Genomic DNA, 270,751 nt, shown 5'->3' with positions numbered 1-270,751 from the left:
GTCTGCTACTCGCTGCAGTGGAAGCAAGTTCCTGGGATCATTGTCTCTTGGATGTGCAGCTCATATCATACTGCTTGGCTCATCGCGCAGTACTTTTGGCACCAGCCTCGCAAGTAAATTATTCAGTAACTCACCCTGCCTCTTGAGATGGTCCTCAGAGGTGGCAGAGGTCAAGGAGGCTTTCCTGTAACAGAGATGGTATTGGGCAGGCCGTGAAGTAGAAGACCCATAGTTTTGCTTTATTGAGTTATTGTGCAAAAGGGAATACTGCATCAGAAACCGTAGAAGACTATAGTTTAATCAAAGTCACCAGCCGCTGTATCGGAAACCTGCTAACAATTGCTCCGATTGGTTCTCTTGGCTACTCTTTGTTGGTTTCTTTTTTTTTTTTTTTTTACATAAATAATATAGACCGAACATTATAAACATTTCAGCAACCATTTCTAAAAGACCGGAGGAGCCCTTTTAGGCACCAAGAAACAACTGCAGGATTCAATTCCAAAACTGTCTTTGGAGTCATCGAATCATCAGATTTACACGGCACCCAATGACAAAAATATTCAGTCGAGTTCGATAGGACTGCTATCTTCCTGACCATCTTCTGTGTCATCATCTTCTCCAGTTCCCATCAGACTGTTTAAAAGATTTCCTAGAATAGAATACAGGACATTCAACCTTGCCAGTTTTATATTCTCATCTCAAAAACTTCAATTGTAACCCAGTTCCCATTAGTAATTAGTTGATCTGGGAAGCTGTATTTTGATAGTATTCCTTCTTGGAGAGTACACTGGTAAAAAAACACCCAAGGTTGTATGCTTTCTCTGTTCCTTATAATTCCTTGTAGAAAGCCAGTACCAGTGTCAGCATTTCATAAACGAATGCTCTGGGAGCATCTGTTTTACATCAGCACTGATTAGAGCTCTACCAAAACCACAGACTGTACTTTAGGAAAATCAGCTACTGAAGTCTGAGGAAATAAAGCTTGAACACAAATAAGATGTTCCTTTACATTCGGAAGTTATACCAGAGCATCAGACACTAACCGTAAGATCATTTGCAGGCTTCTCCCTGTCTCAAAGAGGAAAAGTCTACCAGCATCACCAAATTAATTTCACATGCAACAATTAATCATGTATTCTATAGTAGTGATTGGTTCTACAGGCTATGAAAAAAATAACTTATCAGAATAGATGATCTGCTTCCAGCACACCTGTTTTATGTAACGTGCAGCTCTGAAAAGCCGGGCTGTCTGTATAAACAGCTGCTGACGTACACCTTACCTAGTAATCCTCCGTAGGACGATGTCTGCTTGGGCGGCACACCGAAGAAAAGCTGTCCTATTCTATCTAGGTACTGAAACGACACAAGGTGGAGAACAAAATCAGCTACCTCATTTACAGGTGGAAACGCCACAGGCAGCACGCATACCACATGAGCTAGCTCACTGACTTCTATCTACAAGCTATATTCAAAACCCCTACTTCTGAAATAAGGCATTAAGGAAAATTAAAATGCCCTGCATTACACATTCATGGCTTTCCATTTGCACTCCTAAAACACACTTGTCAAATATAAAACAAGCACTGTATGAATTTCTACCAGCATCTCACTGCTTAGAGGAAATGCTTAAAGCCAGTGCCCTTTGGTGGCTGTCTCAGATTACGCAAGCTGTGACCTGCGTGGTTTGCAAAGTCACGGAGCAGGCGACAGTCAGCTGCTCCTTAATGCTGTAGGTTAAATCCTGCTTGTAGTCACTGGTAACTCACCTCATTATACATGGGATCTCTTTTCAGTGACGGTTGATACTGTTCACACAATACTGTAAATACTGTTAGTTTTCCCCTAGAAAGGAAACAACCAAAAATGTGATCTTTGTAACCACTGAAAAGGAAAGTAAGAAGAAAGTGAGAAAAATCAGACTGTACCCATCGACGGCCAGTAACAGGAACCAGATGAAGTTTAGCAGTGGTTGAACAAAGGGAGGACCCTTTTCTATTGAAGGGTGTTTCTGTGTGTATGTTGTAAAAACAACTGATGCGCTGGTCTTATTTTTTAAGCAGAGAAATCTGCAAAAGGAAAACAGAACAGGGAAAGTTAAAAATAAAAGGCAAAGAAATTTCACCTGCAGAAAGAAAAGGAAAGCCAAGCATTCGACAACTTCTACTTTAATTGTGCACTGAAGCCCTCTCAGGCTCACACTGATGGCAACTACTGCAGCTGGTACAAATGCACAACTTTGGCAACTGTTTGGAAATCAACCGAGTAAGGGGAAAATTTCTACTAAATTACACTATGGAGTAAGTGGGTTACAAGGGGAACTGACATTAAATATTAATAGAACGAGTTTAACCAAGATCTAAGCAGATTTTATACAGCACAGGTGTCTCAAAGACAGCATCAATTAAATCAAAACAGAGAAAGACTGGCTAATGCATGATTCTAATTAAACATGACATCACATTTATTGTTCCAGAGTTTATGATGCTGAGGTAAAAACCTAGTTAAAGACCTCCCTCTGGCCCCATCCCCTCCCAAACACATCTCCTTTCATTACCTATCTGTCAGTGTCCGATAACTCAGTCATTCCCTTAGTGCCAACTCAAACTAACATGGCATCAGGAATGCTGATGGGTTTAATACACATCTCTAAGTCTCATACTAAAGCTGCACTTTGGCTCCCTCAGCCATTTGTCATGAGTTAGATTGATTTCCCAGACTGATCAGATCTTTCCTCAGGTCCGTTAATTTAACTGGCAATCTCTGCAAGTCCCAGAGGCCTCAGAGACTTTATCTGGGACAAACGTTGTCAGCAAGCACTTGGAAGGCTGCCACGAGCAGTCTCAGTCTTGGTCACAGGCTCCACATCTGTACCCTCGGATGTGCAGGGCATAGGGCTCTTGTGCCTTAGTGCTGAGCAAGGAACTGCAATTATTTGTATTAGACTACAAACTGCTACATAAGAGGATTTAGTATGGTATTTGAGATATAGACCAGTAAAGGATGTAGCAGTGCTTCTGTCTAAACACTGGAAAAATAATCCCTTACCTGTAACCTCTCCCCAGAATTTCTTCCCCCCCAAACAAAGACCCATATAACTGTTTGAGCTCTGCATACGGTGGACCTATATAAAGGATTTTCTGCCACTCAACATCGCTGCAATCTATAGCAACCAGCTATGGAAAGCAGGACAGATCTGCATGACAGCTGAAGGCTGCCAAATGAGACAGACTTGCTCTCACCTCCTCCCTCTCCCCCGACACCTACTCTCTCCTGACTCCCTGCTGCACAGTCCTGTCCCCACCTCCTCCTCAGACTCCTCCGTGAGCTGCTTTCCCTGACTGAAGAAAGCCATCAACTGATTAAACTCGGTAAAATTGGCTTTGTCAGCCTTCATTGTGCATGAGCTCTGCGAAGGCATGTAATAGCTTGCATTCCCACCTCCTACAAAATAAATGCTTAAAGTAAATGAAAGCCACCAGCAACTCTGTTAAACCATCGGTTTATGCTGCTCATAAACCAGGGTTAACCAATGTTAATTATCTCAGGACAACGAGGCCGAGAGCAAGTACTGTGCCAAATGTAAATACAGAGCCTGCTTAGTGCCAGCCTTGGTAAGACCATCTAGGATAAGTCCTAACTCGGCATAAAGCAGTGTAAACAAGAAGAAAGACTTGTGCTTCCAAGGTCAAACAGATTACACTGAAAGCTTGGACCTTCGTACATTTTACCCCACTCTCACCCCTTCAACACACCAGTGTTAAGATGCTTTTCTATTGTTACCACACAAAGTGAGTTTTGGAACCTCTGGCCAGTTTCACAGCTGCTTTAGAAAAGATGCGCAGTTATCCTACAGTTCTTGTGATTAATCAGATTGGCCTCAAACACAGCGTCATCTCAGCAAAACAGTTAAAAAATTGTAACACCTACTGTAGGACTGCCTGTGCTACAAACATGTCCACCTCACTGCGATAGCCTCTGGACGAGGAGTATTCTACTAGCATATTTGCACAGCCTTCGCCATCTGTGGAGTGCAAGAAGTGATACCGAGATTCACTATAGTTTTGCTCTACAAAAGGAAAAAGAAAATGGCTTTTAAGAAATCAGTTCATCACAGCTGAACACAAAAACACATTTGTTAAGCTTGCACACGACAGCTAGAAAGAGAGCTACACACAAGGTATGTAAACAAGACAACTAGCAAAGAGACAGCATTTTCCTATGTAAATTACAGACAACTTATAAAGGGGGTAATAAATACGCCATCCTAAATGCATTGGGGTAAGTGCTATTGAAGTATAATTCATGCAATGCCACCACAAAGCATGGCTACCGCTGGGACAAGCAGCTTGAGCTGTGGTCGCAGCCTTTTGTCTAACAGCACGCAGACATTTCACGTGCTGTCAGCAGCACTTAGGAAAGAAATCCAGCAACTCTGTATCACAGCATGTGTACCACGGAGCCCGACTGCACCTTCAGCATCTTTCATTTGAAGTGCACAGAAAGAAGGCATCTCCTATTTTTAGCTTAGCCCACTCTTGCTACCAAAATTAAAACTGCTTCCATGTGCTGAAGAGAACAGCAATTATGCAGAAAAAAAGGTGCAAAAAATGGAAATGGTTTGTTAGAACTTAACTTGAAGCTAAGTATCATGCAAAACCAATGTGATGACAAATCAAAACGGGAAAGCTTCTCTTTTTGGAATGTAAAGCTTTGCTTGAAAGATCTCAGCATTTCTAATGGATCACAAAAACTAGAGACTAAGAAAATGTGCACTTTGATCTTCAAAAGAATGGCAAGCAGACACCTACGAAATGTGGATTTTTTACTTTCAGGATGCAACCGTTTCTTATCCTAATCACATCTCAGCTTTTAACTTTTAACACTGAGGAAAATCTTCCCTTTCTGGCTGGCAGCAGCCATCAGAAACCAACATCAGTCCCACCAGAACAGCTACAGGGTTTCATATGGCACACCAAAAGGCAATAAGCTGGAATGGTGACCATTGGACTATTACACAAAGCCATGATCATCAATTACAGCTACAGGAAAATTTAAAGTAAGTGAACTAAGTTCACTTACTAAGTTCATTAAGTAAGCCTGCACTGGTTTTAGTTCACAGGAAACCAGAGGAGAGCTGGCATTTATAGAACTGTTCTCATTCACCTTTGTATGTATTAAACAAAAGATTTTAAAAACTGACTATCAACTACAATTAAAATAATTATTTAGTGCATGTTAGCTTATTTGACATCCCATTTCACAATCCCAAATAAATCTAATACAACAGCATTCATTCTGAAATGCCTGCTGTTCAACATCTCCAAAGTACCTAACTGCAGATCCAAGGACTGTGTTGTGTGCTGTATTTTTATCTTTCTCGGGTTTATCCAGGATTTCAAAACAAAACAACACAACAGCCTTGCTCCCCAACAATTTTCCTTCTAATGACTCTTAATCAAACTACCTCAGTGTCCAAAGAATCAACCTTCCTCTGGCAGAGAGCTTTACCAGCAGCTGTTTGGGACTTTGCACTAACATAGAGCCACAGGCCTAATTTTTCTGTTAGTAACATTAAACTGAAGTTATTCCAAAAATCAGGTAAGAGCAGAACATTGTCATCTCAGCTTCTGTAGATTATTTCCAAAGTAGGTCTCCTATAATATCATACTTTCAATGTTTTCAAAACAAAACACAGAAAGAAAAAAAAAAACAACAGTTTAATTTTGCTTACCTTTCCAGAGGGTAATTGCTAGTAACTGGTGTAATTTGGGATGGCCGAGTTTTCCTGATCCTCCGCTAGACCACTTCAGTGCTCTGGATACAAAAGCCACTCTTTCAGGAGAGTTTGGATCCATTAAACTAAACAATTTAGCCAAGTTTTCTAGAAGCAATAACATTCAAAAATATTTAGCATTAAGAGAAATAGGATGGATGATCTGCTGCTTCTAGAGCATCCCTAATGTACAACACTTAAGATACAGTGCTGTTTTGTCTGTAAGCTCCCTTCTCAGTCTCTGTGAAACATGTTAAACCTAAAACCACGACACTGAACTTCAGCAAATACATTGCATACATCACGTCAATCCCACATCCACTAGCCAGCAATGATCCCTCCACTGCCAAAGGCTGGGCCTTGCAGAGAGCTGGTGACAGCTCCCCTCCTTCACAGTTTGGTGCAGGGATCCCAGAGTGTTGCACAGTCCCAAAGGGGACGACGGATTTCAGGTTACAGGAGCGCTTGCCATTGATGAGGCAGCTGCGAGGGACAGTCTGTAGGTTGGAAAAGGACCATCAGAAGTCCGAGGTGGGATACAAAAATGTTAGAGTTTGTCTAAGGGAGCAAAGAGCAGCCTCTGTCCCTTCTGTCTCCAGCTGCAGTTGTTAAGAGGAGCAGTTTGCCCATGCAGCAGCAATTGTCTGGCCACGCAGCTTTTAGGGTCTTCCTGAACTCCCTGCTTACCTAATCTCAGAGTCAGAGCAGAAAGATTTCTTTGTGAAGGGCTGATTCACTGCGCACACCACCACACTGCCAGGGTGGGCAAGTACCATCCACCAAAGCCCTGGAGACACGAGTGACTGGGCAGACAAAACATTACCCTTGCATTGCAGAACGGAGGATGCCATAAGACAGTGATGTTTATTCTAAGCATGTCCCCTTGCTCATGGCATTGTCAGTTACCAGGAACCCATTATCCTCTAATAAAATTTTCCCTCAGTTTATCTCCATGCCCTAGCCATGTGGGACGACAAACAGAAAGGATTGCAGGTTTCAAGACTTAACAGCCCCTGTGAGGTGAAAACATACCTAAACACCACCAAAGCAAGAGCAAAGGTCACCTTACCTAAAAGGTCGTCTGTTACTTTTGCATCCGATTTCTCCAAAGACTCCAAAACCAGCATGGACAGATCAGCAGCACTGTTTTGCTACAAAATAGATGCATACCGGTAGTAATGAACATAGCAGTAGAGAAAACATCAAGAAAAGTTTTGTTCCTCCAACAGAATTCTGTCAGAGGCATATTAATGTTGTTATCAGCAGCTACAGCTAAGGCAGATATCAAATTTCAATCCTCCCTTACAAAAGTCTACAGTAACTCAATGGCATCTGAGAGAAGCCTTCAGGAAAGCAAAACAAACACTTGGTTAAGATCATGTTTGGATGCTCACAAACACTTCTACTTTGTGTCCCAGCTTGGAATAATCCTTCTTTGTGGAGAACAGCTCAACAAAGAGACAAAGCAAAAGATCACCAAGCAATTAGCCCAAACATTTGCCACTGAGGATTCAGTGCTCACCCTATAAAATCTTTCAATAACCCCTCCCGACCCCCATGCAAGAGCACTGACATACCTGGTTGTGGCTGAAGAACAGCAGAGCCCCTGAATACATTAACTCTCTCGCTTCTGGGTGTTTTCCTTGTGACATATACCTGAAAACAACACCAAAGTGGCGTACGCTTAAATGAACTGCATTTAAAGGATTAAAGAGCAGTGACATTTAAAACAAAGGCAGCAAGACATTCATTTTTAAATCAGATTAGTTTCAATAATGACGTTCCTGTAGCTGCTGCTGTGATTTGGTTTCTGCCTGTGACTGGATGGAATACGAGCAAATAGCGTAAGGATGAAAACCGAGCTCCCAAACTGATCTGGGCTGAAGCAAGGCACAAATGATCCCAGAAGTTCACCTAAGCAAAAGATGTCAAGGCATTAACCCCAGCTGTTAAGCGCAGCTCAGACTGTCGCACAGCTTTTACTACACGGAAAGCAGGCACAGTGACAGCGTAAGGAATACAAAGTGACTCCAGCCTCCTCCCCAAGCTCTGCTTCCTGCCCTTCGACGCCTCTGACCGCCACTTCTGCTGCCGGCAAGGGGACAGCAGCCACACGCAGGCCCTTTGCTGAACCAAGGAAGCCGGTTCCTCTGGTGGTCTCTAGAAAGAGACGAGTGGCCAGCAAGATTTACCATGCAACATGTGACAGTGTTCTCTTAAATGCAATGCTTTGGGATGCACCTGCTGCAGCTTCTGCCTTCCTCTGCTGGGAGTTAACCAAGAAATGAAGCAGGACAGAATTTGGTCCCAACAGTCACATCAAGAACAGGAACCTGTTAACACGGCACGGTGATTACAGCATGCTGCACGTCACCACTACAGGCAACTGAAGGTCTTGGACAGTCACATCTCTAGATCAGAAATTTGGCATTTCCTATAAAAGTGGTTGAGGAGTGGCAGCAGACGTAGCTCCCAATTCCCATTTCTCTCAGCTGCCTCTCAAAACGCACATTTCCTGAACAGCGGGCAGTGTGCTCAGGTCAAAGATAAGGCACCGATTCTACCGCACGGCTTCAGCACCTGCAGCTCTTCCTCTGTGCCAACAGCTGGTTGTGCTGGGCCCCTGCTTCCACCCTCCTGCTCCCGAGGGCCAGGGCAGCGCCAGGCAAGGGGGGCACTGCCTGCAGGGAAACGGAGCGCTTGGTAGCTCCCCAGTGTCCTGGTGCTGCACGTGAGGTTCCTGTCACAGGGTGACATTCCTGGGAACAAGTCCTACTGGTAAAATCGGATCTGACAGTGAATGAGGGAGGAGGCAGAGTCCTCCTGCCCCGCTCACCACCTCGCACACCACCCAGGTCTGTCCAAACGGGTGAGCAACGCGGCCAGCACGGATGGCATGGCAGTGGGGCTGTCAGAGTGAGCACCCTCAGCAGTTCAGATTTGTGATCACCACAGCGAGTGCTTCCCACATCAGGCAAGCAGCTCGGCGGCTCCAGCACCTTTACAGCTGGCCTCACATCCACGTTTGCTCCTACATTTTAACTCCAAATCTCACACTGGATTCCACTTCCACAAATTCATTTTCATTAGATTCCCAGAGTAATTTAGGAGCTCCTAATCTGGGACTTATTACAGCCAACACCAAAAGAAACTGTCAACAGTTTTACTATATAAAATACGTTAACTTTTAAAATATATATAATTATTAAAAGTGCTGGGATTTTTGGAAAGAACTTTTACTACAAAGAATTTTTAATAAATATTAATTACGTTGATCTAAATGGCATTTAGAACCAAGCAGTAACACCCTGCCAGCCTCAAACACATTTTGGCTTATGACGTTTGGAACCGAGTCAGGATTTCAAGTTTAACTTGCACTTCATGACAGAGCAGACTGGTATTTTACCGGCTGGTTTTGTTTACGGTGAACAAGCACAGGGTATCCCCAGTCCAATTCCGCAGCTGCAGTCGCCTCACTCTGTGCTAATCTTTCGAGAAAACTTTACATGTAACACGTTTTACAGAGGCCAGACAAGGCTATCTGGACTCTTTCCTGGCCTCAGTGACTTTCCCAACAAGTTCCACAGTCCCATTACATCTTTTTGCCTGGAAGGAAATGCCTTCCTAGCTACGCAAATACCACCTTTCCATTTAACTGGGCACCTTCTTTCTCCTGCATTTAAAATGGAAAAGACTGTAACTTTGATTCCAAATTAATTCAGTGAGGCTTAAGCAAAGCATGTGAGCTAATACACTGAGAACACTGGATGAGAAGTGACCTGCTGAGCCAAGCCATCTCCCCCACTGCAGCCACCGCATCGCATAATCCCTCCTATGAAACAGGCCACGCTTTGTCTCAGATTTATTCTCCAACGCAATTTAAGTCTTAAGACTGTGACGGTGCCCTCGCTGACCCCACCAGAAGGGTGCCGCAGCACACGACTGCCTTCATTTAACGGTGCTGAGTGCGGGCAGCAGGGCAGCCCCCCCATGCTGGCAGCGTAAGCGGCCAACGCAGCAAGGACAGGGCGCCAGGACTCTGGCCCTGCTGATGACACACCGAGGACTCTGTCCCCAGGGGCTGGCTCCTGCTGTGAGGACACCCACGGGCCCGTCCCCGTCTCGCTGTGAGGGGCCGTGACACCGGGGGACTGCGGGATGAGCGCCCGGGCCTGCTCCCCTCGTCACGGCCGTGAGCACGAGCACCGCGCTGACGGGGAGAGCTGTAACCGGGCTCTGTCGGAGGTGACCGGCGGAGCCCCGCGGCTGTTTTGGGGCACCCCCGGTGGCCGTGGCCGTGGCCGTGCCCGTGGGGCCGGGGCCAGGCCCTCAGCGCCCCCTCAGCGCCCCCCGGCCCGGCGGCGCCGCTGCCCCTGAGCGCGGGCCGGGCCCCCTCAGGCCTCTCAGCCTAACCTGCCACACGGCTACCCGCCCCGCCCCGCCCCTCCCGCGGACCAATGAGAGGGCGGGAAGCGGAGACAGGCAGCGGCTCCGACCAATGCGGAGGCGGCGTGGGCGCGGCGGGCGGCAGCAGGGTAGGGTGCGTGGGAAGGCTCTGGAAGGCCGGGCGGGGGAGGGGCAGGGCGGGCCGGGCCGTACCTGAAGAAGAGCGTGCGGTACATCTGGTGCGCCTCGTAGTAGTCGCCCTTCTCGACGCTGGCGCGCAGCTTGCCCTCCACGCGCTGCACGCCGCCGCGGTTCCTGCCGCCGCCTTTCGCGGCTTCCTGCTCCGCCGCCATAATCGCCGCCGCCATCGACGCGGAGGAGGCGGGGGGGGTGAAGGGAAGGGAGGGCGCATGCGCACGCACGCCCGGAGCGGCGTCGCGACTCCGCTGCCCGGCTTCCGCCCACTGCGACGGCGGCCGGCGAGGGACAAAAGGCGCGGCTGCGCGGAGCGGCGCCAGAGGGCGGGGCGGGGAGGGGCTGGCTCTGGGTTCCCGGGGAGGGAAGGGCAGGGGGCATAGGGAAGGTGATTTACTGCGGGACAGGCCTGCTAAAAAGTATTTTCAGTCTTTTTTTTTCAGCTGCCAGAACCTCCCCGCTCCAGTCTTGCCCACCAGGAATGCTGCAGTGATAACTACACCTTCAGCCTAAGGTGCCCGTGCTGCCTGACATCACACAGCCCTCCTACATTAATTGTAATTATAAAACTAAAGCCATCCGGGTATCCCCCTGCCCCGCACAGCGAAGGGCAAAAGGTCTTTCAGCCTCCTGGTAAGGCTCAGTCTCATCTGTCCTCCTTAGCTATTTAAACGGGTCATGGAAAAATACAGAAAAAGAATCTTTATTTCTTATTTCAAATATTACATGCACTTTCAAAAATTAAAACTCTTTATTTAAACATTTCAATAGCATCTTGTCAGTTTTGGAGGCAGCAAAGTAACAGACGATTTGAAAAGCATTTACAAAAATACATTGCACAAAGTCCTATCTTGCTTTTTTAAAAATAAGTTAGTGTTATCCAAAATATTCCCACCCTAGCTACCTAATTTCAATTTATACAGGATAATTCTAATTTTAAATATGTAACATAGAATATGAAAACACCTGTACATGTGTAATCTAACTCCTCTGCATAGGCCATAGGTTCTGTCTCTAGCTCAAGTGAAAAAAAAGTTCTTCACGCAGAGACTTTAAACATTCGAGGACTGTTGTGCAACATACATATAGCTCTATTCAGAAAACCAGTCAGCAGTTCAGTGTGTTAACAGTTCACAGGTTACTATAAAATGCGTTGTAATAGCAAGATAAAAATTCTGCACACAAGTGCATTTTAGGAGTCTTTTCTGAAAAGGATCTTCCAAAGTAGCAATCCTAAAGGAGGCCGGCCCTAAAGCAGTCTCAGCACATTCTACATGGAAATGGCACAAGACTGAGACACCACTCTCATCTTCAAATTTCAGGGGAGGATCTCAAGAATACCCATATATCCCAATACAGCAGCACTGAGCATAACTCTGTCTTGTGCATGTTAAATAATGAGCTCTACTTCAGTTGTATTTCCCACATCCTGCATTATCACAGCACAACATTTACTGACTATAAAATAAACCAGATTAAGGAATTATTATAAAGATATTTTTTGACAAATTAAGATTTTTCTTCTCTAGGCTTAGTTCCAAATCAGCCTTGATGGATGTACTGCTCGTACAAGAGCTGATAAGCCTCCTAAATTGCTTAGTAAACAGTATACAGCAGTTAAACTAATCAAGTTGCCATGGTAAAAACCCTTAAAGTAATTTTAAGTTATCCCTGACTTTTAGAACAATTCATGGCCACAAGTTGCAGTAAAGCATTCTCAGTCGCTGGTGTTTAAACTAGTTTTGGTTGTGTTAACTTTCCCTGATAGTAATATTTATTATGTAGTCAACATTTATTGAATAAGCCCTTTTGGATCCTGCAGAAGGACAAAAAGGTCAACTGAAGGACACCTTTAGCCGCAGGCGGTGTTCAAAGTGTACTACATTATTTGTCTTATGGTGCCAAGCTAACAAAGATGCAGTTGAGTCCTGAATTTAAAAAAAAAAAAAAAAAAAAAAAAAAGATCCTAGTTGCAGAAAAGTGTGGTTTTTATTCTTGTTTAAAAACCCTATACATTCATTTGTAATAAAATAGGTATATCACCTGTTTGCTAACTGCGCTTTAAGAACCAGAGTAGTTTGCATGCATTATTTCTCTCAGCATGGACACAAAAATATGAAGCTAACTGGCTATTACAAGCTGAGCATGAGCAAATAAATTTTATTTTATACATTTCTGCTGACAGTCTTCTGCCTTTATCAGAGGATTGGTAATTCCGTAGTATATATCTTGCATCCTTGTCCTTTAAAGATTCCAGTGTTCTAGGCTTTCCGGTATATACAAATTGAGAACAAAATGTACAACAAAGCAGCCCAAGCTGTAGTGTAGATTATTCGGCAGGTTTCCCATGCACTCTGAACCGATAAAGACACGTATATTCAGCATGTCCCCAATTAGAGAGAATTCTCAGTTCCACTATTTGGAATACATTGTTACTGTTCTCCTAGAGAAGGAAAAAGCAAACACACAAAACAGAGTTAGGTTTCTACGATGAACACGTACAACTGAAGCTGCTTCCTGCAACTACAAACTTCTATTAATAATTAAATTATGCCTTGGAAAATTTATACCACTTTAAAAAACAACTTCCTTTGCCTTGCAACTGCTTGTTTATTAATCGAGTTAGAAGTGTGAAGTAAGTTTATCTTTTCTTTTTTCTCTTCATAAGTTTATTATCTTCACACCATTTGTGTCCAGATGGCACAAACTTTTCCTCCCTTCTCATCTACTCAGATCACAGATTGATGTAGACAGGCAGATACTTTCTACCTCTGTTTTTACAATGCACAACAGAGAACAAGGCCCTTTTCTTCACTGGCACTACTGTACCTGACAATTCAAATCCCATCACCCAGACTCACCATCACTGGAAACATCTGCAGTGGCTCTCCTTCTTGATCGTAGACGTACTGTCCTAGGAGTACGCCTTCTTCTTGATATTCATCATCTAAACCCTGTAACAATAAGATGAAGATTTTGTTTTAATGTCGATTTTAAAGGAAAAAAAAGCTAAAAGTGTATCTACATTACTGAGTATCAACAAGCTGCACCCAGAAGTCTATCAAACCAGGATCAGAGTGTTTCCTGCGCAACTTAATGCTAGTTCAGGCATGGCTGCACATTGGAGTTTCCTACATTGCAAATACCTGTGCTATGTTTTCAAGTTTTTAGTCACCCCCCTTAATTTCTACAGCAGAACCACTATTGTAGTGTAAAATATAAAGTGTTCAGGACAAACAAGAATGAGAGAACATCATGGTTACAAACAAGACAGAAGCCAAGAATCAGATGTTTGCAGATGACTCTTATTACTGCAGTTGTATAGCCTAAGAAAGATCTATTTAAAAAAAATTAAGATGCATTATAAATAAAGTGAAGAGCTAAAATTGGGGAGGGGAGGACAGATGAAGGTGTATGAAACAAGTAAATACATCATTTAAATCATCATCTCCCTCCAAAGGAACTTGTTACACAAGCAAGATAAAGCAAATACAACTCCCCCCAAATTAGTTTTAGCGCTTACTTCTAGGTCTCAAAGCTCATCAAGAACATAAGCAATTCTAAGAGCAATGACAAACATCCGTTTCTCTTCTTAGCTGTTCTCTTTCAAGCTGTTTATTTTTCAAGACATGCAGCACAAATATTCTTTACATTTACAAACTTCACTTAAGTTTAGGAAGACTTACATATACTGAGAAGTTCCTAGGAGCACTGGTGATATTTCCTGATGGTGAAAGTGTTTTTGGTATGTGTTCCATCGTAAAGGCAGTTGGATAGATCTTCATGGAAAGTCTAATGACAAGATACCCCTCCGATCCCTTGAAAGCCCAGCAGTTACCTGGATACACGTCCGGCTAGACAACAGATTTCAAGGCAAGGAGGCAGGAGGGTGGGGACAGAACATGACAAGACAAGAACAAATACAAGAATTTTGTTATTTTTTGTAATGAATTCTGAATCATGAGAAATCTTAAAAAGATAGACTATGTCCTGCCACTTGCTATTTGGTAGAAATTAAAGTCATATTCACAACTTTGATTTTAATTACAAATTCACTCCTGCCTCTGAAGGACAAACAACATCAGATGACACTTAATTATGTTAGCAGGACTGTGTAATTTCACGCTACAGAAAATGGAAGATATAGACTGCACAATTTTAGTTGCACTCTTTAGGAAGACAGCATACCTGCCTGAACCACCGCCAACATACCAAAGAGCCAGCTTATTATTTTATTTTTTATTTATTCATTTATTTTACAGGAATCCTCCCAGTGCTTACACTTCACAGAAGTCCGATACACCACTCAAGCCTGCTATGAGAACCTTAGTTTTTCTAAAGCAGAGCATGGGCAATGCCACTGAACTTCAAGAAATAAGTTCAAAATATCCCTGTCTCCCACTGCCCACAGTGTATTACAGACAAAGATCCAGCATCCAAAAACAACTCAGACCACTCAATGCAAGATAATGTTACTGAATTTGTTTACTTGGCCTTTAATTACCTGAATCACCACTCTGGGAGATTGAGAGAAGTACCATAAAGGAATTCCAAAGAGGCTAATTAACGCTGTTTTGGTCTCATAGGTTTCAGAGCAGCGAGTACTCAGAATGCTGCCACCTCAAAAAAGAAAATCAAGTTAGCAGAAATAAGTCTTTAGGAAGGAGTAAAGAATTATTTTGTAAAGGCAGAGATGTCTGTGTAGCTTAATGAATATACCATTTCCCCCCCACCTCCCCCCCCCCAAAAAAAAAACTAAACTAGTAAAGGTATTGTTGGTCTAATAATTTTCCAATTTTCTCATTTTCCAGTGCAGTGCTTCTATCAAATACAATGTTAGTTAAAGAAAATGTGAAAGGTTTTTAGTTTTATAGGGCTGAAAGAGCATGTATTTTCTATAGTGAATTCAGTGATGTGTACATCCCACACATACAGATCCATGGTTCTCAATTATCCAGTTACACATGTTTAGAAGTTATTCTATCCCAGTCCATGCGTACACTGGGAGTCACCTGTTTTCAGCTGTGATAAAGTAGGTGGCTGGTATATGACCCTGTAAACAATATGCACAGACTGCAGTACTCTGACCATTTGGTGATACACAAGGATGCTCTCTACCCTTTAGCCCTCATTTTAAGATTTGTAGCAAACACTATTTTTACTACTCAGGTTATTTATATTATTTCCCCTACTATTTACCTCCAGATTCTAAGGCAAAATCCACCATACCGGTCTTGTCTTGAGAGTAGAGTTTCAGTGCATTGTTTACAATAATCTGTGCTTGCTACAGATGGACACATAGAATAGAATGGAAAGAAATGTTTTAATATCAAATGATAAAAATTGATATATAGACACACCTGTGAAGTCACAAACTTAAGTTTGAGATGTTATACTTCATCACAAGTCTTTGAAAGCCTCTGTCAACATCGAAGCTATTTTTAAATGCTTCGTTATTGGCTTAAAACAAATTGATACTGCATCTTGACTGATGTTTTCTTCAGAATTTGCATTCATTCCCCACCTTCTGAAATCATTGAGCTTTTTTTTTTTTTTTTTTTTGTACTTTGGGAATTTTTCCAGTTTGGAGATAACATACTTTTGCAGGGAAAAAAGCACATTCACAGTGGCTGTAAGTGCTGTAAGAATTCACTGAAACCATTTTCTGTAGCTCTCCCCATTTCAGTTTCTTTCTTGAATCTCTTAAAAATCACTACCATTTATACTGACAGTCATGCTCCACAAAATGCCTATAAAGGACAATTTGTCTGAACTTATCACTTAATTTTACTCACCGCTTCCGTGATTCCAGAGATCCCTGCATTGTTCACAACATTTGTTACTACTTCAGATGTTACTCTTTGGTTTGTAATAGCCATATGTTGGGTAATATTCTTCAGGATCTGCAGCTCCAGATCCTTCAGCAAAGTCTGCAGGTCACTTTTGGTCACAAAATTGTATGTAAGCCATTGGAGAAGTGATTCAGAAAAGTCCTTGTGTTGATCACCAAAAAACATCATCCTGACAGATTCTTTAACCTGGGCATCTACCTAGTAGAAGCCATTAACAAGAGAACTGATTAGTCTTTATAAACCAATAAGTAATACCATCTGTATATAATAGGCACATGTGAAAAATCAACATATATATTTCCAGTAGTACCGCTAGGTCTAGATTTCTCATGTCTTTTAACTAAACTGACTTACAGTGGAACAACAGATAAGGTAGGTATGCAGAAGACATGGACAAAATGGATGTTTACCTGGTTTGGTGAACAGCGCACAACTAACAAAGCCCTACAATCTAGCAGTTTACATTAGGGGGTCTGTTTCAGAACAAAAATAAGTTGATTGCAACATTCAACTCTTAAGGGGAGCAGTGTACCTGTTAGGCCTAGTTAAGCACATCACTAAGTCACTTGCTTATGGCATACTTTGATTTGTAGACATACATGTAGCTAGACTATCTTGTGATGACACTCAGATATGGTATTTTAGTCAAAGTGGATAATCCTGAATCTAGACCTATATTTTATTGTCTATATTCAAACTGAACCTTACAGAAGGCATCAATAAAATAGAGAATGATTTTTTTTTTTATTTTTTAAATAAGTCTCAGATCAAAAACCTAACTAGCTTTTACATGACCTCCTTTCCATATTTACATGATACACCAGCTGTAGCACCAGCTGTAACAGCAATGTACAATACACACAACTGCTATTGCATCATCTCAAATGCAAATAAAACTGCCATTGTGGAAAACAAACCACAAACTCATCTGATAAGACGCCACATAGTAATGGAAAAAAATGTCACAGTACCACTACCAAAAACACTACTGTTCTTTAAAATGAATACTATCACCATGTTACTTTTGCAGTGCCTTTCAAATAAGTTTGTGAATGAAATCTAGTATTACTAAGTTTTACAAGAATGATGACAGAACTTACTTTTTCATGAATGACATCCATTTTCTCACAACTCGTCTTTGCACTTTCCCCAGTTAACAGCTCCGATTTCACCTGAGACAACTCTAGTTCTAGCTTTTTAACTCTGGATAAAAGTTGATTATGTTCATCCTCTCTGATAAAAACAAGGAGTCAATAATTAGGAAAGAGCAATTTCAATCATTCCATCAAATTCCAAAGGCATGAGAATATATTCGTCTACCACAAAGTGCTTTCGTAGTTCAGTTATTCAGAAATGGACATTGGGAGCTTACAGCTCCTTGAAGGTGCTAAGGCATACTTCGAATGAATTTATTCAAAGCAAAACATTTCAAACTTGTGAGCAAATCCAGAAGCGATGACTTTCAGAACATCATCACACTGACAAGTTAGTAACTCAGACACAGATTTCTGGTAGCTTAAGGCTGGACAGACCAGTTGAGCTTTATTTGCCTCAGTTTGCCGCTGATTAGAGTGAATTTCAGGTTACCTTAGTTAACGCTTGCCTGCCTACAAAGTTATTCTGGTTTTGGTTGTGTCTATAGGTAGCAGGTTACATGACCACTACAGATCAGTGTTCGGTATGCAGTATTGGAAAAAACAGTATTAGTCAGCATTTAGAAGTTATTTACATCTAATTTAAATTAAAATTCACTAAGTGTTTTTCTCCTCCCAAAGGGGAAACTACTTAACGAAGTTCTGCAGTTTTTTTTTTCTAGTATTACACACAGTACATTAGTAGTTAGTATAGATGACAAACCAAAAACACAAATTAAGTTTATAAATCGTAAAATTCAAAAAAAAAAAAAGTTAAATGTAAAGTGTATCAAAGTCATCTACTGTATTCTTCACTAAGCAATTTAAGGAAAAACTCTCAAGCTTCCATAAATACGTAAGTCATTCTACTCTGCTACATAAGCAGATTTATCTAGTAAAACATGTAGCTGCAGATCACTCACGTCAGAAGTGGGCCTTGTGCTGATGTTCGGCATTAGAAAATCAAGTTTGTGCTTGCTGACATACACACTTAAGGTCAGTTAACTGACACAAGGGAAATTATAATTGTATTTCAAAGAATGTCTATTGCCATCAGTTAGCTCTAGGACTGGAAAAAATATTTAAAAATTGCTCATACCTTACTGTTTTTGCTTTGGCTATGTCAAACTCCTTCTGAATATCCTAAAAAAATACAAAAAGCGTTAAGTTTAACATACAGAAAGAATAAACACAAATGAAAAAGTGACACTTTCTAGCCCCACCTATACAGGAGTATGTTCCTACATTATTTATATTTGTGCCTCTGTATCATAAGATTTTATTCCAAATAGCATCTACCTCCCTGGCAGAGTAATTTTTGACCTTTAAACTGAAAATACCTTTAAGAATGGAGAAGGAAGAGAAAGAGCACAAGTTTTGAGACTTAAACAAGCATTAAAAGCTAAAATGAAGCAAACTGGATTTTGGGATAGCTAACACACAACTTAAAGCTTTTATCCTATTTTATTAGCTACCACTATAGCTACTTATCAAAGCTGACTTTCAATACCTTTGATTCAGCAGACAGCTTTTTAAGAAGATCTTCCAGCATCACAATGCGCAGCTCATGTTCTCGATGTAAAGCCAGGAAGTCAGTCTGAAAAACAGGGAAGGAAAAGGCGTGTACTTTGAGTACAAATAGCATAACTGACACTTTATAAAAAGTACAATGTTTCTTTCATTCTGTGATCAAAGAATATCAAGAGTGCTTAAGTGATTTATCCTGCAGGTAGCATAATAAATTAAAGTCTGTAATAGAAAATAAAAAGATTTGATTCCACGGTAGGAGGAGTTATATGCAGGTAAGTTTACCATAAAATCCCTTCATCACTAGTCTTTCCTAGTGTTTCCCTTCTGTATGAAAACAGGTAAATCCAGCTGCTTCTCAGCAACATAAGATTCTACTTTAGACCATCTATCCGGAATTATTTCGTTGTCAGCAATAACAGAATACTACTGAGCACTTCCTCATATTTACTGCTTAATAGGTAATTCATACCAAGAAGAGAATCGTAAAGACAGATCACTAATAAACCACATTAATAAAATAATACTATTATCAGTCTCAGAAAGCGTCAGTAACTGACTTATCTTTACCTTTTCCTCCAGTTTCATCTCTTTAAGATGTTGACCCATTACATTTTCTATTAGCTTCAATATTTCACTTCTGTCACCCATCTGGGCAACCTGATCTTGAAGATTATGGAGTAGAAGCATCACTTTACTGTACTCTTCATCGTGGTGATGGCATCTATCAGACACGAAGGCCATTTGCTTTTCCAGCTCACTTATACGACCGGAATCAAAGATATTTATGGTATCCTAAGGTGTAAAGATTTTTTTTTAATATATAAAAGTTATTTTCATTACTCTTGGATGTCAAGCAGTTATTGCAAAATACTGAGGACAGGGGAGTTAAGAGGTCTTAAGAGACTAAAGTACTCACCTAGACTGTTTTGCCTTACCTTTGTAGGCTGTACAGTATGAGAAGAACCAGGCTGGGGCTCAGGAACATAAATAGAGTCATCTATTCTCTGTACTTTATCAATTCTTGTCCAGTTCAACAAAGGCAATAATGAAACGAAGCCATCAAACCCCCAGAACCATATACCTTTAGTGAGCAGAAGCAAAAGCAAAAAGGGTGTTCAATCTACAGATTGTCTTCTTATTTAAGGACACAAACTACCTTTCATTTTAACACACAGTAGACACTACCCCAGTCTGAATAGGAGTTAGCTACATGAGCCAACTTAATGTTTTTTTTAAAGTCAACCACTCAAGAGCATTAGGGAACATCCATCAGTACCACTTACACAACTCTGAGGCAGGTGACTTCTGCTTATATATCCTGATATATCCTTACTTTTGTATTACTACTTCCCCGGAACATAGATCCCATTTATTGAGTAGGACAGGCCATACTCACTGAAGGTGAGTATAAATATTGCTTTTTATCTTATGGCAAAATATTTTCCTTTACACCCTATTAACTTAAGGGAAAATATCTTGCCTTACACCCTATTTACTTCATACTGCATTGCATAATATCTAACAGAAGTTGGAATAAACTTATGCTTCCATGGAAACAGCAATTGACAAAGACTACATTTATTTCTGCAATATCTTAGTGAGAAGAAATAGTGTTTCCTACACAGGGTATCTTCTTCCTTTCTTATTCTCCCTAAAGCTCCCCACTGTAAGTCTCTTAGAAGTTATCTTCTCCCTAAAGTGGATATAAGCTTTTTAGGGCATGCAAAGACATGAAGTTGCTTTTCAAAAATATCTCAACACCTTCTATTTCAAAAGAGACAACCAGCTTGGAACATTGCCAGCTAACCTGTCTAAAGTAGCAGTATTTCAAGCAGTTAAGGTATGGTTTAAAGAAAAGGAATGATTTAGTGTGCACCGTTAAGAGAATTTAAACACAGTTTTATGGAGATTGACAGCAATCAAAAGCAGTCAGTACATAGCCTACTCTTTATGATCTCAATGCTGTTCCTATAAAGGGAAGTAAGGAAAAGAGTCTTCAGCGCATTTATACTTACTCTGTTTGAAGAGCTCTATGAAATTAAACCAAAGTTATTCCTTTCATAGGAAAAGAGCCTATGGTACTTTGAAAGCATTCACAAACGCTTCACAAACTGAAACTTGGTCTTTTTGCTTCTGAATTATCTCCTTAAGCCTAATGTTCAACTAAAAGTACTATTTTGGTACAGCAGTAGGAAGCAATCAGTATGATAACTAAACAATTCACGTACCTAATAGAAACAGCAGTGGGATGACAAACAGTAATAGCTTGAAAATCTTTGGAAGGCATCTAGAGAAGGACAGGAAAGAAACAATGCATTTATTATGTAATATCTGGGTAAAGAATTTGCTCACAAGAAGTTATTTGGAAAGAATACATACCTTCTAAGAAGAAACACCTTGAGCAAAGACAGCAAAGTAACAAGTTGATACCAGCCAGTTCTAAGCAACCTGAACACGCCAGAAGCTGCTCTCCCTAGAAGACAAAAGCAGTGACACGAAATAGTTATTGCAGCACATGTTCACGGAAACCAAGGAGAGGGACATGCAACTGTGGCCAAGAGTACTTTGCAGGGCAGAGAAAGGCATGAGCACAGGCAACACACGCAGATTAACATCTAGGTTTGTATCACAGTATGACAGCATTATAACAACAGGTACTCAACAAAAGCAATAGCCATGCAAAAAGAAGAAACAAATCTCTTGTAACAATGCTATCTTGCCAGAAATTCAACAGCGAAGTTTGAGTCCAAGTTATTACACACCAAGGACCTCAGTATGTTTCAAGAAATGCACAGATTAGCAGAACGAGTTTTTGCTAAGAGGAATACCATGACAGGAAGTGACTAGCAAACCAAAACACACCCCATTTTTCTTGACACCCCTTATCTGGGTTATTCACACACATAGTCCCTCATCAAACAGTCTGGTTAGTCTCCCATTATGCCTGCGAACAGAAGCATGTTCTCATTAACCATATTTTGGTCAATAAAGCACAGTAGCATGTGCATTTCAAGATATCAAAGTTACAGCATAAGCACAGCAGAATTAGTGTAAGCCAACTACTGCAGATTCCTACTTTGCCAAGAAGAAACAGGCAACGTACAGACATACACACACAAATTAGGATAGTAACCTGGAGAAAGAATGGCCAGCCAAAGTAGAGACAACACCTTCTGAGACACAAGCCATCCGGTTGCTCCCACTGTTCGCAACACGTGAAGCATAAAGTAACCTAGGTTATAACAAATTAACTATATGGTAATAAGCTTAAGGTTCTCTCGCAGTACATGCACTAGAATAAACTCAATTACCCCGATCATTACTTGTTCTGCTTAATTTTAAACCATACCTTCCAGTAACCTACAGACTTGTCTTTTCAGTATTTAAAAGCAAAGTGAATCATTCATAAATATGAATCCAAGCAAAATCAAGACAATTTAGAAGCAGAATTCTCAGGTATAGCAATAGACAACAATCAATAACCTCTATGTAGTTAGAATACCACTTCTCAATAGACAAAGTTTATATTTTGTATCACGGCATTATCAGAACAACATGCCAAATATAATGGATAATATCAAAAAAGTAATACTGTAAAATGTTTTAAGCACATCATTTTAAAAGTGTTGTATTTGTTCTGAATTACGCATTGAGTTTGTTATCTAGGTTCATATGTAAAAAAAGGAAACAAAATTTAAAAACCCAGTGAAAGAGTTAATGTCATCTCAAATATACTGATAAACAGAAAAAAAAACACTAATGAAAGTTACAAGCAATTAATTTTCTCATTTAATTGAATGCTCCCAGGGATCTTCAGAATGTCAATTTCAAGTCTCTTAAAACAAAAGCCAAAAGCAACAGGCTACAACAAAATGCTGTAACTTCAATCCTACTGAAGCCAACAGCTACTGTATCTAGGACTAGGACTGTTCATTCCACAGAACAGACTACATAAGAGACAATTAGAAAGTAATCCTACATTTTTAGATTAGCAGATATGTCCAGGTTAATCTGAGGGATTATAGATATACCAACCCAATATTTTGCAAAGCATTTAAGTGAATGAAGGGTCTCAAATCATTTTCCTTTGCTGAATAAAGAACACTCAACCGATTCTTGATGCCTGTGCCATTCAAACTAGGGAACACTCATCTCACAGGGAAGAGTCTATCACTGTATAGGATTCCTATAAAAACTGACTATCATTAGAACAAAAATAAAATGTTAAAAACCCTTTATTTAAATTATTGCATACCCATACCTCATATTGCTTTAACAGCGGCTTTCTACCCTATCAAGAGTACAGGCTTCCCCAAAGCGCAATAAATTAACAATCCGACTTTTCTGTCTAACACACAAGATGTATGCTGTCACCACACCTTGTTTTTAAATAGGTAAGCCAGCTACCAAGCTTGTACAAAAGCCATTATCAGCACAAGAAATCAGAAAAGAAAGATGCTGAAAGATGTTAAGCAATTTGATTTCCTAGACACTTTACATTTTAGTCTACATTGATAGATGAAGATTTTAGAAAAAATAATCACAGAACAGTACGAATGATTAATATTGAGACATTGTGACGCAAAATAAAAGCAAAATAAAAAAAATGTTCAAGTCAACCTGCATAAGAAAAGGTGTGCGAAATGGTCCTTGCTACCCTTTTAGCCCTTGAAGATTGCATGTGCTCTGTGGTGTATGTTTCAAGAAGTTTCTTCCCCTTACAGTCATCACCTGTTGGTTGTGGTAACAGGTGATTAATGGGACAAAATCAGGATCAAATCAAGATTGTTACAAGATAATTTGAACAAGTCTACTTCATGACATCAGTTAGCAAGCCAAGAACTATTAAGCAAACTCCAACATACTAAAACTTGTCTGGGGTACAGTATACTAGGTAATCACTGTTCTCCCCTCTACACCTAAATTAGAAAACAAGCATTTACTGTGTAGCTTCCATACCATCATTAGAGCAACACCCTAGCATACAGCCCAAGGCTAATGGTAATAAATTCTTGTACTTACATATTGATTCCTCATTCACATCATGATGGCTATCCTCTCTGTAAAACTCCTTTACATTCATGCTTCCACAGTAATCTGAGTGAGCTGCAATATATCCAGAAAGGATAAATGGAATGCAATTCTCAAGCTCAAAGCCTTTCATATATCTTGATTTTAACTAAATTTGTTTGGTTCACTATTAAAAGCCACGTTACCCATAGGAAACCTGAAAAATAATCATGGAAGAAGTATACCCTTTGCAATCCTATTTTGTCTTCCTTAAATAAGAAGGGGTTTCTGGGTTGAAAAAAGAAAAAATATCTTCCTGCTTCTTTTCAGATAGCAAAGTTAATTTAAAAAACAAGTTACAACTCATCAAATCCTGAGTAACTATTCCCATCTGTCAAGTGAGCCACGTCTTTATATTGGTTTTATCAGAAATCTTAAGCAACTGAGAAAAGAGCACTAAGACAGGCTATAGAGCACTGAGGCAGAGAAGACAGGAAAATACACAAGAAATTTTTATACACACATAAAAATCAGTTACCTTCTATATAGAGTGATTTAACTTCACTCATAGAGCATATGTTACAGACGAAAAAGGCAAAGAAGAATTGAACTTATTCAAGGAAAACAAGATGTGTATTATTGTAATACAGAGCAACAACTGGAGTTTTAGATTTACAAGACAAATTGAATTAAGGTTTAAGTGCAAAATGGCCTGAAAGATTCAAAAAAGTAGTCCAAACCTTAGCAGTCACTGAGCAGTTAAGATTCCACACTATCACACAAAACAGTTTTGAAAAACAACTTAAGCTTCTATCTTCTACAATCTTCTAGTAGAAAATCAACATGGGAATCATAACTAAAACACAGATGTCTCTCACATACCTGGATCCTGATACTTCCAGAACAGAGGCAAAATATGAAAAGGGCAGCACAAGTGAGAGAATTAAAAAATAAGAGAGAAAGACAAGAGCCAGCCAAGACTATAAAAAAAAAGAACACCATAGTGCCATACATGAAGTCTGTAAGAAAAAAAACACAAAGAAAGACACACTGGTTTTCTGTGGAGACCAAGGAAGACAACTGAAAAGGTACCTTTAAATTCATAACTCAGCTTCAGCAAAACCATTTGAAATAGTTGCACTAACAGGGATGCAAAAGATGTTGCAGTATGTTTGACCAATCGCAGAATCTTACTCATGAAGAAATACGTGCCCCCTATTAAAAAAAAGAAGTGTGAATATAAGTTATTCACTCACATAAAGATGTACCTCTATTCTCTGATGACCATTAACTTGCAGAAAAGTGAGGATGAAGCATCAAAAGCCTTTGTTTAGCCAGGAGCACGACACTCAAGAGAGCATGGTTTGAGAAGTCTAGATGCATTTGGTATTACAGGTGAATGTTTTTGCAAGAACTACGACTTCAAGACGATGGCTTCAGCACAAGTACTTTTCCTTAGTGAGGAATTAAGAACTCCAGTGAATAGTGATGAATTCCTTGCTTACAGAACTAACGATTTCTCAGCGATTTGAGCTGTCGATCATGATTTTATGAGCCACAACTCCAAACAATTTGGATTTACAAGGGAAAGGACTTTTTACCTTCTTCTTGCATTTACACTAAGGGAAGAGAGTTACTGTAGAGGTCTGCCTCAAGTGCTGAAGAGAGTTCTCCTTCGAGCAGCAGGAACAAAATCAGTCCTCCATAGTGCTGCTTTCCTAGTATCAGCCACATTCCAAAAACCTGCCATGATTCTGTGCTGTCCCACCCCCGACACAACTTCAATTGCTGGGTTAGAGTTCAAAAGAGTATATAAAGATGGATTCATTTCTAAGATTATCCTCTGTGAATACGAACTCTGGAACACAACAGCTTCCATACAGTGTCAAAAACTAGCTCATTTTGCCAAGATAACAGAATTCCTACCTGTGCTATACAGTTTCAGAAAAGAAATACTTGTCTCAAAAGTGTTCGAAGTCATACCTTGCACTCCAAAACAGGTTTATTGCTACTGAAAACGTGCATCATTCAAGAATAACACATTTACAGAATCCCAGAAGAGGTTCCTTTCTAATTCAAGGCCATTGAAGAAATATCACATTAGTGATCATTGAGGACTTCCAACAATAAAGAAGCTCAGGATGCTATGCAACAGATACATAGATAAAGCCAAGACACTGATGCCAACTATCCACTATCCAGAGAATGGAGATTGCCTTAGGAAGGCAGAAGTCTTCCTTTCTTCTTCCCCTTCCCCAGCAAATTCAAGTGTTTTCAAGTTTCAAGAATATAGTCGCTATACAGTCTATTTAGAAAGAGTTTTTTCTCCTTTGGAGTTCAATCTTTCGAGTGGTTGCGGTTCACCTCTTAAAAAACAACTCTAATAGCCTAAAAGGTTAAATAAAAAAACCTACAAAGAAGTAGACATGTATCTCCAGGTTTTCTGGGGTAACAGAAACACTGCTAAGTAACAATTCTACTCAGTCTTGAAAGTTCAAGTCACTTAAGAAAAAAAATAATTGGACCATATTAGAAAAGTTCCAATTTGAAAATCCATTGACAAACATGTGGTCTGATAACAAATCAAGAGACACTTAAATATCAATGCTGGTTGCAGCAGCACATTGTGTTTCATATCATTTTGGACATATAACTTAAGATACCATGAGTTTCAGTTGATACAGAAACAAAAATATTTCATACAATCCAATCTCTAGATTTATATTAACCAAACAGGGGAGGAAGAGTACTTAAATAGCACTACGAGGAAAATGCATCAATTAAACCATATAACATTCTGCTATGTAAACAAAGCACGGTAGAAAGTTACTTACTAGATGGATGTTTCTGGCTCCTGTCCCTAGAGTAAATTCTGGAAGATGGCACATAAGAAGCTGATTTTGCTGTAAGAGCCTCCTTCCGTTCAGAAAGCATGCTGCAATCACTGCAGGTGTAGCCATTTATCATTGTGGTCTGTGTTTCTGCTGTTGCCATATCTCCATTTCCCTGTGTTAGCATAGTACCACTACCTAGCAAACCAAGAGTAGAAAATTCAGTGCAAAAATTACTGACTTCACTAATTACCATTAAATAGAACGCATGGAAAAGCAGAAGGAAAGCTTAGTTACCCTTAGGTTCGCCATCATCATCAAGACCTTCAAAGAAGAAAGAAAAAAAAAAAGAAGAGTTCATTCCCAAATATCAGGAAGCTCCACAAACAACTATTATATCTGACATGAACTTAAATTAGGATTCTTAAAAATGACTTTTCTTTGCGGTCTTAAATGATTGGTATTTAACTTTTTTTTCAGTCCCTCAGATTAGCAAAGTCTTTTATTCAGATATTAATGTAGTATGGCAACAGTTAATAAAAAGCATTCTATCACAAAAGCAGCAAAATATGAATGACAAAGCTACACTTTTCCTTAACTCCCATTTGACTTCAAATCTGTTAATTACAAGCTTACGCTGTTTTCGTTGCTTAGTAATTACACTTTGGTACTACCATGTTTTAAGATTCTGTTTCAAGAGACAAGTAATCTAAAGTTTAGCATGCATTCTACTAAGTTTGAAACAATTTTTCACATTAGTACTCTTGAGAGGTCACAAGCATACTGACTAAAAACAAAGTAATCTGAACTGGGAGATATAATTAGACACTGATCTCCTGCACAATACTTTATATAGTTAACTCCCATATTTTCCTCTACAATGAAAAAAGACTCCAGAAAAGCATACCTGTACATACTTGCTAAAACAAACCAACCAATGACACAAACAAGAAACCTCTTGGGAAATCCTAAAGTACTGCTAAGTTAAAACTTTCAGACTAAGGTATTTTAAATTCAAACACACTACTGCCTATAACAAACAAAAAAAATCTTGTCCTTTGTTTTTTCAAGAGAAACTTCAAGTTATGTGTTTACTCTATGCACGTTTTGAAGTGATAGAGATAAAAATATAACTTAAAATTCTTATCTGTAAACCTATACCACCTATAATGTTGTGTCACATAATCGTATACTTTTGGTTTATATATCAGCTACACTGTGCAGTATGTCCTGATGTTGAATATGTCAGCACAACCAGCTTTACTAGAGTGCAAATTTCCAGCAGACATCTTAGCAATGAGACACCTACAGCACAAGTAGAAGTATGTGCAGGTGTTCGGGGGCAGTGTGGAAAAACAAGTGGGGAAGACATGGTTTGGTGTGTATAAACATATGTCTATAAGTGTTTTTCACAGTTTGATGACCAATAGCAATCATTACCTACCCCAGAAATGATCAACTTCTGTTTGCTCTCGAATCGAAGATTCATCCAATACTGTGGACACCATGGATGCATCAGTGGTATGGCTATTGAAACTGCTTTGGCTATAAACGGGAGAGCTGAATAGGGTTTTCCTCGGTGTGTCTCTCACACTGCCAGATTGTTTATTTGTACTTTTGCGCTGCCTTACCACCCTAGAGAACAAAGCAAAGATAAGAGACATAGCACTAAAGTTTTGTGTTTTGTTTTGTTTGTTTGTTTTTTTTAAAGGCTTTTTCAATACAGATGTGACTGGACAAGTCAGGTTTCAAAGAAAATTATCACTTTAAAGCATCTACAGTTCTGCAAAGACTTCATTATAAACCACATAATGAATATCCTTTTCAAAATTATGATAGTAAACTTTGAGAACAAGGAATAAAAATAAACTATTTTTGTACTATCACATTCAAACAGCAAGTCTCAAGACTCCAATAAATTGTGGTTATAAAAATGCTTACTTAGACTGTTCTCTGAAAGTCACGTTTCCAGAGTAAGAGCTGTCATGAAGGGTATCACTTCGGGCATCATCTGTTTTATTAAATCCTGCAGCAGCTAACCGTAAACTACGCCGTGACATTCTTGGTGAATCAAATACTGGATCTATTTTGTGTTCAATTTCAAAATCCAAAGCATCTGAAGAATAACTTGAACTAAAGCAAAATAAGAATGGCAAAGTTACCAGAGTTGAAGAGAAAATTCCCCTAGAAACAAACATGCCATTCAAGTTAGACTGTTTCCATTAAAAGTAGTTTATCCAGGGCTGTGGAGCAAACCCCACACGATACGCTGTATTACTCAAACAGTTTAGGAGTATGAAGGTATTCAAGGTTCTCCCAAGCAATTCCCATTACAAGTTTAACAATGGAAAGCAAATCACAGTTAGAAAGAAACAACTGCCATGGAAAACATGTTTGCAGTTGACCCAGAGTAAACATTCATAGCGCAGCCCCACACACACAGAATTTCTGAGATCAATTGAAGAGACAAAGCCATTTGTGACAAAGTTTCTTTATCATGCCTAGCAACAAATTAAAAATCACAGTACACTAAGTCACAAGGTAGTTTCATTTTCATTTTTGTTTCATGTTTCATCACACAAAGGGCAAATTTACACACAGACAAGCTTCACACCAATATCCCAGGAACACTACACATCTTTACACTTAATTCTCTCAGAATCCTCCTGAAAACTCACAATGAAAGCAAAGCAGAAACACAAGGCAAATACAAATAGATTAAGCAGAAGGATCAGTAAGACACACGTTTCCTAAAACAGAAGCTTAGCCTTGAGCTAAACTTGCACTCACAATGAACAGAAACATTCAGTTATGTAACTGAGCAGAGCTTGTCATCGCAGGGCATCCTGCAGCAGGCCAGCTCCTAGAACCACTCAGCACTGTGAACCAAAGGGTCTAAACTCAAAATGCTCTAGGTCAGCGCACCAATGGAGTCTGTCCCCTGCTGGGCCGCAGGAATATGCAGAGCTGTAACAGAAGGTGCTTTAATACTCCTGGGGTTGGTTTTTCTTTTTTGAGGGGAAAAAAACACAACTGAGAAATGTATGAAGTATTGAAGCAGCTTCCTCACCAAAATCCCTAGAACGAACAAACAAGTTAGAGCTGAGCGAATATTCTCCTGTGCAGTAAGAATTTAAAACGGATTCTTTCCTGTTAAGAAGGCATCCAAACAGCTGCTGTAAAATGGAATTTTGCAAAAGCAACCTTTCTGATGCAAACAATAAAAATCACAGAACATTACAAAGTAATCGTATGGAAGTGGTGCATTACTCTGGCATACAAATAAGTTAACATCACGAGTCCTCCTAGCTACACTTACAGCAGTGACTTAATTCTGATGAGGGGGTGCTTCTGAAGCAAGTTTCTTGATTGCTGCACAATGTGAAATAAAGCATACAAGGTGCAACTGAGTTAGAGCACATCAACTGAATTTCTTTTGCCTAAAAAACCTACTTTCCTGCAATGTGCTGAGTTTGGTGCTCCAGCAGCAGACAGGCAATCAGCTCACAGAACCAGACCAGAGTTTGTCTGGAATGGCTTCTTCTATCGCCCAGAGGTAGGCAGATCTGACAGCAGGTGTTTGGCACCACCTGCCTGATTGTACTGATCTTCCTGCTAATGCTGCCATGCACAGTGCAACCTTGGGCAAGGCAGGAGTCTTAAGCACGGCTTAAGATCAATCTGGCATACTTTATACATTATGCTGATTAATCCTTCCCGATGTTTGGGGTGAGGGGAAAAGGAAACAGACAGGAGTGGCCTCATGTGAGAACAGACTTAGTTTTCATCTGGATAGGCACAGACGGCTGTAACAGAGTTTTTTTCAAAAATGGTACATTTAAGCAGTTTGCACTGTGACAGATGTGAAGCGAGAATACAGGTTAAATACAGCTCTTCCTGTTGTTCATCCTGAAGTGACCAGCCTCAATAGTTAACTGTTGAGTCCCTCCCTAAACAGTTGTTTCAGAACTCAGTTTTGCTATTTACACTTGCCACTATCATTTGCTTTGCCTCATCTTTGCCCAACATTTCTTACAGACACTCAATTCACAAGAACACAAAGTACACAGGACAAGCCGACAGCTGTAAGCAGCCTCAATTTGTTTCTGTTTGCAAACACTTGCTGCTATTAGGGATGTCAATGAGCATTTATATCAATTTGGGTTCAATACACAGCCTGGAGGTGGGCTCTACTACCTAAAAAAAAAAAAAAAAAAAGTCACTGTACCTTTTATTCTAAACAAAAAAGAGCTTATCTTGCTTACACAGGAAAATGATTCTTTTCATACTGAAATAAAGTCTCCAAAGGCAGGACGGTGTCTACAGATCTAACTTGCCATTTCACTCCCCACGTTTTGAGAAAAAGATCTTTTCCTTCCACAAAAGAGGCATTACAGCAAACAAAAACCAGTCCTTCCTTTCAGGAGACAGAAGTGAACCTGTACATGGATGGTATTTCTACCTAGTATGCACGGCTAGCCAAAAAACACTAAAGGCAGGATGCAGTTAGCCTACACTGCTAGGTTACCTAGGAGACAGTGCAGATGGGTTCCTTCCCCTGACAAGCAGCTCCCCCGGCTGCGGGCAGACCTGCTGACTTATCCAATCTTACATCTATTTCCAGCTTCTTAGCTATTACCTTCATACCTCCTTCACACGAGATCTGCAGAGTAAGAATGCCCTAGAATTCAGAGGGATTATTCTCAAGTTGTACCTTTACAAGCGGAATGAGAATGACATCTGCCAATTTTAGCACACATGTACCTTTGTCTAGAGGACAGCATTGTGTATTTTGTGAGCATTCCTCAGCACAAAGCAGGCATTAATGCTCTTGATTAGTTAAGAGCACAGTAGAAAAGTGCTACAGCTACATTTCTCTTAGGTGTAAAGAGACATCATAAAACACGGACACAGGCATACAAACAGCATACAAGCATTTACATGCCTTCTGACCAGGGCATCACACACCCACAGAATGGCCTGGGTTTGAAGCAGCTTTAAAGACCACCCAGCTCCACCCCGTGCCATGGCAGGGATGCCACCTGCTAGGTCAGGGTGCTGTCCAACCTGGCCCTGAACACCTCCAAGGCATCACTTACAGCAACTGACCAAGGGCGCTACACTTTGATTAGTCCCAGAACACATACAAATAGTCATTTACCTAATTACTTCACTGAAAGATGAATCCTGATTTAATGCTTTGGGACAAAAATTAAACTGAAATTTTATCATTTTAATTCAGGCTTGGAAGAAAAAGCGTTAGAGGTACCTGAATTGACAAAAACATCTCAAAAGATGTTGTTTCAAAAGATCTCAAGAGGAGAGATCAGCCTGAAGAGGGGGCGTAAATTACATGTTGACAAGTGAGTGCGATTCACAAGTTTGACTCGCATTTTGAGGAGGATAAAAGGTTATTTAGCTGTATCAGTTTAATGTTTTTCTGATCTCGGCTGAAAGAGTACAAGCACAAAGTACAAGCACTACAAACAGCTATGAATACACAGTAATCCCTGTAAGTATTAATAGAAATTCTATTAATAGTTTATAACCAACTCTACATGTATTAATAGCTTTATGGCATCTGGATTCATTAAACTTTTTTCCAGTGCTATACACACAAGCAGTTTTCTTTAAAGAAGCCCACAAACAGATTTTGTAAAGATGGAATTGTCAAAGGCAGAACAAGACTTATCAAGATGTAAGCAAAGCAAACACAGGCAGGGATGGAGGGAATGAATTTCAGCATGAAAACACTTCCGATGAGCAACTCCCCTAACTCACCCTTTCTTCAGGTTATTCCAATATTAATTGGCACAACACTGAAAAAATTACACAAGTAATACATGGCTTTCTGCAGATTCAGCATGCAGACTGCAGTTTACTCTTAACACCCTGAAAGCAGGCACTGCACCAAGCAGTTTTCCCCCATTATTTTAGGATTTTGGGCTTCGTATAATTTTTTCAAGAGGAAATTTTAGAGTGCTGTCTAATCCTTTCTTCCTATCCAAGGAAGAGTTACAATGAGAAAATGTTGACCTAGTTTAACTATACCTGCCTTCATTAAGGCCATTTTAAAATTTCAGCTTAGCAAGCTCTGTTTTAACACAGAAAAACAGGATTCCAAAAAGCTTTGAGAAGTGTAACCCTCCCCTTCTATGAAGAATTCTTCACAATTTACCAGCTTTGCAATGTAACAGTCTTTGTTTACATAGGAAGTCAAACACTTTCTACATACTTTCCACACAAAAGCTACTAAAGTTAAAATGAACTATACTCCAAATTCACAATAGGACTTATCATTCTGCATCCTCCCTTCCTGGCAGGCTAATCTTGCTTGTATGGTATTCTTGTCTGCTTCAGTGAGAAACCAACTCATAGCTGACAAAATAGTAAGCAAGGAGACAAACCTAGCTCAGACTGAAATTAACATGGGGTTAGAACAAGCATGCCATTGAAGTTTACGTTTCTAGTACTTTTCAAAAAGAGTATTACAATGTAAATAAAAAAAATAAATCTTGATAACTGAAGTTAGTACTAGGATCTTCTTATTCTCTCCTCTGCAAGAAAGATTAGTTGCTGTGGAGAAGATTGTAGCGTTGAACATAGTAGTATTGTTTCAGGCAAATGTAACAACACAGGAAAAGAAATCCAATTAGATGACAATTGCACAGCTCAGTTTAAGAAAGATATGCTCACACAGACATCAAATCATCATCTAAACAACCTAAGGAATCAAAGTCAGCTTCTGTTGTCCAGCACGTCCACTTGTATTTAATCAACATTTAACCAATCGTTTTCTAGAGCTCCAGGAAGAGCTGCAATTTGTTTTAATTGGTACAACATAAACACATTCCATTTTGCAAGAGCTTCTGACAGTCTATAGTTAAGAAAACGACACTCCCCCAGCTACACGGTTTTAGAGTATACAAAAACAATTAAATTCTAAAAGTATTAAATTCTACAATTTTGTCAATTCCTGGTTTAATGGCAAGAAGCCAAGTATCCTGAAAGCTAAATACTAGATTAACACATGTTAAATACATAATAGTGATTTACAAGCACAGAATAGAAAAAGAATCTTAATGATTTTTTTTTTTAATCCTAAAATAGCCAAACCAGTAACTCAGACCCATTCATGCATACTTGCTTCAAAATGCCTTTACTAATTCAACAGGAAAAACTAGATGGATTTAATTAGCAGACTATCTCCTCTATTAACATTCAAAAAACTCAAATGGGTATTGCATCTATTTTGAGTAGCGTAACACTGAAAATAGTAGACACACTACAGAGTTGTTTTCTGAAAACTGAAGTGTCTAATGGTCAAATTAATAAAAACACAGGCAAAAAACAAGTTCATTAGAATACAGCTTTTTGTATTTGCACAACAAGCAATTTTGATTATAAAGAGTGACCAATGCGCAACTTCCACACAAATTCCACACTAGCAGCAATCAGGACATACTAATCAGTATTTTAGAGTGGAAAATAATGCTAAGTCACAAAAGCAAACACACAGAACTTGCAATAGAAACATCTAAGAATTTGGTGACTTTTAGAGAGAGAACAGAAATCGTAACTAGGTGGAGACTAGTTTATTCATAGTAACTAATAAACACTGAGTCATATCACAGCCACTGTCCCATCAGTTCAGCATGTATCCTTTCCTCCATTTAGGACACCAGTTATTTTCAAAACAGACGAGTTAAAACATGCTTCTTTAGAGAGGCTGTCTACTTACCGTGAAAGCTATACTCTCCAGAATTAACAACAGTCAGAGCACAGACAGTTCCTCTACAAGAAGAAAAGAGTTCTCACCTGAGTGCATATGTATAGCCAGTGTTCTCTGGCACACATTGGGGAGGAGTATACATGTGAAGTCGTGAAAAATCCATGTTGACTGTTTCAAATCATACTGTAAAAGGTGAAAATAAAGCAATGCAATGACTTAAAACTATGTATAGTCAACGTAAGAGCCCTTGCATTGTTCAGCCTGTGTTATGAAGTATTGAAATAATAAAAGCTGTTACCAAAAATATGGAGCTCTCAGTATTTCAGCAGTATTGCTGCTAGTGCTAGATAGCCCTTATCATTACTGCATGAAGCTCAGTGTACTTCTGACTGCAGTTGGGTGTTTTTTTTTTTTTTTTAATGATACTCTATTTTTGGCAATTTCCGAGTTCTCTGGCACATTACTGTAGCGTGAGCCAAGCCTTTATCAGCACTGAACTACACCACTTCCATATGAACTGAGTGATGCTGCCAGCCCCAAAAGCTAAACAATATAGATTTCAACATGTTGCCTTGCTTTCAGAGGTCTCTTCATAATGAGTTTTGCTCCAAAAGCCCATTGAGCAAAGCACGGGCTGTTTCGTGTACTACACTTTGTTAGTGCATGAAACGTGAGAAAGTTTTTACATATATTCAAATCATTTTATTCTGTAACCTTTGAACATGATCCAGTAAGCAGCAAGGTTCCCTGTGTTTCACATTAAATTGTATTTATTATTGTATTTATTTTCAGTTAACTTGTGAACTTGTGTCATAGAAATACTAACACGCCCTAACTGAACAGCCAAGTGCAGAATGACTCACGTGGCTAGAATTTTCCAGAGTGCCAGCCACTTAAAGAAAACACACACACTGAACAAAAACAAACCCAAAAACTTACAAAAACTTCTCACAGGGTCTTCAAAAAGATATTGCAGTTTTAGGAAGGAAAAAAAAAGATGTATCAAGAAACTTGTGTGACTATTTGTAGTGCTATGTAAACTTGAACTTTTAAAATATCTGCAAAAAAGCTTAATCCTGTCTCTACTCAATTAGTTACAAGAAAGCTGTTTTGCTTTTCTAGAAAATAGTCTTTGATAGTAGGCTACTGATAGTTAACAAGTAGGGACCAGGCTATTCTGGAATCACATGGTTAGTAATGTGGAATCCTGGCTATTTTCAGATTATCTATGGCTCCTGTTTCAGCAGCAGTAAGAGATATTCCACACAACTGTATTGACATGCCTAAAGTAAAATGAAAATATCCTTAGCTACACTGTAATCAAAACATCAACAAATCTCTCATTTTGGGGTTGTTTACTATGCCGAACCGAGTTTTCGGTTGTATAGCAGCCTACACATAAGAAATAAGGACAAAAAACAGAGTCACAGGTACAACTAATGCCAGTTCAAAAGGAAATCTCTGCATGTAACACTAAAACACTGCTCTTTGCCACTCCACCTGCAGCCCCCAAATCCTAGTAGCAGGCTGGATGGGGCTTTGAGCAGCCTGGTCTGGTGGGAAGTGTCCCTGCCCATGGCAGGGCGTTGGAAGTAGGTGATCTTTAAGGTCCCTTCCAACCCAACCCATCCTACAATTCTATGTCAATAGGGTAGGAGGGTACTTCCACTGCTACTGGCAAGTGTTTCTCTCTTGTTTTTACATTGAAAGTTACAGGCCTAAACACTGTAGCTTTCTCAATGCTAGCACCTCCCATGAATTTGTAGTGTTAATGAGAAATAATATCTCTGGCTTCTGCTCCTTACGCACTAGCTCCTGAAGATTAGGAAAAAAAGGCATTTCCATTAAGTCATCTTTCTCTAAATTTGCTTCACTTGTCCCAGAGCCATAATGCTTTCACTGGCTTGTGCATCACGTTTGTTCTTGCTTAGAGGAAGTTTGGCTCAGTAGTGCAGAAGCATTAGCAAAGCAGTCTAATTCTGTGCTAGAATAAGCAGCACATACTGCTGGAATGAACAGCAACCACTGCCATACTTCAACAAACAGAGCTCAGGAAACTGAGACCAGACAGCAACGAGCCCCCCAATAATGAAAGTGGAAACACAGTGAATTTTGAGTTGAGGGATGTTGACATTGAAGACTGGACTTAGGATGAAACACTGGCAATTCAACAACTGATGTCATGCTCCTGACATCCAGCAATATTTTCCCACGTAGGGAACTTGCTCGCATAGCCTAGCTTTCCATAGCTACTAGCCCTCCCGTCTGCTACTCACGTAGGCAAAGCGAAGGCAGACCAGAAAATAACATGCTGGCTTGGCTCAACTTTTTTTCCCCTGTTCTTTTCTCCTTCCCCACCAGTTCTCTTTAGTTGATTTCTGAAGAAATCAAATGCTAGAATTGCCATCATTTTATTTTATAAAGTTTGAAACATACCATTTAGCTATGTAAAATGAGTACTTGACAATGGCATTGCTAACTAAAAAGCCTTGCATGCATTAATGCCTAGGTCTATTAATAGTTGGCTTTCATAGCACCAAGATCTCCAGTAGGGACAAGGAGTTCACCATCTAAACATCCCACAGCTAGAAACTGCACTTAGAAAACTTAGGGACTTTGTTTGACTCACTGTTGGTCTGATACTCTAAAATTAATTCAGAATCAAAGGGAAAACCATTTACTCAATTTTTTGAAGTAACAAAACTGCCTTAACTGACTTAAGCAGAACTTAAATTTTAATAGGTATAACCAAAACTTTCAAAAATAGGCACCTAAAATCTATTACGAAGCTGGATTTATTTATTTATTTTTTAAAACCTTGCTACTAGTTCAATAGTCCAATTTTAGGTAATCACTTCTTTAGGACAACCCCCCACGCCCCCTCCTCAAAACAAATAATCAGCCCATTTTATTCTGAAATATTCTACATACTTATTACAGCAGAACTTTAAACTACAGAGCAGACCAGGTGTGGTGGGTGGAAGACAATAACTCCCTCTAATTTGTTCGCTCTTGTTTGACAGCACTCCAGCGTTCACCCATCCCAGTAATTCCTCCTGTTTATGAAACTTCCATATACAACTGGAGCAGAAAAAAGGCATGCTAACAGAATAGTTTGGAATTTCAAAACTACAAGACCTGGCAGGGAACCTGAGAGGTAGTCTCAGTACTTATTTCTAGTTTCATCATTTTCAGGGGCTCACCAGCCTTCTGACTTGGCTACCATAGATCTGTCTGGACCAAGATTAATGCAGGTTTTGAGTACCAGTTTGGTGCAAGCATTAGTAGGCCTAGATTTTAACCACACCATTATTTTTTTTCTTTAGAAAGACCATAAAACATTTTTATTACTATTTTTTTTAAGCAGTTAGATATGTTAAGACAACTTAAACATAACTGAAGAGAAGCACACGTTTAATCTGAAACGGAAGCAGCGCCTAGATAGCCCTGTCATACCACTACAAACCAGCTTCTCTCCTACAGAGACAGCTGGATTATCTGCTTTTAGGGGAAGCAGACAAAAAGTCATCTCAAGCATCATCTCTCTCTCTTGCTATCCAACTGAATCGGTGTTCGAGTAAATCAGCAGAATAGAAGTGCAGGAGAAAACAAGTTCTGAGCTGGGCAGAACACAAGGAAGCCCTGGGATTCCTCTGATCAGTGCAGAACTGAGCTTTGAACAAAGCTCCCTGGCTGTCTCCAGAGGAGCTGACTATGAAGTGTCCGAGCGACACCAGCTTGGAAGCCTGTTTACCTAACGGAACTATACGCTTGATCATCACTTTCAGAATCAAACTGCCTCAATAAAACCCTAACAGCACTGCTGGAAGCTTCCTTGGTTTTATTGTTGTTGATAGGATGCTTTGACAGGGGCCTTGGAGCATAGAAGTGTCACAAGAGGAAGGCAGCACCAGATATATGTTGTATTATACGCTACAAATATGTACCAGGGAAAGGATAGCCTCCACTTACTCTTTTTTTGGGCTACAGAGACAAAAATACTTTCTAGGCACTTTCTAACGAACGCCCCTTGCAACAAAGGAAGCAGTAGATGGGCATTTCACAAGTGGGACCCTGGCAGAGCAGTAACACCCACCAGGAAGTCTGCTAAACAGAAGAAAACCGAAACCAAATTTCCCAAGGCCCAGAAAACTTTTGTAATTGCTGGACCACCCTGTGACAGAGGACACAAAGGAAGCAAGCCAGGACTTGTGCAATACTTTAGCTTTTTGGGGGGGGGATCACAAGTACTTATCAGTAAAATAAATCAGCTGTCTACAGCAAACTGACAGAGTTATGTCACAAATCAGGAATGAGAAAGTTTATAAAGTATAGCTTATACTATAGATTATAAGGTTAGTAATAAATGATGTATTTAAAGCCTTAGAAAGATGTCAGCAGTACTACAAGTAGAACCTATTCTACCCCTATCTTTTAAAGCAAATAACTCATTTAAGCAACTATGACCACAAAAACTACTCCGACTTTTGGGCAAAAATTGTTAACAGCAATGGAAATCTAGTATGTAACCTTAGCAGTTCCTGAGAGCAACCTATTTTTACTTGTAATTTCAAATTTTATAGTAGTATTCAGAATAACCAAAGAAATTTCTTCTTTGTCTAAAAGGCAAAGTAATTATACCCCATGAAGTATGTTTCCATATATCCAAATAACTACAAGTTTAAACAGGCTGAAGAGCAAAGAGCTCCATGCTAAATCAACATTTTATTAAAAATACACATTCTTAAAAGATCAGCACTCTTAAAACAGAAGCAAAACGAACAAGACAGTAATCAAATTCACGTTTTAAACTACACGTTACCGTTGAGTGCTATCAGAGAGATCCCCAAACACAGCTGTCAAGCTGAAACGCTAGTAACGAAGAGGTTTTCCACAAAGCGGTAAAAACGAATATTCACAGTAAGCCCCCTTTAAATGGCTTTTGAAGGGAAGGCTGATATAAGCCAGCCACACATGCAGCAACAGCGAGGCAATAAACACGGCTGCTCATTGTTTACACACACGCAGCACCCGGAGCGCTGCATGGCAAGGCACTGAGTCACTTTACAAAGGAGGGAACCTCCGCGCTGTCTCACAGACAGGCACCGGGTGATTTTATAAAGCAGGGACCTCCACGTTATCCCCCAGCCGGTTACAAAGAGCCGAAAGGCGAGGCCGGACGCCGCTAGCGAAGCGGCTCGGCTCCCCGCCGCGGACCTGCCTCCATCGGGTTCCAAGAGCCGCTCCAGAAGCCCGAGCTCGCTCGCTCGCTCACGCAGCTCTCCCGGCCGCTGCCCCCAGCGAATGGAGGCGGTGCAGAGACCCGAGAAGGGCCCGGTACCAGCCCGGAGGAGAGCCGGGCTCTGCCGCCCGGGTGCCGGGATCCCGCGGGCCGGCCCCGCCGAGCGCTGAGGGCAGCGGGCGCCGGGCGCCGTCGCAAAATGGCCGCCCGGGCCCACAAAGCCCGCAGGCCGCGGCGGTCGGGGGCGGCCGCTCCGAGCCTCCCGTGCCACTCAGAGCCGCGCTTGGAAGCCACTGGACGAGGCCGCTGGGGCCAGCCCTCGCCGCTCTTAACCCCTGAGCTGCTGCGAGCAGCAGGGCAGGAGGGATGCGCTCTTCGGAAGCGCGGAGTTGCGCGGTGTGCTCGTGCGCTGAGGGGAAGCGCGCTGACAGACAGCGAAAAGCGCGGCGTGGTCAGCATCTCGCACTCCCTGCTTACCTAATAAAATAGCTTCAATATTAACTGTCTAATAGCAAAAATACAACCCAGCATCCCACTCGGTGTCCGGCTCCCAACTCTTTACCTGCATACCCCAAAAAATCTTCAACTTGCACTCACCAAACCGCAAGTCAGTGGAACAGCGCAGCCATAGTAGGTGACGTATCACAGTAGAAGAAGCCTTGATGACAAAACTCAGCAATAAAATGATCACTTACAACGTACAAGCCCCACGGCTCACTTTCCTGTTATTAAAATCAATATGAATAAAGCCCTTCAGATGAGCAACGAAATTAGTCATTGGCTTGTAAATTCAACAGAAGCATGAACCCCTAACAGCCAACTCCAAAGCACTAAGATTTGTTTATTTTTTAAAGTTTGCCAAAGTGAGATTTTCAGTTCAGTTTTGTGAAATGATAATCAGAAAAACAGAGAGAGTGAGATACAGGGATTGCAAGCACTGCAGAAACACTGATCCTGGAGTTTGCTATCTAAGATTGTCCTTTTCTGTAACAGATGATAGACTTGTAGATTTGTTTTTAATAAGTGGAGACGAAGTAGGGCAAATCAAACGCTTTCTTTTCAGCCAACATAAAACTTTGTGAGACCACCACAAAACAGGCGCTGCATCTAAACAGTTCCATGTTCCACCAGCCCCCCATCATTACGGGGCAGCAACCAAACCTGGCTATCACGTGCCAAACACACCTCTACAATCTCGAAGTGAACCCAATACTGACCTATGTGATGTTATTCTGTAATAAAGCCACAGACAGGGCTGATACCTTTTAACAATGCGCTCCCTACAGGAGCAGCACACAGACAGGAGCCAGCCTGAGGTACCAGCCCGAGGGGGCACAGCCTGGGCAGGACCAAAGCTTTGATTATAGCCTGTCAGCTCCACACTAAAGCCAAGTGACTGTATAACACCAAATGCTACAGCACACATAGTGACTCTCCCAAAAATCAGTGTGTGAAGATCTTGGTTATAGTTACCTCTAAAAAAAAAAGCAACACACCAAGAGCCAGGCCAAGAGGAACCCAAGCAGCAGCTAGCTACGGCAGATTTCCTGCTCCCGCTCCAGCAGTGCTGATTCAAACAGCTTTGGGCGCCAAGACGAGGCCAACACCCGACCCAGCGAGTACAGCCTCCCTTCCTGGCGCCTTCCTGCGCCTCCCCGCGCCCTATCACCTGCCTCCGGGGGACCACAGCGGCTGGGCCGGGGCAGGCACCCTCAGAGCCCAGGGAGAAAACGATGGGAAGGGAGCGAGCGGCGACAGGGCGAGCCGAGGGCTCCCCAGAGGGCGGCTGCCCAGGGCGGGCCGAGGCGGTTGCTGCCACCGCCTGTCAGCGGGCGAGGGGAAGGAAAGCGCGGCCGCCGGCGGGGAGAGCTCCTCGCCAGCCCGCCTGCTCCCAGGAAAGGCGGCCAGAGCCGTGAGGGGAAGGGGAGACACCCGCCCGCCCAAGGCCCCTTCCCGCGGGGAGGCTCCGCCTGCCGGCCGAAAGGCCCACGGTAGGCGGCTGAGGAGCGTCCGAAGGGGCGCGGGCAGGGGCCGGTCGTTACCTGGTGCCGGTGGAGCGAAGGAAAGGCAGAGCCCGCGGCGGCGGCAGAGATTGGCCTCGCCCCGCCCGCTTTACCGAGGCCGCCGGGAGCCCCCGCCCGCCCCGCCCGCGCTGTGCCGCCGGCAGGGGCCCGCCCTTGGACCGGGACAACGGCTCCGGCCCGCCGCCGCCTCACGGATTCCCCGTCCTTCACTCGCCGCGGCCCCTGAGGTGGCTCTGCCGCTGCTCCTGCCCCGGGCTCTGCCCGCCGGGCGGCCCCAGGCCTCGGCGTCCCCCTCAGCAACGTGAGGCCTTGGGCAGCTGCGAGTGGAGAATACCCGCTAACCGGGCAGCCGAGCAGCTCGGGGTTGGTCTTCCTTTCGCTTGCCGCTCTCTGGTGGGATTTCCAGGCCTTCGCACAGCACACCCCGCCCAAAGCTCTGGCAGTCTGAAGTGCTTTTGAGCCTGTTCTCCGCACAAAAGAGCATCAGCCCCCAGTAACCACTGGACTACTGTGCTAAAACAAAAAAAAACAGGTCACGGACCTGTTTTCAGCAAAGAAGTCGAGGCTTGAAACAAGCCCTTCCGCTCAAATATTTAGGGAGCCTATGCAAATACAGTCAATGTGAAATCTGTGGCTCAGTTACTTTTTCTAAATCTTTGGTCCCCCCAGCCCTACAATGGGCTTGGTGCTGTGATATACTGCAGTCAGCAACTGCTCAAGTGGAAGAACAGGGTGTGGGTAACTTAATGTGTAACCAGCCCAAAAACATTTATTTACTCATGTTCAAGAGAAATGACTCAGCCTGCTAGGAAACACTGGGTCATAAATATGTTACTATTAAATAAAGAGGCTCTTTGTACTTGTTTAGATGCAAAATTGGTGAGAAGTTAGAAGAATGAAAAGTAACATCAGGACATTCAAATAAGTCATCAGCTAACATCAATGTAGCACTGACTTTAGGCAATGATTGTTTATTTTAAAAGATCTATGCTTCAGTTATGTGAAAATTTTAACATGCTGTAGCCAAAGTTGAGCTGATCCCAACACCTGAAATCTAGCACATAATTTGGTAAGACACTCAGCCAGTCACAACCTCTCAGTAGATGGCTCAATAGTTTGCAGAAAGGTGAGATACCTCCCTCTGCTGACTACACCTTCTCTTTCTGTACTTTGCAACCATTTTTGTGTCTTTAGAGCAGAAAATGCACAAGACAGAACAAAAATCACTGAGCTTAAATCTCTCAAAGTCTTTGGCGGTACAAGGCCAGGTCTTCTCAGGATCTTCTCCACCCGTTCCACTGGAGCCCTGCCAGGGCAGGGTGCACTCTGCTCTAGCAGAACAAAGCACATATCACTCCCTGGGCACTGCTCCAGCTCCCCAGGCTGCTGCATCTTGTCTTGGGCAGCTGTTTTTCCCTCAACCAGGCCAATAGACTTGAGAAGGATGGCTTAGATTCAGCTCTGCCTCTGCTCCCTGGCTATGAGGAGCAATAGAGCCTTTCGCTTCTAGAATTTAAGTGAAACTTGGTCCAATAGTCCAATTTTGTTAAAATAAGCTGGCACATAGTTAATTTTTCCACAGTTCAGAAAAAAAAAAAAAAGCAAAAAACAAAAAACAACACCTACTCTGTAGCAAATAAAAACTATTTCAAAAATTTTCAGCAACCAACAATGAGCTCTAAAACATAAAGCAGGCTCAATTTTATCTGCTAAACCGAATTCTGTAGAAAAATGGTCAATAGGAATAAAAATAGATCGTATTAGAAGTATTCCAGTTTTGATGCTCTAGAAAGCAGTTATGTATTTAGAAAAAGAAAAAAGAAAAAAAGAAAAAAAAAAAAAGCTTTGTTAACTGACACCAGGTATAGGGAAACTACAATGCATGGCCAAACAATCCAAGGGCCACGTCTAGTTCCCCTCTCTTCGCACATGCTTGCTTTCTTCCTTTCCAGTTCGACTGTGATTCCCAGAGCATTCCTGCATTCACACCTAGAAAACCTGTTCTGCTGTATTCTTGCCCTTGCTATCAACCACAAAGTTAGAGGTACTCACAGCAATTAAAAGTGTGAGCTGAACATGACAGTGACCAGTGCAGCAAGGAGTTTCTGAGTGGCAAAACTGGGCATGGCACACTGCTGTGCATGTGGGAAAAGCTAAGGGCACAGGGAGCTCAGCAGCAGCATGGGGATGGCCCCTGGCTCCAGGGTCTTGTGGCAATGTGTGGCAGGGATGTACTGGGCAAGGGGGACTCTGTAGAAACACTCCTGTGTGAGGATGTGTGGTGACCTTTATGTCCATGGATGAGGGGATGATCATGTATATGCATTAGTATGAAAATTGCCTAAAGTATCTGAAAGTCTGATTTCTCTCTTGACAATTAAAGAAAAAGTTTCTCACCAGACATTTTGGTTAAACTGATGAGGGCCCCTTCTTCACACCATCACTGGTGTCAGCCGAAGGAAATGGGTGCTCCATGCAGTGTAGTTCAATTATCAGTAAAAAGGGGACTGCAAAGCACTTCAATTTTGCCACTAGATCCTGCCATCGTCCTGACTTACAGGGGATTTCAGACATTAACAAGAAAAGCCGATTACACAAGGCAGGCTGACAGAGCAGCCGTTCTCCTCTCATCTGCTGCTTCAACTCAGTTACTGCCCTTCTTGAGCTTCCCTGGGGGACTGATCTCAGTAAGTGGACACAAGCCTGTTAGCTGTAATTTTTGTTGATCCTTCAGCTGCCTAATAATGAAGACATTTTGCTTTATATTTTTCCCTCTCTTTTCAAAATGTGGATAGAGCTTTGCTAGAAGGGTGGAGTTGAGGCTCAGTCCACAATGTATCTAACTGGACCAGCTCTGATCCTGTCATCTGTGGGAAAGCCAGCAGTTGCTCACTTTCCCACGCAGTGATCCTAACACAGATTCCACAAATGAAAGAGGCTTTGCTCTTCTCAAGCCAGCAGTTGATTTCCACAGGCCAAGAGGTTACTTGGTGTCTGCAGCACTGCTGTAATGTGTGTATTCTGCTTGCACAAGTGACTTCTCATAAGCAAGGTAAAACCTACGCAATAACCAATCAGAACTCTAATCTGCATGCTCCGGTGTCTGAAAGCTTTTCAGTTAAAAGACATAGTTCACTCTAATAGCTCTATAGCTATTACAGATGATAAGACCCACAGTTAAGAGTAGGGGACTTCACAATCTATTCAGAGCAGTCATCACACACACAATATTCTGCATCAATTTTGTCTGCTCTGTTCAAGTTATAGGTACACTTCAACAGTCTTTTCATGATTACCTCAGAGCTTCCCTCCTAACTACATTTGTCTGCCTCTTCAAACAGCAAATGTAGAAGCAAGATCCAGTTATAGCCAGAGGTTATAGCTAGAGGTTGGTACTCTGGGGAGCATACCACATGTGCAAGCAGACAAGGTGCATTAGTGCATCTTTACCATGTGATGAGATGACACAGTGCACTGCTGGACACCTGCAGACAGGCTGCCTACAATTTGCCTAAAGTATTTCTGAAGAAATGTGCAGATTGCTTACAAGGACCCACATGGGTGAGAGGAGGATGGATGGGGAAACAAACTTAACCTCCAGTCTCTCCTCAAACTGCTCTCTCAAGATGTAGCCTTCTTGTCACAGTCTAGGTGCATTAATTTACAGTGCTCTCTTCACATCTAATCAATTGATTCTATTTAAGGCGGTCAACAAACATTTAGAAGAGTCTACATTCAGTTAGCCAAATGCATACACTTACCAAAAATTTCGTTTCACTGAGAATCCAAGGATCCTCTGCAATAGGTCTTCTAGCTTGTAAGGACAAAAGTCAGAAGCATGTATGTTCGTCACACGATGGGCAGGGCTAGTAAGTCTGCTTATCTAAAGTCTGAAAGTTTGAGATAACCATTTTGCTCAAGAAAACTCGTCCTTGCTTAAAAGTTATGTAATTAATATGATCATAATAGCATTATGCAACGAATCCAAATAAAATCTAGTACACATAATAGCTGATATAGCAAGATGGAAAAAAAACACCATACACTTCAATCGTGTACCTCCTGACACAGCAAGAGGTTGCTGAAGCAAGACTTCAGGTTGTATTGGAAGAATCGGTTGCTTTGCAGTGCTTTGAAATCCTGTTTTTTTGAGAATAGGGTGTTGAATGAAATCTCAAGAGGGCTCTGCTAAGATGGCTATGTAGTCTATTTCCAGTCTAATTAGATTGGATTTTTAACGATTGATTAGACTAAGAAAACAATTTCACAGAAACACAGAATAATTGAGGCTGGAATGGACCTCTGGAGATCATGTAGTCTAAATCCCTGCTCAAGCTGAGTCAGGTAGAACAGGTTGCCCAGGATGTATCAGGTTTTGAATATCCCCAAAGGGTGGAGACTCCACGACTTCTTTATTCAATGTAATGTTTTCTAGTGACTTGTATTTACTGTACATTGTAAGAATTTCTGGTGGCCTTCTCGTTATATTGAGCTACACATTATTAAGTTATTAGTCAACCAAAATGCTGCTCAGTAAAGGAACAGTTATAGCTTTTCTTTTCATGAAAACTTCAAAGACACAGTGTAATTGATTTAAAATGAGCATCCAGTTCTAGAGAAATGACAAAGAGCTTTTAGATTGCTAGGAAAGTACTCGTTTATTCAGTATCTTTCGTGTTATTGTCCCTTTTGATAGGCTTTTCAAAACAACACAGTATTTTATGGAGGAGTAGCCACAAGTTTGCATAACTTTGCTTTTAAGGTAGAAGTATGTCTTGCTTTGTGTATCTCTTTTCTCTCAAATGTTTCTTTGAGATTGCCAGCACGAATTGATGCAAACAGACCATGGTTTGGTACAATTAAGTTAAGTCTGAAAAAGTAGTTATCTCAGAAGGATAAGCAAATATGAGGAGTACTCCTACATCATAAGGAATATTCCCAAACCTTGAAGAGCCTGTTCTTAGACTTGATACAAAGCCAAGGTACTTGGGAGGTAGAAACAAAAAGTATTTTCTGCCTATAATACTAATAATTTTAAAAAATCAGGAACCTGCTTTTCTGTGATTTTTGTGTGCGCAATAAATAGCACTGTACCCCAGAATGACTTAGACAGGAATCTAAGAAGCCCACTTTATTACATAGCTAAGAATGTGAGAAAACTCTACAACTTGTACACTACAAAGGTATTTAAAGAAATGCTTTAACCTAATATTGGAGAATTTCACTTCAAAGTAGTATGCAAACAAATGTTGCTTGCCTTCCAAGGCACTGTAGGATAAACATAAAAGATGCAGATATTTAACAAAAACAATATAAATATTGTTAATCTAAGTGACAAAACAGCACATTTCCTTGCATTACAACCCTTAATTTAAAAAATGTTAGTTTTATTCTCAGTCATAACATGTAATACAACGACAATACAAAACATTCCTTTAGTGACACCTACTCAGAATATGTCCCCTATGTTATGCTAGTATAAGTACTCAAAACACCATGAAAATTCTGCTGCATTATGCAACAGAAGTTTGGCTGTCTTCATTTCTGATAAAACTGTTCCTCACAGACCTGACTCTGCAAAGTCTGAATATCATCCAGTTTGAAATGCTCCTTAGAAGACTAAGTACTCGCTGAATTACATAAATTTAACATTACAGTATTATTTTGTAAAATAAATTATCTTTCTCAAATATAAATAGTGTCAGATTCCTCAAAAATATTCCTCTTTTAAACCTTGTACCTGGAAAAGTTCCAATGCAACATGAATTTAAACATTGTCTTATAGCTAGGGAAAGAAAAAAAAAAAAAAAACAAAAACCACCTTCACATGGCAAAGAACACAGAATTGTGCTAACCTGAGTTTTAAATGAACTAATACTGAACGTACAAAGGAAAAAGAAATATCTATTTATTGCTTAGCCTACCTTAAGAAAATGAAAATATGAAACCAATCCAGATCAAACAGATTTCACATGCAGTTCACTAAAAAATCAGCACTGATTCATAAAACTGGTTCTTTGGCTGACTGAATGTGATGTAGTAGTTGATTACAATAGACTGGTGTTCGATGCTTATGTATAATCACTTCAATTTCTCTCACAAGCAGTTCTGGATATAAAATGCTGCCTTCTTTTAAAGCATCTGTAAAACAAAATATGGTTTATAAAACATTAGCTGCTCTGTCTTTCTCTGTCCAGGTTCCCTCAAAGTAGTTGAAACCTAACCTGGAAGTTTTCTGTTAGTTGCTCAATCATGAAAAACTAATTCCCCTCTCATTTACTGAAGTCTGCATTTTGGTATCTATATGCTTGAACGCATAAACGGATACACCAATAAATTCCACAGAATTTATTAAGAGATAGGGTATGGTCACATCCTGCAGTGGTTAGCGTCTACGGTCCATATCCTGTCTACTGTCTATACAGGGTTCTGATACATCAGATATGCTCATATTCCGACTCTAGTGAATACTAGATAAAATATTCTGCATACAGGTGAAAGGTCTGAGCTCATACTCACTGAAACTAGTCCCTAGCAGTAAGAGTTTTCAAGTGTTACATGGAAGTAGCATTCTTTGTAAAGCATTGTCAAAAAAATATGAATGAAAGTCTTACCTAGGACTGCATTTTGCGTATCTTGATCTTGGTCATCCAGATGTATCAACAGTTCTTGATACAGAATCTCAATATTACTTTTCATTACAGATTTCATATCACTGTCTTTTACACAATTAAACCAATTAGCTAAGGTGCGAGCAGCTGCCAGTCGTACATCACGTGAAGCATCATCCAAACGCTTTAGAACTTCTGCAAAGGAACAAATATACAACCATTCATCACTATTAACAGAGAAGTTATCTTTTTATTTTTATTTCAAAACATAAATTTATTTTGTAATCACTGAAATTGTTGTTGCATTTATATATGTGACATCTTTCTGTCTTTTGAACTTGTGGAATACATGTATATTCTTCCTAAAAGCATGCATAGGATTGTTATTGGATTGTTTTCTAAAAGTTAATTATGTTGTCAAAATATTAAAATACATTTATGAAATTATTTAGATTAGTTGGCTAACAAACTCTACCTACATACCAACATGATACCAATAAGCTTTAGAGAAAGTATCTCTATTTGACAACACAGCACTGTAGATTAGTAGTTTCTTCTTTTTTTTTTTTTTTAAACCTACCCCACACAATATGGAGAACGATGTGACTACCATTTATATAACGCATTACTGTTCTACTTTCACTATAGTTAAAACATTATTTCACATAGTCTAAACTAGGAAGCAAGGCAGATGAAATACTGGTAAGCCTTGGAGACAATAACACTGACTAAAGTTCCATCTAGTGGTCTAATGTATAATAACATCGGGAATAATTCAGCTCAGTTCTGCTTAGCTGGTAGCAAGGGCATATAAAAATGATATTAGCATATCAGCAACAGAATATCTTAATAAAATGAAATGCTGCAGTTGAAAAGCTAGTACAGAAAGGGCCTGCAAGAAGCAAGTGCTGTTGGAGTCATACTTAATACCTACTCACGTGTGTTAACATCTTGATTCTTTAAAATGCATACCTGTACTTTATATACTTTATGCAGTCTCACTTGGCAATAACAAATCATGTCTTCATCTCTGCAGGATTAAAATGTTAAATTGCCTCTCATATACAAAACTGTTGCTGACCGTATGATTTTGCCCAATCTACTTTTTCCACTTTTTTTTCCCCACTTTTCCTTCATTTTATATAAATTACTATATAAAATTACTCTAGGGGATAAGTACCCAAATAGTTAAAACATCAGATAAAAGAACTGAATCATAGCACTAGAATATGTTTATGGGAGTAAAATAAACATGTGTGAGAAACCAAGTCAACATGAAATCCACACCTGTTTGTACCACTTAAAGGCTTTTTTGCTCTTCACGTAGGACTAAAGCCATTTGACATAACAAATTTGTCATTTCCTAGTCTGTGTTAGTGCTTTCATTGCTACCAGCTGCAATTAAACTGCAGGTGAGGTGGACAACCTTTGGAGTGAATCCTAAAGCTACAGAGAGAATCTGCTTACCACTCCAGAACGAGGACTTTTTATCATTACAAACAAAGCTTCTATGACACCTCAGGAGAAAAAGTAAGTGTAATTTTTCAATATGGAGACGTGCCTCCATCATAAAACCCAAAAACTCTCACACTTACCTGGGTAAATCTTGGTAAGCTGGTCTTCATCAAACTGCCTCCCACAGACTTTTAAAAAAACACCAACAATACAGCAACCCATCAGTCGACTAATTTTAGAGTCTTCATCCATGGCAGCAATAATTTGGGGCATTAGCACATCTTTGACTTTCAAGGTCTAGAATTAACAAGAAACGCATATAAAAAACAACAGCTTTTCAGTCTCTCTGAAACAATATGCTTATTGGTTACATCAGTTATCATTAGATCTGACAGATACTGGATTGCACAATTTAAAAAGATGAAGTTAATTATAATTACTCCTGAATCTCTTGACGTTAGCTTCATTTTTACCTCTAAAGAAGCTTGGGAAATGGAAAATCCACCAATAGAACAGCCATTTCATGAATACTCAGTATATATGCATGAGTTTTACATTATCTGTAAAAGCTTTAGTCTTGCTTGTCTTTTTATTAAAAAAAAAAAAAAAATCTTGGCAAGACTTTCAGTAATTTGGAGATGAGGATTATGTGTATGTACCAGTAGATGGTGCTCTTATTCCAAAAGGAAGCTTTTAAATAAAGATTTTAATACAACATTTTTAGTCAGTTTCATTATTTGACTTTAATATGTACATTTCATATACATTAATGTAAAAGGGCATTTAGGTCCCCCACTGATTCAGAAAAACATTTAAACACAACAGTAGTCTCTGATGTTATTTTCGTATACGTGAAATCAACCAGTTACATGTGTTTAAGCATTCTGTTCAATTAAGGTCTGTTATAAAGGCAATAAAGATTATAAGCATTTAATAATACTTAAAGTCCATTTGTTTTTTAAAATGTCCTTATATTGAACGTTTTTCCTTCCACATGCCATTTTTGCTAGCAAACAAGCTTCAAAAACCTCCTCAGATTCAATTAATCCTTGATCACTACAGCACCTTACATTTCTTTAAGCATATTCCTTGCCAGCTCTCTATTTTAGTTTCTATAGATACCCTTCAAGTTCCATCTCAACTCCTCCTGCCCTTTCCAGGAATCTTTTACATTTTTTTCCTAAATGGACCTGTGGGCTCCAAGGCAACCAGACAAGTTGTCTTCACCACATTACACAAAAGCATGTACTGGCTAGCTCCAGTGCCGCTCCGCACGTACTGGCTAAGGGGCCAGTTATGTCAAGGGCCTGAGTATTTGGTGTGTCAGAACTGGCGTTATGCTAGAGCAGATCTACAAAATTTCATGATGGCAAGTTCTACAACATATAGCAGGTCTCAGGTCTTTTGTCAGGATATCACCCTCTCCTCACTTCTGATCATTTCAGTTATTAGCACTCAGTTGCAATTAATTTTATTATGAAAACTATACATCCACCTGAAAATCCTACTTAAAAAAGGGATTTTTTTTTCATTTGTTTTCCTTGCATTTATTTTGCTTTCCTGCCTAAGATTTCAAAGTACGCTTGATGAGAAAGAGAATTTACCTCTTCTGGTGAAAGTGTTTCACAGTGAATTAGAGCCCAAAGGCATGATACAGCTGTAGTGCGGATGGCAGCTGCTGTTCTTCCAGCATGCCACTGCAGATTAGGAGCCAGAATGTCTTTTATCACAATCTCAAGGTAGCTAGGGAACAGCCTGGAGCCAAAAATAAGAAAGCAAAACAAAGGTTCATGAGAAATTGGTAGAGAGACTGACAGGATGTAAAAGAGAATTTTCTGTCATAGAAACATAGGCAAAAAAGGGGGGGAAAAAGACAAAAAAAAACCCACAAAACTTATAAGCTAACACGATTATAATGTATGTGATAAGCCTTTCATAACTTAATTTTTCCAAGGCAGTATTTAAACAAATACCTAACATTCATGGAAAGGGGAGCCTAGACTTTCTTCCACTTCAGACGATGCCCATGACTCACTTTGTTATCTTGGTAAACTACTTACCTTCTCTCTGTCTCATTTTCTCCGTCTGTGAAGTGGAGATAATGCTCCATGTGAATACTGTGAGGATTCATTAATATTTGTAAGGCCCTTTGAGACTGTCCAATGAAAGGTATTCACAATGTGAAAAGTATGAAAGCTATTGATGAGACCACATCTACTGATATTGCAGGGAGTCTACCCAGAATACTTCAGCTTTCCCTTGGCTCAGAAACTTGTCTCCCTCAAGGATGTGAGGTCTGTAGGATTTTTAAACGGTGCCAGTCCCAATAGCAATTTGCTTTCATTACAAACGTACAAATCTGTGATATTTTTGCTGATGTGTTTTCCTGATCCTCTATTGAATGTGTTGTTACAATACTAAAAGCTGTTGCAAGAATCAAAAATTGCAAGAGGCAACATTCCCTCATACCCATTTAATTTAATCTCAAGCAATTTTAAATTAAGAGAGAAAGATATAAATCTTACAGACAAGTTTAAAAAGACTTTTCTGCATCAAGGAAGCCATGTCTGCCTGGCCCGTCAGTAAATAATTAAGGCTCTGGTTATTCACTTTGCCTCTGTGCCTTAAAGAGCAGCTGGCAGTGTGCAAAACAGATTGACTATTAACAGGCTAAATCTACCTTGACTCACATCCCACTCTATTCAGACTTCCAGCAGACCTGGACTGCAGCCACCTGAGTGCAAAACAGCACATCACCACCCGGGTGCTTGACAGAAAGGGAAGAAGCTGTTGCTAATTTTCTAAGAGTCCTACAATGCCAGGATGAGTAAGTGGTTCCCACAGAGAGGTGCCAAGCCACAGGAGGAACGTAACAGGCAGATGTCGACAACAAACAATTATTGTTAAGTACCTTTTAACTTCTTTTTTAAAAAACACAAACAAAATTAACAACACAATATCATCCACCAATGGTAAAACTTTCCACAATAATATTATATCAATGTAATCACAAATGTAATTATGTTTACTTCTTTCCTTTAACTATTCTTTACCCATTGCAGTTAGACCGTGTCACTAACGTATGATTAGCTAGCCCGCCAGACTTCTGTTATCTACTGCACATATACAAAACTGACAACCTCTTATCTTCTACATGAAGAAAATATGTATGCCTGGCTGCTGCTTAGTCACCTGGCTAAAGAAAGGAGCAGTCTCAGAAAGTTTGTTCTTGCTTCTTGTCCAGCAGATGGCACTTATGATTCAGTAATAACAAGAAATCTGAAGTCCCATTAGACACATCTGAATTTGTCAAAAACCTTTAGATTTACTATTTTAAACACATTCCTAAGAGTGAATAATTTTCCATTCAAAAAAGTTGCCAGAAAAAATGTAACTAATGATCACCATCATTCCAAAGCAGCTCCAAAGCAGTTCTGGGCTATCTGATCAGTAGCTGTTTCTGTTCTTAATAAAACCCTCTATTAAACTGTAAAGAAAAACAATCTGTCAAAACATAGAGGTAAATTCCATCAGCATTATGTTAACCAGAATGCTATGCTATTTGTGAGAAGTCTTGTTCTACTGCTTTGAAATAGAATCAGTAAAGCAATACTCGGCAGTTATCTGACACAATAACGTCAGACTTAAACAAAATTAGATGACCATACAACTGTGTTTAGAAGAATAACTGAAACCTTTCCTATCTAAACTGTTAAAATGTTTTAAAGAGCTGAACAAATTACTACCAGCAATGAATGTGATTGTGTAACCAAAACTTACTACTACTTCACTGCCCTATCTCTCATTACCATTAAGATGTATTTTTTGCTCTTGCTAATGCATTTAAATTCTCCCTCTTTCCATTTTCAAATCTTACTGTTGTAAATCTATGTAACTTAATTTTAAACGTGAGCTATTTCCATGAAAGAACATATTTGTGCTATTTGTATTCAGTTAGTTGAGACTTTATTTTAAACTGGATAAGAAACAACTAAGATGTAATCTATGCATATAACATAATAGTTCTTATGCAGATATAGAAGGCAAATAGAAGGCAAGCTTTAGAATTAAATTAAAATTGCTAACCCCATTTTATGGACTTATATAATTAAAATGGAATGAAATTTTAATTTGTTGTTGTTGTTGTTGTTTGTTGTTTTTTTTTTTTTTTTTCTTGGTTGACTCCTTCTCTGCTTTCACAGCACTGCTGCACTTGGCTTTATGCATTTGTGGTTTGGCTGTTGTTTTTTTTCCCAAACTTAATATCCTAAATCTAGGTAATTTGAAACAAAATTGTATTTGCTTTTACAAAACAAAAACTCCAAAAATGTTTTGTAAACATCTTCTTAAATGCAAAATCTTTATATGTCGCTTCCTCCAGTAAAGCATTTGATTTTACAGGGGTAAGTAAGATCAAAACTTCAAAGTGCCATTTCACTCCCTCTACTGCTTTTCAGTTTCTGAAGATAAACGTACTGGTAAAATTCATTGCTTTGCTCCTGTTCTCAGAGGACAGAGAGACTCATTATGAGCCATGCTGGGCCATCCTTAGCCAGGAGTCATTCTTGGTACAAACAGGTCTATTAACCTTACTGGATGTATCTAATCTTGACAAAAGGTCATTCACTCGCTGCCTGGAGCTAAGCAACTTCCATCATGGCTATCTGTGGACAGGCAGTGTGATGTGTAGCTCTATTTGCTGAGTACACTACTTTGAAACATATTCTTCTATTTTTTTTCAATGGTAATTGCCCTTTTTTTGTGAATCCAAGTGAAGCTAATAGCACAGCGGGTTTGTTTTCTTCTTCCCTCATTTGGTTCCATTATTCATACAAATGACTGGGTTGCACAGAAAAGATTTTTTATTCATCCTATTTGACTATTGCTCAAATAAAATAATACTGCTTGATGAGATTTACCTTGTGGTCCTCCACTGATGATCTCTCTCTACCAGCAGTACCTGCATGCCCTAAGAGAGTCAGGACTTTGTAGCATGCTATGTAATGTACCTGTCATACTGCTTGGATGCTTTCCATAGACCAAAATGAGAGGCAGAACACCAAATTAAACCCCCAGTTTTCAAATTCTATTCTGCTGTAAGCTACAATTATATTTTTGAGGTGAAAGAGCAGGACTCCAAATAACTGCATCTGACACCTGATAAGGATTTGAATATTGGATCCTGAAAATATGTAAAGAGGTAACAACAAATATAGCACAAAAGCTTTCAGTTAAAAAAAGACAGTTTCATTACATTACCTCTTTCACACTAGCTCAGAAACTATTAGGGGAGAAACTATTAGGGAGAAACTATTAGCAGAGTTTCTTCAGCTTAAGTGGAACCCCACTGAAGGGTAAACAGGAGGGTTCTTCTGCCCATACCCTCCACTACCCTCCACCCCCCATTATAGGATGGAGGCCTGCAATATACCAAATAGAAATCTAAAAGTGGCAAAAATATACCTACATTCATCACAACATGGCCTTAAAGAATCTGTATCAGTGTTCAACATATCAGGATGCCCACTGAGTGCCTATTTGCTCCTCAGAATCATGAAAAACTAAGTATAACTGACTGTTGTGATCAAAGTACTTTTAGAAAGAATGCTTCCTATGATAAAAAAGAAAGGGAAAAAAGGGAAAAAAAAGGAATTTTAGAGAGTTAAAAATGAAAAAAAAAAAGATGCAGACTGTATCAGAATGCATTGACATACTAAATGCAGCAGGCACTGGGAAAATGGAGTAGATGTACTATATGTATTCAGGACAACTTTGCAGAAGAGTTTTCACTGCTAGTAGGGCTAAATTAATAATGACAAAGGGTCCCACTGCTGGGATTGTTATAAATGGAGGGTTTTTATATGCATGGTAAATTATAGTTCGACTCTATTTGCAGTGCTTAAATACTGCAAGCAACAGGAGACTTCCAGCATCAGTCACCGAGAGTAATAATAATTCCTTCCCAAACATTTAGTTCAATCACTTTTAAACACCATGCTATACCACAACTTTTAAATGGCCATATTTTTCAAGTATTTGATTGTTTTCTTACCATAGCTACAGGCAAAGTTTGAGGCTTTAGGACTTGGCTGGAATGGAACAAACAAAAAAAATCCTCTCTTTCCTAAGAATCCCCATCTTAGCTTTCAAACATATATTATTTCCAACTGTAGTACTTTCTTTATTTCTTAAACTATCCAGATCTTCATGATATCCAATTTTAATTCTTCCACAGTGACAACGATATGAGAATTATAGTGGAAGAAGTCCAGACTTCAATTTTCATACTTTTTATTTCTTAATTATTGCCTTTGCATGCCCCTTCTGAGCATTGTTAAAAAACACAGCAAGAAAAATATGCTATAGAATATGGTGGGAAAGCCTTTCTTCTCCCACACATGCTAACATGGACACAATTATAGGGGTTAAATAACTACCATGGTCATTACTTTTTAATGCTACTTTAGTGTTCAAATGGCCGTGTGAAATTAGAACTCTACTTACCCCTGAGAATTGACGGTTTCATTTGCTTTCTGGAGCAACTGTGATAAAACAGTGAAAAGTTTTAAGCGCATCTGGGGATCTTTGTTTGGCTGAAGACATGTCTTAAGAATGAGAATAAAGTCATCAAGAGCTTCACCTATGACAGGACCTAGAGGAAGAACATGCAACACCTATTTTGGAGCACAAATAAGTTCTATTTGGATGTTTAATATCAGAGTACTTAAAAAAAATCATAATATGCTTGGCATTAAAGTAATATTTAACTTCTCACTCTTGCATGGCAGCTGTTGATATATCCATGTTACATTGTATTAGCCAGTGTAGAAATACCTAAGCTAACTCTCCCTGTGCTCAGGTACTTGCAGACTTAGCCATGGCAGCATGGTGCTCCCTGAAGACTGCTTTATCCCACATCTCACTTAACTGTTTTGGTTCTGCGATGCTACAGTGTATTATGTAGCATATCAATGACATCTGCTACCTGCTGGGACCAGTGCAGTATGAAATGGCAGTCTGGGTGGATTAACACATTTGAGGGGGGCACTAATGCTGTTTGTTATGTAGCTCTGAAAGCTTGAGACTGTGCACAAAGTTCTGGTTTATCGAACTTAATGGAAAATTATACTGAAGCTGGTATGACTGTGATACCACACCAAACATCAGAATTGGTTGGCTTCTATCTTCTTTCAAGTTTTTCCCACATGCAGCATTCAAGCAAAAGTGTTCATGACTCCCAGAGGCACATGAAAGGGCATGTTTGAAAGGGTCGGCCTCAAAACTTGGATAATAAAATTATTGCAGTTGTATTATTCCTCCATGATGATTATTTGAATTTTACAAGAAAATCTAAAATATGGTGATTTCTTAGAAGGTACTATTTGAAATAAAAATATTTCCCAAACTCATTTCCTAGTCTGTTAACGTTTTCACATCCTTTGATGAATTCTGGTTTTACCACTAAACGATAAACAAACAAAGCCCAACTTGTTATCCCAACATCTAAAGAAATGATTTTGTCAAAAGAGGAGGAAGTTTCTACCATTCTCCTTGATATTGATTAATAACTACATGGTTTTAAAGAGGAGTATGTGTAGACCATACACATGCATTATTCTGCAAGCTGCTTACTGTAGAATGCTCCTTCTGCTCTGTTTGCTATAAAATGCTTTCCCCTAGGAACTTCTTCAGCTTTACTTGTGATGCACATTCCATTCAACTCCAGTCACTAAGAAAACCCTCCCAGAAAGCGACACAACACTTTGGCATTTCTGATGACAAGAACATTCCTCACATGTGAAATGAACAGATTGAAGCATTCAAGAATCCAAAACAAGTTCAACAGCATTTAATTATATCTGGAAATTTAATGTTTAAAATTAAAATAAATAAATAAATAAAATCAACCGAACTTCAGTGTCTAGACTTAAGCAACACAGGGTGAATGTTAAGCTGCAGTTTGCTATATTTCCATGCCAACAAGTAGGTCTCTATTTTCTTAACGTTTATTCAAGATACATTGCTTCATGTGAGTTCTGAGGAATTTTTAAGACACTTATTATATCAAACTGATAACAGCAACTCAACAGATGGAAAATAAACAAAATAATCTACATTGTTAATTTCAATGTAAGCATACATTCCTGAAAAACAGTAAAAAATGAAAATTTAAAATAAGTAAACCTGATTATATTGATCAAAAAATAACATTATGTGTGGGAATGAAAAGAAAGAAAAATGAACAAACAAACTGAATAGCTCTAGGAGATGCTGTGTCAGACAGAAAACACAGACAATAGCATATAACCAGTGTGGGATACAAGCCAAAATGTTTGCCCAGACGTTTTATGATTTATTTGCCATTAAGGAAAACAGAGACAACTGTCTAGAAGTTCCTCAGTCATGGGATGAGGAGTGCAAATCTACAGAAAAGTTGGCTTCTTGGAACTTGCACTGAAAAAACTTTTTTGTTCTTTCTAAAGACGAAAAACAAAAAAAAAGTACTTATACTGGTTGATGCACAAACCAGTGAGTGGGTGTTTCATATAGATTTGATGAGTGGTTTTTTTTTTTTTTTTTTTTTTTTGAGGTTCAAGTATTAAATGCAGAAGATAACAGTTCCTTAAAACATATCTGTCCATCTTTATCTGTCTGCAATATGGATACTGGTAGCCAAAGTCACTGCATACATTCCTGCTTTAACCAATAAAAAGGAAAAAGCACATAAACAGGATAAAACATCTCAAAACAGGAGCCCAGAACAAAAAAAAACAACTGCCTGTCACTGCCTCCCTTGCCTGAAAACATAATCAGGACAGCTATATCAGAGGTATGTTCACTGTGGAGATCTGAAGTTAGCTGAAATGTATGCTAGAGTATTTCACTAAAGCCTGTGTAGTGGTGCATTGGAGAACTTATGTGTGGAAAGGCTTGTACAGATAAGTATCTTTTATAAGATAAGGGAATAGATGGAAAAAACAGATACGCTTTTGGACACCATAAGTTTTTTTTTTTAAACTTTTCAACTACCTTTTCATCTCCCCATAATCCCTACCTGTTTCATTTACCTGAAAGTACACTGCTACTTAAGTGCTTTTGGTAGGCTCCTTGCAGCCAAGGAGTCTTTTGGAATTTGAGCTGCTTGAATGTTTTCACTTTGGTTTTCATTATACTTGTGAAGCTTTTGAATATTACACTACTCATTATAAAACACAATGTGTCTGCAGGCTACCAAGATTATTACTTTATTATTATTATTATTTTTAACTGGATGAGCTTTCAAACTACTAAATAAGTCATACCTGAATGATTTGCGATGACATCTAACTGTAATATTTCTGGAGAATAGCAGGTCCAAGAATCATGTGATACTGAAACCCATTCCAAAAGCTGAATTATATGCTGTTTGTAGAGACAAAGAAAACTATCCAATTGCTGCACTTTGGCTAATGAACACACTGTTTCTTCTGCCTGTTAAAAATAGAGATGAGATACTTCATCTTAACTGGAACAATATACATACATATGTATATATTTTTTTTTAAAGGCAAAACTTTAAAAAATCTGTTTATGCTATGAGAAGGGAAGGAACAAGATGTGCATAGTTTCAATTTGGACAATCAAGACCAAATATATAGTGTCTGCCTACAATAAATCCTTTAACTTTGATTTAATGACAAATATTTGTCCTGATTTCAAAACAAAATCATAAAGAATACAACAATGTAGTAGCAAACTAAAAGAATCAAATCCGTTTGAAAACCTATCCAGAAACTAACCAAATATAAACCAGTACTTATTAGTTTTAAAGATGTAGTGATTTTCTCCTTATTTAACAACGCTTTAAAACATGTTCATAAAAACAATTTCCCAAACTCACATCTAGGAGGCTGTGGCAGCTTCCAAAAAATATTGCTGCTCCTGTTTGGAGATGACAAGGTACTCCCTCTCTCGAGCGCCTGTTTTACTTTTTTTCTTTCCTTTTAAAAAATTTAATTAGGCAAAATGCTCAAAAAATTTCTCTAAGAAAGAGTTTATGAGCATGCTGAACGCAGTATCTATAGTATTAGTGATTTCAGTGGACAGTGAGTAGAGAATAAGGAGAAAGGAACAGTCATAACCCCCACTGAGAAATGACCTATGTTGTCAGTATGGTCTCCGGTTCTAGAAGGGAAAGAAGTAGTGCAGCACTATGGGTGACACCATTTGTCTTTAAGTGGTTCAGTACAACTACAAATTGTAGTCATATTTTTAATATTTTTAAATTGAACTCAATTGCACAAGCTAGCTGAAACATGGAAGCATTCTGCCAGACAGTCAAGACAACACAGAATAACTTGTAGGTACAATACTCATTTTCTGTAAATAAATTGGAAGATTAATGACAACATGGCAAGACAGAAACCGTTCTCCATCAATGACCCCCCCATCTGCAATACTTTTCTTTTATTGAACAAAATACAAAACAGTTACAAAACAATGCTTCATTTCGAGGCAATTTAAAATATACTATTAAGTAGTTTCATGACTGCAATAGAAAATAGGAGAGATCAAATTAAATATGCCAACAGATTGATGTAGGTTTTCTCATTCAGAAGGGTCTCATAGTAAAAAAAAAAAAAAAAAAAAAAAATAGAAAGGGTGATTTTCTTTCCTATATCTGAAGCTAGCAAGTTTAATGATGCATTATTTTCATGCTTATAATCAATACGTGCCCAAAGAAGAAGGAAGACAGCATAAAACAGTGGCAATGAAACAAAGTCTTACCTTTAGGTCACCAGGTATGCCACTGAGAAGCTCAATACACGCCTAACTGACTAACATCTGATATAGCTCAGTCTATTTGGGGCTGTAAATCATACTTCTCATCACAATACCTCATTGCTCAGTTGGTGGTCCTGGTCTTTTTCCTTAGCCCCAAGCAACTAGAAACATTGCAGAGCAAAAAGGGCCAATCAAGCAAGTAGAAGACTGCAACACCCACAATCAGATCGTTTCAACTGTGGCCTCATATCCCTGCGATCTTCTGTCTCCTGTCTGAATTGAAGTTCTATAATGCGAATTTTTGAATAATTTATTCTTACACTCAAAATCTTTTGATTCTGAATGCAGGCTTCTCTTCTGAACAACAAATTTACATTCATAAGGCTACATGCAATACATTTGTTCTACATGTTCTTAAGAGTATTTTAACGTGGACTTCTTGCCTTCTGCAAGTTGAAGTTTCAGAATACCCAGTAACTGGGAAAACAAACAAACAAAAAACAAACAGCAAGCTGTGTTTGTCTTTGTAACAGATTTATATATTGCTCTTATGTAATCTCTTCGCCAGATTCTGTCTAGCTGAAAGAAAGGCTAATGAGAAAAAAGATTCTCATCCAAAGTACTGTCAACTTTAAAAATAATCTGTAACTGCAGGAACATCCTAAACCTTTAATAATCTTTGGAGATTAACTTTTCCACATATGTAAATATATGGAATTTACCTCCACGAAACTGCTTTCTTTGTAGGAGTATGAATCCATAAGATTTTAAATAGACATTGCTGACTTTATGGACCATTTTAGGGCTAAAGAGACAAGATACTGGAAAGCATACCAGATCAATCTGTCTGAGGTCTACTTGGACAGATTTTCTCTTTAAAAACAAAACAAATAAACAAAAAAGGCCCAAAAAAACAAATCTCACTCTCACATTGGCTCTTTATGAGACAGATCTTTGTCCTGTACCTCTCTGTCCTGCAAAGTCTGTTCAATACTTGTTTCAAGCTTGTTCCATTTTACTTCCTTCAGATTAGTTTTCTATGTGTATGTCTCCTTGGAGGCAGCCTGTCAGCTATGGGACCATAAATACTGATGATACACAGGCCTTTGGAATATCATGCCTGGGAGCAAGAAAAAGGAAGTAGAATAGCCATCACATTTAAGGAGCACATTTGAAAAAAGACAACTCGCATAGGTCACGATTATACTACATGAGGATGGCTCGCTGATTTATTTGATATTTAGCTCGGGGAACTAAAAGGAAGAGAGAACTAAGAGAGTTTAACCAAAACGCTCATCTATTATCAGGGCATCTAGAGATGTCCTTGATTTTAAAGCGTTCCTGCAACAATATTTAAACTTTTAGTTCTGGTCAGGGGTAAAAAGGTCAAACACTGTAAAATGAGTCTGATGTGAACCTAAACATAGAAAAAAAATGATCACTTTTTTTTTTTATGGACAGTAGCACTCTTGATCTGTAGATGAATTGTTCTTTATGGTTAAAAAAAAGAGATCTGAGACCATCTCCACAGTTCTGTGTTGTAAGTTTTAACAAATATTACCCAGCTGACAACCACAACATTTTCTGGTGATCTCCTTTCACTACATCAACTTTTTGCACAATTTAGTCTCCCTCTTCAAAGTTATCTTCACCTTGAAGTCAAATCGCTCTAAAGCCTGCATTTCCCTTTACAGGTATCCCATTTGTAAACTCTCACATCGAGATTTCTGTCATTCAAGACAAAATAGTTTATTAAGATAGTACCTCTAGAAGGAAGACTCCTGCCCCTCTCACCCCTGTATAATATCAGACGCTAAAACAAAAATTATCCAGTGTAATGGTTCTCTTGATTGTCATCAAGCCACCTGTTAATACCTTAGGCGACTATGCAGTGAAATATTGTTTCTAGATATAAAAACAAAGTTATTCAGAAGCATCTTTAGTTCTCTTCCCTTTTTAGGTGTGCCACCAATTTTTTCCTGGCCACTTGTGTGCATGTGTACATAACCTAACGTTAACAATAAACCAGTGACTTCTATCCATCTAAAAAATTAAGCAGCAACAGGTCAATCAGCACCAACAGCATGCCCAAAGCTTTGCAGAACCCAGTGATAAGTACAAGCTCTTTAACACCTCCTTTCCTAAACCATTACCTTAACCATAACATCCACTTAAGTAAAGCATTCTCCTAGGCCAATTGCAGCCCTTACCAACTGAGCTTCCCATGCTCCATTAATGTACTTCAAGCCATCTATCCTGAAACCTAATCTAAATGCACGAAATATCTTGCTTTAACAACAGCCTGCGGACCCATACTGACCACAAAATAAAACAGGACTCTAGGGCCCCTCTCAGAATCAGCACATATTTTTAATTCTGTGGGCCTTCACCAAAAGTTATGAAGAAATGTAGCTCTCCAGGCTCTGCTGTCCCAAACTGTAACCCCAACTCCAAACTTAATTTTATTGTTTACCACATGTAGTATGTGTAGTAAGAGGTGCACAACTCTGGACTAACCATAAGCTATTACTCCCCACTGATACAGCCAACCCTTCAGTGAACAAGCCTTACAAGATACAACAATAAGGCCAACTCCTACGTTTCTTATGAGAGTAATATGTTTTTCTGTTACATCAGCCAAACCCAGATATTAAGCAGATTTCTGCTCATGTAGGAGCTAACATATTCTGCTCTTCAGGCACTAGTGTTGCCCTAGATTTTGACCACAAATTTATTACCATACTAACCCTTAGCACTACCATCTTCCAGATCCAGAAGAGAAATACTCTCCGTCACTGCTAATCTTCATTACAACTCTGTGGATTTTCAAAATTCAACACTAAATGAGATCTTGAAACTGTTGTCTGGAAATAGCTATAGCACTTAACAAATATGAACTGTTTGATCTGTTGCTAGCAGAAATATCAATATTTTGACTGACAAATGATAACATCCATAGATCTTTCATCCTTCACAGTGACTTCTAAATATTAACTACCAGAACAGTGCCATAGAGATAGGTATTTGAAGAACAGCTTTATTTTTATAATCCAAGTATTCCCTCATGCTTATTTCATTCTAACAGAGTGAATCCAATGAAGTTGAAGCTATATCCATATCTAAATATTTAGCTATTGTATTTCTGCACATTTTTTTGAAACGCCAATTGCTATACACACATACGAAAATAAGCAATCCTTAAGAAATACTACAAGGATGATACTTCTTAGCTTTCACAGATCAGATTTTAATGTTTTATTCTTTTGGATACATTGCTTGCACCTGTTTTAAACAGACTAAATCCAAAGCCATTTCAGCCATGGAAAAAGATGAGGAGACAGACAAAGGGGCAGAGTCAGTGTCAAGGTCAATGCAACAGCAATTCACTTCAAACTCTACCAACATTTGTGAACCTGCTCACAGTTAAGGATTTCTGTGGTTTAATGTCTAACAGCAAGACAAAGTATCATGGCTCTGTGTATACGAAGTGCTATACCAATAGGAAAAAACAGAAGCATAACAAAATACTAAACCAGTTAATTGCTTACCTTTTCTTTAAGGTGCTGAGAATTTGGTGTTGCCATTACTGTCACCAGAACTTTCAAGAGCTGCAAGCAAATTTCTTTGCAGTCTTCCTGACACACTTCAATTAATGCTTCTACACAATAAAGCAATTGTTCCATATAAAAGACCTATTTTTTAATAAAGAAGTAAGTTTATTATGTTTGTTAGAAAATATTCATTTTAAGGGAGAGAGAAGGGAAGTGAAAATAATAAAACCTGAGTGCTGAGTGCTGTATAATCTCCTAAATTGGTAATTTATTCATCATTTCGTGTTAGTTCATTTGACGACCTACATTCTACTTTGTATAGAACTCAATATAATCTTCTTCCCGTGTCCTGTTAACAAAATAAACAATCCTGCTCTTAACCACACAATTGCTCCATTGTGAATAAAACATCAAAGTATTTCAGAATGCTTTCTTGTAGTACTTTCTCATTCTGAAGTGTAATTTGTTAATTAATAACATGTTTATTACAACTTTTTCAAATATAATTCCATGTCTTACTATTTTGAATGGAACATTAATAGTAAAGTACATAAAACAAGAAAACCTGAGTGTCTGCTTTTATCTTTGTCAATTTATCTCATTTGTTGCAATATAATGCCTGTTATCTCGATCCAACTAATATCAATGGAAGTCAATATTCCTGTCAGTCAGTTTGCAGCAACTTCTAGGATAAAGTGCATCTGATAATCCATGAAGCTGTCAGACTACATTTAACTAACAGAAGGGGCCATTGTTATAAATTTACTTCCAAAAAATAAATCAAGCCTAGGAATAGGTTAGTTATAAATGTTATTAATCTCATGGACATGGTCAATCCTTAGCTAAACAGTGTCTATGCAGCATTTACTCTCTAAAATAGAGAAAGATTGTTTTCCAAGACCAAAGGCTAGATCAAGTCCACAATTCCACCAAATGCTTCAGCTGCAGATGAATGTGTCTACTGTATATAATGCCAAATGGAAATGGTGAGCTTAAGACCTCAAAGCAATTTTGCAGATATACTTCAGGGAATTGTTATTTGAACAACCAAGTTATAGCGCTTCCAGTTATATGAGTTCCTAATCATCACAGACTTCATGGAGATTAAGGTTAATTCTCTGCATCACTGGCATATATTCCATTAGGGAAGAAACCTAATGAGGGAAGAACTTCAAATGTATATCTTACATTGGCTCAAAAAGACAATTATGCCAGATTCAATCTATACACATGAATAACTTTTTTTAAAGGGAAGTTTGAATCTGACACGAAGTCAGAATTTTCTGAAGGTATCACAGTAGCCCTTTTTTGGTCATCTTAAGAACAGAGGTCTAACAAACTTTTGCTGCCATGAAAGCTGGGATTTCATATGTGCGGGAGATTTTAAGGATTCTTTTTGTGCATGTCTAACAGATCTATTTCTGGGCCTGGGCAAGTGATGAAAAGAAAAAAAAAAAAAAGAAAAAAAGAGTAAGATAAAAATAAAAAATAATCCTGGAAGTTTACAATCTCCATTGCACGCTGAAGAGAAGCTCTCACCTCCTTATATAGCAATTGATGAATATTTTTCAAATGCCAAAATGCAAATGGTTTTCAGGCGCAGCCATTAGTTAAGGGTACGCTCAGGAATAAATTGCTAATTTAGAAATGCCTTCCTGCTGGATTCCAACCTAATGAGAAGCAACCAAGCTAAACAGAATACAAAACATGCTCCTAAACTTACCTGTAACTGTACTGGTACCTTTCTTTAAAAAAGAAATAAAAACAAAAATAAAAACAATAAATGACATTAAAATGGAACCTTTCTTGGAAAGCCTGACACGTCAGTCACTATGGACTGTGAAAAGTTGTCAGTCATTTTTACTGACGATGATCAAAATATATTATCTTGTTTGGACTGTGAACACAAGGCATTTGAAAACATCAGTTAAATTCTGAACCTGGATCAGCCAAGGGAGTGTACAATTAGTACAGTACGTACTAACCAGCTTCTTCTCTCTTTGTCATGCCTTTTCCTACTACCACCAGAAGCATTTTACTACAATTCTCAGACTTGAATCCACATCTGCTGTAAGGATGGATTACCAGCAAGTTTTTGGGCATAGTATATTTGACTAGGTGACCACAACTAGGAAAAGAGTACAAGGTGGCTCAGGGAGGACATGGAAGCTCCTGCCTTTGTCTCAGATACATGCCTACAACTACTACGATGGGATAAGGTGAGTGTAAGAAAGAAAAGGGAGCACTTAAGGAGAACAGATGAAAAGTTTGGAGAATCACCAGTCTAAAACTTGGGACTGTTGTGTATTTTCCAATCATCCTTACCTCTTCAGATCGCTGACAAACTCCAGCTTGTGACAGCATGTTGCCAAGATCAGTCAAATGAGGTTGTAAGATTTCTTTTGGGCTACCTCGAATCACTGCAGTTAGAACCATTATACAAGAAGGCTTAGGTGTTTTCTCAAAGGCTGATGTGATTAATTTCAAAGATACCTTAGGGTTGACAAACGTTCCAATCAATTCCGCTGCTTTCACACACTGAAAAAAAAGAACAAGAATATCTTGAGGATTTTTCTGAAAACACAAGACCATTCAACGTATCATGGGATTTTTCTTTTTATGATTCCAGCTGCTATTTGAAATGCCTTGTAGGCCTTTTCCACTCACTCAGTAATGGCTATATGCATGAAGAAATTTTCTTGACATGTGTTCAGTAAGCACATAATAAGGCATGCAAGCACTCTTCTCAGCAACAGACAAACTTCCATGAGAAAGTAACGTAGAGAAATGAAGTGTACAACTTTCAGTGTAATAAAGTCTCTAGCTTAAAATAACCAGATGCTGCAGATTTACTGGTTTCATTTTTTTTACTCCAAATGCTGTTCTGCTCTCAATGCCCCCACTACCCATTTATTAAAATCAATAACAATAAAAACACAAAAAAGGAATTTTTTGTCATAGTAGGATATTTTGACAGGGACATTACTGATCTGGCTTACTGTGGAAGCGCTGTCATGGAGGATCTGCTCGCTGCTTTCAATCTCTTAACTAAAAAGGCTTAAAGTACTATCTTTTCCCCATTATATTCATGCTCTTTGATCCCATCTCTTACTTGCAGACACATTGGTATGCTGTATTCCACGTTAAATACCATCACACCAGAATTTACTCTCTGACTGGTGCCTAGCATTAACAACCAGGTGCATGAATAAAGATACAGTCTACTACTGCACCATTACCTGTGCAACAGGAACATTTCCTCCTAACCCCTTCACAGAGACCAGCTGGGTAATTCTTATATCTTATTTGGTATTATTGGGTTAGAGAAAGACATGCACATTTCCCAGCTTGGCGGTTGTTCTGAAACGGGTTCTTCTGTGACAAAGGACGGAGGAGATAATCATAGTACTCTGGGAAGCAACATCACAAAGGAGCAAAAAAGTATTCACAAACCAAGTTGCTGAATCCGAAATTTTGGCATAGGGAAGAGTAAAATTAATTTAATCCTCCCAATTAGGATTAAATCTTTTGAAAGCACCTGTGAAGAGATTAGTGGTGGAATTCCAAGAAAGAGACAAGTATGGTCATAAAAAGGAAAGGGAAGACTAGGTACTGCTGGAACACATACTTTTGATGCTATATTTACAGCACTAAGCACTAGATGGAACAGCAGAGCCACGTGGGTTTATTCTTCAAATTATTTTTTCTATCCATTTTATATTAGCAGCAGGGAACTTGGAAGAACTGCCTGTATCTCCTACATCTGTCCTGGGGCATTGATTCAAAAAGAGGTGTAAAGGCATTAGGAAATCAACAAGATGACGTCTGACTATTACAAGTTTATTTCTCTCTGAAATATTGATCAGCCTGTGACTGGCTAAGCTTACAAGCTCAATTTTACTGTAAGGCGACGTTGTTAAAGATCAGATGCGGATTCTGAAAACAGAAACGAAATGGGTAGAATAGGTAGGAGGGGATAAGAGAGTAGAAGCTAGGGAAAGGAGAAGAACAATTTAGGAAAAATCAAGGGAGGCAGACAAAAACTGGTATTGAGAAAGAATATAAAAAGAACAAGAAACTGCAAGGAAAAAAAACTTGAAGAAAAAATATCATTTCAGGAATGGATTTCTCAGCCTGCATATGGCTCAAATGATAGCAGGAACCAAAAGAAAAGCTTGATTTAGGAAATCAACTTTTTTGACATTGATTGGACTACTTGCACCCAGTAAGCTGAACGGATTCTTCCAATTTCCCAGAACAATAAAATCTGCACCTTTAAGTCAAATTACATTTATGTTATATATATGCTGTTTTGCTTGTGTAGATACGAACAGATTTTTTCTAAAGATTGTAAAGAAAGTTTTTATCACCTGTCCATCCTCTGATATATGTATTTAGTGTTTTTAATGACGTGAATTTTATTGATTATTATTGAACCAAGTATTGAGAGCATCAACTGTTTGATAAACTGTTAGAAAAAAAAAAAAAAGGACACTACCTATTCCTTGCAAAAACAATGAAAAAAATAAGATATTTTACAAGTATTATCTCAAGTATCCAGACAGTGAATATGGATATCACATGGAATAAACATACCTCAATATCTGGTTGGAATTATGGTTGGATTATACGGTAGGGGAAGATAAGTCAAATTAACTTGAAAGGGCATGACCTGCACATGTTTTTAAATGGAATTTGTTGCCCCAAGCCTTTTAGACTCTTAATCTTCTGCTTATGATTTTTAAGTAGATTGTTATTAATGCTTCATGGGGTTCGCATATAAACTAAACAGTATTTAAATAACTTTATTATTGGTCTTCATACCAACAATACAAGAATGATTTTAACATAGTAACTATAATTTTCACATATTTTTGACATAAAATACTATTAAAACCTGATCCTGCAGTCATGGGAAATTTCCAGTGACCTAGGGTAAGTCCATCCTTCACAAGACACACTCAGGACCATAAAAATTAGGGGCTTCATTTACCATACAGCAGATATTTAGACAGAGTGTACTTACATTCCTAACTACCTCACTTTCTTCATCCAAGCATGCTTGGTACAAAGTTCTAAGCAGCAGATCCATGTGTTGTGTTATGTGATCCTCTGCATGTAGCAATAACGTATACAGAAGCTGGGACGCTTTTATTCTTGTGTTTTCAACCCAGTCTGTTATATCATGACAGAGGCCTGGAAGAATTTTGGAGAGGTTTCTTGACACAAGTTCCCGACAACCTAGTCCTGGTCGTGTCACTAGAGAGTAAAACAAAGCAAAACAAACATATAATCAAAAACACAATGAAAGAAATATCAAAGGAAAAGCTAATGCATGCTAAGCCTTAGAAAACTCTAAGGGCTCCAAGATAAAAGCCTCAGTATGGAACAAAATATTCCAAAGGCTGCTGAGGATTTCACATCTGCAAGCTGTATTTCTTTAATATATATTGCAAAATTCTAACCCCACTCAAGTCTGAAAATGTATATATTTATTACTGTAAAGTTGTTTAAACTATATCCTATAAAATGTTTGCAGAAAGGGAGAGGGAAGAGAATTTACATGAACACTACCCACTTTGGAAATTGTGGCCTCATCATTTCCTTTTAAATGTTATAGCAGCACCAATGTCTTTAAAAGAATTAGAATGAAACCCACAAACAAACAGATAAAACAGAAGTAAGATTCTTCTCTGAAAATTCTGTGGTATCATTGAGTTAAATTATAACTTGGAGGGGAGGGAAAAGCAGAAGTCATAAATAGTACAAAGGACACGAACTGCATTAAAACAGACAGTATCAATTGTGCCCTCTAAAGCAAAAAGCTAAAGAAGAGACGGGCAAATTAGAAGTAGACAGGGAAGTTACTAGCCAAAAAACAAGTCTGCAGTATTGGATGTGTGAATAAAAACCCAAGAAAATGGCACTGAAAAAGGCAATTAAAAAAATACAGTAGAAAACTAAGCATTATAAACAAAAACAAACAAACAAACAAAAAACCACTATATATTAAAACAAAACAAAACCCCAACACATGAAAATCTGACTACTGAGGGTCTATGCAGGCTCAGGATATTTTCCTGCATTGGCCCATATAAATACAAATGCTGAAAATTAAATGGACTACAGTAAATCGTATGAAGAATATAAAAGGCTTACAGAAATGCCTACGAAATATGAAATATTTCATATATTTCATATTCAAAACTATGAAATATCTACAGCAGAAATAAAATAAAATACAAATGTCAGGGTATGAATTGCTACCTCTTTTGTCAATGGAGGATAACATTTTGGATTATGAAAACTGGCAATGAATAACAAAAGGTCAAATAAAGAAATCAACTCAAGACAGCAAATACTGATGGACATCCTATTGAACCTGAGGCAGAATTTTATTTGAAGGATCCAACCATTCTTTATCAGCAGTTCCTTCATTTCAGATGTTCAAATGCAGGCATTTATCCCTGTAGCTACTCCTGTCAAAGACTTCCCTGCTACAAACTGTCTGCACCTGTACCCTTAGGCAATGACTACTGCAGCTCAATGGAAAGCTATTCAGTTGCTCAGATGACACCAGGTATGAGGTCTAATTCTACTCCTCCTCTGACCTGCAGTATCTGTCATCACAAGATGAAAGCACAGGGAGGCTCATATGTCAGGTTCATTAGTTTGAGAGTTGGACAAAGATGGCTAAGTAAAATGTACTATAAGCTCAGTGGAAAACACATTCCAGAATGTTGAATATTTGGCTGTAAGTCAAAAGAGACAGCTACAAAGTGTTAAAATACATCATTATCATACTATACAAAATACATGCGTATGGAAGGGACACGGGGGAAAGAACACACGTACTAACAATTCATCCATACACAAACTGTGGCAAGATACCACAAATTATTACTTGAAACTAAGGTATAATAGTTTCCTTGCCAAAGCTTTATGTCTGTAAGATTAGGTAGCCAATCATCCTTTCCTCTCATTTTTCTTCTCTCTTGTCACATAAAGCCTGACATATAAACACATAACACACACACATATCACACTCAAGCCTTCGCTGCATAATCCTACCACCCAAGTCAGTGAAATGCAGGGCTGGAATGTTGCCCAAATTTGTGAAGCATATTTATTGTGCTAAGAAGATTTCAGAAAGTACATATGAATTTAATGTATGAAGTAATCGATACATACCTCTTTTTAAAAAGTCTGCATACACACCAATAAACAAACAAAGCCCCACACAAGAGATAACAGAGTAAGAATAGTATTAGCAGTAAAACGGGAGCAACTCTTTGAAGGACTAGCACATAAAGCTTTTTCTTTCACTCTTCTCCCTCATCCTTGCCTTCGCTTATCTGAGTGCAGGTAAACTGTGTTTTTTTCGCCACATTTTTCACCACAGCTTTAGTTATCTTCGAGTATTAGAACACTGGCTATATATCTGCTATAATGCCATCAGAAGGGCTAAGCACTTGGATGACCTTCACTGTGTCATAACAAAATTAGTGACTGGAGCTCAACCAGTTTATACACATTAAAAAATTATCTGACAAAAAAAAAAAAAAAAAGGGTTTCTGCCATCACTAGTGGAAGTAAAAGCATTTGTTACCATTTCCAAACCCCTAAGGTACTATTACACATCAAATAGGGAAAAATAGAAGAAATATACAATATATCTGATAACAGATCAACTTGACTCTTCAAAGCTTAAGAGTTCTGTCAAACCAGTCACCATTATAAAGTGCCTCCCCTTTCACTCAACCATTACTGCGTAAAACAACTTTAAAAGAGGAGAAAAGAAAAAGAAGAGTAATTTCAAAGGAGAAAGGACTCCGGAACCAACTGTCATAGAAAGGATTTTGCTGCTGGGGATTCTGTGATGTGATTGTCAGGGAGGCACAAGTCAAGCATGAACCTGTTCTTTCACACCAAAAGAGTTTTTGTTCTGTTAAATATGAGTACAGAAATCAATAAATGACCCACTTAAATCCTCTCTCTCACCAACACACATATGCATATTTTTAAACATTAACTTTATGAACCTGAGATGGGAAACATGCTTCATGCTACTGCAAATGTATCATTTTTAATACTACCTATAAATCATACGGTAGTAAAAAGTTATCTACCTGTGCTGCATATCTTTTTTGTGTGTGTGTGTGTGTGTGTGTGTGTGTGTGTAAGTGTAATAAAGGAAATTATTATTTCTTTTCCTGTACTTTTCATGTATGTGGGTAGATTGAAGTTAGTATTCTAGTATCTTATGGAGAAGTTTGAAATAATTTCATTTTTCTTCCATGAAAATTCTGTATATTTAGTGGTGTGACTTATTCAAGGAGTCAGTTCGAAGGTTCTTTCATTCTGCTTTCCTGTCATCTCTGTGCCCATTCTCCACCTGGCTGCTGGCTAATACAGAACTTTCTGCTGCTTCTACATCATTCCTTTATCTCTTTTTCAGTTACATATATCGTGTGTAACTCTCTCTCTCTCTGTCTGGAAATGAAACTAAATTCTATTCATCATTTTTTCCTAGCAAGAGAGTACAACTTCTCTCAGGTCATAATCCCTTTTTTCCCCTTTTAAATACAAGTTCTTATGAGAGCTATTTTTATAACAGTGCTAAGCCTGTCCACCCCCACCACCTCTTTTACCGAAGATCACTTGCCACTGAACATTAGTCTATGCTACCCTTACACATTAAAAAATATTACATCTTGTAATGAGTATTACACAACTTGCGCTGCAGTTCCAGGATACAGGGATTCAAGATTATTCAAGAAATAAAAAACACAACACTTTCTGTGCGACACTTACCTCCTTTGGGATAATGAGATGGTGAAACACTAAAGTCCATCTTATCCTTCAGATCTTCTTCATTCTCTTTCTCCCATTGTAAACCTATCTTTTCCCAGTAAGTCCAAGCCAGTGTCCTAGGCATAAAATAAAAAATAAATTAAAAAAACAAAAACTAAAACATTGTGTCCCCAACAGGAAAACACTCTAAAATGAAACTTCTGGAAAATATAACTTGAATTCAGTTGGAAGGATGGGAAGTATTCCTATTATTTAAACAGGCATATTAGTTTATGTACTCAGTGGACAGAGGTCATCTCTTCCAAAGAGAGTTCTGTCTTTGTCTCTCTCACTGTCTTCATTTCTCATACTTGAACATAGCATTCAAACAAAAGTTACCAAAGATAACACTATCACAAATAGGTTCAAAAACAAAACAAGTTTGTTTGTTTTTTTCTCCAAGCAATGCACCCATGAATACAGAAATACTTCCACGTTAGCCATTTATTTAGGGGAGCAGAGGGGAAAAAAAGAAAAAGGAGAAAAAACAGAAGGGTTCTGCTTACATATTTTCAGGAATTTCATCAGTAAAGCTTCCAAGTAACAGAGGAATCAGCTTGTGAAAATACGAGTATCTGTCTCGTAGATGCAACAGCCATTCTCCAACGACAGTTGTAACAGCTTGTCGAACCTACGTGGATTAAAAAGGAAAAAAATATATATTTTTTTAAATTAGGTCAGATAAACACTAAAAAAAAATGCTTTAAGTATAAAAGACTTGCATCAAGTGCATGAATAGTCTCAGGACAAATTACAAGAATCCAGGATTTTCTCACTTGCAGCAGGCATCTTACATATCATGCAAGATATCATGCTCCCTCTTGTGTCCTCTCTCTGGCTTAGGTAGTCTTAGACCATGTGCTGCACAAAAGCACATCTCCAAGAAGACACGATACAGACCTAAACCAGAACACCCTAAATTGTTGTGGTTAGAATATCTCTGAGAATGTGAGAAATGTAAATTTCTGTGGAATTTGAACCAGTCCAGAATGTCTCCAGATGACATTTCTTCATTTACTTTAAAGGAAGCCTATGCTAAACAGTTGGAATGCACCCGCTCCAAAAATAAAGTATTTTAGTTATGGTTATGTAGCACATTTCAAAATGACTGTTCCAACTGCAGCTTATGAAAGGAAATTCTTTTGATGTCAAAAAAATTTAGACAGAATTGAAGACACCCTTTAAAATAAGAAGGTATGTATAAACTTGAACAGCCTGCAGAATTAATTAGACAGCAGATGAACAGGTCATCCACTTTACTTTTGGATAGTTTACAATTGATCAAGCTTGTATGCAACATATTTACATACCTCATCCAAATGAATGGAAGCTGAAAATTGAGGGGGAAAACAAACAAAAAAAAATCAGATATGAAATAAATCCAGGAAAAAAAAAAAAAGAAGAAGAAAAACCACACCTTGGGAATCTCATCAAATAATCGCTGGGCCAGGTGAGACAGAACATCATCCACAGACTTTCCATTTCCAAATTGTATCACTGCTCCCGTAGCCTGAATTACATCGACGCGGACTCTGTAGTGCTGGTGTGAAATTGTTTGCATTAACGGGTTTATCAGAGATTCTGACTGCATGTGGAAGTGCTCTGTAAGGGGAGCGAGAGAAAGAGAGAGAGAAACTTCAGGCAAGCCTTTTTCTAGGTGGGTGACAGATCTTGAGCAAGATGATTTCTGTAACACTAAAAACAAGCTGATTAATGTTTGCACTACAGCAGTGCTGAACAGCAGCCCACAGGCACTTCCCACACACAAACGCTATCACCCACATGCTGTAACTACTCAGCATCCATCCCTCGCTTGATTCTTCTCCATTGGATCCCCCAAGGCTTACAGAGTGCTCCTGTGAGGGTGTGTGTAACTGCCCATCTCTCATCCCCTCCTGGCAGCATCCCCACAACCTCCTACTGCCCCCTACCTCAACCCCTACCCCTCCTGGGCACCGCAGCCCCCATCAGCCCATGGCCCCCTCTTCGCCCATCCCTGGTTCCCACCTGGCACTGCCTGGGCACAGGCCACAGCACACCTGCAGCTCTCACGCCTGACTTCGGCGTAGTGGTCCAGGAGGGTGGCCTGGAGGATGCGGACCACGTCGGAGAGGTAGGGGGCCACGGCGGCCCCGCAGCGCTGCAGCAGGAGGCCCAGGAGCTCCAGCAGGCCGAGGCGCAGCTCCTCGCAGGGCTCAAAGCCCTGAGGAGGGCAGAGACGCTGGGCCAGGGCCGGCAGGAGCACGGGCAGCGCCTCCTCGGGCCGATCTCCGTGGCTGAGCCCGTGGCGGAGGAGCTGCAGGGCGAGCTCCCGGCACCGCTCCGCCGCGTCCCCGGCCAGGCAGCGCGCCAGGGGCCGCACCAGCTGCGCCCCGAAAACCTCTTGCACCACGGCAGCCGGGAGAGGCCGCTCCTGCACCTCGGCCCGGATGGTTTCCAGGGCCCGCAGCCGCGCCGCCCGGCCACAGTCGGGGCCCTGCAGGGAGCTCAGGGCCCGGCTCAGGGCCTGCGCCACCTCTGCCGCCGCCGCCATGCTCCGACGTCGCTAAGGAAGCGCGGCCGCGTTGCTAAGGCCGCGTTACGACGGCGGGCGGAGTGCTTTACGGCCGCGCGCTTTACGGCCGCGCCGGGCCGGCGTCGCTAAGGGGGGCCTGGGCTGGGGGTGAATGCTCTGCTCTGAGGGGGCGGCTCAGGGCCGGTGGGAGCAGCGGGGAGGGAGGGCAGCGGCATCGGCTTCTCACAGAGCTGTGGAGTGGTGGTAAAGGTGCTGAGGCTGAGGGCAGGAGCAGAGCAAAGCAAAGCGAAGCGGCCAGGACTGCGGCGCCGTGCCCCTGTGGAGCAGGGAGCTTCTGGTGCCGTGGTGGCTTTGTTTTTTGTCTGGTTGGTTTTTGGCTCTGTGGAAGTTTTTACAAGTCCTGTGAGGAGCGGCTGAGGCAACTGGGGCTGTTTAGTCTAGAGAAGAGGAGGCTTAAGGGGAGACCTTAATGTTCTCTGCAATTACCTGGAAGGAGGATGTGGTGAGCTGAGGGCTGGCCTCTTCTCACAGATAACTAGTGATAGGACTAGGGGAAATAGCCTCAAGTTGCACCAGGGGAGGTTCAGGTTGGAAGTGAAGAGACATTTCTTCTCAGAAAGCAGTTGGGTATTGGAAATGGGTTCCCCAGGGATGTGGTGGCATCCCCGCCCTTGGGGGTGTTCAAGGAAAGGTTGGACATGGTGCTTAGGGATGTGGTTAGTGTGTGATATTGGTGGTAGGGGGGGTGGTTGGGCCAGATGGTCTTGGAGCTCTTCTCGAGCCCTAATTACTCAATTTGCATTGTTTTCCCCTTCATTTTTTTTTTCCCCTGGGAGGATCAGAACTGCCTTGTTAGCAAAGGCATGGGTTTCTATTACACCATTATATATTTTTTTAATATCCACCAAGTTTACGTGTACCCATACTGTATTCGTGTAGCATTTGTGTGCACTTACATCATATTCATGAGGCATATGTGTGCTTTACACAACACTTCATGTGCTCTTTGGATGACCCAGCTTGGGCAGCCAACCCGTCTAACAAAACACGTTCATCGGGATCTCGTTCCTTGAGCAATCACACTTAATTTAAGATGCAATAAACTACGGAACTACTTCAAATCAATCCTTTAAAATACCCTTGTGCTGAATTTATTCTGTCACGACGCTGCTCCTACCCTGTCGGGGAGCGTTTTGGGGTCCCTCGGGGGTGTTTTGTGCACCCCTGAGACCGGCTCCGGGGGCAGGGAGCCAGGACCTGCAGCGACACCCCAGGGAAGGGGACACCCAGAGGGGGGACACCCCAGGGAAGGGGACACCCAGGGAGGGGACACCCCGGGGGGGGACACCCCCGGCTCCGCGGCCGTGCCTCCCTCCTGCCGGTGCGGCGGAGGCGGTGGGGAGGCCGAGCCTGCGGTGAGTGACAGCGGCGGGGCTTCCTGCGGCTGAGCGGCGGCCGTGCCCGAGCCTTTGTGTGCGGGAGGGCGAGGGGGGGCCCGGAGGAAGAAGAAGAAGAGGAGGAGGTTGCGCTGCGGATACCGGCGGAGGAGCCCTTTCCTCCGGGAGGGCAGGAGAAAGCCGCCGCCGCCGTGCCGGCCTCGCAAGGCAGGTATTTACCCGCTGGCCTCCAGCATCAGGCTCCGGCGGCCTCCCCGCAGCCTCCCCGGGCCCAGCAGCCTCCCGGAGGCCCCTTGAGGCTCATCCCCGGCCGGGTGAAGGCTCCCCGGGGTCCTGCTGTGGGCCCCGGCCCTGCACGGGGGATGCCCCGGGGCCGGTGTCGCTTCAGCCCCCGTCCCCCCGCGTCGCCTCGGCTGGGCTGCCCCGGCTTGGAAACCCCAAGGGAGAGGGCGAGGTGCGAGGTCTACCTGAGACCCAAATCCTCCCGGGACACAAATGTGGGTTTCTGGGAGGGGGAGGCTGTAAGGGGACAGAAATGTAAGGCTTTACGCCGCCGTTTGGTAAGTGGTTTTGGAGCTCACGGCCTTGAGTGATTAATTGCACCGTTATTTCTAAGGGTTGGCAAGCGGCCGGGAATTAAAATGCTCTTTTTGTAGTTCCCGGTGTGTTGGTTTTACGAAGATGACACGGTTCAGCATTTCCGGAACATTAAAATGTTTTGAATTGTCAGCTTGTGAATAGGCAACAGGCAGTGCTAGAATATCCTCGCTGATCCACGTTCCTCTGACAAAGGATTTGAGAATTGTCTTTTCTCTCTTTCTTGCACCATTTTCTTAACCTAGGTCTGTTTACTGTTTACAAGCCTGAAGATGGCTGCTGCTTCTTCCTGCAATGTGGAAGAAGACGAGAGCCTGAAGGGATGCGAACTCTATGTTCAGAAGCACAACATCCAGCAGATTTTAAAAGAATGCATCGTAAATCTTTGCATAGCAAAACCAGATCGACCCATGAAGTTCCTCAGAGAACACTTTGAAAAATTAGAAAAGGTCAGTGGTTTTCAGGTGACTTATAATTTTCTGGTTTTGAGCTGAAAATACTGTTTAAAGAGTTTCATATATTTTAGTACATTTTTCCTTTTAAATCTTAATTAGCAAGCTACTCTTAAAAAGAGAGGTTTTAAGAAAACCCCTCAGCCCTGTGTTTGCTGATGCCTACCTATATTGGATAGTATATAAAATGATGCGATACCAAGATTATAATTTCTTGCCAGACAGAACTTGTTAAAATGACCCAAAAACCTAGAACCATGCATTGTGTTACAATACATGGCATGCTGAACTTTGATCTATAGGAAGAACTTGCCTACAAGAGCAAAAAGTGCTGCTGTTCCCTGTTCATTCTGGTGTCAGGTGATGTGGTTTTCCCTTGCCTCTAAAAACCAACAAAATCAGGGAACAAGCAAGTTCTTAAAACCTTTAAAGTTTGATTACTTCATTTTATTATTCTTTCTGGTCTGTATTGCATATCTTGGGATCCTCCATCAAGAGATATGTTCAGAGAGATTTCATACACTATGTCTGCCTTCAAGAGCAGTGCAGAGGGGCAAACATACTTTAAAACGTTCTCAGGCAGATCCTTACTGAGATGTACTGGTGTCTTGTGCAGGAAGAGCATATTGTGTGAGCACAGCTTTTCTCTGGGAATGGGACTTATCTAGAAATAATGGGAGGATAGGGCTGCAAACTCTTAGGTACCCAAGTCCTCAGTCTATCAGAAATCTTCTTCATATACTTAATTTAAGAGGACAATTTATTATTATTGTTTTTTTAATAGAAGTATATAAGGTTTGTAGGCTTAAGATACAGGTTTTATGTAGGTTTTTCTTTTTTTTCCTTCAAAGAACAGAATTTTGTAAGGACAGAGCAAGAACAATTAACTAGTGAATAAAATGTAGTGCTGATATATTACTGGTGATACAAGCATTGTATACATCTCACTGTTTCTCTGCTTTTCAGATAATTTTTTGTATGGGTGGGTATATACCAGATTTGTGTAGCTTTAAAAAAAAAAAAAAAAAAAAAGGCAAACAGTTTACTCTATTGGAAACCTAGTAAGAATGCCTGGAACATCAGGAAGGGATAGGAAGTACAAAATATTTTGTGTTGTATTGCTCATTATTTAAAAAAAAAAATTTTTTTTTGTTTTCTTTTGATTCTGCATATGCTAAACTTCTGAGAGGCAAGACCCATTTGAAGAGAATTAAATCTGTTGCATTTCCTTTATTGTGTTATGAATTGTTTTCCATTTTAATGTATTCCATTCTGAACTTCCTGCCTAGAAGGATAAGTATCACTTTTGCAAAATATGTTAAAATTTGCTGTAGTATTTTAGAATATTCTCCATAACTATTGGGATTACTTGAGTTGTTTTTCTGTAGGAGTTTTGCTTTATTGATCTTAACACATTACAGGCAAATTCAGAGAGGTTGTCAGCTCCTACCCTTGAGAAATTATGTTCTTTTATGTAATCTCCTATTATTTCCCAAAGAACATCACATACTAGAATTCTGTACTAGGATATTGATTATATTATTGCATATCACGAGAGATGATTCAGAAACAGCCAGTCCCAAGACATCAAATTCAATGATTGTCATGCCTAGTATGGAAGCAAGCAATCTTGTTACTGACTCCTGTAGAGCAGCCTGTGAGCTAAGCCTGCTGAGTCTAAAGCCTTTAGGATGCTTCTGGAGGTTTCCAGCAGTGTAATTCTTCTTCCCACAGCAGTTTGATTTCCTTGCTCAACCATCTCTTGAGGACTTTCTTGGGATGATTTGGACTGTAAAGGGTTTTCTGCTGGAGGATAATATTTTGATTTGGTTGGTTGCGTAATATTGTGGAAGGAAGTCTGTGGTCAGAAGAGTAGCTATCCCTTCCCGAGTTGTAAATTTAAAGGGTCTTGTACAGTGTTTTTCTTCTTTCTGCACAGAGGTGGTCTAAGGGAGACATGGTTTCTATTTGCCTGGTGTTGGATATGAACAAGCTTAATTATGTTCCTAGCATCATCCAGTTCATCCAGTGTTCCTGTGCAACAATGACAAGAAAAGCCCTTTTTAGTGAGAAAACAATGAGTTTTCGATTCTGCAACATATGAATATGTTGCAGAATCAAGGCCTAATTATGTAAATGTGGGAGATATCCACATTTTGATTGACTTGGTAGAGAAGTCATTTGAATAAGTTTTATCCTGTTTTTTGAAGATAGTTGTTACATGTAGTTATGCTGAGGAGTCTTAATTTAATTGTGAGTTTAGCAATTATCTATTACAGTTTTTTTTTATGGGAATGGGCTGTGCATGATATGGCATATTTGCTATTAACTCAGTGTGTATACTTTTATTTTACTCCTGTGCAGGGAGAGGAGTGAAAATCCTTGAGTTTAAGCATAATTTTCCAAAACAAAGTAATGTTTCTTTCCACTACAGTGTGGTATTCTGGGGTTATTTTCCAGTCATGTTAAAATAGACAGTCTAATTAAAATAGACAATATGTTCCACTGAAGAGAGCAGCAGAATAGCAGTATATCTGTCAAAAACTCATGTGGGCAGTTTAGAGATGAAGTGTGGGATATTTTCCCAGTAATTAAAAAAGGAGCTCATGGAAAATGTGTAGAGCTTGATCCACATCAGTGTACTGGAGCTACCTCAGAGGTGAGTACAAAAAAAAATTTAATTTCATTTTGCTAGTTCTCATAAAATAAAGTCAGAAAAGCAAAATTTATTATCATATGCAAGATCAGACCAGTTCATCAATGCTTTTAACTATTCTTCTTCTAATGACATCAGTTAGGTCCATTGCCTTCAGCCTGCTAGATGGAGGAGTGCCAGGGACTAACCCCTGACCCCACGACACTGGCCCCAAATATCATTCTTTGGTCTAACACGTCTAAGAGCCAGGTTTGTTTTGGCAGGAGTCGGTCAGAGCAGTTCAGAACAGAGCCAGGGAATGAGCTAATGGTTAAGAGGTACAGACTGTCTTGGGCTAGTGTTCTGGCCCATGGTTGGGCCACTTTTGTATTTCACAGTGTAGACGCAGCCTGAGAGAGCTGTAAAGTGAGAACATGAGTAAATACTTTAAGAATAAAGTGTTAAAGATTGAAGTTTGATGTTTGATTCTGCAGACATCATTTTCAGTTGGAGAAATGCCAAAGTTAGAAAGAACTTTGTTACCTTTAGGATTGCAGTTTATTATATCAAGTACAATGCTTTTAAAGAAGTATAACTTTGAAAATAATTGTAGAAAAATGTTAATAGATATTTTTCTGTTCACTTAATACAGTCAGGACCTGCTTGCTTTAAGATGAAAGTAATGCTGGGAGTCAGCCTAAGTTTCTGTATTCTGGAATTGTAGTTCTCAAGTCATTTTTATATGCTGTGACCTACAAACTTCAAAATGACATCTGCTCTGATCATGTTAACAGTTACTTTGTACAAATCTTTAACATTCCATTGAGCACAAAAAAAGAGTTGAAAATGGTTTAGATACCTGAGATTTTTAAAATGATGTAACGTTTTCTTTTGAATAATTTGTTGTAAATTTTTCTATGGCTGTATAGAGCTTCTTGTTGGTGGATGAAGTGAGGAAAACCTTCCGTTAGTGATATTAATTGGCTTTTTTGGAGTGGGGGAATAGATGTTAGCTAAGAAATTTCGGTGTTATTTTAACAGCTGTAATTATGTCCTGTTCACTTGAGAACTAAACAAGGCATATCAGGGAGGAAAAAAAAACAAACCAAACCAAAACAAAAAAATCAAACAGCAGGAAACCTATCTTTTAGCTCTACTTCTTACATTATAAAAAATAAATTAATTACTAAGAAATTGCAGGCAGAGACTTCTATTTTCAGCTATACTTGAGATTGCAAAACTTTCATTAGTGTCTGACTGGTTAGTGCCATGATTATATGATCAAAGGTGGAATTGTCTTGCCAGGCTAAGCTGGACTTTATTTCAACAGAAAAAAAGTTATAGTAAGAAGTAGAACTAGTGAAGAAAATAGCACAAAAGAGGGGGAAAGGGGAGGAACCTGCAATATATGTTTAGGTATTGGTAATAGGTATATATTACCAAGTATTTTGATGAAGCCATTTTGCATGCACTGTATTTTAGTGCAATGGCTTTGCCGGCAGAGCAAGTAATTTCTGATACCTGCTAGATCTGAGTGCTCTCTTGGTGCCATCTGTTGCCCTGTGCGCATACAAGAAGAGAAGTATCGTGTTGCACATGGTACTTCATGCCATGGGTTGCTGTGATTTGGTAGTGCTTTTATGGACTCAGGCTGATGCTGCGTGTCTTACGGTACCATCCAAAAAAGAGAGTTTGGGAGAACCCTGGCCCCTACCTCTATAATTAAATGAAACAAAATGAGGTTGTTTGGGTAGCTCCACCTTGTGGTATTAGACAATATGGTACACAGACCGGATGAGCAGAAAAATAAAGTCAAAATTTGTGACGGATTTGCCATAAACTAGGTCTCTAAACTGCAAATTCATTCACAGTTAGTAAAGTACAGTTTTTAATGTATAATAGTTTCAGGACCAAAGGTATTTGAACATCAGACTTCTATTCTGCAACAGTAGTCTTGCACAGTATTTACTTTTTTTCAGAACTTACACCAGAATGTGACCAAAACAGTGAATTAAATTCTTGTAGGTGATTATGCTAAGTATAACTCATTCCTTTAAGATAAGCTAGGGAGAGGCTATGGGTTGGAAGGAAAATCCTGCAGAAGAAAAACTATCTAAAATATGTATCAATTGCACTTTTATCGCACTAAGCAGTGCGATAAAGATTAATAAGAAAAATATTTCTGCATCTTTTAAAGCTTGCAAAGCAGTTGGGTGGTGTCTGCTCTGGTCAGAAATGTTGCTAAAGCATGTGTGAACATACCTGAGCTACCCAAGATGCTGATAACAAAGAAACGGTGGAAGCTCTGGGTGCTGTATAACTGCAGTTCTGAGGAGGCTGGGGCAGCCTGTGCTGCTGCCACTTCTCAGATACCATTAGCTCTGAGAGCTAGATTAAAATCAGCTCAGGTCATTCTGTGTGTGCTGAAGTCAGACCTCTGGGTCTGCTGTAGTCAGCCATAAGAATTGTTAGGAGAGGCGACTGTTTTAGTCTTGGAACAGGTAGAAGAAAAAAACCCACCCATTTAGCAAACTTTCCTAAACACAGGAGGTTTAGGGAAAGGTGAAGGGTGAAGAAGGTGAAAGCAGAAGTTCCCTATTTCTTGAGCAGGACAGGCTATAATCCATTGAAACTGATGTCCAGCAATTTTTAAAAACAGAAAACCCCAAACATGCATGGAAAAAAATGTGCTTTCAGGTGCATTGAATTTGCACAGTACATTGTCACAGGAAGATGTTGAGACCAAAATTATGGTCCCAGTAGATTAAATGCTTGAAAGGAGGGAACACCCATTGTTAGCTGCTAAACTCAGGAGCTTTGATAAAGCATCCCTTTTGGAAACTCCTGAAATTACTGATTGTTTCATGCTAGAAGGATCACTTTGCCTGAAATGTTCTTTATGCTCTTTCCCTAAACCGCTATTATAGGTAGAATATAAGGCTAGGTGGGATTGTGATTTGAGTCGGTGCAATAGGTGTTATGTTAGACAGCTGATATTTAGAAAAAGTATTGGCAATATCTTTTGTTTGCAGATTCAAAAAATCTCTCTGATGGAGTTTAAACTAATTTCTAAGTAAAACTGCATAAAGGAATGTTTATTGGGGAAAACATATTTAACATGTTAAGAGCTTAAGCATCAGGTAGAGAATATGCAGTGACTTAAAGCAAGTCTTAGCCCCTTTTCCCTTTAAAAAAAAAAAAAAACAAAAAAAAAAAAACAGAAACCACAAACCCATGTGCTTACATTATTACTTTGAGTTCAGGCAGTCTTTGCATGCAGCCAGATTGCAACTGTTCAGGTGCAGCTCACCATCGTGAAGATTTATAGCACAAGATCACATCTTTTTGTGCTGCTAATTCATCTTGTCTTGCTCCTACATCTCGGGAGGATGCCAGCATTTTGATTTATACTGAGGTAGCTGCTTTTGCCCTTAGAAAGCTTTCTTTAAAAAAAAAAAAAAAGCAAAAATGATAACGGAGACTCAGGAGACTAGTGTAACTCAGGAAGAAATTATAATGCTTTATGAATGTTATCGTTTTTAGGAAGAATATAAGTACAGTCTGTACATTCTTTTGATGAAGTTTTCAGTGCTTATAGTGCAAATATTCAGTGCCTTATCTATATTTAGATTATTGACTGTAATTGAAAACACCTGTTTCATTTTTAGTTCCACGGTAAGGGGAAGCTTGGACTAAATATAACTGGTTTCAGTACTATCAGTAGATGTTATAAGAAATACTCCCATTTATATAAAAATAACAACACTGCTTATTCTATCAGTGATGCCATAGTGTAAGATAGGTATGGTTTCTGGACTTGATGCGTCCTGGCACAAGTTAGTGTTGTTGCTGTCTCCTGAGGATGCCAACTCAGGTACCGTGTTAACTCTTCCGTGGCCAGCTGCTGGTAGCCTGGCCACTGCTCAGGTGTTCTCATCACTGCCTGTAGATAATTACAGCATTACACATGCTGTTCCATCCTCTCTCTATAGGACTGGATTTAACTTCCACACCAAAGTAAGGCTCTTGCCTTTAACAGAGCAGCCAACTCTTCTTCTCTTGATGCTCATGGACCCTTACAGCTAGGAGCAGGGACATCCCTTCAGGCACACCTCTGACTGCAGCATGTTAGAGGCTCTCAGCCAGTTTAGTCAGCTCTGTCAGATGCAGAGTCCTTGAGCTGATTTAGGGGCCCTCAAGCCCTGTTGCACTAATCAAGTTCCAAAAAAGAGTTTGCCCACTTTGAAATCCTGCTCGTATTGGAATTGGTGCTTGCAGAGCTGGCTGAACGTCCAGCCCAGCGTCTGTCTGCAGTCCAGCAAATCCTTCACTATGTTGGCTTGAGTTTGAGGGGCCTGTTGGACTACATTGCAACTCACTTCATACAAGGTCAAATGTAAGATTATGGGATGGATAGTTTTGAGACTATACTCCTATAATTTGTCCTAATTCTCTTGCTGTGTGGCTTACAATAGTGCATTGGGCAAGGCGCTCTGAGAACTGTTGAGCCTTTTAGTTAAGGCTGATTGTCTATCCAAGGCTAGGCAGTAGCTTTTCTCGAAGGCACTAAACTATATTGTTTCCTTGTATTGCCTCCCTGTTGTAGAAGATAACTTGAGGAAAAGAGTTAAGCTTTGACAGTTTTCCCACAGTAATTATTTTAAACTGCGGGGCATGCCAAATAGAAATGATAGCAAGGAAAGAGACTGTAAAAATGATAAAAACCAAAACAGACTTCCAACATGAGGATAAATTTTGGATTTGTTTGTGTTTTTAAGTTATGTAGATGCTGTGGTCCACTGTACTCTAATAGTTCATTGTTAATACATGTATTCTCCTAACTGCATAAAAAGATGGCTTCTTCTTTTAAAATATTTTTAATGCTGCATGAATTCATTTTAATTAGGCACGCAGAATGGGGTTTGGGAACGTCCAAGTGAACAACAGTAGGACTGAGTGGAGAACAGCAGTTTTCACAGCAGAGTTAAGATAATTTGAAGGTTGGCTGTGTTCCAATTAAGAAAAGCACGTTAGGTTTTGAAATGTGGGAAAACTACTGTTTTTCTTCGTGCTGTGCCTGTCTGTGACTCTGTGCTTGCTGCTTGGCAGCCTGGGTTGAAGCAGTACCCTGACAGTTTTGTAGGCTGGAGCTGGGGAGGTTCTGTGCCTCCCAGGGAGCTCAGCTTGCCAGCTCCACATCGCCCCTAAGCAAGACGCTAGGGAGTGGAGAAAGTGAGCTCTGGGAAACCCGACATCAAAATATGCCCATAGATGTTTTGGTTTTGATTTACTGGCAAGTTGTGAAGAGTAAATCGAGTGGGATTTTATGGAGGAGAGGAAAATGTGGCAATGTTTTAGTGATGATTTCCATTCTGGAATAACCTAGGGAACACGTGATTTTGAATAACCATCCCTGCTTTCAGCAGCACATTTGATCTGAGGGTGTCAGAATGCTTCTAAACGCTAAGTAGGCCTACACAATAGAAGTATTTTGAGGAGCAACATGACATGCTAGCATTTATGATACCCTCTTTGTCAAAAACCTGAATTACTAACTTTCTTTGCCTGTGCTCTGGTGGCGCGTTTCTGCCTTCTTCATGTAATAAGTCTCGTTAAGTTTGGTGGAGTTTCTTTCAGAATAAGTGTCTGCTGTGTTAGATGGCTAGAATGAAAAATAAATAAGCAGCTTTGGCATTACATATCAAGCGATTAAAAACTTTAGTGACTTAGGCATTCTGGTTGTTGCTGAAAAATGAACCACAGTATTCTTGCATTATAGTTTAAATTACTTTTATCCAGTAGAAATAGAGCTTTCTGTGGGCATGTTCCTTTTTATACCAGGTATGCATGCATACATTGTTATTTGGCTTTTAAAAATCAGAGGTGTTGGCTACAGTTCTCTTGGATTATAAAAGCCTTTAAGTATCAGAAATACAGTCTGTGTTTTGTAAGATAACCTTTCTTTCTTGTGTATGCTTTCTTTCTTACATATGATAAAGTAAGAAGGGAAGAGGTGGTGATGTGTCGAGATACTGCAAGATGCCAAAGGGGAGGACAAGAAGTGTTAACATGTTGCAGGAAGTAAAAGGGCACCAGCAAAGGGATTCAAGAAGGCAAAGGATGCAGGAAGAGCTGCAGAAGAGTAGGTGGATTTTTGGCAGGAGGCTTTTGACTAGATTGGAAATTGGGAATGAACTAAGATGCAGAGAGGCCATGGAAGCTGCAGTGGTAGTAATCAAAGTCGTAGATAAGTATGAAATGGATAAAGACATCAGTAAGAGGGGTGGATGTTAAAGGGATTTCTTAGTGATGCTGTAGAAGAAAGCATTTAACATCCAGAAGGCAGTGGAACAATGGTGAGGATTGTGTGAAAGGTCTCGCATTACAAGCCTGAATGATCTTAAAAGATAGTAGAGTTGTCTACTGTGACAAGGAAAAGACTGGGAAAGACATTAAGACCTCCCAAATTTCTCTCACTTTCAGTGATGGAATCAGTCGTTCCTGTGCTTCCAATGGAGTGGTTTGCTATAAATCATTGTCAGTCTGCAGAAATGATAGTGTTTCCTCTGGGTCAGTTCCAGTGCAAAGAGAGATTAGTTGCTTGCATATGAACCAGGCTGTGCATTTGCTGTGGATAAAACAAAAGCAGATTCCAGGTCTGTCAGTCAGAAAACTTTGAGCGTGCTTTAAGGGGGAAAAAAAAGAGAGAAAATATTTCATTTAGAGTGCGCTTTGTGTTGTTCCTTTTGAACACAATGAGTAAGTTGTAGGAAGCTGAGCGGAGGTAGTGAGCAGTGATACCTAACGGCTGACTTGCTTTTAAAAGTCTTCCTGGAATGTTGTTGTAAAGCTATACAGTGATTTGGAGCCTTGTCAGGTGCTATCCTTCCTTGAACTTAAACATTGTGTTTCCAGACAGTGACAAAGCCTGAAAGGAGAGACTGGGAGAGGAACTACTGAAAGCGAATTTCTATTTGGAAATGCTCCAGCTAAGAGAGAAGAAAGCTGCTGGGTCAGGAAGTGTCTGTGTTCCTCAGCAGTAGTCTGAAAGGAAGGGTAAAGCTAAAAACTTGCTTAGCATTGTGGTCGCTTCACTTACAGTGTTTAAACTCATTAAAAACTCCTAAAAACATTAATCTGGAAAGGCAGTGACCCTGTGCACTGATGACAGCATGCTAAATTCCTGTGTTTTATACATCAGTCTCTTGCAGCACCATTGTCTTAGCCAGAGGTGAATGTCCAAAAGATAAATGGGCCACTACAGATGTATTTGTTGGTTCTGTTTTCTTTAAATTTGATGCAAAGATGATATATTTTCTTACCTTTCCAGTTTTTGGCTTGCTTAGCATTGAAGTCAGCTATGGTACTCCAGTTTTACAGTCCATCTCCCACAGAAATCACAGGGAAGATGTTTGTTCACAACTTCAGCTAAGTTTTTAATCAGCTGCAATGTGCTTTTCCCAGAAGTAGGATTAGATTAGATGTATATGAAACAGGACATTACTGTCACACAGCAGTGATGGTTTGTAGGTTTGGGGTGTGGTAATATATCACATACTGGACTGTAGCAATGACTCAGGAGGCTTCAGTCATCTGTGTGCACGTGGCCCATGCTGCTATTTAATGCTCCCTGAGTTACACAGGATGCCCACTGGGGCTGGTATGTACAGCACAGGGTTTGGCATTGTGGACTGGCAGCGGAAGGCCAGGCAAGGTCACCCAAAATGCCGCTGGATGTAGAAACACGGACAGCTGAATCAGACCCTGTCTTTTGGAGAGCTGCATCTTACCCTGCTGCACAGGTCAGAAGCAACTCACTGAAGCCAGTACCTCATTTTAAGGTGGGCATAATTGGGAAATACGATTGCTCTGTCATTGTGAATTATCTGTGCCATTTGAATAGCGAGTGAGATAGCCTGTTGTCATGACAACAAAAGATGGTGAGGTGTTTACTTGAAAGTGAGTTCTGCACAAGCGTCCACATCAAGCCGTGTCTGAAGATCCCTGTTTGAAGAACTGCTCTTCAGAGGGTCCGTTCCTCCTTTAAAGTACTTGCTGTGCTTGTGAGCTTTTACTCCAGGATATATGGAAGACGGCTTTGTGGAAGCTTAACCCAGGATACAGTCTGTGCTTTTATTTTCAAAAGGCACTCTTTAGTTCAGTAATGGAAATCTTACCTAGACTACAAATAGCGGCATATGGAAAAGCCAGCCAGTCAACTATCTGCTGTTTATATAAAAGGAGTTTGTAGCGAAGAGACTTCCTTTTAAAATGAATCATATGGTAACTCACTTTTATAATCCTTTAATATCGTTTTGGCTTTAAAAGGTATTTGGGTTTAAAAGCATGCTTTACGATATTAATTTTATCTCACTGAGCTTGCTTTCTTGTATAAATCTGTGCTGTGGCAGAGGAGATGATATTTCTTAATTCCTTAGAAGTGCCTTTTATACAAGTGTACTGGAAAACAGGTGTATATTTGACATTCAAATGGGGTAAACTATTGCTTTTCTCTGTGAGTGCATGTACCATGCATAAAAAGAGCTGTGAAAGTGCTGCATACAATTAAATAGTTACCTGACTGCCTTCTTGTTGTAATTAATTACCTTTTAGTATAATTTCAACTGCTTACAGTTCAGAAGGGTATTCATTACCTTTCAGTTAAGCTAATGAAGAAGGTGCATTTGATTTTGTTCATTTAGTGCAAAAAGAGAACGTTACACTGTCAGAGATCCATGAGCTGAAATACCCACGAACATTATTTCAAATTCTTCAGTCATAGGTTTGGTTTTGATGACTAGGTGTCAAATATAATGAAAACACATAGCCCACATACTTTTATTTATAATGTTTGTATTTCTGCAAGTGTATAATTGTAATTAAGGAAGCTCGAGGTAGTCATCAGTTATATGTGGGGAAGAAGTTGATGAGAATGCTTAAATAAGACTTGCAGATTTTACACAATAGGAAGATCTAGCTGAGTCATTTGTTACATATACAGGACTATTATTTGAAATTTGAATCAGAAGAGTTCCAGTAAGAATGCAATACATTTGAAGTCAGCCTGTTTGTTTTTGTTTGCTTACATCACCTAATTTGACTGTGCTATGACCCAGGAGTTGTAGTCTACTAATCCCAATTAAAAAAAAAATAAAAATACAGACATCAGAAAGAACTTGTCACTTTCTGTGGCATGTCAGGACCTTGAAAAGTCAAATCTTTAGTCAGCTCTCCCAATTTTATCTCTGTGCTTGTTTCTTAAATATTTTAATAATCCTTTAGTCAAAACAAGAATGTGTGACTTGTTACTTTGAACTATGCAACATGGGAAATACTGTTTTGTTATTTATTTCAACTCTCAATAATACATTGCAGATCAGTGTGAAAGGCTCCTTAAGTTAATAACAGGGGCAATGTCAGTGATGGTGAAGAAAGAAACTGGAACAAAACCAGAAAAGACAAGTGGCATGACTGGATTTGTCAGACATTTGTAAACATCGGTGGCAAAACATATATTAATCATCTGTTTTTCTTGCAAGCTTTAAAACTGTGAACTTTTGCCAATTTTCTGTACCACTCTTCTAGTGTCATACCTGATGAGTTAACTCTAACTCATTTCCTGTGTCAGTAAGACCAACTGGCTATGTTGGTAATTGGCCACATGTCTAGCGCTGCTACTCCCAGATCCTTCCTCCTCCACTGCCTCCTTTTACTAGCTGTAATTCTTCAGTCTCTTTGGTAATTAGTTGTATAAGACAGAGGCCGGGTTCTGGTATCTCTCTCAAAGGGAAGTTGATTTTATTGGGCGTGCAGGAGCCTCAGCATTGATATATTTTTGTTTTTCTTTTGTGTAGCCTGCAACTCTGCTAATACAAATGCTCTCAAAAATACTAGAGTCATTCAGTGAGTAGTGTGCTGATAGCTGACTGTGTATACATCGATCAGCATAACGCTATCAGAGTGCATCTAATGCATGTGACAATAGAGTAGATGACAGCAAATAAATTACTGGAATACTGCTGTGCAAGTCAGTGTGCCTCCTGACAACGCTCATGTCTCCCTGCTGCACAAACACTTCAGTTTCCTTTATGGGACAAGCTGAAGGCTGAACGCATGGTCTGTCCCGCTTCCATTCCCCCCCTGCCTTGTCAAGGTCAGAGAAGGCTAGAAGGAGCAAGTGGAGCAGGCACCGAAGAGGCAGCAGGAAGCGGAAGAACAGGAGATGGGGCTCTGACACAAACTTCTAGGTGCAGTAGCCATGTGTGTGTAGAACCAGCAGTTCTGCTCAATTGTAGCTTTTTTTTTTTTTTTTTTTTAACATAAAACTTAATGATTTTGTGTCTGAAAATATTACAATTACAGGTAATCTTGTTTGTCCCAGTTCTTCGGAAATCAGGTAACTCAGTGTATGAGTTGACAGCATCTTGCAACTCTCACATCCCATCTTGAAGATCTTGTGTACTGTTTCCTGCTCTTGTTACTATCTCTCCAAGGATTTCCCCTTCATATTTAACTCTGTTCCATGAATGTGGAATTTGGAGAATAACCTCCCTATTGGCCAGCTGATGCTAAGCCAGCTGTCATTTTTTGTAGTCCTCTGGAGCCTACCTTGGATTTTTATTTTTTTTTCTTGGAAGTAATACCATTGGTTGTAAATCTCTTATATGGCAGAAATTCTCTAGTAGGGAGCATCTTTGTTCTTTCTGGTGATAGTAAGCCTGCAAAACAGAGCAAGATGAAGAAACATAACTAATATATCGACATGTGACTTCTGGTATGTTCTATTTGCAAGAGACCAAGATATGTACAAGACAACTAAGAAAATAACAGCTGTGATGTTGGAGAGTAAGCAAAAGAGGTTTGTTCTTTTTCTTTCTCATCCAGGAGTAGCAGCAATGAAATGTCTGCAGCTTATAGTACATTGGTTTCCATTATGTGTGCAAGAGTTGGACAGGTCAAGTATTGATGATACCCGTATAGTAGTTAGTGTCAGTCCTTCCTGCTGCTCATATTAAATTTTTAATTTTCTTTGACCAGTGCACGTGTTTAAATTGACAAATGTATAAACGTAAAAATGAAGTGGTTGCTGAGAGTTGTAGCAGAAGAGTGTATCGAGTCTTACATACATAAGAGCTGCTTCATTTGTCTCTTTTTGCTTTGCAGGAAGAATGCAAACAAATATTGGCTCGGCAGAAGTCCAGTTCCCAGTCTGATTCTCATGACGACGAGATTTCCCCTCCTCCTCCCAACCCAGTGGTAAAAGCCCGACGCAGGAGAGGAGGGGTCAGCGCAGAGGTCTACACGGAGGAAGATGCTGTTTCTTACGTTAGAAAGGTAAGGTATTGCCATCTGTCTAACTCAGAAATTTACAAGACAATCAAATAAATCACATTTTACTAATAATTTATAGAGCTTGGAATCGTGGATCAGTCTGTAGTGTGGTGTCCGCATGTCAGCATGTCCATGCCATGGGCTCAACCGTCTTCTCAGCTCATTTGCTGCCTCCTTGACTACGTATTTTCCCCATTAATTTTGCTTCACTATTTTATATTCTTTCCCTTTTTGAGGTGTGCTGTTAATGTTTCCCTCTTTAATGGAGTGGGTAATTCTCAGCCATTTTCTTGCTGTTAACAGAATTCTTCAGTTTCAGAGTTTTGGCAGAACTTCATAGTTTTGGAAAGTGGCCCTTTCTATTGCTGCATTTCCTCCTTTTTTCCCCAGAGTCATGTCTAGCTCAAGTTTTCTCCTAACCTAGGTCATGTAGGTTCCCTAGATCATACCAGCCACATGGTTTCTGTGTTCATTGGGTACTGCGTAACCCGATGGTTTTCAGACGTCTGCTGACTATATTGGGCTATTTTGTGTCCACTGTCTTCGAAGAAATTATGATTGCAAATTAAATAGATGTAGCAGGAGTTAGAATAATGCAGTAAAAGGAATATTACTGAAATAAGATCTTAGAATATAAGAGAGACATGAGGGAACTGCTGAGAGAGGAACAATTTGCCTAGAACTTGTGGCTGTTAATTGAATAGTTCACTTTGGGTCTTGTCTATGTATGTCATTGGCAGAAATAGATACCACAACACAGGTGAGGGTCTGACATTGTCAAAGCCTTTACCTGACAGTAGTTTTCAGGTCCACTCCTCAGTTATTCACATGAAAATCAGGTCCTCTTAGAAGTAATATGTAAAGTATCTGTAAGCCATTCAGAATATGGAAACCTAGCACTATTTAATAGGTCCTTTCAAATGGATATTTTGTTTGGGTAGGTTGCATTTGTTCTATTTGAATGCTACTAATTTTTGGCTTTAGAAAATCATTGGCCAGTATCTCCCATGGGATGCTTTCCAGCAAGTTTCAGAGTAGCTGTGCATTCACTGTGTCTGTGTAGCCATGCTGGCCTTGCTTTTGGAGGCTGAACTTCTAAAAAGCTTGATGTATAATGTAAAAGAGAGCTAAGCTCATGTTTCGCTATAGTAGAAGTTTGAGAATCCGTTTCCTTTTAAAAATAAACCGTCTGTGTCAACTTACGATCACTGCCATAGAAAGGTGCATAATATAATGTTCTAAACCTGGCTTAGTTGCACAAATTGCTCCCAGGACACAGATCTCTCCAAAACAGAAATCCCATAAGCAGTAAAACCTGCAAATCCTGCTTTTCTGTAGCACTTTTCTGTATGGATTCTCTACTGTTAAATAAATGTTGATTACACGCTGTGGCCTTTCCTTCCTCTAGATTTCTCTTCCTTAACTGCCTTTTTCATGAAAGCGACTAGCTAGTTCATATCATTGATACCTCTTAATAACTCTGCAAAATTGTTTGAAACTGGTCAAAGCTTTCAGAATTTATTAAATGACAGGCAATATAACAAAAAATGTCATATTTATTTAAGGAGCTAGGCTAAAAATGTGTTTCATAAGGTGGACAGATTCTACTAATGTGCATTCATGCATGCCTGGAGTAAATTTAACCCGAAGAGCTTTTACTTTATGAGAATACATTTTGTCGGTCACTGTTTTTTGGCAGAACACTTCTTACATTTGCAGTCAGCTGTGCTTCTGTCATCCACGTATGATACAAGTTTGCAGGCTACCCTGGGATTTTCTGTCCCAGGAAATAAAGAATTAGGAAAGCTTTTCATCCTTACAATTATGGAAGAGTATTCTTGTGGGAGTTAAATAGTGCTTGCAAGTACCTGCTATGTTTTAACAACACTGTGGTCCAAGTATTAATGCACTGCACTGTTAAATCTTGCATGATGCTTTAAAAGCCACTTTCAAACTTTTTTCTTTTTGTACAGTCTGTAATATCCTCCTTAAAAACTTCCAAGAAAGGGTAACATTTGTCTCTGTTTAATATGGGCTCCACATGACTCTTCTGAAAATCGAAGGAAATATTCCTTCCCACACTCAGGTCACACCCCCGAGTAATTTATGTTTCTAATGGAACCTGAAGTTTTCTTTATTTTCTTCCTTTTTCAGCAGTGATGCCAGTAAGCCCCAACAGTAGGATTAGTAGCCAGTAATCGGTCTAGAGCCAGAAGAAGCAATGCAGATCATATTCTGTGTGTTCTGTGGCAAGGGCTGTTGTGATTTTAATTTCCTAGAATTAGCTGACTGAGGTTAAAAAATAATAGTAATTTAGGGGATAGTTTCCTGTCAGGCTGTAGATGCTGCAATGAATATAGAACTAGCTCTGAGAGGTTTTGTGTCAGTGCTTTGTCTTCTGCCATAAGCAGATGAATCCCATGGCTGTGTGTTTGCGGTTGAGGTTTCTGGAGCAGAGAAAGAAAGGGGGACACTGAAAGAACAAATTATGAAACATTTAAAAGTGTAAAAAGCAAGGCAAGGGTTGTATTAAACTATTGCAAACAGATGGATTTTTACATAGTAGCCTGGAAGAATCACTGGCTTGAATTCAGGTGTTGGATAGAAACACATCTGGGTCGTAAGTCAACTTAAAGGATCCCTTGAAGGGGTGAGCTATAGGATGAGTAGTGCTAAAGGCAGTGCAATGAGTTATGTCACTTGAGACAAAATCAAAGGAGATTTAACTGTGTGATTTGAGCAAACATCTGGCATGGTTCCATCCTGGGGAGCACAAAGAAAGTTCTCTACAGAGGGTTATTTCATTGCTTCATTCCTGAAACCAGAGAAAGCAGTCAACACATCTGACAGAACATGTAGTTTACCAACTAACAGAAAAGGAACCTTGTTGCAAAGTAGATTATCTGCTTGAAGAGAAAATTCAATGATTACTTAGAAAAGTGATAAAAGTCACGATCAAGTGATAGTTCCAGGTATTTCAATTTGCTCAGATGCCTGATTGCTGGGACATCTGAAGGATCTTTCCTGTGTTTTCTGTGTCCCTGTCCCACCAGACCCACCTGCATGTAGGTCTCTGCTTTGTGGTCTCTGCATTGCTGCAGGTTGTGACTGAGAAAGACCAGTCAATACTATTCTATTATCAGCCAGAAAAGCTGGAGATGAATGTGTTAGTGATTTTGGTTATCTACTCTGGACTTTTCAGTAGTAAGCTGAACAGCTAGGGTGTTTGTAATATAGCAAGAGATCATGACTGCAATTTGGTCCAGAGCTTCTTATCCCAGACCTTGTATTTGTTTTTCAGTTGTCCTCATGTTATAAAAACTGTAATTTCTTACTTTCTTAGTGACTTTATATTATAGCTAAAATCTGCCTGTGGTTGAAATCAAACTGCATCCGTTATCTTGAATAATGGAATTTTCTATAGATTTCAAGATCTATGAAGAAATACAACCTACCCTTCCTCCTTTTCTCCTACAGGTTATTCCAAAGGACTATAAGACTATGACTGCTCTTGCAAAGGCCATCTCCAAGAACGTGCTCTTTGCTCATCTTGATGACAATGAACGAAGGTATGAGGTGCTTTATGATTCTAAGGATTCTGTAGCTTGACCTGAAGACAAGAAATTGTGTTAAATTTTAGCTGAGAAAGCTACTCAGGGATCAGAACTACTCAGTGATGTGTTAGAGTTATACTAGACATGCTCCCTCCCACGAAGGAGGGACAGATTCAAATCCATTCAGACATGCTTAATATTTTAAAATCAGCTGTGCCTGTGGTGAGAAAGGACAAAGATTCTGTCTGCATTGACGTTTTTATTACTGGCAGTACATCAAGCAATACAGTCCTTCAATGGGATACTCGTACACTTTCAATCAAAGCACGCTCTCAAGTGTGCAAATTTTGCTCCCTCTTGCAGCCATTTACACAGTTTAATTACTTTGCAATCCTAATTATTATGATACCACATTAGCATGCAGATTTCTGGAGTAATTAGAAGAGGACTAACTGCACATTTCTTCAAGCTTTTTTTACCCACAACAGAGAATTCCTGAACAGAACTGCTGAAAATCCTAATTATACCATCTGCATGCTACCATGACAAGCACTGGAGGGGTGGGTTTTCTGATTAGAAAAGGCACATTTTGGTAAAATGTTATCTTAAGTAGGTGTGAGAGGGAAAGATGGAGGGAAAAATGCTCTGTCCTGCACCTTGTTGATTGTACATCATGGTTATGGTGTCTCCAAACCATTCCCAGTGTTTATTTGTGTCAGCCAGATTATCCTGTTGTAGATACGTGGTAGGAGGGAAGAGATGTTCACAGTGTTACTCCCGTGTGTGCTGCAGAAGGGTCATAGACTGCCTGTTCTTGCAGTCCTCAAACTACGGCTTTACCAGGTGTGTACTGCCTCTGCTGTCAAAAGCTTTAGAATCTTCTTGGTTTCTGGATTTTGCACTAGGGTGTATTCAGCTGTATATCATCTGCCTTGCTCAGGTGCCACATTCAGGCCTCATGACAAGCATAACGAGGTATTGCTCATGTTGGAGGAAAAATGAAGTCACAGAAAGACAGTGCACCCTGCTTTTGTGGACAGGATTGTGATGAACAAATAAATTGTCCTTTCTTTGTATTTTAGTGAGCATATTCTTGAAGTCATGCCATTGTTCTTATCTGTGTTTGCTTGTCAAGTGTGGAGGAGTCAGCAAGTTGCAGTATATCACTGCTGTCACTTCCAGTTTGCCTCTGGTTGATGCAGATAGGTAGTTCCCTAAAGTATATAGCATATGACTTCGGCTGGGGTTCTGTCCTCTTGGAATGCTGGAAAACTAGATGAAGATATTTGATTTTTTGTGCTGCAGTGGTGGTGTTTATTTTCTTCAGTGCTTTCTACACTGAAGACAGTATCATTGTTTCATTTAATTTTGTGGTTGACCATTCTCCAAGATTTGGGAGGTCTTCAGGTGGAGGAAGGATGGACTGGTGTTTCAAATAATTTTGTTCAGGTTTACATTCATGGTTTTATTTTAGATAGCATTTTTTTATATGCCATGCTTAAAAAAGGTTTGCTATCTATCACACACATGTATACACACATGCACATGCTCTCTGGTGTAAAATTATACTGAAAAGTGCAATAAATGAGAAACTGTAACTGCATCAATACTAAAAGTGACGGAGATAGTTTATCAGTAACTCTTGTCAAAATGTGTGGTTCAAGAGTAGCTAATAATATAAAGAACAGTGCAGCTGTGAAAAGTGATGTGGCAGTCAACTGGTTTCTCTTGGGATTTATCCCTGACTTCAGTAAAATCTTGATAAAACTTGAGTTAACGTCCTTTGTTCTTTCCAAGTCAGTGGTGAAATGCCCATTATTGTAAGTGGAAATGTGTTTTTAACTCTAAGGAAGCTCTTTTTCTCATCTGCAAAATCAGGAATGTGTGGCTTTTTAATTGCATTTACACACGTGCACCTGATGGATATTTTATGTGTGTCCTTCTTTGTCTGGGACTGGTCTGTTACGTGCTCGCTAACAGCAAAACTTCAAATTCACATGGATGTATCACATTTTTTATTTTATTTTATTTTTATTTTTTAGAATTGGTAAGAAGCTAACTGTAAAAAGTTAAAGCAACATCGGGGCTTCACAAAGTCCCTTACTGTGTTTTAATAGGTATAGTTTGGTTTTGATTTTTTATTAGAGTATTTCACACCCAACACAAGTGCCATACTATATTAAAAATCTCTGTGAAATACTTACCAGCAGAGGATAACCGTTGAAGACCTGTGGGAAAACAGGGATGCCTTGGGGTTGATAAGCTTAATTATGAACTGGACAGCTTAGTGAGTTGCAGAGAGTACATGGGTATGTATTGGTGTGCTTACACTGTGGGCTTATGCTTGTGTTTTGGCTAGTTATTAGCCCAAACTCGGTTACAGTCTTTTAGGAGCAGCCTCGTGTCTGGGTTTGTATATGTGCTTTGATTTGGTTTCCTTTTTTTTCATTGGGATGTTTGGCAAACCTTGGCCCTTTCACTTTTTTCAGACTTTGGTGTGTCTGCTTTGCAGTTAGGATGTATTTAACAGCTGGCAGTTGAGCGTGGATTTTTCATAGTGCTCTTATATCATCCTGCAGGTCCCTAGGCACACGTGCTTTAACTCTGCTCTCTCCTCCTTTCCCCCACCCCATATGATGGCATATTGGCTGGCTTCTGTTCACATGGGGGTTTTGCCCTTCATTCTGTGTTTCTTCCATACTCCGCTTCCTTCGTGACTCCACCCCAAAACTCTTGGAAGAGAGTTTTATTAGGTGGGCAATGAAGCATATTACTTAAGCTCAGATGTGAGTCCAGCAAGATGTTTTTGGAAAAGCATAGTTCATACTGATGCACAAACATCATGCAGAAGCTATGGAGCTGACCACCAAGTTTTCCAAGGCAGAGAGCACTCTAACAACCTGCTAGTTATGACCACTGCAAGATCAGCAACTTGGTGCCTGTCTGGTCCTGATTTGGTGCCCCCTGAAGCCTCAAATACATATGCACAGTGCTTCATAACTGATTCTTGTGTGACGGCTCTGGAGGTGTTCCTAGCAGCACAGAACAACTTTTGATGCAGAAGACAGTGCTGTGCACCCAGAAGATCCAGGAACTGCTCGGCAGCCTATTCAAGGATGAACAGCCTTGAGAGCTTTGAGAGAGAACGTCGGTGGATTTGGACCTATAGCCAGGTAAGATGCATTCACCCTCTTTTGATTTTTACTGGGGAAAAGTGAAATGACAATATTAACTGTGAGGTATTTTTGCATTATAACCATAAATTTAGTTTATATAGATAATGTTCTTTGCCATGATTTGTCTTTAACTTCAGTTGGGAGCAGAAGCCATCTTGTTTCTCTGTTGTGCCCTAGACAAAGTCACAGTAAAAATTATTTAATAAAACACTACCAATCCTTGCTTATGGCATTTGTGCTTAATAAAAAGAACTTAAAAATTAAATTACACTTAGATGCACTTTTTGAAATATTTTCTTCTGTTATCTTTGTAGTCTCCCTCCAGAATGCTGGTAGGAAGTTATGTTAGGTGACCTATGCTGTTGGTTCTGATGGCTGAATAAAGTGAAAAGGCTCCTTACTGACCTTATTCCTCCTAGCTCCAACATGATCTCATGGTTCAGGTCCAACTATGCTCCTAACAGGCCTAATTCTGAAGGTCGTTAGAGTTTGCATAAACTTTCCCCCTTCTTTTGGTATGTGGCACTTGAGAATTTTGCATATGGGACAAATCAGCAAGGCAGGGTGCGTTGTATTGATGCCCTCTCTACTTAGTAGTTTTTGTTCACTCAGCAGGCAATGAATGATTTATATCTATGCGAAGATAAAATTACACCCATAGCTTGGCAGCAATTTATTTTCTTTCCCACTCTTGGATTTCCAGCAGATTAACATCCTCTAAGGCTTCCTCATTGTGAAATGGTGTATAAAGTCAGAACTGGTGACAAGGGGCTAGTTTGATTGTCCTAATCTCTTTTAACCTAGCAGTGTAGCTTGCAAGAATTTTTATTGGTTCAGCATGTAATGCTGCAATAGAAGTACACACCCTTGGTTTTGCTATGACGTTGTATAGTAAAGGGGGAAAAAGAAGGAAGAGATTGTTCATTTTCCTTCTGTGGATAAAAATAAAAAATATTTCATCTCATCATTTCATTGACAGGTTGTTCAGTCTCTGCTGGACTGGGGCAGCCACTGAGGACTCTGGCCTGAAGGGGACAATGAGAAGGTTTGGAGGAAACCTGCTGTGGGAATGCAAGTTGGACCCAAAGCTGACGATAGTCAAGGAGGAGAAGGAGATGTAACTGCAGCATAACCAGTGAATGAGAGAGCAGGACTGAGATCAGCAGGCACGTCATCTTGGTGCCAGGATGTCACCAGTGCCTGCTCCGCTGTGAATCATGAGCTGTGCGTTTCAGTCCATGTTCAGAAGTGTGGTGGACTCTTCACCGCATTAAGTAGTGGAATGGGTAAATGTTCACTATGTATTTATGTAAATGCTATGCAAAATTAATATGTTAAGGCTATGTAAAACTTTTTCATGAAGGAGCAGAGGGTGTAGATAGCTATTTAATGTGCACTTCCAGACTCCACTTCTAGAGTTTTTGCTGATAGCATAAGTTTTACAAGCATTCTATTCTTTATTGCTTCTGTATAAGCAGCTGTGATGGCTGTAACAGCTTTCAGAATATTTCTGTGTAATTTATTACTTGGATTAATAATAAATTGGTTTGTTTGAACAGTATATTGGTGTGAAAGTACTTTGGAAACAAAAGTTAGAAAAATTTATTTAATACTTTTGCTAAAATATCGAGCTCTTACAAAGGCACAGAAAAGCAACAAGTAAACTAAATGATAGACAAAATGGCTGTATTTATTACAGCAATACACAGTGTTTCATTGCTTGCGTGTTGCCTGCATGTCAAAGATGTGAGGATAAAGGGCTTTTTTTTTATTTTCTATGCTCATCAGAGCCAACACATAACATGAAAATTGGCACTTTTGTTTGGTATTTAAATCAATCGAGAGTTTTCTCAAAGTAAAAATTCTTACTTTTTTCCCAGCACTCTTTCAAACTTTGTGGCGGGAAGACACTACTGTGATACTATAGATAGAATTGGACACAGGTATTGTAGATACCATCATCTGGCTGTTAGCCTTTCAGAAAGATATTCTGTGACCTCCTTACAAGTTTTTTAACGAAGTTGTCTCCAATTCAGGCAGTTTTGTAAGCCGTGATTGGGGCCCAAGTTGGCTCCTATAGAGAGATACTGGGCGTAAACATACACTATTTGAAGGACATTAAAGTCCTTCAAAATTAAGATTTCCTCAGCACTGAGATACAGTAACATTCTGAAAATGTATAATGGGCAGCCTCAAAGCGGAAATGAGTAACGTGTCTGTCTCCTGAAGACAAAACATCAGAATTAGGCTTAAATTGTACAAGATGGATGTAAACTAGACATGTGGTAATAATTTCTAGTGGTAAGGACACTTAGATTGTAGAGCCTGTGATTGTTAAGACTGGTTAGGCAATTTCTTTGAACATAATTTAGTATGTCCTGTGTTTGGATGGGAGAAGTCTCTTAGCTCTGTTTTTGTCGTGCCTAGATCCTCAGTAGTAGAGATGTTTGTGTATTCCGTGTTTATATCTTTTTTTTTTTTTTCTCTTCTCATTTTTAAATGTATTTGAAGGGTTATTGTTTCTTCTCACATCTTTTGTTTTTTCTATTCAATCTAATTCTCCCCATCTTTCTTGGCAGACCAGGTTCCTCAGACCACTGACCATTTTTGTTCCCCTCAGGTTTCTTCAGTTGGTCCACATCTTTCGTGTTTCTTTGTATTTTTCACAGCAACAGGAGATTGTTGATTTCCACTTAGCATGTGATCCTTGGAATCATTGAATCCTTTTCTGCATAAATGCTACCTTGGCAGTGAGTCTTCACCATGTGTTTGGACTGTTGGTTATTTCTACCCAAACATAATACTTGGCAATTGTGTCTTTATTTGTTTCTAACTGCCTGTAGCTCCTTTACAGCTAGGTATGGTCTTCAAATTCAGAAAACACAACCTATGTCATCCAGGTCATTAATGACTTTTGGGGACTTTTTCAGCGTAGGCATAATCTAAAATGGAGAAAAGTGGTTTACTTTAGCTAACAGGTGAATTTTAGTTGTTGTCCTGTTGATTTGATATTAAAATATTTTTGAAACTTCTGGTGATTAGTTAATTTCAAGGACATTATTACTACTATAAGCTTTATTCACTTCTGCATAACACCATGTTTTACTAAAGCACTGGCTGCAGGCCAGCTGGAAAGTTTCATATATGTGGAAGAAACCTAAGACGGCACCATTCAGGAGCAAGATATTTTAGAAACAGGATGCCACAGCTATGACGTATTCATTACACATCCTGTATTTTCATTGCATTTGTAACTTAACTCCTTTGTTAAAAAACAAACACAGATCTAGCTTCTGCCTGTGCTTCTTCATATATTGCACACAGTCTGCGGAACAGTGCAAGAAAACTTCCATTCCCATGAAACTGCTTTATTATTTCTGTAGCTCCAGGAGTCCATGTTGTGCTAAAACCACGTGGATGTTTAGGGAGGATACTTACTCTGCCTGCTGTAGGCATCTAAGTTGGCTACTGCTCAAAAATACCTAAGCTGGGAGCCTCAGGGTATGGTTTCACAATTGATTTAACCCAAACCAACTCGGAGCTGCTACCAAAGGAGGAAGTAACGCAGTAAGCGCAAGACTTGGCTACTCATTGCTTTTGCTGTTCTTGTGCTGGCGTTAGCACTTGTGCAGCCACAGGTAGCCAGCTCAGCTCTCTGAAGAGTGGTGTCCCCACCCTCCCCTTGTAGGGATAGTTTTCAAGTCAGATCAGTTCCTTCCACCCTCTACCTGGCTGCAGAAATCCTTCAGCTTGCCTAAGGGAGGCAGTGGAAACGTGCAGCTGAGGGAAGAGGGCAGGGCAGGATCTCCCTTTTGGCAGCAGCAGTGACTGAGATCAAATTAAGAGATGGAAAAAACACACCTTGAGGTCCTTTAGTAGTCACTGGACAAAATCAGATTATTGAAATAGGTGGTGTGAATACCTCTATAATGAGCAATTGTTCCTTGCCAAGAATGCTCAAAATGTAGAGGTAAGCCACTCAGAAGGTGAGAGATGGAAAGAATAAGAGATGTGAGAGAAATTGCAGAGCTAGGGGCAGAGGGCTTTTTTGAGTCAGTAACATGGCTTCCTTGTATGATGTTCATTTTTTTTATGTGACCAAACTGTCGGAGGAGTTTCTTCCTCCTCCTTTTTGAAAGCAGCAACAGGGAGAGGATGACTGCATCATCCCATCCACCCTGTGCAGGGGTGGGCTGCATCCCATGAAGGTTTGCAGAGGCGTGAATGTCCCATCTGTGCTGGAACTCTAGGAGATGGTCAGCAGACTGTGGTAGTATGGGGGCAGAGTGTGTGAATACACAAACTATATGTATGTGCTACAGGTTTGGTACTGAGGAGACTGGTGCACAAGCAGTCTGTGAGAGATTTTTTTCTGATGTTTAGTCGTATTTGATGATTAGCCTGTTTTTTGAATTCTGCTTGTAAATAACCACAAAGAAGAAAAGTATCTGTCAAATGAACCAAAGCATACTAAACAAAAGGTTTCCTTCTATGGATAATACCAAGATATTTTCCAGGTAAACTGTCTGGCAATCCAGCCTTCCTTTGTGTCTTTTATGCCTTGTTTATGGCTTGATTCAGCATGCTTTTCAAAAGAGCATGCTTAAGTGTAAATGTGATTGTTCATTGACTTGCTGTGGATGTCAAAGGAACTATTCATGTATTTAAATTGAAGCAGATTCAGTCTTGCTGAATTGGAGCTTGCCAATGAGGAATACTACTTAAACTAGAAGTTATGGATTTTGGAGACAAGAGTCGTCTGGCAGTAGTGATGGAAATGAAACCAGGTAGAATTGCCCAGCCACTTGGAAAATAAATGATCCAATTCTCCATTCAAGGATTAGCTGTGAATTTAACACTGACTTTATTTTCCAGTGCATCCATCTCATTTACCCAAGAATTATTGTCTTTAATTACCATTGTGGTGCCTGCAGGCAGCACTCTTTAAATTAGTTATGCAAAGTTCTGCTCAGCAGTCATCAGGAGATTGTATCTGCTTTACTATCAATCCCTCTACAGCAGCGTGACAGCATTCAGATTTTGTACTACAGAATCATTTTTGTGATGTCAGTTTTTGGCCTGGTAGATAGGTTATTCTCTTAAACATAACTAAAAGCACACACATTTGGTATTTATGGATATTTTTATCTTTAGAAACAAATACTGTCAGTTCATAGCTTTTTAGAGGTTGTGATTCACCCTCAGTGTTTTGTTAGACAGTTTATATTCTTCATCACAAATACTAGTGGCGCCATTCCTAATGGCAGTTATTTTTAATTCTGCATAGAGTAGTGGTTTACATATGGGCAGTATGTCACCAATTCTGAAAAACAGATTTAAAGCAGAGAATTAATTTACCTAAGTCCTTTTAAACCTAGAAAAAATGGCCCAAGACGAATAGTATTCACGTATGCTTATGAAAAAAATACTGTATCTGTATACGTAAAACAGAAAAATTAAGACTGCTGAATTTAACAGGCCTTGTAAAATCTTTCTACCACTGCAGTATATGTGACTGTGCCTTTGTGGGCTTCTTTACACAACAATTAGCTGGCAGCCGTTCTGAAAATGCATTACTCAATGCTAAGGCTTTCCAGAATTAAACACAAAGGTTGAATAAAAAAATACCACTCTTCTCAGCAAGTCTTTATCCTTCGCATCAGAGCAGCTGGAAGCTTGTTGGGAGCGGTAATTTGTCTCTGTGTATGGAAGAACAATGGTTTATTTCAACCAAAGCTCTTTAAAGCGATGCTTCCTTTTTTTTTGCTTCCTTTTTTTTTTTTTTTTCTTTTTTTCAGAAAGGTTGTAGGTAACCTGTCAGCAGTTACTCCCACTCTAATAAGTCTTCATTAGGCGACTGATTTTGCAACCTTCCACAGTTTTGAAAGCCTACCTTTCTTCAAGTGGGAGTATTACCGGCACCGGTACCGGAGGATCAACTGTATGATTAAGTTGCTTAGTAATGCATTTAGAAGGGGATGTTCAAAGAGCTTAAAGGAACTAAATATTCACATTGATTGATATACAGTGGGAAGTGAACTATCAACTCTTAGAAGGTTCTCTTGAAAATCCCCATTTTATATTGTGAATATTTCGACCTGTTCATTGCCATTACAAGACGACATCTGCCGAGTAACACTGAATAGAGAGACAGAAACCAACCTTAGAACAAAAAATAATCTGTAATACCAAGGCGTTCAGTGGTTTTTTTTTTCTTCTTATAGAAACAGAAGATTCAGCTTAGCAAACAGATGAAATTTCTCTGTCATTCCAGTGCACTTAATGGAAATACCAAGTGGAACTTACTTGACTGTTAGACTCCGAACTCTATTCTAATGAAGAAAAGGCTGACAAACCCAAACAATGATTTAGTTCTTGTTTTACAAGTTCCTTGCTAAAGATTTTGACCTGAAGTACGTTGCATCTTGTGAGGTAACAGCTGGTCTATCATTGTCTTTGGAAAAAAGTAACAGTTGCTAAGATGTCAAGAAACAAAGATGGTCTTTGAATCAACTGGAACAGCTGTAAGAGACTGACACACCATGCACTGTCAGCTGCTTAAGTCAGATATTGAGACTGGCCCAAACTGAACGCGTTAACCCTTTGGCACCATCATATTCCTTTTCTCTCTTTTTACTTTTCTATTAAAAGAAGGCCATAAAAATAAATTTAGTTTTCTAATTGCCTTTTGCTTCCTGGAGTTAAAGAAAGAAAACAAAAAACTCTGATTTCTTTTACATTTGTTCAGTTTTTATAAGCAATATGAAGACCTGCCTGTGGACAGATAAAAATTGCACTAGAAGCATATAATGCAGTCCTCCATGTAGTGCATTAAATAGAAAATAGTAGTACATATCCAGAAAATGGCATCAGATGCTGTTTTAAGGCACTCTGCAGTTCTGTAAGTGCAGAGCGTGTTTAGTTTAACAAAGCAGAATGAAAGGTGACATGATCATGGTCTAAAGGGAAAGGTGGGTGACAGCAAAGGTCTCTTTAATAGACAGAGGTTTGTGAGATCCAAAAGCTGGTGGCTGAAGTTGGGCACATTCAAGCTGGAAAAGTTGAGTTTTTGCTTTTTTGAGTAAGCAGGGAACGGATCCATAATTTAAATTAGCACGGCATGTGGCAGATTTTCCATTGCATGAAGTCTTCAGATCAAGCTTGGCTCTCCGCTGCTGCTAGTTCTTAAAGAACTTTCTGAAGTACTCCATTATATTCCATGTTTTTTTTCAGAGATGGCAAAATGTGATGACATGAAAATTTATTTCAGTTAATGAAGAGTCAGCACTCATCTCTAGTGAACAAAACACTTGAAAATATGACTTTGGTATGCCTGAAAGCCAAGCTTGGGGCCTGACTGATTTTTGGATGCCTGAAATAGGCACATGTTGGGTGTCTTTCTAAACTATTGTTCTAGTTCAATTACAAATGATTGGATACTATTCAGGAGCCCCTGAAATTCTGTGGTTGATAGCATCAGGAAGGCTGTGGCTGCCTTACCACCTATTAATCAGTCATCTGGTCATGCTGCACATCATGGTTGATCTCACTGCTAACAGGGAAGGTGAAGCATCCAGCAGTGGTACCACTGAGCCTTCTGCTTTGTCCAAAGCGCTTATGTGACCAGACGAGGAGACTGGTGTGTCAGTGCTGAACATTGTGTTTTCTTGACCAAAAAGCCACGTCTGCCAAGCTCACTCCTAAGTATTTACGAGCAGTGCATGGTGATGGCTTCTTGCAAAAATTATTTCACTGACCACATATAACCTATCTTCTTGTGCCCTGTTCTTTTATGTCCTAATCCTGCACCATTTGGGTAACTAAAAGATTGGAAATTAACTAGAATATTGGCAATTATCGTCACTGTTTGCAGAATCAGATTCAGTTCACTCTTCTGTCTGTGGATAAAAAAGCATGAGAAAAGTGGATTTGTATCTTGATCCCAGAGGATTTGAAAATTCTTTACTTATGTGAATGAATATCCTAGAATAAAAGCTGACATAAATAGAATGATTTTCCAGATGCGATAATTGAGGTAAGAAGAATAAACTGCGCAGTGTAGAGCTTTAACTCACATTAATGGAAAGCACTTCACTGTCGTGATAATTTTGTATTTACAGTTACTACAAGGCCCATGTAAAGGCTAGACCTCCTGATATCACTCTTTGAATTTGCAATGAAAGACTGAGTTTGCTGTCATTAAGCCAAATTCCAGCTCAGGTTTCCACTTTTTTTTTTTTTTTTCTGATATTTTGTGAGATTTATTTATCATGAAGTCAGCTGTCTAAAGATTAAAAAGATTGGGAGAAACAAGAAACAAAGCAATATATTTACATATTTTCTGAATTTTATTTTATTTATTGTTTAGAAGATTAGCAAGAAGACTTTGCTGCTACGTTTGAAATACTCGCTCATTTTTCCTCTGTTTGTTGTCCAATAGATAAACTTTGGTCCAAGCCCTTTCCTCACAGAGACACGTCATGATTTCGTGAGGCAAATGGGAATTACTTTTTAATATCCAGAAACAGACCTTGGCCTTTTGACATCCCGATAATTCCCAGAACAGCTAACTGAACCTTCACCATGATAGACTGGATTTGCTATATTAAAATATTGTAGCAGTGCCATGATTCCAATTCCTGATAGTTTCATCACCACAGTTGACCTGTGTTCCTTTTACAGCTGCTTTCATCAGCATGGTTACAACATCAATACAGATTTTTCTTTGCTATTAGAAATGTGGTTTAAAATAGTGATTTGGCATAAGCAGCCTTTCATCCAAGTTTACTTGCTGTTCTTTAGTGGCATGTCATGTATCGTGTTTTCTTTCTTATTTATTAAACCCTGTGCTTTGACTGGAACTTCTTTCCAAGAATACAAAATAATCATTCTATTACTGGAACATACAGTTTGATTCCTTCACAGGTGAACAAGAGTTTTGCAGCACTATCAAAACCATCCTCAGCAATATCAGTTGGTTTACCTGACTTTTGGTACAAAAATATTGCTGAAATAAAGCTGCTCAATGGCTTAGGCAAGTTGTTGTGGCATCTTTGGACTTCATGCTCTCCTTGTCAAACCTATTCCACATGCTGCTATTGAGTCACCTTCAGAGCAGGGGCTACGAAACAACCCTTTTTTATGTCCAGTGCCTTCCATGCACATCCTAACGGAGCTCTTCTTAGATTTTGACAACCGTGAAGTTTTCTTGGCCATGCTACACCATATTGACTCATGGTTGTATGACTCCTAGCATTTTTTGGTAATACGTAAATTGCATTTAGACTAGAAAGACAATAAGCGTACTAATTCAGTGCACCTTAGGGTCTTCCTTATGTTGCGGGTTCTTTTTGATGGCTTCTAAGTGCTTTCATTTACTGTGCTCTTTGGGTTTGGGACTTCCTCCATCTTCTGGCTTAGAATGTTAGACAAATTCAGCACTTCAATCTGATCTTCACTTGCATATGTTCTATGTAGATTATTTTTAATTGCCCAGGCTATATATAATTATGCCAGAAAATTTCATTTTTTATTTTTTCAGTAACTTCCTGTTAAAAGAATTGCCTGACAAATACACTTACTGTGAATGTGAGCAATGTGCATTTAGAATAGTTTCATTTTCAAAGGATGCTTTCATGGAAAACAAGGTTAAATTGTGTGGGAGCAATGGAGATTCTGCAGGTAGCTCTAATAGGTAGGTTCTTTCTTCCTTCCTTCCAATGCTTAGTGTTATAAACCAGGTTAGAGTGCAAGAGATGTAGTGAGAAAAAGAAAATACAGAGTTTTGTTGGTTTTAGGCTCCATATTAACTGCATTCTTTGTGCCCATGGGTGAAGTGAGGCAAAATTCATGCAGAGTTTGTGTAGAGTTTATTTCTGGTAAGCTTCTCCACACTTCTTATTTATCAGTTTTATTTGTTTGGTTGCTTAGTCCTAGTGCCGTGGTGACACCCTCTGGCAGTGGCAGGATAGTTCCATCTCCATTAAGGGACTCTTCAGCAAATGATGAGCAATCTAGCTGGAAAGGCATTGGCATATCCTGTGCTTCGTCTCTCCCAGAGCTCTTTTGGCTCAAGACTGAAAATCACGCACGTGAGGTTAATTAATGTTGTACATGAATTTGGTGGCTAATTGATACAAATTAAAGTACCATCTAATAAATATTGCTGGGCAGCTCTTTTTTTTTTTTTTTTGGTGAGCAGCTTGAAATTCTCCCCTTGCACTTAAATTAATTTGTTTACATCAACTCTCAGGCATGCTTTTCTCTCCTGGAGTGAAGCCTCTGAGCAGAGCCTTGCAGCCGCGCGGGCTGTTCTTGTGGCTGGAGCCTTGCACCAGGACAGAAGAGATGTCTCACCAGTCCATTGTACCTGTGAAATAAAACAGGTTTGTAAAGATGGAAGAGCTACTGTGTGTGTGCCTGGCTACTGTTAATTTACCATTTTGCGTTGGTAATGCTTTATTTGTGCTGTTTTACATTAAGCTGTTATGGGTCACAGAATGCAAACTTCACGCAGCTGAAGCTTTTTCCAGGCAGTATAATGAGAAAAACCAGTGAGCTGTAGAGGTACTTGGAACAGTGAGGTGAGGTAGCAGAGGCTTGCAGAAAGGTGCTAAAAAGCACAAGTCCTATTAAAATACATTAAAAAAAAAAAAAAGGAGCTGGAGACTACTTAGTGTTTTTTGTTGGATCTGGATCTATGTCTCACTTTTGTAAGCAACTTCGTACATGTCTACAGGGCAAGCTAGTAGTACAGAACTACCGAAACAATCAAGTTTGGGCAAAGCAAACTGCCTGGCTTCAACAGCCTGAGGATTTGTGCAGGGTAATTTACCTGGCCGCTCAGCAGCGTGAATTAGCCCACATGGAGGTTGGTGCTGCTGGACTTCTTCCAGCATTCAAGCGAAGCTGAGGGCTGCATTGTTAGAGAAATCTTGCTACATGAATGGGGAGCTGTGGTTCTGAAACAAAAACCTTAGCAGGAGCTATTCCTCTGTCCCCTAAGGACTTTTATTGACCTGCTTGGAGTGAACCCTCCCCAGTTCTATAGCAGGGGCTGAGCTGTCCTGCACTGGTGATGGGGACTTTTGGTTTAGGGCATCGTGACTTCTCAGCCTCTTGGTGAAACGTGAAGGTTTGGCTCAGCTTCTGAAAGCAGCCATCGTTGTATCTGCCACCTGGGGTCACTGTGTTCAAGGTTATTGAAAAGGAGAAGTATAAAGTAACAAAGAAAATAAGTAAGCAGTAAAAACACACTTCCAAACCCTAACCCCTGAGGCGAAAATTTAGATTTCCATAAGTATACAAATTACTTGAAATTTTTATTGTGTGTGGAAAAAAAATGAAGCCGTATATTTCAGTGAGTAAACAGAAGTCAGCTTTAACAAGCCAGAGTTTTGTATAAAGAAAGAAACTATCAGAAGAAAAATGTTATCTCTCATAGACACTGACTTATTACAGTAGCTCTTCTGCCTGTTGGTTAGTGCAGTGTACTGCAACCAACTTTAAATATTTTTGTAGCAGTATATTGTGGTTGAAAAACACTCAGTGGTGTTGGGGCTGATCTCAGACTTGTTTTACACTGGAATTACTGCACATATCTCAGTCTCTTTTCATATTATTTACACATACGTAAGTGAGATCATAGGTGAGTAATATATATTTTACTCTGCACCCATCTTACGGTATTTCTTAAGTGTGCTATTAAACCTTTATCTCAGCTAACCCCACATGATATATTATGCACCCACAGTACATCTTACAAGCACTTTAGCTGAATTTTCAAGCTGGCTGAGCTTAAAGTTGTCAAAATATGTATGTATTTTAAAACTCCTCAGAACGCTATATGGATGTAAATCTTTCTGTGGAAGTGCTGCATTGTGAGAGAGAAAAGGCTGGGAAAAGAGCAGCTCCAGATGATGCAAATGCTACTTCAAATCTTGTATATACAGCATCGGCAGTGTGTGTGCTGCTCTGAAGCAGAACATACCTCCAACAGCAGCTGCACAGCTGCTGCCTGGTAGCCTGAAAGAGAAAGTCAGAGCTAAAGCAGTAATGCACAGCAACTGTTTTTCCACTTTTCTGTTCACAGATTCTTGTATAAAGACCTGTAGGTGAGAACGTATTTTGATTGCTGTACCTGGCCACTGGGTGGCCTCCATTAGAGCTGAAGAAGAAACGTACATCTAGGCAGTGCATCTTTTATTTCTTAGCCAAATACTGCTGAAAGTTCTAGATAATGGGACTATACGAGATATTTCATGAAATTCAGGCTGTTATTTAGTATGGAAAATTGGTAAATTGATATTGTGCCCCTTTTTTGTCATTCATAATTAGAAATGATGTGTGTAATTTACTTAATGTTTTCGTTGACATATTTGTGCTTTCAATTAGATAAGATGTAATTCAGTTACAGGTATAGCTGAAGGAGAATAGTATTGTGAAAACAGCATTGAACATAATACTGTTTCTTCCATCACTTTTTGCAAATGGAAATCATACATGCTTTGCAGTATTGAAGGGTTATATAGTCAGTGTACTGCAGAATTACCTTGCATAAAACTTCAGTGCCTTTTAAAATCAACTCTGCATCACTGGCACCATCTCAAAGTAAAATTATTTAGCATCCTTTTTAGTTACATGTTTTTTAAAGCATATGTAAGGAACACGTTTTAGTCTTCTTATAAACAGTATTCTTTGGAGTAATTCATTATGTATGTCATTACGAGGTCAGGATCAGAACATTATGTTTTTGCCTCTTATAGTGAGATAGCTTCTCATAAAGGGTATCGTGCTGCTGTGCTCCTAATTGGTACTATATGAAGAATGTAAATTAACATGTTAGTTTTGATGGGAATGGTGATGAGGTTGGAAAGGCGTCATTAGTATGCTCAATAGTGCAAAATAATACTTTGCTTTCCTTCCGAATTCAACTAGTTAAGCTAAAAATATGGCACAGCTGCTTTCTCTTTACACATGTGAAAATGTGTGGAATATGAAGTAAGAGAGAGAATTGCAACCCTTTGGGCAAGAAACACAATGTTTGTTGCTGAGACACCCGTTTCACCATCTCATCATGTGAGCACTCTACCCAAGGCAAAGCGGGGCTCGGTGGTACCATTTGGGCAGGACCTGGATGCGCTGGGCCTCCTACCAAAGAAAAGCAGCAGAAGTGGAGTAGCAGGCAGTAATATGGATTTTGTTGCTGTTATTAGATTCAAGATAAATTGCCAACTCCACTTGGAGCTACTATGGCCTAAGTTCTTTTAAGCACTGTTGAACTTGAACAGTCCCTCGAAAGCATATCTAGTCCTCACTTAAATGCTGCAAATGGATCAGATGAGAGATTAAGGCAGAAGTGGAAGATCCTTGGGGATGTAAATCAATACTTATTAATGACATATAACTGCGTTAGGTCTTAGGAGAAAGGAGAGCCTTGGCTGTGAGATCTGATTTGTAGCTTGATAGGAAGCTGTGCAAGAGACCGGGAAAAAGGCTGGATGGCAGTGGCTTGATAACTGAGAAGCAAATGATGGAAAGCTTTGTAAAGTATATTTATATTAACAATAGTTGACTCTTAAAAGGTGCTCTTTGCCTGTTGTGCTTTGGGCTTTTTATTAAGAAGGGTAGGGAACCATTAGCTATGTTTAACACTGTTTTTGGATATCCTTTGTTACTGTGATTGATTAATAAAATTGCAAAGTGAATGTCTGATCCTGAAACTAGATCTATGCAAACAAGCCCTTACAGTCCAGCAGGGCTCAATGGACATCAGTGGGAGCTACTAGATGCAGGAGGATTAATCAATATTAAATTGACTGCAAAGCAACATTAGATGAAGGAGCTCTGGACTGCGAGCAAAACAACAGAAAATATTGGTGGAAGAGAATTAAATTGTGGTCTTAGATAGCTCTTTTATAAAACTAACTCAATCAGAAAGTCAGTTTTTAAAAATTCTAGGGCCAGTTTAAATTTGGCTGCCTATTGTAGTTACTGGAAGTCTCACATAAAACAGTATATTCCTAATGTGATTGAATTAATGTTTTCTTGTTATTGGAGTCTGCTTTTTCTTATTTTTTTTGATTTAATATGCAGAAGTATAATACTAAAGCAGTACATTGCATAGATTTGCAAGTGTAGAGCTTTAAAAAAAGTGTATTTTCCTAAATGTAATTTTTTGAAAGTTTCTGTTCTTTTTTTTTTATGTTCTTTTGTGTTAATATTTTTGAAGTCTTTGTTTGGTGATTCAGCCTCTTGGTAGTAGGGTCACCCAGCTTTGCAGTCATGGAAACATGAAAAATCAGAGCATAATTAAAAGCAATATATTAAAGCAAATTTATAACAGTTTGCATTTTTAAAATGCAAATGAGATATGAGATAAGACCCACCAACATTTACTATGTCTGTTGATTGGCAAAATCCATCTACTGCAGATTCATCTGTTGGAGATTTGATGATTGGTAGCATATTGCAGTTCTTTTTATTGATAATTCAGGGTTTAACTCCAAAGATATTTTTAGTTCCCAATTTCTATTATTGATTATAATTTCTGGTCAACTTGGATTCTGTCTCCATTCCTGTCTCCATTCTCATGATGTTCACAGCAATGCTGCTCTTCCTTTCTCCCTTAAATCCACCTGGATTTCATTCTGGTCATTTTCTACTATACTACTCCCAGCCCTTGACATGCTGCCTTACATCTCTCTTCCAGTTTATAATTTCTGATTTTCTTCTGGCAGCTGTTCAATTTCAGAAGAAAAAAAATTAGCCCATGAGTCTAGAGAGGCAATATAAATTCCATTTTTATCAACATTTGTCAATTAAAATCTGATATTACTGAGCCTTTTTATAAATAATTTGACTATTCCAAATTTATGTGGATAATACCTTGAACCACTCACTCCATATATATAACACTTATAGATGGCAGATGAGGAGAGATGTCTCTGTGAGACTATATACATTTACAAGTACAGCAATAAAATCCATTGACTACACCCCAGTGTCACACTCGGTGTGTGTATGCTCACACTTTTGCACATGTGCGTATATGTAGCTTTTAGAGATGAACTCGTGTGTGAATATCTGATAAGATATAAAACTGAAGCATGAAATCTGGGCTGATCTCTTGAGTTGGTTCAAGGCCATATTCTGGAAAATGATTTGAGTTCCGATTCAGCCAAAATCCCTTGAATGTGTTTTTCTGGCAATATTTTCAAGAACAGCTGATCTTTCCACATATTTTCCATTTGGGTTAGAAATCTTAAGAGTAACCAAGATGCCACTGAAATACTGCTGTTTGCTGATCATTGAAAAAAAAAATGCAACCCGTATCTGTGGTGCCATAACTTTGCCATTTACTGTTGGTGTATCTCAAAGCTCTAGATGATAGATAATGATAATAAGGAGACCAAGTTGAAGTTAATTGCAAAACATTGCTTATTAGGCTTGAAAGAGACATAATAGTAGGGCATACTAATTTTTTAAGACACTGATTAATATAACAGCTACAGAAAAAAACTGGCAGTGAATACGTTTCTAGGGAGTTTGCAGGATTGCTGGTTTATGCATTTTCTTTTACAGCCTACACAGTTGGAGATAATTCAGAATCTTACTGTTTAAGACTAAGCCAAGTATCTAAAATCTTGTGACCATATTTAGGGATGGATGAAATGTTTTGGTTAAAATAGCTCACCCTCCCCTACACATGCCCATATTTCTGTCCTGTCTTCAGACCGGTGAAAGGAAGAGACACAGGGACCTCAGAGATTTCCTTTGCCTTTTCTTTTAATCCATCAGCTGGGTGTTAATGATCTCACACTGCTTATTCCAGTACCCAAGCACCTGCGTTCCCTCTCGACCTGTCTGAGTCGCCCAGTTTGCCAGTTACCGTGTTAATCCACAACTGTATTTTGGTTTAACCATCCCACAGGCTGAAGCTGGAGAAGCACTTGGTGGCGTGTGGCGCTGGTGCATTGTGCATCTCATCCAGCACGGTGCTGGGCTCTGCCAAGTGTTGTCTGCTGGCAAGAGGGAAAGAACAGGAGGACAATTCAGAAGATAGGGGGATGATAGCAAGGCCTGAGGCTTTTCTCTTTTCTCGCTGTTCCACTGGTGTTGACTTTCTCGGTTACTGTCATTCCCTGTCCATACGGCGTGTTAGTCTGGATAGAGGCTGTCTGCATCTCTGCTGAGAATGTGCAAAATATGGAGAGGGCTCGCACGGTTTAAAAATAGCATTTATTAGCAGAAAAATTAAAGGCTAGAGAAGGATGTTGGGTGGAGCAGTGAGAAAGCAGTCCCAAGCTACCTCTGTAATAATGAAGTTCTTACAGTAGTCCTAGACAGCCTGTTCCCAGTCTGTACCAGGACATACAGTATTACCCAGGGCTGTGCCAAGAGCCTGAACTTCACACATCCCTGGTGCTCAGTAACTCAGCACAGCGCATGCAGCTAGGCTTGGATTTGCAGAGGAAATCCAGAAGACGCTAGGAAAATTTCTAAAGCAGGCTAAATGAAACAGGCTTCAGATATATATAGGAGGTGGATTCTGAAAGCTACCAGTGGCAAAATGGAAGATTGTTTTTGAAGAACAACTTGTCTCATTCCTGACCCCGTAACCTTCCGTGCGAGCCAGAGGGAGAGCACTGATGCCAATCCAATAGGCATGCTCAGCAGATGTCCAAGGCTCTGTTTTATATCCAGTGATACTAAAGGTTGTTTATAAAGGCAAGACGTTATTGTTTTGAGTGTTTGGCACTGCCTCTCATCTTTTAAAGTTGAGAGGAACAAATCTGATGAGGTTTCCAGCTCTTTTGTCTCAGTTACCAGAGTAGGCTGTCAGAAATCAGTGTGTCCTCTCTGACAGTCATCCCGCACTTGCTTTACTCGTCATTGCCCCGATAGAAAACATCTTTCTTCATGTCCTTGGGAGGACAATCTAAGAGTGTTCTTTTGGATTATTGAGTACAATTATCTGATAGTGCAGAAAACCAAGTCATATTACCCCTTGGATAACCTAAATGAAGGTATTTTTATTTCCCCCGGTTTATTGGGCTACAGTTGCTGGAAAGCTGCTTCATAACACTACTGTTCCCATGGCAAGACAGTGTCTCGTTTCCAGACTAAATGTTTATATGTGTTGATTCTTCATGCCCTCGTTGTCCATTAGTTAAAATAACTCTTTTTCAACTCTGATCTTCACCCTCACCCATACCTCTCATCTCTATGTATTTATAAACTACAATGACGTCTTTTATTCTACTTCATCTTACTGCTGTAAATGATTCAGACTCTTCTTATCTTCTTTTATAAAAGATAGGCTCTCCATTATGCTTATCATCCCAGAATATCTTTTCCTACATCTCTTTGAATCAAATGAATCTTCTTTCTTTGTTTCTTTTGCACGTGGTAAACTAGAATTGTGCACAGTATTGAAGGGAGATCTTTTACAGAAGTGCTTTTTACAGTGGCATTAACACTTCCCTTGCTCACTTGGAAGTGACCCAGTTTATGCTGATACAGGGTGGTTTTGCTTTTTTTCCCAGCCAAGGGTGAAAAGGGTGGCTTACAGTTATCCAGTGATTTAATAAATTCAGATTAAAGCAGAAATTATTGCCGTAACTTTAACGTACGTGGCCTTTCATGTTAGATTACTTCTTTTCACTCCAGCTTTATTACTTCAGTCATCAAAAGCATCCATTTTTTTTCTATGATACTCTGTGCAGTACCTCTGAACATAGCATCTTCTTTCTTAAAAGCAGGCCTTGAAATATTCTTACTAGAATTACCTCTGGTCTTGTTCTTCCAATATCAACTGTTGCTAGTCTATCTTAAATTGTTGTCTTAAACACATTATATATATATAGTTTTTCTTCCTAATCAACTTTGCCATTTTAACCATCAGTCTACCTTATAGCATTGAACATGCTTCCTTGAAGCACTGATTGATTTATTTTGTCTAGAATATCAGTTATCAAATAAAGGGAGTAAGCAAATATTGCAGTGTGTCTCATTTTCCAATTACCTCTATAACTTTCATTATTCTTCCCTTCAAAATTTGTTTTTAAGCCTTGCATTACTGAGGTTAGACTAATGGACAATCTATAGCCGCACAGGTTACCTTGGGGTGACATCAATCTATAGCTATCAAAGATGATGAACAAAGTGTGTTTTAGTTCAGTCTCTTCTGAGCTGGTTAATAAAAGGTCAGACAATCACAATACATTCCTTACTGCAAATCAGGAAAGGTTATACCTTCCTGAGCCTTTCTGGAAAAGGATTTCAGACTGGGGGGATGTCTAATGGATTTATTTTTCAACTACATGAAATCTACCCACTAGACTAGCTCCCCCTTCAAATGCTAGTGAAGTAGGCATTATTTTTAGAAATTTCTATTTCTAGTTAAAATAACCAAAGTGAGAGAAGTTGGTGCTTTTCCATTTGTTTTGAAATGGACTCAGTGGAGAGGTAGTAAGTCTCTACTGAGTCACTACCTCTCTTAAAATCTCACCCCCAACTTTCCTTGTTATTTCCTCATCATTTCCTATGCTGTGAAATAATTATCTATGGAGTTCACCATATAAAATATATATTTTATTGCATTGAGAATCCATAGGGGACTCTTCACAGTAGTCAAAAGAGCTTCAATTCTAAGGGAAAATTTTTGATTCTATTTCAAAGCGAATGTGATTAACTATTCTAAATATTCTGAATATTGTAATTCTTATAACTATTCACTTACAGTCCCTTTATGAGCATCCTCATGGGGTAAATAGTTTGCAAGAAACAAGACCTGCGTAATTTTTAGAGCAGCCAGTGGAAGACATGTTCCGGACATAGCTGACACAGCTTCCATTCCTTGAAGGGAGCAGTCCTTTTAATAGTATTTTAAAGTTGTGCTTATTAATTAACTCTGGTTTGGCATTATATACTTCTGAACAGGACTGTCTCAAAATTAACAGTCCTTTTGAAAACCCATATGTGTTTAACTTCTAATTTTGAGAATCTTGGCTATAAGTTTTATGCAATGATTCTGTCTGTCAAGAGAACGCCTAGCACTAGTTCTCATCTGAATCTAGAACACTGACTAGAAAATTGTTTTCGTGTTTGCCAGTTTATTATCTTCTTCCATGTTCCAATTTTTATATAGTTGAGAATCACTGTTCTTTCCAAGTTAAGAAATAAATCCTGTTAAAGAGTGCAACCATTCTGCCATTCGCTGAATTACAGAGAACATTAATAAAATTTAGTGAAATATGAAGTGTTCATGTTAATGAGACTTCAGAGGCTCCTAAAATATTTGGAGCAGTATTTCATGGTTTGTTTCTGAGTACTCTCTGTAGAGGCCAGCTGTAATATGGTCACTAAAACCTGTGGCTATACAGTAGCCTTAGGAAACCTGCGTAAAAATAAACCACATCACTTGATAGAACAAAACAGTAAACAGGATACAAGGGCAGAACTATATACCACAGAAAGCCAACGACATAAAAGAGACCATTAAAACAAATAATATAAATGAGCCTGAGACAGCTATAAGACCTGTAAGGTGATTAATGTCTGCGGTGACAAGTTGGAGGCATAGAAGGAGATTAAAGATTAAGTTAAAGGTAGCAGTGCTAACAGGCCTTTTCCTGCCCAGCAGTTCTAATTGTTCTTCCTTCCTGCAAATTCAGTGGGCAGCAATGTATATGCAGTGCTGCATTCTTCCCTTAGACTTGTCAGGCTAGTAGATGAATGAAATTTTTTAAGCACTTTGTTCTGTTTTTTTCTCTCTCTCTCCCCCCCCCCCCCCCCCTTTTTTTTTTTTTTCTTTTTTTTTTTTAACCCTCTTCTGTTACCCATGGGGTGCATAGGTAAAAATTCAGAAGTGACGTGGAAGCTGTCCCTTTTCACGTTAGACCATGTCAGGCCCTGGGACAGTAAGTCTGTGTTGTTGTAAAGCAGCCTCAATCTGCTCAAACCGGTGCACTTTACAAAGGGAGAGGCCATCAAGAGGCATAGGTAAGGATTGCAAATTTCTCTCACTTCGCTTTCCAAAACAATTGTTCAAAGAACAAGAAAAAACTATAGTATCAAAAAGGCCCTGTCTCCTGAACCATTAAGGCTTAGTTGTAGTGTATCTACTGCCTTATTTGCAGAAGGTTTTAACACTTGACCTGAAAAGTCAACAAAAGAATCACCATCTCCCATCTTAATAAATTAAGTTCTATCTTCTCCAATCACTTCCTACAAACACACAAAGTCATCTGTTTCCTTTTGGCTTAGATCTTGTATACTGTTTGGAGGAAGAAGGTCTACTTTTGTCAGCACTCCTGTTAAATTTATTTGCTTTTCTAGTTCAAGGAAAAAGCCTATAACTCTGAAAGTCATCCAATGCTTTTATTTATTTATTTTGTTCAGTTTGATTGATAAGTCTTTGTTCTGAGCACATACAGAATTGACCACAACTACAGTAGAAGTGCCTCTTGTTAAAACACTTGCAGAATATCCACGTGTTGCCTTCCTGTGCTCGGCTGGCGTAGGAAGCAACTTGACCTTAGATGAAGTCACACTGAATTTAGAAGTGCGCCCTCATAATCAGTACCTAAAATCTTCCTTGCTGATAAGTCTAGAGCTCAACAGTTGTTCAGCCAAGTTTGCTGTATATAACTCTGTTGATGGCAATAAGGCAGCCAATTTGCACTAACAGACTTAGGGGTCCTGACTTCCCTTTGTGCCTTGGTAACATTTCACCCAGCTCACTGGGCAAAGAAAGTCACTTGGAGAAGCAGTAATGTTACCCCTAGATATCATTGGTGTTGACATATGCAAATAGCTGAATCTACCACTCATTCAGAATTGGTCATTGGTTCTTTCTACCATATATATGAAAATACATTTAAAAAAATATGTTGATCATTTTTTCAAATAATTTGTATAAATATCTCTAGATATACTTGTGTCTATAAGTGTATACATATATATATATATATTTATTTATTTTATGTTTCATAGGCCATCAAGATTTATTGTCCTTGGTAGTAAATATTGACCTTGGATTTATCTCAGTCAATGTTTACCTCTTAGGCCAATAAATCTTGAGGTTCACCTTAACAGAAGTCAATATCTGCTTAGTGTTCAGCTCCATCATTAATATAAATATTTTAGTGACCTTTGCATGTATTAGTCTATTTTTTAAAGTCAACTTAATGTTACAAATCCTATGGCACATCAGTAGTTTATTTTTCAGATCTGTTTATTCATTTAAGAATTTTTTTTATAACCTTTGGAATTACCGTCAAGTGTGATGTGGCAGAAAGTGTACCTTTTTGAAGAGGAACGTGAGTGTATGATGCTGTTTAAAATCTAGAGGGAAGTGGCCCATAGTAGCAGGATCTGTTTGTGCAGTTCATCATGCATTTATCTACCAGCAGGGTATAAGCATTATTTCCATAGCTGGTTCTTTTCTGAAAGACATGCATTGCTCTTTTTTTCAAGACTTTCTTTGTATGAGCAAATCTTTCTGAGATCAAGTGTTTGCTTTTCTGTATCTTTCACTGAGTTTAGGGTTAGCAGGGACCTTTAGACCACCTAGTCTGACCTTTTTATCTCCTACTATCTTTATCTCCTCTATTTAAGAAACACTTTTCGCTGCCTTCCTCCTCCCCTTTCTTTTGACCCTCACCAACAAGAAGTTTGTCTGCAGTGTTCTTGTTATAGTTATCTTTTTAAATTGCACTTGATTTGGGTTGATAGCATCTCGGTCTAGACCCAAACTGAAGTGTCCCGAGGGCTGGAGTTTTGCCTTGTATATGGTCATCCATAAACACACACAAACATTGCCCTTTTCTGCCTCTGACTTGGACGTGGTCTATACTTGGGCATGACCATTGCATCTAAATATTACCAGCCATGGGTTGAGTCCCTTCCTAGCTCGTGACTACTTCCCCCTAAAAAGTAAGAAGCAAAGTGGGTTCGAAGCGACCTCCCTCCCCTTCCTCTGTGCCCAGGAGCACAAAAGGGGAACCCATGAGCTGGGTCCCCAGGTCACGCAGCCCTCTCCTTACCACAAAGCAGCCCGATGGCAAGATTTTTACAGGATCCAGGACAGTTACTTAATTCAGGCACTGTGCTCAAAATTCTCCTTGTTATTATTACTGCATTACAAAGCATATATATAATACTTGCAATTACAAGACACTTCACAAGTGCAGATAAGAGAGATGTTCTTTGTCCCAGAATGTTCTCTCTTTAAATCCCTGATTCTACAAACCCTTTCATTAAATTATTCCTTTTATTTCAAGTATGAGTGGTGACTGTTCACACGGCTAAAAGCTTGCGGGGTTAGACCTTTTGCGAGTCTATAGAAAATTTACTGTGAATGTGGAGAGATTTCTATTATTCGTTACAAAGGTGCACGATCAGGCTGTAGGGGTAAATGCTTTAGAAGCGTTGGGCTATGGAGAATTCTGATCCCTGTCACATGAAACAGCATAAATGTCAGACCGTGGATTTATATGAATATTCCTTGAAGAGAACCAAATACAAGGAATTAGTTGTTCTCTCGTCCTATTTATTCCCCTTAATTGGATTTATTTTAAGTGGGCTTTAGTATAGACATTTCTGCTTAATTTCTTTATTGTATTTTGGAATTCGATATCAACACGAATAGAGCCAGCATGCCCTACATTAAAAAGCCTATTTAAACAGCAAAATCTTTTGACTATTTTTTTTCTTTATTATTTTTTAAACTTAATCTAAATCAGTTCTCAGTTTACAGGATGAGTATTTTAAGATGCCTGTGCCGGAGCAGTTTGTAGCAGCCTATCCAGCTAGGACTCGGGGTTCTTTTTGCAGGAATTATACATGGTGATTTTTTTTCCATCATTGCTTTATGTTCAGAAATAAATGTCAAAGATGTGTTTGTGTTGAGATAATTTGGATCAGCCATATATCAAGTCTTCAAGAGATGGAACCGTGAAGCATTTTTTCTCCCTAAAGTTAACATTCAGAGGGATTTGTATGCTACAGGCCATATCATCTCTGGTTTATGTGTGAGGCCTGATAGAGCAAGCACGGCACTTGGCTGTTTTTCTGCAGTGCATGCCTCTAAGTCAGACTGAGGAGCAGCTTACTGTTGTCAGCATTTGATTCATAGAGTTGTGTAAATGGGCAAAAAATTCCTTTCTGTCATGCCAGAGGCCAAATTAAACAGAAATCCGTGAGCAGGGAGGGCTATTTAGTTTTGAGGAAACAACATGAGTTGGGTGATAATGTACCTTCGCGAGTTTTTGCAATTTGGTTTGGGCTGAGTTTGTCCTGGTTTATTTAATGCCATAAAATACGATTCTTCCTGCTGAGAAACTGCTGCAGAAATGATACCAGCATGAAGGCAAACACTGAGCCAGCAGAGCTGAGTGAAAAGGTGCAAACACTCCACGCCGTTTGGCGGTCGACTGAGAGTGACCAAAAATGTCTGCGTTAATACTGATCTACCAGCCTGCCTGACGAATTCTTCGTGTTCCCTTTCAAACAGGCATCTCAAAAATGTGCCGCAGATATGCAGGAAGGCATATACAATAGTGCTTTTTCCCCTCTCTCATCCTGGCAATGTAATGAAAGCTCAACATAGCTGAGATTCACGGCCTCGCAATCCCTGTGGAAAGATAAAGTAGACCTGTGCACGTTAAATCACTGAATTTAATACTGGCCGCTCCTGATTTTTTCAATATTTGCAGCAGAACGCAGGAGAAACAGAGTAGTGATGTGTTTGCAAGGCAGTTTTTTAAAACAGCAAGCTGATAGTAAATTAGTGCGGTGAGGTTAGAAGTAGCAGGTGTTCCTGCCAGTAATATTGCTGCGTGTCTTAAAGATTGCTTTGATGTACATTTTAGTGGTTAGTGAAGATTCTGAAAGAAAATTACTGAGAAAGAAGGAACAAAGTAATGCAACTCTGTCTGAATTTATCTCTATGTGTATGAAGAAAGTGTGCCCTTAGGTCTGCATTTGTACGTTCTGTAGATTTAAACAGCTCTTCATGCCTAAAAAGCTTCATTTTCTTCAGATCCCTGTAAATACAGATCACTTAAGAAAAAATATATGTATCATCTGATCTAATCGATCTCTATTTTCTCATTCTCTGAATTACTGAAGCTGTAACAAATGAAGCTGCAAAAAATGAAGCTGCTTTAATTGACATAGTTCACTAAAAACCTCTTAAAAAGAAGTATTTATTGTCTAAGGAAATTTTATCTCAGGTTCGTTTTATTGTAAAGATTCTATCTCAGAAATGCTGTGAATCAGAGATGAAGGGGAGTAATGATAAACTTAGGGAAAACATAAGGAAAATGTGTGGGTGTTTGAGTTTGCACATGTCTGTAAGCTATAATAGATATGCAAATATAAAATCAAGTGCTTGTGGACATGTGGTTTTGTGTCAGCTGTGAATTTTATTCATTAGCTGTTTAACACTACATCTATGCAATTTTAAAAAATAATTCTGACTCATTCTAGATAACCTTTATCAGCTTTTTTATAATGATTTCATTTACCGATCCAATTATAAACTAAATTGAATCCTATCCACTAACACAGGTTAAAATGTTTTTATTATATGCAGCTGTTTGATATCCCCAGGTGTGGGAGAGCACAACAAGGATGGAAATTAATTAAGCAAGATGTGGGAGATGGTTGCGGCCGTATGTTATGTGCTTGTCAGCCAAAGGAGACGCATGTCAAACACTGCTTGATTAGTTGCAGCATGCGTTTTTCTGACTTGCAGGAGGCATGCTGCTGAGTGACTTGGTAACTAAAACTCTGCAGAGGCTTGGCTTCAGTCACTAATCACTTCCCAGCTTTTTCAGTGGCAGGACGTATTGATACACATCTTACATGAATTATCCAAGGAGTTCCCTGATAGGCAAAACTGTTTTACATGAAGCTGATAAAAACCTGCTCTAACTGCATTTATATTTAGCATCTAATCACTAATTCTTGCAGTATCACAAATGACGAGGGCCACCAGGCACAGAAAGGAAAAGCTTTTAGCCTAATATCTTATACTTCTTATTTTTTATCTATTTCTGTGGTGATATAGTTGCCAGGTAGAGGTGCTGTCTTGTGACACTCAAATCTTTCTCCTAGGTGCAGGAGCTGTAGTCATAAAAGTAGTGTGTAGGAGCAGTATGTATGTGAGTTGAAGGAACAATCACAATAATCAAATACAATTTAATTTTCCCATATTTATAAAAAACTCTTAAGAGTGAATCTTGCACAGAGTACAAGAATAAGTAAATTAAAATAGGTGAATATTGGGTTCAAGACCAAGTTCCTACAAGCACAATTAGCTGTTTATAGGCATACTCTGAGTAGGAAAATTGATTAATAATTGATTAATTGGTAGAATAATTCTTTCCCTGTCAACAGTTTGCTAGCCAAAGAAATGCAAGAAAAGCTAAATATATAATATTTCTCTCTCATGAAAGACTGTCCTCTCCATCTCATTTTCAAAGGTAGAACAGAAAGCACTATTACTGTTTTGGGGGAGGTATTTTTCACTAAATAATGTCAACAAAAGGTAATGTACATAGTATGTTTTCTTTCCTATTTACTTATGCAAATGTGAAATGTAATTTACCATAATTCACTATGTCTTATGCTCCTGTGTCCCTAAGTTGAGCATCTACTCCAAGAGATAAGATAGTAGTGCATTTTGTATCTATCACTGCAAAGGCTTGGGAGCTCTTTAAATCTGAGCATTTGCTAATATATTTTCAAAGAACTTCAGCTGTAATAACCATTTAGATTAGTGATCTTTATCAGTGCCATTTACAAGGGACTTCTTTAGCTATATTATCTGAGTACTAAAGTAAGGATGATGAGTAGTGTGTAGTAACTCTGGTTTAATTGGGATAGTCCAGAAGAGGGAGCTTGAAATTAAAGAGTGAAGGGATTTAAAAGTACTAGAAGAAATAAATTGTTCAAATATGGGAACTTTGTGTTGGTCACCCTTTATCACTGGTGGAATTTGCTTCCTATCAGTAACAGCAGAGATTTGCTTTGGGGATGATTATTATTATTGTGGTGTTTTCTTTCTGTCCCACCAGAAGGAATTAAGTTAATATATTTATTTATTTTTTTCATTGTGTTATCCACCATTTCTTTTCTAGCATGTTTGAGAAAGACACAATTAATTAATTAACTGTATGGTGGTTACATGTAAATTGTATATACTCATCTGTGACTTATAGGACCATTCTCCTCAGTTAGCTCAAATATACTGACCTCATTTCAATTACACTAGAGATGAATTTGGCCCACTTTGTCTCAAGTACATGATTTTTCATCGTGATAAGCATTTCCCCAGGTCATTTCTGGAATGCCAGTTCATGCAAATAACAGCTTTGACTTAGTTACAGTGCCCTTCTGTGCTTCTAATAATAATATATTTGGAGCTTTCTCAGAGTAAAAGCTTCAATATATTATGCTTGCAGCAATGCTTTGTATAACCTCCATAAATGTCTCTATCTTTAAATTAGAGTCCTGTACCTGCTGGCTAAGGAAAGAGTTTTCAATCACTTATCCTTTACCTAATAAAACAGAAAGAAGCCTGTGCAGTCTAATGTGTGTGTCTCTGTCTGTGTATTTATATATGTAGATATATATATTTGTACATCATAACCAAGTAGAAACTGTTATTTTATTGGACCAAGTTTCTCATTTTTTTTTACTTGCTTGTTTTTCTCTTGGCATCTAATTTTACCCCCCATTTTGAGTCTTACTTCCAAGATCAAAATCTTGAGAATGCTTACAAACAGAAAACAAACTGACAAATATGACTAAGATCAGTAGAAATATCATTTTACAATGTCTTATTTTGATATTAACCTTTTATTAAGAAAACTAATTTTGAAATAATACCATAGTGAAAAGTAGATTCTCTGAAGATACCACAGTAGAACATGTAGACAGTTACAAAACTTAAAAAAATATATATTTTAAATGGGAAATGGCATCAGCCATTTTCTGCAGGAATATTCAGTTTCAGCAAACTGATTATTTTCTGCAGGAAAACATGTTTTTACCTAATTTGTAATCAGGATCTCCTGATACGCACAGAATTTGTTGCCGAGCAGCGATACTAGCGATGCGAAGTTGGGATATAGTCTCCTCGCAATTATTTATGCAGAAGTGCACAGATACTCCTACATCTGTACACACACAGCATATTTTCCATGCATTATGCATGGGATTTCCTCCAGCTGGCCTCCTGACTCGCGCTCCCCTGCCTCCGCGGTGCCTGCAGCTCCATGCCGTACCGCCTTGCCTCTCCTGCTGCGGGAAGCTCGTCGCCAAGACGGGGCTGGAGGGGGCTTCCAGGGGTTCCTCGTCCCACCTGCTGCTCCAGCCAGGTCCTCTTGGGGTTGGCTGCTCCAACCGAGGGCCTTGCAGGGCAAGGTATGAAAGCCTTCCCTCTTCTGGGCCCCTCTTGCAGTACTTGACCATCCTTAGAGCAAGATGTTTCTGCTTATCTGATGGGAATTTCCTCTGTTCCCGTTTGTGCTTGGTGCCTTCTGCTGTGGTCCTCTAAGACGGGTCTGGTTCTGTCTTTTCTACACCATCCCATTAGTCAGCTGTAGAGAGCAGTAAGGTCTGCCCTGAACTTTTCATAAGTGCAGGTCTAGCACCCTCTCTTCATCTGCATGCTTCAGCCCTGGACCATTTTGGAGGCCATTGTGGACTCACTCCAGTTTGTCAGAGTCTTTCATACACGCATATGGGAGAGCCCCAAACTGGATGCAGTACTCCATGCTGCCTTACAAGTGCTGAACAGGGGGAAAGAATCGATTCCTTCACCCTTCTGGGTACCCTCTTGGTAAAGCAGCTTGGTCTGCAGTTGTCCTTGAACTAGAAGCTGTAAAATATGTGTAAGTGGTCTGCTGTGAGCTCTGGAGAGCTGTGTTCAGCTGGACCTGCTCGAAGGGTTGCCTTGTAGCTGCAGCCTGGCGTTAGGTCTGACGTGATCCATGTGGCTTCACATACACGTTTGGTAGTGTCCTCCCCCACCTCCCTGCATCCCCCATGTGCCTTGCCACAGGGTGTCTTCCACTGGGACTTGTTGAAGGAAACATGGGTCTTCCATCAACCTCCTAAAAGGTAAGCTAGGGATGATAGCAAGAGGCAAATCTGAGTTATATGTCCACTGAGCCCTGACTTTTGGATGAGTGTGGTACAACAAAGGGCTTAGCTGCATGATTTCCACAAACAGATGCTTCTGAGGAGTGGACAGGAAGAAAAGAGGCCTTGGCATAAGCTATGGGGTGGGGTGGACCTCGTTATCCTCCAGCCGCAAGGCTTGGCCCCTTTTTAGAGGATCACCTCGTACTGCAGTCGGCCATGGCAGATGGTTTTCCAGATGAAGATCCCTGCAGAAACCCTGTCTCTTTGAAAGCTATTTTTAATGTGTTGAAGATGATCTGAACCATTGACCTGCAGATATATATAGAGTCTGTAAAATAAATTGATGCTATGCTTATAAAGTTTCATTCAGGTCGTTCGCTGTAATAATTAATGAACCTATAAAAGGACTTCATAGAACAGTAAAAATGGAAATACTTCACAGAAACATAAGACGGCAGTTACATTTTTTTTCTGTTTCACATGCCTCTAAGTTATGTGGATTTGTGACTTAATAAATGTTATGGAATTAGACATGGACTTTAATTTTAACCTGCCATTTAGAATGTCTTCTCATGTCTAATTTCAAAGACTCATGTGGTCATTATAGTAAAATCATTGTATCACTTAATTGTAATAATAATTAAACATTGACCATTATAATGAAGTAATTTAATGTTCTCAATTGTTAGTAGCCTTGTTTGTTGCTATAATTAATTTGTTGCTCTCCTAACAGGAAAAGAAGTTAACGGAAGTAGCTGCATAATGTTTTTATTAAGGCTTCAGGTATGACTCTCTACCCTAGGTACATGCCTCTGACACCACATATTTGATTATAGCAACTGTGGGCTCCAGACCATTAACTTTAAATACCTCTATAAAGGAATCTTTTCTTTTACCTGTGCAAAGTATTGTTTTTATTCTCAGTAGTCATTTGATAATAGTAATTGTTTCTTAGTGGTTTCAGTGTTGTACATCAGCAATGACATGCAGTGTTTTTAGGATCAAGCTGTGGATCAAAGGTTTATACTTACATGGTGTGCACCACATAACACAGAGCCTCCCATTTGTTTGGTGGTGAAGTACTGCAATTATTCCTTCATTGCATAGATGTTAATTGAACCCAGTTGTTGGTTTTAAGTTCTGTGCTCTTCGTCCTTACAGGGCAGGAGAAGCTTGTTGTTAGAACAATTGCTAGAAAGTTGTTATCTTTTCAGGAAATGAATCATAAGAATATCTTAGACAAGCAGGAGAAGAGAACAACCTCCAAAACTTCAGAAATCTTAAAATAGTACCCAGATACAAGAGTTACAGCTAAAAAAGGCAGAGTTGTTATCAACCATGTTTACGAAACTTTAAGAATACATGAGTCAGAAAGGTTTAAAACACTGAAATTCTCATGCTAGAGCAGTCTTAATCAAAGGAAAAGTTGCATGTCTTTGTTGAATTATGCCAGAGTAACTACATATCTTTTAAACCTATCCTCAACAATACAGGGCTTTCTTTGTTTTGTTAGAGAGATAGCAAAACAAGAAAAAATGCTGTGTAGCACACATATTGAAGGCTTTCAGAGTTTGTCTGCAGGATGAAATTGTTCTGATTGAACTCTGACAAATTATAACCTGCAGGTATAACGAGGATTTTCCATTTTTGTCTAACACATATACATTTTGTCTATTCCGTTTTTCCTTTCCTGTAATGCATTCAGCACAGCAAGGGCTGGAAAGAAATCTGATTGTGAAACTGATAAATTGTCTTACATAGTTTCCCTATTTTGGCCATTGCCATGGTCTGGTTCTGAAAGTGCTTGGAATCCTTGTTCTCTCGCTTTGTTTTAACAAGCTTGGTCTCAGTTGCCCATTGCCAGTACTATATTACCTACACTGCACATTATTATTTTGCCTATCTCATATACTGTGCTGACTCCAGGCAGCCTCAGTGTAAAAGCAGATGAGATGATTTATTTTTATCATTCAGTTTTTCTCGTGAGAAAGAGAAGCTCCTGGGCCTGCCCTCTCTACTAGCTTCTTCTTAGTGCAGTCATTTATGTCTTGGCAAACAGGGTGTATAAAATGCTACTGAATTAAATCAGCAAAGTGTTTCATCATACTTATTTTGCAATCAGTGTGATAGATTGTTTACTGGTATAAACCTTTGCTGCCTCATTGATTTGTGTGGCGTTTTCCTTTTTTGCATGAAAAGGGAGTTGGCTCAGCCTGTGCAGGTGTCAAGAAGTCATACAAATGACAGACAGCGGAGGGTCAGACCCTATGATTTCAACTCTGACCACAGCCATTTCCAGTTCTCCTGTACACCCATGGAAGATGCTTCATGTGCTAAAACTTGCTGCAAGTCTTTGATATCTTTGACCTTTCTGAAAATGTCTTTTGCATTTTGATATTCCCTAAGAAGACAGGTGGTATTTTTTGATTGAATAGATAGAGATTTCATGTCTAAACACATTTCTTGTTCTGACTTTGTTGGACTAGTTAACTGTTCTGTATGTTCTGTGCTGCTCACATGCTTCTCTTATAATTTGTTTTTGAAGGATACTATCAAAAAGTTAAAAATAATTAAATGTGCAGAAATCCCCCTGGAAAACATTAGTAATGTCCTGCTAGTGCCTCCCTTTGGATCCAAATGTGGGTATTCTTGTACATACAAACCCACTTGCAACTATAGTTCCAAAAGTTGTCCTTGATACCTTCTGGTTGGAACAAATGTTTGGCTCCAGGTGCCACAATTAAGCAGACACTGATCCTCTGGAAGCAGGTAGGGAAGTTGTGAAAAAAAATACAGAGCCTATCAAAAACTATTAAAAAATTTGGCTCTGAAGAGGGTCAGAGACAGCCCTCCAAGGACAGATGCCGAGCCCAGGAGGTGCTGGGTGCAGTGCATCACTTGTGGCTGCAGTCTCATGGAACAGCTGCTGAAATACCAGAAGTGGTTGCCCTGTTTTCTTCTTCCATCACCTGCACAAGTCATCTGGAAACATGGCAAATGATAACATTTCCATTTGAACAAAATAAGGAAATCCCTGTGAGCAATTCTCGTTTACGGCACAATAATAAAAACCCTGGCAAAAAATCAAGCCCTTTCCATATCAGTTCAGCACACAGAATTGCTAGCACAGTTGATGTCAACAGCTAAATAGCTGGTGCAGAGGCAGAAGACAGAGGCTGCTGTGTTCTTAGTGGTGCAGCTCAGACAGAGAAAATGAAATCACGGTAGTTCAACATTGGGCGAAGACTTAACTAGTGATTTTCTGGCTTTCTGTTTATGCTGTAATGTAGGGACATGCATGCATGTGTCTGTCTCAAATTATTTAACAGTATTTAACAATACTTTCAAAACCAAGAAATGCAATTACCTAATTTTGCAGAGCTGTAGGAGAACATGGCTACAATCTTTGCTTGATGGTGAGATGGTTGCAGCACTGTATTTTTAAGGGCTTCTTTTTTAGCCATAATAATCAGCAAATTATTTTGAATGGCTTAAAAACATAAACAGGTGCATGAGGCAAGAAGAAAACAACAGGCCATATTTTGACCTTGCTATATTATTTATGCCTTCTATGAGTGCCACTTCTTAACTCATGCGGTATTTAAAGCTTGATTTGTTTTCTCTACATAGTACAGACTCAGGATGAGGCTGAAACTGAATGTGGAACATAGGACATTTACTGGGGAGGTGGAAAATATGTCTGCTTATTGTAGTTTCATATTTTGGCTTGGGTCAGGAACAAATCTTTCAAATTTTCAAAGTATTTTGGCATGTTGATCCTTGTGACATTTTTGTGTTTATTTCAGCAACTGCGAATAAAGGCAATAAGAAAATTCTCAAAACAGATTTTACACTTAGTCTGAATTAAATGAAAAGCCAGATTTCATACAGGGACCTGAAGCATTCGGTACATTAGATAATGATAATTTCCAGAAGGGTGGTTTTCTTTGGTGGTATTCTAAATGTCCCGGCTTTTGGCTGCCAAACTTGTAGGTTGAGAAACTTTGAGGCTGCCTCTTGATCCATATCATCTGAGATCTGAGTCTGTTTAATGAATCTCAAACTGAGCATCCAAAAGCAGAAACACTCCGGCTCATTAATCACTGTGAGAGATCTTGGCCTATCCATATAAATTAAGAACAATAGTTCCCAAGTAGAAAGAAACATGACTTTGTATTTCCAGTGACAGTCATGATATTACTGGTCACTTACATTTGTTTATCAAAGATATGTCCTTGTTTCACTTTGGAGATATAAATCAACACCACCACAATTACAGATAACATGTGTGTCTGTGTGTTTATATGTGTTTGTATGTATTTTAGGCTAATGTTTGATGATGTATCCTTCAAAGGTCTCTTTAAAAATCCAAGCCTTCATCTAATAAAATGAAGACCTTGTTGAAAATCATTGTATTTGTGATGGAAGGAGGCAGCAGAATATTCACGTAAAACAACTGCCAACAGACTTTGGGTTCATTACACCTTCCACTGAAAGTTTTGGTCAACGAGTTTTTTGAGAAAACTATGAAGTGTTGTAGAAATGAGATGTGGAACATTTAGGAGAAGGACACAGTGCTATACATAATTTATTGGGCACTGTTTGTACAGTCAATTGTTAAGTTATAAATAAAATACAGCCTTAAAACAAAGATGAAAGGCTGAAATTGTGGGTAGTTATTTCCTCTGCATTTCTATTCCAAAAAAAATGTTTCCAAGTTTGTTCAAGCAGTCACATTTTGGTTTGGTTATTGATATTCACAGTGTCATATCTATTTTTGGATGTTTCACATTGAAGACTTTATTCTCTGCCATTTGGTGAAGTGCCTTCTCCTCCAGTAAATGTTGCAGAACTCTTCGTACAGCACAGTGAGGTGACCAGGCCCAGTGGAGGGGAAATCATGGGGAGGCAGATGAGGCTCTGTTGATACCAAGTTTCCAGGTCCCAGAGCTACTGAAGAACAGGTTGACTTGCCTCATTGACACAAGGTCCCCTCAGTGACTGTTCCTGTTCAGCACCTAACATCATGGTACTTTTCCCCAGCACTATGCTCCCATTTCTTTAGGCTGAGAGTGGGCACAGGAACCAGCTCCACGGCCTACACCAGACTGATGCTTGTTTTCTGCCAACAAAGAAGTCCCTGAACTGGAGAAATCCCTGAACTGGAGAAATGCTTAACCCATGTAAGCTCATTAAAAATGAGTTTAGTGGATGTAAGAATACAGTCCACATACTTGTCAGAATAATTTATTATAGGTCTTTGCATCGGTGCTCAGAATGGGGTGCGAACATGGTCTCTGCAGCACCTCTGAGCAGGCTTTTTACCAGTGATAGAAGCATTTCCTAAATGTGAGTGGAAATAGCACAGGGTGGGCCTGATGAAAAAACAGGGGCAAAAAGTATCATCTTAGTATAGGTCTAAGCATCCCTTGCCGGTACTCAGGAGCAGCGGGAGGTGCTTGGGTTCAGATCTCCCACTTCTGCGAGTGGTACTGACCCAGAGCCCTGGTACTCCGTCTCAGCCATGGGAGCAAAAACGTTCTGGCTGCTTAAGAGGAAAGACATGACCAATTTGAACTTAGGAGTGAAACATTTCCTAGAACTGAGCCTGAATAAATTCTGGAACAGTTGAACAGGAAATAAGCTAATAATGGGATTTTACAATATGCATTTCCCATATAAGGCATTGAAATGCAACACGGGTTTGTTGCTGATCTTCTGGCTATTTTGATGAAAATGTTACATTTCTCCACTGTTTGCACTCCTTTACGTTTGTGAGGAATTTGCTCCATTCCATTCTAAGGGTTTCATCTCGCCTCCCTCATCGGTGGTCCTCGAACGGACCATTCCCACTTCGGACCAGCGAAGAGCCTACTTAACAACTCCGCCTGGCTGCCTTTTGTTTGTGTCGGGGAGCTATTTCCTTTAGCCCTTGCTACTGATGCATAGGAAGGGGAAGAGAGGTGGGGAGCACCCGGCTCAGTGCTGTTCATGTGTCTGAAAATAAGTTCCCCAAAACCCCGGTGTGGAGAGAGGAAGCCCTGGCTCCAGGGAGCCTGCTGTCTCCCTCAATAAACAAAGGACTGGGTTTGGGCAAGTTGCCCAAAGTGTTGGTGCAGGGTGCGTTCTCGCCCTTACTGCTCTGCCTGGCCTTTTAAGGATATGTGACAGTATGCTTAAGAACACAGTAAGGTGTGTAATTCAGCGGTGATTAATGAGGGAAAGGCTCTTCTGTAGCTTCAGCGTTTCTATAGCATTGGTCATACTCCCTTCTCACTAGTAACTCGCTGAAGTGCAACTAAGATTTTCAGTTTAGCCTCCTGTCTGCTGCACTGTAAGTGTAATCTCTTGCCAGCTCTTATGCTGCGTTAATTTAGAGCCATCTACCTTTCCAAATGTACTCTGCATTGTGGAACAGGTTTTGCTTGTGAATGTGAGGCCAGATGTTCAGAAGAGCAAAGCTCCCATTTAGGCATCTAGCAATTACTGCTGTGACACATACTGATTGCAGCTGAAAATCTGAAATCTGTCTGCTTAGACAATAAAATATTCAAGCTGGCTAGTTTGTGTAATGCTGTAAGAAGTGGCCTATGTGCATATAATTCAGGAGTTCTTTCAAAATAGCATGCACTGAATCACGGCCTTAGTTTTAAACGACAGCTTGTGCCAAACTAGTTATTTTGGTTTCTTGCCAAGCAGGGGTTCTCTTGCAACTAATATTTTCCTTTTCTTTTTCTGCCATATCTCTTATTGAAGGCTTAATGCAACAACGGCTGTAGGTCTACTGGTTAGATAAGAAATACGTCTGATTCATTAACAATTTTTTCTTTCTTTTCCAGTGACATATTTGATGCCATGTTTCCCGTTACACATATCGCAGGAGAAACAGTCATACAACAGGGTAATCCTTCCCCTCTTCTTTACCCTTGCATGTTTGTGTAGACTGTATGATTCACATCTCTCCATTTGAGAATCCACCATCTTTGCTTAGTGGGAAGAACGACCATATTCCACAAGCTTGTAAGTGGCGGGCTATATCATAAGTTCATTGATGTGGGCACAATCTTTTGTTCACAATCTTTCCTAATATATGTAGAGCTCTCTAGGGTTTCAAACTGCTGTGGTTAAATGTAGATAAGTAGTATTTTAAATTAAAACGTTCATTCCTTAAGATATTCAGGAAGTAAAGCACAACTCAGAGTGTGCAAGGGTGGCACAGGCTAGCTGAAGGTAATTAGAGGTGGAAAATATTTTTGCAGTTGTTGGGAATATTCAACACCTCATTGTGCTGTATCATAGCTATCACACTTGGCAACTTACCTGCATGCCTGCAGCATGTTGTGGAGGACTTCAGTACCCTCAGGATATACTAAAGCCTCTTGCTTGTTTATATTGAATAAAGTGTTGAATCAATCAAAAGAGATAAATTAATGCAATTGAAAAATACTAATAGGAAGAAATCATAGTGATAGTTTGATTTATGAAGGAAAGTAGGCAAGGATGTTTCAGAAAATGAATCTCCCTGTAAGTAATCTGGTGTACAGGCCTGTGCAAATATGTACAGAATTAAATATGGAGACAGGAAATAAGTGACTAGTTTAGCAGACCTTCAGGAAACATTCACCGTTTATATTTTGCTTCCAGGTGACGAAGGAGACAACTTCTACGTGATTGACCAAGGCGAGGTGGATGTAAGTACACAGTTATGGTCTGATGCTTAATTTGATTTTGTGTAATAAACTTTTATGCACTGGCACACAACTTTATCCAGCCATGTTCTGTGGTTCTGTCTCCTTTGTTCTTGAAATAGATTTCACAGGATTGGTCTCATTACTTCTTCACTTTTGTTGTGTTAAGTCATTTGTGCATAATTTTATAATTGGCATGTTTTACATCCTAGCTTATTTGTCCATTTCAGGCAGGAAAATACGGTATCAAAAACAAGCAAATGACATTATCTTCAGAACCCTAACCACACCTGGAGGTGTGCAGTCTTTGGCAGAACAGGCCACCATGCTGGAATGCACCCGAGGGTTCAGATCAACCATAAGGAAAATATTTTCTTTAATCAGTTAGCTTAGCTCATGTGTTTTTTTTTCTTCCAAATTGAGATACAGCCTCAGGCAGCTAGTTTCATCTCAGAAACCTTAATTTGCTTTTAAAATTAGATCCAAATATACGAACAATGCAGCATATTAATAAAGCAAGGATTATTATAAGTGTAAAGTGATCTGTTAGACCACAAAATGTTTAAAGGAGTGTGTGGTGGTTTAATCAGCAAGTCTTTGAAATGCAGCTTTCTTCTGAAACTGCCTTCCACATTGTAATCTATTCACCTCTTATCATATTTATGCTGTATGAAACTGACCCTTTTGCAGTTTTGCTGCAAGTTTCTCATTTGACAGAATTCTCTATACACATATTTCCTACCAAGGGTTGTTGGGTAGGATGGGTTTGCTCATTAGCAACATTGCTCTTCAACTGCCCAGATGAGTTTTGTCTGGAATACTTAAAGGAGAAAGTGATTTATTTTAAATCCAGGCAGGAGGCATACGGTTATTTTAGTGAAAGTTATGGTTTTTTTTAGAAGTCTCTTTGTGTCAGGAGACCATCTAATTGGTATTGTTGGGAATTGAGAAACCTCACATGCTGCCTCTGCCTCTGGAAGCTGCTTCTCAGGAAATCCACCTGACTCACTGTTCCTATCAGGCATACCTCTCAATAGCAAACATTGCCACATACACAGTGCCATAAAATAAAAGAACAATATTTATAGAACAGTGCTAAAATTTAGTTTTAAAATAATTGGTTCAGTCCTGATACTGAGCTTAATGACTTCACTGGCTTTGAATCAGACCCACAAACATACGCAAATGCACTATTGAAGTTATAGATTAATCTTCGTTAAAAACAATTTGCCTTCACTGAAAACCTTTAGGAAAGTATTCTCCAATGTTTGGCTCAGGAACAGAGGGGGTCCAAATGACCTAAGAAAACAATCTCAAAATGCTTGCAATTAATTGCAACAAAAGATATCTTCCACATGCACACATCACTTTTACACACAAAGCACTGACAAAGTGGGGAAAATAAATGTCCAGGGCCTAGTTTTTTATCTGCTTGTAAAACCATCACACAAGGTGCTTTGAAGATTTTCTGTAACTGGTGGTTGCCTCTGTGGCCAAGGTGGCCTTATCTCTGCAAATGCTGAGAAGCACTTGCTTAGAGCATCAGTGGCTCTATTCTCTGTCAGGGAAGACAGCACCTTAGTTTCCTTCCCTGGTAAATCCTGACACCTACTCAAAAGCACTGTTACTACAGCATGCTAGTTGTATATCAGAGGTTCTGCTTGTTTTTTATGAATAAAGTTGAAATTCTTTCAGAAGTAATCTTCACCAGAAATGGTTCAAGACGTGTCCAGATCATTTTTAGTTGATGATTTCTTGAGTTCATGAAAGTCTCATGCAGAATAATATTACATTTCCCAGAACATTTCAGGGGCCTTTGAGGTTTTTGAGATAGGAGTTGGGGTAAAACTTGAAAAGTAACTAGAGCAACTAAGTAGCCTCATTGCCACTGCAGTGCAAGTACCTACAGGCTCTTAAACTCTACAGAGGTTTTTGAAAATTTTATCCTAGACCCCTGGTTTGACAGGCTGGTGAGCAAGCAGGTGAGCAATCCTGTTGACTTTTGTGAGATTCATGTTTAGGATTAACTGATCTTAGGAGTGCTTTCCTGAACAAGGGAAGTACCACCCATTATTTGCTAAATAAAGAGTGTAGCACACAGCTTTGTTTTACGCTGTTAGAGTTGAAGGCAGAAATTCTGTTTGTATTCTGATTAGTTTGCAGTTTTCCAGTCAATTAAATAAGATATGGGATATTCAGTCTTCCTGCCTTGTCTCAGAGATTTCCAAAGATTTCTAAGAAAAAAAGAAATTGCTGGATTCCTTTGAATAGATCACACCTTCATGTTCCCAAGCATTCTCAATCTCTACTACCCTCACTGCTGAAAGCAGCCTGTAGCTGCTAGGAGAATGATCAAAGTGGAAAGATCCACAACAATGTCATCCTGACGCTTCCCAGATCCGTGGATGGGCAGTTTTCTGACGTGAGCAGTGGGACAAACACATCCTAATTAGACTTAGATGTCATTTTGACTGTGCTTATTCCAGGACCAGCCAAAGCTCCTGACTCTTTATGTCTTGAAAAACTCTTCTGTGACCAACTATCATGATGTCCTCCTTCAACATCCTCCTTCCTTCATCCTGGTGGACCTAACTGCTGCAGTTCCATCTCCTCAGCTGGGTGCTCTCTCTTTCCTAAGCCTTGCTTACATCTTCAGCCAAAAAATAAATGAATTCCTTTGTGAATTACTGTGGAAGGCACAAGAAATATTCAGTCATCCAGGAGCAAGTTGCAGCTACACCATGGGACCTACAGAAATTACTTATGGAAATTGCCTTTGCTGTGAAGCATGCAGGGAAACAAGCCCTATCCCCCAGAGATTAAAACTTGTACCAGGGCAGTTGGTGCAGAGCAGCTCATGCCCAGTAACTTGCTTGTGTATAAGGCAGTGGCTCCCAGCCCCCATGGGTGTGCGCTGTCAACTCTGTAAATATAGTGCTCCCCAGAAAAAAAGTTCTTCCACTTTCTGGGCAACAGTGCTAAAATCCTTGTTGTCTGAAGAAAATCCAGACCGCTAGTAACTGAGCTGCAGTTCATTTAAGCCTTGCCAGATACTTTTTTGGCATGCTTCCACCCTTCTCCAAGAAAAAAAAGCTACTTGGAGAGTAGACAATTGACCCCGAGACTTAAAGCCTCAAGCCATTTTCTGCCTAGTTCAGCTGGTGTTGGCATATGCATTGAGGCTTTTAACCCCTGGCCAGGCTGTGCTTTCATCATTTCCATGATCTGCACAGAAGTGGCAGGTATGCCTGGACTGTGGATCCAAGGAGCAATTTACTCTGAGCAGCCAGGTTTACCATGCACATGCACAGATACATATAAATGAAATCGCAGTTACCATCATAAAATTTCCATCCCCTGGAAGAAAGTTAGGGCAAAACTGAAATAAAATCTATCAACCAAGCAAAAAACAAACAAACAAACAAACAGAAATTACCAACAAAATGGGGATAACAAAAGCAGCAAGTAGTGTTCTGAGTTAGGAAAAAGAAACATTCTAAAGTAATTTACCATTAGTCTTGGGATAGGCACCCAGAAAAGTAAGTAAGAACATCTCCAATTTTTTTAGAAATAATCGAAGTCAAATTGGAAGTATGATTCAATAACGTATTTTGAAATATAATATGTTATCCTCAACTCTTTTCCTTTCTTAGAATATTAGCACCCTGTTAGCATAACCACAGATTAAAGTATGTGTACATTTCCTTCCTGTTATTACTGTGGCCAGCCCAATAAGATGGAATACCCCTCAGTTCACAAGCACGCTGCCCTTCTTGACATGAACTGTGCACCAAGGGAGAAGAGCACATTTTTTTTATGTAAAAAGTTTTTTTAATCTCACTTCCTTATGGCAGTGAAGAAGATTTGCAATTATGTGGCAACTGTTGTGAAGTTAATAAAGCAGACATCCACAGAGATGCTGGTAGCACTTTTACCTAACTTTAAAGAAATCAAAGCGTTCTTCAAAGAATGCAAAAGCCATAGGAGCTGAATATGAAAGGTTCTTGGTTGCTGGCTGTTATTTTCAGGTCATTTCTTTACAGCAGCTTGCGATCTGTCTTGTATACTTACTCAGCTAAAAAGTGTGTAAGCCATCACCTTACTGCTTTGCAGCACTTCCCAGAACATCGTTTGTAATGAAGAAATCAGGAAAAGGTGGGTCTGGGAGAAGCTGGATTTTCTGTGTCGTATTCCAGGTGCTAGAAACCAGGATGGGAAAGGTATTGTACCAAAGCAGGCACTGGGTGGGAAGGGGCATGATAAAGTTACCGATCACAGTCTTCCTTAGCTCTCCAGGGTTGAGGAGAATTGTAAACTCATGACCTGGCCCTGCATATGGATAAAGTTTATACTAGGTAGATAATGGCATGAGGTTTGAAGTTTCAGAGGTCAATTGTCTACCGGAAGCTTTTCTGCTTGGAGACATGTGAACGTATGCCAAAATGTATCTGGCAGAGCTTAAATTACAGCTTCCAGTAAAGATGTTGAAAGCACCTGCTAAAGTATGTGTCTTGCAAAAATCTCTAATCCATACTTCTAAATATAAAAGTGACTTCCTGTTTATTATTTTAATCTTATAACCTCACATTTTTTACTTTAAAAAGCACCATCAACTACCATTTTAGAACAGATGTATTTTTTAGACCCAACAACTTCCCATTCTATTTAATGTCATGGCAACTTTCTACAGTCATTCTCAGGTTTTCTTCTTGTAAAACAACAGCAGTCAAAATACAGTATAGTGAAAATTAAAGGGAAAACTTTTCAGTATTTTTCCTAAATAGCTTCTTTGTTTACTGTATTAAGTTATATTTGGAGCTGTAAAGTAATATTATGGACAATAGATAAGATTATCTTTTTACTGTAGTTCAAATCTTCTTGAGGCCCTTATTTGTATATACAAATTGTCTAGTTTGTATATACAAAGATGAAAATTACATAGTGGTGTATGTGAGAATAGTGCTGTTTTTTAAAACTAGTTATGTTTTATAATCCATAGGTCACTTTTTGTTTGAATTCTTCCATCTTTAAGGTTTTTCCTGTTTGACACCTTTCTAATTTTGGAAGGATACTTTCTGAAATTTTAAACATAACTTCTTAAAGCTTGGAGTTTTCAGCTTGAATTTTTAGGATACTGAAAGCAGTCTCCAAGTTAGTGTATTTATATTTAAGAAAAACACATTCGTACTACAAATAAACCACTGGCTTTATTTGGGAAAACTACCCACATATAAATATCCTTCATGTCTAAGACTTGCTTATTTTTCCAAGACGAACTAAACCTCATCTTCATTTTTGGATAACAAATATTAAGGCTTGACAAGACACAAAGCACAAATTATTACAAACAGATTTGAGGGAGGGAATTTAAGATCTGAAAGTTGCAATGCCTGGAACAAATTAGATTGTCCACATAGATCACAAAGTGGCAACAAAAAAAATGCTAAATGTCTACTTGAAATCTGTGATACAAAATTACAGATTTGGTAGTAGAGGTAAGTTCACTCCTATACAGCTCAGAGATATATGTTCATATTGTGCTTTCGAAGTAAGATGGTTATATTACTGTGGTAAGGTCACATTGTGCTTCTCTAGACAACAGGAGGATGGATGAGGCCAAGATGCATTCCTGTTACATTGAGCATTGTGTGACTCATTGCATATTCTCTCGCAGTTAGCACATATGTATATCGTGGACTATGAAGAACGGAACCGCTGATGCTCACAGACGATTTTTCCCACTTGTCTCCTAAAAAAAACCTAAAGTGAACCAAGTTGCGTGATTTTCAAGCCCACAAGAATCACACTGCTCATACTACATGGTGGAAAACAATAGAAATCTTAAATACTCTTGATCTGTGGAAAGTAGGTGGTCCTGATGGCTTTATTCCGCCTCATATTTGGGCATTTGCAGTTACACATTTCTGTCCAGCTGCATGAAAAAAGAAGGTTCCAACTATTACAGAACTGTGATCAGCAGGTCAAGTAACAAGTAGGAATAATTCACTTGTGTACTCGCTTCTTTGGTTAGAGTTCCCAGTTGCCTAAAACGGTCTGAGCCAAAACCTCAGCCCAATATTTTTTTAGGATAAAGTAGGTGATCATCTGAGCTGCTGCCATATAACACTGGCTTTCATTAGCTGTTCTGAGCCTAAAATAGCTTTACTTCCTACACCTTACAAGCAGAACCACTTTCCTTTCTACTTCTTATCTTTTTTTTTAAAAAAAAAAAACAACAATTTGAAAGGGAATTGTGGAGTTGAACTCTGTAAAAGGGCAGAATGGCATTGTGATGTATCATCAATGCACTTTAACATCATCATGAAGACAAAAGTTAATTGTTGACTTAGGCCTATTCAGAGAATGATGTGCAATGGTTTTCCTCTTAGAAAACAATAGTTATTCTCAATCTGTTTCGTCTTTTGAAGACTGATATTGAAAATGGCATTTTTATTGGGGGAGTGAATGCTGAGCCCAAAGACTGTCAGATCAATGATTTGGTTTCACTTCAGAGTACTTTAAACCTGACACCCTTGGGGTGGGGGAATGACTATTTGCATAAACTGTTTATAGGCTAGATGTCAAACATCTTTCGGGGAGTCTTGTCAAGTAAGACAGTAAAATTAGTCTTAAAGCAGATTTGTAGTAGCCTCTGTTTACAACAACTGTGTAACAGAAAATGACCATCCTTCACTTGCTCTCTCTTGAGTTTTACCAGCTTAATTCCCTTCTGGGCCGCAGACATAATGCACAATGCTTTAAAAAGAAACGTCAACCATACTTCTTAAAAAGGTGTTGGAATAAGTTTATTTTCTGCTTTTAATTCAAACCCTGGTTTGTATTCCTCAATGAAATTGTCACTGCATTTAACAAATCATTTTACCAAACTGCTTCTTGTGCAAGAATAAGAACTGTTCTTCACAAAAGCGCACAGAAACACATGTATTTTTGTGTGCTAAAATTAATAAAGGATACTGACATTCACACTGTAGTCCAAAATGTATTAAAATCTATTACACTTTCCCTATTGACCCTAGGAATTTTTTGACAACCTCAGAGATTGGGCTAGATGATATTAGAGGTCTTTTCCAACCTAAACAATTTTGATTCTGTGACTTTGGTTGAAGTTTGTACTGAGGACATGAATTAGCTGTAGTAAACCCGGGGTCCATCTGATGAAATACCCCACAGTAAGAGTGTATCCCTACATTCAAATATGCATGTGGTCAAGTTTGCAATGGATTAACTGAGTTTCACACAAATTTTCATAAAAACTTTCATACATTATGTTACCAGCTTTTAAGAATCTTAAATCTATTTATCCATTTCTCCTTTTTTTGTCAGAAAAAAAAAAAAAAAGATCCAGAACCAACAGTATTACCTGCTTGTTTCACCTACCAGGAAAATGCTTGGGTTTGTCAGGGTTTTTAAAACTTCTTTTTCTAGTTTCATCTTTGAGGAGAATCAGAAGTAAATTCAATGTTCTGTGCGAATTTCTTTCTGCAGGGAGTGTAAAAGTTTGAAAGGAAACGCTGTTGTTATTCTCTTGTGTGATATTCTCCTACGTGTCATTCCTTCTGTAGTGGCAAAGAAAAGAAGCTGCAAACACCTTTTGTGGCTTGAGCTCTTTCTTGGCAGTCTGCTACCACCTGCCTATTTTGGATTCTTTTCCCCATTTATTTCAACCCCTTGATCTTTGATGCTCCAGGAACATAAAGAGCCACAACATTGTCCGGAATCCAGCAGCGATGCTAATACTGCTCCTTTTCAGCTCTTTCCCAAGAGGTCCCTTGATCAGCTGAACTGCTCCATGGCCTCATCTAGCTCCTACTGAAACAGCTTTTCACTCACCTCAGTAGGAGCCAGATGAGATCTTAATTGAATATTGGGAAGATAAATTGGGATTGATTCCAGCTGTAGTTTGTAATATGCCTTTTCATCATAAAATGAAGGTATAAGTAAAATTAATACCGACAGTTCGTTGAATTTTGACCCTAGTTCATTTATTTTGGTCACTGTCTTTTCTCATGCGTAGCTTGAATACACTTCTATTTCATGTTTTTAAAAACTGTTCATCTGCTACTCCGCAACTGGTAATAGGCTATGGCCCTTTCCTTTCCTATCATTTCCTGCTAAAGACAAAGATACCTGCATATTTTCTTCATTATATTTTTCTTCACAAAGCTTCCACAGAAGTAAAATTAATTCTTGTTGATTTCTGTTGTTGGCCTGTGACAAAGGGGGACATATTCTGCACCAGATAAATGCACACAGCCTTTCCTACCCTCTAAACTCACTGACACATTAACAGAATGAAAAGGGTTTATTGTGTAGGCTTTTACCAGCAAGGCTACAAGCTAGCTGCAGAATACACAATCCATACTCATTTTAGAATACATTATTATCTCTCAGGAGCTGTATGATCAATGAGAAATTCAGCCCAGTGTAAAGCACCTGCCTAAGCCCCCTCTTCTCTAGCAAAGTTTTTACATAGGACTCAAGCGTAGGACTTCTCAAATTCTGTGTCATCCGGGAGTGATGCTGTGTGTAGTGGTATCAATCCATGCCGTGTTTCGAGAGGATGTTATCTAACAGCCTTTGGGCCAAACATTGCTTCACAAGTTCAGATGCCTGAGTTACAGATGAAGGATGATTCTGTGTGTAGCTTCCCAAATCCAAAGCACTTGGTACTCTTCACTAAGGAAGAAACAGATTTCAATAGTTATGTTTAAATGTGGGAGGCACTAAGCCTAGGGAGGGAAAAAAAACAACATTCCTTTTCAGAAGATGTTTCCCTGTCTTAAGTGTTTTTAATTTCATGGCCATGGTGCTTTTCGGCAAACCTCATTATACGTATCAACAAATCTCCTTCCTTTCAAGTTTGACAGTGTTAATAAAAAGCCAAAGTTGTGACAGTTCTGCTTGTTGACTGTCTGAGCCTCAAACACAAGAGGGAAAAGCCGATGCCAGTTAACCACAGGAGCTGAAAATGCAGAGAGTAAATACCAGCATTGTACTGAAGCAAGACAACTTGAAATTCTGTCCACAAAGCAGGTTGTTGCCCTCTTTGTGACTCACTGAGGAAACTGCTACGCTCTTGTTTTCTTTCTGTGTCCCCAGCATTGACTATTAGAAAGGAAACTGCTAATAGCTTTTTAGGTAACTGGCAGGAGAAGGAAAGCTGCAGCTAAAACCCCAAACTGGTTTTGCTTCTCTTTTTGCTTGTGTAGGTTTATGTCAATGGAGAGTGGGTCACCAGCATTGGAGAAGGAGGTAGCTTCGGGGAGCTGGCACTGATCTATGGTACACCCAGGGCTGCCACGGTCAAGGCCAAGACAGATCTCAAGCTCTGGGGCATCGACAGAGACAGCTACAGACGCATTTTAATGGTAAGTTCATGGGGAATTACTTGTTTATGGAGCTAATATTTTTTACTTTCTTTTGTAGTGCCAGTGCTTTTATTCTGTGATCAGATTACCCTGATGGCAGAAAGCTCTGCAGCCTCCGTTTCTATATAAAAGAGAGGACATGACAATTATATCAAGTAACAAAATCAAGTGAAGTAAAAGGTAGCAAGATTCAGTAGAAAGATGCTGATTCAGAAATGCAGTTGAATAATGTTATGAATAACTGTTATACCTGAATAACTGCTGACAACTATGAAAGCTTCAGGCTTCCCTTACCCACCTAAGCTAATGCAAGTCCTCTCCTTCTTGTTCATCTCAAAATGTCATCACTACCCCTTGCCTATGGGGTCTTTGAACTTGTATCATGAACTCTTGAAGGCAGGCAATGCTAGGGAAATCCTAAAAAAAAAGCCTCAGTTGGACTCTGCCCTCCATCTTTGTCAGCCAGCACACAGCCACAGATATCACAGGATGCGAAGCTGCAGTCTGTGCTGACAGTTCATGGCCCTGCTCCTTTCAGACTCCCTGATCTCTGCAGCAAAGCTCAGCAGACCTTCTGGGCACCTGGGGTGTGTGCTAGGTTATGGGTTTGCTGTCAGTTCTTGAGTTGTGTGTTTATAATGAAAACTCTGACAGATAATTATCTTTAGCAATGTCATAACTTTTTTTTGAGTGTTTGTTTCTGATCTCAATGTGCCTATCATTTCCTTTTCCAGAAAATATTCCTTCTTTTTTATTATTTTTTTTTTTGGATAATTAACAGCTCTATGTAAAGCTTCTTTCTCAATAGGACTTTCCTATAAAAGCTGCATTGTTTCATTATGATCTGAAGAAAATTATACTATGCTCTCAGCATAATAAAGGAATGTGCATTTTGAGATCATATATATATATCCAGCAGATGTCATGGGTAACTGAAAAATTAGCAAAAGGATTGAGTAGATTTTACAGTTAAATGATTAGTTCTTAAGCAACTGAGTGTAAGAATGATCTTTATTTATACTTGTGATGACTGCTAGATGTTTGTTTGAAACATTATTGTTTTTCAGTCTGTATTTCATGGTCTGGGTTCTGTATCACATAAATGAACACCACGCTGACATCCAGGAGAGTACAGCTGATGGAAATATGCTCTATCCCCAAATGTTCAGCCTGCTAGTTCCACAAGATACAGGAATAATGTTGAGAATCATACTGTCTTCTCTCTCCTGTCATTAAGCAGGATGAAATTTTTGAATGCTTCCCAGTGCAGGGAAGTAGTCAGTAGTAACTGAGACCTTTCTTCAAGATATTTCTAAACCATAGGGCAGGAGAACTTCCTAACAGATTTAAAAGGCACATTGAACTTACTTGTCCCATATCCTACACGGATGCAATGGAGGGGTGTCTGGGATAATGGGTGCAATGAACCTGCATGCTGCAAGGAAGGATTGAAAGTATAAAAGAGAAGGAATGTAGATAGAAAATAAATGTCAGTACAAGGCCTACGTTCTTTGGCTTTTTCAAGCATAGCTTTTTATGGCTGCCTTTAACTTTGCTATTTAAGAATTTAAGGTTAAGATTCACAGGCCTTATAGCCCTGAGGTAATTTCAGTCTCAGCAATGATGAAAACAGTGGAACGTAACGTGGTTCAAACTTGTGTGCAATTCAGTCGTGTGTCTGTTACCATCTGATAGCAGGCTTCAGGGGATGCAGAGACAGGATTTTACTAAAAGGGATTAAAGTCCAAGTGGAATAGGCTATGTTTGTAATGCTGGCTTTAGCCATACATATCAGTTGAATATCATGCATTTACTTCTGTTTGGCTCTAGTGTAGTGATAACTGCTTTTCAAATTCATGTAGATTTTGTGAACCGGTGGCCACTGTACCTTTCATAGTAAGCTCATCTTCTGCATTGGATGAGACCTCTAACTTAACAGAACTTCCTTACATCTTTCTCTCCCTCTTTCTCCTTTTTTTTTTTTTCTTTACAGTTGGGGCCATTAAAAATTCTATTACATTAGATACACAGACAGCATAGTTGTCATATTCTCATATTTAGACATGAAATATTTCAGGTAGCAAGGTGATTTAACTGATGTAAGTATTAAAAATGTCCCATTTTTAGTGCTGCCCACTGCAAAAGCAATTTACTTCCCCAGACTACATAGATTCTGCCATCTTCTCATTTCTTTGTAGGTGCAGTGTGGATAATTTCTTGGCTGTAGGTGAAATAAGATGCCTGTCTTTGTGCATTCATATGAGGCAGGTTACAGTGGCTCCCTGCACATTTCCTCAAGCCGAAGAATTAATTACATCATGTTTCAGCGTCTGCGTTTCTTACTTGAAGCTAACTCCACCGTTACTTGGCTGTTCTTGCTGTATTCAGTTTTAAGATGCAGTAGTAGGTGCCTTTCAAGTCCCAGAAAGATTATTTTCTGACATTTAGCCTCTAACCTTATGTTTCTAGAAAGCTGCTGGATATTTTAGATGTAGAAATGCTTCTGCCTTTAAATGAGAAGTAGTAACGCTTAGGATAACTTTTGAAATATATCATTTAAGATGATTCAAAAACTGAGAGGGAGCAGTGTTTTTTTTTTTATTTCCCGTTTGCAAGTACCTTTCCTGTTTGCAAAAAAAAAAATAAAAAAATAAAAAAAAAAAAATCAATGACCTTTTTCTCCAAAGACTTTTTTTTTTTGTCTGTAGTCAGATAAAGTCCTTCCATAACCCGTGATAATGTTTTTTCTTTTGTCTGCATTCCTTCCTGGCCATGACCAGCCCCGTTTTTCTCAAGCTAGTGTTGAAATTTTATTCAAGTTGTAAATATTTATTTGTGAATCATGCCTTCAGGTCCACACTTGCCAAAAAGATTTTATCCTGTCATGAGACACTTGACTCTGTACCTCATTTCTCCTTGCAGGCTCTGTTTTGGTTCTTTGCTTCACATTCAGTCAGCTCTGGTTTTTATTTCTGCTTAGTGCCATTTTCCCCACTTAGAAGTCTCATCGATACTGACTGGTTTATGGTATGAATAAAATGTATCTCAGGAGGTTTGGGAGTTTTGGTTTTCCATTTTCCTGGATAGACAAAGCCTGATGCAAAAAGTTCCTGCTGGCTTTTAGTTACAGTTGTCATCCATTTATTACTTTTGCCTGTCCCAAAAGAAGTTTGTTAAAATAGATATATTTCTTTATATTTCTTTGTCTCAGCTTAGGTACCCTGGTGGCTTGAGGGTCACATTCAAGTTTGTTTTAGCAGCTGTGATGATTGTAAAAGTTGGGATAGTTCTTTTTGTTCAGATTTGCAGAGAAACTGCTTGGCTTTCACTGCAGTCCTTGACAAAGTATTATACCATGAAATTCATCATACTAGATGGATTACAAAAAACACTTCAACATGTTCCCACCTCAGTACGCTCACAAATTATCTACCCATCTGTGTGTTCCATTTGCTTCATAAAATTATCTGTGCTGAGTTCCGTACTTTTCACACTGTTGTAATTTTTTTTATGTACATATTCTCTGTGTGTACATCCGCAAACAGAAATTTATGTATGTATTCTTTATTTAATTATTTACATTCTTCTGGGAGAGATGTAAAGGAATTTTTGCCTTAGGATTCTCATCTAATTCAGTTGCTAAAATGTTGCTGCTTTCTTCTTTGCAATTGGGATTCAAGAGCATCACAGAGTGAGGAACATCCCAGGGTAGTACAGTATTTGTATTCTAAATATAGCAAATACCACAAATACCAGAGAAGCAAATGTCTGTATCCCAACATCAGATTGATCCCCCAGACAATTCAGTTCCCAGACTGAGGAAATTTGAAGTATTAATTTCTTGTAATTTCTTTTATAAGAGAGTCTGATTTGGGATAATTTAACTATCTTATGGTTCCCATGGTCCAAGATACCTGGCCCTGAGAGGGAAGTTGCATTGTATACAATAGTTCTTGCCTGTTTGGCAAACTTCGCTCCTAGAAAACAAATTGTAATATTGGGATATAAGTAATGATAAAGCAAGGTTTGTCAGTTCCTAATGTTATGCCTCATTTTATTTATGCTATTTTGGCTTTGCTTTGCCATCTTTTCACAGCTTGAATCTGAGAACAAGTTCTTTAGCAAGTGCCTTTTTCCACTCAGATGAAGTCAAGTCAGAAGGACTTTGTGTTTCATAAATTGTAGATTGCATGGCTGCCAAAGCATAAAGCAAATCCAGAGGCTGTATTCTGTCTAACATCTGCACATCATAGCACCAGGACCTTGTGGGTACTGTTTTGATGGCCACTATTGCATTGTTTCTATGACTTTTTTTCAGTCTCCTATAAGAATGTACACCCTAAACATCATTCAATATCAGGTTTACATGGGGATTAACCGGCGCTGGAACAGTCCAGAAGGCCATTCCGGCACTTCCTGCCAGCTGCATACCTGCCAGCATAACTCTTTTATTTGAAACTTGAGCCATGTTTTGCCTTTCAGTAGCCATTTGTTTGGCTTCTTACTGAAGGTGGAGATTTCTAGGATGGGCTGGATGGAGATTTCCAGCCAGCCCTTCTGCACAGCTGAAAAAAGGGAACAAGAAAGAAGACAGTAAGAGTGCTGGAGGGACAAAGCAAAGAGGCAAGCAGAGGGGAAGAAGGGCAGAGAACAGATCAGAGAAATGGGGAGGAAAAATGGAAGAAAACAGAGGACGTGAAGAAGAGCCAGCTGGAAAATAGATGCATCAGTCGTTTTCAACAAGACCCATTGTAATCTCTGTGACATTCACTCTTCAGAGCCTGTGTATTGCCTAAGCTAAAGCCAGTGCTTGCTATGTTAAGTGGCCCTAAAAATGTCTTTGAGCTGTTTTCTGGGTGGATTTGGCAAATGCAGGTGCTCTTGTTTCTCCTTGTGACAGTTTCAGGGAGGAGCACTGCAGATTAGAATATTAATGACTCTTCATAATTAGGGAGAACCTCTGTCTTTAGGAAGATGAGGTTGTGCCTGACAGCTAAGAATTGGGGAGAAAGTGAACAAAGGAAAGTGGGGAGAGGGAGAAGCAGCAACTATTGAAATAAGAAGATATTAATAGGTTAGAAAAAGCAGAAGTAATAAAGACTTTTTAGAACATGCCATCAAGAACCCTGCCAGTACAGAATTATTCATGTACATTTACTATTGTTTTTATCTGGCTCGAGCAGTAAGATTTCTGCTGCTTCCCTTGGGAAGCTTTTCTGCAAAAGAATAAATCTTAAGTTGGGAAAACTTCTTTGATATTCATCTTAAATTAGATTTTCTTAATTTTCTCCTATTACTTTGAGCTATGTCAAATTATGCTGTATTAAATTGTCCAATCTTTCTGTCATATATCTGTAGGTGATTATCACTGTCTGCTTAAAAACTTCAGAACCATGCATGTTAACTATGAGCATAGTTTACATATGATCCCAGTGCTGAGCTAACACATATGGGCTGAATTTGTTTTGCTCCTTCCCTATCAGCTCTCCCCAAGTGTTTTAGTGGTTCTGCAGGCTTGTTTCAGCTTTGGAGCACTTTTCTGGAGAAGAGGTACCCAGGCAGTGTGTAACACACCAGGTATAGTCACATCAGAGCCAAGGAGATGGGACTTCATTCCCAAATGATGTCTTTGGGTATACAGACCAAACTAGCCTTGTTGCAGGATGATGTTGCAAACCAGGTTCTCCTCTACTATCTGTCAATCTCTTTCAGCTTTACTGTGTTCCAGCTTTCTCCCTTTCCTCAAATGTCTGTGTTTTGGAGCTCTTTTCCTTTGTATTTTAAGCTATATTTTCTGAACAGAAGCTCATGCTATTATTTTCTGCTCCCATTTCTAATGTCTCTAGACCCACTCTTGTTATTTTCCTCTCCTGGGAAGCATTTGTGGTATCTCCTAGTCTGCAGATATTATTACTGTCTGATTTGTAGCTGCTTCTAGAATAACCATGAAAATACGGCATAAGATCAGACTTGCACGTATCCCAGTGAGAGTGCTGGTTGACACTCCTACAGAAACTACTTGAAGGGCAATAGAAGAGGTTATGTGGTATTCATATTCCTGGCCTCATGGGTAAAGTGGCTAGACCAAATAAAGCAAGTATAAAAAGGAAATCAGGAGTTAGGTAACACTGCATGCATGGTGGGGAATGAGACGGTAATATTGGGCTGATGGAGGAAGGTGGGAAAGTAGGCAGTCAGCGTGTTCTCTCTGTTACATAGCCAAGAAAGAAGATCAATACCAATGGCAATAAGAACATGCTTTGGTTTCTTGTAAGAATTCTACTGCTGGTTTTTTGTGTGTGTTTTGTTTTGTTTTTAATCCTATATTAGTGTTCTCCCAAGATCTCTTCCCCTTGTGCTTATGAAAGCTTGATCAGGAAAACACACACAAGCAAAAATAAAGTGATGTTCTGGCCCCTGCTTGAGCGTGAACTATACATCTTCCTTCTGTCCTTCTGGAAGGGGAATTGGGATCTAGCTGTGCTGACTGGGAACCAGCCTCATGCTACATAAATGCAGAGATATCTTCTGTGCATGCCTGGCATGGTAAGATGAAGCTCAGCTATCGGGTGGCTCCTGGGACCCTGGAGGCTGTTGTTTGTCTCCTCCAGGAGAGATGGAGGGCTGCAAGGAGCTATTCTACAGGCTGAGTTACGAGCCATTAGTTGGATCACCTTGGGTTTCACTGCATATGCTGGGAAATAGGATTTTAAAACCTCACCCACTAGTTCTTCAACAGGCTTTGTTTTCCCTTACCTATGTCAGTAGTATCATTTAGAGACATGGGGTGTTTAAGTTATACATGAAGAGTAGTCCCAGTTGTAGCTGAGTTTCGAGATAATGAATACACAAGACAAATAATACCACATTACAGATAATGATAATAGCACATTCAGTTAGTTCTTTCCCCTTCTGTTTTGCTTATGCACTTCTCTTCATGGTGAATTCTGTACCTCTGCTCTTAGTTTAGCCAAGAGCTAACACACCCATCGTCCTGCAGGAAGTGATGGGCTCTTGCCCTCTGGGCCAGCCGGGATGCCAGCAGTCCCTACCTTCCTGGGTCTTGTCTGCGTCTCTAAATACTCAAAGCTGTGGTCAGGCGACACTTATGGCTGCTGATTACTGCTTCTTAAAATTCGTCTGTGTCCACAGTCATTTAAAAAGCATTTTCCACATCTGTCCCTGGGTGCCCCAGCCCATCGCGCTAAACCACCAATCTGGTTTTCCACAGCTGTCAATTTTGCTGGTCTAGTTTCCACTCGATTGTAGGGAGGAAAGCAACAACTGCACAGTGTCCAGTTTTCCATTCTTTGTCTCATGGTGAGCTGTCAGGATTTGGCGTGGTTTGCAGAGCCTCCCCTGTTTGAAGTTCATTTTTTTCTTTTTGGCACTTCAAATGCTCCGGGGGCCTCTGAGGTTGAGAACCAGGTTTGTCAGACAGAGAGGTCAGACAGGGGTTAGTGATGCTATCTCTGAGAGGCCAACTGTCAGCACCACGCTTGGAAATTATGAAAGGGGTGCAAAGGAGGGAGACCTTGGTGGCTGCTGCTGATCCATGGATATCTGGGAGGAGCAGCAGTTTCTGCTGGTGCTGGGACTGTTTCGGAGCAGAGGTGGCCCAGGAGTTGAGGCCCTGGCAGCCTCTGCTGATGCTCTTGCTAGAAGCTGGAGCCATGGCCTGCTGAATTTGGTGGAAGAAGTACTGTTTCTTTTGGTTGTTGGATCAGGCCTGAACTGAACAGTGTGTGTAGGAAGAGGGACCATGTTAACTGCTTAGCTATATCAATGTGCTTGAATCCAGTAGCCTTTCCCAAGTATTTCTGAATGCTTTGATAGCAAAGGGTGAAATGTTTCTTCTCCTTTTCCTTTGTATATCCCCACTTTCTCTGCTTCTAGCACTTACCAGTGCTCACTTTGAGGAGTAGAGAAGTGTCTTTTTCTGTGGCAGACACTGACATTTGCTTTTTTCTTTCTGGCCTATGAATAAATGCCATCTTCATTTCCTTTCCTTCAAAAGATGAGCATTATCACCTCTATGCTGTTCTCCTGCTTTGTAGATTTGACTAGCAGGCACTGGACAACCTTCAATATCTACCAAGAATTTATCCAGACAAAAATGATGTGGGTTGTCATATGGCACAGTAAACTACAGGGTAGCAAGGAAGACTCTGGAATTCCTCTTTGGTACCTGGGACGGGTTTCTTTTCCAGTCGCTTGTATCCCTGAAGGAGTTATAGATTAATTAATAATTTTTGTCTTGGTAAAGATGCACTGTGTTTATTCATAACTGACAATATCTCTGACAATAATGTTTTCCGGAATGGCTGCTTAAGAGTGCCTTTCTGTGGTGATCAGACTTCATGTAAGCATAAGTTTTCTCAGTAATTTGTTACATAAAAAGTCTCACTAAATTGGGAATGACTTTGCTGGTGGCTGCACATACATTGATGGATTGTCTGCTCCAAAACACTTAAATCTTGTTAAAAATAATTTGAATAGGTTGTTCAGCTGTAACAATACATACAACATTGTACACGATAAAAACAAAGGCTTACACACAAACACTCCTGTCATGAAAGAGGTTCTGACCTAAAACGGTGGGACCCATGAGGGGGCATTTTATGTTTTATCCTACTTTGTAACTGTAAATTCCCTTCTAGTAGGGCCTCATTGGTAACAAGATATATATTGAATTAGCTAAACAGTTAATTGATGAAACTCTGGCTTTAAATGAGTGCCTGTAAATAATGGATACAATACACCCTTGGTGTCCAGTAACACCACTGAAGTCAGTGAAATTACACCAGGGTTGAATTTGATTCCTTCTGTCTTTGCTTATCAGGAATACAACTTGCCCAGACATTTTATGGGGAAACATTTGCCTTAGGCTGTTTATACTGGCTATGCTTAAGATTTGGAAGCAGAGGGGAAAAAAAAAAAAAGCAGCTGTAGGAAGAAAACACAAAAATACTTTGTATAATGTCCTACCTTCTTTTTCTCTCTCCTTTAATAACAGGGCAGCACACTGAGAAAGCGGAAGATGTATGAAGAATTCCTGAGCAAGGTCTCCATTTTGGGTCAGTTGCCCTTTGGACTTGTGTGTTAGTTCCTCTGTTAGACATGCTGGCTGAATGAATTTTGGTCTTTGATGGCGTGATGAAAGCCATGGTGGTCAAACAGGAGATCTCACAGTTGCGTCATTTCCTAAGGAAAGAAAGTGTAAAGGGCCCTTTTTTAGGACTTTTTTTTCTCGTTCTTTAATAAGCACTGAACATTTATGTTAAGGGCAAATCTTTCCTTAAATATGCCAGCAGGCGTGCACTGGTAACCTTTCAGTAGCTGCTGTTACTGAACTGCATATAGATAGAAGAAAAAGCAGTACAGAGTTATGAATTTATCATGAAGTCTAGTTACATCCTTTCAGGTGACAGGTGAGAAGCTTTTTCCTACAAGAATACTGTATTTAAGTGCACTAAGCAAACTACCCTCACAAATCAAAATGGACTGATTTTTTTCTTCTGTCTTTTACAGCCTCTGTCTCACATTCTTAAAACATCTGTTTAGCTTCTTGTCCTTGGATTTTGTTTCCCTTTGATTAATGTGATAGCCACGAAATTCGGACATGTTCTTGATGGCCTTCAGTAGGAAAAACAACAAACCCATAATGCCTGACCAATCAATCACCATTAGGAGAACAAAACTTCTAATAACGAGGACAGTGTTAGACAGTACAATGAAACGTTGATTCTGTAGGAGAGCCATCATGTTTCTACTAGGGCTATTTTGAAAAAAACGGTTGAGGATTAATTTCCTATATAATTAAAGTACTTGTATTACTATTTAAACACTTTATTTCATGTTTACTGTATTCCTCCATGATTTGAGCTTAGGTACCTGAAATACGAGAGAGTCTTAATGAAAACAGATCTGAACTTTTGAGAGGTTCTGTGCATGAGATTTTCAATCATATTTGTGTGCTTAAAGTAAGGCCAAGTGTATTACTCACTTACTAATGAAATTTTCATCATTTAAATGCTTTCTTTTATGCTTAATTTAAATCTTTCTAAATTAAAAGCTTAAATTATACTAAATTACAATGAGTATTTAAAGAAAACAAACATCTCTGCACCTGTACTAATAGGAAGCAATTACAACAACGAGACATCTCAAAACAATTTCAGAGTAGAAAGGTTATTCAAAGATGCGCTTCCTTAAACATGCGGTTTGCCATATAATTGTATCCTAGTTTGTAGTATGGTTCTTCAATCTCAGTAAAAAATGGGTAAGGACTTCAAGATTTGAACCTTTTGTAAGTACAGAAAAGCACTGGACAAAATAACACATCATTTCAGGAACTGTGAGAATTTAGGTGAAGTGTTTAAGGATCTATTTCACATGTCTAAATAGTAGGTGACAGCTGGAAAACTGCAAAGTATTTTAGAAATCTCAACACAGTACTGGGAAGTCAACTTCACCTCATGCATTATTGCGGTCAGAACTTAGTGATTTCTCACTGGAAAAATCTCTACCTGCTTCATACACATATTTTTCAAGGCCTACTGTCTGTAACTAGCTACATAATTATAAGAATATATCTATTTTTAAATCTTAAGGATTTTTTAGATTATCAGTACCTGCTTATCTAAAGAGATATAACTACTCCATTTAAATCTTTTCTCCAGCTTTTAATTAAATGTAAAGACATGAATTATATGTACTTTTTAGAAATAAAAAAATGGTCTACTTTATTTGATGTTTGAATTCAACTCCGCAACTAAAACTTTGAGAGTTTTATCATGTACAAACTTCTATATCATACTCTGTTTGCAAGAACCATTAACCAATGTATTTGTAGTGGTACAATTCCTTTGGACAAAAGAGAGACACTTCATGACTAGAGCTGGAATTAGCTTTGAATTTTTCATAAAGGCAACTGAAGAAGAAGTTTAAAGGGACTCTTTCTTTTCATTGTTAATTGCTGAGTTCTTTCTCAAAAAAAAAAAAAAAAAAGAGAAAAAGCCTACTCTAGTCTGTATGAAAGAGTTTTATGCTTATTTTTAGTCAAACAGAGCACTTTTGAATGTTGCATTGACAATGTGAGCTTGGACTTTGATATTAATGTTTCTACAGCAAAGACCATAGCAGGAAAGAGCATTAGTGATTATAAGTGGAAAAAATATTAGAAATAATTATTCCTCAAACTGCAACAGGAAGTGCGTAAAAATATGAAAGATAGATGTATGTGAGTCCAGCAACTCAAAACTTAACATTTTGTGCATTGTCCAATGTGATCTAGTTTTTTTTGGGCTCAGTCTGCTCTTCTGAGCTCAGCCAGAAGGCTTTTTAAATTTTAGAGAACAACTCTTTCACCTTCCCACAATACTTCTAAGCAATATTTTGAACAAAATGGGAAAACCACAGTCTGAGCAAACAACCTAAATCTAGTCTTGTTATCAGAAGCCATATCTTGACTTAAATTGTTTGGTGATTCGCAATGAGATGAGTAAGAATCAACAGAAATTTAGTAAATGAATTTTAGCCCGACTTCTTAAGACTGTGGAGGTTATAACATTGTGTTATCTGTTTCTTCTAATAACTTTTAAACCTGTTGCTTTTCTCAGTCACATCTGATAGAAAGACAGAAGTTCAAATACATTTCATTGGCTTGAATTCTCATGCAAACAGGCAGAAGAGAGAGACACAGATGAGCATCCTTCCTCTCCCCGAGAGCAGAGCAGGTAGAATTCACCCCTTAGCAAAGCCACTGGGAGGAAGCCAGCAGGTCAGTGAGTAGCCCAGAACCAGCCACTACGCAGACTGTCTTTTGCCAGGCAGGTATAGGGGATTTGTGGCAGCTGCAGGTAGGTGATAAGAACACAAAGGGGCAGGAGCTAGGCTTTATGAGTTCTTTTACTTATAAAATAGACTGTTAATATTTTCTTATTGAAGTTTACTTTGAAGTTTTTTTTTTCTCTCTAAGTGGCGTAAGGAAAAGAAAAATAGCTCTTGCACGTTTGTGTGCATTCCCAATGGCCAAAACTGCAAATGGAACAGAGGTGCAACTTTACAGAGCTATACCTGATTCCACCGCCACTGTGCTGACAGGGACTTGCTCTTGATGTCGATAGTTCCTGATCTCACACATGGGAAAAGAGTCTTCTTTTGGATTAGCACCTTTCCAGTGCTTATTAAGAAGGCCATCAGTAGCCATCTGAGAGCAACTCTGATGAAAAAACAGCAGGACTTGTTCTGGCATCTGGGTTTCGATGTGTTAAGAGAGGATCTCAGTAGTATCTCACAACAGCTAGGCAGCATCTGGGCAGTGCAGATCAGACCACAGACTTGGGGAACTGTCAACTTGTCCTGTCCAACTTTTAAGATTATTATCTGGGTGATTATGAAAGTTTAAGGCACAATGAATAAATTCATTTTCTCAATTTGAAGTTTGTACAAAGTGCATGGATGAGAGAAATGTTTCTTTTGTAACAGAACCAGGCATGTCGGAGCTGTCAGTTTAGATATGAATCTTCAGCCAAAGTAAGAATCTTTTTATAATAAAGTTTTATGATCTTCAATACTTTAGAGTCCTTGGACAAATGGGAGCGGCTGACAGTGGCTGATGCACTGGAACCTGTCCAGTTTGAAGATGGAGAAAAAATTGTTGTGCAGGGAGAGCCTGGTGACGACTTTTTCATTATTACAGAGGTAAGTTTGGCATCTGATAAACTGTGTCTTTTCCTGGTAAAGATCAAGACGTATTATTAAAGACATTTGGTTTCAGTTTAATGTCTTGCTTCAGCATAAATCTGAACTAATTCCATTCAAACCAGGAGAATTACTCAAAATTCAGATGAACTCAGACACCAGTTCTGTGGAAATACCTTATGTGAGTGGAGGAGGACAATCCCTACTTTCCAGGAAAATGTAAGACATGGAGTTTTGAGATGTGTCTAGTGTCTTTACTGTTTGAAGGTTTCTTTTCTACTTAATTTTGCTTTTGTTCCAGATTGCCAATACTTTAGCAAGGCTGGCCAGGCACACAGTGCATTGATCTTTGTTCCCAAAGGGACTTACAGGGGAAATCACAATGAACATCTGTAGACTGGAGCAGGAGACCTGATCTGAAAATAGATGATTTGTTCTTTGTTTTGCCTTAAATTCAGTCCAAATGGCTGAGCCATTTTCTTGTTTACTCTCACACAAGCAGACAGATCTGTCAGGCAGCTGAAAATACTGACATCTTTTGGGGAGATTATCTGACACTTCAGTTCCACTGTTTCACTTCTGCAAACAGATGCTGATGGGATTTTTCCTCCCTCTCTGACATAAATATTTGGGTCTTCAGTATCTCACACAAATACTTAGACACTGTGATGTAACAAGTTATAAAAAAGGTATTAGAGAGATTCAGACTAAGGATAACAAGCCAGCATTAGGATATGATTGTGTATGTATTGAAGTAGGAGTTTGGGGCATGGTTTTCAGTGCCAGCTGGGAGTGTTCATACCCAAATATATAGACTGGGAGTGGCTGATGTATGTCTATGTGTGACAGTTCAAATGCACATCTCTGGCCAGATGTTAAATGACCAGCAACAAGGCAGTGATGGCATCACAAGGGGTGCTGGTAATCTGAATTCCTACCAGTGGGAGATGGGTCAGGTGGATGTAATGAACTGGTGTCATTGTGTTGCCTTGGGAGGTAGTTGTATGTACAAAGAATGCATCTCTGGTTCCATCAGACTGCTGTGTTGTGATGTGATTTTTAGGAGGAAAGAGACCATACCCTACACAGATGGTGAAGGGCTTGTACAGCACCCATTCCAAACGGCTTAGAGGCCAACAGGTTTTCCTTTGCTTGCTACTTATCTGTGAATTTTTGGACAGGTGCCTCTATCCAAGGCAGCCAAAATTTGGTTCATAATCAATATATGATACTTAAAATTCCATTCTTTCTTCCCTCTTGAGTGTTGGATGCTGGTGCTGAAATACATATTTGATTTATGAACATAGTTTCTCTTCTGAAATAACTGCACCTGCATAGCGCACAGCTACACACTTGAGGAACTCTAATTGTGATGAGCCTTCAAATCAATAGTGTGAGAATAAAACCAGACTAGATACTAGATAGGTATTTTTTTCATTAATAACATTTTTATTACATAACAAAAATTCAGGAAATAATTTGTTCCTTTAGAAATAGGGGATTTTTATTCCTACAAGAGTTACTAGGTGTCTTGTATTCCTTGCAGCAGCATGAGACTAGGAAAACCTGATTTTCTTAGCCATCAAAACCCATGTGGAAAATTGGCAGCCTGCTAAAGAATTACTGAGGGCCGTTATTTTCTCCCTCTAGAAGGAACAGCTGTTAAGACTTGAATGGGTAGAAAAGTATTAACACTGTGTACTGTGTAATCATAAAGTATCTGCTCACCTCAGCCATCCATTATAAATCTAGCATAGTTTCTTACTTTAGAAATTGCCTGTATTTTTCTACATTAAAGAATGAACATCCAGTATCAATTATTTCTTGTGCTGCAGTAGTATTTATGCCTGCTCGCCTGTAGTTTAAAGATTATATTTTAAACCTGGTTTCACATGAGTTTGCATCTTTGATGTTCAATTTGTCTGCAGGATTGCTGATGAACCCACCAGGAACACTTTATTCCACAAACTTTGGTTGAAATTAATTTTGGCTGGTTTGTTGTCACATGCTGAAAAGTCATTAGCTTCTCTCATATATTTATTGATGTTTGTGGCCTTATAATCCAAACACTACAAATATAGCTAATTTGTTAGGCTGCTACGTGTGCAGAAACCATTTCATATATCACCAGAATGCAGCCTCCTTTGGAGTACGGTATGTCCAGTAGTACAAAGCTGAACTTTCCCACAGAATTTTTGGGAAGGATTCTTATTTATTATAAAACGTAGTTACTCATGACATGCCTTAAACAAATCAGTTACCAATTTCTAAGGTTTTAGTACAACTACAGAGATTACCAGCATCACACATACTGGTTTCAAGTGGGATCTTGTGACTTCTATCATAAAAGGTTCTCAAAGACACCCAGAACTCATGGATTTTAAATTGCTAGCACAGTTTTCTATGAACTTCATAAATTGTTTATTTCTGGATAGCCTGCAATGCTGCCTTCCTCTGTGACATCGTACAGGATGCTGTCTTTTAACAGCCTACAAATGAATTGGCACATTCAGGCAGACTGAAATGCAATTTTTAAACACCTTTTTAAGGGGAGACTTACAGATTGACCAGAAAAGCAACTCCTGATTTAAACTAGAAATACCATCCTGGTTAGTACGGAAAAGAGTATTTAGTTTCCCTTTTCTATCAAACAAGCAGATTCACCTTTTCCCTTTTTTTCTTAATATAACCTTTTTCATGGCTTTCTGTCCAGCATCTGCCTCCAGTGTTGCATAGATCACGGTAGGGTGCAGGCTGTTTGAGGTGCAGGATGTATGCATGAAAATGCTACGTGGAGGCAGAGGCTGCAGCATGAGCTCAGCCAAATTATTAGAATAACAAAAAATATGCATGGGGAAGAGCTACAGGAAACCAGGCTTGTTAAGTCCACTGCTCACAGTGCTCTTTGTGTTCATTTTTTGTTAAAAATCTGATGAGAAGAGTATTACCCTGAGATTTAAGGACTGCAAGATTTTTTCTGCCATGCTAAGTCTTCACAGGCAGCAGTAAGATGTTTACCAGTAAGTTGGTTGGGTGTTTTTTCATTCAAATGTTAAGCAGCCTTCAACAAGATTTAGTTTAAATATTTAAGGTTGCTATTTTTTCCAGTGATAGAATTATTTTAATGTTTATACCATACTCCTTAATTTGAAGATAGGATCAGAAGTGAATGCATGCTTACAAAAGCAAAATAACTACTTTTGTGAGGTTGATTTACTGCACTTGAAACTGGTAATTAAGAAAAGAAAAAAGAAGCAGCCCTGCAGTTTCTGTATTTTCAGATATTTCCAGGTCTTATTTTCCCACTATGCTTTTCACACAACAAACTCGGGCTTTCCCAGACCAGACAGATGTGGAATGTATCTGTTGGATTCCAAGGTCATGGAATTATCCCATATGAGATTCCTGGCACAGAGGTGAAAAACTTTAAGCACCATGAAACAATTGTTGCCATAAAGAATTATGTTTTGGCAAGCGTAAATCATAACAGATGTACAGTTTCTAACAAATACATTTGCAGTTGTATTGTACACTGCCACACTGTGTAACCAACGGTAGGGAGGATTTATTCATCTGACTTCAGATAAAGCAAATATTTTTAGCTAGCGTTTTAAAGTGGTAGCTTGCAAAGGCATGTGAGCTTTGCAGAGTTAAATATCCCAGAAGATGTTACGTCCCTTTAAATGAAATGCCATTTGAACGAGGGCTGATTTTTTTTCCCCAACTCGTGCTTTGCCACTGACTTCAGTTCAAGCAGCAGCTCAGACTAGTGTGGTAGTTCTATGAAACTGGAAAGAACTGAGTTTTTTGCTGTTGTCTAGGTTACTGAACAAGGTAGTGACAATAGTATTAAAAATAGAGGTTAGGATTGTGTGCCATTCTGTAACTTCAGCTTCAAACTTGGCTCGGTGGCACTGCACCTTGGAGAAAAGTCCATAATGCAGCTACCGAAAATGCTGGGATCTGCAGCCATGAAGTGCCCTGCTGGGTTTTCCAGCTCCCAGCCCTCCCTGTGTCAGATCACTTGGATCTACTTGTCACTGCTAAGCACCATATACGACACACAGTTATTGTCATGGGACTCCGCTGAATGTGCTCGGGGAGTCTTTTAATATCAGTTGCATTCTGAGAGCTCACTGTGCCTGACCGGTTGCTGAAGTGCTGCCAGATGGCCCCAATTCTCCAAAAAGTTTGACATGGTTTAAGGAAAATGCACACACAGATGCAAACGTGTGCAGGTGTGGGACAGGAAAACAGCAAAATGGTTATGATAATGCCACACTGTGCCCACGGAGGACAGCTTGTAACTGTCCTTTAAATGTGCTGTCCGTAGCCTGTCATCTCCTAAGAGGACAGTTTGGTTTAAGTGGTGCATAAAGCAAAGAAATAAAACTGCATGAGAAGCAAAACATTTCCAATTAATAGCTGGTTGAGCTGCCCAGCAATAACATGCAGCAGCCTAAAAATAAAAGAGCTAAAAATAGAAGATAATTGGCAGGAGAAAATTCAAGGAGAAATGGACCCATTGTATCAAGCAGTTTCACATTAGAATTTTTACTTCAAAACATTTAAAAACCTAGTATTTTTAATTGTAGATTAGTGTTAGTGACAGTGTGTAGTTCCAGCCTCCTCTGTAAGTCCTTTGTGAAAAGTACTGAAAAAAAGCTTGGGATTTGTGTTCCTTATTGTTTTCCTGGTGGCTAGAAAGGAGGCAGTCAGGGCCTCTGATTTTCAGGCTTACTTGTATTATCAGTGCAGCCTGTGGGCAGATTGTTACCCACCCTGGGCCTCTGCTTCCACATCAGTGGGAGTAATCCTAATGACACTCCATAAAGGTGAGTAAAAGCTTCACGGGAAAATGTATTAAGTGTCCACTAACACTGAAACCAGGGAATGGGAATAGCAAGATTGGAAAATAAGAGAAAATTTTCACTGACAGTGCAGAAATCCTTCCAAAACTGGTGCAGAGAACTGCCTGACTGGTAGAAATTAGTCAAATGAATTGGTAATAATTATTGATCCAGCCAAGAGTAGTGCTGATCACATTCAAAACAGCGTTGTGATTCCTGGGGAGCTGCTAGTTGTCATGCTGCTGTTGACATTTCAAGTCAGAGCCACTAACTGGCTCCAGTCTGGGCAGGATCCACTGTGAGTTATTGTGACTGCTGAAAGCATGCTTGAGATACTGTCCTGTAGGTGAAATCAGTGTTTCCAACCCTGCTGACACTCTTGGCATGCTGTGGAGGGCCTCTGCAGAAAAACAGTTCAAAGCTTCATTAGGTGGAACAGTGTTTGTAAACTCTTTGTAGCATGGTAACGTGAAGGAGAGGAGGAAGATCCTTGGGCTAGCTAGGAAGGGCACTCTGTTCCTTACAGAATTGGGCCTTTTTGTAGGAAAAGTAGACTTGAGTCTTAAATTGCACAAGAAGCATCTGAAGATTTATGATTTAAAAGCTCTTCAAGAAAGAAAAGAAAGGAAAAAAAAAATAATAGCCCAATTGTTTCCTGCTTTAAATTGTTGCTCTTTGACATTCTAACCCAAGAGAGACCCCTTTGGCAACTACCCCTACAACAGGCAGGAGAACTACAAAGTAAACTTCTTCCGTATGGTTAATGAAGTCACTGCCTTAGGCACACTCTGCTATCACACCTGATAATCTCTTTAAAAACACAGTGTGATTAATTATTAATTAGGAAGATGAATGTTGTCTAGAAAAGGAGTTTCAAAGGCTACAATCCGAATTGCTTAGTGTTACCAGGATTTTGTTGATACCAGGTATGTTTGTTAAAGGCAGTCTGCAGCAACTCCTAATATGCCTCATAAATAAAATATACCTAATAAGCAGAGCCAGCAGTCACTGAGGGCTCTGCAGTTTGCTTATTTTCAACCGTGGAGACATTGTTTTCTGTAGGACTCTTACAGGAAAGGTAGACTCAATTTTGTTGATATCACCTGGCTGTACTCAAACAACAGCGCTTCCATTGGCCCTGCATCAAAGTTCATAGGCGTTCAGGGTGCCATTTTTAATGGCCAGCTGATGTCAAAGATAAAAAGGTAGGTGTGTGATTAGGTGCCATTCTGCCTGGGGATGGAGGTGAAGTATTTTGCCATGTCAGTGACTGAAACGCTGGTTTAGTTCATCTCTGGTTGAATTTGCTTTAAATTTGACTTCAGTGAGCAGTGGATCAGGCTGCATATATATGCAATCTTCAGCGTATACTTACCTCTCCTCTATTAGAAAAGGCCAAAATTTCATAGTAAGCAACTGGCTGCTCCACTTCTTGCTCCCAACTGCAATGGGAGGACCTGTCAGTGACTGCAGCTTTTGGTCCTTCCAAATCTTTCTCCAGCCCCAGTGATAACCATGGCAATGTAGGCACCTCCTGTAAATTCTGCAAAATCTGAAACCACAGAAGTGATGTGTGCTGGATCATTTTCTTAACATTTTCGTGAGATTTCAGATTAGCCAATATTTCTAGTCTATTTTAGAACTTTGCAGATTTTGTTCCTCATTTGTGGCAGAAACCAGGACAACTGTATGTAAATTCTCTGAGTTGCTATGAACCCAGAGATTGGAGAATAATGTATAATAGTTTAAAAATGTATGGTTAAAAAAGTACTGTCAAACCCAGTCATGACTCAATCTGTAGTCCACAATCAGAATTAAGTCCTTTTGCATCATCCTTCTCTAACAGCATTCAGTTTAATTTTTATATTATAAAAATGAAGCATTTTTAAGAGAACTCTGATAGGTAGGAAAACAATGTAAAAGTAGCATCCCCAGCCAACATTTAGTTATGGAAAGAAAATTCTCGCCTTGATTGGCAAATTCATGTGGCTTTCTGTAGGCATATGACCAAATAATTTTGAGAGCCATAATTACTGTGGCATATTATCTATGTAACCTGTTTACCTACTCATTAGGTACTTATCTATTGGTCTTAAACATCTCATGAACTTCATGGAGTTGATGCTCACTACACCTGTGTGATGAGGTGTGTGAGGCAAGCTCCACATTACATGTTAAGATCTGAAGCACGGGCACAAGAACTAAGATAGCTTCTCATTCCTGCTGAAAAAAATCAGTGGGAATTAGGTGCCTTGAAGGTCTGGATCTTCATGCTTTTGCTCACAGTAGGTCTAAGGCAGAGAAGAAATGTGAACTCTGTAGCCAGAATCCCAGGCTACTGTACTGACTGACTGTCCTTTTTCCTTTACATTAAATTTTACAGCCCCAAAATAATGGGTGCTCTTTTCTACTGCAGCTTATGTGGAAGTCGTTTGCACGTTGTATTGCTGACTGAAATTTGTTTATTTCTTCCCTTGTTTTTGTATAATAGTCTTTCATAAATCAAAGGTTGGCAAATAATAAAAACCCAAGATTATTTACTGGCTGAAGGACTATTTGCAGTGTCTTTGGCTACATAGTTCAAAGGATTCGTCTTCTCTTGGAAAGTAGCCCTAGAACTGCTGATGCTTAGCTGTAAAATAAAAGCCGTCCCAGGAATGATGCTATCAGCAGTCCCAAAGGGCTAAAATGGCAGCTGAGGAGTGATATGCTCGTGGTCTTCCAGGACACTGCGACTGAGAACATTGCTTATGCCAGCATCATGAGGTACATGCAGGACTGTGTTACTCCATCTCACTTGGACACTGGTAAACTTACATCTTAAAGCAAAAATATGAGGAAGAGGCAGTGCGGCAGTCTTGTTCTCAGTGGTTTAAAAGTAACCTCTTTTCATAACCTCTCTTTGCACATACTATACCCAGTGCAAAAAAAATGCATATGAATGTTTCCCCAGTTCATTTCTGACATGACAGCTTGTGTAGGAGTCTTCAGTCTCATTCAGTTGTAATTTAAAACATCTGATTTGTAAACCCATAAAATGTAAGTTTTAGCTGGAAATTCAGCCGCACCCTGCCCTCTTAGCACTATAGGGTATGCGGAAAATGGAAGATGGCTTGGTGTGCAAAGATGTAAAACCCAGTGTTAATAATAATCAATTTCATGCTTAGTACTTGTGTGCTCCACTTGAATTTTCATTAAAATCAGTGCTAGGTTTTCTTTGTTTTCAGAACCAACTGTGTCTTTCTATGTACATAATGCTTGCTTTAAGGCATGGTTTTGGTTTTGAGTCGTCTCTCTTTAGTCTTGTTCAGTAGAGTCTTGCTACCATGGAAGTCTGTGGAAGCAGCAGAGGTTCACAGGTAATGAAATGCCTCTGTGTGAGTCAGGAGAGCAGCCCAGGCTCCTTACCCCTCTAGGTTTTCAGGAGGTTCTCAGGATCCTTATAAACAATTTGGCATTGAAGACTGAGTACTACGAAAGCCTGTTTCGTAGTACTTTCTCAACATGACCATGAACATTATGATCTCCATGATAAACTCCCGTTTCCCCTTCCCCCAGTTTACTCCAAGTTTTGTTTCTTGCTCTGAAGCTGTTGCCCTAGCTGGCCACAGCTGCCAGCCCAGCCCTGGTCACAGCATTAGTTATGAGACTTTAATTATGATGTCTGTCTCAGACTTTTGCTTGGTCTGGTTACTTCAGTATCTACAGAATGTTTTCACAAAGAAGCAGATGGTGGTAGGAGTAATTGGGCCGTAAAACAACATTAACAGCTAAAAACGATTTTCACCAGAAAGGATTTTGCGGGCAGGGTGAAGGAGGTTCAGCACTGTTTTCATGTTTTCTCTCCCTTGCATTCAACACTGCCCATTCTGTAGGTGGTAGCAGGCAGCACTGTCTGCTTCCAGGACATGATAACTGTAAGGTCAGTCACAAATATGAACAGTTGATGAATAACCCATTATAGAGTCACTTTTATGTTGACTCAGTGGACATTTCCTGGCTTCAGAGAGAGTAAAGATAATGGCTAGCTTTGTAGAAAGAAAGAATCTCTAAAATGCAACATTTTTTTTCCTTTGTGACTTTTATTGCTTTGTAGGCTGACATGTCAGAGGGAGGAAAACAGTGCATTGTTGCCAATAATCCACAGCGCTTGGCACAGACAGTCTTTAAAATCTGGCACTGGGATGAATATTAATTCAGTTGTTTTCCCACAGAAGCTACGGATTAGTCAAGGCCAAGTATCCCTGAGATGATTCATTAAAACCCAGCATCGGAGCCCACCTTGACTGAGCAGATCGGCTTTGTGTCACCACTGCAGCAGGTGGACTGAATATGTAATAGAAGGGGCAACTAGAATTCTAGAACAGGGTGAAGATGAAAGTGCAGATGGACCCCAAAGTCCAGACTATGGTGCAGCCGCTTCCCAGCTTTCTGCCAGCAGCAGCTGGGCACAAAGCCAGGATAACTAGCCACAGAGGATTACACCCCAGGCAAGGGGCTCCTCCCATGTCTAAGAGCTGCTCTCGTCACCCCTGTGTCACCGTCCCCTTGCTCCCAGGCTTCCCAGTGCCAGTTGGCATCTGGTGGTTTGGAAGAGGCATGGGATTACCACGGCCCTGAGTCTGGGAGGCTCAGAGGCCACTGTGACATGCCCTGTTCCGTGCTGCTCCCTTGCTTTTTTGACTCTCGATGAAGTCTTGAGGCTACCAACACTTGGAGGTGCCTCTGTTGGACTCCTGAGAGATCCTAGCTATGCTGATGCAGCTAAAGGGCAACATTTTGAAGTCAAAAGACTATAAAGCTGAAAGTTTTGATTTTGAAAAGCTTTTCAACAAAAAAATCTTAATGAATAAATCCCAATTTTTTAATTCTTTGTGCAAAACCACTGTTTCACCTCCACACGTGAGGCAAAGTACACTTTGTGCAGTACTCTGCTTCTTTTGGTTTTGCACTGTCTTTATTGGTCTCTGCCTGAATCTTGTCTTGTTCCATCTAATAACATTTCTTTTACTTCAAGTACATTTAGGTACAGGACAACTTTCATGCAGGCTGCCTTAAAGAAATAATGAAGGGAAAGATTGCCTGAGATACCGCAATAGGAGGATGAGCAAAATGATCTAAAAGATCTTCCCATGTCAAATGTCTATGATTTTAAATAGTAAATGATCAAGGCAAAGGCATTTCCTGGTGATTAATGACTGGCTGGGTGTAGTCATGTCTGGGCCTTAACCCTGGCCTCTTGTATATCCCTAGGAAATGCCCTGTGGCTCAGTTGTTTCTGCTGGTTCAAGCTACACTTGGTTTATGATTGATTGTCATTTTTAAAAGTACCTTTATGTTTGTCGCTATTTTGGTGACTGCTCTAGACAGCTTTGTTCCTCTCTCTCGGGTGTGGATGTTACTCCTAAACCAACATAAATGTGCCTAGATAGCAGAAGTGATGGAAGCTTCGATATGCACGTGGTAGTCCTATGCAGGTGTGATACAGCTGGTACACACGGTGAACTGCGTATTGTTTAGTGTCAAGCATGGCTGTAGAGCTCACGTATAGGATCCATGCCAGCTGGGAAGTAATGTTTGCTTCCCACCTTTGCTGAATTGCAGTCCGCATTAATGTTGTTGGCAATTAAGGCCAATAAAAAATATGATGAATTAATGTTATAAAGTTATGATGATTACATTATGATAATCATGTACATCATCACTGGAGTTGTTGCAGTATAAAGGCATTTTCTACAGCACTGCTCTCTCTCAAGGAGGTCATTGGGGTACCCCAGTGCTCCCATTATTACCATAATGCTGCCCTTTAAGCTCATTTGACATAGCACTGTTAAATCTTAAAGATACTCCCAAGGTGCTGGCTTTCTGAATATCTGCTGAAATCAGTGGCACTCAACATTTTTTCTAGAGTCACAACTGAATTAAAAAGACCGAATGTGCAAAATATTGTGTATTTGTTTTCAAAGCTGGCAGCAGCTCATGTTTCTGACTTGGGCATTGTCTCTTTCACTGTAATCTACGGAGATCCCTAATGGATGGAGAAAAGAATTCACTTGCTACAGATAAGGAAACCAAACAACCAGCACTTTTTCACTTAATGCAAACCTGGGGGCTGTTCTTGTAGACATTACTTACTAAATAGCCAATATAACAGGCACATCATAAATGACAGTCATTAAAGTAAAGTTTGCCAAACTGGACCAAAGGTTTCACATCAAAGAGAGATGAATTGATTTAAATGATCATTTTTAAAGTGGAGGGTGAAACAAGAGCTGACAGATCTCAGCAGGACTCACAGATCCACTAGGCAACTGTTATTTCCAGGATTTTTGTAGCATCAGGAGCTTTTGGCCCTTCTTAATTTAAGCTCATGATTTGGAGATGCTCTATGGGTGATTTAATTACGTGCCTGAACCAGTGAGTAGACAGATATGGTTCTGTAGCTTATCGTCCTTGTAGCTATGGCAGTGTAAGAACATTGCCAGGACAGTGTTTGTAGGTAGGAAAATGGTATCTTTTATTAGATGTATCTGGAGAAATAGACAACTCGAGGAAAGGTGTGTGTGCCCAAAAGCATTTCTCTTTTTTTCTAGCTAGTTGGTCTAATAAAAGATATTACTTCCACAAACTTTGTCTTGCCTGCAATTAAATAAAATAATCACAGATTCACACCATGTGAAAGATCTTTTAATTCATTTCATATCTGCTATTGCTTCCAGTAAAACCAGTAGGAGTCCTTACATTGAGTCCCGTGTGATTCACCGCGTGTATAGGAACGTTTTATACCACTGCACAGCCTCTTCCTTCGTCTTTTTAGCGCAGATTTAATAGCAGCATATAATGAGGGCTTGTGTTGCTGGGGAGTGAAGGGAAAGTTATCTTTTCAATGTGTGAATTATGGAGTGTGTGGATTAACAAAGTGAGAAAGAGCAAAGGTATGTTCATAATAGAAATTGATGGAGCTAATAGCAATAACAGATGGATAGGCCTGACCTTTTTCATCGCTAATTCTATAGAAAAACTACTGCATTGCTCTTTTCTAGTGGATTGTGCAGAGGAAAATGAAATAAGCTAGAAAAACTTTCTAAGCTCAAAACTAGGGTAGAAGTACAACATTGTGAGGACATGGAGAAAAAAACTGTCTGCCATGCTTTACTTTAAAAATAAGTGAAAAAGTAAAAAATAAAAATGGAAATGGAAATAGAAATAGAAAAAGTAGCTTATTGCTTGTAAACATTCAAATTCTTTTCTTCAAGATGTAGAATTTTATTTTGTATACTTAGTGTATCAAAAGGACATAGACATTGATGTTGCATCCTATCATCAGAATAAATAACCATTCTTCAATTTTAATAACGATAAATATGTCTCTTATCACAGATGGAACCTCACTGAATTTTTTACTGATTGCTTTATCTTTACACTGAGAGCTTTGGCTGGTGGAAACAGAACATCAACAAGAGTTGGCTTAACTTTTAAACCAAAAAGTTAAAAAAAGCAGGGCTCATTTCCCTGCCCAACCCCAGCCCCTGGTAAGGGGCCACCCTGCACAGCCCACCCTACCCAGTGGTACCCAGGACACTTCCCTGCCAGCGCAGGGGGGATCCCATCTGATCCACAGAGCTTCCTCTGCTGGAATAGGGGGAAGACTACAGGATTACCCCTCTGACCTTGTTGAATGTTTGCCTTTTATAACTAAGCTACTTAGGCCAATTCCTGGCTACAGAATTCATACTTAAATATGAAGATAGAGCTCCTGAAGCACTTCGTGCTTACAAGGACATGCAGGATCAGGCATGGGAATCTTCATGTTGATCCAGATGGGCCACTGTAGGATGTCCTACTCATCCCTACAGTCTGATAGTTTAAAAATGAAACATCTATCAAAATCTTATTACTTTGGAGAGGATGGGAGCTCATGGATTATAAACCCTAACTTATTTTTTTGTATCTTAAATTATGCTTCTGTATCTAAGCCATAAATTTTTACCAAACAAACTGCTGATGCATTTGAAAGACAGGAATAAATACTCTCAGCGCTGTGACAGAAGCGTTACAGAGGGAGTGAGCTGGTGCGTGGGGTGAGGATGGCAGAGAGGTGGTGATGGCGCATTGCTTTTGGAACTGCTACTCTTGTTGTTTTTGCAATAAGATGCCTGTATTTACTAGGAGCAGAGGAGGGGAGGTTAATGATATCGGTTCCTGGGAATACAGGCACTCCCCGTGGCTGAAAGGGAATATTCCTGGATCCACCAAAGATCATTTCACTCCCAAGTGTCTGCGAGGAGAACGACATGCCTGTCTGCTTTCAGTTTCATATCATCACAAAGTGCTGATTTATTAAATGGTGTAAAAACTTCTTCACAGTGTTTGAGCATGTACTCTGAAAGTTTTGCTCTGTGGCGTAGGAGGCTGAAATGACTATCAGGGTACAAGACAGTATTTTAAATTGAGCAGCACTAAATAGCCTGATCCTGAAAATCTGGGACTGTGCAGTTTATTTCACAGAGACTGATCCTGCCAAGTTTTATGTGCCATTTAAGGGGAAATGTTTTCCGTTGAGACCAAATGCTTTTGGTGAGTGAGAGTGATAAGCCCCTTGAATCCTTACTAGATAATACTCATACCTCCCAGGACAGGGCTCAGGAGGTTTATTCAGGGCTACCATTTATACGAGGCAGGGTTTGCTCAAGCGCAAGAAGGACGGAAAGCTCAATAACTGCATTGGAAAGATTTGACAAGTAAACTAAAATGAAATACAGCCGTGAGGCCTGTGATGGGAGCAAGGGTAGGGGTCAGCACCTAATTCATTTAGTATGAGAACTTTGGTAAGTGTGTAAATATTAGGGGATTGTTTCTGTATTATTTTATTTTTGCTTTGCTTACACTGCTCATGTACAATTGGACTCTTCCTCTGATACAGTTAGAATAACGTTGTTTCCAGAGATAAGATACCTAAAGCGAAGGTGAGGCAGATAGATAATTATAAATACATCTTCTTTGTTTCGTGGTGTGGACGGTCTTCCCGTGAAGGTCACTGTGACAATGCTCCAGGATGTACTTGTGGAGCTGGTGACTTTTGCAGAGAGAGGCCAAACGGCGTAATCAGATCTTACATCTGGGTGCTCGCTGTCAGGGTTTCAGGAAACTTCTTTTGCTCCATGATAGACCTGTTCTCACTGGGCAACGGGAAAAGCCTATGTGACTGTTAAAACAAGAGTGGAAAAATACGTATCTGGAATATGCATTGCTTTGTCCTGCCAAGCCAAGTGTTTATTGTGGAGGCCAGACACATCTGTCCTCCTCCAACAGATAGCATGGTGTTTCTTGGATTAAAAAGGCCGACTGTAGTGGAACAGTGGAAGAAATTGCTTCAGAAGACTGACTTATTGAAGTCCTATATCATATGGACCCTGTCAAAAAAATATTAAGCACAATAAAAGCTGACACTAGGGGAGATGAAAGCAATATTGCTTGATATTGTGATTACCTTTATGGCAACGTGTTCAAGATGAGCAATGGGAAACTGACTCTTTTTTTCATTTGACCTGGGCAGTCAATATGATTACTTTGGGGATTTTTTTGTTGTTGTGTGTAATAAAACATCTGTAATAAAAGTTTTTTAAAAAATAGTTTTGGGAAAGAGAATGGAGACATGGATTGCAGACAGCTATTTGGGTCAAGGGGTTAGGTTTTTGCCAGGCTCCAGATGGGGACTGAGTGGAGGACAGGGGCTGGAAGTGGTTCTGAAGCTGATTCTGACTCCATTGCAAAAGCAATAAGAACAGCATTGAGTTAGGCCCATGCACTGCACCTGATCTGAAGTTTGTCCAGAGAGAGATTGATAAGCACGTTATTTATTCCCTTTATGAGGTATTTCTTAAGAATTCTGCTTAGGAAAGTGTGTTTGTTTTTAAAGCTTGCAGTAAGTGCAAATAACAAAATTCATTACGCTATCTTTGCATTTTCATCCTCTTTCAGATTTACTGGAAGATCTTGGAAAACAGCAGCTTTGGCGAAACAATTTAGTTATATCAAGGATAAGGAATTCTTGCTGGAAACTTGACAGGCACCAAATCACTTTCTTACATGCCGTCCTTTCAGTTACTTTTGTGGATGGCCATACACTTGCTGTGGACAGTTTTATGTACACGGCAGGTCTTAACAGCAGATAAAACCCCAAGCAACTGCGACCAAAAGACCAAAGGCAGCCTCCCTTAATATGTTAGCTTATTTCTGAACAACTGATCTTGAAACATCGCCCAGCTCAGGTGTCCTTGCTCCTGCAGGTTGTGCCAAGCACATGGTTCTGTATCTTATGCCATCAGATGTCTGGCATATCAAGAGTGAAAGCATTGAAGCCAAGAGTTTTGCAATTGTTTTCAAATGGACTAGGATTTACAGCCCTGCTGTTTATTCAGTATTTTTTTAATGCTGATACGGCATGTGGCTGGTGCAGTAGAATGGTAAATTGTCATGGCCAATATAATGTGGTGACAGTCTGATATCTACTAATTTATACTAAGCACAGATTACTGCTAATGGGCAAAATAAGACATTATAACTTCTACTGTGTCAGATTAATTTGATATACATCCAAGTACATATAAAAACCATCAGATGCTTAGCACCTTTCAAACAGTGCTTGCACATTATTTGATTTTTGGCTCTGGTTCCTGCCATCATCAGAAGTAATTTACCTCTTCATTTGTGTAGCATAGAAAGGTTGCATTATAAATTAACCTAGAGAGTGCCCCAGCAATTCATAAATTATATGGGCTTAAAAATAACCCTGCTACGAAATAGGACATGATGCAATACAACAGTATTACAGCATCTTAGCAGTACTTGTTCAGAAAAAAGCAAATTATGATAATTTGCTACATAATAGTGGATATTCCTGGGCCCCAGGTCCTAGAAAAACAAAAGTCAGACCTGAAGCAGCCTCACATTGCTGTTCAGATTTACAGTTCAATGACAATGTTCAGGATCCTATGGGGCATATTTAAACACAGCACAGAGGTGAAGGGTTCGTTCTGCAGGGTGCTGAGTGCCTTTAGCTGCACTGAAGCCAAGGAGCTTGAGGTTGCTCAGTGTCTCCTTGAGCCCCCATTGTAAACTGAAGCATACATATTTATTTCGATGCAAGGAAGCTGAAAGATGTGTGCAGCTGTCTCATCTGCACTGAACACTCAGCACTGGAGGGAGGTTTGTGCTCCAGGCTGGAGTGGTGCTGCAGCTGGTTACAGGCACCAATAGTGCAGATGAGCAGAGCAATATGCAAGGCTTGTGTGTTAAACTAGGGGATTCCTGTGATATTGTCCAATAACTGGCATCTTCCAAGCATAGGTCACTTTACTGTGTCTCCCCCACTTCTCTGTCCAGGTTGTATCAGCTCCCAGGTATTACTGTACAAGCTGAAAATTAAAAAACAAAAAAACAAAAAAAAAAAAAAAAAAAAAAAAAGCATTTTCGATGCTCTCCAACAGCACCTAAATTCTGCCTCTGTTTTGCACTGTTCTTGCAGCAGCATCAGGCCACTGTCAAAAAAATTGGCTCTGCAGTCTATTTAAAAATCTTGTTTTATTAAGAATCTTTTTAATTTCAGTTAAAATCAAATATGTTAACATTTTGCCTTTGCCATGGCTTCTGGTGTAGACTCTGAACATAATTTCTAATGTCATAGTAATTTTTTTGCAGAAAGCAGCTACCTTCTTCCCCTACAAAAACTTTGTGCCGCAAATAATTTAAGATTTCCTCCAGGTTAGAATATTTTTGCATGTAAAACCCCTTTGAAGGTTTAAATAGACTGTTACTGAGTTTTGACATGTATTAGCACGTGTTAAGCACTGCAGTTATTAACGGTCGTGGAGACAAGACACATTCCATCTCTCAAGTGACTGACTTGCAGGTGTCCAGATCACTAAAGGCCATGAGAAGGCAAAGACACTAAAAAATACCACTTTCTGTTGCAATTAGCATTAAAACTCCCTTTACCAACAGTCTTGGCAAGAAAGCCAGTTAATGTTCAGGTGAGGAATATACTCTAGTTGCTGCTTTACAAATTTCTGTCCCTAGATTGTGGCTGGGAAAATTGCCTTTTTAGTGCTTATGATGAAAATCTTCTCTGCATCACTTGTAAGGTTCCCCATCCACTCAGAACATATTTTTAAAGTATATTGAAGCATACATTTGCACAGCATGATGTGCATTAGTAACATAGAAATTACTGAATTCTGTGCTGTTCCTCTTGTGTTGTGCCTGAGCCCAATCTGTCCACATCCAAACAATGCCACATTCATAGAGTGAAATCAAGTTTTCCATACTGGTGGATTTTTTTTTTTTTAATTCTTGAATTCCTTTTATTCATGTATAAGAAATTGAGATTGTCATCTTTCCCATAGCAGAACTAAAGGAGTGTGATGTGTCCTGCGAAAGCGGATACTCCAGACTCAATACTTTTCAAAGGGGTAGCAGGTTTAGGCAAAGCAAAGTAACCTTCCCCGCTTCTGTTCCCAGGGCACAGCTTCCGTTCTCCAGCGCAGGTCTGATAATGAGGAGTACATTGAAGTGGGAAGACTTGGACCATCAGATTATTTTGGTAAGAAAATTCAGCCTAAGCATGGTTCAGAAAGACAGCAAATGGGATTGTATGAGGTAGTTGCTGTCTTAATTAGCGTTCTACTCTTTAACGAACAAGGGGTTATGCATAGGTCAGCTTCTGCTTTCAGCAATACTGAGAGATTTCACTGAAGCCGAAACTATTCCGTGGTTTACACCAATGTAGCTGATAGGAGACAGCTCCAGAATCAGCAAAACAGTCTGAATACATTTGTTTTCAAAGGCATTTTACACGCATGCATTATGCATGTGTAATGCACTTGTACTGTCAACAGAATTATGTAGAGTGTCTATCAAGATAATATAAAGGGATATGTTCTACAATCAAAGTAACTGTATGGTGGCCTGAATATGCACTTTCCAAAAAAGAGGCGCAGACGTGTGACAGCGTATTTGTCCCTATTTTCAGGTGAGATAGCATTATTGCTCAATCGGCCCCGGGCTGCTACAGTGGTGGCACGTGGACCCCTGAAGTGTGTAAAGCTCGACCGGCCCCGCTTTGAACGAGTGCTCGGCCCTTGCTCTGAGATCCTCAAGAGAAACATTCAGAGATACAACAGTTTCATTTCACTCACTGTCTAAATGATTCCTTTTGGAAAGCTGCCTTTGTGTGACCTTGTGCACTTAAATTTGCTCTGTGCAGCTCCATAGCTTTATAAAGAAAAAAATAAAAGGTGTGCATTTCATGTGTATTTTTTCTGTTATGTCATGCACTGGATGTCAGTTCAAATATTATGTATCATTTAAGAAAGAAGACAACTGTTTGGATAAGACTAGCTTGGGGGTACCATGCAGGGAAGATTAGGCTCTTGGCTTGCAGGCAAGATTTTTACCTGTTGTTGGATCATATAGATAAAACTGTGTTTTTAACTATTTAAACTATGTATGAATGTCTGTTTCCCTCATTATCTTTCACCTACCCTTAAAGTTGGTTTTATTCACCTTTTGTAAGCTTCTTTGGTAAAGTGATGTCCCTCTGCCTGTCACTTCTAAAAGCCTTTTCACTGCTTATGGACTGGAGGTTTCTGAAATCCATGCGGTCAGTGGCAGTTGCACAATTTAAGAGGGAAGGTTAGAGAAAGGTTTTGATCATTCCAGTAAGCCAAGGAAAAGTAGAACTTTTGAGTCACCTTGTTTGTGGTTTAGAAATAGGGGCCATATTCCTCTGTGTTACAAGCCCTTTCAATGGGAACTTCACTGAACTAAGCGGAGCTTTGTAACATATTTATCTGCACCAGAGTGTCCTCAGCCACTTTTTTGAATATTATATGAAATACTTAAGAGATAATGGCAGCTGTACATCAGCAGTTTAATAGGACTCTTTTACGTAAGGTCCACTTAATTAAAATTAAAAGCCTTTTTTTTAGTATATGACCAGGATTCTCTGAAAGCCACATACATGTTCCAAAATGCTGCCTCTCCTCCAAAAGACACGTATTGCAGAACAAAAAGCACCAGGAACCTGCAGTAAGCCCCATGTGGGTGCAGCCTTGCAGGCAGCTGTGGCTGCTCTGTGTAGATATGGGTCTCCTCTTCAGTGGAGCTTTTTGCAGAGCCAGGCTTTGCTCTGCAGCCCTCCAGGATGGGATCAGTTAGATTATTCTTTGGGGAAGCTTTTCCTTTGAAGGAAAACTTCTCTTTGCTAACGGAAGCAAATCCCTGCATCCCTGCTACTCTAAATGGCACTGCTCACTTTTCAGTTGCAGAAAAACTGTATTTCTTCTTAATGATAACATTACGCTGAGTAAATATGAACTTTCTATACCCTTTACACGCCAAAAGTTATATAATGAAATAAGGCAGCAATCTTCCTTTTGAAACTAGAGGTGTTAAGAACATGTCTAGAATTACTCATACTGGTGTTAACTCCTTTTTGGAGTTAACAAAATATAATTTCGGATTTTCCTACTGACTCCCACCAAGAAGGCTCTTGGGACCCAATATTCCAGTACCTGTCCACAGTGGTTTTTACAGAGCTAACTGCTCCTTGACTTCAGAGTCTAAGTCCTACCATCACTTCAAGGTGCTTAATTTATTTCAGCATATATTCAGTGGTCCTGTCAGTGTATATCAGTTGCTACTATTTATTATGATTATGTTATGCTCCTTGCATGTAGCAAATATGACCATTCATGTTTTTCAACCTTGCAGTTTTATGACATACATTTATATAGGCAGACGCCCATTATATATCTCAATAAACATATAAGCATTTGCAAAACTTCTGTTTTGTTTCACTCTTTTTGTATTCTCTTCTGCTATTTTTAAGACATATTTTTAAAGGTTACCAGTCACTCATGTATGTTACTTAACCTATTGCATTTCTGTTGTATTCATAAAAAAATGTGTTTTGCATAATATGCAAGACACATGTCTTGCTAAACACCGAGTTATTAGTCTCACTGTTTAGAAGCTACTTGAGCACACACACACAAAACAGACTCTTTTGAATTTTGAACCTTTATAGATCATGAAGAATACATTTGAATTATGGTTCTGTTATAAGCAAGTTCAAGAGAAGTGTAATCGTTTAACACCAGGGTTCCTGTGCTTGAAGTGGAACAAACTGATATTCTATGACATTTGAAAGATAATTGTAATATTTGCAGTGGATGATGGGACAGAATTGCAGTATGAATAAAATTCTTCTACATTACTTGTGGCTGTTATGGGTTTATTAATACTGAAAGACTGTATGAATAGAAGTCATGTTCTAGTTAAAATCTGCATATCATAAAAAGTTTGAACTCTGCTGAAAATAATCAGATGCAAAAGGACAAAAAATAGACCAAGAATCCTAGTGCTATATATAGGAATGGAAACCAAACTGTTTTTTTGCAGGATTAGCGTGAAGAGAAAAATTCTTGGGTTTAAATGTAACCATATACATCTATATAAAGAAGTAGGGGTTCAAGGTGTCTCTAGGCTCTTCATGTTGTTGAGATGTCAATTTAGCAAGGAATTTAAGCACATGTGGAACATGAAGTACGTGAGCTGTCTCAGTGGTTTTAGGGACGCTGTGGAGAGCTTTGAAGCCCACAGGGCTACTGGTGCAAGCTGTTGTACAGAGAGCTGGAGGAACTGGGTGAGAACAGAGTTGTTCTCAAATACCAGAGCTTTTTCTCCCAGTATCACAGACAAAGCCCACAGTCTGGACCACAGAGAATCTGTCCCAGTTGTTCCTCTCTGCTTTGGGCCACACAGATTTTAGAAGTGCAGCTTCCCTAGGACTGAAGCACGAAGCCATTTTTGGCACCAGAGCTGTGCTGTGCTGCTGCCATGGCTTGGCCAAGAAGAACTGCATTGAGGACAAACTTCTCAAAGAAGGCAGAGCTTCTGAAGGAACTGCCTGTATCTCTTGAATCTGGATGGATCAGGATTGAAGGGCTGGAGATTATGGCTGCTTGGTGAGAAGAGGTATTTAGCACGTTGTTAAGTGCCACACGCTACCTGCAGTGTCAGCCAGAGCTCTGGGTGGCCACGTACGAAGGCATCTTGTGGTCCAAGCTTGGCTCTGGGGCTGGAGCCGTCACCCAGAGCAGTGTGCTGGGCTTACGGATGTGCTCATGCAACTTCTCTGCGGTGGCCCCCACACAGGAATCTTGGGCGGCTCCTGGCCTCCAAGGGCCATCCAGCTTTCCATTTCTGGACTGTGTTATTTTTCCCCCTTCGCAGTGATTCAGGCGGGAAGGACTCATCTTTCCAGAGAATTACTCACATTATGTAGCAATCAGAAGTGACCACTCTCTGAGGTTCTTCCAGATGGACATTACCAGCCCACGCTCCCCCAAAAAGAGCATCTCACCACTCCTCATTGTCTTTCTTTTTTCGGTTGGTTTTAATTGTCTAACAGCCATTTCAGGACTCAGAAGAGAAAGAAAAGACTGTATTTTTAATAGAAACTGATTGTACCTCTGCTTTTTTTTTTTTTACAAGCCCCATATGGCTGACCGTGCTTTTGTGTATGTAGAAGATTACTGCAAGCAGTCTCCAGCATTCCTACCACTTTGTGGCAATGGGTGCCTGAAGTTGTGCAAAGGTACCAGCCCCGTGAATCCTTGATCGTCAAGCAGGCGCGGTCTGACATGATGTTACCTGTTCCAGTGTTAGTGGAAAACAAGAGCGGTAGCAGAGAACAAAGTAATACCAATGCATGCTGGCTTGGTTGTTGGCTGCTGTTTTGGTTTTCTTGCAGTAAGTGATCTCCAGAAATGGAGCCACCGCACTAAGGGTGAAATTTCTCCTGCTGTGCAAGGTTGCACGACCTGTGTGCATCACATTTGGCTCTGCAGTTCTCAGTGGCACGTAGATCCTTTCCTTCCTATCTGTGGAAGAGATCATATTTGTTCTTTGTGTACATTTCTGTGTAGCAGCAGAGAGAAAATATTGTCTTGTGCAGAGGTAAAACCGTGATGATGTCCTTGAAAGGAGCCAGAGACTGTGATGCCTGTGGTTTATTGCAGTGTTACGTGGATGCAGCCACCGCAGTTGTGGTGTCCCCCGGGACTGCGGCAGGTGGGTGGGATTAGCAGAGCAGGACAGTTAGGGTCACACTGCTGACACAGTGAGCACTAACTGGTTTAAAAAACCATGTTTCAAAGAGCAACTCACCATTCAGAGACAGAATTATCTACTCCTGCATGCCCAGGCATGTTTTTTAAAATTTGTTCCCAATGATTTGGCAACTCTGCCTGTAGTTTATTTTCCCCTTCCATGCATAGAACTGCTCAGAAACCCGTAAGGGGGTTTTCACAGCCAGAGGGACTTCTGTAGGTCTCCCTTCCCTCTGGAGAATGAGAACATACTGGCTAGGAGCATATGTGTAGCCTTGGAAAGCTGATGTTACGGGAATGCACTGTCTTAGATGCTCCTAAAAAGGGTTTTTCTACGGCCATTTGCTGCTCAGCAGAGTTGTATCTGGGATGCAGCACTTGCACAACAAGCTGGCCTTTTCTCTGAAAAAGCTGCCTGGCCAAAGGAGCTGGCATCTGCAGCCATCTGGTATTTTTGTGAAGGCTGAGGATGTTTTCTGTGCTTGATCAGACTCCAATACCAGAGTGATTCTTCTGAGCTCTAAAACTCTGGATGCAGCTTTTAGAAAAGAGGCTGCACTTTGCCTGGGAAAGCAAAGCAGAACATGAATGTCTCACTGGACATGCTCTGGAGTCCTGTCTCAGAAGTGCATGGGTGACTATTTTGGCTTCTGAGGGCTTCAACCTATCCCCAGCCCCGTTTTAATCTCTGTTTCCAAGTTACTCTCTGCAGAAGTAGCACAGAGAATCTGTGCACAGACAGGCTGAAACACCCATCCCCGGCTCCTGCACTTGTGCAAGCGTGCAGAGTTCTCTTTAAGAAGTCATGAGTTCTCATGGAGGAAAAAAATAATCATTTTACCCAAAAAGACTGCTCCTATTCCAGTATAAACTGTCTCCCAAACATGGAACAGCGGCGTGCCATTTTGCTCTGTGGGCCAGCAGTGCTGAATGAATTGGCAGATGCTGCGCTTCTGCGTGATCCCTGGTAGCTGCTCCAGTGATGCTCCCCTTTCTTTACAGCTCGGGTTCATGTTCAAAAGGTTTAATTTCCAAAAAGGTGCCCCTTGCCCAAGCCCCCCGCCATCGGGAATTGCAGGGTGCATTCCCGTGCCCTTGGTGGGTGCCGACAGCCCGCGCCTGGCTTTGGAGAGCTGGCAGTTGGACGCAGGACATATAGACTGATGATGAGGTAGGGATTTTCTCACCACTGCCTGCTGTTACTGGCTCTCTGGATGTTCATACTGCTGGCTCTGGGGAAATCAAGCCTTTCTGGGAAGTGGCTACTCCCTATCCTCTTTATACAGAAAATGTATTGTTATTGTTTGAAAGCACTTTTGTATTGCCCTTAGACTACAAGCATGGCAATTGTTCAATTAGAAGACATCATGGTGCATAGCAGTGAAATACGACGTACAGTACCATGCAGTATGTATTTTCCAGATAAACTGGGAAAATAGTGAAATGGATCCGCGAAGTGGGGGCACAATAGCTGCTTTACATTCCTCCACATGTGTGGAATTTATATGCGCTACAGAGTGACTCTGTTTTGTTACCATGTGTTTAAGATAATCTGACGATTTGTCGTATTTCTAGCAGCCTTCATTTTCTCAGTTGTGTTTGTGGTCCGCGCACAAAGTAGCAGAGACTTAGCGAGAACATGGCTCTGAATTAGTGCTGGCTGAACCCTCCCACCATTTATTTCCACTCCAGCAGGGAGAGAGAGAGAACAGACTTAACAGTTGAGAAATACAAGAGGCTATTTCTCCTGCTCATCCAGGGGCAGCTCGAGCAATTTGCCAGAGAGGAGTAGCTGGCTGCGGTCACAGTCCGTGGGTTATTTCATCGAGACTTCCAGCCTCGAGGTGCATCGCCTCTGGGCCCCACCCTGCCCGGGAAGCCGGAGCCTGTGGCATGCAGGGGGGGGACACGTCACCCTATAGCCAAACCCATGTATCAGTGATGGCAGGAATTGCTGCAGGAAGGGAAGCTGTGCCTGCTGGTGCTGGCCCTGGCACTGATGGAGAAGTCCCGGTCCTGGTCCTCCCACCCAGGAGTCGTGCATCCTTGTAGGGATCTTGGCGAGGATGGAGGAACTATCTGGGAAAGCAATAGGGCTGCTCCTGAGCCTGGCAAAGCTGCAAACGGCCGCCAGCAGCATCACGTGCCCCGCTCCGGCTGACGTGAGTGCTCAGATGCGTCCAGCACGTGTTACGATGGGCCAAATTGCCATGAGATGGCAGGATGGTTCCTATCCTTGACACGTAGCCAGTAAAGCATCACACCCTCTCCTATTGCCTTGCGTTTCTGGCGCTTAGCCCGGGATTTAGCTTTTAGCGAAGTAAGAGAAATCCAGAATTAACTCGGGACGGCTTTTTAAAACTTGCGTTTGCAGTGGGCAGGAGGTACTGAAGCCGCCCAAGGAAGATGAGCACCAGCCCAACAAAGGCACCCTTGTGCGGGCGGGGAGATGCAGCAGAACCTGTGTCCGGATGAAAGCTGCCCTATCAAAATAGCCATAAACAAACCCGCCTCCTCCGCTACAGAAAAGCTGTTGTGCCAGGAGCATATTAAATTGTATATGCTTTTTCTCAAGGCAAAAGAATTGCAGCAGTGACGGCAGCTGTGCGTGCTGGAGCTGAGCCACTGTATTCAGCTAATGAAGGCCTTGCTGAGGATGGGGTGGGGGAAGGACTGCAGATGAATGTTTTATTCAGAGGGACCCACACTGAAATGATCTACTGGCACTGGGGATATGTGGTAGGGAAAAAATCTGATGGCCCCGCCACTGAAAGCTGTTTGCCAGAAGGCAGCACAGGTGATGGGTCAGATCCCTTCCCACGCCGGGATCGGCGGTCCTGGTGGTGCTGCTGTTTATAGGATAAGACAAGCTGGGTTTTTCCTTCTGTGGGTTTCCCTGAAGAGGTTCTCGGTCTGAAGCCGCAGCAGCAGAGCTGGGCTGCAGCTGCCCATCTGGCCCAGGTGGAGGAGCAGGTCAGGGGCAGAGGGGTGCAGAGCTCGGGGGAGGCAGGTGCTGGGGCTTAAAACTAACAAGCAGAGAGGAAGGCAAGCTGTTCCTTTGGGGCAGTGGGCTCAGGACTCACCCTTAGCTGCCTTTGTCAAGGTGAAACTTTACTTTATGAGTAACTAAATCCTCTTCCACTGTGAGCTGCAATTTCCTTATGAACAAAGTTGAGTTGTGGGTAAAGGATATAACATAAATCCCCATCAGCCACAAATTTAGAAACATCAAGAAATTAGCAGGATGCTTTCCCTATTAACTCAGGAGCACGATAGCATAGAATAGCATAGAGGCACCTCACGGCTCCTTGGTAGGAGGGAGTGAACTGAAAAGAATAAATCCAGAAAGGACAATTTATGTGAAAACACCTCACAGGTGCCTCATCAAAGGTAAGCTTATCCTCAGGCCATGTAGTTCAGACGCTGCAGCAAGGAAATGGGATAGAAGAGCCTGACACCCTTTTCACTTTAAATTCAGTCACCACAGCCTATTCTTTAAGGTAAAGAGGAAATTTATGGCCCTGCTGCAATGCGAGCAATGCTCTGTGAGCGCCCACAAGGTAAATGCCCTTTTGTGTTTGAATCTGTTCCGTTTCTGAGGTCACTGTGCACATAGGGCTAACATGATTCAGTGAAAGGAACCCATTTTGGTTGCTTTTTAAGCAGATTACAGCAGATTAGCTGACTAATCTACATGGAATCCTCTCTCCAATAATGTCAAATGGTAAACAAATCCAGCCACTTTTGTATTGCATATAAATATTTACTGTGGATTTTATTGAGATTAACTTCAAATGATGTTTGCCACAATGGTTTTGTTTTATGACTTACTACCTTCGGTAACGTAAAACCTTTTGAAAGAAACATACCTTCAGCAAAGTGTGAATGTAGGGCTGATCAGCTGTACAGTAGCATGTATCAGAGCATGTATACAAACAGAAACCGAGCACATTATCAACAAGAGATGAAGGAAGCAACAAATAAGAATGAGAGCTGGCGGTGCAGAATGCAAGTGCCTGGGATTATCATCACATCAGGTGAAGTCTTCCCTGGAAGATGTGACTTGCATTAGGAGCTGACACCCCCCTCAGATGTCAGTGTGCACAAACCTGTGCTTGTAAGAATGGAGGCAGCCCTTCTAATGGAGCAGGAGCAGAAGCAGAAGGGGGCAATGCGCAGTGTGTGCCCAGAGCAAAGAGCCAAAGTACCAAAAACAATGATTGCTGCTGCTGTCATGAAAAAGCCAGTGTGGGTCTGTGTCTGACAGCACATCACACTCTCGATGGCATTTCGGGGGCAGACATCTTCGGCCCTCCTGAGCCACCCATCCCCATGGGGCTGCTGCACCCGTGGGTGCCGGGCTGGAGCGCTGCCATACGCTGCGGTGCCAGGAGCGCAGCTGGCCGCGCCTGGGATGTGGGGAATGTTGTGTCTACCAGGCTAGCAGAGGAATGCTCAGTTTACAAGACAATGGCTTTTTAGGAAGCCAGAAAAACTTAAACAGCCTTCCCAGATGGAAGATTGTCCCTTTCCACCCTTTGTACAATTAGGGCAGCTTCATACTCCTATAAAGAGATGATCTGTTTAATATAAGAGATTTCCAAAGTCTTAGCAAATGAGTATCTGAGAACTGGCTTCTGATGTGGTTTATGTTCTTTTTGATAGATTTAGGTTATGGGAATGTTGGTTACAGAGGCAGTGAGTGATTCATGCTGAAACCATCCGGGTGCCATCTGATACAGGCCGTCCACCCGAAGGTAGCAGCGGCTGCTGTGCGTGTTGTATTAGTGCTGGCAGTTCCAGCTGCTCTGTGGTAACTTCTAATTGCAGGAAAACTACTACAGCAGAGAAAAAGAAATGGCTGCATTTTGCAAAAGAGAGGTAATGCTCACCAGGTCAGCATTCACATAGCAAGCTGGGGGGGTTACAGCGATGCCTCGAGACCTCCAGAGTGAAGGAGCTGCAAGGAGCTATACCAGTGCTGCAGAAGTGCAGGTCCCCATGCAGCATCAGACAAGGGCAAAGCAGCATAGGAGGCAGCTGGCTGCTCTGTGCTGACTGCCCACCTTGGAGTTCTCTGGCAAACCATCTTCTCCCACCTGACTCCAGCTTTGCCTTGGTAGCACCTGCAGGATCAAGCCCTGGAGCAGATGGGGGAAAGAAGCAGGGGTGAAATGTCTTTCTGCTCTGTATTTCTTCCCTAGAGTCAAGCATTTCCATTTGAAGACTATCAAAGCCAGCAAAAGGGCAGAGGGTGGTCTGTGAAAGATCTCACCAGGAAAAAACTCAGAGGGGAGCTGCTCTTCAGGAAAGGACTGCATCCCCCCAGCCCTGCTGTGCTTCCCGCAGCCCTCATCCACCTGCTGAGCCCTTCTGGCTGGCTGGGGTTGGTCCTTTTGCTGGAAATTCCCTCTCTGATAACTCTTAGCACCCCAATCAGAGAGCAGACACCAAGAAATGATGCCAGCACAGTGCCTCGCACAGAAGTCTGCTTCCAGGTGTGGGCTCAGCACTGAAAGTCAGGTGAATGAAGCAGCAATGGGAAGATGCAGTGGCCACCATCAGCCACCTACCTTGCAGCACATCTCAGAGCTGAGCCCTGTCACGGACAGCAGCGTTGGAGGAACGGGGATAGTCCTCATCAAAACTCGCAGATTCCCTTTGGACTTGCATAACTTCTCCCAGACCTCTGTGAGAGCAGGGCTAGGCCACCAGCCAACAGCTCTGCAGTGTCACATACCTTAGTTGCCATGTAATAAGCAGAAGATTTGAGGATCCTATTTTTGTTTGCAGGATTGCGTGTGTGTGTTTTTTTTTTTTTTTTTTTTTTTTTTTTTCCCCCCTCAGGTTTCTCCCCCTATTATGAGTTTCAGTGATACACAGAACCAAATGGAAAGATTCTGTCTTCATTTATATCAGATTTATAGTTGAGTTATGGTGTTCCCTCGATCATTTACTCTGAATTTATTAATGTTAAGATAAAATCAGTCACCAGGGATCACCAGGCTGGGCAGGCACCAAAAAAGCCCCCAAAATGCTGCATGATGCCGCTTGTGCTGGAGTGACAGCCTGCAGCCACTGTGCCCTGAGGGTGACACAGCAGCACTGGGACTCGGGGTGTCCCCATAACACCACACATCCATTCCAGTGAGGCCACCCCACTCCTGGGTTCTCTCTGCCTTCTGTTTTGCATCACTCCACAGGCTGCATGCCCACAGGTAGCCCGTGAACCCCACTTCACCTGCAGTTGCCTCACCATACTTGCTGTGAGCACAAAACCTCTCTGAGGAGAGCAGAGGGCAGCTGCAGCAAGAGGCGTGCAGATCATCCCTGGTCCAGCACCAGCACATCCCTTTGTGCATCACACAGGTTTGTGGCCTTGGGTGAGGCACAACTCCCCAGATAAAGGCGCAGCAAGGCAGCCTTGCCGGGCTGGCAGAATGACAGCCAAAGCCTTGTGCCTGCAACTCCTGCCTGAGATAGCACAACGCGCTTTCAGGATTTATTGCCTTTATCCCCATTTGCGGCCAGCCTGAATGTTTCAATTATCTTTTCATGTTTTGGCATTTCCCTAACAAGCAGTGTTATTTTGTTGCTTCTGTTTCAGCGGAGACAGACAGGGCCTTGTTTTCCAAACACTGCACGCGTACATTGAAAAGCAAGCGGGCGATGGTGAAGCATATTTGGTCTGCCTTGGTGGTTCGAAAGGTTATTTACCGACCTCTGCCTCATCACCTTGCCCCAGCAAAGGCTCTGGTCTCAGCCATTCAGCAATGAATCCTGTTCCCGCTGTGATGGGCTCATGATTTTGTTGCTGACCCTGGCAATTCATTGCCACAATTCATCCAGTCTGAGTTTCTTAGTAGTCTGCTCCCCAGCTTGACTTTCTCGAGGCAAATTCAGCCTTAGGGTAACTTAAAGAGAGGAGTTACATCAGCACTGACTCGAGCCCACGGTTTCTGCTTTTTTGGCTCTATTTAGTATCTCAAATTGCTTATTGGCATCGGGTGGTTGTTTTCAAGATCTCACATAGCTTCAAGTCTTCCTCTCCGATGCTACATACACTGATAATGAGCCGCGTTTGCTAATCTCCCATCAGGATTCATAATGTCATAAGAAAAACCTGGTAGAAAAAAAAAATGTTCATCACAGTTTGTTCTGCAGCACAAAAGGTCATTCTGGCTGAATAGTTTGTCAGAAAATTTCCATTTAGTGTGAAAGTTTTCAGGGAAAAAATGTGAGTTTCTCCTCGGCGACAACCAAAATGTTTCATTTCCGATAGCTACCAACTGTCCCCTCTTCAGGAGCACAAATGGGGATGCAAACACAAAAAGGGTGTTTTCTTCAAGTCTTCATGAAGAGCTCTGCACATTTCTCCAGCAGCCCTCCTTGTGGCGCCGACTTACCCATCACCCCTGAACAGGCTGTGGAGTGGCATGGTGCTGGGCCCTGCAGCTTGCCCTGGCACCACACACTGATTTCCACTGGGCATGGGAGGGGTGGTAACTGCAGGAGGATTTTGTGCATCTGGACCCTTCACAGCGACATCGAGGGCTAGACTGCTGAAGGGAAGAAAAGTGGAAATAGAACCTGATGAGAACTCTCCTTATGCTGTTGCCAAATGCGTTCCTTCGGCATTAGCAGATTAACCTAAAAAGATTCTGGCCTCTTGTTTTCAATCTCATCCCACCCATCACTACAGGCGACACTGTTGGCTGACCTGGGCGTGCACCTGAAACAACGGGACTGCTGTGTGTCCTTAGCAGGGGATGTGTCCCAAAAAAACCAGCATTGCCTTTCCACCAGGCAGGGAGCGATGGTGACAGGGTGCTGTGATGGGAAGGGATGCACGGATCTTGAAAACAGAGTTGCAATAACCTCTGGGAGCCAAAATGCTTCATTTCAACAACAGAAAAACAATTGCACATGAAACCTCAGATCCCAGGAGGGCATGATTAAAGGAATGGATTTTGGCCAAAGGGGGAAAATGGATCAACTCTGCGCATTCACACCCAGTGGCGTGGTCCCACGGGTGCTGTGCAGGTAAGGGGAGGGCTATCTGCTGAGCAGGGCTTGCCTGCAGCTGCTGCTAAACTCATTTTTAATGCAGCGTTTTCGATTATTTCCTATTCACTTGATACGCCACCAAAATAGATCCAGTTCTCCCCTGTTTTAGCCTCTGCTAAAACCCTCAGACCACATCTTCTCCTATAACAAAAAGTATGTGGAATTGGCTAAAAAAGAAACATTCCTGTTCTCACAACACTTAAAAAAAAAAAAAAAAGTCTACTCCTTTCCTAAAGAAAAAAAATATCACTTATAAGACTTTATAAAACTGCTTCTGTCCAGAAGGCTCCTGCATCAGATCAGCTTTGTCCCTTTAACCATTGCTGTGCCAAGCCTCGCTGTAAATTATTAATCATCCAGAAATAGCTGCTGAAAATAGAGGCTAAAGGGAAGGCTTGATAACAGCAATGCGTATGGCATAATTTATTTTGATCTTCCTGAAAGTCTAGCCTGAAGCCTGCAGCCGAAAGTCTGATTTGTGAGAAGGCAGGGCAGGGCAAGGGAGAGAGAAAGCTGCAGGGACACAGCCAAAAACAGATCACAGACCGCATGGTTAGGGGGGCAAATATGGGGTGGGTTCATTGGAGCCCATGAATAGCTTGAAAGGGGAGAATAAGAGGGGGAGAGAGAAATCAAGCAGCAAGCTGAACTTGTGAATGCTTTTGGCATGAAATCATGAGGGCAAATGCAAAGCTATCCACCCACGCACACATGCATGGAGCTGCCACTCCACGGGGACAATCCTATATATATATGTACATATAATGAGTCTCATATAAATAATGAGACATCAAGGGGGGTTCACTGCCTCTTTACAGTGGAGTGAGAAAGCTCTGGACCACGCTGCACCCCTTGTGAGCTCAGCACTAGGCGCAGCACTGGATGAAAGCAGATGCTGAAAGAACAATATGGGATGCAAGCTGGATAAATGCAGACACTGTAAGAGTGATCTGAGATGCAGGGTGGATATATGCAGATGCTAAAGGAGTGATATGGGATGCAAGCTGGACAAAAGCATGTTTTAGTAGCAGTGAGGTGACTCTGGGCAGGGGCTTAGCCCCTCGGGAGCTGGGATGAGCCCTGAAGATGGGGACAGCTTGTGAGTGCTCCTTGCCCTGCCCTGTGGTGGGGTGACCCTGCTGGTGCTGCAGAGGAGGGAAGAGCAGAGGTGTGCAGACCCCGCATCCAAGTGGCAAACATTGGGAAAACTGCAGCCAGGCAGAGCTGCCTGCAGAGAAAAGGACATTTTGTTGTGAAGTGTTTTTTCTTCTTCTTGGATGTATTTTTTTTTCCAAGTTGCATTTCTTTGTGAGGCTTTGTGGACAGTGTGGGCAGAGCCAAGTGGAAGGAATTTAAAGGGAGAAGCCAGTTCAGGGTCACAGCCTGATACGCGAACATAAACCAAACAACTACTCATGGGACAAAGCAGATCCCCAGAGCCGACATGGGGCCACGGATGTGTGGGGTGGGACTGGTGCCGGGGGCAGCGCAGGCTGCATGCGGCCACCAGCCAGGGCCACCCGGGCAAGTGAGGAACGACCGCAGCCAAAACAAGGAGGGAGGCTCGAGGTGGGCCTGCATGGGGAGCCGAAGGGGCACAGACCCAAGTAACAAGCCTGACTTGGCTGGTTTGGTCCTGGCCCTTCATCTGGGGAGGGAGTTTCTGGGCAGTTTTCCAGCTGGGGCGAGGGGAGCCCGGGAGAGAGCGGTTAAGTGAACATGGCCTGAGGAGGGACAGCATTCAAGCCATGCACAAGCCAAGAAGCCTTGCAAGGAAAAACAGTCAAATTGTTTGCTCTGTTGCCTTCATATACAGCAAGGACTTCACCAGCAAGGAGTCTGAGGCACTACTCAGCTATCACAGCTCTAGGGAAGGAAAACAGGAAGGCTGGATTGCTTTCGTTCTGCTCTGTCAGTGCTGGTTCATTGTCACCTCTCCTCTGGCACCTGCTTCCTTCTAATCCATGCATAGTGAGGTTAGAAAACAACCACCATAATGAAAGAAGACTATTGCAGCTTAGCCTAGTATGGCTTTGGCTCCTGCATACACAGCCAGAATTTTGTTCTCACACTGGTTTCATGCTAGGGACGCTCCAGACACAAATTTCTTACTTGCTTCTTACTCTGTGTACTGCCTCTTTGGCAAAGTGTCCCTCAGTACTGAGGAGCCTTTCCCTAGGTGCACGTGGGATCAAAGGCAGACCTCTGGGACTGCTTCCCCATGAGACTTGGCCACAAGGATGTTCTCAAAACAGCTGGAAAGGCAATTTGAGAGGGAAAGAAACAGGTTTCATGTGGAAGCGGGCCTAGTGTGCAGCACGGCCATCTGACCAGGCCTAATGTGCAGCGCGACGATCTGACCGTGCCTTGCCAGAGCCTCTGTGAGGAGACTTCACCCTGAGGTGAGGTGACGGCCACACACCTCTGTAGGCCTCCCAGCCACAGCAGGTGGTGCTTTACTGGGGAAGCCTTTCTGGCATGGCCACACGTATGCTGGAAATTGAATTGCAGTCCTCGTGTTCGCTGTGGATCAGAGCTGCATTTTGAAGCAGTGATGTAGAAGTTAAAGACTCCATAGCTGATTCCCAGTCTCTTGAGCCATCTGGCTCCCTATCACTATTTTATCTCTCTCAAACGCTGCGAATGCTGAGGCCCTGTTCTGGAGTAATGGTGTTTCAAATTAAATCGACAGCCAGTTTGGGTTACGCAACCATGAAGCGAAGAAACACCAGAGGCAACACAGAAAGCCCCTCCCAGCAAAAGCTCCCGATGACATTTATGGGAGTAGGTGGCTGAGGGGCTGCAGGGGGAATTCCAGATGGATGGGGGAAAGTATCAGCGGTACTGCCAGCCTCTGATGGAGGGTGGGACCGGGGGCACCCGGCGAGCCACTAGGGAAGCTGTGGTTATGAGATCAGAGGGGCGGCCTGTGGAAAGTCAGCAGGGACGTGTGGAAACCCAGTGGGCAGCTAGCAGCGTGGTGCTGGGATGAGCATGAGATGAGAAGGGTGTGGTAACGCAGACTCCAAAAGATGAAATGCTTGCTGAACGCCAGGAAAAGAAGCAGGTCTGTCCCGGCAACGTCAATGGAGTGCTGCAGGCCCAGGGTTAGTCATGCTCCTAAGTGCTAGGCTCAGCTGGGGCTGTGCTTGACCCTGCCTCTCCATCCCTCAGAAAGCCAGGGATGAACTAGACCACACAGCACACTGTGCACCTCCAGAGGGAAGTGATTAAGCCATGAATAAGAGATCCGCCAGCTGTTGTGCTCTGAGTGTGCGCACACGCTGTCGAAGAATGGCAGAAAACTAAAACGTAGGCCAAGAGTGCCTGAGACTAAAGGTGAGACCTCCATGAAGGACCATGGCAACAGCTACAAGACTAAAAGCATGAGCAGTGGAAACAGATACCAGGCTAGCATGGGTGTTTGAATTCTGACATCTTAATTTCAAACAAAGGAGGATAGGAAACTATTTTTTAAATCCTTCTTGTTAAGTAATGCTCACAACTCCCATTTGGACGGGAGCTGAACATACACAACTTCTGGACACCCTTCCAGCATTTCTTTGCTTCCTTAGCAGCCAGGAGGAGCAGCTGGCATGGAAGCGGTGCCATCCCCTCCTGGACACCAGGCACCGGGGCAGTATCCTGCTGCTGCAAGGCTGCTGTGGTGCATGGGAGTGTTTGGGGCTGCCTAGCTGCTGCTCTCATCAACTCTGGCATACACAGAAACCGAAGTGAGACAGAAGAGCTGTGGCAAAAGAGGGAGAAAAAGAGGCTGAGGAGATCTGGAAACCACAAACGGGGAAGGAATAGGCAGGAACAAGGAGAAAATGCAGTAAGAGGAGGGAAGAAAAAAAAAAGTCATGGTGAAGGAACAAGAGTAAATAAACTGTGTGATACAACCAGAAGCAGCACGAGCAGTTCACCGCTTGTATGCACTGTGACTGGGCTGTTGCCCGTGGTATTTTGCTTCACAAACTCACTCAGCCATTATGCACCAAACGATCATTAATGCAGCAGATGCAGCCAGACGTACGTAGGAGTGTGTTAATATAGGACCTGATGTAAAAAACACCTGCTAGTTTGGCAGAGTGTCTCAGGAAAGATACATGTGGCTCATGTGATTCTGCAGTATTTACAAAGGTATCTACTGCTTTCTCATCACACCATGTGTAATTCCCATTTGCTTTTCCGGGAGCTTTGCACAGTGATGGTGTAACAGAGACACCCGGACAGAAGTTAAATGTAGCTGGTTCCACTTACACTAGCGGAGAGGCTGACACCTTAAATGTTCCTTCTCCCCCAAATATTCCTTCCCCTCCTCCCCTCACCTCAGCTTAAATACCTAGGACATGGAGAAGAATTCTCTCTGCAATACCTAGGCTCTGAGGCCTTGATTACAATGGTTTAAGCTTTTATAAGCCTGAAGCAATTGTGCTGATGCCATGAAGTTACACAGGGAAGAGGCACTTTTTGGAGATGATCGCAACATGGCCTGCCTTGTCCCAGTCCCAAATTCCACGCTGCTGAAACAAATGTGTGTCATTCCTGAAGTTTTCGAAGTGCTGACGTGCTCTCCTGGCATAAGATTATCCTACAAACCCAAGGCCAGGCTGGTACCTGGCAACCCGGCAGCACAACGGAGCTGCTTGCAGGAGCACTGCAGGGACGGAGGGGTCTGACTCACATGCAGACAGCAAACAGCTGCAGGGAGTTCAGATGTCACCACCCCACAGCTGTCTGCCCAGGCTCTGTGGGAGGCTGCCCACGGGCAGAGGCGGCTGGATGGGATGGATGCTTGTGCCTCAGCTGTCCCAGCCTGGGGCCCAGAGGGATGCATGGAGAAGGCAGGTGAAGTGCAGGGCACCACGAGCTGGGGAGGCACCTCTGGCATGGGAGCAAAACCTGACAGAGGGAACACCATTAACTCTCCCAGCTAATTACAGCTCATTTTTCAGGATCCTCAGCAAACGGGTTTCTGCTCTGCTTCCCTTTTGCTCCATGGGATTTCTTTCCCAGGGTTCACCCACTTCTGGTCTCTCCTTGATGCACTGTCCTCACTGGAGCTCCTACTCCCCACCTTCACGCAAGGTGCATGCACAGGAGAGAGCCTCCAGCACAGGTGGTCATGCTGTGGGAGCAGCACGTCTAGGATGCATACAGAGGTGGACAGCCAGAGCTACTGCCAGCCATAGCAATTATTCCAGACACAAAGCAGGGATACAGAAAAAGCTGTTTTTGTATCCCTTGTCTCTTTGCTTGCTTCTTGGCATTTTAAACCTTTTCTGCTCACCTTTCTCTTCTCAGATTTTCTTCTGGCACAAAATAACTGCGGCGACACAACCTACCGCCTTGAATTTTGTTCTCAGCCTCACAGTCGCCACTTTATTTTGCCTTTTCCCAGTTTCATGAAAGAACACAGTCGCATGAATAACAGGATTATTTATCATCCTCTCCCTCCCCTTCCAGGATGACTTGCTGTTTATGGAAAGCACTCGAGTGCAGGAGAGATCGTGCTACAGTTAAACAGACAATGCTTAAAGGGCCATTGCCTGTGCTCTGGTTTAACAGCATTTCTCACTGATTTCTAAGAAAGAAGGAGTTCTGTATCTGGGCTGATGGGTACCGCATCACAAATTGATGCTGCATGGTAAACTAATTCTACATTCACTAGGACAGAGGAGATGATTCTGCATTTCACTTTTTGCAAAAACCAAGAAATTCACTTTTGCTGTAAATGCAGGTACACATCCCCTTAGCAGGCCAGTACCAGATCACAGGTATGAACATGGCCTTTGTGAACATAGAACAGTGGCTAGCAGGTCACAGACTTAAATAAAACACCCACGTGTCACAGCTGAATGATGTGACCACTGCGTGCCTGCAAGAGCTCCACTAGACCTGGAGTACAGCTGGATGATGTTGGTGGGTGGCTGAGAGATCAAGTGGGTTTGGAAATGGTTGCCCCCAGCTTCTCATCTGCAACGTGCAGGTTGTTTAGCTTCACCATGTCCCCTCTGCATTTCCAGCCGCGTGCCTAGTGGTTATAGAGCTTTAGCAGCTTTTAGTAGGAAACTATGTAAGCACAAAGCACTGAGAGTAAGCAGCTGGAAAGCGCTCAGTTCCCTGGGAAGTTCTGCTGAGGAACGCGTGTCATAGCATGGGTTGCTTGCTCTGCTCGGGTCACCACCAGTAGTGGGTCTGTGGGCACTGTGTACCTCGAAGGATGGAGGTGTGCTGAGACGATTAGCTTTGGGGAACATTGTTAGTGCGGGCTCTGTAAAGCCCTGCGGAGTGATGCTACACCGGACTGGGGACTACATGTGTGGTCCTTTGGACTATGCGCAGCCACTGAGACCACAGGAGGACCAGGATGCTGTATTTTTGGAAGATGAAGATGAAAGAACAAAATGAAAAGACAAATGTACAGAACTCTGCAGCAGTTTCTTAAAAAAAAAAAAAAAAAAAAAAAAAAAGTTAAAAAAAAAAAAAAGAAAGTCATGCTTTCTATTTGCTCCTTTCCTTCCCCTCTATTAACTGGGTTTCTGTGACAAAAAGGGTCAGAAATTCAATTAGGAAATTTCACAGCCATTGCAAACATCTGCAGTTCAAAATAAATAAGCGATTCCACTACAGCAGCCTTCCTATCTCCTTTGTCCTTTGGGCATGGCTGGATCCTGCAGCCTCTAGTGTATGCAGGGCTGAAAATGCATGCATCATTCTCGTGAGTTTTTATTGTAAGGGAGGGAATCTCACAGGACAAGTGTGTAATGTTGTAGGAGCAACAAGGTTGCATGGATACAAGAATACAAACGGGGCGGCCTGCACTTTGAGAATACGAATTCTTCAGAAGAACAACTATCTCACTGTGTTTGGATGGTGTTTGGATGGAGCTTAATAAAATGGACTGCTCCAAGCTAGGCCTCCGCAGGCTTCCAAGCTACAAACAATGAAGAATAATATCACAATTTTATGGTACTTAGCATGGCTGAGTTACATCCTGGATGGTCTCCACAGAATCTCTGCGACTGGCTTTGATTTGAGTCAGAGGAGAAGGGTTTTACACCCACATTGCTGAGGATAAATGAGTACGTCACGCACAGGACCCTAGAGACCGAGCCCACAGCATGTTACTTTCATTTACAATGCGTATCAGCACGGTATACCTTAAGCTGTGCTGGTACTTTCACAGTTATTCAGCTGGATGAACTAAGCATTACTGACAAAACACAGCCCATTTTTAATAGCTTTATCCACCAGGCAGAAGATATCCCCAACTTGCAGCAATTCTGCTGTCCCATAGGGGTGGAGAGCAGGGAGCAACTTCATCTACCCACTAAAATAGCGGGCCGTGCTGGTATGCAAGTGCCCTAGTTTAATGCCTAAACATGGTATCTTGCTACCAGGCTGGCAGGGCTGCCCGTTCGTGCTCCAGCCCTGAAGGTGAACTGCGTGTCACTCAGCATGGCTCCTGCGGCAGGGAAGGTCAGGCAGCCCCTCGCTTTTGGCTGTGCTGCTCAACCTCCTCAGTAAGGAGAAGCTGGGCAGGGGGAAGAACACATTAAACAGAGAGCTACTAACTGCCTCTGCTATTAAGCCAAGGCATTTCTACAGAGACTAACCCCTGCTGAAGTCAAAGGGGCAGTTCTGGGAAGTGTTTGGCAGCCCTAAAGGGATGCTGCCCCATGCACAGGGCAGCAAACCCTCTCCAGAAATATTGTGGCTTCAAGCGCTGAGGCGCACAGGTGGCACTGGCCATGGCTACCCTCTGTGTTTGCTGGCAGGGATATGGTAACACAGCTCTGAGCTCCTCCTGATCACTCTGGTTAGCTGAAACCCTGCAGCAGATTTGCATCTTATGACTATTTAAGAAAATTATCAACCATGAAAGCATCTGGAAAGCTGCACCAAAAACTTTTCAAAGAAAACAAAGCCTGGCCAGAGGGATGGAGCCAGTGCAAGGATCCAAAAGGAAGAGCTGGAAAAGGAGGAAACAATATTTGTAGGTGTATCAGCTGGAATACTGTCTTTCTTGTTCCCCTTGCAGCTTTCCTTGTTGCTGTTCATAGGCCAAGTTTCAGGAAAGAGGCTGGTTTGCTATCTCTGCATTTGCAACCCATTGCCTGTACTTCACTTGCACCTGGGTCAACTTCATGCCTGTTTCCAAAGGCAGGTAACAACTGAACAGAGGGGAGAAAACCTGCACCATTGGCATGTGCCCCTCTGAAAATACAGGCCGAAGAAATGGCCAAAACTAGAAAGAAACCACCCAAAGTGAGTGAGCTTCTGGACTGAACTTCTGGTATGAACTTCTATCCTTAGTATTATGTTGTGTGGCAGTGATGCTGAGCAGTGTGGGTCTGAATTGCTGACAGCATTCCTAATGGTCCCTTTCCAGAGCCAGGATGCTCTTGGCTCTGGGTCCATCTTCAGTTGCCATGGCAGGACACATCCCACAGAATGCACTGAGCCCCAAACAGCCCCTACAATAAAAGCAGGTCACCCCTCCAGAAAATCCCAACCCTTACCCAACCTCACTCTCATCATTTCAACGTGATTATCAACGAGGCAAAATCCCCACTGAAATCAACTCTGGGAAAGAATCAGATGGCTTTCCCAAGACTGCTTCAACAGGGAGGTGATTGCAACGACGCTACTCCTCTGGCAAGCGAGTGCCAATATTTCAGCCCAACCTTTGAAACAGCGGCACCCGCCTCGCTGCCGCGGCACTGTGCCCTGGCTGCCCATGCTCTCGTGTGCATCGCGGCCCCGGCACGCTCCTCTGAAACATGAGTTGGTCCCGCCACGTGGCCTGAGCTAGCCGTGTTTCTAACAACTGAGCCTGCATGGATTGAAATAAGCTTTGTGACTGGTGCTGGAAGCCTGATTTGGGGCAGCCCGGCTTTATGTGTCGCCACTTGCAGAAAACACGGGGACCAAATGAAGTAGTTTCATTTTGTGTCAAGGAGCGCCTGCATCCCTTCCCCCAAGCCAAGTGCTGTGCAAACCCTGGAAATCCTCCCTCTCAACACTCTGTCATAGCGTAATTCTATTATAATTCCTGACATTTGAGGGGCTTCTAGCAGTATGTGCTTCAAATTAGACAAGCAATATCTTGCTTGCTGCTTTCAGATAAATAAAAAAGTGCAAAACCTGATTTTATGATGCTCTGTTCTTTGTGCTGATTTTCTTTTCAGCCTATAAATACCACCCTGTCACTCTCCCCACATGTGTGGTTATAGGTATTACATAAAGGAAGAAATTTCATGTTAGGTGCACACATGTTTAATAGACTTGTAGACTGTAGGAAATTGCCATGCAGAAGTAGAGAAGTAGAGAGTATGATGCTTTTTACATAGCTTTGCACGCTTGTGAGGACTCTTCCAACTTGCTTGGCATGAATGCATTTTTATATCCAACAAAAGGAAAGGAGAAGATGTGTTTCATAACCAGGCAGACAACCCAAGCACAAAGTTGTGTGCAGATTCCGTGTGAATTTTATTTGTGTTTCCCGGTCTTTGGTCTCTTCGGGGATCTTACATATTTTGCGTTATTATCAAATATTTGCAATGATCCATATAAACAGCCTAATGTTAAAAGCTACTCCAAGTGTAACTCGACCCAGAGGAGAGATGCTTATCTGAGCTCCACAATGACAGATTTAAAAAAGATGCTGATGCAGTGTTTCTCATAAAATGAGGGGAATGCAAGAAAAATCAAAACTGCATAGATTTTTTTAACACTAGATAAAGTAGGAGCTATCTCTACATTGGCTTTAACAGAGAGTTGCCACTTGGAAAAGCTACAAATATACAAAATACCTACAAAATACCCAGCACTTGTGATCCCAGACACACCAGCCAGCAAAAGGAGGAAGGAAAGAAGAAAATGCTTAGTGAGACCAGTACTGTCAGAATCTATTTCACTGTTTGGTAATTATTATTTTTATTACTATGACAACACAGACCATAAGAGTTTTTTCTTTTACCCAAGCTAATGATAAGTGCAGATGAGACTTTTTTTTTAGCTAAAGTCATCACCTTTTACATCTGTGATATACTAAAGTGCCATCACATAAGAAAGTGATGGCAACAACCAGAGTGACCTGCCCCATCTGCCTCCAGCTGCCCGGATGGGTCTGCTGCAGTGTGGCACTGGGATCATCTCTCGTTATTTATCAGGAGGCAGTTGAGAATGGCTGCACACTGGCTCAGCATTTTCCTTTAAAAAAAAAAAAAATCCCCTTTTTAAAGTGCTTCCAAATCTTTTACATCTCTTTTCCTTTTCTCTCTTTTCAACCCCCACCTTTTTCTTCCCCCCCTTGTGGTCCTGGAGACCACCCTGTAAGTCTACATGACATCATGAGAGAGAATTAAACGTACTTGAAAGGCCACTTCTGTTTTGGTGGGAACTTCTATGCAATTGCAAAGTGCCCATTAAAGCACAGGTTGTTTCCTAGAAGCATGTCCAAGCCAGTAGCGTGCAAACCCCTTCAGGGCTTCTAGAAAGCATTCGCTTTTGAAATGCTGAAGGAAATTCAGAGATGAAAGGATAAGTCTCCCTGGCTGTGCATTTACAGTCTATTGTCTTCCATGAAGGATAGTATCACTCCTCAGTTGTGTTATTGCAGTTAATCCACTTAAATGCTATTGGATTTTCAGATGAGCTGAATTCTTTGCATCTGCTATTAAGATGCTTTGTTTAGATGAGAAAGGGCTGGTATTTAAATCACAATGAGTTCAGGGAGATGTCAGGGTGCAGCAGGCACCTTGTGCCAATCCGCGCCGGGGAAAAGGGGGCATTTGCTCGCCGGGGCGGCGGGGAGGGAGGGAGGGAAGGATGCGGGAGGAGCCCCACCTGCCACCGCCCGGCTCCGGCCGCCGTGGGCTGCAGGGATGGGGGGGGGCTCCGGGGCCGGCTGCGGCGGAGCCCCGGGGTGCAGCGGCTCCGCGGCCGCGGAGGGGAGCCCCGCACCCGCGCATGCCGCAGCCGGGTGCCGCAGGGCGGAGGGCGCCCGCTGCTTTTATTACTATTATTTTTTTTATTATTTTTTATTTTGGGGAGGAGGGGGGCTCTTTCCTTTGCGACGGTAGCTGCGCTGCAATAGCTGCGTAAAAAATCAGAATAATAATAATAAAAAAACACAACCCGCAGCCGCGCTGCCCCTCCCCTTCGGCAAACGGCGAGCTCTCCCCCCACCGCCAAAACCGAGTAATTAACGATGGAAAAAAAAAAAAACACCCTCAAACCCTCCGTGATCATGGCGATCTCTTCCGCCTTATATAAAAGGCAGGGGCACAAGGTGGATCCCGTAAGGTTGCAGGGCGGCTGTTGCGCAGCAGCTCCCAGCCCTCCCGGCTCCCCCGCCCCAGTGCCGCAGAGGGCCGGGGCGGCGGGCAGGCTGCCCCGCTCCCCTCTCCTCTCCTCCCCTCTCCTCCCCTCCCCGGCCCCCCAGCCCCTCGCTGGCTTTTTTTTTTCTCCCTCTTTTTTTTTTTTTTTTTTTTAATTTTCCTTTCCTTTTTTTTTTTTTTTTTTTTTTTTTCCCGTATGTGGGCAGAGCCCCTCTCGCCGTGCGCGCAGGGGCTGCAGCTGGCGGCACCCCCACTACTTGTTGTTTGTGGGTTTGGTGCCGGGAGTACCGGGAGGAGGGACGGGGGAGGCGCATGGCAGGGAGGGAGCCCTATATGCTGCTCCTCCGCTCAGCCACGCTCCAGACAGGCCACCGCTTCGCAGCGAGCCCGGGAATCCTCCCTCCGCCAGGAGTTGCAGTTCGTCTCCGATCCCCTTGGGATTTAAACCTTGCATACATATATATATATATATATATATAATTTTTTTTTTCCTTCCTTCCCCCTCCTCCTCTTTTTTTCTCCTGTACAAAGTGGGGAAGGAGCTGCACTGAGGCAGCCCGCGAGATCTTGCAATATTGCTCCGATTTATCACTGCAATTATTCATAATTAATTACCATTTTTAACCTGCCCCCAAGCCGGGGAGGGAAGCGGGACCATTCTCAGCAAGAGAACCGTTTCCACCCGTACCAATAAAATTTTTTTTCGTTCTTTTTTTTTTTTTTTTTTTCCTTTTTTGCTAAAGGGGGAGAGGGTGGAGGTCAGCCCGGCAGGGGAAAGGGGGGGGCAAGAAGCCGGCAAATCGAGCAGCCCATCAGTCCCGGCGCTGAGCCGGAGGCCGGGGAGGCGGGCCCGAGCGCCGCCCGCCGCCAGGGGGGCGAGCCGCCCCAGCCAGGTGATGGGCGTTTCGGCTGCGCTCCGGATCGACTCCTTGGGTTTCACTTTGGTCTGATCTAAGCAAATATGCAGAAGTACCGGCTGGTCTAGTCCTAAGAGCCAAGAGGAGCGAGCGAGAGCAGCAGCAAGGAGAGCGCGGCCACGCTCCCGTAGCGAGGGGAACCTACAAACAGCGGCAGCGCCGTAATTAAAACCCCCGCCGCCCCGAGGCAAGCCCCGACCCCAAGCCTGGATGCGGAGGACCCCCGAGCCACCCCGCTGCCTTTCCCCTGAGGGATGGTACTGAATTTCTGCGCGGCAGGAGCCGGCCTGCAGCTCCTCTCCATCAGCGTTGCCTTCCCTCCGTGTCTAAAGTGCACCAGACCGCGATGAGGACCTGGGCTTGCGTTTTGCTGATAGGTTTTGGCTACCTGTCCTTCACCTTCTGCGAGGTGGGTGAGAGCGGTTCGCTGCGTGCTCGGGGCTCCCCCGGGGCCACCGCAGCCGGGGCTCGGGGGGGAGCCGGCGTCGGAGGAGGGCACGGGGGCGCAGCGGGCTGCGCACCTGGCCGCGGGGCTCCGCGGGCATCTCCGCGCCCTGCCCCTGCTCCAACCCCTGCCCCTGCTTCTGCCCTTGCTCCTGCCTCTGCCCCTGCTTCTGCTCGAGCCCCTGCGCAGCTGAGGCCGAAAGCAAGTTGCCATTTCCCGCATGCCAACGGCGAAGGGGGAATGACCGTGCATTCCGCTCCGGAGCCGCCGGCTGCGCCTAAAAACCCCAATAATATCCATATATACGCATGCATGGATGTGATATATTCTGTCTCCCCTGCGGTGCAGGCGGGCTGCGGTTATTTGCAAACAGAGCGGTTTCGCGGAGCCGCCCGGCAGCGGCCGCCCCCGCGGCGCACGGCGCTGCACGCAGCCGGCCGCGGGCACCGTTAGTGCCGCGGGCACAAGTGGGGTGAGGGTCCCCCCGGGACACCGCTCCCCGCTTCCGAAGCTCGCCCAAAGCTGAGGGGCAGAGGCAGGGGGGCCGGCCTGCCATCGGATCACTGCTCTCTCGGGCGCGGAGCCGCGGCTGGGGCTTGCTACAGGTGGCCCCCGGGGGGACAAGCGCGGTGCTGGGCGCTGCGGGGGGGGGGGGGGGAAGACGACTGTAACTTTTTGGGACCGGGGCCGTCGGGCACCGGGAGCCGCCGGTGGGATGCAGGAGCCCCTCGGGACCCCCCTCCCAGCCTGGGGGGAGCCCGGCCCCGCTGTGAACTTTACGCCCGCTCGGGCAAACTTCGGTAGCAGGCTGCGCGGGTGGGTTTCCAGCGGCTGGAGAAATAGGGCTCGGGGAAAAGCGGCGTACTCCCGGCGGGCACGGAGCCCGGTTCCCCGGCAGGCCGGAGCCGTGGCGAGCCGTGGCGCAGTTCAGCGGGGGGCGCGCAACCCCCGCGGGCGCGCAAGCGGGGGCGGCGGGGCGCGCTCCGGCAGCCTGCGGAGCGGAGGTGGGGAGGGGATGATTTTTTCCCCCTTGCTTCGCCCAAACGCGTCCTGCAAGCAGCCCGCACCCTCCTAAAAACCCCGACCCCTCCATCCCCATCCCCGCGGCGCCCGATCCGCGGGGCTGCGCGGTGACCCGCGGTGTGTGTGTGTGTCTTTGAAGGAGGCCGAGATCCCGCAAGAGCTGATCGAGCGGCTGGCGCACAGCGAGATCCACAGCATCCGCGACTTGCAGCGCCTCCTGGAGATTGACTCCGTAGGTAAATTAGTCCCGTCCTCCTTCCTTCCGCGCCGTCGGCCGCCGCCGCCCCGGGGGGAAGGCACCGCGGGCGGCCACGGCGCAGCGCCCCGCACGCCTCTCGCTGCTCCGGGCAGCCTCGCCTCGGGGACGAGACTCGTGCGGGGACCCGGCCTCCAGAGCCAGGCTGCCCTGGGCAGGGGAGCTTCATTTCAAAGGGAGGCGGCGGCCAAGGGGGCAAGATTGGGAATGAAAACTTCGGGGGGTTCAGGGTGGAGAGGGACCTAGTGACCCTCTGTGTTTTCAGACCTCTCTGTCTCTCAGCGGAGAAGAATTTCCTTAAGGTTTGTTGTTGCTCTCGCATTGCTCTGTTATCTTTAAACTACTGTCCTAGAGGTATTTAAAATATTTGAAACAATATTTATGAATGAAGTAATGTCTCTTCAAGCGCTGGGCTTTATTAAAAGGAAAATAAACCGTCCGCGCTGATTTTAAACAGGAGCCTGCGTATGAAGCTAACCCTGACAAATACACTTTTTCCAAAAGAAAATAGCGCAGGGTTATTTTCTGCATCATTAGGCATGCAAATGGGTGTAGTGAGAACGTGCAGTTCAAACAGATCATTGCAGCAGTAAATCAGACCGAGAAGTGCTGTATTACTCGGCTTCTTATCGTTTGGTTTCACTTGATGCACTTTGTTCCTGGCGATTTCTTGCTTTAGTTGAGAGAGGATAAACCGGCACCTTTGATGTGCCCAAGGGAAACCTGCATCTTTCTGAAGAACAAACATGGAGAAAAATGAATGAGTTCTTGCTTGCATTGGTACTAGGCCATCTCCTTTTAAACCATATGCTGTGTGTTTTTGTAAAGTCAGTGCCAGGTTCAATCACCTTCATTCAGCATTGCAGGATCCTTCTAGAGTTTAACTCACTGCTTTTAGTATAATTCTGTATTAATGAGCAGAAAGGCACTAGGAAGATGTTTTACAAACATGGCTTTCAATTTTCATGTGATTAGGGAGCAAACAGTTTCTTATTACACTGAAAATGGGAATATTTCTTTCTTGCACAATACTTTACCATAGAGGCCAATTACTAATTACCAGATCTGTTGGCATTGGTTTAATATTTTTGGAGAGCAGTGCTTCATCATCACTGCAATTAAAGAAGCTTTCACAACAGGGAAGGGGTATGCAATACATATTTCCCCACGGAAGACTGTTTTGGACCAGACAAGTGCACTACTGCTAAAATCTTTTTCCCAGTGAACTCAGTGGAAGGCTTGGCTGTTGTTGCAGAAGGGCTGGATCTGAAGACTAGGATTTTAAAATACTGCATGTTTTTTCTGCACTTGATTCACTATACTGTAGCTACCAGAATACATTCTTTTTTTCAGTGTAACAAGCACATGCTTCATTTTTAAATACCACTTGCAAGGAGAGCAAAAGTTCACATGGCTCCATTGCAAGAGAATCAAGCAGACAAGTGAAGCAACGGCTGTAGCTAAATAAATTAGTGGAGGTAGCGGAGGAAATTTATTTCAGAAAATAATTGTTTATGTTGTGGCAAATATCATCAGAGGATGCATGACCAAAAATTGAAGAGGTCAGCCGCAAGTTTACCATTTCATTTCGCAGTTTCTGTGCAATTTGTCAGTTTAGAAACCATTAGAGAAACAAGACATACATATTTTACTATTTCAACATGAAACAGTAATGCCTGAAGACATGAACTCAAAACAATATTTAAAAATAAAATATTCAGCCTTTCACCCTGTTCTTGCTTGTGTGAGTGCTCAGTTTCCATGCTTGCTAAGCCTCATCCTGAGCTGTGCAGGCAGGATTGGATCTTCACAGACAGTAACCACTCACTCTTTGCTATCTACATTTATGTTTTCTGGGCACAGTCCTGCAGTCTTTACTGTCATGAGTAATTCTTACTGAGGGTTTATCAGAGTGACTAATCGAACGTTGAAATTTCCATGTTTTCTTCAGTAAACAGGATCAGGCCTGTTTACTATATTTAATATTAGTTTGGATCAGCAAATCAAACGTTTTCTACTTGTCACTGATAAGATGATACTTCTGAAACATATTTCCTTAGGGCTGCAATTGCATTTAGGGAAGGGTTACTTCAGTGAGGGCTTGTACAGCAGATGTATTTCTGTTGAATAGCATATACTGATTTAACCCGAGGATCAGAATAAAAACACTCCACTAATTATTTTCTCCTTCATTTTAGTGCATGGTGTTGCCAGTCCTTCTGCATGCGAGTAGCCCTGTTTAAACTCAGTGGGTGGACTTGAGAATTAAGAATGATCTTGTAAGGGAAGATCTTGCAGGATCAGGCATGCATGCAGAAAATGTCTGATATTCTTGAGTAACAAGGCAGAATCTTGTGGAAAATGAAGGAAGAACACTCGTTTTCTTTTCTGCAATGCAAAGCATATATTTTTAATTGGGAAAGTAAGTTTTGTAAGTCAGAGTGGGCAGGTTTTTCTTCTATTCTGACAGATTTGGTCGCTATATTGTAGCACAGAGATGACTGATAACCCCCTTCATAAAATTAGAAACCACACCCCCAGACCATCTGGCATATTACTTAAAGAAAAAACACTACCCAACATGGAGCTTATCATTGTTTTCAGAAAAAAGAAAATCCAGGCCAATTTGTCAGAGTCCAGTGCCGCGTGTCCGATTCAAGAAGAAATCACAGTAAAGACAACATGAAAATGCTCCGTTTATATCAGAAAACAGGTTTCTACGTTAATTTGCTGCGACTGGGATCCTTAGTCAGCAATGGGGTTTCATTGGCATGACGGAGAGCAGAGGCTGACCCTATTTAAAACAGAAAGCACGCACGATCCCAGGAAGTAGGCAGCTGTAGCGTGCAGAGTACAGTTTTACTACTAACAGACAAAATCACCGAAACGGGGGCACTTCCTATATTCTGCCTCTGAAAGTTCTTTTGGCTCAGCAGCGTGGTTTTTCTCATCGCGCTTCACCTCTCCCATCTGTCCTGTGGGAGGTAGAGTTCATTTCATCACCTATTATGTTTGCCTCCCGCTGGGAACAGACTTTCCCCCAGTCATCTCCCTGCGTGGGGAAACGCAGGGCTGAGTGTGTTTCATTGCATGGTTTAAGGGCATCAACCGCAGGGTCACCTTAGGCCATGTGAATTTAACGGCCTGTGATTAAGAACTAGCAGAGCAGCTTTTTGTTAGGTGGAGAAACTTCTAAATTAACAGTATGCATTCATGGAACAGTGTTAGATGTCTGCATCCCAGAGCTCAATCTATTGGAAAACCTTCTGTTGACTTTGTGGCTTTTGGTGTGGCATGTAAATTGAAGACATTACAATATCATGTGTTAGCTTTTCTTGCACCTCTTAAACATTATGAGAGGCGGGCATCTGCCATGTGTGTCCTGTGTTTCCCTGAAACAGATAGAGGGAATACTCCTCCTCCTTTACAGTTGGTTGATCACATCTAGGTAAAGGGGAAAAAAAAAAAAAAACACAACTAAACAAAACAGGATCTTGCAGGCTGCTACTTATATTTCCTTTAATAGATCAAAGTTGAAAACTTAATGACATCTATCTCTGCATTTGGATGTCAGAAGGGCATATTTTGCATCAGCCAGAAAGAAGATCAAACAAACAGATTGACGTTGCCTTGGGCTTTCTGGCTCTAGGACCGATTTGCAAGACAGACCATTTCACTTTATTGTACCTTGCACTGAATTCCTGGAAAAAGAGATAATGAGAATTTCCTAAGCTGCTGCTGTTGGTACTAGAAGTCTTGGACCTATACTTTTTGGATGTACATCAAAGTGACATCTAGAAGGGTTTGCGTTAAGGCTGCGTACACTGGGGATTGTACCTCACACGTAAAGTTGTTTGGGAAGGAGATGGCAATGTGAAAATGTAAAATGATAAATATAAAGTAACAGTAGTCTTAGGATGCTTTCCACATGCTTTTTTTGGGAGAAGAGTAATCACATATTGGCAGGATGTCACAGGAACTCTGTGATTTATACTCCATGACCTAGTGGAAAAATGCCAATCTGGCAAAAAAGAACAATTTCAGCTACACTAATGGATTGACCAAGGCTCATTGCAAGAGTTTTTCTACCCATCATTGATATGTTGTCAGTACATAAAAGATTACAGAGAAATTTCTTGATCGGCTGCCATGAAAACATTTTTTTATTATTAAAACATTTAAAAAGAGCTGCATTAATCTGGCTCCATGCAGCATCCTCCATCTTCACTTAGTGACAAGCAGTGTTCAATTTCTAAACTAAGAACCATCCGTTTCTAAGCTTTCTGCTCTAAGCCTCATTTTGTTTGGTGCTAAGCACCCATAAATTCCCATTTTCTTTGCTAAGAGCTGAAACACCTTATCCTGCAATTTCATGTTCCTAAGTCAGTACAGTGGTGGGAAAAAATGATGCAAATTAAGACATGATTTGTTGAGGAAACTTTCTGCCAGATTGTAAATTAGGTATCAGGCTTCTTTAAAGTCAAACTAGAGTGAGCTATTTGTAATTACTGTAGCATCATTGTTCTAATGAAGTAAAATAAAGTCTTCTAGCCACACATCTAGAGACAAGTGTGGATTTCAAAACTGACTTTCTGATTTTTCAGCCCTGCTCGGGTAAGACTCCTGTTGACTTCAAGATCTCTTGAAGTGCAGTGATTTTCCCTTTGACTTCATTGGGAAGTGGAATTACTTCCAAATGCCTGTGGGGATCAAAGAAGACCAAGTGCCTTAGCATGATAGTGTTGTCTGACACCAACCATGTGCTCCATAATTCTGTTTATTATATAAAAAAAAAACAAAACAACATCAATGCTCTGGCTATAGAAATAATACAATTTGCGTTGCATAATGCATCGAGGTTTAACTGGAACGTGTTTTGCAGTCTGCCGCGCTAGCTGTGTAGATCTCTTTTTTAACCCCCACAATGAGACGTGAACTTATGAAATAATATACATGCCTAAGATATGTAGTGAGACAGTGAGATACAGTATGAGCCAGAGGCCTTCTTCACCTTAGAAATCATCTTATAAGCAACACATGCTCCTCGACATGTCATTTTTCTTTATAAACATAATGATAGAATATGGCTAATTGCAGCCGAGTTGAGCAGTTAGATATAAGCACATGGCTAAACATATTGGTTAGCTGATCATACTATTACTTTAGTCTTACCAGTTTCTTTAAACAAGACAGCAAGAAATCAGTCATGTTAAAAGGGAACTATGCCAGCATGTTGAATAAGGCATTAGGACCCGTGGCTCAGGCTGGCATCATTGGCAGTTTCTCTTTTCAGTGAGATGGCTGTGCCCACCAAGCACTCAGGATTAACGGCATTAGTTTTGTGTTTAATCTTTTTTAAACACTGTTTGCATGCAGACAGAGATGCTTCTTGCTCAGAGCTTAGCTGGGATCTTACACTGAGCAAAATTCCTGCTGCTTTCTTTTGAGTATCACTTCATTGCCTCAAAGTGAGGGAGAGGTCGTGACTATCTGAACTTGCCAAGAAGGAGGTCAGTATTAAGGTGTTGGGTGGCTGAGTGTTAGGGAGCGGAAAAGGGCTGGATGAAGATCAGAACGGATCCTCATTTTGCATAACACCGTTTGGGGTCAGGTGGATGGCCCGGTGCCATTGGAATGGGATGCAGGAGACCTGGCTCCGCTCCCCCGCTCAGTTGCAAACTTCCTGTGGGATCTCTGGCAAGCCTTTTTATTTACCCCACAGATGAGTTTTGTGGAGTATGGGGTACAATAAAAGCAGAAATAAAATACATTAGTCATTGCTGTGCTACGTTACAGGACTGGGACTGCAAATAAGGCTTACAGTCAGCTAATCTGTTAGGTTCCAAACTTTCCCATCAAAATCAATGAGAAGCAAGCACTCAATGTAGGAAGAAGGAGCCTACTTATTTGGGTAGATTGAAACTGGATTTCACAATGACTTACTTCAGACAAGGATCTGGTCTGCTGATGAGGAAAACAGGACCAATGGGTGCTCCTGGCGCTATGTCTTGGATCTCCTGTTTCATCTTGTTTTAGCTAACTATGACAGTATTTTCCAAAGAGTGAAAATACACCTTGAGGCACAGAGCTCTTTTCAAGGTGCTGAAGATGTCACTGTCTTCTTGTTTTACCAGGCTCTGCAGGTGATTTCACAAGTTGCATGCTGTTTAGGGCAGGATTTCTTGGAGGGAAGAGGAAAGGAGCTGGTTTATTTGCAGAGTGTGCCCTTTACGATGTGTGTTTCTAATAAAGTAAAGAATAAAGCAAGTTACAGAGTCACAGTCGACTGTGCATGCAAAGAGAACGAGAAGCAGGGAGCATGACAGTGCAGAAGACAGAGGAGTGTAGGCTGTTGGTAGCATGTAGAGAGGGTAATTGAGTACGCTGTAATAACCATTTACATTTTTTTGGTGTACATCACAGTTTTCTTTGGAACCAGCAGTGAAACCTTGAAACTCTCCAGTGACATTATAGAGGGCACTCCAAGCAGCAGAGTGCTAAAAGTCTTAGTTTTGCTGTACTGGAATCTGCATGCAGTCCTCAGTCTGCTTACATCTTCCTGATCCCTTGTTTGCAGATTGTGCTTGCCGTTTTCAGAACCCCACTGCATGGGACATGACCTGGACTGCTTCACTTAACAAAACCAAATAGTTGGAGCAGTTATTTTATTATTATTATTATTTTTTTTATGATAAATGAAATGCCAAGTTTTCCATCTTTGCTTTTTCTCATGGCCCTTTAACCCATGTGGTAGGCTTATTTAGGGAACAAGACAAGCCTGGATGCAGTCCCAGAGTTTGCAGTAGCTTCAGATGCCCCTCCAAAGGTTAGGATACTTCACAGGGGATTTGTTCTGCAACAGAGAGACTAAAAGGAAACCCATGCTAGTTACTTTTTGCTTTTGATTCTGTCCTGAAAACCATGCAAGAGAAAAATTACAGAGGCAGCATTGTTGCTGCTGGGTGTGTAATACCGTATTTTCTACTGTAGCCTCATGCCAGAACTTCAAAAAACTTCTCAAAATAAATATTTCCTATGAAATATTATTGTTCTTATTTCTACACCTTTCCAGTAAGAAAAGCTTTACATACCTTTCACATAAAAATGCAACTGTTTTACTTTAGATACGGTTCTGTGTCACAGACTATGCACTGTTTCTGGGGGCTTCCAGTAAAATGGATATTAGAATTATGTTGTGCATGCTTGTACACGACATTTCATGTTTATGTCTTCCTTGCCTTATACCCTTGCAATTGCACTGATAGGAATTATGTTAGACTAATAGCAGAAGGATTTGGTCTTGTGCATATGAACAGCAGTTTTATATGTATGTAACAGTACTGTAACAACATTCAGGCTAATAAAATAGCTGAAGTTTAATATTTTGTTTCCTCTTTCAGGATATGATGATGTTTCAGAAACAAACTTGAGGTCTTATAGTGTTCATTCTGCTAAACATGTGCAAGAGAATCGTCCTGTGCCCATTCGCAGAAAAAGAAGCATTGGTAAGAAACAAGCTATTTGTACTTAGGGAGTAAAAGCAGAGGGGTTGCTTTTGGTCAGCCAAGCAGGACATTTCACTGGAAAAATGTGACACACACAAAGGAAAAAAAGGCCATTTCTAGCTTCTGTCTTTCTTTCTGCACAAAACGAGCTGTTGCCTGAGAAGCTGTCTTCTGGAGGATGTCCATAGGAGACAGACAAGCACGAATTCTTTACATTCACTTTCTTGTTGCAGCATGTTAGAAAGCTAGACCTTGGTTAGAAAATGCTGCAATATTCAATGTATAATTCATAGTGTGGGGAACAACTACAGCAGTGTGCTTTAAAAAACATCAACAGTTGGTAGAGGTTTCAGTACAGAAGCTCCACAAAAGGAAACAGCTTGACTCTTTATTCAAAAGAAAAAAACAGTTTATCCCCAAAATTAAAAGCCATTGATGGAAATGCTAGGGCATTGATTTCCATCATTGTGTAGGGCACCAGGCATGTTTACAGGGGATTTTTTTCTATTTAAATACTAATGATGGTGATCCAAGAAAGCCCAAATCCCAAATTAAAGAGATGCTGAGGAATATTAGACCATGTGTATAAGCAAAGCTTGTTCATCTGATTAGATCTGACTGTTTTACCATTCTAGTCAAAGGCAGAAAATATCCATGTTCTTATTTATTATGGGTTATTCCGAGTCAATATATTCTAACTTTAAGCTCTGGTTGTACGCAGTAGATAGCACAGCATGCTGTCAACATGGATTTGCAGTGTGAATTGGCAAGCGCGCGTGTCACATTGAATGCCTCTAGAGAACAGCGGTTCTGAAACAGTCTGCTACACTTGGCACCCTGCTCTGCAAGGTGTTGAATGCATCCCCATAAAAGTCAGTGGGAACTGGATATGCTCAATAACTTGTAGGAGTTGCCAACTATCTTGCATTATTGGATCCTTTAATTTTCTTGAGTTCATGGCACTGGGAATTGAGAATAATTTTCAGTCTATTTAGATGACCAGAATGTACCTCTTTGAAAACCAAGCCTAGATTTTCATGTTACAGGTGCAGACCAGGCCTGAATTTCTTGTGCTTCAGGAGTAACTGAAGAAGCGCAGGCAGCATTCCAATTCCCTGCCCCATATGACCCAAAGCTATCACTGCTTCCACTGAAAGGCAAAAAAATCCAAGCTGTCTTCAGAGAACTTAGCTCCAAGCAAGCAGTCTCTGCGATTGCTATTATTTTCTGGACTGGCTTAAATTACCAACTTGACTTCTCAGGCAGTCCTAGGTTGAAAACGATGCCTAGTTTGGAGTTTTCATGGCAGCAATCATGCATTGCTGTGGCACAGAGCTACATGTTTTGATGCTTATGTGGCTGAAACTGCCATCTACAAGCTCAGCTTACCTGAGACCAGCAGCAAATTTGTTTAGCTGAAAATTACACTGCAGGTTCTTCAGTCATGCTACTCTTGTCATTTTGCCTCATTCAAAAGAACAACAAATCAAGTAAAACCCAGCAGGTACAAAGACTTGATAACATCAATTTAGGAAAAAAAAAAAAAAAAAAAAAAGCTGCTGCTCTTGGGGATGGCAGATGGACCAGACTCCCTGATATGAGGATGTTAAGAGTGTGTAAGTGGAAACTCAGGACTCAGAAGTTTCAAGCTGGCGCAGGTTGTTTCCCAGCTCAGCCAATTTGGGTGTGATAAAAATATCCTCAGTGCAACTTCTGCTGTGGCATTTGCCAGGTATTGCATGTTTGTGTGATAATATATGCGTGCAATGATTGCCCCAATACTGTAAAATAACAGCTGCTGTTAAGCAGTCATTATGAGGCTGTATTGGAGGATCATCTAATCGGGAGTAGCCTCTGGCTTGCTGTCACTTCTAAAGAGCCAGGCTTGCCTTATCTAGTGGTATGTGCTCCGAGCTATGTTGGGAGCCAGGCCATTGTCATCCTGCATTTTAGGGCTGGGTTTTTGGCAGTGAGTCCAGACTTTCTGTAAGGAAGCACCCACAGCGTAGTGGTAGGCAAACCACTCGCAAAGTACTCGGCACCGGCTTGTCAGGAAGTGGTGCGAACTGAGAGCGCTGTCTCAGCCCTGGCTAAGGATGCCACTGGTAAATCAGCAGCGTAAAGTATCTGGGCACTCTGAGGTGAGAGCAGCTGTTCACCTGGAAGTGTGAATTTCTTCTGTTCGCAGAGGAGGCCATCCCAGCTGTCTGCAAAACACGGACGGTTATATACGAGATACCTCGGAGTCAGATTGATCCCACCTCGGCCAACTTCCTGATATGGCCACCTTGCGTGGAAGTGAAACGTTGCACTGGCTGCTGCAATACCAGCAGTGTGAAATGCCAGCCCTCACGGATACATCACAGAAGCGTCAAGGTGAGCAGATCGTGGCTGCAGAGCCCCAAGAGGCTCCGCCTAATTCTAGAAACTTCAGGTATTGTGGCTGTTCTGCATGACCTGAGTCTTTATTATCCATCCTCTTAGCAAGAGGGTCAGATACAGTGCTCCTCTCTATTTTAAATGAGCAGAGGGCCTTTTCAAATGACATCATCATTGAAAAATCTTGGGTTTGGATTTGATTTTCACAGGATTCCCTTTAGGTTTTTCTCTTTTTGTAATTAAAATAAAGTTGATTGTGTCTTTCCCATGATCTCGCATGGTACAAATCTTAAAGTTAAGAAGATAAAATGACTCAGGGGGCATTGGACTTAAAAAAATAAATAAATCACAGTATGGAATGCTGTTTTCTTAATTAAATATTATGCAGGCTAAATTGGGCTTTTATATTTGACAACATAACACTTTTGATCTGAAAAAATGTGTTTCAAATTATCTTACCCCAGGGATAGAAGACTCAACAGCTTCATGCTGTATTTACTCATTAGACAAAATCCCTGTTGCAATTTTCCAGTAAATACTACGTGAAATATTTCTTGTGTTCATTAGGCTTCACTGTGTTCTAATTTTTATCGGTGTTTAAACAAGTAATGTTGATTTACATCAGCATGTAGGAGATTAGACTTACATTTACCATTTATGCTGCTAAACCTCTGAGTTCATGTTGCTTTGAGTATTTTAAGTGCACAATTTGTTAAAAAACAAAACAAACACATTCTTGAACATAAAATGGCCCAGCTCAACATACTTATCTCTGTTTGGAATGGATTTCGTTGAGAAAGGTGCTGTTAACTCATGTAGCGCTGTATGTTTTAGACACAAAGAATGGCATCTGGGCCAGTTCATTGTTTTTCATACACACAGGCAGACATCTGAGAAGGACTTCTTTTTCTTTTCCTTTTCTGAACATTTGAAAAATGTTTTCACACACAAATAAGCAAGAAACTTGTCCCAAGTAATAGAGAAATCTTTGACTGTTGCATTCCCTTGTTGCCCAGGGTCCCCAAGGGCTCCCTAAAAGCCTTGAGGTTGCAAACTCAAAAAACAAGTGGCAGCACCTTTGCAGGATGTCATTGCTGGGTCTGCTTCCTCAGCACACATAGTCTCTCACTCAGTCTGCTGATATGGTTTTAGGGCTTTTAGATTTGCATTCATTTTAATAGGGTGCAAGCTAAAAGTAGGCTCAGCTGAGCAGCTGCTTTTTGTGGTTGTGTAAATATATTGCCACCAGCAATATCAATATACGTCAGCCAGCTTTGGAGGACTTTTTTTTTTTTTCCAAACTCCAAGACTGCTCCAAATAGTCATTAAGTAGAAGGGAAAGAAAAAGGACAAGAGGTCAAGCAGGAACAGGATGTTCATTGTAAAGGTTTGTAGGCTGACCCCACTGTCACACCAGAAACCGCTGAACAGAATCCATATTTATGCCCTCCAGAGTCAGATCCTCTTGTAGCTTTGATATAATTAATGATTTTATGAGCTTTTTTGCCAATCCGACATTCAGAGCTCAATGTCTGCTCATGCCATTAAGTAGCTGGCCCAGAGTGAGGGTCTCTGGAAAGGTAGGGGAAGCAGTTTTGGAGAGCCTTCTCAGCTGTTCCTGCAATGCGGTTGGAAAGCTGTCTTGTATTTTCCCCTGATGTCAGACTGTATAAAAGCCCTCTTTTGATTAAACATTGAAAAGGCTTTCCCCACTTCCTCTTCATTGACAAGGTAGTGAGATCATAGCTGGCCCATTCACACTAGAAAAATGTTCACCCAGAAAGGTCAGTAAGTGGGTTTGCATCATCTAACAGGCTAAAGCAAAGGGTGTTTTCTTTGTCTCACTGAGGGCCACTGTAGTCAAGGTTAAGAGACAGCCATGGCAGTGTGGGAGGAGCACTGGAGGGGCTTGTATGGGACATTCCTTTCTTGGGGACGTGACTCAAAGGCTACAGGGTTTGGGAATGTCCTCATTTTGCCTTTACTGAGCCTTGGTTAGGTGCCCAGTGTACTGTTAATGGGTTTGTGGAACTGGAGCTGTAGGGAGGCTCCAAGCCAGTGGCGTTGGGTGACATGGCTTCCCCGAAACTGGTTCTCTTAAGGTTTCCCCTTCATGGGGTAGATGAGTGAAAGAGAGGCTTCCCCTGCACTGTAACAGATGTGGAGAGCACAGCCCTCCTGGTCCTAAAGAAATCTCTATTCAGTAAGCTGTACCCATAGAGTGTTGCAAAAATGTGATTGAAATGAAGTGTCTGGTTGGGAGTTACACTTCAATAGGAAGGAAGGAAGGCATTGCGTTACTATCCTTCTGATAGAGGGACGGTGACAAGGATTGGTGAGGAGGGTCGTTGGTGTCTGTTACAGATCCATTTCTTCTGCTGTCTGCAAAAGCATTTCAGTAACATCTGCAGATTCTGATGCTTCTGCACAGTGAGATCAAGTATTTACCAAGTACTAGACCTTAATTTATTTGTGGGGTTCTGAACTGAGTCTTCCCAGGAGATTTTTTTATAATGTTCAGCATGATGTTCTTCACGTTTTTGGTCAGGGCAGCAGAAAACAGTTAATATTACAAAGCAAATCCTGCCTATACTCCTAATATTGAATAGTGAAGCTGAGTATTAGTGTTGATTGCAGCAAGGCTTGTTTCCAAACTAAGAAATGAGCTAAATCACCTCAGCTCTGCCTTCTGCTTGGCCTTGGGCCATAGCCATACGTGCTTTTTTTTTGCCATTTATGAATATTCAGTGTTGAGCTGATTTGGGAGAATTTAACCTAGTTCCTACAGTAAATCAATATGAGAGAAAGACCAAGAGAAAAGGAGCCAGAAGGGAGGGAACACAGGAACTGCTCTGCTCCTCTGTTGATGTTTGGAAGTAGAGAGGTTTTCAAGAGATGGACAAAATCCCTGCAAGTCAGTGTGAGCTGTTCAGCAGAGCTGCCCAACACCTGGAAAGGTTAAGAAGGTCTTGTAGAGTGAACTATGTATGTAGGTAAAATGGCTGTATGCAGGTTTAAGAACATTTTTCCTCAGTGACTCTTTCTATCAGTAGGATAAGCAGCACTTTGATTTAGCTGTGACCTAAATGAAGATTACTGCCAGCACACAAACGGACCGGCAGGCAGGTCCAGCTGACAGGTATCAAAGGTCAATTTGGGAATGGGAAAAACAAGGGAAACCCTGTTCCAGGTGAGATGAAGACTGAAAACCGGAGAGGTGCCCTCAGAGCATGAGGAGAGCTCTGCTATCCAAGTCATTTGCCAGAAGGCAAGGCCTGGCTGCTCTGTCCTAGGGTGCTAGGGCATGGAGACCTGCCATGACTGTACCCTGCTGAGGGGGCAGTGGGGCTGCTGCAGGACCCCCAGGCTCTGCCCCCGGGCCCGAGGCTGTGTGCCCTGGCTGAAGCATGGCCACCGCACCATAGGAAGTGGCTTCCCCCTCACTGCCCTCTGGAGGCCTTCCCAGCATGGCCTGTGGTGGCCTCTGCCTCTTGCACCATTGGGACTGCATTTCTGAGCACGCCCGCTGCTGTGACAGGGCTGCCCCTGCCTCAGGCACTGCCAGGGCCTTTTCTTATCCCAGCAGCAGGGACAGCACCTTGCATCCCTGGCTCCGTGCATGGAAAGCTGTCCCAACCCCACCCTACGTAACTGTGCACAGGACTTCTCTTAGGGATTTTGCTGGAGGAGTGCCCTGTGAATGTCTTTAATTGGGTTTTTAGCATGGGTGGCAGCCAGGCTCTGAGGCGGATCGCCTCCCTGCTGCTTCCCATCCCTCCTGTGCTGGGGAGGCGCACACAGCTGGCACAGTGTCTCCTGGAAGGCACTGTGCCCATCTTGCTGTCCTTGGAGCGGCGGCTCTGGTCCCACAAAATGCACAGTGACTTGCGAGGATCCCTGCTCAGTCCTTCTGGTGCCTTTGTGCTCTGTAGACCTGCGTCTTGCTCGCAGACCTGAGGGCTGTAAAGATTACAGTTGTGAGGTGAGGGTAGGTTTTCCCCCCATCTTGTCAGAACACACCTACTTTAATATGGGAGAAATAACTAATCCCAAGAATCATCCTCATTCAGCCATTGTTTTGGTTTTATTTCCCATCATTTATTTATCTGTCAGCCACATGAGTTTCACTGCTTACTGTGTTACAAGGAATTTTCTGTATTGAGACTCATCTTGTAAGTTCCTGCCCTTGATAAATTCTGGCTTTGTGCTAGAGGTGTTCTGTATGCTTTTTCTTACAGTGTTGCTTTCCACCTGCTGCTACTTCCAGATATTGTCTCTCATGAAGGAGCGCTATGTGTTCCCATGATGTTCCATGAGACCACATATTTTTCTGGCCATCTCAAAGAGTTTGGTAATAATACTCATGATAGTAACTGCACAAGATAAACACCAGGAACAAAAATGCAAAGAAGAAAAAAGATGCTAACAGAAGGCCAAATCCCATGCTATTAGCATAGCCATCCCTGTTTATAGCCACTGAAAATCTGACCTGCAACCTTTATCGTTTTAGATTAGCATTAATTACAGATCCTGTTTGGCAGCAGGTGCTAGGAGATGACACAAGCACAGCGATTTAACTCTATTGTGTGCTGCTTCAGTTTGAATGTTTACAACATACTGAAAAACGTCATTCCTTTAACTTCTGTAGCATGAAACAAGAGAGTGAGATGTATGCTGGATTGTATATTAACTACAGCACAGTGAAAAAAAAAAAAAAAAAAAAAAAAAAAGACCTTTAAACTGCTTCTTAAATTCATTATGATCCTTTTCTTCATGGCATCATCTTTTTTTTTTTTTTTTTAAATTTTAATTTTTATTATTTTTTTACTGTTGTTTAATACCAAATAGCCATAGGAACTACATACATATTTCAGTTTGGACAACAAAGCAAAACAGGGACAGACTTTGTAAAGCTTGATTACAGTTTATTTTTGTTGCATGTAATTTTCAATAAGCCTGGTTTATTCCAACAGCTGTAATAAGCATGGCAGATCTGAAAAGTGTTTCATGATTGCTGGGTCTCTTTCTTTGTCTCTGGTGATAGAGGTGTCTTAATTACTGTTTGTTTTTGTAAATTTTAAGGATTAGTCATCCTTTGATGCCAGATGAGTCAGTCTTACCATACATTTTCAAATCTTTGCGTTCAAAGGCTTGATGGAGTTGAGTTCTGATAGGAGATTTTGAAACATGCTGCTTCAACCCATAGTTAATCTTCAAGCAAAAGCATTCTTGTATGTCACGGCCAGCTCTTAATCTGTTTATATGGAGATCTGACAGTTTTGGAAGATACCTTTTACTGTGGACATTTTAGTTACTGCATCTGTCTTTCTGCAACTTTAGTTTTCTGGATAAATGAAAATAGTCTCCAGATCCTGTTGACAGAAGAGGTGGTGACTAAAATGTGGATTTGAAATCCTGGCTCCGTGCAAGCAATGGCAGATCTCCCATTGACTTTAATAAGGCCAGGGTTTTGCTCTAGCTTCTGTTACTGTCATTCACAGGTCCCTGGTAGTTTTTTGTCCACAGAACCAGAAGAGTGTTTCTGGGAACTGGGAATGTGATGTTTTTTCCAGCCACCACTCTCGTTTTGTGAGAGTGTTGTTCCATTTTTAGGAGGGCCAGGGAATGGTTTTTGCAGTGTGAAGGTTGATTTGGAGCATTAAAACCCCACCAAACACACAAGTAAAGTATTACCAGGAGAGTCTGTAATTGTGAATGCTTTATTTGGTAGTAGCTGGAGGTTTTGCTTGGGCTGGACTTTTTGGCTCTGTCATTTAACTTCTTTATAGGCAACCATCCTCTCTTGTTCTTCTGCTCCCTCATCTATCTCATTTATAATGCATACCTGTGTTATGTAGTCTTCTTGTTTTCTGGGACAGACATAGTGCAGTCCTCTTTTGTCAAATGGTAGATAAATCATTAGTAGGACTGAGAAGACATGATTTCATTTCAGTGCTTTCCATTTCAAGCAAATGGTTAGCACCCACTCATGCAGTGTTCGACACAATTGTAAACTCAACACTGGCCCCTTACACGCTGTCTAACACTCTCTTTTCTCACACTATGCTGTATGTCTTGTTGCATGGACATGACCATCATGCCTGTGACACTTAGCACAACTCTGTGCCCAGCACCCCACAACCCATCTTAGCGTCCCAGCCCAGCAGTGTTCCTGCCTCCTGTGCTGTGCCTCCTCTCCTGCTTGCTGGCACCGAGCTGGTCAGGTTTCCTCATGTTCAGTGTCCCCCCAACCCCAACGTCCTTTTTTTCTGCATTGGTTTCCTTCACATGGGAGACTTCCATGTAGGCAGAGCTTCTCCAGCATGCTCCTTCCTTCAACCTTACCTTGCCCTCCAGACTTTTCTCTTAAGGATGCCAGTGCTTTGGCCCAAAGTGGAGCAATGCAGTTGGAAGCTGTTGGATGGAACGGAGAGGAATAGTGTACCTGCTAGCCATCCACAATAAAGCCAAAGGCTGGATCCAGTTTGCAAGTGGCAGTTCCCTTGGACCTAACAACAGTGCATGGGCGCTCTTGTAAGCAAGTCCCAGTCCCTGCAAGAAGTGAGTAGGACTGAGATTACTGCTTTCTAAGCTGATACTTGGATGCTGGTTCTCTGAAGAGTTGGGTGCTTTACGTTCAGAGGGCTTTGAAGGCAACAGTTTGTGAATTATAAAATGTGTTACAAACCAACCTAATGTCTTCACTGTTAGCCTTCAGCATAAGAACAGTGGTCAACATGTACAGAAAAGCATGCTAAAAGTAGCAGTCCACAAGAACAAACACTGATTGAAATCCCTACTTAAGTTTATTGTGGTATACATGAAAAGTGAGTTGCTTAAAACTTCAAAACAAAATGAATGGGAAATTGTTTTATCTCTTGGGGGAAAAGAAAATTGTTTCAAAGTGCTGAACTTGAGTAAACAAATAGTGCAATAAATGGTTACATGATGCACAATTAAGATAAAAAATGATTAGTATGCTGACATTTTGTATGGGTTTGGCTTCATTCGAAAATAGGGGTATATAGTTATCTGTCTTCAGTCCTGAACTATGTTAATGTGTCTCAGTACGTACCTCATCGTATTTTATAGGTGGCAAAAGTGGAATATATTAGAAAAAAGCCAAAATTAAAAGAAGTTCTGGTGAGATTAGAAGAGCATATGGAATGCACCTGTACATCATCAAATACTAATTCAGATTATAGAGAAGAAGAAACTGGTATGTTTTCCTTTTATTTTTGCATTAATGCTTATTTCATATGGACCTTGTTTTTATATTAGTAAAGAATGTAAAGCAAATTTTACTTCCCGTGAACTTAAGTAGAGAAGCCCCCAACTACCTCTCCATATGTTGAAGATGCAAAATTAGGAACAGTTTGTGCTGGATAAAGAGTATGGACTTGAAGTTTAAATTCTATCAATTCGCATTAGGTCAGCCTTTAAATAAAAGTAAATGACCGATATTATTCAAGTCTTGCTTAACTAAGTTAAAGGTTGTCCTGTTGCAGCTTATTGGTGAACTCTGTTGCCTAATTTTTTTAGACTTTGTGGAGACAGGGTTAAGGCTGAGATTTACTTGACCTTGGGGAAAATATTAATGAAAAGAATATAAAGCACTTAGGAAAATATATTTTTTTTTATTTAGAAGTAAGGAGTTTTGAAACAACAGTGCCAGTTCCTGTTGTTTTCTTATGCATATATAGTCAAGAATTTATTGGCAGTTGTTAGGTTAAGTGTGTGTTTGCCTTCTCAAGACAACATTTAAATTATCATGGGGAAAGATTTGTGGGGACGAATACTTATTTTCAACATGACTTTCATAAAACCACCTAAAATTGCTAGCTCAGATCCTCTTGCTAGGGTGCAGTAAATGCAGGACTTGACATATGTAGAAAGAACGCCTCCCATTCTCCTGATTTTGGTTGAAGGTAACCCCAAAAGTTGCTTTTTCTTCTGCCAGAAATTTAGGGGTTCAATAGACCCAGCTCTGAGATTAGAGTCAGTGAAGAGCAAGTAAATATAGGAGGAAAGCTGCCCAATGGTGATGGATTTCATAGGTGTCTGGGTAAGGAAGGATTTTCTGTACTGCCTCTGTCTAGCTTGGAGACATAAACCTGGTCTAAGTGAATGTAAACTTCAGTTGCTATGTACAGAGCAGAAGAATTAGAATTTGTGTAAAAGCAAAGATAGGTCTCTGCTGTGATTTTTATTGGACATAATTTATAATCCAAGCTGAGTGTTTTAGCTAAAACTAGGTTGAGTTGTGAGTAGACAAAAACACATTTAAAGTGATTATTTTTGTTGTGTGTATGGCTCGATATTTTTTCTGTCCTGTATTTGGAAAAAACAGTTCTGCTAGATCAATTGTGTGTGAAAAAATGGAGTAAAATTGGAACGGAAGAATAAAGTTTTCTAGGATTTAATTACTGATAGGAACAAAACTTGCACCAGCAAGTGGATGGTGAGCTGAAAATAGCTTAACTACAGATCTGAAAGCAAATGTTGAATACAGCATGGTAACAGTAATTATAGATGGATCTTGGAAATGACGTATGCAATGCCAACTTCGTTTATTATTTCTTTACTTTTGTATAATTACTTTGTAAACGGAATGTCAAATCAGACGTTATAAAGTTATTACTTTAATGCAAAATATAATGAGATTTCTTTGAAATGTAAACGGTTTGAGTATTTATTACTTCAGTGTTCAACAAAATGCATTACCTTAGGGCTTTTTACCAGCCCTGCCCTTATGTTAACAGGAAGGCCTAGGGAATCAGGTAAAAAACGGAAACGAAAAAAGTTAAAACCAACATAAAACCTACTGGAACTATTTGATATTCAGGTAGGACCTATATGCTGAACACCCTAATAGCACAAGTACTGGAAAACTTAATCAAATATCATCACTTCAACTTAATCACTGTTCAAAATCTTGACACTTGCTACCTCAAGGCTGCAAAGAGATTAGATTTGATTGGCTTTGATAATTCTACCTGCTGGTATTTTTCTTTTAAGCTCCACATCACCATCAGCATCTTACATTCTTGAGCTACTTCCTCTTCTTGCTTTTTTTTTTTTTTGTTTGTTTTCTTCTTTTTTATTTATTTTTTTTTTTTGGAGGGTGCTAATACTTCAGCTTCTGAAATTTCAAGTTCCATTGCCTCTGCTTTTGTTTCATTATTATTGATTTCTGAGGTCAAAGCATCACATAATAATGCATGAATGAATTGCCAGGTTACAAACTGTTGTATTCTGAGTCATTGGCTGTAAAATATTGAGCATATGTACATGGTAAATATTATTATATGCATGACCATCAAACCCTTGTTTTGGCATGAACTGGGATTGATTGTACATGCACCCGAGGTGATCTCTTGATCTGCCTACCTGAGAAGGAAGATGCTTAGAAATTCCATTTTTGTGTTGCAGGGCCCTGTGCTACTTACACCAGAAAATTAAGATCTTTTTTTGGTCTGTTCAGTCTCAGTAGGATGATGCCAGTCACTTATCAAAATTCATCAGTTTTTCAGTGTAGTGAAAAACTAACACCCTCTCAATGCAAAAATGACTGAAATCCTTTGGCCAACATATTAGCAATGTATGATGATGGCAATACACATTCCAAATTAAATACAGAGTTTTCATTGCTTAATGACTTGAAATTATGTAAACTGCAGTGCTTGCAATCGATTCTAGTATTTGGAGCGGGAATTATTTGAATTTTGCAGTGTATATGCCTAACGCCTGTATGATGGTGAATTTGATTTCAAGCACCTATTTTTGCACATAAACTCCCAATGGCAATTTTCATTTATACTGATGTATCTTTCTAAAAAATGCTAAACTTCATATCCTGTTTCAGATTAACAGGTATTTATTGGGAGTAGTATGATAGAAGCAAAGATTTTCTAAAATTCAACTTTAAAAGTGAGCATGTAAACTCAATCAAAACAGCATTTAGAACTTCTTGTCCCAGGTTAGTGACTCTTCATGCAGAACAGTTTTTTTTTTTAAGTCATCTACTTAGAGGATAGGACCTTTGATTCTAATCATAGAGTTATTGTATCTTTTTTCTCTCCTGCAGATGTAAGGTGAAAATAAGCTAGAAAAAAAACTTCTCTCTGGGACATGGATGTACATGGTTTGTTACATTCCTGAACCTACTATGTATGGTGCTTATTGACTGTATACTTTATTTGTTCTCCTATGTGAAAAAACTGGCTCAAAAGAACACTTAATGAGAACAAAGAGACAATGTACATTTGTTTAATGTGACATCAAAGCAAGTATTGTAGCACTCTGTGAAACAATAGGAAGCTTCCCTGTCCAAAAAAGAAAAAAAAGAAAGAAAAACAGAAAAGAAAAAAGACAGTTGAATGAATGGAGGATACCCAAAGTACCCAAAAACATGACAAAAATCTAAGTGAATAGTGGACTTCTGTCAGAGCAGTCAACGGTGCTTTACGTCAAGAAATGTGCCTGCGTTCTTGATGAAGATGGATGGATGCTGATGGACTTCAGGCACAAAAAAAGCAGGAATGTATGAAATGATCAAATGCCACGCAAACACTATAGAACAATACATCCTTGCTTGGTGGTGTTTTAAAAGTCTATACAAAAAAAAAAAACAACCTTCTGGGGAGCCTTAAGTGGATTTTTTTTTTTTTTTTTTTTTTTTTTTACACCATAAAGTGATTATTAAGTTTTCTTTTTACTCTTTGCCTAGCTTTTTATTATCTCTTGGACTACATTTGCCAATAACACATATAAAAGACTGGTATAACAATAAGCAGAACACAAAACATTATGGTATTTCTCCTAGTGGGATGCAAACTAATGAGATGTATTAAAATAAAAATGGTATACCTATGCATAATTTTCTAGACGTTTCTTGGTTTATGTTCCCCAACCTCCCCCGTAATTTAAAGCATTACAAAAACAGAAAAAAAAAAAAAAAAAGAGAGAAAAAAAAGAGACATGCGTAAACAAATCATAGGATATCCATGCAGAAATCCTTCTTTTTTTTTTCTTTAAGACTTATGCCAGTTGCCTACTAGTGATATTGTGTTAGCAATTGTCATTCTTATCAGTATACAGATACTTTTATTTCACATGTTGGAGCTGTGTGAAATGTACAAATTCTTGTATCTGCATTGTACAATGTCATGGTGGCATGGGAACTACCTTGCTGCAAATATTTGAACAAAACCTAAAGTTCTTTATTTTTGGTAAAATGTTATGCTTTATGTGTATTCAACAGAAATATGTGTTTTTGTAAAGGTGAAGTTTGTATTTTTATCTAAAAATTAACAGTTTTATATACCTGAGAAAGCCTGCTATGTTTTCTTGAACCAAAAAAAAAAAAAAGAAAAAAGAAAAAAAAAGCATTTTGTGGTCATATTTTTGTAGTAGAATAGCCCAAATAACATCAAAATCTATTTTAACTATAGCAGGGCAGATAAAATACTCTGGCAGAAGGTCCTGTATTTTCAAAGTGCCAAAGGATTAAATGTTCAGCTCCCCATGGATTTCAGTGGGAGCCACATGGCTAAATCCTTCTTTACTGCTTTGGAAATTTAGGTCTGTGCCAGATATGACATGGCTACTCACTTGGCCAAAATCACTGCCCCACCCCAGTAGTTTGGATTATGTACCCTTTGTTTTATTTGGATTATCTCATTGGATATGTAAAATGAACTACTGGTTTCTTTTCTTTGTGAAACATCTACAAAGAGATGAAAGAGTTTTCTCCTCTTAGTTTGGAACGACAAAATGTTATCTTAAGACAGTGTTTCCATTCAAATCAAAAATATCTTCAAATGTGAATGAACTACAGAACCTTAAAACAACAAAAGAGAGAGATTTTTAACCTTTCCATTTCTTTAAATATAGTTCAAACATCCTCCTCCCTTTTCCCCCTCCGTTCCAGTAGCTATGTCCAATTTCAACCAAACAAAGCAATGTTAGCTAACAGGCATTATTGGCTTCAGATGCTAATGCAGAGATAGAGTTAGTCACCGTTCTATTTTGTGATCATTTTCCCAGTGTATTTGTTGAGCACCAAAACTGGAAATACATTTAACTACGATTGTCTGTGCTTGTTTTCCACTAAGTGTACTGTTCACAATGTTATGCACATGAATGTATGTGTCTGCGTTTAAAAAAGTGTATAAAATGTAATTTATATATTTATGTTTCAGTGGGATGCCAATAATGTTGCTCCGTTCCGTTTTTGTCTAAAAGATATCTAATGAAAAAAAATCATTTATCCATTAAAATCATGTAGATGAAAAGCATTATGTGACCCACTCAGACACTGTGCAGATATAAAAGGATGTCAAAGTCACTTAAGTGGAATAATTTGCAAAACAACTTTTTGAGAGTCCTTTGGTTGCACTGGCATAAGAGGTTGCATTCAAGTCTGTGGGCCAGATTCCCTGGAGTAACTCTGTTGAGTATAATGGAGCTCTGCTGATTTACACCACCAGGGAGTCTGGCCCTCTGTTAAAGTCCTGGAAAAGAGCAGGCCAAGGCATGCATTTTACTGGTGCCAGCAAATAAATTTGTTATGCCAAATTCAGCAAACCAAGTGGGAATGAAGACTGAACAGAGTCTTCTCCAGTAGTCGTTTGTTTGAGACTTGTAGTGTTGAGTTAATTTTGTTACAAGGAATGAAACGCACATGAGTCTTTGCTCTCAAGCACAGTGTTTATATGGCATGCAGCAGAAAACACAAAAATCTCAGGGCTATATTCTCAGCTATTATAAATTGGCAAAAGTTTTTGATTTCAGCCTCCCCTAAGCTAATTTACATCAGATGAGGATCCAGTCCATGGTTTTAAAATATGAGGAGTAGTGTCATGACATAAGTATCATTTACTGTTGTTCGGCTGAGATATTACCCGCCAGCCTTTTGAACATTACAGGCTATGGTGTTAGTAGGCCTTCTTTGAGATGGCAAATACAACCAGAAGGAACAGTAACATTAAAGGTTGTGACACAGGAGACATCAATTCAAAGTTAAGTTGGACATTTCAAGGCCCATATCCTCAGCTGGTGTAAATCACCATTGCTCTGTTGCCTGCAATGGAGCTGTACCAGCTTACACCACTTGAGGGGCTGGTCCCTCATTCTTGCTCATCCCTTTCACTACTCGGTCCTGCAGGGATCTCAGATTGTTGTGTACTGTTAATGTAATCCTGTGTTCTCTAATACTTAAGCACAATAAGTGAATATAAGAATGAGTGTCAGACTTAACTTTGAATGTCCAAGCTCTGAAATGGTTTGTTTCACCATTGTGGCTGTAAATTAAACAGTTCTCTGTGCATTTGTGAATGCCGTGTCATATCTTCTTCCACTGTTGGAGCTGGACTCCATCTGGACTTTAGAATGCAACATGTGGAGTGTTAGAGGGAAGGGTGTGAGCAGTTGGAGCCGCCAGATATGTGTTGAACAACTCTGTTATTCATGGGGTGGAGGGCTAGTGGGGCACTTAAGGAATGAATTTAAAATGGTAGTTGTTGAAAGTCATGTTTCCATGCAATCCTTAAATATCTTGTCATTTTTTGTCCTTGCACAAACCAGGCAGAGATTTAGGGACAAAGTGTTTTGGCAAAATGTTATTCCGTTTACATTCTACAGTCACTTCCTCTGTCCAAAGGTTCAGAAGTTGTTGGTCTGATTTTGTGGTCTTTTCTGATCGAAAAGCATATTTGGAAGACAGTGCCTGAAAACAATCTCCATGTTATAATATGGTGCATGAGTGTTGATTCTCTAGTCAAGTCATTACGTTTAATACTGTGCTTCATCTTTCCTGAGCTGCCCTTCAGTTGCTTTTATTGAGTGAAATCAAGGAATATGTGCCAGTTTTCTTTCCTTTTCTTCTGTTCTCTGTCCTGCTTGGCATCTGCTTTGTTAGTGCGTGGTGGCTGAAGGCAGTTGCTCCTCTCCAGCCCTGGAGGTTTCCAGGCAGCTCTGGTTCTTCTATGTCTTTGAGCTTAGGCTTTTTACTCTGCTTGGAACAGCATCTCACACATCTCCTCCCTCCAGTGGGCTTCAGTATTCCAGGTTCTCTCGGCTGTCTTCCTTGGGTCCATATTCCTGTTCTATGGGCTGTTTTACAGCTATTTTCTGCCTGACTTTCCCATCTTTCTCTTTCTCAAGAAGGATTTTCCCTTCCTAGGTTCTTTCTCATCATATATCTCTTCGCTCTCCTCCTGCCTGAGAGAACAGTCTTTGATCTGTTTATCTCTAAATCAATTGCTTTATCTAGGCATGTGCCCTGAGATCCTGTCTCCCAGGCCAACAGGCCCATAACTGATCCCCCACGTGAAAAACAAATGCTCTTATATAGACAAGCTTTTGTGGAGAGGAAAAGATTCATCTTTGCATTTGGAAAAATATTCGTTACTGAAGGCTTGCTGCTGAAGCTCTGTCCAACTCCAGTAGCAGTGTAACTCTGGAATAGTGGTGTTCAAGCTATTCCAGACATCTGACAGTTCAATTAAAATTCACTTTCCCTTCATAATTTAATTTGAAAGTGTACCCAAAAGCAAAGATGAAGTTTCAAAGCTCCCTCAGATTTGCATGCTCATATTTTACAGTAAATTGAAGGAAATCATGTTTGTGAGCCCCTTCCATGACTTTGAAAATCTTATCCTGAGTATTTAACTTATCCTCTCTTGGGCTGAAAATCTTGGTTGCTTTAAAACAGAAACAAAGCAGAGGTACATAATTGTTTTAAAGGAAGTCGTTTTCTTGGTGTTTCTAACTCCACAGCTTCTAGACTAGCAGATCTCTAGATAAAGATTGTTTAAACCCTTGAGGATCCCACTTATGTGTGCTTTAATTTCAGGTAAAAGAGAGAAGCCCATCAGTGTTTTATTCCCCAAAACTAAGCCTATATTTTGTATTTTTTATTTTATTCAAATAATTACTGTGTGTTTTCCCACATTTTAATAGAAGGTATTATTCATGTTTGAGCTTTTCTGTGCTGCTCTTTGCTGTAGTGTCTCACTGCAGCACAGCCTTGAACAGGTTTGTACTCATACCCCCTCTGAAATAAAGAACTATTGTTATCCCATTTTAGGCGAGACCGAGGCATGGAGAAATGACTGTGCAAGGTCACACAGCAAGGCTATGGCAGAACAAGGGATAGGACTCAGATCTGAGTGCTCATCCAGTGCCCTAAATCACACGACCATCTTCCCTTTCCAGGAATGAATCCTTGCACCCTTAGAGCTAAATACTGAAAAGATTGAGGGTAAGTCATTTTGCCTAATTATTGTGCATTGGATACATGATCAAAAACCACTGCCATATCAAAGAATGTAGTGACGGATGCAAATCCAGCTTTCAGCCCATGCACTTATGCAGCCTGTTATGCTATCATGAACTGGTCATTTCCTGCATTTCTAAGGAGTCAACCTTTTGTGACTTTGTAGTAAAAATTATGCACATAGAAAAAATGAAGACTCATATTTTATGGGAATTTGCGAAAATTCAGTAGACAATTTTTCATTGTACTTCTCACATCATTGTTATTCATTCCTTTTATGGTGTGAGTAACGTTTCCTAAGGGAGCTGTTTTTATCATGGGCCCAATCCTGAATTCTTTTCCCAGGCCCTAACATGGAAAAACACGTTTGCCCTTCTTCAAACTAGTGCCTAAACATGCATGTAACTTTGGACAAACATCCCACTGACTTTGGGCAAACGGAGCAGAGTTGATGTTTATTACTGTTTTTGTGCAGAGTGTGCTTTTCTGGCACAGGGTTGGGGGTCTTCTTGTCCTTAGAGTCTTGAAGTATGTTGGAAATAAACCCAAAGAGAATAGCTAGGAGAATTCCCTTCTCTTTTGCTTCCATGGAGGTTGCCGTCTTGCTGTATTTGTTATTTTCTGAAAAACTATTTTCCTGGCATGGGTGGATTCAGGACCACCATTACTAATGCCAGTGATCCAGTGATCCCCTTTAAGATGATCTGTTCAGGTACATCAGAGAACATAATTTGAAAACTCACAGTCATATCCATAACAGAAAAATTTGAGATGGGAAAAAGAATTAGATAAAAATTCATGTGAAATGTGGCACATTTTAGGTAAAAAAAAAAAATGAAGAAGAAGAAGAAAGTGCACAAGATCAGAAGACTGATCATTCATTTTTCAGTTGTGGAATGTTATCAGTCCCATTAGTCATTCTAATTATTTGCTGCATCAGGCCAAATTATGTGCTGAATTAGCTCAGAATCACTACAACACATAAAAAGTTATGGCTGGTTCTCGTTGAACTGCTACCTATTATCATGGCATATGACTGTAAGGTGGGGCCCACAATCACAGTTGTAAATCAAAGAACGAGTCATAGGTTAGGTACTGTTTTCCTTGGATATTGTCTCTAAGTTTGTTTTCTGTATGCTAGTTTCTTGAGGGATGTTTGGTGAGCTTTTCAGTTAGGTGTAAAGCCAAGAATACGTAGTTCCCAACCTGAAAGTTGCACAGTCATCCTTCCAAGATCAGGCCTGTTTTGGCCTCTGTAAACTAACTTTGACCTTCTGTAATGAAGGCAACTGGTTTTACTGTCCATCTTTGAAACTGAGAGTAGCTGTTAAGACCAGGCATGCACAGAATAGAAACACCCAGAAGTGCAGATGATCCATGGGGATTAAAAATCATCCTGATTCTTGAGAAGAACTGGAAATTAGTAGAAAAGCATTTTAGACAGTTGAAAATCCCACCCTGGCTTATTTGGCAGGTGAAAAAAGAATACAGAAAATCTACTACATGTAGTGATTATTCAGTGACAAAATAGCTGTTGATAGAAAATGTTTGTGCTTAAATCTTTCAGCAGTTAATAATCATCTTTATAGACCATAATACCTGAATACTTCACTTATCGATACATGAGGGCTTGGATGGACTTTGAGACATGAAAATGGGACACTCCTTAGGCCAATGGTAGCTAGCTCTATGTTCTAGTAACTGATCAACCAATTACATAACTGGCCAGATCACTAACTTACAGAAATAGATACAACCCTATTGACTTCACTAGAGATGACAAGTTACCTGAGAATTGACCCGAAACTCTTGACATGAAGCAGATAATGGTTTCATATTTTGCTGTTTAGTGTTGTAAAAATAGAATCATTTCCTGGAGCAGTTAAAACAAGAAAATCTGGAAAAGCAATTTCCCACAGAGACTCATCCACCCTGGAATTTGCTAAGGTCCCCGGATGTGAACATGTGCTGTTAGAAAACATAAAACAGCAACTTTGTTTAGGGAAGCCTCTGACCTGTCAAAAATGCAAAGCATTCATTACCAGACTTTTCCTTGGCAATTAGTGGGTAGAATTACTCATATAAATTGTTTTGTTTGCTCACGAGGGGAGAAGCAAGACATAAATTCGAGATATCCCCTGTTTGACCACAAGAAAGAAGACTCTGTTCAGAGGGGGCCTGTGGGTGAAGTGCTGAGCGGCCTCAGATTCCTTTGGGAGTGAACTCAAACTTGTAGACCGCACTGAAGTATCAAGAGCACTCCAGAATTGCTGGAGTTCCTGGCTGTGACATTTTTTTCAGTGGTCTAAGGGACTTCAGCATCTGATCCTAATTCTTTTTTCAAGATTTTCAGTAAACCTCAGCTAGCTTCAAAATCCCTCTGTCTCTGTTCTGCAGAGCAGCCAATTTTGACCCAGGGATGTTGCTTCCTTCCCTAGGCCATGGCACTCAAACCTCAGGTTTGCTTTCTGCTGTTTGGTGAAAGTGTTTTCCAGCAGTGACGTTTCAAGTACCTGTTGCATGCTCAGTTCACTGCTGAAACAGCCTGATATTTCAGATGGGGCTTCCTCCTTGCTCCAGCCATACTTCACCTTTTCCTTCGCACTTTGGTTTTTCCTCTCTTTTCTGTAGAAAGGTGATGCTGGTTTAAGCTGAAGACCAGGGGAGTTATAAGAGGCCAGATTTTCTGCTCTGAGCCCTGCCCTGCTGGAGCCTGATGCCCAGCTGTGCCTGCTGTGTGGAGCCAGAGAAGGAGGGAGAGATGCTGCAGCACTTCAAGGAAGCCAATATATGCCTCCTCATGCTCGAAAGGTCCTGTATGAAGATGCATCCTCCCTGGCTGCCACCAAGCCATGCAGTTTCCCCCTTTTCCCCTTGCCTAGAGGACCCGTTTCCTGACGCTGACATGTCCCTCGTGCAAGGGAGGGTCTCATACTGCAAGACGTGGTTGAGGAGAGGTGGTATCTACTTAGCAGCAAGATTCCCATGGAAACTGAGTGCTCTGTGCTCACGCACTTGGGAGGGAAGACTCTTCTTGGTCCAAACTCACCCATAGCAAATTGAGCTGCTCAGAGCTCTCATTGGAGCAAGGAAGCTACTAAAATATGTCTTCAGGATCTGAATTCTCCCTTGACTGCAATGGGTTTACACCAAAAAAAAAAAAAAAAAAAGCAACAGAAGCAATTTATCACAGTTAGAATGGTTTCTTCAACAAGCCACGTATAAGTCCTGCAGGTTAATGCTCAGCTTGTGCATTTTACTGATGGCCACAAATGCTGCTTTTAAATCATGTTGTCACGATTTGTTCAGGGATTTCTGTTTCTCTTACGTGCACTTCAGAATGGTTTGCCTAACAGCTTGTATCCATTTGTTGTGAAGAGCCTGCTGGCCAAACCAAAACGCTTAGGCCATGTCTGTATATCGAATGGGAGTTTGGGGACTTAGCAGCTAGGGTTAGCAAGTATAAGTGTTTTCCATTAACTCCCTGCATTCCCCTAAGTTGTGATTCAGCAAGGTACTCAGTGGAAAGCTGAACCTGAAGCACGTGAGATGTATCTTTGAGGTTACTCGTGCTTCAAGTTAGGCATGATCTGAATTGGCTTGATGAACTGAGGGCCCAAATAGCCTGCTGCGGTAACAGTGTAAACATGATGTTTTCCTTTTGTGCATTGCTCGGAGTGATGCTAGTTCCAGAAATGGTCTGCAACCTTTCAGGAAACTATACCATAGTACTGAAGGACAGCTTTAACTTTTCAGTGGCTTTCTGTCAGCAGTTCTGCTACGGTAGAAAGCCCATAGATAGCAATGGCTGCCCTCTCTGGGCCTCTGAGGTCTCTTCCTTCCTTATTTTCTTCAGCATGTTTCTTTTCTAAGGCAAGTGAAAAAAAAATCCTTAAAAAAATCCTTAAAAATCTTTAAAAAGGTGGAAAATTAAGCAGATCATATCATCTTGATTCCTCTATCTACCTTAATTAAGGAGAAGTTTGCCAATAGTGATCTGGTATTTCCTAAAACAAGCATACATGAAGAACACTTTAAGTGACTTCAAAAGAATTTGCAGACTAGATCAGGAAAAGATAAAACCAGAAGTGGAAACTTCTAATACACTTTATAGCTCATTATTTACAGGAAATACATTGTTGCATAGGATACTAATGAATTTTGCAGGATGGAATTTCCAAAAAAAAAAAAAAAAAAAGTACCTTTTGTACCTTAGAAGAAAGGCCTTGGATCTTTTAAAAGTATGATAGACACACTGTGGCTAGAAAGATTCTACCTCTGGGAAAAGGCTTTCTAAAGTTTCAAATGTGTACACTGTTGTATTTCTGTAGCAACTTCCTGGATGAGCTGCTGAAAGGTGGTAAAGGAAACGGTAGATTTCTGTCTTGGTTTCAGTTGTCTTGTTCTACACCTCAGAAGGCAGAACACTGCATTGCATATCTGCAGCTGTAGGGAGAACAGCAGGATCACATTTGAATATGAAAGGATGAACGTGGTGAAGCTGGTACTGATGTTCTCTATCAGCTAGCGAGGCCAGGGAAGTCAGGGAAGCAGCATGGATACTCAGGTTTACCAGTGACACTTGCCTGAAAATTAGTATTCGCCTGATTCTTAACTAACTTGATTGAAGAAATAATCCTAAAAATCTGTTTCTGGACAAGGACCCAAATCCCAAGCTACTGGATTTTCTGCTAGTGAGTTGCTGCTCCTCTAGGCCTCAGAGGCATTGTGACACACAAGTATTTCATGGAGATCCTGTGGATGACAAACAGCATAGTGTCACACGATTTAAATTGTTCCCTGGTGTAAACAAGCCCCTCGGTGGTGGCTAGAGAGCTGAGGGGTTGTGCCGTAGCTCATCTTGTGGTTTCAAGTGCAGATGTGCTGTCCCAAGGTAACACCAGCTGGTATAGGGAATATCCCCCCATGGGGGATATTTCACTCATACTGCACTCACATTGCAAGGGCAGCTTTGCTGGAGGTTTGAACATACTTCAGGCAGCAGGGCATTTGCATCAGGACTGAAGCATCCAGGCAGTGAAGCTTGAGCATTTTTTTTTCTTAAATACAGGCTAAATACTTAAATATTAGGTTAGCTGCTCTTTCTATCTTTAGCCACTAAGATACCTCTAAACTTGTGGCTGCTGGAAGGCCGTCTTATTGAAAACCAAGAAGCATTGGCCCTTGTAAAAAGTTCTACTCATGCTTGAAAGTGAGGTTTAGGCTCCTAAGTCATGAAAAGGCTTTTGCAAATGTTTGTATTTGTCTTCCTGTTTCCCTATAGATCAACCTGCTTGGCCTGAACTGAATGTATAAATAATAAACAGCTGAAAGACAGTCTGATTGCTTCTTTTTGAGTGTTTCCCTTATGGAGTGCTTGGGGTCACATGGCATCTACTATGACCTTAAGGACCTGGTTTCTGGAGGCTTTTTTAAGATGCTAACAAACCCCTCATTTTAACTAGCCATCAAATGAGCCAGTCAGTGGTAACCATTCAGGAGAGGCATTAGGAGAGCGTTCTTGCTGGGATACAAGATGGCTCTGTCCATGTGCTGGCCAGGCATGAAGGGCTGGAAAACTGTGTGGTGGAAGAGACTATTAATCTGATTTTCCACAACTTTCCTTGCAGCTGCATTTTTGAGGAGAGAGAGAGAGAGATGGCTAGGCTTGCAGTAACATGTTGTGCCGTCATAAATGCTACAGCCACCATCTGTTTCCAGCCCACGACTTGAAAGAAAACTGAGCAGTAATCTCATAATTCACATGAGCATTTTACACTTGTGAACCCTTCCCAACCTTTGTCTAATAATGAGGGGAGTGCATGGTGCTAAGGTTCGTATTTTTTCCTGCACGTATTAGTGTTTATTTGTATGTCTCTTTCTGTTTATTTTATTTTTTCCATGGGCCCATAATAAAAAATTCTCTGGGAGGAAAATCAGACCAGTTCTACAGTCAAAAGAAATATAATGAAGGCAAAATCCCAATTCCATTGACCTTGCCGCCAAAATTCTCCGTGAGGAGGTGCATTTAACATTCCTTGCTGTGTTTGTCTTAGCTACTTGTTGATTAAAAGAAAGACATTAGAAAGTGAAGAGGCAGGTTGCTGAACTGCCCTTTCCCTGAAGAAACACTACTGCTAGAATAGCTGGACATGCGCATTTGAAAACTGCACCATCAGATAGGATGGTAATGGTAGGTTGGATTTTAATGAAAACAAATTCTTCTGCTAATCTTGGCTTCGGGCTGGCCCACCGTGGGATTAAGGATACCACCTGCTGTGCCAAAGACATGCTCAGGTTCGAGGCTGCTGGTGGGTGGGAAGAACAGACATCTGAGAGTGACGCTGGTGAGCGATTGCAGTCTGTCCTCTTGCAGTGCCCTCGGGGAAGGCAGAGTTGAGATCGTGTAGTTGGTGGAAATACTGCTCCTCTTCAGCCTGAAAAGCAAGGCTAACGTCATTAAGGATTTCTTTCTGACTGTTCCACAAAACCAAGGGCTGCTGTTTCTCTCATCTTTGGACCCAATTTGCACGCCATCTCCTAGCACAGCTGAACTGGCTGAATGAACTCCTGCACTCCTCTGGCCTTAGAAACAATGACTTCCAGCATCTCGATAAGACTGCAGAGCAGTTTAAGGATGAAAGGGCTTCTCATTTCATATATACCCCACTGCTGCTAGAATTGTAAATCCTTGATGGACTGAGTTTATAGCAAACTGCTACTGCAAGCAGGTGAAATATATTTTGTGTTGTCATATGTATGGTCAAACTGTTCAAGAAGCCACCAAACAAAGAACTGAGCTTCTGATGGGAAACCAATCTCTTTCAATTTTATTGAAAAATAATAAATACCTATCAAATAAATGAACTTATTTTGACATGTGACACCTGTTGGGTGATCCTCAGTATCTCCAAGATGTGCCAGTAAGTGAAAGAGTGTTTCCAGCTGTTGCCAGGTCCAGCAAACATGGCATGAAGTTCCACCAAAACAAGGTTTGTAGGCTCATTAGGTTAAGGGAGTAGATCCAGACAGCCCCTTTTTTACCACTACTTGCTATTCTGGTTGTGTTTGTTAAGGTAGCAAGGGTACACCCACACAACTCAGCTTTTTGGTCCCTTCCTCCCTACAGAAGCCACATCCAGCCACATTGACCTCTGTTTGAATCAATGACAAAGATTCATTAATCCATATCTTTCTGTGGTCCTTCTGACAGAGTTTTATCAAATACGGATTATTGGTGGGCCTTTGGGGTCTAGAAATGCCTATTTTGGTGCTTCGTGACAGTTGATGAGCTAAAAAGGAGACAGTAGAATCTCTTCAAGATGATAGCAATGTGAATCATGTATACTCCTGTATCATTTTCCCACAGAGTGAATTGTCCTGAAAAGTTAACTTATTTTTTACCCAGGCTAATTGATTATAGGCAGGGGGTGCTGGGAGCTGTTGGATTAAATAGTCTCTCCTCATTTACTGCTCCCATCCTGCTGGATTCAGTCCCTGCTGCCTCCCACTCCCTTGTCTGTAGCTTGCAGCCGCATCTGAATGCTCACGTGCTGGTACAAGCCTTCTCCCTGCCCTCCTGCCGTGCCCCTTGCTGTCCTTGGAGCTGCAAGCAGTTTTCCTGAGGCTAGGTTTCACATGAGAGGGAGCACATGAAGGGCAGCAGCAGGGAAGGTCTCTGACATGAAATTCCCAGGAAAAGGATTTGCACATTTTATGACCGTTCAGATGGAAATGCAACGGAGCTGAATTATTACTCCTTAATCCTGCTTTCTCACTTTCCTCCCAGCAGCCTCCTCCCCTCAAGCTTAGGTAATACAGAAGCTTATAAACAAATCCCACTGCATGAAAAATAGCAAAGGGGGGAAAAAAAAGGGACCTGGGTTAGGGCTGTGATGGATAGACAGGTGGAAGGCAGGCACCAGAAAGGACGATGAATGGTAAAAGCCTTTGATGGAAACACTAAAGAGCTATTGAAAATCCAAGGGGTGGGGGTGGGAGGAGAAAGAATAGCAGGAGGAGGGAAAGCAAGGGAGCCGTGCCCCCCTCCCCTCCACCCTCTTTCTCAGGATGTTGAAAGTATTTGTCCTTCGTTACAAAATGATTGAACTGCCGCCAGGCCAGGCCACCCTTCCAGCCATTGCACTGGGAAGCTGGCATTTCTGAAAGCCTCGTTGCCTCTCAAATTTTATGGCTTTCCCTTTTGTGGGAGTTTTTGTTTTGTGCTACTTGCAAGATTGTTTTCAGTTTTGCTGCATATCAAAGAAACTATATTTTGTTGCTCTGACCAACAGAGTCCAGGTAATGAAAGGAAGAATTAAAAAATAAAGGCCCGTTTTTATCAGAATATCCAGCTGTCTGCCTTTTATTGAATCAGAATTTAATGCATTTGGTATTCATGATGTTGCATTAATATTCCTTCGGTTCATTTCTAGCACTTTTTGAAGGAGGAATTTCATCCTGTAAATAAAGCTTCTGCCTTATTGATGTCTGTGTGTGTGTACAAAAGCAGTGCCTGTTCTTCACAGACATGAGTAGTAAGAATGGTCTGTTGTATCATAATAATAATAATTATTATTATTACTATTGTCATGAGACATGCAGGCAGCAATGGGAGAAGGTACTTTTTCCCCTTTTTAGAATGGACCATGAACTTCTGGGATCTCCCACCTTTGTCCTGTGAGATCTACAGATGGAAAGAACCATTAAAGATTCACATAAGTGTTGTTGCTGCTAGAGGATGTATTTATATCATGTATTTATATGCGTATGTACTTATATAAGCTTGTGAAGGACTAAAACCATGTGTGTACTCCTGAGAATTAGATCCAGATGTCCAGATAGCCACCCTCTACACAGGCTCTTGTTAACCAGGTGATGACCCAGGGCCATGGTGCGTGTGTGATGCCACCCATGTGCTGTCACTGTCCGAGAGGTGCAGGCAGGGTGAGCAGGGCCCTGGCTGTCCTGTGTTAGCTGTGCAGGGTGGCTGCATCAGCTGCATCCTCAAGGGCACTCCTCTGACAGTCAGCTGTCCCTTGCCTCCAAGATTAGATTGTGGGATTAAGTCTTTTATGGGCTGGCTATGCTGTATAATTAAAATAGGCCTAGGAGAGGCAATACGCAGCACATTCACATCTGAATTTGGGGAGGAGGGGCGGAAGGAGGAGAGGAAAGGGAAACTGTGCTTGATCATAAACACCCTGCAGCTGACAGAAAATCTCTAGTAAAGTAACTTTGCAATAGCACTTTCCACCTGCACATCCTCAGTACCTGGCTGCTTCCATTATAGTTTTCAGTACCCCTGAGGGAGGTTCCTGTGGCTTTATCCCCACCTCCAGGAGAAGAGAAAGGGTAAGTGATTTGCTCAAGGTTAAATGGGGAGGCACTGGAGATGGTGCTTCAGTCTCCTGCCTTCAAAGGAATTCGCCGCAGTGACCAAAGCAAACAGCTCCTGCTGCTACAAAGCCGGGCCGTGGCATGTCATTAACACTTTGTATCTGAGATGCTGTGTCCTCAAAGGTATCTCTGTCCCTGCAGACAAACTCTTAGTTCTTGAGCGTGGGTGAACGCTTGTCATGGTGCCAGGGTGACACAAAGTCTAGAAATTATGATGGCAATTCAGGTCATGGCATAACGGGGGAAAAATGCTGCCTCAGAAGTGTCCCCGTTTAGTGTCACTGCTAATGATTATTTAAGCTGCAGGACATGACAGATGCAAAGATCAGGTTGTAGCTGATATGACTCATGCCTTGAAATAACATTTTCCCTTCTTACATTGTGAAAATTGAGGAGGTATGGGAAGTGAAGGAAAATGGGATTTCCCTGGAGGTTAAAGATTTTCCTTTAATCAGCTTTCATAAAGTTAATTAAATGTTTGGAACAATGGCTCAGTCCCGGGATCCGCCCGCTCTTGCGTAACCCTCTCACAATACCGTTTTCACTTTCATGTTTATTTGCCAGCATGATTCAAAGTGAGAGCTGAGCAAGACTCCCGCTCCAAGGAGCTACTTGGCTTTTGGGAGAACTCGGCTCCCTCTGTTACATTTCCCAACAAGATAAGATGCAGACTCTCCCCTCCTGAGAAAGGGCAGCCAAGAGGGCTCGCAGCACTTTCTGTACCATTGCTATCCTATCTGCAAGTGGGGATAATAAAAACTCATCGGCTTTATAGAGGTATTTGGAGGTTGGTGCATATAAATATATACCCACCCATGAGGAGAAATAGGTGTGTGTCAATAGAGATTGATACGTGGATAGACGTATTCTGGTTAACGCAATATATCTCAGTGCTACGTGTTCCTTGACGTTTTCACTCTTCCTGTAGGGTAATTGCTCTGTGCCCATGGGAACCATAATTTCCAGTCCTTCAGGCAATGGGTTGAGTGTTTCGTGTAACCCAGGCTTGTGTGACACACACTGAGAGCCTGAGGGAAGAGAAAATTTGGGGAATGGTTCATAGGTTCATGGGACGACACTGATTTCCCCAGTGACCTCACCCCATGAAAGCAGGAGCTATGCCGGGCAGATTGCCATAACCCAGAAGGTCTTGGTGCCAAGGAGGTCTGTCTGTCCTGGTGGTCTGAGATGTGTCTGTGTGTCCTAGAACTGCTCTAGCAACGTCATCAAAGCACCCAGAGGCATGTACAAGGGTGTGCAGGTGGGCAGAGCCACAGTCTGTCCATCTTTTAAGCTGGAAAAGGTTTTATTCAAAGAAAAGATTTTTGAAACTTATGAATGTCAGGCAGTATCAGAAAAAAACAATCAAACAAGGAAACTGTCCCGTGGTGGGGACAGTAGCTCGGGGTGCAGGAGGGCACCTACATCGGTGCAGGCTCTTGCTTCCCCAGCAACATGTTAACATCTCCGCCAAAGCTGTTTAAACACAGCCAGCCACTAGCCATGCAGGCTCTCAATGGCAGTTTCCCTGTTGACACAATGCTTTTGTCTGCTCCGAGGAGGTGCTCTGCAAACATGAATGTTGGACGGTTTTCATGTTACTTATTTCTGATTCATTGGTTCTAAATTAGTAGCTCAGAGGCACGTAGCTTTTGTATGGGCAGGGGAGGAATTGCCTCTCTTCTCCCCGCCTCTGAAAACTTTGACCTGTTCCGATCACAAACTGTAGGAAACCTCTGAGGCGAAGTCCCAGGTACCGCCAGCAGCCAAGGGCTGAAGTAAACAGATTAGGTCTGTTGAAAGGTGTTTTAAGGGAGTTTGGAACACATGGCTGCTTGCAGCAACCTAATACACCACAGGCAAGATTGATTTCAAGACTGATTTTGATAGCGCGAAGGCTTCTCCCTTAATATAGGAATTGGCTGTGTATTTAGTACATAAAATCCATTTCTTTTCTGCTTGGCAGTGCGAGACATGAGAGATCGTAACTTCCTCTCCACACCCCTTTGATTAGCAGAGGAGTGGCAGGAGGAATTTTTCTTCTCTTGGTCATTTGGGCAACCTTTGAGCCCAGTTTTCCCACCCTGTTCCCCTAAAGGAGCTGCAGAGGCCACGCGAGCGAGCTTTTGGCCAGCTGGGAGCCGTCAGCTGCCTTCAAAGCCTTGGCAAGCCCTTCTGCGATAAATCCATGGCGAGGTGTGTAATGTGCGTGGTACCAGCCCTGTATCCCACACAGTTCCCATCTCAGCAGAGGCAGCATTTTTATTTATTTATTTATTATTATTATTATTATTTTTTACAGTGGAATACAAAAGGAGAACCCATTTCTTGAATTTATTTTATCTAGTGGAGCTGTCAGGGTTATCAGTGTTGGGTCTTTTCATACTCACCTTCCCTGAGGGCTGCTGGCTGTAGGTTTTTCCACCCTTTTGCAGGCGTGGGGTGGCAAAGCCCAAAGATCTGTTCCCTGCCAGATCTTCCCTTGCAGATGGCAAAGGACATCATTAACTTACACATGAAAGAAACACACAATGCTCTGCACATTTTCAGCAGAGACAAGTGGAAGTTTTGTCGTCACCCTGGCCTGGCATCAACTCCCAATTCTCTTTTGTTTCCTCTCCCTGTGAATCATTTCTCCTTTCCACTTCTCTTTTGTTTGCTCCATAATTGCTGGCTTAACCTGGAGGCACAGGTTTCCCCGTGGAAACATCTCCACGCTGTCAATCAGTGAAGGAGAGGTGGTACAGCTGGTACAGTCCTTCCTCCCTCTCAGGACTGAATGAATCATCCCTTGAATATGCAATATCAGCCAGGACAGGAGCCAGGATCCTCAACAGACACACAAATTCCAGCATCTCTGGAAACATTATTTCCACATTTTGGGCAGACTAAGAAACAGTAAGTAAACAAGTAAGCTGTGGCATTTGCAATCTCTGTAGTTTTATTTAAAGTGACTGCCTGTGCTCTAAATGCCTGTGTGGGTATTAAAAAATACAAGGAGAAAAGCATGTATCCTTGATCTGATAATGCCCAAGGCAGCTTCACAGTATGGCCCATTTAATGCCATTGAGCAGTCCATTGAACAATTAAGAACCCACCAGAAACAGTAACTGCCTGCTTTCCTCCTGAAAATTCACACAAACTGATGCATCCCAACCCCCCTCTGTTTTTGGCCTCTCCCAGTTTTGCTGTTTGTCCCTTATTTCAGTTCCTTATTAAGATATAAACCCAAAGATGTTCATGCATCTGCTGAACATAAAAGCACTTTGACTGGGAGCAATGGTGTTCCTTCATGGAAACAGGAGCAGGTGGCCCAGGCGTCAGGAGACCTCTGGAGGAGACCTCTGGAGAAGACCTGTGCTCTTCACTTCCCTGCGGATGGAGCTCACACTGTCCAGAGCTCCAGCCATACAGTTAAGTCTATACATAATAGCAGTCACACAGGGCTTGTGGAGAAAGTTTCAGATGCTATAACATAAGTGGGACAGTAACAAAAGATGAAAACCTCTGTGCCTCAGTTTCCAAACTGGTAGGTTAGCTGGGGTTCTGCCATCCCAGCCGATCTACCCTCCTTTGCCTGCATTTCCCAGCTTTTTTTCTACATTAAGAGAAGTCTCCCACCTTTTCTTAAGGCCACTTCCTTCGATACAATTCTGCCTTTAAACATAACAAAAGCATGCTTTTTTTTTTTTTCCTGCTCCAAAATGCACATTCCTACAGAAATCTTCATGTCTCCTTAATTTCTTCTCTTTCTTCTGATGGTGTCAGTGCTGTCTCTTGCTCCCATATGGAGATGTTTCCCAGCCTTTTGTCCTTTTCACATACGAGCAGCGAAAGGCACAAGGGCTCCTTCCCTCAGACAGGTTCTTGTTCCAGAATGTTTTCCTACCAAGCAAAGGCCAATTTCCTCTGCTTGATGTAGGGATGTAGCTGGGGAATCAGAGAATATTCACTGTATGATCAGGTAGTCCATGATACAGCATTTTGTAACATCAGATGTTTTTCCTAATGTCTCATGAGTTGTGTTGAAGAATTGGGTAAAACTGCCCCCGAATAAGTACACGTATGTATGCATTTCACTGTTCAATGTGTGTAAAATGGGTGAGAAACACTGATCTGACTGAGTGGAGAAATACTGGTCAGGAGGGCTACAATATTGTTTTCTGTACTCTTATTGATACTAATAACTAAGATTTGTTTCTGCTTTGTTTTCGTGCCAAGGTTATGACTACAAGTTAACCTTCATCAGTCCTGATGATAACAGTAAAAGTGAAGTACTGTTAAAATTATCTTCCTATATGTTTAAACCACTATGGCACTTTTCCAGGCAGTGTTTGTACCCCTGTTTATGCCGCAGACCCTGGTGACCCTAGAATACTTTTATTTATGACAGCATAAGCATCATTTCCATGGCAACATGCTTTTCAAGCTGCAGATTGAGGATTGCAATTTCCTAAGCAATAGAAGAAGCAATGGTGGATTTTTTTCCTAATCAGCTAGTAGCAACTTTCATGTGCAAAATCCTTCAGCCACGACAAATCATTTAAAAGCTACATTACAATCAACACAGTTTTAAAGCTCAGCATGTTTAGCCTAAAAATAAAGAGAGTTATATCCAGTTGTTTAGTGGAAATGAAGATCATGCAATGACATCCTCACTGCTACTCCAGCAAATTGGTTTCAACTTGCTCTGAGATGCAGCCTAATGAGGAGCAGAACGGTTTACTTCACTAGAATGAAACATTATTTACAGAAAGACTGCTGCATGATTATAATCCTGTGTGGATATCCTTTTGGATAATGCTTTCCCATATTGGAGGAGATGACCAAACCTGTTTGAACACAGTCCAAGCTATCAACAAAGGAATGTTATTAACAGATAGGTTGGTTAGTGGCTTGTGTGAAATTGCCCTTAGTACTTTCTGCCTTCAGAGAGCACTGGGGTGGAGCTGAGCCCCAAGACAGAGAACCTGCCTGTGCATACACACACATGCCTGTGGAGCCCTTCCTGCTCTTGATGGCAGCATAGGCAGAAATAGAGAACTGGGTCTATAAGGAAGTACTGCTGGGAAGCACCACAGTATTGCTTCCCTCTCCAAAATATCATTTTTCAGAGGTGCTGTCACCTCAAAAATGGGGAAGCTGAGGTGCACGAAGATGCAATGATGTGCCCGAGGTTCCCTGGCTGGGGTCCCAGGGCACTTTCCTGTCTACATGGCCCATTGATCAGAGTAAATTATATCTAAAATATTGCTTTAGGGAATTCAGAAAAAGATGAGGATTTTTTCCTGTTGCATCGTCCTTGAAAGTAATGGAATCCCACTTTGTATCCAGGCAGGTTTTGCTGCTCACCTGGCCAAGCCCAGGAAACTGCTGCATGTTGGTAGGCTTAGCAGAACTGAATCAAATCTCTAAATATTATCAGTTACTAACATCTCTAATTCCCAATCAGGGGACCAATGAATATTTTCTGCCCCAGGGAGAAGTGCTCACCCTCACATTTGCTGGCGATGGAAAATGAGGAAGGCTTTTGAGCGTGCTCTTATGGTTTCAAACTTGAACTTGGAACTGTTTGTTTTTGCTACGCCACCCCTTCCGCCCTAGTTAATAGTCAACTTTGAAACCCAGCTTTATGTCCCATGTGTTTGATTTACATTTCAAATGCAGGGCCAGCAGGGCAGGCTGTCTAAATCACTTGTCAGCACAAGGGAAGGAGGTGACACAGTGGGAGGAAAAATTGAGACATGGCTATGCCCAGTATAAACTCTGTAGCAGCTGGGTAATGCTGTTACAGGGAGAGTCCCCAGCAAGCAAGAACTGCTCACCTTGCTCAAAGGTTGAGGTCTAACCCAGGCAACACACAGGGACTAGCTTGTCTCCTTTGATTTATGCCTGATTCTTCCAATGCTGCAACCCTGCATCCTGTTTTCCTTGTCTACTGCAGCTGTACATTAAGGTGAGGGCTTGGAAAGACCTAGCAAAAGAAATTTATTTTGAAACCAAAAATAGCCTGTCGTGATTTTATTTTTTTTGGTCAGCATCTTGCAATCTTAAATTTTTCACCTATCTGTAGCTGGATTGACACACAGGAAACCTATCTAATGGCGAGTCGGAGGGCACAGGGCAGAGTGAGTTCATGGGCCACTTTTGAAAATGGTCTGGCTGGAAATATCATTTTCAGCTCTCTTTGATGAGGTAACATCAAGGAGCAAAGCGACTGCACACACCACGCAGGCCAACACTGAATGGTTTGCAGGGCCAGTCAATGGAGCATTGAGGAAAGGGGAAACATTTGCAGAATCAGTCAAAAATGAATTAGGCGTGTTTTAAAGCAATTACTTTCCAGACTGTTGACTCTGAATGACACAAATATGATCAGCTGGTCCTTAGAGACCTTCACAGGCTTGACCTGATGGACGTGGTGATGCCTAATCCTGCCCTTGCTGATGTTGCCCAGAGTCACACATGTGCTTGTTTCGACAGTTTTTGAGCAGTCCTGCTGGCTGCCATGCACTGACCTGATGTGTTTGTACAACAGAACGACCTGTTCCTTTCATCTTTTAAATTAGACACTAGATCCTCAGGCTGCAGAGGGAGCAACCATCATAGAGATGGCAGATGACAGAGCCAACGCAAAGCCCCAAGTCTACCTCCATCAGAGGCTAGCATGAGCCTCATGCCTCTCCAGTAAGCCCACACCCACCACAGCTTCCCAGGGTTTTACTGGAAATAGCTACGTCTGCTTCTTGTGAGCATGTTAAAAACTACCTGCCAGATTCAGCCAATGTAAAGCCCCATAAATTCATTCACCAGCTTTATTCCCGGAGAACTGCTGCTTAATGCTCTGCTTCTCCATAGCTACAATTTCTCTCAGTTTATTTTAACGACGGAGCCTTGCTCTCAGTTTCACCACACACATCCTCTATATTGCTAAAAACATACTGATGAACATGAGCTGTATTACCAGAAATCACATTCCAGTTCCTATTCCTTGGCTCATTTCTCCCTCATTTCCCATTACCTTCCTATTTTAAGACTGCATGCATGACATACCTGTCAGCTAGATCCACTCAAATATTTATCCAGTAATTTAATCAGAATTTCATGGTAGGTTGCTAACTGCATTGATGATTTTCTCCTCATTCACATAGCAGTACATTAGAGTGCTGGAAAGCTGCAGGTTCATGGAGATGTATGAACTCAATGAAATTTATAAATTGTAAAGAATTTCCCCTTTTTCTTGCAGCCCTTGAGACCTGTGAGGTGCCTCAGCCATATGCTGCACTAATGTGGAAGGGGAAACACCTGAGACTGACCGCACTTGGGCATCACTGTGACTCTGAATTGGTCTCAGCAGTGGGCCAGCCACCAGCACATGCCAAAGAGAAAGCAAGTAGAAGAGGGGCAGAGTCCACTAAAACAGAATGTGAAGGGTTTTGGCTTTAAATTTTTGAGGACACCCTCTTTTTGTCTTCTTAATCTGCAACCTATCTAAAGGCAATCATTAAGGAGAGAGAAATTACAATTCATGGGAGGCTGTTCCTCCCAAAGAACCTCCTTTCTTATTCCAATCATATATGCCAGACGAGAACAAAGTTATATAATATACGAAACCTCCAGACTGTGCTCTTGAACCCCACCATGATCCCAGTCTGGATCACTCCTCAGCTGGGCTCAATTCCCAGCCAGAAGGAGCTCCTGAGAGCCAGACACCAAGGCTGAACCCCAAAACCCACCCCTCTGCATGCCCCAGGGCTGGTGAGCCCCAAGATCTAGTGGTTTGGCTAATCAGCCCATTCCTCACCTCAAAATGGGGCCTCAAACAAAGGGAGGAGAGAGAAGTGGCACCCTTTTATAGTGTGAGTAACAGCTCAGCAGTATGTTCCCCCAAGGCAAGGCATGCTCCACACTCAATGATTTCAAAAGAAGATGAAAAAAAAAAAAAAAAAGGAATGAGGAACTAACTCAACACACACTGTAGGTAGGTTTTGGCTTCTCTGGGGAGGATTAGAGTATAAAATTCTAATTCTGTATCTGCTTAATGTGTTACAAACAGCTTTTCCTTTTTCTTATTCCCCCTCCTCAAACCTGAAAACACTGCTTCTTTACCAGATAGTGCTCTGCCTTGACAGGATGGGAGAGATGTTGGGTATGTATAGATAGAGATATTCTATCATCTACTTCCATTAATAGCTACGAAGAATAAGGATATAAAAGATAATCTCACTTTGTTGCATCCTGTGACCACTCTTCAAGAATCTCGTTACTTAATGTTTGAAACATCCTTTGGAGGTAGATGAACATAATAACCCCCCACTCATTCCTGGCTCTGGAAGCAGCAGCGCACTTAGATACACGCTTACCGCAAGCCCTAGCTTTAGCCATAGCAATTCAGCACTTAAAACGTGTATGCTTAAGGGCTTTGCTGCACTGGCTGAGCTAGTGTGCTTGATATCTTGCAGGATAGGGTAGGAAGGCAGAGAGAGATTAAGTATTTTATCATGTTCCCAGGGAAGTTCACCACAGTTTCATTGATTTCTGCAGAAAATAAGCCATTCCTGAATAGTTTGCACAGCTGGGAAAGAAGCCCAGGAGATCCCAGTGTCCTATCCTTTCCCCCAACCATTATGCCATACTTCTCCTGAAAGGAAAATGGGACATGGGGGAATTTACAAATTCTCTTGCAATCATGTAGGTTGCTCCAAAAAGAAGTAACATTCTTATGTAGCTAATGTAAATCTATAGTAATTACTTAATGATACAACTAAATCTGTTCTAAGCCCTGCAGAAAGGCTGCATTAGGTGTAAGTGCAAGACTGGAGACTGCCTTTCAGAATACCTTGGCAGTTTTACTAAAATAGCAGATAAAAAGAGATTCATGCAACATTTTCAAAAGCGTGGATTTTTTATTTTATTTTTTTTTTCCTGCAGTACCCTTACTTAGCTGAAATTCCAGAAGTGATTGCATTTTACTTGGGAATATCTCCTGCAGAAGTGGCACAAGCCGTAGTAGGAAATAACTTCAAACTTATTGAAATTCATTGCATTTTTAGTATATCAGCAACCTCAAACTGTTCTTGTTAATTGCTGAAGAAATACTGCCTTTGCTTCTCAAACAGCATTAGCTGATATCAGCCAAACTAGGAATATGAAAACATTTCTCAGCTGGAAGATCTCCTCTCAAGACTTTCATAGATGCAGTCAGACTAGGTAGTTCAGCATGCCCTGATTTTCTCAAAGCTCTCTCAAGAATTATAATAATAATTGCAGTATGTTAGTTAGTCCTCAGGGATAGCTCCATTTTCCATGCATGTAACCTTTACTGCTTTGGGATGCAAGCTATTTGTTTTGGCAGCCTGAAACAACCCATAACTTCACCATGATAACCATTTTTAGTTTGGCCTGTGGATTTTTTTTTTCTTTTTCAAATCCATCTGTCCTGAGAAGTCAAATTCCTGATTTTATCTTGCACCACCCACCCTCTTTACTTACAAAGACCTCAGAACAATCCTTCTTCTCTCGCCTTGCTCTCTGGCTTTCCCTTGCCGTGTTCACAAAGAGGTCCATGTTTCTGTTTCACTATTTCTGTGTTAAATATATCTGTCCCTGAAATTTCTGGACACTGAGGTAGGGAGGTTCCATGTTTATTACCTCACAATAACATCTGAATTACATTTGTTGAATTTACAAGTTGTTAAGAACAAGAAAAACAATCCAGAAATCATTTTCCCGTCTTCCAATATTACATGTAGGATTTGGGTTGTTAGGTCTTGCATCATTACTGGGAACAGAGATTCTGTTCTTTGGACTTAACAAAGCTGTTGAAGATGGGTGCGTGCATTAGAGAAGAAAGCAGCTCTTTCTGCCATCCTGTTCTATTGCTTTCAGAGGAGAAAATAGCAAAAACATATCTGCAAGAAAAATTATTCAGTCTGGTTGGCAACAGTTTGCCATCCAACAGGTTCACTCAGGCTGTTTAAATGGGTGATTCTTTTTTCAGATGTCCAGCATCCAAATATAGCTGATTTGGGCGTTTTCTGTATTTAAAAAGAGAAGACACATTTTTTTGAGGGCAGCAGGATGAGTGCAGAGCATACGCAAGGTGGAGACTGAGACCTGAGTACCCAGTGAGAGCCCTCAACTGATTTTGATTGTCACATTATCCTGGAGGAAAGGCTGTAATTAAATTGTAGTAAAGTGTGGGTCTGCTTCACACTGCATGGGGACCAAGTTCAGAACAAAATCTGCGGAAGGGAGACAGCAACAAGTCTGTCTTTACCTTCTTCCTTCAGAGTGTGCCCCCCCTGAGCTACATCACTTTTGCATGGTGTGCTCTGAGCACCTGCCCAAGTGCAATTAGACCTGAATAAACCCAGTGATGGGAGGAAGAATCGTTGAAGAATTGCCTTAGAGGTGCTGGGAAAGTTGTGGAGATTTGCGTGACACTGCAAAAAATGCGCCAGAAAAGCACATATTTTTTTTACTACTATTTTAGGTGTAGGAACAAAAGGATTTCGAGTCTTTCTTGCTTCCCATAGAGTGAAAAGCTGTTCCTCCAGGTTCATCCCAAATCATCTGTATGACAAATTGCCTTCTGGAATTAGCAGGGAGAGACACTTTGGCCTGTTACGCAGAGTTAGCAGGGTTTATTTGGTTTATCACAGCCAGCTTTCCTGCACTCCAGAGCCATGCTCGCTCCCAGCCAGATGTTCAGAGGTGAGCCCAGCATTTATGCAATGCCTCATCGGACCCGCTGAGTCCTCACTGACAAATACATGCAGGAACACTTGTTATCTGCTTGGTTTGTTCATGGGGGGCATACAAAACTGCCTCACGGGCTGGATTCAGTTACTGGCACTACCAAATGGCCACCTGTGGTGGGTAGTCAGGGATCATAGAATCATAGAATCATAGAATATCCTGAGTTGGAAGGGACCCTTAAGGATCATCAAGTCCAACTCTTGACACCGCACAGGTCTACCCAAAAGTTCAGACCATGTGCCTAAGTGCACAGTCCAATCTCTTCTTAAATTCAGACAGGCTCGGTGCAGTGACCACTTCCCTGGGGAGCCTGTTCCAGTGTGCAACCACCCTCTCTGTGAAGAACCCCCTCCTGACGTCCAGCCTAAATTTCCCCTGCCTCAGCTTAACCCCGTTCCCGCGGGTCCTGTCACTGGTGTTAATGGAGAAAAGGTCTCCTGCCTCTTGACACCCCCTTACGAGGAAGTTGTAGACTGTGATGAGGTCTTCCCTCAGCCTCCTCTTCTCCAAGCTGAACAGGCCCAGTGACCTCAGCCGTTCTTCGTACGTCTTCCCCTCCAGGCCTTTCACCATCTTCGTAGCCCTTCTCTGGACACTCTCCAACAGTTTCATGTCCTTTTTATACTGTGGTGCCCAGAACTGCACACAGTACTCGAGGTGAGGCCGCACCAGCGCAGAGTAGAGCAGGACAATCACCTCCCTTGACCTACTAGCGATGCCGTGCTTGATGCACCCCAGGACACGATTGGCCCTCCTGGCTGCCAGGGCACACTGCTGGCTCATATTCAACTTGCTGTCTACCACGACCCCCAGATCCCTCTCTTCTAGGCTGCTCTCCAGCATCTCATCACCCAGTCTGTACATGCAGCCAGGGTTTCCCCGTCCCAGGTGCAGGACCCGGCACTTGCTCTTATATATTTTTTTGGTTTTGAAGCTATGTGTCCTTAGACTCATGCAATCACCCCATTTTTGTTCACAATCAACACTGCAACAAACTACGCTGTGTTTTGAGAACCCAAATGTATAGACGTAGAAATATATTTCAGCAACATTAATGTGTTTATTCCCATGATTATGAGTGAATGAACTTTCTAATAATTAATATTAGTGTATTAATAGCAATATATTTAATATTTTAATATTTTTCAATACATATATTAATGAGTAATTCCTAGCTAATTAACATCAACACTTTTTCTTTCCTGATGAGTCACATCACTATTAACCAGTTTGTTCTTGGGAAACTAGAACTCAGAAGGGTCCCAGTTCCCCCCAAGGCTATACAGCATACTAGTGGAGGATATAGAACCTGGGCTCAGGAGCCAGCTCAGTTCCCAAGCAGTCACATGGGAAATTTGGCTTCTTTACTCACAGGCTTTGCTCAGTCAAAAAGTTGATTGCTTCTGGGAGTTACATTTGAAACAGACTTGCAAGATCAAAAATTTTTGTTTTGGTTTGGTTTTGTGTTTTGTTTTTGGTAATTACCGTTGTTTTCAACATCCCAGTCTGAAGAAGTGCTGGACCAGTCTCTCTGAGCCGTAGCTGGAAGGCGCCCTGGGTCACTTAGGGGTGGGAGTGTTGCTGGGTGAGCAAAGACAAACCACATCACAGGCTTCCCTGCGTGTAAAGGGAATGGTTTCCACCACTTGCATAATGGCAGAGTGGCAATTAGCCCAGGGAGAGAGGGTGAAAACAGCTGATCCTTCTCTTGGGTACAAGGACACTGCATCCGATGTTACCAGCAGCTGGTTTTGGCTGTCCATGGCAGTGGTGCTGCTGGGTTTGGGGCTGCCCTCTTGTTTCTGCATTTCCCTACTGCCTGCTTCAGTGCCTGCCCCTGGCTGCTTCTTTTCTCTTAGGGAAAAGTATGTTTTGCCACCAATATTTAGAAATGACCCCAGTTTTGTCATTTCCCACCCCCATGGTTACTCCTGATCCAACACTGTGAAGAATTAATCTTCTTGATGGTGTCTAGGAAATGTCTTTGTTTAAATCTGCTCTGCCAACCCACTGCCATAACCTAAGCTCACAGATATGTCTCTTTGCACACAGGTGTCATTCCTCCGGATCTTTTAAGTTCTTCTGCTAAACTGCAACCCATTTATTCTGGTTATCTAGAAATCCTCCCTTTCCCTTCAGCCCAGTCCACCTTTCATCCCAACCATCTGGAAAACTGCTGTTAGGCAATGGTATCTTGGTCTAATTTGTATGAAATAATTGATTTATTGCTGCTACATACCTTTCCTGATTTTCCTGGGCATGGTAGAAATAACAGGCTGTTCTAGTCTTAAAGAACTTTATATAAATTGCATTCACATACAACATATCTCAGTGATAAGGGGACCTGAGCTCAAAGGAAGCCGCACCATATCTTAACTCTCTGGAGTTTTGGAGGGTTTATTTTAATAATAGCCTGACTTTAGCATATACAATCTATGGTATTTGAAAAGCTTAAAACAACAGCCACAGGAGGATCCTGTCGTACGTTTTGCAACCCGTTCTCACATCAACAGAGCGCTGATCCTGCATGGAATTCATTCCACATTTTATTCATTATCTGAATGAGTTATCAAGACAGCTCTCTGCCTGGCTTGAGGTACCAACATAGTGCAGACAGATTTTTTCCCACAGAACTCTCTGAAGCGATACTGTCAGCATAGCTATATTTAATGGGTTATACCCATGCAGTCAGTCTCTCAGTGCAGAAGAAATAGTTTACAGTCTCTGAAACCCTACACTCCTTTCTGCCATGGAACAGGAAAAAGTAACATCTACCATCATTCCTTTTGCATTTTGCTGGATCCAGGGGGAAGGGAAAGCCAATAAAACAATGAGGACATTGAAAACAATATTCTAAGAGGCAGAGTAAGGCAAAAAAATAAAAAATCAGTAGTCAACATCTGCAAGCAATCTTCAACCACAGCTAAAGACTGCCTTTAAATCCACATGTCATGCCCTACTTACCTTTGCTTTAGGCTTATTACTAGTTTAGAAATAACCTGTGATCTTCCATATATCATTGTTTTTGCTGAATGAAGAGTTAGCACAAAGACTGTTGCATGCAATGAGGTTTTTCTCCAAGTTAAATGCTGTTAAGCAGACAATAACTGACATTTTAGAGAGATAATACAGGACAGCTTTATGTACCCTCTGAGTTTTCTATGACATCTTCCTTCAGGATGCCTGAAGGAGCTCTTTGCCACATACAGTAATGTAAAGGTCATCTGTCCTGAAGTGATTTCAATGAAATAAAATTTCCTGTTTCCTGATTTCAAAAAAGGGTCCAGTTCATGAACATGGTAGAGAAATGTCATTTCACAGTAATCAGGGGACTGAGGTAAGTGATGGAGTAATGGTGTGACCTTCAATTCACATCTAAAATAAAAGTTTGTTGGGGATTGGAAGAGGGACCAGTGTGTGAGGCTTGGGGTTAGGGTACGGATCTGCTCCACACTATGCATGACATAAACACCATGAGGGGAAAATAATCATTTTAGTGTGGTTTGGCAGGATCTAGTGTCAGAACAGTGACACTGATGAAAAATACAATGGACTAAACATTCTGGTGGCAAAATCTGCTTGTGGGTGCGCGAGTGAGTGACCAGATCATACAACTCAGCAAGGACAGCAGTGCCAGGGGGATGGAGCACATCTGACCTGGGCACTTGGCACAGCTGTGTTGGGCAGCTCATTGTGATTGAAATACAACAAGACCATGGCAGGGTGAAAGCCAGGAGCTTACATGAGACATCTTCCACCTCTGTAAGTCCAAAAAGTTATCTCCAACGCGTTATTGTTAGAAATATAACTGAGTTGGGAAGTGTGGAGTTCTTGAAATACAGATATTTAAAGACTAGCTTCTAGCTCAAAGCTAGATCAGTGTTCATTACCTCTCATTATGGCCTGTGTGGTTTGTGACTAAGTGCCTTTTTTTTAAAGTCATAAACCTCATCAATTTTAATGGCCCAGCTCAAGATTTGTCTTTCTACAAGGCATATGAATAAATCTGGCTGCTCTTCTGACACAGTTTAATTCTTAATACTTTGGTTAGAGTGGAAAAAACCCAGTCTTCTTGCCCACTATGTCCTCCTCCTCCCCCCCATTACAAAAAAATACCAAATGTGCAGGTTATAAATAACACAAGTTATCTAACATTTCACCATATAAGGAATGAGCAGAACTGGAAATACTGATTTCTTTTTTGCCTTTAGCATTCAAATTAAATGGACATTGTAGCAAACTGAATATTCCCAGCAAAAGAGACTTTTCTTGTCATACTGATCATGTAAATCTGGTGTTCTTGTGTCTTGCTTTTACCTTTGTTGGCAAATGTGCCGGTACTTACAATAACCGAGAACTGTAAGTTTGACCTTACATTACTAAAACATAGGTCTATGACCAATTTGAAAGCAGGGGAAACTGGGCTCCTCCACTCTTGTGTTACGACTTGGGTAAGGGTAGGGAGCACATTGGAAGGGATGGTCTGTTAAAGCTTATGGGACAAGTATCTACCTGCTGAAGACTAATAGGAGCTCAGTAACACTATCTTCAATAACATGGCTTTTTTAGCCAGATTTGGGGGGCAAACACATCACTTATGTCTTTTCATATAGCTTAAGTTTGAATAAAGGACTGATGCTAATCTAGGGCTAAAATAGGAGTTTGAAGTAATGTGTTTTTTTTTTTTTTTTTTTTTTTTTTTTTTCTTTCTTAAATAAGGGTACCCTTCCAAACCCCTTTTCTCCATGAACAGGAGCAGATTCAGTTCTGGCAAGCAGTTCCCTTCCTGCTGAGCTTCTTTTCTGATGCCTGAACTGGCCTGCAGTTAATTCATAAGGAATTAAAGAAGGGGATTAAGATATGAAGTTGTTCTGAGCCTCTCTGTCTTAAATGTGGTGATAAATATCAGTTACTGAAAAGCAGTTTTGTATCCCCTGGTAACACTAGGCTTAAGAAACATTTGATGAATAAAGAGTCTGGCTACCTGGTTATTGACAGTCCAGCACCCACTTTCAATTATCTCCTACCCTATTTGCTCATAAACAGGTATAAAAACATTTGTGTAAATAACTGAAAATAATGGAGATATTCACTGATCTTGGAAGTGAGGTGAGTTAAAGCAATGAACTGCAGTACATGTTCTTTATGCATGTACAGCAGCATAAGGAAACTGTGGGAAGCTAATTTGCAAGCCTGTTTACTGAATACCTGGAACAACTCCCATTTCCCATTTAAATTAGCTACAGGAAGCTGAGTGTCTAATTTGCTTCTCCAGTACCTGCTTGTTCTACTCATTTATGTCCTTACCCTCATGAATTTTAGTAGACAGTCTCTCCTGGCATTTCAGATATGTTTATTGCTGCATCTATACCCTGTAGGAGCATCTCCAGGGAAAAAAAAAATAAATACAAACTGCTAGCGCACTGCCCTGGCTGGCTTTGTACCTGCTTTGCACTACATGGGCACAAATTGCTATTTGGAGTTGAAGAGAACAGCAGGTCAGGTGCATAATATCCAACAGATCCCCAGGCCAAAACCAGTATGCAGCTCTTGCAAAAACAGAGATTTTGAGGAGCAGATTTCTTGCTGCAGTTTATGCTAAACCTGTTCTGCATCTGGAGGTGTCTGTACATCCAACATTATAGCAAACAATACATAAGCATTGTAATAGTAGAATGCAAAGTAGTCCCTTCCATACCCAACAATATCTCAAAGCTTCTTTCCAACCTCATCTACTCAGGGACAACCCAAAGTGTGAAGAAAGCCTCCAGTACCCCCAGCTTTGGCCTCTCCTTGGAATAGGAGGGGACATGGCTTTGGATGTGAGAATTGCTCACGGAAAATGTCTTGTTTTTAGTCCCTGTGCTCTGGTCTCCAGAGTCTCTGAGCTTGAAAGCTCAGCTGTGCGTCTCTAACCAATTACGGGCTGTGTTAACAATGCTTCTTGCTTTTCCAGAGGTAGATTTCTCAATGGAAAATTGAGAGAAGTGTCAATAAGCAATGACAGTTTTGAAAGCAATGGGCCAAGTTTTCTTCTTGCCTATGGACATGTCTGTATAATGGTTCATCATCATCTGTGGCCTTTCTTAACCAAAAGTCAACTTGGAATATGCTTGTAGCCAAGGAAGTGCAAGGTAAATGCCTCTCATTTAGCAGCCGATAGCTCATGTCTACTCAGGATTAAGATTTGTAATGGCACAAAGCATGTTGAGCAGTATTTTAAAAGTCTTCTCCAGCCACTGCTGGTAAGATACTTTCACCAGCCAGCCTGTCCCTTAGATTAGAGGCTCTTCTATAGAATGGTAAATGACAATCTCATACATTTCTGCATTAGTTTGTTTGCTACTGACAAGGCAAGAAAATTCCTTTTTTCTTTTCTCTTTGCTCCCTCTAGAGAGGTCAGGATTTATCCCTGAATGATGACATGATCTGCTTCATGCTAATTAAATAGAAAGCAAATAAGAACTTTCGCTTATGGTATCTTTAAGCCCAGAGGTCTTATTTTACATTTCAGTACAAGACTGAAGGAAATTGAAAACATTATTCCTCAGAGAACTGAGATATAAAAACACTGGGAAATATTCATGTAAGCACTGCACACAGAAATATCTTTCATTTATGTTCCCATTTGTTAAAACAAAATGGTACTTTTTTAAGCAAATGATGAAAATTGAATACTTTCCTCACAGTAGGAATATTGCTGTTATTAGTCTCACATCTAGAAAGGGTATCTCCTCCCTGGCCCTGGAAAACATCTTTTACAACAAATTGGAGTCCAAATTTGTCTTAATAGGTGACTTGTCTTTTTGAAGCCATTGCAATTTGCTCAGCACTCTTCTTTAAAATAATCATTTAAAGTAGAGTTGGAAAAAGAACTGTCATTCTTTGAGTATCAATATTTGATCCACTGTTTTGACTTTTACGAATGTATCATTATGTCCTCCTCAAATACCATACAAAGGGAATGAAGTGCCTAACCAGTAGTTAAGAAAGACATATTTTTAAATCAATGCTGAACACTAAGTAGTTCAATGGAGTTCTAATAAAAAAGTGCATGTGTTCGCACACACACAAAATAAAAATCCAGCTAGTGACCTGGAACCTGCAGCTTTTGCTTCTGCAATGACTTAGGCTTCATTTTATAGGTTTCATTACACTCCCATTCTCCAGGTGGGTGAAAACATGTTCATTGAAAGGATCTTCCCATAAAGCCACAGAACTCAATTCAGTGGTGGAAGAACAGGGCATAGGTGGTGAACTTTTCTGGGGCTGAATTACCTCACTCTTGTGCTAGCTTCTAGTATTGCTAAATTAAATCACAGTTACTCCTGAACCTTTCTGGAGAAAAAATAAATAAATAAAAAAAAATTAAAGCAAGGCTCATGCAAGACATGTAATCAGTGGAAGAAAACCTTGGGATGAATCAAAATGCTGCTGGAGAAGAGGAATGATGGAAAGACTTATTTAATTGGCTTTGGATGGAGTTATACGTAAAATCCACCCTTAACTAAGTCCTTAGTCAACATACATGAACCAGTAATTCAGTGGAAGATATATGGGGAAGGCAGCAACAACCCATGAACACTACAAGAAATTGTCAAAGCCATTTATCTTTGAGAGAGTCATTAAGGGAAGACCACAAAGCTCCTTTCTCCAGTGGATGTCTCAGCAAGCTTTGGCATACCAGTGCAGTCACCCATATCATCACCATGGAGCAAACTGAGGGTGCTTTTAACCATAACACCGAGTCAAATGAAGCCATTACTGCAAAATTTCACAGAATCTGGAAAATTAGACCGCGTGAATGTCCTTCCCGCAAATGTGGGAAACACTAGCTCAGCCATACTATCCTCCATGGCACCTTCTTGAAGGATTGTGTATGTACCTATAAAAATCCCTTCAATTTCATGGTTTTTCACTGGCTACTGATACCAATGAAGTGCTTCAGGAATCCTTCCATGCCAATAGCAGCTGTTTTGCACCTGGTTTTATGGGAAACTGTGAAATGAGATTTTCTCAAGATTTTTGGGGGGTTGAGAGTGGGTCGAGACCTGATGAATTTGAAACAACTATATGAAGCTTTATTACACAAGGAAAATCATTCATTCCGGAAGAATTCATTACTAGAAGTCTAATGAACTATCAGGACCTCATATTTCATGTTTTGATCTTTTACTGATTTCTAATGAATTTTTTTATTTTATTTTATTTTATTTTTTTACCAGGAAGGCAGATTATGGTGACTAATCTCAAAAGAATCTTTTATGTCAAAAGTAAATCACAGAGGATTTGCTTTTCTCTATATAAATTATTCGGAGAATAAGCATAATACTATCAACTAATTTTCAGTTATACAAAATAGCATGCTAAGGCTGCTTGAAAATTTTCCATCAAGATGGAAAGTGGATTGTTAGCTGAACATTTTTATTAGTATCTGCTTTAGTTACATTTCCATTTTTTGTTAGAAAACTGATATTTTGTTGGATGAAAGTCCTTCCCTCCTCCAGTTCCAAGAGCAAAAAATGTCCAACCATTTTCTACTAAACAGGTTTTTGGTTTTTCAGGTTTCCAAGAAACAAAGCAAATATATCCACCATATCCCTTGTCTAAGCCACTTGATTTTACTACAGCACCGGGTAGGTTCATAGCTCACTAGAACAATAGTGCGCGGTGCATGTCAGCAGATCTGTGGGAGAATTATGTCTCTGCCCCTATAACTTGCAATATGACGAGAAGAAAGGGATAGAAAGGAGAAAGAGGAAAGATGTGCATAAGCAGACCTTTTATTATTTTCTATAAGCCCCATAATTCTTTCTGTATAAAACCTTCAGTAAGAAGATAAGCCTTGGGGCTAAGTTTGGAAGAGAATAGAATGGGTAAGGCAGGAGGGAAGAATGGTGGAAAAAATTTGGAAAGGTGAGAAGGAAAAGTGTGAAGGGGAATAAAACTGAGAGAGAGGGGGGAAAGGTCAGAAAAGGAAGAAAACAAAATAAAACAAATGAACAAACAAAAACCACGAGTCAGGAGACTGATAGTAGGTGATGTGGAGCCTGAACAGATAGGAAGGGGCAGGATAGAAGTGACCCCACACTATCACTGCAAACAAGGTGAGCAAAGCCTCTGGAGCTGAGGAGATGGCAGGACACCATGGCCATGCCTCTCCCTGTGGCTGCTGCTTTTCTGTATGTGGGATCACTTGGCTTTGTGTCCCAGATGGGATTCTCTAGGAAGGGAAGCTGGGAATGGCAAGGCTGTAACTTTTCACCCTCCCCAGCCCTTTGTGCTGGCTGGGAAAGCAGCACTGAGGCTGGGGCATTGCCCATGTGGTGGATCAGCAAAGTGGTGGCTGGGAGCTCTTAGTGGGAGTTCCTGGTGGGCTCTCTGTGGGGGACAGAATGAAGTGCACGAAGTTATTAACCTGGTAGCTGCAGATAAAGTATTTACTGCAGTGGAAAAAAAAAAAAAGATACAGAGATGCATTTCATTCTTCTACTGTTAAATCAGTAACAGGCAGCACGGCTGAGCGAGCCAGGCGATCCTATTACATTTCAAAAGGTAGCTCTAGGGATTCATCATCCCCACACTGCACGCTCCCATATGCTGTGTGAATGAGATGGCTTTACTGGAGTCACTATCTCCTATTGGCAAGATGGGTATATTCCAGGAAAGCTATTAAGTGAAACGTTTAAGTCTGATGCCAATGGTATTTCCCCACCACCCCCAAAGCAAACTTTCTTTCTTCTCTCTGGCTGTCTTGTGTATTAGCACATATGAAAACTTTACTGATATGAATTATAGAAATCCACCAGAGAGGCTGTTCTGCAGTAGCACAGAATAGGGAGGCTCGGTTGTTACACAAAGCACATCATGGATGAATGAATATAACAGAAAAACAGAACATCATTAACAGTCCAAAGGCTAGCTAAGTGTGCTGACCATAATTTATTCATATTTGCATAGGTTTCTCTTCTGATTCTGACTAGACATAAATTAGAAAACCTGTTCAGCCATATCATGGATCCCAGGGAGAAATGCACCTTAAAAATTGATGAGAGAAGTGCCTTCACTTTAGCACTCCCCACTGGCTTCAGAAGGCTGACAGACATCTTTTGGTGAATTGAATCCAAGTGGTGTAAGATCTCACCCCATCTCTGGTAACAGAACATAGCAGCATTGGTCAAGTAGTGCCCAAAACTCTGATGGCCTCCTTCATCACCTTCTTCGTACACATCAGGCTCAGCAACAGTGGAGCAGTCAAGTGAGGAAGAAAAATTGCTGAGGGAGGACCCTCATCTGCAAGGTCCTGAGGTCTAGAATTCAGGGCCCAAACCTCCAACATCCCCTGGAAGAGTTCAGGCAGCCTGAGAAGAGGTTCACAAGTAATAGTGGAGGAAAGCTCCATCCCAGGTGGGTGCAGAGAAGATGGGCAGGTGCCTGGTGGGGACATTTGGCCAGTGTGCCAATAGTTCCAGTACTCCATGCAGACCCAGGCTGCAGGATAATGCAGAAATGTCAGCTTATTCCTCGGAACAACAGTGAGCCAAGGAACAGAAAGGCCTGGTTTCAAGCCATCTCCTTGAATCATGTTATGGGGAAAGGAGCAGCCCTGGTTCTCACCAGTGCTGCCTGATAAGTCACTGAATTGCTTCCCAGCTGTCCCCAAGTCACATGCCCTCAAACACCACTTTGACACGCAATTAAGGTCTGTTCCTCAATAAACATTTCCCTCTTTAGGAGACAGAGCCCACCCAAGTCTGCCCAGACTGTGAAAATTTGCTCTGTGCTTGGCCGTCTGAGTCAGATACAAGAAAAAAACATCGTGTGCATGAAAGTCCTTTTTGTCTCGTGTGTGGGGGTGGGGGCCTGCTGGCATTTCGACGAGCTTTTCTGTTTTCTTGTTGAAGTTCTCATTTATGTGCCATACTCTATTGCTAAGCTAGGGACAGGTTGGAAAAATCTCATATGGAGACATTCCCATTGGCTTCTTGCAAGATTGCCAGACAGGCAAGGGAAGTGCTGCACCACTGGTCCTTGCAGAAGATCTCTTGCTTGCTGGGGATTTCAGATTTGGTTCCCAATTTGACTAACACAGCCAACCCCCCAGTACCCTTTCTTCTTTCCCCAAAAGGAGAGACAACAGATCAATTTACTACTTGTACATGTCTGTGGTGAGGTTTGCAAAGGTGGCAGCTCTCCTAAACAAGTTATTTGTTGATTTCTGCAAGGGCCTTACCTTCATGCAATGCCATAATTATTCTCCCTAGGGTTGCAGTGACACTGTGTCTCCAGCTGGGTGAGAGGGGGGAAGGTGGCACAGGTTCACAGAGCTCCCTAGGGCAAGGAGGTACATGATGTGTTTGTGATCCTTCCCCTGTACAGGAGAACAGCTGTGACATCTGAGTGATAAACATGCTACCAGTTCTCAGCCATGAAAATCCAAATCCAAATCCTTTTTCTCAAGGTAGAGTGCCTTCCTGTGGTCTTTTTATATCCACTGGACACTTCAGTTAGTTGTGTAAGACCACTGAGGAAAACCTGGCTTATATGTGAACATGGTGAGCAAGCTGCCACAAAATCCTTTAAAATTAACCGGGCTATAGTTTCTTCATCTTTCTAACTCAAAACCTTCCATGTCTGCTGCAAGAAACATGGGGAACATATGTGAGGCAAGGGCTGAAGTGAAATTTGAGCTAAGTTACTGAGTGGTTTCACAGTCATCTTCCCCTCAGCTGAGGTGGTCAGAGAAGGATGTTAGTGTCAGTGACACTCTCCAGCTAAACCTCTGCTCCCTTGCCTGGACTGGAGCCAAAGGCAGAAAGGGAAAACCAAGAAGCCATCAACGCTGCAGTCCTGCCAATAGGCATGTGGCTGCACACAGACAGGAGACCATGAGACGTGATTGACAAAGAAGAATACGTGTTGGCAACAAGTGCTCAATTCACATTTTAAACAAAACACAGCAGGCAAGTTTCCCAATGAGTTCAACATTTGGTCAAGGGATAGGAGTTCCTATAAACACATTTGTAGTTATGCTGGTGACTAAGTCAACCTCCTCATCTATCAGCAGGCTAATAACAGCAAATTCACATATGAGGAACTGCCAGTTTGAGCTGTTTTTGGAGCCACTTAACCAAATGGAAGGAGAAGGTCCTGCAGAGGGTGCAGGTCAACAGCTGCCTCTGCCATCGAGGTCCAGACGAGGCCAAGGCAAGGAAATAAGAGATGTCACTGAGATAAAACTTTCAAACACATTTGGATGACCCGGTTGCTTTGGTGATAATTGGCATGTAGGGTCCTAATTGCTTTAGGTGACTGATGACATTATTTGGAATGGCACAGGTACTCAGAAGGCTGATTCTCATTGACTTTGAAATCTGAGCCACAGCACAAAGAGTTGAGTGGTTCTCAGCTGCTGATCATCCTTTCAGCAAGGCAGTCCTGATTTCTAAGCCTCTTTTGAAAATAGGCCTTGAGATCTGAGATTAACATTTCCCAAGACATCTAAATAACTCAGGGGCCTATTTTCTGGTATTAACATTTGTTAAGCAACAATAGTTGTAGCTTAGATGATAGATTATTACTTTTGATTTGAAAAGTACCTATGTAAGGCCTCCAAAAAGCCATACACTATTGTTCCAATTCTGGAACTGGAATTCCAAGGGCTTCGCCTACTATATATTCTATCTAGGATCTAATATTATAAGACTGGGCCTCTCAGTCCCTGAAGAGTAGGCGACCACTCTTCTCTTCTTAATGACTCCATGGATAACATCCGAAATTTTTCTCTCTTGAAGTGTGGGGTCATGGTGCAGAAGAGGCTGAGAAACATTGATCTATATTTATAATTTCCTATTTTTGCCAATCCTGTTATCGTTTTCCTAATATACAGCACTTTCATCTTCCCAGGGGTCTACTTCCTTTGAAATATTTTCTTGGTATTTTTTTCTTCTTCATGTTTTTACACTGACATCATCTAGTTGAAAATAATATTTATTTTTTTTTCTTATAAAAAATTGTTGTCTTCAAGGCAAGAGATTGCTGCATTTCCTAGGACTTCATTGTATGTAGGTCTGTTTGTCCTTTATTTAAAATTCATGCTTATATTCTCATTGACCCAATAAAAGCAAGTTTTATAAATAATAATAATAATAATTAAAAAAAAAAAAAAAGATTACAGAAAGAATGGATTATTCCATTGCTTTTTTTTCTAAAATTGAAGCAGGTAATTAACCTATCAGATTGGGTTTGCATAGCATATTTATCTATCAGGTATTTTGTATGTTTCAATGTTTCCCTTATCCATTTCTAATTCCCTGCTGAGCCAATAATATTTCTAAAAATACTTAGAGGGTGAATTCATCGGTGTCCTACTAAACGATAGTTTGCCTATATTTTTATAATCCAGTCAAAGTAGGAAAGTTAACATACTAGGAAAAATAAAAAATAAAAAAATGCTGAAATCTATATAATTGTTTCTCTGCACTATGTAGGCCAGAGAGTGTAAATGACATTATACAGAAATCTCCTGGGAGAGTCAGGTAGAATAGCAGGAAACCAAACAGCAATAATTCTGTGCTGTGCCCAAAAGAGCTGTTCACAATGACAATAGCTGCAAGGACCTTGGACATCTCCAGCCACTCCAAAAAATACAATTAGTAAATACCTATGATAAAATCATTGCTGAGTCACTACATAAATACATCCCTTTTGGCCTCATCTGGGCAGATATGAGCTGACTACTGCTTTGCAGTTTTTGGTCTAAACCAGTTTACCATTCAGCAGGTTGCCATGAATTAATTAGAAATAGGATAGCACTCAGAGACAGGTTTTGGCCACAGTGACTGCATTCAGCATGAACTGTATGGCTGTAGGTGCAGTCAGCTGGTTTGCTACCAAATAACCAGAACAGGAGTAGCTGTAATAAGATTTTTTTTTTTTTTTGAAAGGGCCTAGATGGGGAATAGTAATAAGTATTGATTTTACATTACAGAGGTAATTAGTTAGGAGAACATGATAAACTCCTTCTCTTGCCCACTTGTCATTTGGGCTTGTTCCTTGGGTGAACAGCTCTGTCTTCCAAGGCATTTCAATGGCACTGGGGGGCCCCAGTTGTGCTGCCCTAATGCGAGTGGTTAATAATGACAGCAACAAGCTGATTGAAAGCTGTTGCAGCCTGAAATATATCCCTTGCATCAGAGCTTGGGTGTTGCAAAGGGGATACCGTGTTGCTCAATGTCCTTAGTGGTCATCCACGTTAAGAAAGCTGTAGCAATAATCAGTGTTTGGAGGCCTGAGCTGGCAGCTGGGCCAAATGCTGATTTAACCTTCCCATGTGTGGGAATAGGTTTGCCTGTGTCTTTTGTTCTAAATTTCTGTTTTTCTCCTGTGTCAGCCACATCTACGTTACTGGGACATAGCATGACAGTGCGGCCCTGAGGACAGCGCTGCTTCTGACTCACAGTCAAGCATTTATGCTTAAATCATGTCCTTTTATTCAGGAGCCATGTCACAGAAAGTTAATAATAAAATGAAGTCATGTCACTGGTTCACTGAATTCCCCAGTAAGTCCTTCAAACAGTTAGTTTATTCCTCATGGAGGTGCTCTGACACACAGGACCACTAAGTTTCCAGAAGCCAGCACTGAAATGATCTTTCCAAAGCATCAGTAGATAGGCCATCCTTTTGTTCTCCTCCCTTCTCCCTCCCCTTTCCATTCCTTAAGCCTCCACAGAAACAACACTGTGGAAGATTACGTTGAAAACAAGCAAGAAGCTATAGAGACCCCTTTCACCTGCTGTGAGGTGCACAATAGCTGGAGGCTGAAAATACTTGCCTGATTCTTCTAAGAGAAAAGTCTCATGTGAGCTCTCAAAATAGGACTTTTGTGGCATGCAAGCCAGAGTTGAATTTCATCCCAGTCCCGCTCTCTGCTGGAGAAGGAAAAACTTGATATTATTAACATAAGAGGTGAGGTTAGCTCAGGAATCTGTGCCAGAAGAAGCTGAAATCACTGTTGTATGTTTTGGAGAGCTAGAGGACGATGGTTACAAGACTAGGTAGGTGCCCAATTCTGTTGAGTTTCAGCTGGAACAGAATGGCTAATGTGCCCTTCAAAATCCCAGCCCGCATTTCTTCCCTGCTGCAGTTACAACAGCACAAAGACAATGTGGTAATGTCTGCTGTGTTACAGAATCTCTTTATCTAAAAAAAAAAAAAAGTCCTGTCAGACTAATCAGGGAATTAGCAGCATTACAAAAGTGCTCCTCACAAATGCTAAAATGCAGACATGACTCAGATTAACTTTCAGATCAGGAAACTTATCTTTCTGGTGTATAGCACTAGCCTGTAAAAGAGGTTTCTGGCTTTATTGCTTACTTGTTTGGTGGCACTTGGCAGAGAAACACAGGGCTTCTTCTTCTTTTTTTTTTTTTTTTAATTATTATTTCAAAATCTACTGGAAGGGATTTAGCAGTCTTTTGGAAACATTTCATTTTCTCTATTTTGAGGAGATTTTTGACCTTTATTAAAGACTTTAATTGTCCAGGATTGTCACATCTGATTTCTTTAAATACTCATAAGAGGAAAAACTCACAAAGCAAATGAAAGGTTAGTGAACTTTGCTTTATATTGCTCACAATGTGAACTTTCAAATGATTGGAAAATAATTTCCTTCTATTTTGAATGATAGAAGTTAAAGATAGGCATGACCTATTAGATCACTGTGAGCATTTCCTTGACAGTGTGGTTTTGTTTCACTAATCGGAAGAGAGGAACATAAATTTCTGAGGCTGAGCAGTTCCAAGGGCCAATAGTGGTTTATAGAGACCCTCATCATGAGCAAGACCTGAGCCAATTCAGCAGGGACCGGATGCCTTCACCACTCGGCTTCTGTTTGGTGGCCTTATGAAATGAATGAGTTGCGTCTGTCCGATGTAGAGTGAGTGGGGATGAATAGCACAAAAAGCACGCCTATGACTGCTTCTTTTTACTGGATTTCTTGGCAGCATGGCTGAATATCAAATGGATGTGGAAACTGTTGTCCCTTTGCTCAGAAACTCCCAAACAGGGACCTAGCTATGTAGAGGAACCTGCACTTCCTTCACCCTTTGACATTTGATTATTAATACCAATTTTGAAATACACAATCCGGTTGATGAGCACAAAGAGAGTGAACTAGGAACAGCAATCATCTTGTTGGTTCAAAGCACCCATCTATGCTCTAGCAATCACATGAAAAAATTGTTTTCCACAATGTTTCCTAGGCATGACTTAGCTGGCGATTTTTATTTTCATTTTATTTTTTTTTTCCCCTAAACCAGTATTACATTAGTAGAATGTATTTCCGATGGCAGGAAAAGACTTGTTCTAGTCTGGTTTGGAAATAATCATGGAAAAGCCTCTTAGCATATCTCAGAACTGGAACAAATTGCTGTGCTGCAGTGGGTAGCTCCTGCTGCTGCTTATCCAGCAGCAACTTGGGACAATCTCACTCAGTTCGAGGATTTTCCAGGGCCAGTCTGCCTAGCAGTTTAAAAGTCTTTAACAATACCAAGGGATTTTGCTTTCTCTACATTTCTAAAGGGTGATGGACACAATTACTGGTATTCTGGTTAAAATTTATCCTGAATCTTCAGGGCACTTTACTGACTTTGGCTGAAGCCAGCTCAGTGCTACTGTGTGGCAGGGGCAATATATAAGGCATATATTGCAGACTTTAATCCAATGCAGTACAGAAACTGTGATGGCACCTTCTCAGTGAGCTGACTGAGTGTTAGATATTCAAACATTATTAATGTTCATGTTCACAAAGCTTAGCTGTATCTCATAAACACCAGAAAAGACCTATTCCTTCTTCTCATGGATCCAGAATAAAATCCTCTGTCTTTTGGGAGATGGGATACGAATCAGATACCATCCCAAATGTGCCAGGGGTAGAGGGAATTTAGTGGGAGCTAAACTGTCATAATGTACTGGCTACAGCCAAATGCAAGAGTTGCATAAGCAGCTGTTTCTTTATCAGAGACTTGAGTGTGATATGCAGAGTTTGGAGATGTAATACAGCTGTAGAGGATCACATCTGAAATGTAATAAGATCTGAAGAGGTTGAGCTTATTTGGACATTGTTGTGTCATTGAGAATGTCTTGTTGGGTTAAATCCAGACTTATGGGCCATGTTGCATCTGCAAGCATTGAGGAATGAAATGGAAAAGAGGGGGAAGTCTGTGTGGGGTGGGCAAGGAGGAAGGTGATGTCAAACTGCAGCACCGTGTCCTGGTTCAGGTGGCCTGCTGGATGGGACACAGGTGTGTGGACTCCATATATCCCTCATGTGGCATCCAGCATGGGACTTTCTCTTTTAAATGTGGGCATTCCCTGGTGGCTATCACTCTGGTATCACTGGGGCCAGTTCCCCATGACATTGAAGGTGCAGCTGATGTAGAACTTTTCCCAGCAGCTTGAAACACAAGCTGATCTCAGCACATGTGCTGGGCTGTCCTCCCTGGTGGCCAAAACTGTGTCATGGTTGAAATATGAAACAGATCCACGTGTGAGAACTGCAAGGCCACAGAAATTGAGGAACACGGTGCTGAAAAGTCCAGCTTCCTGCTATCTCAGGTACCATATCCAATAGTCCCCTACTAATTTTAGAAATGAGCTTCTCTCTGTCCCCTCTCCCTCTGTCTCTCTTGTGTGTGGCATGGAAATATACTGAGACACTGTGATAAAGTGGTTAGCTGAGCTCCTCTGAAGCTGTACATTTTGTGGTGTGTCAATCCAGATTTATTCAGAAGCTGGGATGACATCTCCACATGTTATCTGGTGCATCTGACAGTCTTTAGTGGTAGTCCCCCATGTTGTGGAGTAAATGCCATGCAGATGAAGATTTATTTCCATGTGTATAATGTCTCCTAAAAAGACTCAGATGGAAGAAACGAGCATTATGACAAAAAAATCCTTTTAGCCTGTGCATGCCCATTTATATGCTTGAATAGAAGTGCTCAGTGACTTTTGAGATGCCTTTGGAAACTTTGGCCAAACTATTTCTTAAAAGGCCTTATAAGAACCCAGTTTGAGTTGGAATTTTCCCAGCATGGTCTTAGCTGCAGAGCGTTTGATTTCCTTGAAGTAGGTAGAGTTTGTTTAGTTCTTCTGTATTTGTGGAATTTTGCATGTCCTGGAGAAACCCTCTATTTCCTAGGTTTCGAGAATGCTGTTTGCTAATAAATTTCTGCTATATTTATCTCATCATTTGGATTTTATCCTTGTTATTCTTTGCCCTGACACAACAGATTGCTTTTGGATGGGTCAGTCCTTTGAGCTCTTGCTTTCCCTCTGTTTCCCAGTTTTTCTGGGAAATGATACAGAAGAACATACATTTCACCTTGGCATTTAGCAGCCCTTTCCCCTCTTATCTTTTCATGAGCATTTGGAAAAGTCATGCAGTAGGCTAGCCTGACTGCTGGGTGTTTAAGTAGTTCTGTTAGCTTTAATTTTACTTGATTTCTCTGTTCTGTTTTCATATGCATGCCAGACAGCTCATCCCCTCAAGAATGTCCTAAAGGCATCTTCTGCCATAGTAAATAACAGAAGTGATAGTTAAAGTATACATATATAAATAATATTTGCTCTAGTGTGTGAGTTTGCCTTGCAAATATGAAAATGTGACTGAAGGTCTCCATCTCTGCATTCAAACCCTTGCTGTACAGTGAAATGAACTGGAATGTGCTGCAGAGATTTTCTTTGATAATGTCTGGCTTATAATTTACTTTTGGCTGAAGCAATCAGTGAGGGAAATCCATTTGAATGGCTTTGTAAGAACACTTTATTTTTTTGGTGCTGCAGGCTGCAAGTTTCACACTCTGAGACTAAATCCCATTCGCATTGTCCAGGTCCTGGGGAGAGACATTTATTTAAAAGTAGCTGAAATGAAGCACAGAAACAAACTGTAAGTGATTTTTGGCATTAGAAGTGCAGTGACTGTAAAGCAATGGCTCAGCTCCATATTTTAATAGGCTTTAACGTATCAATTATAGTGCTGAGTAGTAATTAGGGCTATACAGCAAAATGCAGAGTGACCGCTAAACGGTTCCAAAGTTGTGGGAGTTGGTGGGAAGGGGGATTTGGGAGCAGACTGAATTCTGGTAATAATACTGCTGGGTAGGGAACAGAAAATGTAACTATTAAAAGATGAATTTTGATTCAGAAATGCAGGCAAGCCTTACCGACACTGATTTCTCCCTGCAGCATGAAGCTAAGTAAGTGAGATGAGCAGTGGACAACTCTTCGGGGACCACGGGCAACAGAGTGTTCATCCTAACAGCTTGCACAACGTCCGCCTGCTCCACTAAATGAAATGCATCTAAAAACCCTGCACAACTCGACCGTGCTCAGCTGTTTGGAAAGCCTCTAGGGGTGGAGGGTGAAAGCTGAGAGCTGGGGAATGCTGCTTCTCGTTTCAGCATGGCCTACATACACCCCTAAAATTCCACTGTACAAAGGGATGCCCAGCCTCCATATACACTCCTACCATCCTGCACTCAGCAGGGGAAGTTGCACTGATTCTGTCTTGGAAAGGGCACTCTAAAATTCTGGGGGGACGAGGGCACTGCAGCCCATTAATAATAATCACACTCATTGCTGAAGGAATGATTCAAACCACAAAATTACAAATTTCCTTCTCTTGCTGGTTGCTTTCTGCTCAAATTACCCTTGAGACAGAGTAAAATGTCCATTGGTGTAGTCCCAAGCTATGGGACTACTATTCCATGGATGGTTGGTCATAGAGATGGCAGTCTTTATCCATGTGAGGCTGCCTGCTCAGTCCTGTAATCCTAAATGAGCCAAGCCCCAAAGCTTCTCTCGTTTTCAGGGTGGAGTCAAAGCCACAAAACACTTCTCCAATGTTTGTAGCCAGTGATCAATTGTAAGCTAAAGAAATATTTATTTTATAGTGTAAACTGAGCAGCGTGAAATTTTTGCCCAGGATATTCCTCTTGATGTTACTATTTTGATATGCCTAAGTTCATTGGTATAAATAGTGTGCAGTTGTCATCACATTTAACTAAAAAAAGCCCTCCTCAGTTGACAGCATAGGTATCATGAAGTCACGTCACCCCCTACTAAGTAACTTCCACTGGGGCCAAATGCAGGCCTCTGAATGACAATTATGCTTTTCTGGCCTTGGCTGGCATGTAATTTAGGAGCAAGGGAAGGCTTTCAGGAGCAAACATTTGTAGGCTTGCACCAATGAATCATATACTTGAAAACTTTATCCACCATAGCTGAAAACAAAATCACATAGGAGCCAAAAATGCAAAGCAGGCCCCCTGGATGTGACATAGTTTGGCTGGCTGCCAGGAAGCTTCAGCAGTCCTCTAGCATGATTGGAAACGAGCCAGCAAGTGTCCTTCATGAGGGTGGATGGAATGAAACATTCACAAGAGCTGATTTCTTCATGTAAGATCCAACAGAGAGAAATGGTTGTACTCTCCTCGTGAAGAGTGAGATGAAAGATTATCCCATTTTAGGACTCAGCCTTGTCTATCCAGCAAAGTACTTATATGGGCTCCATTACTGTTCTGTCTGAGTGTGCTGTAATCCTTAATGCATTTATTTTTGTGGTAGGAAGGCCTGATGTTAGTGCTTCAGATGGTGAAGACATGAATGGGAACACAACATTATGCCAGATGCTGACAGAATAGATATTAGTATTGCTAGTCTCAGCAGCAAAGTAAGTTGTTTTACTTGAACCAGTATATCTGAGCATAAAAAATTGAAGGAGAGGAGAGTCAGTCTGTATGAGGATAGGGAGAACTGCCAAGACTCAACTGGATAAGTAACACGTAGTAAATGCTTAGAGTCACCTTGCCAGACAAATATTTGCCTTTCACTTTGAATGAAGACCAAATCATGTTCTAACTAGTAGGACCAAGAAATTCCGCACATTTTAGTAAGTTGAGTGTCCTACACAAACTCCCAAAGTAAGTATATGAGGGCAGACCTGAAGGGTTTGCTGGATATATAGAAGAAAAAACAACAACAACAACAACAACAACAAAACTCAGGAAGATATTTCAGTGTAGGAAAAAAAATCAGAGGGAATGCTGGAAGCTGGAAGGAAAAGTGGAAAAAAGCTTTGTAAATGAATGCAGTTAAATACAACTGTACTTGGAAGATGCACTTCCTATTTAGAGATGGTCAGAGGGGTGGAATCCGGGAGCTGAACAGGTCAAGGTCTCTGGGGAAACACTGGGAAAGAGCTATGTCTCGTCCCTAAATCAGATTAGCTCTGAAAAATATCCTTGGGGAAGAATTAAAATATAGTGTAAAGACTGTAGTCCCTGTACCTTTCTAGTCATTTCTAGCAGCCATGAAAGCTTCTTTTTCTTGTTCAATGAACCTAATGCATAAGAACATGGTAAACAAAAGACTGCAGTAAAACTGTTCTTTTTGTGACAGATGTGACCTTGGTGTCATTATTTAAGGACCGCACTTAAGGGCAATACTCATATTGTTCTTGCATCATTTGCTCTGTCTGCTGTAATAGTCTTTTATGACCATTTTTTGGAAATAACTGATTTTATCAGTAGTTCTTACTAGATGAGTTGCTTTGCTTTGACTTCTATGCAACTAACACAGTTTAAATGAAAATATTAAAAATACAGGGAGAGGAAGGCTGAGACAGACCAGCTACTTTATCAATGGGCTAAGCAAGAGTAGAAATCAGTCACTGGTTGAGACCCTTATTCAGTGCAGGCTTCTCTCCTACAGGTTTTTATTACTTTAAGCTGAGCCAGAAATGACGCCCTTATGATTTCCCTTGGGAAACCTGGGATCCAGAGCTCTCTGCATTCAGCAGGAGTATTTCCATTGACTTTGATGGCCTTTGGACTAGACCCTAAATTTCCATGGCATTTCTGGGACTTGTGTCTGAAATTCACTTGCTTTCTTTGAGCTTTCTCATGCATCGTTCTGGCTAATACATGTACAGCCATAAATATAGTGTGGCATGCAGTTAAGAAATTCTACAGTTTTTAGTCAGTAGGAAACACTGTCTGATAGTCTGCCTAATTTGCCTTTCCAGTTTCATCCTATTATAGCTCACTATATCCCCTTGGGCCCCTGTGATTTCTCTCCTTTCTAGCACCTGTACAATCATGTTTTGTTACCTTGTATCATGTATGTAAACATGGAAAAACTTAATTAAAATGAACAAATATATCAAATTGTTTCACAATATATAATCTAAGTACTTATGTACCCTTCAAAGGCATATCTGAGCCACCTGAATAAAGCAGTGTTTAGCAACTATTAATTAAGTGATGTTTAAACAATGCTTTGAACATGTAAAGTGGTAAAAGTTTCCAAGTATGCCATGATCGTTGTTATCACTGTTATACAAAAATGAGGAATGTACTAAACTTCTGTGAATCCCTCCCAGTTACTGAGAACTTTGTGAGTTGAAGAGAATCAGCCATGACAAACTAACAGATTGTCTTTCTTCCATCTGGGTTGTCCTTTTGTTTCACAAAAAGGGTATAAAGTGTACTTTTTTTTGGCCATCTTGTTTATTTAAGCACATTTGTAAAAGCCTACCGCAGAATGGTTATTCTAGCTTGAACAAATCCTTCCGGGTCAGAAAGTCCTTTGGATGGCTTGGATCCAACTGTTCTCCCTTCCCATTCCTCCCTTTTGAGTTTCTGTCAAAGTCTGGGCTGAATTCCTGAAACCAGTTGGAGTGTAGCTGTTCTTTTGTTCCCTGCTGCCAACTGCAGAAAGCTATGTTCACCAGTTTTTGTAGTCACCAGCTTTAAAATTGCTAAGTCCCATTGCTTCCTTTGAATGACCAGATGCAAAGCAGTACTTTAAACGTAGGAATGATTTTACAGAGCTTTTCACTTGTAGTGTTGGATGGACTGCTGTGCTGTCTCTCATTTCAAGGAAGAATGCCTTAAACAGGCTGTCTGTTTCTTAAGACTGTCAGAGGTAAGGCTGAAACTTGCAAAATAACATCTGGAAAGCCCAGATTCTCTAATATAGAAATACTATTTTCATCGCTGAGGATTGAAAGCTATAAATATAATTCTATCATTGTAATTAATTCAGCTTAAAGGGATGTCTTCTGTTTTTAAGATATAAACATTTCTTATATAACATGGTTTAAATGGAGAACTGGTTCAAGTGCTTTAGGGCTACTAAGTTTTTTTTTGCACTTGAAGGTACTAGATGTTTGGTTAATTTTTGTCCTCTTACTATTCATCAGTGAATTAAATTACTGTTCTGCTTGTGGATAGAACTACAATCCAATTCATTAATCATATTGAGATTTTTAAACCTGCTCTACTCTGTTAAGACTTGTTCTTCATAAGTCTGGAAAATATTTCTTTCATCAAAATGGCTTAATGCCTATAAACATGTTCTAATTATATTTTCTTGGAATTAATCAAGTTCATTATGTTAAATTTGGGATCTACTTCTGAAGTGAATCTGAATTGTGAGTGTCTGCCATATTCCCTTCAGACATTACTGATAAAAATAATGGTGTGGGATTTTCAAAAGTAATCATTTTTGGCCTAATCCTATTCCTCTTGAAGTCAATTGGAGTTTTACTCTTCCTTCAGTGGTGTGGACTTCAGCCAAATCTGAGCACTTCTCAAAACCTTATAGTTCTGGGAATTTTTTCAAACAACCTAAGAGAAAAAGTATACACAAGGTATCATTTGATTTAGTATAAGTAGTACTTATACTAAAGTACTGTGGCTTCTCTCTCTCTTCCTTCCTTCCTTCCTTCCTTCCTTCCTTCCTTCCTTCCTTCCTTCCTTCCTTCCTTCCTTCCTTCCTTCCTTCCTTCCTTCCTTCCTTCCTTCCTTCCTTCCTTCCTTCCTTCCTTCCTTTCTTTCTTTCTTTCTTTCTTTCTTTCTTTCTTTCTTTCTTTCTTTCTTTCTTTCTTTCTTTCTTTCTTTCTTTCTTTCTTTCTTTCTTTCTTTCTTTCTTCTCTCTCTCTCTCTCTCTCTCTCTCTCTCTCTCTCTCTCTCTCTTTCTCTCTCTGTCTTTCTTTTTCTTTCTATCTTTCCTTCTCTCTTTCTATCTCTCTCTTCCTTTTTTCCTTCCTTTCTTTCCCAAAATAGAGTCTTAGTGAGCATTTGGGCTGAAAGGTGATTAAACTTCAATGTAGTATGCTATCAGATATTTTTGGGTTTTACATGAGGAAATCCTTCAGTAAGCTAAAGAATCCCTTACAGCCAAAAAAGGACAATAGATTTATAGAAAGAAGCCCACTTGCACAGAAACTAAGACAATCTTTTTGTCTGAAAACCCTCCAAATGTTTGATCTTTATCTCATTAGTTCAACCACAGTTGTTTCCATTTTGCTTTATTTACAGGGACTGTGTCTTGAGGTCCTTAACTGAAAGTTTGGTCAGGTCACTAAAAGCTTTTTCCTGAGTGATGGCATCAAGATTTGGTATATTGCAGATTTCTGATTTTTATCTTGAAGAAAAGTGAAATTACACTATCGGCGTTGTTTGAAATTAAGGATGTTCCAAAAGGAACATGTTGAAAATGAAAGAAGGAACTGTTTATCTACCAACACCTTTCATCTGTGTTCATTATATTCCATGTTTTACTGAGTCCAATCTTATGACATGGTCAGGTAACATCCTGAAATACCCTGTCTACCAATATAAATGCTTCTTGCCCTTGAATTTATTTAGTTTAAATACTATGGAGTCAGCAGTGGAAGTGTTGCAAGGGGGTGCAATTCTGGGAAGTGAGAGAGCCAAAAATAATTTATTTCCCACAG

At 40.9% G+C, this 270,751-nt stretch overlaps 5 protein-coding genes across 30 annotated transcripts; 2 read left to right on the top strand and 3 right to left on the bottom strand.

The window, feature by feature from the left end:
• Positions 1 to 367: 367 nt before the first annotated feature.
• Positions 368 to 10,548, bottom strand: GET4 (guided entry of tail-anchored proteins factor 4). 2 transcript variants are annotated; one of them, XM_082772754.1, is made up of 9 exons: positions 10,373 to 10,548; positions 7,351 to 7,429; positions 6,843 to 6,924; positions 5,732 to 5,881; positions 3,928 to 4,066; positions 1,926 to 2,066; positions 1,767 to 1,842; positions 1,281 to 1,353; positions 368 to 649 (listed from the first exon to the last, which is right to left on the bottom strand). In XM_082772754.1, the coding sequence occupies exons 1-9, from the start codon at positions 10,525 to 10,527 to the stop codon at positions 561 to 563; spliced, it is 984 nt and encodes a 327-aa protein (XP_082628880.1). In that variant the 5' UTR covers positions 10,528 to 10,548; the 3' UTR covers positions 368 to 560. The 2 variants fall into 2 exon arrangements, with proteins under 2 accessions (XP_082628880.1, XP_082628881.1); XM_082772755.1 differs by having other exon boundaries at positions 3,928 to 4,021.
• Positions 10,549 to 11,086: 538 nt separating this feature from the next.
• SUN1 (Sad1 and UNC84 domain containing 1) lies at positions 11,087 to 45,519 on the bottom strand. 12 transcript variants are annotated; one of them, XM_082772505.1, is made up of 24 exons: positions 41,727 to 41,775; positions 40,282 to 40,406; positions 34,529 to 34,625; positions 28,652 to 28,843; positions 28,155 to 28,345; positions 27,008 to 27,034; positions 26,714 to 26,908; positions 24,972 to 25,094; positions 23,892 to 23,975; positions 23,490 to 23,600; positions 22,003 to 22,101; positions 21,249 to 21,342; positions 21,098 to 21,156; positions 19,805 to 19,950; positions 19,437 to 19,661; positions 18,850 to 18,936; positions 18,439 to 18,482; positions 17,307 to 17,439; positions 16,150 to 16,404; positions 15,554 to 15,638; positions 14,859 to 14,974; positions 14,041 to 14,208; positions 13,216 to 13,308; positions 11,087 to 12,797 (listed from the first exon to the last, which is right to left on the bottom strand). In XM_082772505.1, exons 3-24 carry the CDS (start codon positions 34,603 to 34,605, stop codon positions 12,684 to 12,686), a joined length of 2,718 nt encoding a protein of 905 aa, XP_082628631.1. In that variant the 5' UTR covers positions 34,606 to 34,625; positions 40,282 to 40,406; positions 41,727 to 41,775; the 3' UTR covers positions 11,087 to 12,683. The 12 variants fall into 12 exon arrangements, with proteins under 12 accessions (XP_082628631.1, XP_082628635.1, XP_082628633.1 ...); XM_082772509.1 differs by lacking the exons at positions 40,282 to 40,406; positions 41,727 to 41,775 and adding an exon at positions 45,470 to 45,519; XM_082772507.1 differs by lacking the exon at positions 40,282 to 40,406 and having other exon boundaries at positions 41,727 to 41,786.
• Positions 45,520 to 46,354: 835 nt separating this feature from the next.
• Positions 46,355 to 75,475, bottom strand: DNAAF5 (dynein axonemal assembly factor 5; the record flags this gene model as incomplete). Its single annotated transcript, XM_082772886.1, has 13 exons — positions 46,355 to 47,849; positions 48,323 to 48,514; positions 49,915 to 50,071; positions 51,379 to 51,529; positions 56,279 to 56,426; positions 59,077 to 59,245; positions 64,087 to 64,230; positions 66,415 to 66,627; positions 69,116 to 69,348; positions 72,904 to 73,019; positions 73,449 to 73,573; positions 74,360 to 74,544; positions 74,950 to 75,475. The coding sequence occupies 13 exons, from the start codon at positions 75,473 to 75,475 to the stop codon at positions 47,710 to 47,712; spliced, it is 2,499 nt and encodes an 832-aa protein (XP_082629012.1). The 3' UTR covers positions 46,355 to 47,709.
• A 1,455-nt stretch (positions 75,476 to 76,930) lies between these two features.
• Positions 76,931 to 176,629, top strand: PRKAR1B (protein kinase cAMP-dependent type I regulatory subunit beta). 3 transcript variants are annotated; one of them, XM_082772253.1, is made up of 11 exons: positions 76,931 to 77,061; positions 77,697 to 77,900; positions 91,702 to 91,872; positions 95,347 to 95,438; positions 133,600 to 133,661; positions 134,405 to 134,451; positions 143,679 to 143,837; positions 152,854 to 152,914; positions 156,421 to 156,542; positions 173,912 to 173,993; positions 174,423 to 176,629. In XM_082772253.1, exons 2-11 carry the CDS (start codon positions 77,724 to 77,726, stop codon positions 174,593 to 174,595), a joined length of 1,146 nt encoding a protein of 381 aa, XP_082628379.1. In that variant the 5' UTR covers positions 76,931 to 77,061; positions 77,697 to 77,723; the 3' UTR covers positions 174,596 to 176,629. The 3 variants fall into 3 exon arrangements, with proteins under 3 accessions (XP_082628379.1, XP_082628380.1, XP_082628381.1); XM_082772254.1 differs by having other exon boundaries at positions 76,995 to 77,065; XM_082772255.1 differs by lacking the exon at positions 76,931 to 77,061 and adding an exon at positions 77,186 to 77,308.
• A 21,715-nt stretch (positions 176,630 to 198,344) lies between these two features.
• On the top strand, positions 198,345 to 268,224 carry PDGFA (platelet derived growth factor subunit A). 12 transcript variants are annotated; one of them, XR_014318533.1, is made up of 8 exons: positions 198,753 to 199,310; positions 200,509 to 200,605; positions 208,026 to 208,130; positions 210,319 to 210,506; positions 217,602 to 217,728; positions 225,601 to 225,774; positions 228,421 to 231,622; positions 232,166 to 234,124. XR_014318533.1 is itself a non-coding variant. In XM_082772498.1 (7 exons), exons 1-6 carry the CDS (start codon positions 199,248 to 199,250, stop codon positions 225,732 to 225,734), a joined length of 714 nt encoding a protein of 237 aa, XP_082628624.1. In that variant the 5' UTR covers positions 198,752 to 199,247; the 3' UTR covers positions 225,735 to 225,774; positions 232,166 to 234,124. The 12 variants fall into 12 exon arrangements, 6 of the variants coding, with proteins under 6 accessions (XP_082628624.1, XP_082628622.1, XP_082628623.1 ...); XR_014318534.1 differs by lacking the exons at positions 225,601 to 225,774; positions 228,421 to 231,622; positions 232,166 to 234,124 and adding exons at positions 219,272 to 219,354; positions 220,375 to 220,488; positions 220,597 to 221,189 and having other exon boundaries at positions 198,755 to 199,310; XM_082772498.1 differs by lacking the exon at positions 228,421 to 231,622 and having other exon boundaries at positions 198,752 to 199,310.
• Positions 268,225 to 270,751: the final 2,527 nt, after the last annotated feature.

The sequence above is a fragment of the Aythya marila genome (genome assembly GCF_965140915.1).
Source record: "Aythya marila genome assembly, chromosome: 15".
Lineage (NCBI taxonomy): Eukaryota > Metazoa > Chordata > Aves > Anseriformes > Anatidae > Aythya > Aythya marila.
This window is presented reverse-complemented; position numbering and strand designations above follow the sequence as displayed.

Coding starts and splice junctions, on each gene's coding strand:
- SUN1 (XM_082772509.1), bottom strand. CDS start 34,605: ATGGATTTTTCACGACTTCACATGTATACTCCTCCCCAATGTGTGCCA. Junction 23,976..24,971: donor GCTGAGTTATGAATTTAAAG/GTACCTTTTCAG, acceptor GATATATTGCAG/CTCACTCAGATTACTGTGGA. Junction 19,662..19,804: donor ATACTGTACAGCCTACAAAG/GTAAGGCAAAAC, acceptor TTTACACCTTAG/GATACCATAAATATCTTTGA.
- PDGFA (XM_082772497.1), top strand. CDS start 199,248: ATGAGGACCTGGGCTTGCGTTTTGCTGATAGGTTTTGGCTACCTGTCC. Junction 208,131..210,318: donor TCGCAGAAAAAGAAGCATTG/GTAAGAAACAAG, acceptor TTCTGTTCGCAG/AGGAGGCCATCCCAGCTGTC. Junction 210,507..217,601: donor TACATCACAGAAGCGTCAAG/GTGAGCAGATCG, acceptor CGTATTTTATAG/GTGGCAAAAGTGGAATATAT.
- PRKAR1B (XM_082772253.1), top strand. CDS start 77,724: ATGGCTGCTGCTTCTTCCTGCAATGTGGAAGAAGACGAGAGCCTGAAG. Junction 95,439..133,599: donor CTTGATGACAATGAACGAAG/GTATGAGGTGCT, acceptor TTTCTTTTCCAG/TGACATATTTGATGCCATGT. Junction 134,452..143,678: donor TTGACCAAGGCGAGGTGGAT/GTAAGTACACAG, acceptor TTGCTTGTGTAG/GTTTATGTCAATGGAGAGTG.
- GET4 (XM_082772754.1), bottom strand. CDS start 10,527: ATGGCGGCGGCGATTATGGCGGCGGAGCAGGAAGCCGCGAAAGGCGGC. Junction 4,067..5,731: donor AGCAATTACCCTCTGGAAAG/GTAAGCAAAATT, acceptor TTCCTTTTGTAG/AGCAAAACTATAGTGAATCT. Junction 1,843..1,925: donor CTGTTACTGGCCGTCGATGG/GTACAGTCTGAT, acceptor TTTCCTTTCTAG/GGGAAAACTAACAGTATTTA.